This window comes from Dendrobates tinctorius, unplaced genomic scaffold (assembly GCF_039654945.1).
Source record: "Dendrobates tinctorius isolate UK_male_01 unplaced genomic scaffold, ASM3965494v1 ptg000064l, whole genome shotgun sequence".
Lineage (NCBI taxonomy): Eukaryota > Metazoa > Chordata > Amphibia > Anura > Dendrobatidae > Dendrobates > Dendrobates tinctorius.
In genome coordinates this window covers 49,446,613-49,734,970 of record NW_027361732.1, presented here as the reverse complement: position 1 = coordinate 49,734,970, position 288,358 = coordinate 49,446,613, and the positions used below count along the sequence as shown (strand labels likewise).

Here is a 288,358-nt window from a genome sequence, read left to right as displayed (position 1 = left end):
TAAAACTGCCGGATTGCGACTGATGCCAAAAAACTGAAGTGTGAAAGGGGCCTAACAGTGGCTAACATTGATTGTCTCAATGAGTACACAGCTCAGCACGGCAGCAGCAAAGCTGTGCATGTTTCTGCACAGAAAACACATCAGTTACATCTGCAAAGCATGCAAATTGTGTGCACACATCCCCTTTCTGTATATATGAGATCAGCTGTGCCTGTGCTTCCTCCCCTCCTCCCTCCCACGCCTCCAGTGTGCAATTCTACATAAAAACACGGACCCTGCCAGCTCCCTCAATCAGAAACCCAGGGAGAAGAGGAAGGAAAACAAGGCAGTATGTGCTAAGCTATTGCTGCTTCTTGCAGTCTTTGCACCTAACCTACAGAGAGGAGACACTAAATGCACTAAGCTCTAAAGCTGACTGCTGGAACAAGGACTTAGTTTTCTTCTTCATTGTTTGCATTTCATCTACATTGAATTCTTTTTTATTTTTGGGAAAGGAACTGAAATTACTAAGAAATTTATCTCATTCCAGCCTTCATGGCTTTACCGGACAGTGCACGTGGATTACCAAATGGAGGAGGAGGAGGTGGCAGCTGCATAGGGGGCAAACCCTTGGATCCTTTGTTTCCAGAAATTGTGGAACTAAATGTTGGGGGCCAGGTATATGTAACTAGACACACCACTCTTGTGTCAGTTCCAGACTCTCTACTCTGGCGTATGTTTTCCCAACAGAAACCAGGAGAGCTGGCTCGGGACAGCAAGGGACGCTTCTTCCTGGATAGGGATGGTTTCCTGTTTCGGTATATTTTGGATTATCTACGGGACCTGCAGCTTGTTTTGCCAGATTACTTTCCTGAGAGAAGCCGTCTACAAAGAGAAGCAGAACATTTCCAGCTTCCCGAACTAGTGAAACGTCTCAGTCCCCTACGTATTAGTAAGGACAGCTCCATAGGTGGTGAAGAACCACCTTTACTTCTGACTCCTGCAGCCACTCAAGATTCTGATCTGGACACTGTAATCATTCCAGCCTCATCTTCTCCTGCAGCTGGTGTGCCCTCCCCAACATTAGATCCATATCGCTTCAATGCCTCCTCTTCCTGCAGCCCTGCCTCAGTTCCTAGACTTACTCCTTCTCAATCCCTTGAAGGAAGAAGATCTGGATACATTACAGTGGGCTATCGAGGTTCATACACTATAGGCCGCGAAGCACAAGCTGATGCCAAATTTCGTAGAGTTGCCCGTATCACTGTTTGTGGTAAAACATCTCTGGCTAAAGAAGTTTTTGGAGAAACCTTAAACGAAAGCCGTGATCCTGATAGACCCCCAGAGAGGTACACTTCTAGGTACTACCTCAAATTTAACTTTCTAGAGCAAGCTTTTGACAAATTGTCTGAAGCTGGTTTTCATATGGTGGCATGTAGTTCCACTGGAACATGTGCCTTTGCCAGCAATGACCAGAGTGAGGACAAAGTGTGGACCAGCTACACCGAATATGTCTTTTGCAGAGACTGAAGTCTTCAAGATACACAGAAAATGAATCTGCGTAAACGTCACCACCCAAATTATGTCTATTCTTCAGAAGCTACAAAGAAAGACTAACGAAACAAAAGAAGTGGGCCTGACACATCATCAACTTCCAAAAAAAAAGAACATTAGTGATACAAGTACTCTTTCTGATCAGCACAGCAATTGCACAAGCTAAAGAATTGTGCATTTCTAGTTTTCATAGGTGTATCGAAGTATTCTCAGAAGATTGTTTCTCATGTCTGAGATAGGCTGTCTCCTTGTGTTAGAGAGGCAGTAAAATATCAAGTAACATTTCTTAACTGCTAACTGCTGAAATGTCTCAGCAAACCATCAGATCTTTAGGGTTAGGTAGGTCAGGGGGGTACAAAATATCGCTTGACTGCTCCATATTTTTCTAAGGGGGAGACAGGGACAGGACAGAGACTGTAAAGAATGTGTAAGTATGAACAGCTTTTTACAAATAATACTCTGTATTTAATACAACATATGAATACTTGTGTACTTATATGAAATACACGGATAATCTCCCATTACATTGTATAGAAATATTTCATTTTCTCAATATCGTATGGAAGTAATAATTCATTTTCTCTTTTCTATCATTTATTAACCAGCAACTTTTTTCTTTTTTTCTACCACCGCCTTCACTACGAAAGTCAATAGGGATTAGAATTGTAACAGCCCTATCCTTATAGTGCAGGAGGTTTTGTATTATTATTATTATTATTATTATTATTAATAAGACAAGATTTATTATGTTTTCCTTATTCTCCTTTCTATGTTCAGTAAGGCCATAGTAACATTTCATGGAAATTGCCTGGTGTTATTCCATCATAGGCTTGTGAGTGTTGCGTCCTTTGTGTTGCTGGCAATGAGTTCAGTGTATTCGAGCTTTGTGATCAAGTTAATTGAAATCGTTAAAGGGCTTATTTACAGAGTAGCTGCTGGACTAAATGAAAAAAGCAAAACCTCACCGTGAGTAATATATTTCATAAGGCCTGTGCCATATCTGATGTGAAACGACGCGTTGTGCACCTTATATGCTCCATTCACATAGACGATATTGTGCATGAAGCCAATTAACAAGGACAAAGCCACTACACAGAGCCGGAGCTGCATTGGCCACTGTACAATGATACATCACAATACATTTGACATTTATCTACGAACACATTCTGGTAGTTTTCAGAGGTAATAATGTGGAAATATATAGGTTTATGTACGATTGAGTGCATTTTGGGCTGATGTGGCTGAGGCTTCGTGGCTCAGAGACAGACACACATGCACACTCTCAGGCAGTGGAGTAGAAATGATTTATAATCCTTTTACTGCAGCAGCTCTTGATACGCATTGAGCTTGACTTGATATGCTCTCCGATTCCCTATTGCCTGCAGAAGCACCTAGTCGATTACCCTACAGTATATGTACAATTATTCGTTACTTGATTAACCATCAGATAACAATGGCTTTACCAAAGATTTTGCTCATATTACGGTAATTAATTTTTTTTTAGATATATATTTTTTGGGGGCAATAATAATATGTAATACATGACAATAAGTTTATCCCTTCATTCCAGCTGCTGAGCAGTGTAAATGTGTCACTTTTGCATTATGTAGTACGCTGGGCCAGAGTGGTCACCTGATCTCTAGGAATGCATTTACTCTATATTTAGTCTCATTTTCTTTCAGAATAGGAAACATTCAAAGAAGCAATAAAAATGACATCACATGCTTTCAACAGGCGCTTTATCCATTCCAGCCTTTTCATCATTTTAAGCTTAATGGAACCAGTGTATTACATCATTTATATTAGTACTAGCAAACATTTCATTACAATTAACCGCAGAGGTGAAAACTATAAAACGATCATTGGCTACAGTAGATGGAATATTTTCGAATGATCCTGTATAATCAATCTCACTTGAATGTCACATAATAATAGAATATTTTATAATGAGACACGATTTGAGGCAAGTTAAGATCTCTTTCCTTTTCAGCGTTTGCATTGGACTTTCCTCATCTGATTGGAGTTGTAGTTCATATACATGCCAAATACTTATAGGCCAAATATGGCTACCTTTATCGTATTAATGTTGCACTTCTGAAAATTTGGGATGTACTAGATCGTCCTTTCGTTGACTATTCATAAAGATGGTCATGGATGTCTAGGTGACATGACTTACCATCTACAAAACAACTCCATTAGTTTTAGGGGTGTGAGGAGTTGGATCACTTACAAATCAAATTTTTTTGCAATTGATTGGTTGAGAAACTCAACATGTCCCCTACACAGCCCAATCATAGGATCAGACAGATACAATTCCCTCCATATCCAGCCTTAGAAATGTAGAATTGTGTAAAATTTGTGCTAATAATACATTGCTTTGTACATTGCTATGTCACCACACTCTCTGTATTGAGTGCCTCTTTGGCAGTAAAGGCATTAAAGGGTGGAATAACCTGTATGTAAATAGAGAAAATATCCATATACATATATAGAGAAAACATTTTAGTTTTTTAATAATATTAGTGCTCTGACGTAACATAACTAGCTTAAAGGACTTGCACAATATACACATGGAAAGTAGATGATGTGTCTAATTTCTTTCTCATATATAGACTGAAATGTTGGAAAGCATAAAATAAAAAAGTATCCTACTTCTTCTTGTATGTATACCAATAAATGTTGCTTTTCCTATAGCACAAGGAGATGTCTCTGCTATCAACTGTAGGGTTATAGTATGTTTTAAAAATGGGCCTAATACAATATGTCAGTGCTGACTTTTTTGTCCTCTGCTAATTTTAATAAAGTACCAATGTTTAGTAAATACGCTTGCTTCTTATTTTATGGGTCTAGTGTTGGTGGAAAAGATTGATGGTTTTGGACAATCCCCTTTCCTTACTATGGATTCCCTAAAGAGTTCCTGGTTGGGTGTTTGTGCCAGTAGCCTCTGAAACGGGTCAAAGTTTGCAAGAAAAAAGCCATTAAAAAAAAATCATAATGGATGGCAACTTTATGTAGCTACATTGCGATAACAATATACTGTACATCCAGCAGTATGCAAGATAAAGGTCTATAGGGCACACATGAAGCTGGCATTCAGGACAGACTATTTCATGTGTGATACGTGTCAGTCATAACTGTTCGTCACAGCTTCTTCTGCTCTTCACATTCAACATTTGGTGCAGCTGTAACACTGAAGACTTGGATCGGCTCTGCTGTGTGTGATGGGGGCCGCGCTGTAGGTTATTAGAAGTAGGTCAGACAGCACAGAAAGCACTGCATGGTAAGGCTTCCCTAGAGATCGAGCACGATTTTATGTTAATAGGCTATTTCACACTATAAGCTAGCAGTAATTGTGCTGGCAATCATTCATGTGAAATTAACTATGTCAATTATGAAATGCCTTTTAATTTCACATATTAACCACCTTCGTTTTTTTCAAAAATCAAATTTCCTTCCTAACTCATCTACATGGACATGCATTTCACAGGAAGCTAAATAAAATGATACCTTGGTATCTGTGATTTGCTGTCTTATTCCAGAGAAATCCACATTTTTCTTATATGTAAATGAGCTGTTCAGGAATATGGGCCGGAAACTGACCTACATGATAATCTGCCTCCAGAGATTATTTTAAATGAAAGGGGGAGTTACCAGTGTGAGACATGTAATACCTAACAGTGTGTGAGACATGTAACCCTAACAGTCTGCTCTTTGGATCTACATATCTCACACTGGTATCTCCACCTTTCATTAAAAATAAACTCTGTAGTCAGATTCTCATGCAGATCAGCATCCAGCCAAGAGATCTTAACAGCTCATTTCCATATTGAGAAAAACATGGATTTCTCTGGAACAAGACATCGGGGATTGCAGATATCAAGGTATCATGTTATTCCACTTCCTATGACAAATATGTCCATGTAGGTGGCTTAGGAGGGTTTGGTTCCTACTGACAGATTCCCTTTAAAGGGGTTTTCCCACACACAAAGTACATCTTAATTAATATATCTTGGAATAAAAATAAGTGCCACAATTGGATGTTTAAAAAAATGTTCCTGTGCTGAGATAATCTTATAAATGTGCCCCAGCTGTGTACTGCATAATAGCTGTGTCTGACCATAAAGGAACACAGTGTTTTTATTGCATTTTTGACACTGTTTTTAGTCTTTTTGATATATCATGTTTTAAATAAAGCTGCTTTGTTTTTAATACTTCATGGTATTTGGCTTTGAGAAAACTTAATTAATACAGCCATGGGCAGATTGCATATATTTTTAGTTTGTTTCTGCAGTGGAAATGCACTAAAAACGCATATACCATCTATACTCGTGTAGAAGCCGAGATTTTCAGCCCATTTTTTTGGGCTGAAAGTCCCCCTCTCGGCTTATACGCAGATCATATACGCCAGGGGGTCAGTGGGGGAGGAGTAGTGGGGGTGTCAGATCATACTCACCCCCTCCTGATGCATCTCTGCAGCCCCCTGCTTCTCCCATGGTCTCATGCACCTTCCTTCAGCAGTCACGTGGTACCGCTTATTAAAGTCATGAATATGCGCATATTCACGACTTTAATGAGCGGTACCACGTGACCACTGAAGGAAGGAATAGCTGCCAGAGACCGTGGGAGAAGGGGCTGCAGAGACTGCACCAGGAGGGGGTAAGTAAATGCTATATTCACCTGTCCCCGTTCCATCGCTGTGCGCCGCTCTGTCCTCCGCGTCCTCTGACTGTGATGTTCAGGTCAGAGGGCGCGATGACATAGTGCACACTGCGCCCTCTGCTACCTGAATGTCACTGACAGAGGGAACCAGGATCGGTAAATATCGTCAGTGCTGGGGTCCTGAGCCAGCGGTGACACCAGCACCTATCCCCCATAGCGTGCCAGTGTCCCCGCCTGCTCAGTACACCGGCCCCTGGCCCCCAGCGACAAGAGGTGAGTATTTCATTTTTTTATTTGCAGCAGCATCAGCATATGGGGCCTATTCTATGGAGCATCATATGGGGCATAATTTATGGAGCATCTTATGCAGCAGCATACTGGGGCATAATCTATGGGGCATCTTATGGGGTATAATCTATGGAGCATCTTATGGGGCAGCATATTGGGGCATAATCTATGGAGCATCTTATGGGGCATAATCTATGGAGCATCTTATGGGACAGCATATGGGGGCATAATCTGTGGAGCATCTTATGGGGGCATAATCTATGGTGCAGCACATAGGGCATAAACTATGGAGCATCTTATGGAGCATCTTATGGGGGCATAATCTATGGAGCATTTTATGGGGCAGCATATGAGGCATATTATTCTATGGAGCACCTTATGGGGCCATAACCTTTATGGAGCAGCATATGGGGCATATTATTCTATGGAACATCTTATGGGGCCATTATTAACCTTTATGGAGCATTATATGGGGTGTATTTGGTGTATTTTGTATGGAGCATCTTATGGGGCCATCATGAACTGTATGGAGCATTACATGGGGCTCCTGATTCAATATGGATATTCAAAAACATTTAACCTACTAATGTCTCAATTAATTTTTCTTTTATTGGTAGCTCTTTTTATTTTTGAAATTTACCAGTAGCTACTGCATTTTCCACCCTAGGCTTATACGCGAGTTAATAAGGTTTCTCAGTTTTTTGTGGAAAAATTAGGAGTGTTGGCTTATACTCGGGTCGGCTTATACACGAGTATATACAGTACTTTTCGTTTGCCTGTGGGGATCCATATTTAATGCCATTCTATGTGGAAAATACACATATAAAACTCAGTGCACTCACAAGAGAAATTGACATGTTGTGGGTTTCAAACATGAACCGCAGATCAGTTTATGCTGCATAAAAAAGCACAGGTGGTAGGAAAATTTCAGACATGAGGACTGGATTTTTTACTTGCTGCTCCACTTCCCCTGGGGAGCCTCATAGTCCTCAGAATTGAGGTAAATAAAGAAATAATGGGTTTGGAGCACAGAGCAGTGCAGACAGGTGTAATGAAGTCATATTGTGCCCACATGCCCTAAGGCCCTGTTCTAGTTGTCTTGTAGGCTCTTATAGGAAAAGTTAACCAATGCATATCATCATTTTATCTATGTTGAGCTGCTGTCTGCATAGTGTAGAAGAGGCCTGTAAACTAGTTTGCTCCACTCATTGTGGGAAAGGAGCTAGGGGAGTATATATTATATTAAAGAGGCACCCAATTCGTAATCTGCGTAGGAGGAGGGGTACTAAGGGAACATTGCTACTCCATGAGGAATGCCAAGCATACATCATTGCTGTGTAAGAGTACTAAAGTGTACTTTACTTTGTGTGGATAAAGGGGGCATTAATGCACTATGATGAGTGCTGGTCTCAGCCGGATGAAGAGAGATTAGAAAGTGAAAAACTATTCCTATTGGAGTTTAACTATTTGTACACTTTTTATTAAAGATTGGTTATTTCCTCTAATGCCTACTTCACACCTTGCATTTAAATGGATTTTTTTTTAACCAAATGCAAACGTGAATATAAAATGAAAACTCAGAAAGCTTTCAATTACACCTTCTGAATCACAGAAAAATTTTGATTCCCCTAAACTTAAAAGGGTTGTTCACTACTTAGACACCCCCTTTTGAATCCCTGTGCCCCCCCCCAGTAAAATAATAGCGCTTATATTCACATCTAATGACGCAGCTGGTGTTGTGTCCCGCGATCCCAGCGATCAATAAGTCCTGGCTTCACTCTCCTCTCCTACGTTCGTAATTGACATCTGGTGGGAATAAGAGTTGTGGTCGCCCTCTCACTTTCTATTGATGTGCTGATTTGTCCAAGGGAGAGGAGAGTGAAGCCAGTACTGAGGGGCTGCAGTCATCACGTGACATAACAATGTCGTGTGACAGGTTGACAGGTGAGAAATAGTGTTATTATTTTACTGGAGGGGAAACATTGGGATTCAAGATGATTTGTCCAAGTGGGCGATCTGCCCAGTGTCAGCAGTGGGAGAGGGAGGTCTTTTGACTGCAAATAGGCGATTTACATACTTCCAGTCACATTCCAACCAAATGTGTTTGGCGTTGCTCAATACAGTTGCATTTAATGAGGCCACGTATGTCTAGTCGGCATGTGACCACAAGTATGCAAACCATAAACTTGCAGTCATGTGTCCACTGCGCGCTGCACCTGCGCCAGAGAATCCACACAGTGCGCAGTGTGAGCAATGCGAGGATTCACAGCTCTGCAATTAAATATAGTGACTGCTGACTTGTAGCTAAGGCCGGACAACCCCTTCAAAGTCTAAGTGTTCTTGTGACAATTTAAAAAAAGACACGTTAGAAATTTTTAATCTTTTTATGTTAGTGAGACAAAAAAATTGTGTCATAACAACAACAGTGTTTCTGGCTGACTTAATGCCAAAAAAAGCTGCATCAAAACTGCAAAGTCTGAATAGAGCCTTTTACCATACAGAAGGCTACCTTTTGCTTTCTGCACATTTGTGAATTTATCAACAATTCATATGGACCATCAAGGCTGCCTACAATATGATCCTATAAACTCATTTATATATAGGAACATGTAACATCCTAGAAGTCTGACGGTATTTCCTCACTCACGGTTATCTAATTTATATAAACTCATTTATGGTATATTCAGGAACATGTAACATGCTAGAAGTTGTACTGTATTTCCTCTCTCATGGTTATCTGTTTTATATGTGATTATCTCTATGTTGGTTTAAACTGTGAAATGGCTTACAAAACCAATGTTCCTGTTTTCATAACAATGTTTGCAAAAGGCTGGCATTACACCAACAGTTATATGTTACACATGTAAGAGAAATCAGCACTTAAAGTAAATATTGTAATGAAAAACTCCAGACATCCCATAATGTTATTCTGATGCGTGTTACCAATGATGTTCAGGCGGCTTAAACATTTTGCTATTGAGGCCTATTTTTAGTTGGGCCCCATGATGTGCTACTCTAATATCCTCCAGGAAGGTGTTTGACTCATGTTGGTGTGCACACGTACAAAAAAAACAGCTCAGTTTTTGTGGTGTTTTTTTCATAATTTTTTTAAAGTTAGAACAAAAAGTGGTTTCTAAGGGATTAAGAGGAGCTATAAAGCAAGAGCTTCTTCCTTATGCTTCCACTTCCAGCAATGCTTAAGGCTAAGTGCACACATACTTTTTTGCCCTGCTGATTTTTCAGCGCAGAACTGAAGAAATCCGCAGGTCAAATGACCTGCATTTTTCCTGCGGATTTCTTCCTGTTTTTTTGCGGCTTTCTTGCGGTTTTTGTGCGGTTTTCCCCTGCGGATTTCCCCCTGCGGATTTGGAGAATGGAGCAGGTGGAAAACCGCACAAAAGAAGTGACATGCTGCATAATTTGAACCACAAGAAAACCGTGTGGAAAAATCCGCGTCTGCACAGCGTTTTTTTTCTATTGATTAACATGCTACTGTACATCACAATGCGGATATGCAGCGTTTCTGTGCGGTAAAATCCGCTGCGGATCCGCTGCAAATCTGCATCGTGTGCACATGGCCTAAGGCTGTGTGCACACGATGCGGATATCCAGCGGATCCGCAGCGGATTTTACCGCACAGAAACGTTGCATATCCACATTGTGATGTACAGTAGCATTTTAGTCAATGAAAAAAAAAAAAACGCTGTGCAGACGCTGCGGATTTTTCCGCGCGGTTTTCCTGCGGTACAAAATCCGCAGCATGTCACTTCTTTTGTGCGGTTTTCCACCTCCCCTGTCTCCAAATCCGCAGGGGGAAAACCGCACAAAAACCGCAAGAGAACCGCATTAAAAATGGAAGAAATCCGCAGGAAAAATGCAGGTCATTTGACCTGCGGTTTTCTTCAATTCTGTGCGGAACAATCCGCAGGGCAAAAAAATACGTCTGCACTTAGCCTTAAGCTGCTACAAAACCAGTGCTTTGTTGCTGTCTGGGAAGACCCCCTTAAGGGTTAGCAAAATAACATAATGGGGTGGAATCTGACATGTCTGTTAGAGTAGGAAAGTTTGTCAGCAGGAAGGTCTATGGGGACAATCTATCACTACCAGCACACCATGTAGAGCCGGTGTCTCCTCCATGCATCGTGAATCAGTTTCTTCAGTAGAGAGCAGAACTTCTTAAAGTATAAGCATTTGGCTTATTTTTCCTTATGTATTTACCAGAAATCTTATGTAAATACATTGATACATCTACAAGAAAAATCTGACACACTTGGTACATAGTCAAATCAACAGTTAGGCATATATGAAAAATATCAAATGCCTTTCTATTATTCCATACAAAAATCACTATTAGCAACCTCCTAAATACATGTTCAGAAAGAATGACTCAAAGTCGTGCAGATTAAAATATACATCAACTTTATTATACATGATAAAAATAGACCCATGGCTAGCACATGTAACAGGTATAGCGTCATACCAGATAGTGAGAGCAGTATGGACAAAAATTAAAATATGGGACATGAGTATTACGCTTATTAGCCCAAAGCTACCATAGCACAGTCAAATATATAAATAAAGTGATTGTCCAATCTAATCCATAGTATGATGTACTATATTAGGGGTGGGGAACTTTTATTTCTGCCAATGACCATTTAGATATTTATAATTCCCTTGCAGGCCATACAATATTATCAACTTATAATAAATGATCCTGCTATATTCAGTCAAACATAAAATATATAAGTTGTGTGTTGATGTTAGGTGGTATTAACACCTTTATCCCCAAGGGTGGTTTGCACATTAATGACCGGGCCAATTTTTACAATTCTGACCACTGTCCCTTTATGAGGTAATAACTCTGGAACGCTTCCATGGATCCCCGTGATTTTGACAATGTTTTCTTGTGACATATTTTACTTCATGTTAGTGGTAAAATTTAATTCATATAACTTGCGTTTATTTGTGAAAAAATTGGAAATATGGTGAAAGTTTTGCAATTTTCCAACTTTGAATTTTTATGCCCTTAAATCACAGAGGTATAGCACCCAAGAAACTTAATAAGTAACATTTCCCATATGTTTACTTTACATCAGCACAATTTTGGAACCAAAATTGTTTTTTGTTGGGAAGTTATAAGGGTTAAAAGTTGACCAGCGATTTCTCATTTTTACAACACCATTTTTTTTCAGGGACCACATCACATTTGAAGTCACTTTGAGGGGTCTATATGATAGAAAATACCCAAAAGTGACACCATTCTAAAAACTGCACCCCTGAAGGTGCTCCAAACCACATTCAAGAAGTTCTTTGACCCTTCAGGTGCTTCACAGGAATTTTTTGAATGTTTAAAAAAAAAAAATTAAACTTTTTTTCGCAAAAAAATTACTTCAGGTCCAATTTATTTTATTTTACCAAGGGTAACAGGAGAAATTGGACTGTAAAAGTTATTGTGCAATTTGTCCTGAATACGATACCTGATATGTGGGGGTAAAACACTGTTTGGTCGCATGGCAGAGCTTGAAAGGGAAGGAGAACCATTTGAACTTTTGAACACAAAATTGGCTGGAATGGAGATCGGATGCCATGTCACATTTGGAGAGCCCCTGATGTGCCTAAACAGTGGAAACCCCCAAAAGTGACCCCATTTTGGAAACTAGACCCCCCCAAGGAACTTATCTAGATGGTGAGAACTTTGAACCCCCAAGGGCTTCACAGAAGTTTATAACGTACAGACATACAATTAAAAATCATATTTTTTCCACAAAAATGATCTTTTCACCCCCAATTTTATTTTCCCAAGGGAACCAGGACCCCAAAAGATATTGTGCAATTTGTCCTGAGTACGCTGATACCCCATATGTGGGGGTAAACCACTGTTTTTGCGCATGGCAGAGCTCAGAAGGGAATGAGCGCTGTTTGACTTTTTCAACACAGAATTGGCTTGATGCCATATCGCATTTGGAGAGCCCCTGATGTGCCTAAACAGTGGAAACCCCCCACAAATGACACCATTTTGGAAACTAGACCCCCAAGGAACTTATCTAGATGTGTGGTGAGAACTTTGAACCCCCATGGGCTTTACATAAGTTTATAACGTACAGCCGTAAAATTAAAAAATCATATTTTTTCCACAAAAACGATCTTTTCACCCCCAATTGTTATTTTCCCAAGGGAAATAGGACCCCAAAAGTTATTTTGCAATTTGTCCTCAGTACGCTGATACCCCATATGTAGGGGTAAATCACTTTTTGGGCGCATGGCAGAGCTCGAAAGGGAAGGAGCACAGTTTGACGCAAAATTGGCTGGAATTGAGATCGGGCACCATGTCGCGTTTGGAGAGCCCCTGATGTGCCTGAACAGTGGAAACCACCCACAAGTGACCCCATTTTGGAAACTGGACCCCCCAAGGAACTTATTCAGATGTGTGGTGAGCACTTTGAACACCCAATTGCTTCACAGAAGTTTATACCACCCGGGAGTGAAAATAAGAAAAAAACATTTTTTCCAACAAACATGATCTTTTAGTCCCCAATTTTTTTATTTTCCCAAGGGTAAAAGGAGAAATTGGACCCCAAACGTTTTTGTCCAATTTGTCCTGAGTACACTGATACCCCATATGTGGGAGAAAACTACTGTATGGGCACACGTCGGGGCTCGGAAGGGAAGTAGTGACATTTTGGAATGGACTTTGTTGGAATGGTCTGTGGGTATCATGTCACGTTTGGAGAGCCCCTGATGTGCCTAAACTGTAGAAACTAGACCCCCCCAAGGAACTTATCTAGATGTGTGGTGAGCACTTTGAACCCCCAAGTGCTTCACAGAAATTTATACGTAGTCATAAAAATAAAAACAATCATATTGTTTTCCATAAAAATGATATTTTTGCCCCCAAATTTTTATTTTCCCAAGGGTACCAGGTGAAATTGGACCCCAAAAGTTGTTGTGCAATTTGTCCTGAGTAGGTCGATACCCCATATGTGGGGTTAAACCACTGTTTGCGTGCATGGCAGAGCTTGGAAGGGAAGAAGCACCGTTTGACATTTTCAACGCAGAATTGGCTAGAATTGAGATCAGATGCCATGTTGCGTTTGGAGAGCACCTGATGTGCCTAAACAGTGGAAACCCCCAATTCTAACTCCAACCCTATTCCCAACACACCCCTAACCCTAATCTCAGCCCTAACCCTAGCACTAACTCTAGCCCTTACCCTAGCAGTAACCTTAGCCCTAACCCTAGCTCTAACCCTAACCCTAGCCCTAACCCTAATGGGAAAATGGAAATAAATACTGTTGTGAGCTCATCTGTTCATTCATCTTTTGTGTCCGAGGATCTCCCTCTTCTGGTGAAGGAAGGTAGTGAGGCTAATTTGGATGAAAGAAACCAAACACCTGATCAGGTGGATTGTGACTGGGTAACGGGAACTTCAGATTGGATATACGGCAGCCGACGCCCTTCTGAGTCGCTGGTGATTTCTCTGCTGGATTCTTGGCGACCAGTCTGATTCCTGCTTCCCAAAGATAAGTTTTTGCTCTGCTATTGAACTTATTAGTTTTGGTTTTTGTTTACCTTGTTTTTTGAGTTCAGCCATCCCCGGCCGGGTTTGTGCTGGATTCTTTTTCCTTGATCAGTGTTCTCTTTTGCTCTGCTTCCAGAATATTCTGAGTGCTGATATAGAGTTTGAAGTCTAGTGACTTCAGGGTCCTTTTTGCTTATCAGTTGTGTTGGTAATATTTTTAGCAGGGTTTTCTCGGATTGCTTTTCTGTCCTGTCCTTTTTAGTTAGCTTGGGCCCCATCATTTGCTCAACCTATCTTTCTATCTGTGTTAGTGTTTTCATCTTGCTTTACCGTCATTATATGTTGGGGGCTGCCTATTGCTTTGGGGTCTGCTCTGGGGCAGTCAGTTTTTCCCTTTCCTCTCTTTAGGCTTATTTAGATCTCCGGCTGTGACGAGGTGTCTAGGATCACCGTAGGAACACTCCACGGCTACTGCTAGTTGTGTGATAGTATTAGGGGTCTGCAATCCGCTAGTTTCCAACCTCTCTGATTTTCTGGGCTGAGCTTGTGTTTTGTTTTTTCCTCCTCAGTGACTCAATCATAACAAAATACATTTTTTTAGTTTTATTATTTTTCCCTAACTAAGGGGGTGATAAAGGGAGGTTTGATTTACTATTTATAGCGGGTTTTTATGTTTGGCATCTGTCTCAGACAAAAAGATGCTTTTTATTGTAAAAATAGTTTTTGCATTACCACATTTTGAGAGCTATAATTTTTCCAGATTTTGGCTCACAGAGTCATGTGAGGTCTTATTTTTTGTGGGACGAGTTGTCGTTTTTATTGGTACCATTTACGGGCACATTACATTTTTTGATCGCTTTTTATTCCAATTCTTGGAACGCAGAATGAACAAAAACCAGCATTTCATGAATTTCTCTTGGGGGGTTTACACCATTCCACGTGTGGTAAAATTGATAAAGCGGTTTTATTCTTCGGGTCAGTACGATTACAGTGGTACCTCATTTATATTTTTTTATGTTTAGGCGCTATTATACAATAAAAACAATTTTATATAAAGAATAATTATTTTTGCATCGCTTTATTCTGCGAGCTATAACTTTTTTATGTCTTTACTGATGACGCTGTGTTGTGGCTCATTTTTTGCGGGACAAGATTACGTTTTCAGCGGTACATGTTTATTTATATACGACTTTTTGATTGCGCGTTATTGCACTTTTTGTTCGGCGGTATGATGATAAAGCATTGTTTTTTGCTTTGTTTTTTATTTTTATTTTTAAGGGGTTCACTAAAGGGGTTAACTAGTGGGACAGTCTTATAGGGCATGTCATTACAGACGCAGTGATACTAAATATGTTTACTTTTATCTTTTTTTAATTTACAAGACAAAAGATTTTATTAAGGAATATTTTTTTTTTTTTAAATTTATTTAGGGATTTTTTATAAATTATTTTTACACGAGTTTTTTTTTTTACTTTATTACTTTGTCCCAGGGTGGGACATCACTGTAAAGTTTCAGATCGCTGATCTGGCATTTTGCAGTGCACTGTGTCAGATCAACGATCTGACAGACACTGCAGAGGCTTTCTCAGTGCCTGCTCTCAGTACAGCACAATCACATCGCGCTGTTCTGAGGGGCTCAGGGAATCACGCAGGGAGCCCCCTCCCTGCGTGATTCTTCCCTATGCCCCTGGTACACTGCGATCATGTTTGATTGCAGTGTGCCAGGGGTCAATGTGCCGGGGGCGGTCCGTGACCGCCCCTGGCACATAGTGCCGGGTGTCAGCTGTGATATTCTGCTGACACCTGGCCGCGATCAGCAGCGCTCCCCCCGTGAGCACCGCTGATCGAGGTGACTTACTATTCCGTCATACGGGCCCCGGTACCATGGACGGGATAGTACATCACATGTCAGAAAGGGGTTAATGATATTGCTACTTGCAACTGTTTTTCCAGATGCCAGTCTGTAGGATACATTTGGATGCACTGATTCTGTTGTATAAATCACATAGGAGACATTGCAACTGCTCTATATACATCACATAAGATACATTGAGACTGCTATATATTCATCACATAAGATACACTGAAACTCTGCTTTATACATCGCATAGGACACAGTGAGAGTCCTGTATGCATCAGGTGGAGTACAATGACAATGACACTGCAATATATACAGTGGATGCAAAAGTTTGGGCACCCCTGATCAAAATTACTGTTATTGTAAACAGTTAAGCAAGTTGAAGATGAAGTGATCTCTAAAAGGCCTAAAGTTAAAGATGACACATTTGTTTTGTATTTTAGGCAAAAAATACATATTTTCATCTTTTATATTTTAAAAACTACAAAAAGGAAAATGGGTGGATGCAAAAGATTGGGCACCAGGCATGGTTAATACCTAGTAGCACTCCCTTTTGAAAGTATCACAGCTTGTAAACACTTTTTGCAGCCAACTAAGAGTCTTTCAGTTCTTGTTTGAGGGATTTTCATCTATTCTTCCTTGAACAATACTTCCAGTTCTGTGAGATACCTGGGTCATCTTGCATGCGCTGCTATTTTGAGATCTAGCCATAGATTTTCAATGATGTTCAGATCAGACGACTGTAAGTGCTATTGTAAAACCTTCAGCTTGCGCCTTTTAAAGTAGTCTATTGTGGATTTTGACATGTGTTTAGGATCATTATCTATTTGTAGAAGCAATCCTCTTTTCAGCTTCAACTGTTTTTATAATTGGCATTATGTTTTCATCAAGAATTTGTTGAAAATTCAGCATGATTAAAACACACCAATGCTTAATGGTTGGCGAGATGTTATTTTCTTGAAATTCTGTGTCCTGTTTTCTCCATACATATTTTTGATCATTGCGGCCAAAGATTTCTTGTCTAATATCATTGGTCCACAGGACTTGTTTCCAAAATGCATCAGGCTTGATTAGATGTTCTTTTGCATAGTTTTGTAGTTTTGACGCTGAATTTTATGATGTGGACCAAGGAGAGATTTGCTACTGATGACTTTTCCATGAAGTTCATATTTGTGCAGGTGTCTCTGAACAGTAGAACAATGTACCACAACTCCAGAGTCTGCTAAATCATTATGAAGATCTTTTGCAGTCAAGAGGGGGTAGTGATTTGCCTCTGTAGCAATCATGCGAGTAGCTCTCACTGAAATTTTGCTTGCTCTTCCAGACATTATCTTGACCTCCACTGTTCCTGTTAACTACCATTTATTAATTACATTTCGAACTGAGGAAAGGGCAATTTTAAAATGCTTTGCTATATTCTTATATCGTTCTGCTGCCATTTTCATAGTGTTAGTCAGCTGTTTAAAAGAACCCATGATTGGTGGTTTTTAGCACAAGATTAGGAGAGGCTATTATTTTTTATAAAGCTGGGAAATTTGCATCACCTGGACTTTTCTAACCATGATAGTGAACAAGCCATAACCCTAATAGGGTAATTAAGGTCTGAAACCTTGGTCAAAGATATCTGAACACAAATTTCCAAGTGTGCCCAAATATTTGCATCAGGCCATTTCCCTTTTTATATATACACTAGCTGAAGAGCCCGGCGTTGCCTGGGCATAATAACCAACTGTGGTTAGTTATAACAAATTATAATGATTATATTGCACATAAAAACATTTCACATCATATATTCAACACTACAGATTTGCAACACAAATTAACTAAACGATTACCCAAGTATCCTCTCCTGTGTGATACTTTCTGCTGAGCTGTGTATCTAATCCTATCGTGTGTTACTGACTGCTCAGCCGTGTATCTAATCCTATCTTGTGTGATACTCACTGCTGAGCTGTGTATCTAATCCTATCCTGTGTAACCCTATCCTGTGTGATACTGACTGCTTAGCCGTGTACCTAATCCTATCATGTGTGTTACTGACTGCTTAGTCGTGTATCTAATCCTATCCTGTGTGATACTGACTGCTGAGCCATGTATCTAATACAATTCTGTGTGATACTGTCCGCTGAGCAGTGTATCTAATCCTATCCTGTGTGATACTGTCTGCTGAGCCGTGTATCTTATACTATTCTGTGTGATACTGTGTGCTGAGCTGCGTATCTAATCCTATTCTGTGTAATACTGACTGCTGAGCCATGTATCTAATACAATTCTGTGTGATTCTGTCCGCTGAGCAGTGTATCTAATCCTATCCTGTGTGATACTGTCTGCTGAACCGTGTATCTTATACTATTCTGTGTGATACTGTGTGCTGAGCTGCGTATCTAATCCTATTCTGTGTGATACTGTGTGCTGAGCCATGTGTCTAATCCTCTCCTGTGTGATACTGACTGCTGAGCTGGGTATCTAATCCTATCCTGTGTGATACTGACTGCTGAGCCGTGTATCTAATCCTATCCTGTGTGATACTGGGCTCCCCCTGCAGTCTGTGTCAGAGGGTGGACTGTGTCGGCACGGTAATAAATTGTGTTATTTCCAGCTTTACAGAAGGACGATAACACCATAGAAATGATAAGAATAATAGGCCTCAGTTACCACAACTGTCTACAAAGAAAACTGTTGCTGATAGCAACCAATCACAGCTCATTTTTCATCTTTTAAACAGCTCTGGGACAGCGTGGCGAGTTTTGAGTGGCGACTTTTATGTGGCGAGGTTGGTGTATGTGTGGTGAAATGTGTGCTGAGGGTGGTATATGTGTTGAAGCACATGGTAGTGTGTGGCGCATTTTGTGTGTGTGTTCATATCCCCGTGTGTGGTGAGTATCCCATGTCAGGGCCCCACCTTAGCAACTGTACGGTATATACTCTTTGGCGCCATCGCTCTCATTCTTTAAGTCCCCCTTGTTCACATCTGGCAGCTGTCAATTTGCCTCCAACACTTTTCCTTTCACTTTTTCCCATTATGTAGATAGGGGCAAAATTGTTTGGTGAATTGGAACGCGCTGGGTTAAAATTTCGCCTCACAACATAGCCTATGACGCTCTCGGGGTCCAGATGTGTGACTGTGCAAAATTTTGTGGCTGTAGCTACAACGGTGCAGATGCCAATACATACACTTTTTCCCCATTATGTACCTAGGGGCAAAATTGTTTGGTGAATTGGAATGTGCGGGGTTAAAATTTCACCTCACAACATAGCCTATGACGCTCTTGGGGTCCAGACGTGTGACTGCAAAATTTTGTGGCTGTAGCTACGACGGTGCAGATGCCAATCCCGGACATACATACATACTTACACACCCACTTTGAGCTTTATGTATTAGACTAGCTGAAGAGCCCGGCATTGCCTGGGCATAGTAACCAACTGTGGTTAGTTATAACAAATTATAATGATTATATTGCACATAAAAACCGTGCATCTAATCCTATCCTGTGTGATACTGACTGCTGAGCCATATATCTAATCCTATTCTGTGTGATACTGTCTGCTGAGCCATGTAGCTAATACTATTCTGTGTGATACTGTGTGCTGAGCCATGTATCTAATCCTATCCTGTGTGATACCGAATGCTGAGCCGTGTATCTAATCCTATTCTGTGTGATACTGTCTGCTGAGCTGTGTATCTAATCCTATCCTGTATGATACTGACTGCTGAGCTGTGTATCTGATCTTATCCTGTGTGATACTGACTGCTGAGCCGTGTATCTAATCCTATCCTGTGTGATACTGACTGCTGAGCTGTGTGTCTAATCCTATCCTGTGTGATACTTAATGCTGAGCCATGTATCTAATCCTATCCTGTGTGATACTGGGCTCCCCCTGCAGTCTGTGTCAGAGGGTGGTCTGTGTTGGCACGGTAATAAATTGTGTTTTTCCAGCTTTACAGAAGGACAATAACACCAGAGAAATGATAAGAATAATAGGCCTCAGTTACCACAACTGTCTACAAAGAAAACTGTTGCTGATAACTACCAATCACAGCTCATTTTTCATCTTTTAAACAGCTCTGGGACAGCGTGGTGACTTTTGAGTGGCGACTTTTGTGTTTCCACTTTTATGTGGCGAGGTTGGTGTATGTGTGGTGAAATGTGTGCTGAGGGTAGTATATGTGTTGAAGCACGTGGTAGTGTGTGGCGCATTTTGTGTGTGTGTTCATATCCCCATGTGTGGTGAGTATCCCATGTCAGGGCCCCACCTTAGCAACTGTACAGTATATACTCTTTGGCGCCATCGCTCTCATTCTTTCAGTCCCCCTTGTTCACATCTGGCAGCTGTCAATTTGCCTTCAACACTTTTCCTTTCACTTTTTCCCCATTATGTAGATGGGGCAAAATTGTTTGGTGAATTGGAACGCGCGGGGTTAAAATTTCGCCTCACAACATAGCCTATGACGCTCTCGGGGTCCAGACGTGTGACTGTGCAAAATTTTGTGGCTGTATATTGACTAAAATGCAAAGGAAATCATCAGCCTGCTAAACTGCTCATAATAACAGTAACTTTTACCAGAGGTGCCGTAACTTTTACATGCCACTGTAGGATACACTGGTAAACATCACATAGGATACACTGAGATTCCGCTGAATATATCACATACAATTATACAAAAAAATTTCTGCCAGAACTATATGTTGCAACAATGTGTATACATTTTTATTAATTGCAGCAATACTAAATAATTTATAAAAACTTGTTAAAAAGTGGGAAACCACTAGATGGTGCCTGAATCCCAAAGGTGATATGTAACAAAAAAACTATAAATCTATATTGCTTCTCTATATTGCCTCTCAATCATGTGTATGTTCAATACATCAATATCATATGATGGAACGTGGTGTCAACCCAGATGTGCATTGCGGCTCACTGCCTTCTTTTTGGTTGGCATCCCACCAACAGAGGCAATATCTTACACCGCTAACTAATGTGTCCTTTCCGAATACACTATATGTAAATATACAATTACTCCACCCATGTCATAAATCATCTTAGTTCGTTAATTTTTACCTGGTGGGCACTTTTCAGCTTTTCATATTTATGATTGGTTGCATTGCGGTATAAGACGTTGCCTCTGTTGGTGTTATGCCACCTCCACAATGAAGGCAGTGTGTTGAAATCAGCATCGGGTTTGGCACTATGTTCCATCAAAGGTAATAACGTGTGTTTGAGAGCGCTCTCTTAACTATGACTTAGTAGTAAACTTCCTGCAGGACTTAGATGTATTGAACATAGCTTATATACATGCGTATAAGCCGCATTTTTCAGCACATTTTTTATGCTGAAAAAGTCCCCCTTGGCTTGAGTCAAAGTCCCACTAGATGGAGGGGAAGCGGCAGTGGCAGAGCAATGGGTCACAGGAGGCAGGAGGCTGCTGTGGCTAACATCTGTTCCCGCTGCTAAAGAGAAATGAATATTCACTGCACTCGCACTGCTTAGGGTGGTTTCACATTAGCGCTTTTTAAGCGCACGCATGGCCGGGGGTAGCTCCGCCCCCGAGCCGGCTCTCTGCCCGGCGTGCCCGCCCCTTGCTTGTAGCGCCGCCTCCTAGCGCACAGCGGCGCCTGCGATCGGCGCACCCTATCTTTAGCATAGGGTGCGCAGATCGTGCGCAGGCCGTGCGCTAGTTGCGCTTTGACCTGCGCTGCGCACTATTGACGGTGCGCCGTGCGCGCCAAAATCAAACTTAGGATATATTGAAATTGTTGTGTACATCACATAGGGTACTCTAAACTGCTTTATATATCACATAGTGAGGCTGCTGTGTACCCATCACATAAGAGACATCAAGACTGCTGTATACATCACATGTACTGTCGTATACTAAGACTGCTACAGTATCTACATCACATGGGATATGCTGATACTGATGAATAAATCATAAAGGATAGACTGAAATTGCAGTGTTTACATCACATAGGGTCCACTGAGACTGCTGAATACATCACATCGGAGACACTGAGTCTGTTAAATACCTCACATAGGAAGCACTTTGACCGCTGCAGATATTACAAAGGAGAGAGTACTACTGCTACGTTCATTACTGGAAGGAGAAGGACAGAAGCATAGATAGAGCATGCTATCTTCACTCCACAATGAACATCCTGATACTAACCAGCACCAGGATATAATCCAAGGTTGGTGTTCGTAGTGGATACTGCATGCATAGGTGCGTGCCCTATGGAAAAATTAAAGGGCTGACGGCCATTAAAATTGGCCCAAGTACCGCAGCCCAGCAGATATCTGAGCAAGTGCTTGAGGTTCCCAACCCCTTTACCACTTAGTCTGCCCACTAATTGCACCCCAAAGCGCACTTTACTTGTCTCCCTCTTGCTTCTTCAGTAGCCTTCACCTACAGTATGTCTTCCCAAAGAAAAATCTCCACCATGGTTAATTAACACAAAAGCGACAGCATGCAGTAGTCTCATTTTCAGTTTTGACTGGATTTTCTTTTTGGACTGGTAAACATACTTGTTTTTTTTTACTGAAGATGCCAAGGGTACTGCCTTGCAGAGGTTTCTTATCTCTTTAATGTCAAATAAGAGGTCAATAGTATTTCCATGATGGTGTGACTATGTTATCTTAAATGTTATGTTTAGAGGAATTATTAACAAATAGCAATGTAAAATGCCGTTGAGATTGATGTATGAAAATACAGTGTACATAAATGCAAATTATTCTTTAAAAACAGCTTAAAACTGAAAACTCCAAAATATTTGTTTATAATAAAATACTTAAAAAAACTGGTGCATAGGAAAAAAGAATTTGTTGTTCATGGGAACTCTTCAGGTCAGTGTTTTTACTTTTAAAATGTTCCTGAAACCTGGCTCTTAGGCCGGTTTCACACGTCAGTGTCTCCGGTACGTGTAGTGACAGTTTTCTCATGTACCGGAAACGCTGACACACGTAGACCCATTCAAATGAATGGGTCTATGTACATGTCAGCATGTTTTCACGGACCATGTGTCCGTGTGCAAAACACGCTGACATGTCCGTTTTTTACCCCCAGCACGGTCCGCAAAACGTGCACATGGAGAACAGTGCACACTGTCAGGGAAGAAGCGGCTACTGTAAGCGCTGTTCCCCGGCGGTTGATGCTGAAGTCGGCTGTCATTTGAGCAGAGGAGAATGATGAGTGGTATATTAAAGTCCGACTGACAGCAAGTGGGGGCTTTTGGGACTGTTACCCCCATTATCCGACACATGCTGTCGTTTGGACTTTAATATACCGCTCATCGTTCTCCTCTGCTCAAATGACAGCCGCCTTCAGCACCAGCTGCCAGGGAACAGCGCTTACAGTAGCCGCTTCTTCCCCGGTGGCTATCCGTGTGTCTGTGTGGTCCTGATGCGACACACGGTTTGCCACACGTGTACCGCTCGTAGTACACACAGACACGGATATCTCCGGTACCTGAAAAAACGGAAATATCTAAACGTGTGAAACCGGCCTTATGAAAATGATTTACAACTATTTTAAAGGAGTTTGCCACTTTATTTTTATTTTATCAAAGTGTTGGGTACATGACTTTGTGCTATTTACTAATATATAAGGCCGGGGTCACACTAACCGACGCAAAATACGGTCTGTATTTTACATGCGTAATACGGATGAATGACCCCTAAATAGTGCTCCGTATGTCATCCATAAGCAAGGTGTGGTCGCGTATTTTGCGCATGTCAGCATCCGTATGCAATCCGTATGTAATCCGTATGGCGAGATTTTGAGGCAGGCTTGCAAAATGGACATTTAACGGTTTTGAGGCCTGCTAACTATTTAAATCATTAGCCTACACCTTATTTATTGGCTCATGAACAGGTGGCTTCCTCCATTCTGTCCATTTGTAACCTTGTCTTCACTAGGTGTGTTGCTGTTGTATGTGTAGCATGGCAGACAGTCTGAGTTTCAACACAACTGAGCAGGTTCTCTTCAACTGGCTTTTGTCACGCCGCTTTGGTCACCCATACCCAGTGATAGTGGATCCGCGGAGGAGGAGACGCATGTGGGTCCATCCACTTTTGAGGCAACAACTCACAAGAGGTCATTTTCACCCCCTCTATTCTTCTCTGCGGGATCATCCGGAAAAATTTTACCAATACTGACGCATGAGCCTTGCAACATTTGATCTACTCTTGAAAACAGTGCGCCCTGGGATAACCTTTCAGGACACAAGGATGCGCAAAGCTATATCTGCAGAGGAGCGGCTTGTACTCACATTACAGTATGTACTACACAACCACATTCTCTATGTTCATGATGTGTTGCCCAAAGTATGTTTTTTTTATTTTTGTACTAAGTTTAATGCCCTCATCTTATTCCAGATATATTTAAACTTACAGACCAGAATGTTATCTGTAATATGTACTGAATATCACGTAGTGATTGTGCGACCAAATATATGTGTGTTAGTAGATATGAATCACTAACAAGTTTGGTATGTATGTACTTGTTGTTTTGTTAATTTGTGCATTCTAAAATGTTCCATTTCTGTTGTTCTTCAGCTTCCTGTCCACAGGCCTGTCTTATGCCGCCCTCCACCATGAGTTTTTCATTGGAAGATCTACCATTTCTGGCATAGTCAGATCGACATGTAGTCAAATATGGTCGAGACTCCATCAACTCGTCATGCCCGAGCCCAGGATGGAAGACTGGTTGAGGATATCAAGGGACTTTGAGGAGGAATGCCAGTTTCCTAATTGTATTGGGGCCCTTGATGGCAAACATATCCAGGTGCGTAAGCCGCCGAACTCTGGCTCCCAAATCTTCAATTATAAGCAAGACTTTTCTGTTGTTTTGTTGGCTCTGGCCGACAGTGAATACAAGTTTATTATTGTATACATTGTGGCCTATGGAAGGACGGGAGACTCTAGAGTCCTCAATACTTCCATTATGGGTCGGCGGCTACGCACCAACCAGTTGGATCTACTCCCACCACGGCAGCTACCTGGCTCAAATCAACAATCTGTCCCTTATGTCCTTGTTGCCGATGAGGTCTTTCAATTAACGCGCCATGTAATGAGGCCATATCCCGGTGCAACCTGGACCACCGGCGCAGGATATTTAACTTGCGTCTATCATGTGCCCGGCGACTGGTGGAGTGCGCCTTTGGCATTCTTTGTGCCAAATGGCGTGTTCTCCAGTCTGCCATTCAGCTGAGTGAAGAAAATATCAATGAGGTAATCAAAGCATGTGTGGTCCTACATAATTTCACCAGGATTCATGATTGCTCTGCCTTTGATGTTGTGGTGCGTGTGATGGACAATGTGCTCAAGGCGAGACCACATGTCAACCCTACCTGTCGTCCACTCTCTGGTATCAAAGTGCGTGATATTTACACAAATTATTTTATGTCACGTGAGGGGGAAACTTCATGGCAAGAGCATGCTGTGTCTTTGTTGTAAATTTTCCTTTTTGGCCTTTGGGAAAATATATATTATAACCCCTTATGTCTTTTTTCTGTACCCCTACACCCTATAAGCCTCCCCAATCGAATCCAAACTACAAAAAAGAGGAGAACAATTCTCAGGCTCCTTCTCTCCAACTACGCTAGCCAAAATATCGAATGCCTGTAGCCAATTAGCTAATCTGTGCGGAATCAATCACCATCTCTGTTTTTCCTCCTCCTCTTTTTTGCTATCATCCTTCTTCCCTTTGTCCAAGTTCAACTTTTCCAAAGGTATCAGTGAAAAAATTGCGACATATTCGTCCTTCTATATCTTTTCCCGCACCTCCTTCTTATGATGAGCGCCCAGTGGGCCCTCAAAGCATACATATACCTGCCCATGCGCCATGTCATCAACATGGATCCGACATTCCTTTTCCTTCTCAGTCTGAACCGAAACAGACACAGGGTCAGCTCGGCCAACTGACACCCCGGTAACCGCCCCCCGACAAACTGGTCCCTCGCTCCTGTGACCCCACCCAAGCAGCTAAATGCACCGGGGGCGCTTCAAATCCCTCCATCCATGCCAACAAATCCCGCATGGAAGTCAACATCTCCCCCCAGCCCCCCAATCCATGAAGGAACTTTGTCCACAACTCCCTGACCTAATGCCACCGGCCGGCCCCCCAACCCACTCCCGACCGAAGGGGACCTCACTAGAGATGAGGACAAACAAGACATGGAGCCATACTCACTGGGCTGCGATGACACTGTGACTCTTCCAGCCGCCAATCCCGCATCCCGCTGTGCGTTGACTCCGGAGCTTCCCCTCAGACCCTCTGTCCCCAGAGGTCCGCCACCTTGTGAAACAGGCTCTCGACGCCGCTGCCCTCCCGGGGAACTCCGTTCTGGGCTCTTTGCTTCTCCGGCTTCCGCTGAGGCAAGCGGGCTGCACAGCCGTGGGGGCTTCTGCCTGCGGACACCCACCCCCCGCAACCCCCACCGACTGCCTGACGCACCGTCCATGCTGATCCACTGCCGTTGTTCCGGTCAGGGTGCCCGAGGTACTGGGCATAGCTGACAGCCTCAGGTGACGGGGGCTGCTGCCCGACAACCTCCCCTCCGGGTAACTTCCACCACCGCCCCAAGAAGAGGAGGCAGACTGCCCGGCTCCATGACAGCCTACCGTGACGTCATTGTTCATCGCTGACCCGGCCAGTGCAGGCCCCGCCTCCCGCTCTGCTCGGGGAGAAGGACTTGCAACCACCACTGGACCCAGCCCGGCTCAAGAATTCCTCCCAGCCCGGGGCCTGCCCGCACGCTTACCAGCAGGAAGGGGCTCCGTCGCCAGCGCTGGGTCCTGGGATCTGCGTCGGGGGATAAACGCTCTGTGGCCCTTGACCGCCGCCTCGCACAGGAAGAGACACCAGCAGCTGACCCGCTGCTTCCACCGATGATCCCTGCGATCTGCTCCTCGATCCACCTGGCAGCCTCTCCATTCCAGCTGATATGGACTCCATGCCGTCTGGGTGTGGGACAGTCTCTGCGGCTCCGTAGCGGGAACTGAGGTAACCGCCCCATAAGCCCACTTCAAATACCCCCCTTATTTCCATACTCCACCCCCCAGGGACAGTTAACCCCCTCTCTCCAAACCACTGTCATGTGGGCCTCCACTTACGCCACTGGGAAGGGGAGAGTTTGGCTCGCTCTGGCCCCTGTCTTTTGACACTTAGGCCTGTAAACAGAAGTTCTTATGTGCTTGTGCTGAATGCAATTGTTGGGTACTGTTAGAGTGCAGTGACAGGGGAGGTTTTTCTTGTGTGCAGCAGCGCCGATTATTAGCCTGCCTTATAGCAGTATTGATGTGTGTACACTGCTGTGCAGACTGCTTTTTACACAGCGCTAATACTTTTATTCTTTTTTCTGCACAGTGAACGAACGTTCATTATTTCCCACACCGTATAGAGCTATATGCACCTCACACAGTACCGTGTCCCGGCTGGTATCACGGAGAAATACATGCTGACTAGCTGTATGTGACTCCGGAAATATATAGGGTGATTTACATTTTCACTTATACTATATACACCTGGTATCTGCTAATACAGTACCTTTGTTCTAAATTTGTTACTACGGTATAATCCATAGTGAGTGAGCGTGTGTGGTTTAGTCCTTCAATATATACATAGATAAAAAGTTTACCCTATACTATATACACCTCCTATCTTGTGATACAGTACCTTTGAGCGACATTTTGTATTACGGTCAAATCCGTACTGAGTGAGCGTCTGAGGGTGACTACGGAAATATATATGCAGATTTAAATTGTACCCTATAATATGTATACACTTGCTATCTGCTTATCCTGTACCTATTTTCAACATTTTGCATTATGCTCAAATCCAGAGTGAGTGAGCGTGTGAGGGTAACTCCGGAAATAGATCCCGAGATGTAAAATTTGCCCAACACTGGATACAGCTGTACGCTAATAATACAGTACCTTTTTTGCTATTTAGATTCTGGTATAATCCATACTGAGCCTGTGAACGTCTGTCTGTAACTCCAGAAATATATTCGTAGATTTAAGATTACCCCAACACTGTATACAGCTGTACGCTTGTGATACCTTACCCATTTACTGCTTTTTATATTGTGGTCTAATCCATACTGAGCCAATATATACTGAGATTTACAATGACCCCTACACTGTATACAGCTGTACGCTTCTGATCCATTACCCTTTTACTGCTTTTTATATTGTGTAATCCATACTGACCCTGAGAGCGTCTGTGTCTGCCTCCTGAAATAAATACGGAGATTTATAATGTTTAAACAATACTATATCTACCTTGTATCTGGTTATACAGTACCCTTTTTCTACTTTTTATATTCTTGGCTAATGCATACTGGGACTGAGAGCGTCTGTGTCTGCCTCCGGAAATGTCTACGGAGATTTAGAATGTTTAAACTACACTATACCGTATTTTTTGGACTATAAGACGCACCGGACCATAAGACGCACCCCAATTTTCAGAAGGAAAATAGGGAAAAAAATAATAATGTGTCAAATGGGGGTCCTTCTTACAGTCCGAATTCAGCTTACCTGGGAAGGGATCCGGCACAGGTGGAGAAGTAGTCACAAGGTCATTCAATGGTCCAGGCTCGTGCGGTGGCGGCGGCTCTGTGCTGGGGCAGCTGCGCTGGGGCTGGGGCGGGTGGGCTGTGTTGGGGCAGCTGCGCTGGGGCTGGGGCGGGTGGGCTATGCTGGGGCAGCTGTGCTGGGGTAGGGGCAGCTGTGCTGGGGCAGGGGCAGCTGTGCTGGGGCAGGGGCAGCTGTGCTGGGTCAGGTGGGCTGGAGCAGGGGCAGCTGTGCTGGGGCAGGGGCAGCTGTGCTGGGGCAGGTGGGCTCTGCGGTGGTGGCAGCGGGCGGCGCTCTGCGGTGCAGCGGTGGCAGCGGGCTGTGCTCCGATGCAGGGGCGGCGGCTCCGCCGGCGTTTCTTCGCAGCCTGGAGGCCCCCGCACACCCCTTGCTGGGCGCCGCCATGTTGCGGTGGCCTCCGGGAGCATGGACGCCGGCAAGATGGCCGCCGGTCTGGGGACGGCGCGTGCGCAGCTTCAGATCTCGTGCCGAGATCTCGGGGGATGAGATTCAAATCTCGGCAGCGAGATCTCGTCAGCCGAGATCTTGGGATGAGATCTGAAGCTACGCATGCGCCGTCCCCGGACCGGCGGCCATCTTGCCGGCGTCCATGCTCCCGGAGGCCATCGCAACATGGCGGCGCCCAGCAAGGGGTGTGCGGGGGCCTCCGGGCTGCGAAGAAACGCCGGCGGAGCCGCCGCCCCTGCACCGGAGCACAGCCCGCTGCCACCACCGCACCGCAGAGCGCCGCCCGCTGCCACCACCGCACCGCAGAGCCTCGCCCGCTGCCACAGACGCACCAGGTACCGTGCATTGCGACCATAACACGCACCCCCCACTTTCCCCAAAAATTTTGGGGGAAAAAAAGTGCGTCTTATGGTCCGAAAAATACGGTATATACCTTGCATCTGGTAATACTGTACCCGTTTTCTACTTTTTAGATTGTTGTCGAATCCATACTGGCCATGACAGCGTCTGTGTCTGTCTCCTGAAATATATACGCAGATTTAGAATGTTGAAACTATACTATATATCCCTGCTATCTGGTGTTAAAATGAAACACCACGCAAGGACGGGGGTTACTCAGTACCGGGCCTTTCAGGCTCTTTTAAGGGGGAAGTGTGTCACGGTGGTGATTGGGACCCGGTCCGTGGCCCTGGGTGTCCAATAAAGAAGATGACAGTTCAGATGAGGGGGAAGATGGTATGATAATTAATTTGGAAAAGGGGGATCGTGACACCACCTGTGGTACTCAGCTAAGGTAGCCGACGCTGCAATGCAGATCCTCTGGGACGGTGTTAAAGCAGCCAAGATGATGAAGCTCTCCACGGGCAGAGCTGTATCCCAGGGCAGTTGAGATGGTGTTTGTGAGCCGTTGACGGTGATGGTGAGTGTAGCGTGTGTAGCAGGCGAGTTGTAAAAGACACCATGGACACAGTTGGGTGCAGTTTCTGAGTTTTTCCTCAAAAGTTTTGTGCACAAGATGACCCGCTTGGTACTGTGTCCTCCGAGGGAGGGGTCCGGCAAACTCCAAGGTAGATCAGGAACACCTTTCATAGCAATCCTGCTCTTTCTCTGTCCTGTCACCGACTGACAACTCTCTAGAAAGATCCATTTACCTCAGACTAGCTCCACCCACCAACTGTCACCTTGCTCTCTCTGATTGGATGCCCACAATCACTCCACTACCTAAGCTCCTCCCACTGTACCTGACTTCCACACTAACCCCCAACACCCTTTCCCAGTCAGTCTGGGATGAGGCCATCCTGCCGCTGGGTACACCCAGAAAGCACTGACGAACTAGTGTGTGTGTTGAGTGCAGGGTTAGGAGTCCTGAATGGTGATCCCTCCTTACCTGAGGGTGGGATATCACACCTTTGGATGAGGTGCAGTACCTCTGTGGCGACCGTACCCTCAGGGGCGCCATAGTACCCTTTCTCAACTTTCTATATTGTTGTCGGATCCATACTGGGCCTGAGAGCGTCTGTGTTTGCCTCCTGAAATGTATGCGGAGATCCAGTATGTTTAAACTATACTATATATACCTTGTATCTAGTGATACTGTACCCTTTTGCAAATTTTTATATTATTGTCTAATCCATACTGAGCCTGTGAACATCTGTGTCTGACTCATGAAATATATACAGAGATTTACAATTATCCCTAGACTATATAGAGCTGTCCGCTTCTAAAACAGTACCATATATCTGCTGGCATTTTGAGTCCATTTTCACAAAAATTACTAAGTATGGTGGAAGAGGCCACAGACGTGGGTGTGGGGGGCCAGCTGGTACTGATGGTGGTGGTGGTGCAAGCACAATAGCAGCTAAGGCAGGAGGTGTTGAGCCTGCGCCATCGTCTGGCACAAGAAGGCCTTTAAGGATCCCTTTTCTGGGAGTAGGTAAAATGCTTTTAAAGCTGGAGCATCAAGAACTGGTTTTGCCTTACATTGCCGAAACAGCCTCCAGCTCTATAGCCTCCTCTTCTGAAGTTTAAAAAAATACAAGCACAGAGTCATAAGTGCAGGCTTCTGGTCAGTAACCACCCCTTTCCTTGTCTCCTTCACCCCCACTAAAAGTGAAGGATGCGGCAGCCCACACTTCAGATTGCTCCATGGAGCTCTTTTCACATGCCATGCCTGTGTTATCAAGTGAAATCCTGAATTCTCCAGTCCAACATGAATCGGAGATGGAGTGCACTGATGCACAGCCACTGCTAGATGATTCTGCTGGTACATTCACCCACAGCACTACATTCCCCTCGCACTCTACAGAGCCAGAATGTGACACTGATGAAACTCAGGTGCCCCTTCCTGCATACTATACCACCTTACACGGTGACACAGAGGAAGGTGAAGATGAAAGTGCCAGTTACCTGAGCAGGTGGGGGGTCATACTCGTGGGCGACGGCAGTGGCACAGGGCCCCTCATAGTACACAAAAGTGTCTCTGCCGGTGGGAGGGCCCACTTGCAGTCAAACATACCGTCGTACTATGAGGGGCCCTGTGCTACTGCCGTCGCCCACGAGAGGGCCCCCCATGCTTGCTCAGGGCCACAGCACTTGCAACACTTACCTCTCCCTGCTCCACCGCCGTGATGTCTTCCGCCTTTCCTGACAGTGACATTCTGGTTACAGAGCTCGATGACATCACGTCTGTATGCCCTCTACCAAAACAGTACAAGTGCAGAGAGCTTGAAGATGGCAATGCTGAGGAGTCCATAGTAGAGCAGTGCCCAGCGAGGAGAGGTATTTAATTTTTTTAAATGTTGGGAGCATTTCTTGGGGAGCAATATACACTGGAGAATGATATATGGGGCCCATCAAACATGGAGCATCGTCCATTTGGCCCATCATATACTGGAGCATTCCAAATGGGGGACATCAGACACTGGAGCAGCATTTACGGGGCCCATTATACACTGGAGCATTAGAAATGGGGCCCATTATATATGGAGCATTATTTGGGCCCATAAGACAGTGGAGCATCATCCATGGGGACCAACATATACTGTAGCATTATGAGGAGCTCATCATATACTGTGTGGAACATTATATGGGACCAATTATTCTGTATGGAGAAATATATGGGGCTCATTATTCTGTATGGCGCACTAGGTGGTGGCCATAATACTGTATGGAGTAATATACTGTCCATTTTTTGGGCTATTGTAGAATTTAAAATAGATATCAGTCATGCCATGTAAGCAGTGAAGTATTTTTCATTGTACTATACCTATATATCTGTGCCGTATCGGAGCATTATGAATTGTTGTATGTGTTAAAAGGGCACACTGACACTCTTTGGCCCAGGGCACACGAAAACCTGGCGCCAGCCCTACCCCCCACAACTTTAGCCAAATAACCCCCAGTTTTCAAAGCGTAACTATTATAAAGTAAATTAAGGTTGACAAACTTAAGTAATAAGAATTGATGTCGTTGGCATTGAAATGGACACTGTAGGTGTGTTTACTGTCCTCCACTCCCTGCCGACTTTGCTTCTCCATTAACTTGCATTGGGTTTTGTGTTTCAGTCGGACCCCGACTTTTCCCTATAGTGGGCCGATTTCGTTCGACCCGACTTTTAAGAAAGTCGGGTTTCATGAAACCCGACTCGACCTGAAAAAAGGCAAAGTCGCTCATCTCTAGTGATATCTATAAAAGACACGGATAGCATTCGTACGGAAAAAAACTTATGTGTGAATGAGCCCTTACAGTAAATAATGCAATAGTTTTTTATTGATATACTGTTTTATAGTTTTAATGTAGTAATGTTACTGGTTACATTGATTTTGTAAAAGCTGAAAAGCTGGCTAAGGCTGCGCTCACATGTTCAGACTTTTTTGCGTTTTCGCTGCGGTTTTTACCGCTCGATTTTGCAGCGAAAACGCAAAAAAAGCATCCCATGCAATCCTATGGGATTCCGCAATGCTGTGCTAATGCTGCGGATTTTCCCGTGGCGGAATCGCATCGCAGAAAAATCCGCAGCATGCTCATTAATTTGCGGAATCACGGCGATTCCGCCCACATAGGAATGCATTGTTCTACTTACTTTCCGCATGTGGCTGTGCAGTTTCTGCCCTGCAGGCTCTGATTGTCTCAGGTATACTGGGTCCTAGTGCCATCTGTGTGCATTAAACTGGACACTTCCTGGTCCTGCCTCAGTCACTGCCTGCATACTTCATGGTAAGTGGGGATAGAATTTATTAAATTCATTTAGCTTATGCATGTTATGGTCACTGTGGGGTGAATATAAGAGGTTGGTGGTATTGTGGGGAGGGGGTACAGGGCACTGGGGGGTGAATGTGAGAGGATGGGGATATTGTGGGGGCTAGGGCATGGGGGTTAATGTGAGAGGATGGGGGTAATGTGGGGGCTGAAGTGGGGGTGAGGCAACAGGGCACTGGGGGTGAATGTGAGAGGATGGGAGTATTGTGAGTGAGGGGGGACAGGGCACTTTGGGGTGAATGTGAGAGGATGGGGGTATTGTGATTCATGGGGACAGGGCACTGGAGGTGAATGTGAGAGGATAGGAGTATTGTGAAGCAGGGGGGACAGGGCACGGAGGGTGAAAGTGAGAAGATGGGGGTATTGTGTGGCAGCGGGGAGAGGCAGGGGGGACAGGGCACAATGGGTGAATGAGAGAGGATGGGGCTATTGTGAGGCAGGGGGGACAGGGCCCAGGGGGTGAATGTGAGAGGATGGGGGTATTGTGGGGAGGGGGACAGAGCACTGGACAGAGCACTGTGGGTATTGTGTGGAGGGGGGACAGAGCAATGAGGGATGCATGTGAGAGTATGGGCTGTTGGGGTGTGGGAGGGCGACAGGGGGGAGGTAGGGGGCTTTTTATTACTTGTGAGCTTGTTAATACTTTAATAGTAGATTAATATTTCAGTATTAGTATAACAAGGGCACAGACAGACGGCCGAAAAACTCATGCGAGGATTGCACCGCAATCCTTAGACTGGCCGGTACCACTCCTGACATGAGCGTGATGGATTACTATGCAGCTGTCACACTCAGGTGTGGAGAGCTGACAGTCAGTCAGAGGATTGCGATATGATCCTCGCACGAGAAATATGTCCGTCTGTCTGCCCCCTAACAAGTATAACCATACAGTAACCACAAGCTGTAATAATTTAATAATAAGCAATTTATTATTATTAGAAAGTTATTAGAGGCTTGGAATAATTGTCTGCAGTCACGCTGAGACTACAGACTGCAAAATCATGATGGGGTGCACCGGCCCTCATGAAACCCCAAGACCACTGGTGCGATCAGGTGGTCATGTGACCATGTTTGCTATTTGCACTTTTCAAATAGATTAGTTTGACTTCACTCAATAGATGATAATTGGGAGAAACTGAAAGAGTCATCACACGACCCCCTGCTCACATCAGCAATGCTTGGGGCCATTATTACTGTACATAGGGGGACTCAGTTAAATATTAAGTGGGCATTTAAGAAGCATTATTATTTATAGGGGCACATGTAGGGTAACTATCGGATGGCAGACTGTGCTGAGGCGGATGACAGTCAGTGATGGGGTGAGGTTACAGCTGCCACTCTATACACACAGCGGTGACTGAAACCATGCCAGAGCAGCCCTTATGACTAGAAGAGCAAGGCTGCCAGGAGGAATAAAGTTAATTTCCTCCCGGTAAAGGGACTCTCAGTGCGGGCGTCGCAAGGTGTCAGAATGCTATTAACTTTTATACTGTGTGTTGGAGCATCAGTGGGGACATCATTATATGTATAAGGGAACACTGGGGACATCATACTGTATGTACGGGAACTACGGGCCCATCATACTGTATATAAGGGAGCTGTGGGCCTAGTATTCTGTGTATAGGGGAGCTGTGGGATCATCATACAGTGTATAGGGGACCTGTGGGCCCAGCATACTGCATATAGAGGAATTATACATGGGGAACTCAGGGGATATTATTAAATGTTAAGTGGGCACTTAAACATTATTGCTATAGGGGAAAATTAATATTTTCTAGGGGGTAATTTTACCATCTAGAGAGCACAAAGGAGGCATTATTATGATATAAGGGGCACAGTGGTGGCACTACTATGTGGGGCAGTAAGAGGAGCTTTGTTTTTGTACCACACAGCAGGTGCAGTAATAGGGACACAAACGGCAGCAGTGGCTCAGTATTGGGATATCGGCATGATGAGGAGTTTGTGCAGGTTGGAAATACAATTGCACATGGAAACACGAGAAGCAATGGGATGAAACTGAAAGGAATAAGAAACACATTAGATATTAGAAAACACTTTTTGACAGTGAGGGTGATCAATGAATGGAACAGGCTGCCACAAGAGGTGGTGAGTTCTCCTTCAATGGAATTGTTCACACAGAGGCTGGACAGACATCTGCCTGAGGTGGTTTAGTGAATTCTGCATTGCTGCATTGAGCAGGAGGTTGGAAACGATAATCCTGGAGGTCCCTTCCAACTCGAACATTCTAGAATTTCATGATTCTACATGTGAACGATGCTGGAAATGTGAGAAGACAGATGTGTCTTTGTTGTAATCTCTGCAGATGAGTCCTGGTTGGAGAAGTCGAAATGTCGATCTGGGCCAGATGGAAAAGATGGGAAAAGGGAATGACTCCACCAGAAAGAACATCATCTGTAAGTCACCATCTATAACAGTGCAGTATTCTCTATATGTCCAGCAGGACTGGTATCTACCACTATATGTCACCATAAGGCGGTAATATCAGTGCTGGTCTTTGTATATACTTTTGTTTTCAATAACAGGGCAGTCATCTCCTGAGGTTCCCCTATACCACCATAGTTGTAATCATGATTACCTGGTTAGGGGTCACAGGCAGACACAGACAGAAAGGGCTCCTGTGCAAGAACAATATATGATCCCTTTGCAGCCCAAGAGCTCCTAAAAATGCAAAATTGCACCTTTTTTGGAGGTAGAAATGGGCCCCCTTACCTCTTGCGCCCATGTGCGGCCACGCAGGTTGCACCAATGATATGTCCTCCTGTTAGGGGCCCACTCAGACGTTTCGCCCTCCCCTGAGTTGAACCCCTAGTTACACCTCTGCTCTCACCCTTCACATACAGAAGGTAACTACTGAAATACACCTTACAGCTGTAACTAAAAAAAGTAAAGCAAAACCAATATAACCTTAAATTAGGATAATTTAGTAAAGGCTCTGATATTTCTGGCACACCCATGACAGACTATTTTGTTAAGTTATGAATTTTATGAGTGACCCGAAAACCAATATGACTAGCAAATATGGCTGCATACAACTACATTCTGTCATAGATAATCTGGCAGATAGCTGATAATTTGTAATTTTGGACAAGAAAACTTAAATTATTTTTAAATGTTTAGGAAGCAAAATAGAGGAGCACAATTCAGATATGCTCCAGGATTGTTGCTTCATGGGAATACAATTACGGTATTTAAAATGTCAAGAGAGCAGAACGATCCTTTTTAAGTTATGCTGGCAATTTTTTCTCCAAATTTAGTCTTGGTTCAAAAAAAAGTTGAAATGCAAAATTCAAGTAATTTCTGTTCTATGTAACCATTACTTTAATAAAGAATAATCAATGAAAAAGCTTTGTGTAAAAAGTGCTTGCTGTTCTGGACAGAATGATAACTTATTAGTGTTCAGTAGTAAAATGAAGGATCTCTGCCAAGTCACCCCATGAAAATTGCCAAAGAGGCTGAAATCTTGTTTTCATGCTGATTGCAATATGGGAACAGACTTAGTATTTATGAAAGGTCCTATTGTTTTGAAAATCACAGAAAGAGGGACTGAATTCTCTACTGCTGCTTTTTTCCTTTTTTAGCAATTTCAACATCCCATATATAATCACATCTAAATTCTTCACATGTACTGAACTTTACTGTATATGTGAACCATGCATTTGTCTTAGTATGTTTAGACACCTTATGCTTACCAAATTATTTCAAACTGTTTATTTGGTCATGTTCTGACAACCTCCCTTTAAAGTGTACCTGTATTTTCCCGGTGACTTTTGAGATTTTTTAATAGTTTTCCCCTCTGCAGACTCTATTTCTCATTTTCAGTTGTCGAAACGCTACAGGGTGAAACTAGAGTGGATAGCTGCTGTTTCATTTACACAGTACACGTTAAAAAACACGTGGAGGATATTACACGGCAGTGTTGAATAGTAGAGATAAAAGAACATTTCAAGGTTCGGTTCTGTCCGATTCACCAACTGTTTAGGCGTTCGCGGAAAGTACCCGACCCCCATTAAATTCATTGGGAGGCCAAACCAAACGTAAAAACAACACCTTAAGAAGTAACAAAAAGCTTCCCAAACGACTAAAATTAGGGGCAGGCACCATGAAAAGTGGCATCAATTGACCCACAGTAGAAATTTGCAAATGGCACAGCTGCAGTCAGCCATGGGCCACACATGAGTTATCAGGGTCTGGCCCAGCATTTACAGCTCGGAATAGAAGTTTCAATGAGGACCTGGTGGTTAAGCGAGAGGTGTAAGCCTTCTTAGCTGGGAGCCCTGTTACTTCATTCAACACCTCTAGTTTTTTTTTCCAGCCACACTAAGATAGCCCAAACATAAGTTTCATACAGTACTATTGGTAGAAAAATGTAAGGTAAGTAATACAGGTAGTTGACTGAAAGTAAGTGTAGGCCTGCCTGTCTGAGAACACTACTTACACAGGCATCCCACCAGATGGAGACCCAACTTGGAGTCTCCACATTTCCAAAAATTATTTTCACACACCACTACAGTGGCATCAATTTCCACAGAGTACAAATAGTATAATAGGCCTCTGATACACCTTCCACTACAGGCAACCCATCAGATGGAGACCCAATTTCGAATCTCCACATTTCAAAAAAAATGTTTGTAACATCAGCAGCAGTAGCCACAGGAGGCACAGAAGCTGCAACAAATGTGTCACGGACTGCAATAATTCAGTCTGCGACTGGGGTGCAAAAGTCATTGGAGATCAATGACTTGTTCATTTTGATGAAAGTTAGGTGGTCTACACTTTTAGAGGACATCCGCATGCACTTATCTGTCAGGACATCACCAGCAGCACTGTAGACACGTTCTGAAAGAACGCTGGCTGCCGGGCATGACAAAACCTTCAAGGCATGACAGGTGAGCTCAGGCCAGTCTTCCATTGCTGAAGACAAAAATGCAAAAGGTTCCAACCTTCCCTGATGGTATTGATATTGAGCTCCAGATACTCCTGCACATCCTCTTCAGTCGTTCACAACATGTCAGACCTGTACTTTGTTTTGCTGGTGCACAGGCTGGTTTAAAAAATGTGTAAAACGACTCACAGAAATTGCTTAAGCCACTTACACTGCTGCTGCTGCTATTGTTTTGCGATGACGCCTTGACTTTCCCAGAGTTGGACATCTCGAACTGGCATGCACACTATGTCTCACTGCTGTCTTGGGGAAAACCACTCTTAAGATTGTCTACAAGCGTGTTTCGATCCTTCAGCATGCGCATGTCCCTTTCCAGGGGGGGAAGCATCTGGATAAATTTACTTTAGTACCATTGATCTAACAGAGTGGCAACCCAGTAGTCAGCACTATTTCTAACGCTAAGAATACGGGCATCATGTTGAGGATAGTGCAGCAAGAATGCGCTCATGTGTCGGGCTCTTCCATGAGGTCCAAGTGCATGGTGTGTTGGTGGCAGGGTAATACTCAAGGTTGCTTCCTACATCCCCTCCCGCCAACCACAGAAAACAGAGAGGGGATCATTAACCTCTTCATCTCCTGACTGTTGCATGTCCATCACCTCATCCTCCTCCATTTGCTCCTCGGCTCCTGCACCTTTATTAACAGTTTGTCTGGTATCATGAGTCCCTGTCGATCGCTGCATCCTCCCATGGCACCCACCTGTGCGATGATAGTTTGGAAATTTGAGATATTGTTATCCCTTCCACATACTCCTCTGCTTCCATTCTGATGATGGCATCATCAGCGCTAACTATCTTAGTAGCCATTTCAAAACTGTGCAGAAGGGTGCAGACGTCCTTCATCTGTGAAAACTCCATAAGCAAGATTTGCACCATGTCCAGTCTCCATTGGCCTAGGCTATGCAAGAGGACATGCTGCACCAGGGCTCATCGCTGCTGCCACAGCCAATGCAACATGTGCAGAGTGGAATTCCACTATGTCGGAACCTTGCTAATCAAATGGTTAACCGGTAGGCCGAAAGACCTATGTAGAGATGCAAGTTGATGACCTACGGGGTGCGATCATCGGAAGTGAGCACTCAGCGACCGTGCTTTCTGCAGAAGCACATCCAGGCTGAGATAGTGGTGGAGAAATTGTTGCACCAGCTGGTTGAGGAAGTGAGCCATGCAAGGCACGTGTGTGAGGTTGCCCGGCATAGGGCCGCTACCAGATTTGCTCCGTTATCACACATGGCCTTCCTTGGCTCCAGGTTCGGTGGAGACAGCCATTGCTCTAACTCGGCCTAGATAGCTGTCCACAACTCTTGAGCTGTGTGACTGCGATGTCCAATGTGTATTAAATTGAACACTGATTGACTGCAGTGAGCCATGGCTGCGCAGTACAGAGGTGGGGGGGAATCTATCCACACTGTTGGAATGCGCATCTGATTTAGGAAGAGGTTGAGAGCACAGGTGGAGACCGTAGAGGTGGTGGAGGAGCCAGAAGCAATGACGGAAGTGTTAGATACAGAGGTTTGTTCTCCAAGCCTAGGGGATTCTAAGACTTGTGGAGCAGCCCCTGGATTACTTGCCCCCACAGCCACAGTCATCCAGTGCCCAGTCAGTGAGATGCAATGCCCCTGCCTGATGTTTGCTCATCCAGGTGTCAGTGGTGAAATGCACCCTGGCAGACATAGATTTTTTTCATGGAGAGGGTGATGTTGCCTGCGACATGCTGGTGTAGCGCAGGCACAGATTTCTTAGAGAAGTAATGGTGACTGGTCAACTAGTACTGGGGGATTGTGATGGCCATCAACTTTCTGAAATGGTCTGTATCCACCAGACAGAAAGGCAGCATTTATGTGGCCAACAAATTGGAGATGGTGGAGTTCAAGATCTTAGCTCTGGCATGTGTAGGAGGAAACATTTTTTTATGTGACCACAACTGTGGGACCAAAGGCTGGCTGCTGTGCTGAGAGAGGGTGGAGTACAGAGAACAGGACAAACTGGTGGACTGTGAGTGAGGTGCAGGCAGAGATGTTATGGTGGATTGAGAAAGATGTGTTGTGCTAGGTGACTCAAAAACAGCAGTAGGTCCTTTTCCATAACAGCTGATGGGCTCTCACTCACCCCGACTTTATGGGGCAAACAAGTGAAGTTTTTGTGGCTGGAGACCTGTGTGAAAAGACTTTCCATGGTGTTGGAGGAGGAAGAAGCAGCAGATGTGGTTGATGGGACGGTCGGTGGTTCGCGAGGCCCGCTACTCCACATTTTATCGCAGTGAGATTCCCACACTAAGGCATATTGGTCGCGCATGTGCTGGTTCATGCATTTAGCTGTCAAATTTTTGCTACTCAGCTGCGTACCTCTGGTTTCATACCAAGTGTGATCTACTACAGTCCGTGTGAAAAAAAAGGATTAAAAACACACATGTGACATGCACAATGTGAACAAGTCTGTTGGACCATGTTCACTCATCGACTATCGACCATCGACCATCGACCATCGACTAAATACCCTGTGTTTGTTATTACCTTTTATCAGCACTTGCTGACTACTGTTATGTCTTATTGCAAGGTATTTTTGCACATTTGTCATTCTGTGCTTTTTGTTTGTGTTACAGTCCGTGTGAAAATATTAAATTGGCACACTGCTAATCATACAGAATAATTACGTGGGTGCAATTCAATGGTCAAACGTAGTAACAACCAGAACAAGGAAAAAGACGACCACTATGATGAATGCACACCACAATTGTAATTTGTGGATAGAAAAAGCTTTATTGACAACACTGCATAAAAACATCTAAAAACAGTGGTAAGGAACAAACCGCATGTGCCCTGCTCCTATGTACAATAGATAATATACAAAATATGTAGCAGCCCTATATTGACCAGCAACCTGCAAGAAAACAATGTGTGCTAAAAGTTTTTATATATACCCACAATAGGAAGAGGGTCTAAACCAGAGAAACCCTGTGATAACCTGGATATGCAAAAAATTGTATATATAAGTACAATAGTCAAGCAAAATTAATTACATTGCAGTAGACCCAAGAATACAATATACCGCACATGCTGTCTGCAGTAATTGAGCGCTCCTGAAAGAACCAACACAGCCTCATAGTGTGGCAAGAAGTGCCATGTATACAGAAAATATGTGCACTAAATAGTGCCAATAATACCCATGTAATACCATGTCAAAAGTATACTAACATGGTGACAACATCTCAAGGAAAAAAAAGAAAAAAAAAGAAGTGCTGAACATATACAGTGAGACATGATACAACCCGCATGCATCAAGGGTAATATGGTAGACAAAGATGGAAAGTAAAAGCACAGCAGTGGTTATGGAGATGATGCGAGGTAGTCTGTGGGGCTCATGAGGAATGCACCTCACATGTAAAGGAGCGTGTCACCAAGGTTCCATGCTGGAGGGCCCAGATGAAGGAGACAGAGCACAGAGGCTGCTGCATATTTTGTATATTATCTATTGTATATAGGAGCAGGGCACATGCGGTTTGTTCCTTACCACTGTTTTTAGATAGTTTTATGCAGTGTTGTCAATAAAGCTTTTTCTATCCACAAATTACAATTGTGGTGTGTATTTATCATAGTGGTCTTCTTTTTCCTTGTTCTGGTTGTTACTACTACAGTCCGTGTGCACCTCTGGTATCTGAGTCTCATTAGGATCACCTCCATCCCCGATGGTTAACATCTGGTGATGAGGGTCTGGATTCTGCTTGGACCATACTTCATCCGGCCCCGGATACAACAGTGTAGATGCTTTCCTCCTCTGGATTCTGTGAATATTTGCAGCAGATCTCTGATGTCCATGGAGTATAATGTGTGAACAGCTCTTCAGAAGGGCCCATCTGTGGTTCCCTACAGTCAGTTGGACGTTTGGAAATTTGTGACGTGGGAGGAAACAATAGTGATTGGGGTGCCACCTCTGAGGATTGTACTGTATGTGATGTTAAGGTGGAGGAAGAAGAGGAGAGGCCACTTGATGCAGCGCTTGCCATCCACTGAAGCACATGCTTTTTCTGGCCCTCATCAACAAGGCGAACCACTGTGCGGCTGCCAAAGTAGTCCGTCCAGTTACAGATGTTGTCAGTGGTTTTTGGATAGGACGAGACAGTGTTTGTTCAGTTGAGCTCAGGTGGAATTGGCAAAAAATGCCAGTATATTACAAAGTTTCTAGTGTACTAGTACTAGTGTACTAGTGATGTTCAAAGTGGTGCAGAGCAGTAGTCGCGACCCATCTTCTGTCCGGTTGCGCTCCGACACTTTATAGATAAAGGTTGTCTCAGTTCCAGCTTTCTGTAGGCTTTGGGGTGCATGCATTACACTCACTTGGAGGCCGCAAGTTTCTGCTTCCTCCATACTTCTGTCCTCAGGAGCTGCCGCACACAATGCATGGGACATGGGGTTCTTTACAACAGTCAAACTTTTACAAAAAAGTCCAAGTTCGTCAGGTGGGTAGAAGTGGGATAGGGCACATCAATGCAGACTTCCTTCCTCATTAGTACATCTCCTCTTATGTTCTGCCACATGTTCATTCTAGACTACCCCCAAGTCTGCAGACTCCATCAGCCTCAGGGATTTGTTGTCCACTCTGGCAGTGCACCTGGGGCCAGCCACCTGACCCCCATGTAATTTCATGTCCATCAACCTCGTGATGACGGAAGCCTAGGCCGGTGTCATGCGACCTGGCCTGAAACCTAGGCTCTAGACTGTTGGAATGTCCATCAGGGATCATTAGGCATAGTATAGTGCTCAGGCATAGTATAATTCTCTCATGAGTCCGCATAACCCTGGTCTCACCAACTTTGAGACCCTGACACAACGTGTCTAAGTTCTTTGTACTCACAGGCCTGTTGGCCAACACCGCAATAGCTCCAGTAGTTGTGATAAGGTGTACTGCTAGTGAGTTGTGAGGTCCCCTGGTCCTAGTGTGGCCAAAGCCTGAATGTTATATCCTGGTCCTGGTGTGGCCAGTCCTGTGTCTGTAGTTCCCTGAAGCGGCCAGGGCCTGAACCTTATCCCCTGGTCCCAGAGCAGCCAGTGTCTGAACCTCATTAACTGGTCCCAGAGCGGCAAGTGCCTGAACCCTGCTCCCTGGGTCCAGAAGCGGCCATTACCTGAACATTGTCCCCTGGTCCCGGAGCGGCCAGTGCCTGAACATTGTCCCCTGGCTCTGGAGCTGCCAGTCCTGTTCCTGAAGTCCTCTGGTCCCAGTGAGGCCAGTGCATGAACATTATTCTCCAGTCCATGAGTGGCCTAACCCTGATCCTGAATCCTAGACCAGCATGTCTGAACTAAGCTCTAAAGTAGTGCCAGCCTACCTGACCTCTGGGGTCAGCAGCTGCATTTCAGAATTCTGCTTAGGAGCAGTACCGAGCAGTTACCTGCCGCACAAGCTTGACCTCAGCACTAGAGGCTCCACCAAGGTAGCCACTTTGATACTCCCCTTCCTGGGTCCACAAATCCATGTGCACCATGGTTGGGTGTAACAGTCTGCTTAGTCCAGCCATGACCACAGCAGAGTGCAATTAACACAGTCCTGAGTGCAATAGGCACAGCTAAGACTTTTCTTTTTCAGGCTGCTTTTTCACTTACAGCCACCTTACACCAGGGTGTCGTTAACTCTACCCTGCACATCATACATCAATGAATGAGGGCACTGGGAGACGATCATGGTGGCTGGAACACTCGCCTCCTAAGCCACGGACGGACCCCTGGTACTGGTGGTGGAGGACTTACTTCTGGACCCTGGACCCCTATTCTCCGTTGCTTTTACAGGTCCAAGTGGTGGTGCCTGAAAGTGCAGGGTTAGGGGGCGTTGGAGCACTGGCTTTGAGATCTATTGATCACAATTGAGCTGTTGCTTGGGATCTAACCTTTTCCGGCTGCATTTTCTTGGGATCTCCGTCTTCCTGAAGGTTTACTGTCATTGCAACCGCATACCACCCATCGTGGTACATCCTCTTTGACAAAACTGAGGTGGTTCCCTGTGCACAGCACATAGGGCTCATGTGGCAAGGACTCAGCATTCAGATACACTTTATCTCCAGTGACCACCGCTTGTATGAACCCGTAGCCCTTCCTTGAATCATAATGCTGCATGACCCTTTGTGTTAATCGGTGGCCGACTTCGCCACCTCCGGAGAGCTTAACTGAGCCCGTACCCACCTTTCTCTCTCTCTCCTTCCATGCATTACCCAGGGACAAGGGTCTTGGTAGGGGGTCAAGATGTACTTACGACTACCACCGCCACCAGGGCCTTCAAACCCTCTGCTTGGCCGCAGGGCTTCAGCCACACTTACACGGCTGCTTCCTTCGATAGTTCAGGCATGGATTCGGGGGCCAACCAAGTAACTTTGGCCTTGAGGTCCGGTTCTGGGGTGTTGGAGTCTCCGAACAGGCTTGGCCAGATCTATTAGTGGCCACAGTCCTCCCGGTCGCATATATTGTTCCTGTTCCCACAGTTTTTGCTGCCATTTGGCCCATCTTGGCCCACCATGAAGCGCAGCATTCTGGAATCTCTCCATCTTGGCTTGTTTGTCTCCACTCTCTCTTACCAACCATGGCGCTGGGCTGTTATCCTAATAGTGTACTTTTTCAGGATTCCACCCTTCTTTGGGTGGGGCCAATTCTGTCTATCATGTCCATTTTCTGGCATACTCTGCACATTCACTATTAAGTCGCTGCAACTGGTGTGATTTCTTTTTCTTTCATCTCGCCAATCGGTGGCGAGTACTGCTCACCATAGGCCGACACCTCTGGACAAGTCTCTCCCTGAGCTTTTGTGCGCTTTATCTTCGGATACACCCATGATGGGTAGGTCTAGCTAGCGATTTTGCGCCACTTATTGCCATCTTGCCGTCTGTTTTCAGAGCCATCTTTGTTTTCGCTGGAACTCACTCTACACTTCTCTGCTTGACACTGAATTCCTTCTAACCAGGAAGTGCACCTGTAAGTATGCCCTGGACATCACAACACACGTCACCTTTGCCTAAGACAATGCCTAAGACAATGACTAGGCCTCATGTTGCAAACTTTCTATACTGTTGAGTTAGGATGCAATGGCATAACTTGAAGCAAGTGAGTGGCCCCAATACAAAATCTCCCACAGGGCCAACAACTATCACTGGTTTTTAATAGTATTGGTCTTTTCTTATGGACCAAATCGATATTTGGCTCCAGGACCCGGGGTTGACTAAAACCCTATAGTTATGGTAGAAGATCTCCACTGATGTTCATTTTATCAATTTATGCATGATTTCAGAATATTACTTAGAGGAAGCAAGTTTTTTATAAAAAATATCTATGTCCAGGTCCCCTGACCCGAACCCCGACATCTCGATATTTGCCTATGAAGCTGTTCAGTTTAGGTGAGGAGACCCGAGGCTCATCCTTGCATCACAGAGGGTGACACACTGATGTATGAATGCAGCCTGAGGGTTTTTGATACATTCCATTTTTCATACATTTTTAAAATGATATTAAGTTAACATGTTTATACATTTTAAAAATGCATTTTGTTGGTGTTTTTAAACTCCTATAGAGAGGCATAGAGGAAAAATGCTACACTGAAATGCTGCACTGAAGCATGATGCATCATGGCAAAACTACACTGACCCTAAAAATAGCATTCAACTGCTGTAAAATAAAAGTCCTGTACATTGTGTGTTTCATATTGCAGTTATGTATTAAGTGTAATGGTAGCTATACCACTGAGAATTCTGCACTTTAAGGCTGGTTTCACATTTGCGTTTTTTAGCGCTGGAAAAAAACGCATACCTGCGCATGCGTTTTTTCCCCTATATTTAACATGGGTGCGCATACCTGCGCGCTGGTAAGCGCATGTATGCGATTTTCATGCGCTGCGTTTTTTTGGGGTGTGCGTTGGTATTTTCCAGACGCAGCATGTTGCATTTTTTGGCCCTGCAAAAAAGCGCATGCGCACATATGCGCACGTTTTGCGCTAAAAATGGCCATTATAGCCTATGGATGCGCATATGTGCGCACTGGCATGCTCATGTATGCGTTTTTTTGCATATGCGTTTTTTTTTTTTAACCATGGAATTTAGGGGTTTGGGTTAGAGTTAGGGTTAGTTAAGGGGGTTTAGGGTTAGGGTTAGGGTCAGGGTCAGGGTTAGGGTTGGGGTTTGGGTCAGGGTTAGGGTTAAGTATGGTTTGGTTAAGGGTTAGGGTCAGGGTTAGGGTCAGGATTAGGGTTAAGTATGGTTTTGTTAAGGGTTAGGGTCAGGGTTAGGGTTAGGGTTAGGGTTAGGGACAGGGTTAGGGTTAGGGTTGGGGTCAGGGTTAGGGTTAGGGTCAGGGTTAGGGTTAAGTATGGTTTTGTTAAGGGTTAGGGTCAGGGTTAGGGTCAGGATTAGGGTTAAGTATGGTTTTGTTAAGGGTTAGGGTCAGGGTTAGGGTTAGGGTTAGGGTCAGGGTTAGGGTTAGGGTTAGGGTCAGGGTTAGGGTTAGGGTCAGGGTTAGGGTTAAGTATGGTTTTGTTAAGGATTAGGGTCAGGGTTAGGGTCAGGATTAGGGTTAAGTATGGTTTTGTTAAGGGTTAGGGTCAGGGTTAGGGTTAGGGTTAGGGTTAGGGTCAGGGTTAGGGTTAGGGTTAGGGTTAGGGTCAGGGTTAGGGTTAGGGTTAGGGTTAGGGTCAGGGTTAGGGTTAAGTATGGTTTTGTTAAGGGTTAGGGTCAGGGTTAGGGTTAGGGTTAGGGTCAGGGTTAGGGTTAGGGTTAGGGTCAGGGTTAGGGTTAGGGTTAGGGTCAGGGTTAGGGTTAGGGTTAGGGTTAGTTAGGGTTTAGGGTTTGGGTTAGGGTTAAGTATGATTTGGTTAAGGGTTAGGGTCAGGGTTAGGGTTAGGGTTAGGGTCAGGGTTAGGGTTAGGGTTAGGGTCAGGGTTAGGGTTAGTAAAGTCATGGTTTGGGTAGTGTGAGGGGCCACCTAAAAATGTTGGAAAAAAACGCAAACGCGGTAAAAACGCACTAAAAACGCATACAAACGCATAAAAACGCTGCGTTTTTTTCATGCATGCTCATAAAAATGCTTGAAAAAAACGCAGCAGTTGTATGCTTATGTATGCGTTTTTTCAATGCGTTTTTTTGCGGGAAAAACGCGCTGCAAAAAAAGCAAGTGTGAAACTAGCCTAAGTCAGAAAATTTCACACATCAAAGATGCTATGCACATTTTTTTTCTTGAGAGGACCTGTAAATGACAAATGTTTTCCAGTGCCTAAATCACATACTTTATTGGGAGCCCAACTATGTCTTGTTAAGTTAATGATGTTATTATGTTGCTCTTGTAAATCTCTCACTGCATTGAATGCAAACTTAAAAAGGCTGTCACAGGGGTAGAAAAGCTGATTGATTGCACTAAAGTTCCATTACAATTCTACGAATATAAATAGGATGTAAAGCTGATAAGAATTTCATTGCACGCATTCAAAATAAATTGAAAATACCTTGCCAAAGAATACATTAGAATTTAGCAAAAAAATCATTCTATTAGAAAATGTTGGTACATATAGTTTTATGTAACCCAGGTGAAGCTTTACTTTAACTCCAGTACAAAAAAATGTTCTTAGTGCAGCATATTGGCTGTTGACAACCAGCACTGGATCTCCTAAGATATGCAGTGACATAAAACCGATATCCAACAGTCTTCGTCCCCATTTATGATGCTCATAGCAGCCTATCATATATTTTTTCCAGGAGCTAGTTTCAAGCATAATTTTGTGACTAAGTATCCTCATAGGAGATTCCTCAAATATATAAAAACAAAGGTTTCGTTTCACAAACAGTTTCACAAATACTTTTTCCACACACAGTATAAAAGAGTGCTGCAGGAAAAGAAAAAATAAATAACTAAAGGAAATGTCATTAAAATGACTTCCCAAATACCTTTAGTTAGCAAATGACACTCATTTTGTCCAAGAAGGTAATCACATAGAAAAATAATGGCCGCCTTATTACACTGACAGAAATCTGCTGTTGAATATTCATAGAACAGATGCCTGTGAGAATGTGGAGGAGGAAACTTGGCCATCCTTCTTTCATACTGTCACCCATGAAATCATTTATTTGTGATGTCGACCATGAGTTAAATCTGCAGTCTGATAGGTCTGCGTATCTGTGTGCTGATGGGACCATGTAACATTGTATATGGTACGGACCTAGACGGTGGACCTGGGCACAGCGACTATCGGTGGTGGATAGTGGTATCTCCTGCCAAGCAAGAACGCGGCGTCAACCGCTCGTTCCAGGGCCCTATCAGTTTTCAGATTTAACTCGTGGTTTACATCACAAATAAATGATTTCATAGGTGACAGACACCTGTACCAAACACTATATTGGACTTGCATCTTGAGCCTTTTATTAATATGTAGTCCATCTAGGACCTTACATAATTATTACTCGGGGGTGTAAATTTCTATGATTATCTCCCAAGTCTTATTCATACAGACACCTCAGGAGCAGTTGGTGTATTGAGGAAGGTCAGATGTATTGACCAAAATGTTTGCCCGTGACTGCTAATAAAATTCATCTAATTTTCATTGGAGTGCAGCTGTGTTTAATTAAACTGATAGGACTTGATTTGTAAAGGCATACACCTGTCTATATAAGACCTCAGAGCTCACCAAATCAGAATCATGAGGTCAAAGGAACTGGCCAAGGGGCTCAGAGACAGAATTGTGGCAAGGCACAGATCTTGCTAAGGTTACAAAAGAATGTGTACAGCTCTCATGGTTCATAGGAACACAGTGGCCTCTATAATCATTAAATGGAAGAAGATTGGGACCACCAGAAGTCTTCCTAGACCTGGCCGTCCAGCTAAACTGAGCAATCATGGGAGAAGAGCCTTGGTGAGAGAGGTAAAGAAGAACCCCAAGATCACTGTGGTTGAGCTATACAGATGCAATAGGGAGATGGGAGAAAGTTCCACAAAGTCAACTATCACTGCTGCCCTCCACCAGTCGGGCCTTTATGGCAGAGTGGCCCGACAGAAGCCTCTCCTCAGTGCCAGACATATGAAAGCCTACATAGAGTTGGCTAAAAACACATGAAGGACTCCCAGACTATCGGAAATAAGATTCTCTGGTCTGATGAGACAAAAATAGAACTTTTGGTGATAATTCTAAGCGGTATTTGTGGAGAAAACCAGGTACTGCTCATCACCTGCCCAATACAATCAAACCAGTGAAACATGGTGGCGGCAGCATCATGCTATGGGGGTGTTTTTCAGCTGTAAGGACAGGATGACTGGATGCCATTGAAGGAAACGTGAATGCGGCCAAGTACAGAGATATCTTGGATGAAAACCTCTTCCAGAGTGCTCTGGACCTCAGACTTGGCTGAAGGTTCACCTTCCAACAAAACAATGACCCTAAGCACACAGCTAAATTAACAAAGGAGTGGCTTCAGAACAACTCTGTGACCATTCTTGACTGGTTCAGCCAGAGCCCTGACCTAAACCCAATTGAGCATCTCTGAAGAGACCTGAAAATGGCTGTCCATCCCATAACTGGCCAACCAGGGTATTGGTGCCATTGCCAATTCTGGATAGACCCTGGACTCATTTGTCCATGGATTTTATCACTGATCTCCCTTTTTCCAATGGCAAAACAGTGGTCTGGGTTGTGGTTGACAGGTTCAGCAAACAGGCACATTTTGTTTCCTTGGCAGGACTACCTAATGCTGAAACACTATCTAAATTGTTTATTGAGCACATTGTACGGTTGCATGGCATTCCTCTGAATGTGGTGTCTGACAGAGGGGTGCAATTCGTGTCTAAGTTTTGGAGGGAGTTTTGCAAGAGATTGGATATTTGCTTGATGTTCTCCTCTACTTAACATCCCGAGACCAACGATCAGGTGGAGAGGACCAATCAGTCACTGGAACAGATTTTGCGGGGTCTTGCCAGGTCTCAGCAGGATGAATGGTGTTCCTCGTTGCCCGTGGCTGAGTTCACATTCAATAATTGGGTTAATCAGTCCCTTGGCACCTGTCCGCTTTTCTGTAATTAAGGTTTTCACCCCCATTTTAGTGAATTTTCCAGGCTGGATTCGGGGTGTCCAGGGGCTGATGTGGCGGTTCAACGGTTAGGGAGGTTTGGAGGGGAGTTCAGAGGAACATTGGGGTGGCCCAGGGCAGACAGAAACATTTTGCTGATAAGCGACGATCTGTAGGACCTAAGTTTCTGATGGGAGATAAAGTGTGGTTGCCTACCAAGAACATACGTCTAAAACTTCCCTCTGTCAAGCTGAGTCTCAAGCTTATTGGTCCTTCGAGATCATTGAGGTGGTCAACTCAGATGCCTTTCGCTTACGCTTGCCTCCGTCACTTCGCATCCTCAATGTATTTCATAGGTCCCTTCTCAAAATCGTTTGTACCTTCCTCTACTGGATCTCCACCTCCTCCGCCTCCTGTTTCTGTGGATGGACAAGCAGAATATGAAGTTAAACATATTGTCGACTCTCGAATGGTTTACAGCTGGCTTCAGTACCCGGTACATTGGAGGGGTCTTCGGTCCGGAGGATCGATCTTGGGTCCCGGCGCAATCCGTTCATGCTGATCGGTTGGTTGGTGCTTTTCATATACGTTTTCCTCGGAAACCAGGGGTTCCGGTGGCTCCCCTTGAGAGGAGGGTACTGTCATGATCCATTCTGGGTTTTTGTCTTGTCTCTCCTTTCCCGGTCTGGTCATGTCAGGGGTTAATTTTCCCTGCCTTGTTTCTGTGTCTGGTCTGCTATATCCCTGTGCTGCAACCTGTAAACAGTTTTAGTTATATTGCTTACCTTTGGCATGTTTAACTGGCTCTGGTGAGTTCCTGATCAGTCTCTCTGCGTTCATCTGATTCTACTCGTGTCTGTTGACCTTTGGACCGTGTGCAGACTACCCGTTTGTCATTGCCCCTTTGCATCTGATATTTCATTGCTGACCTTTGGACCATGTTCAGACTACTCGTTTGTTATTGCCCCTTTGCTTATTTGCTGTTTCTCTAGCATTCTGACCCTGACATGTGACCTGACTTGCGACTTCGGATTTCCCCTTGGTACTGCGCTAGTATCCGGTATCGACTCGGCTCTCTGACTATTCCGTTGCCACCTAGTGGTTGCTTCGCTGTATTGCTGCTGGTCTGTTTCATTGCAGGATTTTCAGCTCATTCTCCACTCTGCTGCCATCTAGTGGAATTTGTGTTACTCTGCAGTAACCCTCAGTATTACAGCATGACACTTATAAATTATACTCTTTTCTGCTGCTTTTTTCCATACACTCATTGACAGATTCATGTTTTTTTTTACAGTGATCTGTATTCAGAAATTCATCAAAGCAGGCAAAATTATCTGTTTTAATGTGTTCTTTTGCATTTTCACTGTAACAGCTGTGTGGAAGAGGTAGTGTTGGGAGACTTTATGCTATTAGAGCTGGAATTAACACTTCTGAACTCTCCAGTGCTTTTGTTTCCATTCATTTCTCTGTGCTTCTTGTAATGTTTGGGTTCATTGTCCTACTGGAAGACTCATGACTTATGATGCAAACCCAGCTTTCTGACACTGGCCACTACATTGCGACCCTAAATCCTTTGGGAATCTTCATATTTCATGATGCCTTGCACACAGTCAAGGCACCCAGTACCAGAGGCAGCAAAACAATCCCGAAATATACAACAGATCACACAAGCGCTTATCCAGCAATCAATACCAGTGATTCCCCAGCTGCTAGGTCTGGTGCAGGTCGGTGTCAGCCCACAGTTAAAAGACAAATGCAAAATAAACAGAAAGACCTGCGCTAAAAGGGTTAAAACGAGGCTACAAGAGTGAGCAAATGATGGTCAAGGCACCCCCTAAGTAAACATATACAAGTTCAAAAAAAGTGCAAACTCCAAATGCAATAAATAGTTGCACATAAAACAGTAGTCATTAAATACTCGTCCTCAAGGGAACAGACATGCACTCACCAGAGAAAACGATGATGATGATGATAATGAAAACTGCAAAAGGTGAATCCCACAGATGTAATATCATTGCTGATTTATACAAACACCGCTGCTGTGAAAAGAAGGCTGAACACGTCCCGGAATGAACAGGGACATAAATTACAGAAACAGTAGGAGTTGCATACCAGCAGAGGTGACTGGAGCACAATGCAAGGTGATAATGTGCTAGGAAGTCCGTGCACAAATGGCGTGCTACCAAGATAAGAAGCGTTTGCACAGGCACAGGGGAGGGCAGGAGATGAAAGGAGCAGGAAGGGAAAGCCCCGGCCGGTGGCGTCCCTAGAAACCCACTTAGAAACAGCTTCCCAAGAGTACCTGGGCGTGTGACGTCACAGCCTGTATGGGGCAGTGTGCAGGCCAAAAAGCAAACCAACGCGTTTCGAAGGTGCAAACTGGCTCCTTCATCAGGTACTCTCGGGCCGCTGTTTCTAAGTGGGTTTCTAGGGATGCCACCGGCCGGGGCTTTCCCTTCCTGCTCCTTTCATCTCCTGCCCTCCCCTGTGCCTGTGCAAACGCTTCTTATCTTGGCAGCACGCCGTTTGTGCACGGACTTCCTAGCACATTATCACCCTGCATTGTGCTCCAGTCACCTCTGCTGGTATGCATCTCCTACTGTTTCTGTAATTTATGTCCCTGTTCATTCCGGGACGTGTTCAGCCTTCTTTTCACAGCAGCGGTGTTTGTATAAATCAGCAATGATATTACATCTGTGGGATTCACCTTTTGCAGTTTTCATTATCTTCATCATCATCGTTTTCTCTGGTGAGTGCATGTCTGTTCCCTTGAGGACGAGTATTTAATGACTACTGTTTTATGTGCAACTATTTATTGCATTTGGAGTTTGCACTTTTTTTGAACTTGTATATGTTTACTTAGGGGGTGCCTTGACCATCATTTGTTCACTCTTGTAGCTTCGTTTTAACCCTTTTAGCGCAGGTCTTTCTGTTTATTTTGCAATCCCGAATTATCTTTGAACCTCCACCACATTTGACTGTAACCACTGTTTTCTCTGAATTTTTAGAGCTCATTCCATTTACAGTAACCAGAATGAGGTGCTTTACCAAAAAGCTCTATCTTGGTCTAATCTGTCCACAAGACTCCTCCTAGCACTCTAAAAATATTGGGGGCCAGCCCTCTATAAATTGTAAAGTCCGAATGCTGGCCCTCCAAGTTTTAAACTTTACAGTATTAATACGAAAAAGAAAATTTGCCCACCTTAGATGCATAAATTATATTGCAGTGGCTGGTGCTGGCCCTCTAAAACTGTTGAGTAAGGGCTGGCTGCTGGCCCTCTAAAATTTGAGTGAAGACCTCTTGATAGTCCTCTGACATTAGTGAGGGCCATCTGCTGGCCCTCTAACAATAGTGAGGGCCAACTGCTTGCCCTCTAACAATAGTAAGGACCACCTGATGGCCGTCACAAAAAAAAGTTTGATTTTCAGATTCCCTCCTTTATAAATTAAAAAAGATGTGTCTGATCATGTCTCACACACCATATAGCCAGATAAGATTGTAAAATGTTACAATTAAATTTCCTGGTGAATGTTTTTTTTCACCATTGAAGGCAATGCAAACCTGTGGAGGAGCATTTCTTTTCTCTTATTTATTTTGCCTTACATACAAGTCAATATCCTGGAAAGAATGTTTCTTAACATTTTTTCCAGTAAAATAACTTTTATCTTCGGTTTTGTATGTTTTATTGTCAGTCCGTAAAAGTGGCGTAAAACTCTGACAACAATGTTCCCAGCAGCAACCTCGGAGTCAGAAATGCTTTCAGGGGTCTTCCCCATGCTCCATGCCATTTCAGAGCTGTTTCCATTGATTTCAACAATTTTCAGCAATGCTCCTGTTTCCCACCTACTTTCATTATACTCGTTACATGGGTCGAGCACCAAAGCATTACGATTTGCTCAACTCACTAATATTTTTTTCAGACATGGAAGGTTTTAAAATAATAAGTGCAGTTATGCTCACCTTACAATCTACCAAAGATCTATAGCATGCTGCAACAGAGAGATCGGCGTCAACTCCAGAAGCTGTGTGTGCTCTTTTTGGAATTTACATGATCGCTGCAGCCTGTGATTGACAGCACCAGTCAGGTGACCAGAACAGCATGTCATCAGAGTAACATCTGATGATGCACTTTTCTAGTTACATGATTGCTTCAGTCGGTCACAGGCTGCAGTGGTCTTGTGACTTCCAAACACACACCATAGCCGGTGCAGACCTGTGGAAGAGAGTATGGTGCTAGAAAGTGAATATACTTATGTTTACTATTTTAAAACCATCCATGCCTGAAAACTATTTTAGTTCACAGTTGAACAACTCCCTTAACCCTTAACGATCGCCGATATGCCTTTTAATGGCGGCAGATAAAGGTACTTATTCCTCAGCGCTGCTTTTTAGCAGAGCTGAGACATAAGGGTATAGAGCCCCTCAGCATTGGAAAATCTCTTGGGTCTCAGCTACCCCTGTACCTGAGACACTGGAGATTTTCCAACATGATTTGGATTCGCTTTTACCATCCCCAGTGTTGCGATTGCCGTTATTTACCGAAAAAGTCAGATTTTCTATTTATTTCTTTCTCCTCTGATATGATCTAGCATACGAGGAGAGAGAAATGGGGTCCCCCGACCCCCTGATACCTCTGATGTCCCTGGACCCTCCAGCTCTGTCCCCGGTCCTCGGCATCTTCTCCTGGGAAGAAAATAGCGGGTGCATGCACAATGTGTTCGCCGAGATCTGCCGGCTGGCACCCGGCAACAATAGAAGATTGTTGCTATTGGTTCATTTTGATTACTGTGATAGACCCTATCACAGTGATCAAAATAGAAAAAATAGTAAATCAATCCCCTTTATCACCCCTTAGTTAGGTAACAATAAAATAAAAAAAAATGTATTTTCTTCATTTTTCCATTTGGGTTAGGGATGGGGCCAAGGTTAGGCTTGGGGTTAGAGGTAGGGTTAGGGTTGGGCTCGGGTTACGGTTGGGGCAAGGGTTAGGGTTGGGGTTAGAGCTAGGGTTAGGTTTGAGGTTAGCACTAGCGTTCGGGTTGGACTAGGGTTAGGGTTAGGGTTAGAGCAAGGGTTAGGTTTGGGCTTGGATTAGGGTTGGGGCTTAAGTTAGAGCTAGGGTTAGGGTTGGGGCTATGGTTATTGTTGGGGCTAGAGCTAGGGTTGGGGCTAGGGTTAGGGTTGTGTTGGGGTTACGGTAGGGGTTATGATTGTAGTATTGGGGTTATGGTTGTGGAGTTGGGGTTACGGTTGTAGTGTTGGGGTTATGGTTGGAGTTAGGGTTGTGTTGGGGTTAGGGTTGTGTTGGGGATATGGTTGTGTTGGGGATGTGGTTGTGTTGAGGATACGTTTGTATTGGGGATACGGTGGGAGTGTTGGGGTTATGATGGGGTTGGAGTAGGGGTTAAGATTGCGGCTAGGGTTAGGATTGGGATTAGGGTCGGGGTAGGGCTGTGTTAGGGTTGGAGTTAGAATTGGGGATTTCCACTGTTTAGGTACATCAGGGGTCTCCAAATGCGACATGGCGCCTGCCTTTGACTCCAGCAAATTTTGCGCTCAAAAGTAAAACAATGCTCCATCCCTTCGGAGTTATGCCATGCACCCAAACAGCGGAGAAATTGCACAACAAATTTAGTGGTCCATTTTCTCCTGATACCCTTGTGAAAATAAAAAAGTTTGGGTCTAAATTTTTTGTGAAAAAAGTAAAATGTTCATTTTTTCCTTCCACATTTCTTTAGTTCTCGTGAAGCATCTGAAGGGTTAATAAACTTCTTGAATGTGGTTTTGAGTACCTTGAGGGGTGTAGTTTTTAGAATGGTGTCACTTTGGGGTATTTTCTGTCATATTGAACCCCCCAAACTCACTTCAAATGTCAGGTGGTCCTTAAAAAAAAGGTTTTGTAAATTTGAAAAATGAGAAATCGCTGGTCAACTTCTAACACTTATAACTTCCTAGCAAAAAGAAATTGTTTCCAAAATTGTGCTGATGTAGACATGTGGGAAACTTTATTTATTAATTATTTTGTGTGATATGACTCCAGTTTAAGGGCCCAAAAATTAAAAGTTTGAAAATTGCAAAATTTTCTAAATTTTTGCCAAATTTCCATTTTTTTATGAATAAATGCAAGTTGTATTGAAGAAATTTTACCACGAATATGAAGGACAATATGTCACAAAAAAACAATCTCAGAATCAATGGGATCCGTTGAAGTGTTCCAGAGCTATAACCTGATAAAGTAACAGTGGTCAGAATTGTAAACATTGGCTCGGTCATTAAGTGTAAAATTTACTCTCTTACTAAGAGGTTAAGAGTCAAAACTAGGATTTTAATTTTTGCTGTTTTCATAACAGTTGTTACCAGGAAGCTGCATTCATACAAGGTACATGGGCTATATTTGATGCAGTGCAAGCAAATTGAAAAATGATGTCACTTACCTGTTACCGGATGATACACTATGAATAATGCCATAGAGTGAAATATTTGATATATTAACAAAGCTCAATGTGCTTTTGAGAAAAACTTTTTTAATGGATATAAAATATGTCCTATTGTATTTGAATAGAGCTATATCTATAATGACTGAAATAGAAAGTGAACAGCAATTCCATTCATAGAATAGAGAGAAACCCTAGGCAAAACGCAGATAGAAATATAAGGCATTGAACATTATTTCAAGGTTCTAAATGCTTACGTGCTTTGCTTAAAAGCCCTGATTCCTGGGAAGCGGGAAGGCTTCATGACACAGTTAAGGCCTGTTATTTGATGGTTCAGACTTAATGGCCCACAAGCTGTGTTAATAGGCTGATCTTTCTGCTTTTTAACAAAATATGTTCTACCAGATCAAAGAGGCTTACAGCATATCCAAGGCATAGAACTAACATACGACACAATCTCTTAACTGTTATCAGCATCGCGTATCGGCAAAAATATTCAGGCTCAGTTTACTAGATATTAAAGGCTTAAAGTCATTTCTGACATTTCCCATCATGAATATGTTGTTTCTTTATAGTCTAGGTCTTCTTGGTTGAATGTTAGAAATTGATTTACTTTCTTTTTTCTTTAACGTCATCTGATATGTGATCATCAGGCATCCATCTATCTCATTTATTGAATACACCCTTTGTAGATCATAAGTGTATTCTTGGAATGGGTGAGCAGGGTGATAACTAGTATGAATACACTGGGACTTGTTGGAAGGAGTGGTTTTCTCATTAAGAGATGGAAAAAGCAATGCACACGTACACCATTAACAGTTATTTGCACTTTACTTACTGGGAGACACAAGTTTGATGGTTATGATGCAGGAGATTTTTTTTCTCAATATATAAAATATTCATTATGTAAAATAGGGGGCAGGTCACAGAGGGATCATTAAACTGTCAGAAGCCATACAGATGAGTAGATAAACAGAGCACCACATGAAGACCCCACCCATAGTCCTGCCCCATAAATAAAAAATAAACAATAAGCACAAGACAAAATTCATCAACCAAGGTATCATTTTAATCGGTATAATGGCGCCAACATGATAGTGTCAGTAGGTTACTCAGCACAATCCTGCTGACAGTTTTCCTTTAATGGTACAATGTAATAGCTTGTGTCTGGCAATTTGCATTCTTGCGGCCTTGTGACATTCATGTCGGTTCCTTATCCCTCTGTTTCTTTTTCTGTTCCCGCAGATGATGCAGAGTGAGAACTAGTGATGAGCAAATAGTGAAATATTCGGATTCTGGAAAATCAGCACAAATAATTTCTAATATCCATAATAAGTCAAAGGGAAAGCTGAATATTATTCTGCTGGACCCAACAAACAGGTCTGGGGGCCTGAGAAAAATTCTGTAATGGATAGGAAAGAACTAAAACTAAATGGGAACAGCATGGAGAAGATGCCTGCATGCTGTTTTGACTCACGTATGGTATCTGGGAATAATGTTGTCAGATTGTAGCGCCGGTTTTGCAGATTTTCAAAAAGATATACCAAACCAAAAAAATGTTTTAAAGGGAAAAGTGCTAAGAAACATTATTTCTTTTATAAGTACATGTACAGTATATAATGCAAAATAAAAATAATAATAATAACAATAAAAAAATATACCTCCCCTTTAGCATATGTTCACACGAAGCGTTTTGGCTTTATTTTTTACTTTAACATTTATGAGGGCTCTCACTCCTACATTTGAGAGGACCCTCCCTCATGCCAAATAGCAAGATAGTGGAATACATATTCCCTATCCCTTTACAATGCGATTTTAAACACCCATTTGAATTTTGGGTATCACCCACCACAACCACCATGTCCACTGCCATCTCATTATGTGGACCTCGCTGACAATTAGCAGAGTGACAGCAGGTACCATGAAACCTGAGTTTGGTAAGGTCCCTCAGATGGCCTTATATCATACATTTGGGAGAGCTCTCACTCCTACATTCGGGGAGGTCACTCTCTCATGCCAAATAGTTAGCTAGATAGGGGAATACGTATTCCCCATCCCTTTACAATGCCATTTCAAACATGTCCATTTGAATTTTGGGCTTTGCCATCCACTACCACCATGTCCACCTCCATGTCATTATTCGGCCATCACTTACAAATTACAGAGGGCCAGCAGGTACTGTGAAACCTGTGTTTTGTAAGCTCCACAGTTCATTTTTGCCACCAGATCCTAGTGGAACAACTGTCATAGTGGGTGAAGCAGCTGTAAGGTGAATATAATTCAGGAGTTGGTGAAGCTGTATGATCAATGTCAGTAAATTGGATTCTACCAGACAGCAAAAGATTTAGAATTAAATTCTGAATGCAGTGTATGCAAGCAAGGGCCTGTATTGTGGTCAGCCTGTCAGGCCTGAAACCCATGTCAGGAACATGTATAAGCCTCAATCTGTGCATGCGCCGCCTCCGGTGGCTATTTTACCAGAGGCCACAGCTTCAAGGCCATGGAAGTGTGCAGGCTATGGGATTTCACAAAATGTTGCTGGAGCCCCCTGCACCACCGAGCACTGCTGAGCCTGCCACACCAGCCTTGGGATGGGATTTCCCAGAGACCACCGCACTGCAGCAATGGATGTGCGGGGTCTCTGGGCTTTCACAAAATGTCAGCGGAGCCCCTGCACCACCGAGCACCTGCCGCACCAGTCTGGGTCATATCATCGCTGGACTACCAAACATTCCTTGTGACCTCACTCCATCAGCGCTGCTAATCCTCCCAGGGTAAGCTGAATTCAGGACTGTAGGACGGACCCCCATTTGATTCATTTATTTATTTTTCCCCATTTTCCTTCTGAAAATTTGGGGTGCGTCTTATGGTCGGGTGTGCCTTTTATAGTCCGAAAAGTATGGTAGATTCAAGAATGGATGTTACTATTTGCTGGCACCGATGATATTATTTTGCATAAAAAAATAAAATAAATAGGCTGCTATACAGGAATATTATGTAGCTCCCCCAAAAAATTGTTTTGTATATGCTGCTACTACCTAATATTTATTTCCCTCTACAATAGCTGATTTGCATATTATGGTAGTGGATGAAACCCTCTCTATTTCACCCTAATCCCAGAGACTGTACCTAATAATAACTACTATACAACACAGTGGAAAAGAACAGAGATCTGCAGCATGTAGGAGGAGGCTCTGTTATGTTCTGGGGCTGCTTTGCTGCATCTGGCACATGGTGTCTAGAATTTGTGCATGTTACAATGAAATCTCAAGACTATCAAGGGATTCTAGAGAGAAATGTGCTGCCCCGTGTCAGAAAGCTTGGTCTCAGTCGCAGGTCATAGGTCTTGCAACAGGATAATGACCCAAAACACACAGCTAAAAACACCCAAGAATGGCTAAGAGAAAAGCATTGGACTATTCTGAAGTGGCCTTCTATGAGCCCTGACCTAAATCCTATTGAACATCTTTGGAAAGAGCTGAAACATGCCATCTGGAAAAGGCAACCTTCAAACACGAGACAACTGGAGCAGTTTGCTCTTGAGAAGTGGGACAAAATACCTTTCGAGAAGTGCAGAAGTCTCATTGACAGTTACAGGAATTGTTTGATTGCAGTGATAATGTGGCGCCCCTGAGGATTCAGTTGCCTCAGAGGTACTGCACCTCCTCCTGAGGTGTGGTGCCCCACCATCCAGGTAGGTTGGAGGCTCCTGACCACGCTCCAACACCTGCATCCCACACAACACAATAGTTCAGCAAAGCCACATTGCCGCTCCCTGCTTGGAGTGTAGCAGAGCACCTTTGGTGGCTCCCTGCTTGGAACACGAAACGTGCTGGGAGGCAGGTGGAGTTAGAATACATAAAAGATCAGGAAGGTTTAGGATTTCAGGTCAGTCGGTCAGTCAGTGAGTAGGAGAGAGAATCCCTGGGAGAGGGATGGAGGAAGGAGGTGCTGCAGCAGACCTCAGTGACCTGGGTCTGCTGGCATGGGAAAGGAAAGAAGGAGAAAGACATTGAACAGAAACCTGATCTTCCATAAGAATGAGAGACTAGTACGGAATGAAGGAGTAAAAGGGAACAGAGGGCGTGGGTTAGGAGAGAACCCTGCCTAGAAGTTCTAAGCGCAAGGCCGGAGCCCGGTCCCCGAGGTTGTATGGATACTAATGGTCCTACAGCAGACACCGGTGGAGTTGTGAGCTGTAAATGCACTACTCCCATCTAAGACTTGGGGGCACAACAGCAACTTGGATAGTGAGCCGGGACTTAGGAGTAAAGAGTCCCCAAAGCAGGCTACAGCTGTCTGCCGTACAAGTATGGTTCTTGGGAACATCTGTCAGAAGGAACTCCAGTGTAACACAGTACTAGGAGTACTTCACACCAAAGGCGCTATAAGAGGAGACGTTCAGAAAGGCACATGTTGGCGGAGTGTTGGAAGGGAGCATTCCATCTGACCTGGAGGTTGACTGAGTCCCTGACCCGGAGGACACAGCACGGAGGCAGGCACCTGTGTGTACTATAGACTGTGAGTAAAGTTTTGGAACTACATGCCCTGGTGTCCTCCCAATTATTCCTGCGCTAACACACCCTGTACCACTGCATCGGGGTACCAGCTTCTACACCGCCTGTGCCTCTCCTCTACCCCTACATCTACACTGCTCTGGGACTACAGCTCCACCTGTGGGGAGCTACACCATCTTGGCTGCACCACACCACCAGTCCCAGAGGATCTGCATGCAGCGTCGGCGTAACACCTCACTTGCCGAACACCACAGGTGGCGTCACAAACTATTCATTTAATCAACTACATTCCACCATTCAACTTCCCTTATTAATTGGGCGCCCAGGGCCATGGACTAGGTCACCGCTGCTGTGACACATCCCGCCGACACCGGTCCTATACCGAGCACCCCACAGCCCTGGGAGGGCAACCCAATTGCGTCAAAAGGTTGTGCAACAAAATATTAAGTTAAGGGTGCCATCATTTATGTCCAGGCCTATTTCATGAGTTTTATTTTTTTAAAAATTCTGTGGAAGCATGGTTGAAAAGCAATTTCTGACTTTCATTTGCTCATTTTCATAGATTTTTGATTTATTATTACTTTTGTCAGATTCAAGTTATTTCTGTGACCATAGTGGGTTTTTCTGTCATTAAACATGGGGTACCAACAATTTTGACCACATGTGTACTTGCAATGATCAGAACACCTACCCAGATGCCTGCATTTCACCCATCCTCCCTCCCTCCTTATAAAACTTTCACTACCACTGAAATCCCCACCTAACAAACAAGTAATCTAATCTCTTCACAATCTTCAGCTCTTAGAAGACCTTTTTGGAATGAATAAACGCTCAGTATAAACTCCTATCACTCTCCCACAGTACTTTCACTGTCGCTATGCTTAAACTACGCTCTTCTTATGCTGTTTCAGGCTGCAATGTGCGCAAGATGGCACTGGCAGCCTTTAAATATTCCCTATGACGCTGGAAGGTCAGCCAATCACAATAATACCACACCAAGGATGGCACCAGCATTTGTGTGATTGGCAAACCAGCCCAGCATGTTCATTGGCTGCAAATAAAGTCGGGCGAGTCACTTGAACATACCGAGGCGAATACCTAATTATTCGCTGAGTAACAAATAGCCTGAATAGTGTACTATTCATGTGAGTAATGAATAGTGCCGAATGTATTCGCTCATCATTAATGATAAAACCTTGGCCCCTGACTTTGGATACCTTTCTTGCTGCCAGCTTGCTCCACCAGCCAGCATTCTACTCTGTGGCCCCAACCAAGTGGCCCCTGTACAAGTTCAGATCCCCATACAGGGTTAAAAGGCAAAGGCAAGGGTAAGCCCTGAGATCTGGTGGATGGAGATTCCAGCAGTAAGGCTGTCTGTGGAAGCCCTATTAAGAGCTGTCAAGTTACCCCTCACGAAGAAGAAAATAAATAATTTCAGCTCACCCTAGTGTATGAACCTGGATGAATTCCTTCAGCGAAGCATAGGAATGAGTCCCTGCCAGACTCCACAAACATGAAGAAGGAAAGATAATCCATCTTCATGGTTAATAATTGAAAAACCTATACAAAAATCAATTATTCCAAAATAATTGATTTTTGTATTCTACGCTATCACTTGTTTTTAAAAAAAATTTTGGAATAAAGGTTTTTCAATTTCTAACAACAAAGCTGGATAATCTTTCCTTCCTCAAATTTACCACTTACACTTTGTGACAAGGCTACTCAGTTAGCCCATCTACGTTCTTCAAATATACAAACTCTTGTCTCTGTGTCTGATGTGGTGCTACGTTGTACACTTAGGTCTGAGTACTTGGATCACAGTAAAGGTCTTGTTACACATAGCGACGCTCCAGCGATCCCGACAATGATACGACCTGGTAAGGATCGCTGGTGCGTTGCTACATGGTCGCTAGTAAGCTGTCAAACAGGCAGATCTACTCAACGATGCAGCAATGATACCGCGATCCATATAATGACCTCGGCGGTCTTTGGGACCTTGTCACACAGCATCTATTGTGACAACTCAGACCTCGATAGGCGTGCTTCAGTGTTGCCTTTTCCACGCCCCTCTGCTCCGATTGGTGGCCACTGCTGCACTATCATTCTCTGATTGGGCGACCTCGTAATAAAAGACAACGTAGTAGCGCTTCCATCCTTTGTTCCTGAGCACTGTGGATCGTATTATACGGTTTTCCTTCAGCATCCCCGTGTGAGTCGCTAGTGCGTTATTATTCGTATACTTCACTACGCGGTTTGCTTCAGAGTCCCTGTCTGAGTCGCTAGTGCGCTATTATTCGTGGATCTTACTACACCTCCTGGTTGCTCTGAGACGTTTGCAAGGTAGGCATTGTTTGGGGTCTCAAATTAGGATCTTTGTAGCGTTTCCTTTTATATGTCAGCTATCAGTTATATGCAATCATAACTCTATTCTACATTGTGGTTATGCTTTTACACTTGCAAGCAAATGTCAGCTGCTTGGCTTCTATCTGTGTACATATGTTTTGGCATGGGCAGCCATTTTAGTTATAATGCCCCGCCCACCCCACCATTGTAGGATCTTTGTAGCGTTTCCTTTTATAGATCAGCTATCAATTATATGCAATCATAACTCTATTCTACATTGTGGTCATGCTTTTATACTTGCAAGCAAATGGGGGGCTGCTTGGCTTATATCTGTGTACATACGCTTTGGCATGGGCAGCCATTTTAGTTTTGCTGCCCCGCCCAGCAAACACTAGTGCATTTCAAACGTGGATTTTAAGTTTTCTAAAATGTTACATGTATTGTGCCGTTCTCACTGTCTGCTTTTATTTTTTTCAGATGTCCTCCAATAGACAGGAATTTATTCGGGAATTGATTGAATTGTATCGTTCCCTGCCCTGCCTTTGGAAGATATAATCTGCTGACTACAGCAATAAATATAAAAAAAAGGAGGCTTATGATAAACTAGTTACCCTCTTCAAGCAGCACAATCCCAGCGACACGGTGGATGAGACTGTGGTGAATAAAAAAATTCAGGGCCTAGGCACAGTCTACAAAAAAGAACTAAATAAGATCGAGAAGTCCACGAAGTCTGGTGCGGGTACAGAAGAAGTGTATGTGCCCAAGTTATGGTACTACGACTTGATGGCCTTCACACGTGACCAAGAGGTACCACACCCAATGGTATCGACGATGCCTGAGGAAGAAGAGCCAGAGATCCGGTCTGACCCCTGTCGGAGATGTAGGTACCTTATTTGCTTCCCTCTAAATAGCATTTAAACTTAGTATGTACATGGCATAGTTGAACAGAAAATAGTAACTCCGGTTTTACATGATTAATTTTGCAGATTACAAAAGTCATCCATTCCAGTACAGATAAGTATACTCCTTTACTTGTTTCGGCCCACTCAGTTTTCATACCGTTGAATGCCATTTCATATCCTCTAGAACTATTCCCGCCCCCACATTTGTTTCCAGTGCACGTGTACGCTTGTGACTGCTGCTCATGATATCCAATGCAAACGCAATACTGCATTTGGGTGTTGCTGTATGATGTACAATAAGTTTTGGTTTTTCCTTTAACATGCATTTTCTGTTCACGGAGGAGCATTGTCAAGCTTTGTCAACACCAACATGTGGCAGTGATGACATCGCCAGTACGGCAATAAACATTGAGGAGGCTAGTCATGAAGCTGCACCTTCAACTATACCTCGGCGACTCTCATCATCATGTCGCAAAAGAAAGGCCAAAACCTCGCCTTCACCTGATTTCCTTGATTTGGCAAAGAAAATTTTAACCCAGCAGAGCAAACCCGCCATTAGCGACTTTGAACACTTTGTGGATGACAGACTTCGTATGCTGGATGAAACCCAAAGGATGCATGCCGAAAGAATAATGTTAGAGGCATTCAATAAATCGGCAGCGGGGAAACTGACTGACACATCTGCTGTGTTCGAGCTAAATCCGTGTTCACGGTACTCATGGACACATATGCAAGAGCCTCTTGACAGCACACCGAGGAGGAGGATTGAGCCTCCACAAAACCTGAACCTTGGACCCCCACAGTATCCCATGTTACCTCAGGCTTCCCATTTTTTTACTCCGTCCAGGCAACGATTTAAAGATTCAGACTCGTATTATTAACAATTGTAGTTCGAGTGATGTTTTCTTTTGTTTACTGATTACTTATGATACGTTGTGTTTATTTTATTGTTTACATATTTTTCACATAAAATGTTATTTTTCTTCAAACTCGTGGCCTGCTTTACTAAATTCTGCATACAGTTATTAGCTGGCCTACTAAGGCCTACTAAGGCGGGGTAATGGGCTGGGTGGAGGTCAGGTCAGGGCAGCCATCAGGGCAGTACTCCTGCTACAGATGCCCAGTTATAATGGGTGTGCTTTTATTAGTTTTATTAGTTTATTTTAATATTTTTTTTAGTTTTTTTTAAAAAAAAGTTTTATTTAAATGAAGGATTTTTTTGTGTTATTTTTTTAAGGTTTTTTTTAAGGTTTAGAAATAAGTTGACAGAGCAGCGGATATAAACTAGAAATATATCTTATTAGAAAAAATAACAAAAAATAAAATTGGCTATTATTGCCTGCCACCCTGCTGTTGGGCTGCCACATACTCTCTAGCATCACTCCATGTTGGTGCACAGCTACCATCATCTGCCTGTGTGATGCCAGCAGGTCCTGTAAGGTAGGGATTTCTGTTGAGGGAATGGTAAAAGTAATTCTGTTGCAACATCTAACTAAAGGTACGTTTGTTGTTTAACACTTATGGTTTTGGGGTGCCTCTGGTTCCTATGATGAGGAGCTGACAGCCCACCCGGTTCCTGTGGCACCACAGGCGAGGGAAACACACAAAACTTAAAATTACACGACAGCCCTCCATCCTTTTAACACCCAAGTATCCTTTCCAACTTGCAGGGAGCTTATATTATGTGCTTCAATTACCGGAAGATGAGCCTGCTCCAATGTCACGGAGTGACACTGGAGAGAGTCCCGTTATAGGGGATGACGTAGATGACCCCACATGTGGAGGCGGGGTAGCAGCTGGAGAAGGAGTTGCAGCTGATGAAGGGGTAGCAGCGGTAGATGGTGGTGCTGCTGGAGATGGTGGTCCAAGGGATAGGAAAAAAATTCTATTGAGCGGAATACTCCTTCAACTAACTTAGTTGATTAGGGCTTTTGGGGTGGGGCTTTGGCTACTTTAAATTAAGAGTTCGCTACTGTTATGTGTTATGCTATGGAGCATGGTGGGGAGAGTAGAGGACGTCAGAGCAGGAGGCGGGACAGGCACCCCGGGGCAGTGATAACCAACAAAACAGAACCTCTCCAGATCCGCTCAACAACACTCACCACGATCCCTTCGATTTTGAGCACGAATGCTGGTGATGCGCTCACTGGACCGGTAGCGCAGGTTCGCCAGCTTCTTCCGGATCTGGGTCGTGGAGCGCTCCACACCGAATCTGCTGGCTAGGCCTCTTCTGATCCTCCTCAGCACTGCCCATTTGTGGTGCATGGGATACTGATGGAATGCATCACAAAAGTAATCGTGAGCATCCACCTCCCTCACCAAAAAGCGGACCTTGGCATCCCCCCATGGTGAAGAACGCCTTCTAGCCACCATCTTTACAACTATGGGCACCACGCCGCATCAATGACGCCCACCAGAGGGTCGTGATGTCACAACGTATGTTTGACGCCATTGGGGACGCTAATGCATCCTCAAAGGGAAGAACCCCTCAATTCAGCATATCTGCCTGATTGGAGATGCAACTGCATTCGCAAAGTGTCGCTTCCTCGATACAGCGTCTATGGTCAGACGGGAACGCTGGTGTGTGCACCGTTGCTGTTTTGTATGGATATCTATACATCTAATTGTTAGCATAGGTGTATAGACATTAAAATAGGAATATATTTGTATGCATATTGGTATGTACACCATGTTCCTAATTATTATGCAGTTGTTCTTTATCTCTGTTTTTCCTAAAGGGTCTTTGCAAATGACAGTCAGTGTAATAAAAGTCATCACGCGTTGGAGTATATATCGAATATTATTGAAGAAACCTCCCAATGAAAACAGTATAATCTTAAAAAAAAAAAAGCACTGTTCCAAATTATTAGGCACAGTAGAGTTTATAAAAATGTGATATGTTTTAAAGAAATGAAAATGCTCATTTGTTGAATTTGCAGCATTAGGAGGTCACCTCGGATTAAGAGAGCAGCTGCTAAAAAGCTAAATATATAGTTAGATATATACAGAGAGAGAGAGGAGAGAGAGAGAGTGCAGAAAGGGCTGCACATGTGTACGGCCCTATTAAAATCAATGTGGCTGCCACACGTATGCGCATAGCGGACCACTGTGTGCACGGGCCCTTATTAATGAAAGAACAACAAAGCTTTTGTAAAGTAAACCGTAAAGTTTATTACAAAAATCATTACAGATAATGAAAGAAATGTATAAATGTGATCAGTAGCCCACTATAAGTTCTGATGCTGCCAAGTAGCACCAGGACCATTAAAATATTGGCAGTAGTTGTCTCGGCAGGCATTCACATCATCTTTGGTTCTGCCATGTACGACTGGTTGAAGTCCTGCAATTGCGGAATCGTTTGCACGCCAGTCACCTAGCACCACTTCACCATTTGTTTGGTTGTCAGAGTCCACGAAGCCAGGCGGACTGTACGCAATTGCATAGCGCCGCCGAAGGAAGTTGTGCAGCACGCAACAGGCCAAAACTACAGAGTCTATTGATTCAAGCTTCAGGTTAATAGGTGTGTGGAAAACTCTGAAGCGGTTGGCCATGATGCCAAAGGCATTTTCTACAACCCGTCGTGCCCTTGACAAGCGGTAATTAAAAATTCGTCTTTCCTCCGTAAGACTTTTTTGGGGGAACGGTTTGAGAAGATTGGCATGAAGCGGGAAGGCTTCATCGCCGACAAAAAACAAAATTAAGGTTGCCTGTTGTCTCCGAGTTGGAAAGCAAGTGCAGGTCATAGTTATTCAATCGCTCTCCAAAACGTGTGTGCTCTAAAACACCACCATCAAAAACCCTGCCGTTCATGCCAACATCAACATTTATAAATTCGTAATTGACGTTAACAAGGGCCATCAGGATGAAATAGCCCTTATAATTGGAGAAGTAGGATCCGCTGTTCGGTGGTTGAGTGATCCGCACGTTTCCCATCCAAAGCCCCACCACAGTTAGGGAACTGCCAAAGCTGCTCAAAATCTGAGGCAATATTTTTCCATTCCGCCTCCGTTTTGGGAAACTGAATGTAGCTCTGTAGACTGCGGACAATTGCATTCCATGTCTCCAGAATTAAAACGCTGAGCAGGGACCTTGAAACAGCTGCAGAAAATTGTAAGTCTTGCAGTGAGCGTCCGGCGGCCAGGAATCGCAGCGTGACTGCCAATCTTACTTCTGCCGAGACAGCAGCATGCATTGCTGTATCCTTCTGTTGAATAAGTGGCATAACACTTTCCAGTAACAGTTTGAAGGATTCCTCTGACATCCGCAGATAGTTGCGGAAATCATGAGTATTCTTCTCCTGAAGCTCTCTTACAAGTTGCATGTGGGAGAATTTGGACCTCTGCACCAGCCATTCTCTGGTCCACATGCAACGCTTTCGTTTGGAACGCCTCTCTAGCATCTGTGCCTCATCTTGTTGCCGAGCTGCCTCAACTAGCAATGCAGCAACCACAACAGCACCCTCTGCGTCGATCATGATGTGCAAACTGCAAAATGAAAGGTAAGGATGTTAGAAGTTTCAACAAAACAATAACGCGATTATTATAACTGTAGATGTTAAATGTTATGATTGCATATAATTTGATAGCTGACGTATAAGTAATGGAAATGCTACAAAGATCCTACAATGGCGGGGGCAGGCGGGGCAGGAAAACTAAAATGGCTGCCCATGTCAAAGCGTATGTACACAGATAGAAGCCAAGCAGCCCTCCATTTGCTTGCAAGTGTAAAACCATGACCACAATGAAGAGTAGAGTTATGATTAAATATAATAGATAATGAAGTCAATGCAAGAAAGCGGACGGCACCGCTGTTACCGTGCTAAGGTCCGTGGCTGGCAGCAGGCGGAGAGCTCACATCCAGGACTCCCGGGTGCTTGACCTCGTAGCAAGACGAATGTAGTTTCCAAGAGAAAATGGTCGCACTCTGCGGGATAATGATGAATGTTTATTGACACTGAATTACATGTCACGTCGGAGATGTGAAGGAGACCCGTGGAAGCGCTCGAGTAGCGTGAAATGGCCGTAGTCAGCCATTTGACACACTCTCCTTCACATCTCCGACGTGACATGTAATTCAGTGTCAATAAACATTCATCATTATCCCGCAGAGTGCGACCTTTTTCTCTTGGAAATATAATAGATAGCTGACCTAAAAAAAGGAAACGCAACAAAGATCCTAATTTGAGACCCCAAACAATGCCTACCTTGCAGACAGAGCAACCAGAAGGTGTAGTAAGATCCACAAATAATTGCGCACTGGCGACTCAGACAGGGAAGCAGAAGCAAACCGTGTAGTAAAATCCACGAATAATAATGCACTAGCGACTCACACGGGGACGCTGAAGGAAAACAGTATAATACGATCCACAGCGCTCAGGAACAAAGCATGGAAGTGCTACTACGTTGTCTTCTTTTATGATGAAGTCGCCCAATAAGAGAATGATAGCGCAGTAGTGGCCAACAATGCTAAGGGGATGGTGAAAAGAAAAAGCAAAATCATGCCTGCGTCGCTGAGTTCTGAGTCGCCAACGAGGTCGCTCGTCGTTGTTATGGCGTCAAACACAGCGATGCATGCTGACCAGAGGGACACCAACAATCAAAAAATGGCTTAGGACATTTGAGCATGATCAGCGATATTGCAGTGGGGACCAGTCGCCGCTATGTGTCACACGTAGCGAGATCGCTGTCGAGGTCGCTGTTGCGTCACAAATCCTGTGACGTTTCAGCGATCTCGCTAACGATCTCGCTATGTGAGACGGGGCCTTAAGGAATAAGTCTCAATGCTCCCCTTCACTGTATCTAATCATCCATCTTATGTCAGCTTATCTCCACCTTTGTAGGTAGATGAACTGTTTACTCATATAAATAACCCTCTAACCACCTCTCAGTGGTGGCAATCCTCACCCTCTCTCTGAAATGGTGGTTCTTTAACCCCTTTCTGCCATCCGACGTACTATCCCGTCCATGGGACCTGGGCCCCTATGCCCATGGACGGGATAGTACGTCGGCGCGATCAGCGGCGCCCACGTGGTGAGCGCCGCTGATCGCGGCCGGGTGTCAGCTGATTATCACAGCTGACACCCGGCACAATGTGTCAGGGGCGGTCACGGACCGCCCCCGACACGTTAACCCCTTGCACACCGCGATCAAACACGATCGCGGTGTACCGGGGGTTAAAGGGAAGCATCGGCAGGGAGGGGGCTCCCTCCGTGCTTCCCTGAGCCCCCCACGGCAGCGCAATGTGCTGCGGGGGACTCCTTTCCTCCAGGCCCCCGAATCCAAGATGGCGACGGGGGCCTTCGGGGGCCTGCTGGAAGCTGGCTTCCTCAGTGCCTGCAAAGCGCAGGCATGAGGAAGCCTTCTGCAGTGCCTGTGTCAGATCGCTGATCTGTCACAGTGATCTGTGATGTGACAGATCAGCGATCTGTCACAGGACAGTGATGTCCCACCTGGGACTATTTAATAAAGTAAAAAAAAATAAAAAAAAGTGTAAAAATAATTAAAAAAAAATCGCCAAATATATTAGAAAAAAAAAAAATATTCCCCCAATAAATCCATTTTTTGGAAATAATAAAAAAAACAAAACAATAAAAGTACACATATTAGGTATCGCCGCGTCCGTAACGACCCGCCCTATAAAACTGTCCCATTAGTTAACCCCTTTAGCGAACCCCTTAAAAAATAAAAATAAAAAACGAAGCAAAAAATAATGATTTATTATCATACCGCCAAACAAAAAGTGTAATAACGCGCGATCAAAAAGACGCATATAAATATCCATGGTACCGCTGAAAACGTCATCTTGTCCCGCAAAAAACAAGCCACCAAACAGCATCATCAGCGAAAAAATAAAAAAGTTATAGCTCGCTGAATAAAGCGATGCAAAAATAATTATTTTTTATATAAAATAGTTTTCATTGCATAAAACCGACAAAAACATAAAAAAACGACCTAAATGAGGTATCGCTGTAACCGTACTGACCCGAAGAATAAAACTGCTTTATCAACTTTACCGCACGCGGAATGGTGTAAACGCACCCCCCCAAAAGAAATACATGAAACGCTGGTTTTTGTTCATTCTGCGTCCCAAAAATCGGAATAAAAAGCGATCAAAAAATTTCACGTGCCCGAAAATGGTACCAATAAAAACGTCAACTCGTCCCGCAAAAAATAAGACCTCACATGACTCGGTGGGTCAAAATACGGAAAAATTATAGCTCTCAATATGTGGTGATGCAAAAACTATTTTTACAATAAAAAGCGTCTTTTAGCGTGCGACAGCCGCCAAACATAAAAACCGCCATAAATAGTAAATCAAACCCCCCGTTATCACCCCCTTAGTTAGGGAAAAATAATAAAATAAAAAAAATGTATTTATTTCCATTTTTCCATTAGGGTTAGGGCTAGGGTTAGGGCTAGGGGTGTGTTGGGGTAGGGTTAGGGCTAGGGTTAGGGTTAGGGTAGGGTTAGGGTTAGGGCTAGGGCTAGGGTTAGGGCTAGGGTTAGGGCTAGGGTTAGGGCTAGGGTTAGGGGCGTGTTGGGGTTCGGGTTGGAGTTAGAATTGGGGGTTTCCACTGTTTGGGCACATCAGGGGCTCTCCAAATGCAACATGGCGTCTGATCTCAATTCCAGCCAATTCTGAGTTGAAAAAGTCAAATGGTGCTCCTTCCCTTCCAAGCTCTGCTATGCGCCCAAACAGTGTTTTACCCCCACATGTAGGGTATCAGCCTACTCAGGACAAATTGCAAAACATTTTTTGGGGTCCAATTTCTCCTGTTACCCTTAGGAAAATAAAAAATTGGGGGCAAAAATATCATTTTTGTGGAAAAAAATGATTTTTTTATTTTCACGTCCGAGTGTTATAAACTTCTGTGAAGCACTTGGAGGTTCAAAGTGCTCACCACACATCTAGATAAGTTTCGTGGGAGGTCTAGTGTCCAAAATGGGGTCACTTGTGGGGAGTTTCAATAGTTTAGGTACATCAGGGGCTTTCCAAACGCACATGACACCCGCAGACCATTCCATCAAAGTCTGCATTCCAAAACGTCACTGCTTCCCTTCCGAGCCCCGACGTGTGTCCATACAGTAGTTTTCTCCCACATATGGGGTGTCAGCGTACTCAGGACAAATTGGACAACAACTTTTGGGGTCCAATTTCTCCTGTTACCCTTGGGAAAATGAAAAAATTGGGGACTAATTGATCATGTTTCTGGAAAAAATACGATTTTTTTATTTTCATGCCCGGCCATTATAAACTTCTGTGAAGCCCTTGGGGGTTCAAAGCGCTCACCACACATCTAGATAAGTTCCTTAGGGGGTCTCGTGTCCAAAATGGGGTCACTTGTGGGGGTTTCCACTGTTTAGGTACATTAGGGGCTCTCCAAAGGCAACATGACACCCGCAGACCATTCCATCAAAGTCTGCATTCCAAAATGTCACTACTTCCCTTCCGAGCCCTGACGTGTGTCCATACAGTAGTTTTATCCCACATATGGGGTGTCGGCGTACTTAGGACAAATTGGACAACAACTTTTGGGGTTCAATTTCTCCTGTTACCCTTGGGAAAATAAAAAAATTGGGGACTAATTGATCATGTTTGTGGAAAAAATACGATTTTTTTATTTTCATGCCCTGGCATTATAAACTTCTGTGAAGCCCTTGGGGGTTCAAAGTGCTCACCACACATCTAGATAAGTTCCTTGGGGGGTCTAGTTTACAAAATGGTGTCATTTGTGGGGGGTTTCCACTGTTTAGGTACATTAGGGGCTCTCCAAAGGCAACATGACACCCGCAGACCATTCCATCAAAGTCTGCATTCCAAAACGTCACTACTTCCCTTCCGAGCCCCGAAGTGTGCCCATACAGTAGTTTTCTCCCACATATGGGGTATCAGCATACTCAGGACAAATTGGACAACAACTTTTGGGGTCCAATTTCTCCTGGTACCCTTGGGAAAATAAAAAAATGGTGACTAAAAGATCATGTTTGTGGAAAAAATACGAATTTTTTTATTTTCACGCCCGGGCGTTGTAAACTTCTGTGAAGCACTGGGGGGTTCAAAGTGCTCACCACACATCTAGATAAGTTCCTTGGGGGGTCTAGTTTACAAAATGGTGTCATTTGTGGGGGGTTTCCACTGTTTAGGTACATTAGGGGCCAGCGTCGGACTGGAACACCTTGGGCCCACCAGAGAAAATCATTCTTGGGGCCCACTATGTAGCTGCATAGAGTTAAATACCAGACCACCAATTGTGCGGTAAAACACGCTAATATCCGGGTATAATATAAGGCAGTACAGGTCTTAGTTATGTAGCAGGAGTTGGGGTAGCCCCCTCATAGAATATAAAGCAGCCCCCTCATAGAATATAATGTAGACCCCTCATAGAATATAATGCAGCCATCTCATAGAATATAATACTGCCCCCCTCATAGGGTATAATGCACCCCCTCATAGGGTATAATGCACCCCCTCATAGGGTATAATACTGCCCCCCTCATAGGGTATAATACTGCCCCCCTCATAGGGTATAATACTGCCCCCCTCATAGGGTATAATAATGCACCCCGTCATAGGGAATAATGCTGCCCTCCTCATAGGGTATAATGCTGCCTCCTCATAGGGTATAATGCTGCCTCCTCATAGGGTATAATGCTGCCCCCTCATAGGGTATAATACTGCCCCCCTCATAGGGAATAATGCACCCCCTCATAGGGTATAATGCTATATAGATATATAGATATAGAGTTAGATAGATATAGATAGAAAGATAGATGTAGAAATAGATAGATATAGAGATAGATAGTAGATAATGGATAGAAAGTAGATAATGGATAGATATAGATAGAAAGATTCATAGAGATAGATAGAGATAGATATAAAGATAGATATAGAAATAAATATAGATAGATAGATAGGTAGATAGATATAGAGATAGATAGAAAATAGATAATGGATAGATAGATATAGAGATAGATAGCTATAGATAGAAAGATATAGAGATAGATAGATAGAGATAGATAATAGATAGAGATAGATAATAGATAGAGATAGATAATAGAGATATACAGATATAATAATAATAAATAATAATAATAATATAGACATATATAGATAGATATAGAGATAAATATATATAGATAGATGGCTATAAATAAAAATAGATATAGAGATATATATAGAGATAGATATAGAGATAATAGATATAGAGATAGATAGATAGATAGATATAGAGATAGATATAGAGACAGATAGATATAGAAAGATAGATATAGAGATAGATAGAGATAATAGCTAGATATAGAGATATGTATAGAGATAGATAGATATAGAGTTAGAAAGATAGATAGATACAGTATAGAGAGAGATATAGAGATAGAGATAGATGGATAGATAGATATAGATAATAGAGATAATAGATAGATATAATAGATAGATATAGAGATAGATATAGAGATAGATGGATAGATCAATAGATAGATAAATAAAGAGAGAGATAGAGATAGAGATAGATAGATAATGAGATATAGAGATAGATATAGAGATATAGTGTTAGATAGAAAGATAGATATAGAGATAGATATGGATATAGAGATAGATATGGATATAGAGATAACAGATAGATATAGAGATAGATAGATAGATATAGAGATAGATAGATAGATATAGAGATAGATAATATATAGATAGATAGATATAGAGATAATATATAGATAGATAGATAGATAGATATAGAGATAGCTATAGAGAGAGAGATAGAGATAGATATAGAGAGAAACAGATATAGATATAGAGATAGATATAGAGATAGATAGGTAGATAGATATAGAGATAGATAGATATAGATATAAAGATAGATAGAGATAGAGAGAGCGGTAGATAGAGAGAGATAGATACAGAGATCGATAAATAGATAGATAGATATAGATATAGATAATAGATAGAGATAGATAGATAAAGATAGATAATAAATATAGAGATAACAGATAGATATAGAGATAGAGTAAGATAGAACGATATAGAGATAGGTAGATATAGATAATAGAGATAGCTAGATAGACATAATAGATAGATATAGATATAGATAGATATAGAGATGGATAGAAAGATAGATATAGAGATAGATGTAGAGATAGAAAGATAGATATAGAGATAGAGCGATAGATAGAGATAGATAATAGATAGAGATAAATAGATAGATAGATAGAGATAGATATAGAGATAGAAAGATAGATAGATATACAGAGAGATAGATATAGAGATAGAGATAAATAGATAGATATAGAGAGAAATAGATATAGAGATAATAGATATATATAGAGATAGATAGATATAGATATAGAGAGAGATAGATACAGAGAAAAGATATAGAGATAAATAGATAGAGAAAGATAGATAGATATATAGAGATAGAAAGATAGATATAGAGATAGAGCGATAGATAGATATACAGAGAGATAGATATAGAGATAGATAGAGATATATAGATAGATAGCTATAGAGAGAGATAGATAGATATAGAGAGAAATAGATATAGATATAGAGATAGATATAGAGATAGATATATAGATATAGATATAAAGATATATATAGAGATAGATATAGAGATAGAGCGATAGATAGCGAGAGATATAGATATAGAGATAGATAGATACAGAGAAAAGATATAGAGATAGATAATGGATAGATAAATAGATAGGTATAGAGATAGATAGATATAGATATTAGATAGAGATATATATATAGATAAAGATAGATAGATAGATAATAAATATAGAGATAATAGATATAGAGATAGATAGAGTAAGATAGATTGATATAGATAGACATAATAGATAGATATAGAGATATATATATAGAAAGATATAGAGATAGATAGATAGATAGATATAGAGATAGATGTAGAGATAGAAAGATAGATATAAAGATAGAGCGATAGATAGAGATAGATATAGAAATAGATAGATATAGATAATAGATAGAGATAGATAGAGAGAGATAGATATAGATAATAGATAGAGATAGAAAGATAGATATAAGAGAGATAGAGAGAGAGAGATATATATAGAGATAGATAGATAGATAGAGAGAGACAGATAGAGAGAGCGAGAGAGATATATAAAAAAAACAAAACACAATACTCACCTCTCCTCCTCGCTCCCACGCTGATCCCGGCTTCAGTGTCAGGAGCTGCCCCCTCTGCCAGACACACAGCGGGTGCGCGATGTAGTGACGTCATCGCCCACTGGCTGTGAGTCAGGAGCAGAGAGGACTGAGGGCGGCGCCGGCCCTGATTTACAGCTGTAGTCTGCAGAGCGGCTTACTGGGCTGGGGGCGGGGCCTCTGGGGGTGGAGACCTGAAATGATATTCACTGCTTCGCAGTGAATATTCATTTCTCTTTAGCAGCGGGGTCAGGGGCTCCTGCCTCCTGACACCCGCTGCTGCTCCGCTGGCAGGGGCCCCCATAGCAGCTGCATGGTGTGCGACACACCACTGGCTGGGGGCCCCTGGAGCAGCGGGGGCCCTAGGCAACTGCTGGCCCTGTATGCCAGCAGGTGCCAGGGCCCACCAGATGCCAGGGCCCACCGGAGAATCCACCGGTTCTCCGGTGGGCCAGTCCGACGCTGTTAGGGGCTCTCCAAAGGCAACATGACACCCGCAGACCATTCCATCAAAGTCTGCATTCCAAAACGTCACTACTTCCCTTCCGAGCCCCGACGTGTGCCTATACAGTAGTTTTCTCCCACATATGGGGTATCAGCATACTCAGGACAAATTGGACAACAACTTTTGGGGTCCAATTTCCCCTGGTACCCTTGGGAAAATAAAAAAATGGTGACTAAAAGATCATGTTTGTGGAAAAAATATGAATTTTTTATTTTCACGCCCGGGCGTTGTAAACTTCTGTGAAGCAGTGGGGGGTTCAAAGTGCTCACCACACATCTAGATAAGTTCCTTGGGGGGTCTAGTTTACAAAATGGTGTCATTTGTGGGGGGTTCCACTGTTTTGGTACATCAGGAGTTTTCCAAACGCGACATGGTGTCCGATCTCAATTCCAGCCAAAAACGTCAAATGGCGCTGCTTCCCTTCCGAGCTCTGCCATGCGCCCAAATAGTGGTTTACCCCCACATGTGGGGTATCAGCGTACTCAGGACAAATTGCACAATAACTTTTAGGGTCCTGTTACCCTTGGAAAAATAAGAATTGAGGGTGAAAAGATCATTTTTGTGGAAAAAATATGATTTTTTAATTGTATGGCTTTATGTTATAAACTTCTGTGAAGCCCATGGGGGTTCAAAGTTCTCACCACACATCTAGATAAGTTCCTTAGGGGGTCTAGTTTTCAAAATGGTGTCATTTGTGGGGGGTTTCCACTGTTTTGGTACATCAGGAGTTTTCCAAACACGACATGGTGTCCGATCTCAATTCCAGCCAAAAACGTCAAATGGCGCTGCTTCCCTTCCGAGCTCTGCCATGCGCCCAAATAGTGGTTTACCCCCACATGTGGGGTATCAGCGTACTCAGGACAAATTGCACAATAACTTTTAGGGTCCTGTTACCCTTGGAAAAATAAGAATTGAGGGTGAAAAGATCATTTTTGTGGAAAAAATATGATTTTTTAATTGTATGGCTTTATGTTATAAACTTCTGTGAAGCCCATGGGGGTTCAAAGTTCTCACCACACATCTAGATAAGTTCCTTAGGGGGTCTAGTTTCCAAAATGGTGTCATTTGTGGTGGGTTTCCCCTGTTTTGGTACATCAGGGGTTTTCCAAACGCGACATGGTGTCCGATCTCAATTCCAGCCAAAAACGTCAAATGGCGCTGCTTCCCTTCCGAGCTCTGCCATGCGCCCAAATAGTGGTTTACCCCCACATGTGGGGTATCAGCGTACTTAGGACAAATTGCACAATAACTTTTAGGGTCCTGTTACCCTTGGGAAAATAAAAATTGGGGTGAAAAGATCATTTTTGTGGAAAAAATATGATTTTTTAATTGTACCTCTGTACGTTATAAACTTCTGTAAAGCCCTTGTGGGTTCAAAGTTCTCACCACATATCTAGATAAGTTCCTTGGGGGGTCTAGTTTCCAAAATGGGGTCACTTGTAGGGGGTTTCCACTGTTTAGGTACATCAGGGACTCTCCAAACGTGACATGACGTCCAATCTGAATTCCAGCCAATTTTGCATTGAAAAAGTCAAACGGCGCTCCTTCCATTCTGAGCTCTGCCATGCGCCGAAACAGTCGTTCCCCCCCACATATCAGGTATCTGCGTACTCAGGACAAATTGCACAATAACTTTTGCAGTTCAATTTCTCCTGTTACCCTTGGTAAAATAAAAAAAATTGAACCTGAAGTATTTTTTTTATGAAAAAAAGTTAGATGTTCATTTTTTTTTAAATATTCAAAAAAATTCCTGTGACGCACCTAAAGGGTTAATAAACTTCTTGAATGTGGTTTTGAGCACCTTAAGGGGTGCAGTTTTTAGAATGGTGTCACTTTTGGGTATTTTCTATCATATAGACCCCTCAAAGTGGCTTCAAATGTGATGTGGTCCTAAAAATAAAATGGTGTTGTAAAAATGAGAAATCGCTGGTCAACTTTTAACCCTTATAAATTCCTAACAAAAAAAAAATTTTGGTTCCAAAATTGTGCTGATGTAAAGTAAACATGTGGGAAATGTTAGTTATCAAGTTAGTTTTTTGTGTGCCGTATCTCTGTGATTTAAGGACATAAAAATTCAAAGTTGGAAAATTGCGACATTTTCAAAATTTTCGCCAAATTTCCGTTTTTCTCACAAATAAACGCAAGTTATTTGAATGAAATTTTACCACTATCATGAAGTACAATATGTCACGAGAAAACAATGTCAGAATCACCGGGATCCATGGAAGCGTTCCAGAGTTATGACCTCATAAAGGTACAGTGGTCAGAATTGTAAAAATTGGCCCGGTCATGAACGTGCAAACCACCCTTGGGCGTGAAGGGGTTAAGCTAGGCAAGTTTATGTCTTTCTCCTGGACCAGACTACAACAAGTATAATACAGGTCGAATCTATGGCTCTGTCCAGATCTCTGAAGTGGCTTACCAACTAGAAAATGTTTATCCTTCTTTCTGCAGATGGCATGCAAATCTTTCCAAGGTCTAAAAAACAAAGTACGCTCCATACATACCTCAAGGTCTTGGGCAGACATAATGCTAACCCCATGTTTCACATGACTCCACAGGATTTCACATACTGTAGCAAATAGAGGTGGCACTAGAGTTCTAGTTCTTACTCTCTGAAGAGACAATTTGCAAATTTACCAGAGGAGCATTGCGGCTTTAAGTCTCCTCATCTCGGCGTGCTTAGCATGTCAATCTCCGCAAGGAGAAACAATACTTCTTGGAACTTGGCAACTCAGAATGTTAAAGGGGTTTTCTGGTCCAAATTAATGACTGAGTGTGAGGAGGTGGACCAGCTGCCATGTTTTCCCCTGAAGACATCAATGCTACTGTGGTATAGATTATGTAGAATGTGAATAATATTTTGTTATTCAAATGTTTTCTTGAGGTAATAATTGATGACTGTCTTCTTTTTCACACTTGTGTAGAATGTAGGTGAAAGGTGAAACCTGCCCAATAACACAGGCTGCAGGTTCAATGACCGTGTGATGGTTAACTTGAAGTACGGCCCATAGTGTGAGGGAGGTCTGTGGATTCAGGGGAGAGGGGACTCCATTTAATCAGTCAAGAAGAGGAAGAGAAAAAGACAAGGCAGGTTTTTCCTAGTGTGGAACGACAAGGCTCATGAGGAAAAGGATCTTGTTACAGAGGCAGCATAGAGAGGCTTAGAAGTCCAGGAAGCATGCTGACCAGTGAGAAGGTGACCATAGGATGAGGTGAGGTGGTATCCTACTGTGGACTAGAGATGAGTGACTTTGCATTTTTTCGGGTCGAGTCAGGTTTCATGAAAAGTCGGGTCGAACGAAATCGGCCGATTATCGTGAAAAGTCGAAGGCCGACTGAAAAACGAAACCCAATGCAAGTCAATGGGGAACCAAGGTCGGCAGGGAGTGGAGGACAGGAAACACACCTACAGTGCCCATTTTAATGCCAAAAACATCAATTCTTATTACTTAAGCTTGTCAACCTTAATTTACTTTATAATAATAGTTAGGCATTGAAAACTGGGGGTTATTTGGCTAAAGTTGTGGGGGGGGGGGGGCTGGCTCCAGATTTTCGTGGGCCCTTGGCCAAAGAGTGTCACTGGGCTCTTTTAACACATGCCACATATCATGATCCTCTGATACGGCAGAGAATTAGCAGTATAGTACAATGAAAAATACTTCACTTATTACATCTCATGACTGATATCCATATTAAATTCTCCAATAGCTCCAAAAACAGACAGTATATTACTCCATACAGTATTATGGCCACCGCATAGTGCACCATACAGAATCATTGGTCCCATGTAATGTTTGAAACAGCATATGATGAGCTCCACTGTGTTATGGGCCCAAATAATGCTCCATATATAATGGGCCCCATTTCTAATGCTCCAGTGCATAATGGACCCTGTAAATGCTGCTCCAGTGTCTGATGTCCACCTTTGGAATGCTCCAGTGTATGGTGGGCCTCATATATCATTCTCCAGAGTATAGTGCTCCCCAAAAATAGCTGTCCCAACATTGAAAACAATTAAATAAGTCTCCTCGCTCGGGAATCCCTGTACTAGTCTGGACTCCTCGTCATCCCCATCTTATATCTCTCTGCACTTGGACTGTTTAGGCAGAGGGCGTACAGACGTGATGTCATCGTGCTCTCTGACCAGAATGTCACCGTCAGGAAACACGGAACACGTCACGGCGGTGGAGCAGGGAGAGGTAAGTATTTCAACTTTGCAAGTGCTGTGATCCTGAGCAAGCAGGGGGGGCCCACTCGTTGGCGACGGCAATGGCACAGGGCCCCTCATAGTACGGCGGTGTGTCAGACGGCCCTCCCATTGGCAGAGACACTTTTGCATACTATGAGGGGCCCTGTGCCAGTGCCATCGCCCATGAGTATGCCCCCCCACCTGCTCAAGGAACCTGCACTTTCATCTGCACCTTCCTCTTTGTCACCATGTAAGGTGGTATAGTATGTGGGAAGGGGAACCTGAGTTTCATCAGGGTCAGATTCTGGCTGTGTAGAGTGCGAAGGGAATGTAGTGGTCTGGGTCACTGTACCAGCAGAATCATCTAGCAGTGGCTGGGCATCAGTGCACTTGTGGCGCCCACAGAGTATGGTCGCCACAGTGGCATTACCTTCCTCCTAGGGAGTTTGATGTCATGCTTGGGAGCAACAAAGGATCTCTCTAGCAGTTAAACCAACACACAACATAGTTCCCACTCCAGGCCAGCAGGGAGACCTCTGAACCTGACTGCTGAGGAGCTGCTCTCTGTGGTTGGGAGGAGGTAAGTTAGGGCAGTCTGTGAAGGGAAGGGGAAGTGTGTGGACGTGAGAAGGGGAGCTGAAGGATGACCAGAGTTAAGGCTCACTCCAAGCTGGAGCGCATGGTCGGGATTCCGGTCTCCGAGTTTGTAGGGACACTGAAGGTCCAGCAGTAGAAACCGGAGGAAGTAGCAGCTGTAAATGCTCTGTTCCCAACTAAGGCTCGGAGGCCCCAGCAGCGACGTGTGTGAGCCAGAAGGAGAAGGCTATGGCTGCCTGCCATATGAGAAAGTTCCAAAAGAGAGTCAACAGGGGGAACTTCAGTGAACTCAGTACTGCGAGAACCTCAGATAAGCGCTAGAACGGAGGCCACACTACCTATCTACCGAGAGAGAATTCCAAATTTGCTTCCAGGCTGACCAACTCCTTCTCCATCTGTACTCGGGGTCCTGGACGGCACTTACCAAGTACAGGTAAAGGAACTGCACGATTGTGTCTGCCATCTTTCTCCTGCGCCTGGTGCACGGCTCTGCTACATCCTGCACTGCACACCATCTACCAACTCTTTCATCTGCCCTGCGACTACGGCCCTACCTGTGCAGGGCTTCTACATCTTAGCTGCACCACAACATCTGTCCCACAGAAGCGACACTGCAGCGCGGGTCAATGTGATCAGAAACCACAGGTGGCGTCACGTATCATTCACCTATAAACGTTATAAACCCCTTTGCATGGACGCCCAGGGCCACGGAACGGGTCATCACCACCAACGTGACACATCCCTCTGAGACACTGGCCCGGTACCGATTAACCCCACTGCTCTGGCTGGCCACCCAAACTCCATGTCAGATTCATAGTGGACTGGGGAATTCACGATTTGACTTGATAACCCTGGCATGGTATGATAGAAAGAGCTACATGGAATAATGTGAAGTGCGGCCTGCTGCATCATTCACTTTTGGTGGGGGTGAAGGACACAAGGGAAGGGGTTCTTCCTGACCCGGAGCCAGCACTTGATGACTCAGTGCTTGCATTTTTTGAAACTTCAGAAGAGGAGGGCATATTTGCTTGAGTTTGATTCGGCAATGTAAGCCAAAACCAGTTCCTGATGCCCCGGCTTAAAGAGCGGTTAACCTACTCCCAGAAAAGGCTACTCCCAGAAAAGGTAGCCTTCCAGGCGTTCGGGAGCCAGACCATGACGCAGGCTCAACACCTCTTGCCTTAGCTGCTATTGTGCTTTTGCCACTACCAGCAGATGCACCACCACCATCAGCAACAGCTGGCCCCCCCACGCCCACGTCCGCGGCCTCTTCCACCAAACTTCAAAATGTTGCAGAACATGAACCCAAAATAACATCAGATATATGGTACTGTATCAGAAGCGTACAGCTCTATACAGTCAAAGGATGATTGTCAATCTCCCTATATACCATCAGTCACAAAGAGATACTCACAGGCTCAGTATGGATTAGACAAGAATATAAAAAGTAGAAAAAGTGTACAGTATCATCAGATAGCAGGTACATATAGTATAGTTTAAACATTCTAAATCTCCGTAGATATTTCAGGAGGCAGACACAGACGCTCTCAGGCTCCGTATGGATAACAGCACAATATAAAAAGCCGTAAAATGGTAATGGGTCTATAGAGTACAGCTGTACACAGTGTAGGGGTCATTGTTGTCAATCTCAGTATTTATTTTCAGTCAGAAAATAACTCTCACTTGGTCAGTTTGGATTAGACCAGAATATAAAAAGCAGTAAATGGGTAATGTATCACAAGTGTAGAGCTGTATACACTAGTGTTGGGGTAATTTTTAAATGTACATCTAAATTGCAGGAGTAACCCACAGACTGTCACATGCTCAGGATGGATCACACCACAATATAACAAGAAGATCCGCAAGAAATAATCACACATGTGGGACAATGTTCCACGTGTCAATGATACACTTAGAGTGGTGGGTGGAGGAGGACTTCCTGGCAGAAAGGGTACAGTATCACCAGATACCAGGTATATATAGCATAGTTTAAACATTAAAAATGTACGTCTATATATTCAGGAGTAGTGTTGAGCCACCCCACTAGTGTTCCAGTTCGTTTTGGTTCGTTGAACATGAGGCAAGTTCGTCGAATGTTTGTCGAACGTTCGACGAACAACGTCGAACACCATTGAAAACAATGGCAGGCAAACACAAACACATACAAACACATATAAAACAATTACAAAATACCTTAAAAGGTGTCCCAAAGCAGACAAAATGCTAAGAATACAAAAATAACATATGGAAAACGGCAACTACATATAGAAAAGAGGTGGAGTAAAAGGAGGAGGAGGAGACACAGATATAGGCATGTCATGCCCTTATGAAGTCAAGAAAGGCTGGAATAAAAATGTAAAATACCAAAATACAGTAAAAATCTGAAATCGAAGACGATCATATACCGTCGGACTTCCCACCATAAATTAGGCCAACTGTTGATCGGGCGGCGTTCTTCCCACGAACCTCCGAACAGCGTCCATGAAGGCAAAGTGTTTGGTTTCCGGGGGCAGTATGGTTGCAAAGCTGAACCTTAAGGGAATGTCCAGAAGGGCACCACCAGGAGTGGAGCCTGCGGCTTAATTCGACTCCACCCGGGAAACCTCAACCATGCCAGCTACAGAAAAGATTGACAGATTGCAAGCTTTGTTGATTCTGTGGGTGGTGGTGGATGTCCATTTTTAGTTGTGCTAGCGATTTGTCAGATTAATTCTGTTAACCAATGAGACTCCGGCATGCCACCGCGGTAGGCGTCAAGCTTACTAGAGGGACACGCGAGGCTCTGGCACACGAGATCGATCAAAAACAGGTCTGTCATGCCCTTACATGTCCGGGGCTGCATGCGCGCTACAGTGATAGGTCCAGCGTGTGTCGCTTACAGGTGCAGATAACCCGCTGAACCCCGTTAGTGATGGGGATCTGGGATTACAATTCTTCCCCGCGAACGAGGATTTCCCAGTAAGTGCAGGTCAACTGGCATTCCGGAATTAGGCCTAACCGGCATTCCAGAAAAAAATGAAAAAATTAAGTGTCCAAACCACAAGTGCTGTAGCTTGCTTAACAGCTGGGCTCCTCTGCTGAGTAGCATGCAGTTCTTACATAAACAGGCGGCATAGCTTGGTTCACTGGTGGGCTCCTCTGCTGAGTAGCAGCCAGTGCTACAAGGCCCAAAAGGATTTTCTGGACAAGATGCGGTAAAAAATAATTAGAAACACACACGGTGTAGCTCCTTGACAGGTGTACTACACCGCTTGCTACCACACACCGCTACTATGCCATGAAACAGTCTATTAACATTGAAAACCATTATTAATGTGAAAATGAAGTTACGCTTTTAGTGAACGAACTGTTCTCGAATGGAACCTCGAAGAGCCGAATTTTAAGCAAACTGTTCGAGTTCGACGAACGGCTCGAACACTGCCCAAGACAGCTGGAATTTTAACTTGGCGAACAGGTCGACTCGAACACCGCTCATCTCTAATCAGGAGGCAGACTCAGATGCTCTCAGGCCCAGTATGGATTCAACAAGATTGTAGAAAGTTGCGAAAGGGTACAGTATCACCCGATAACAGGTATATATGTAGCATAGTTTACACATGAAAAACCTATGTCTATATATCAGGAGGCAGACTCAGAGGGTCTCAGGCCCAGTATGGATTTGACGTGATTGTACAAAGTTGAGAAAGGGTACAGTATCACCGGATAACAGGTATATATGTAGCATAGTGTACACCTGAAAAACTTATGTCGATATATCAGGAGGCAGACTCAGACGGTCTCAGGCCCAGTATGGATTCAACGTGATTGTAGAAAGTTGAAAAAGGGTACAGTATCACTGTATAGCAGGTATATATAGCATAGTTTAAACATTAAAAATCTGCGTGTATATTTCCGGAGTCCGACAAAGACACTAACAGCCTCAGTATGGATTAGACAAGAATCTAAAAAGTAGAAAAAGGGTTATGTATTCGAAGCGTACACCAGTATACACTGTTGGGGTATTTTTCAATCTTCATATATATTTCACTCTCAGTAAGACAGTCCAGACTCTCCGCAAGAGGAAACGAGATGGATACAAGTACAGACGGAAAGTCGACTGATTGCAGAAATTTTAGAATTACTAATCACGGTAAAAACTCCAGGGAGAATTCTCAGAGGCGATGCTGACCCTCAATTACTTGGTCTGTGGAGACAGCGAAAACAGTTCGAAAGGTTTGCTGTATCGCAGTACCGTGGAACCCATCACCGTTACTCATCTCCATCAAATTGTGATAACAGGGACAGATGTAGACATTGTCCTCACTGCCTATCATGATCTGTCAGGTAACTTTGGAGTGCAAAAGACAGAAGCCACAAGCCGTAGGCGATTCTATTGGATTGGCATGAGAGGACACATTTAAAAATGTGGGCAGGAATGTCACACGTCTGTGAGTCGGAAAACCGTGAAAGCTGGTGATAAACCACCACTGCATCTCATTGTGAGTCGATGTCCATAACAAATGGAAGCCATTGATCATCTGAAGATAGAGCCCAGCAGGACAGGGAATAGGCACGTCTTAACCATCATCTATCATTTCACCAAATTTGTATTGGCAGTCCCAGTGAAGTATTTAACAGGCCAGACTACACAGTGGAGGCGCAGGGAGAGGTAAGTATTGCAAATGCTGGTGCCCTGAGCAAGCAGGGGGGCCCACTCATGGGCAGCGGTACTGGCACAGGGCCCCTCATAGTACGCCGGTGTGTCTGACGGTGGGTGTGCACCCCCACCGTCAGAGACACTTGATTCTACTATGAGGGACCTTGTGCCACTGCCGTTGCCAAAGAGTGTACCCACCCACCTGTCCAGGGCAACGGCACTCGCACGGGTGGGTACGCCAGGTGGTGACTCCGGCCCTGTGGGGGGAGGCAGCCCAGTTAGGGAGGTGGAAAAATGGCATATGTTGATGTTGGACATTCAGCAGCTGCAAATGGAGTAATTGGAGAAGTCCACGGAAGAGGAAGACAAAAGCAAGCCATTTTTCTGGCAACCTACGTGTCAGCAGGGGAGGGTGGGACAAAATCCTTTGAAACCCATGCATGGTTCATTTTAATGAAGGTTAGATCATCAACACTTTGGGTCGACAGACGGGTCCTTTTTTTTGTCAGGATTGATCCAGCAGCACTGAAGACTCGTTCAGATAACACACTAGCAGCAGGGCAAGCGAGCTCCTGTAAGGCATATTGTGCCAATTCAGGCCAAGTGTCAAGTTTACTGACCCAGTAGTCAAAGGGGAATGACCGGTGAGGGAGAACATCGATATGGGACGAGAAGTAGTTCGTTACCATAGTTGACAACTGCTGTCTCCTGTCACTTTCGATCGATGCAGTATTACCAGTCGTGTGAGCGGTACTTGAAAAATCAGTCCACAACATGGTCATGAAACCCCTGTGTCCAACGCCACTTTGGCTGTGTGCACGACGAGCACCTCTTTCATGTTGCCCCCTACGGCTCGTTGGAAAAACATCACCGCCGCTGTGTGCTGGGAATGCCTCAAACAAACGGTTTACCAGAGTTGCTTGTTTGTTAGCCAATATTAGCTCTAGGTTCTCCTGTGGCATGATGTTTTGGAATTTGCCTTTATAGCGTGGATCCAGGATGCTGGCCAACCTGTAGTCATCATCGTTCATCATTTTGGCAATGCGGGGGTCCCTTTTTAGGATCTGCAAGGCATATTCAGACATGTGGGCCAATGTTCCAGGTGTCAATGATGCACTGCGAGTGCTGGGTGAAGGAGCACTTTCTGGCAAATCAACATCCCTCCAGTCACGCACAAACCCTGTACCTGACCTTGCCACCCCAACATTTTTTCTTGCCCCCTGAGAAGCATCCTCCTCCCCAAAATAATCATCCCCATCATCCTCCTCCTCCTCCTCTTCCTCTTCTTCCTACTCCTCGTCCACGAGACTTCCCTGACCAGACAATGGCTGACTGTCATCAAGGCTTCCCTCCTCCTCGGCTGCAGACACCTGCTCCTTAATGTGCGTCAAAGTTTGCATGAGCAGACGCATAAGTGGGATGCTCATGCTTATGATGGCGTCGTCTGCGCTTACCAGCCGTGTGCATTCCTCAAAACACTGAAGGACTTTACAGAGGTCTTTCAGCTTCAACCACTGCACACCAGACAACTCCATGTCTGCCTGCAAACTGCCCGCCCGTGTATCAACCCACAAATGAATTACAGCCTGCCTCTGTTCGCACAGCCTCTGAACCATGTGCAGGGTGGAGCTCCACCTTATTGCAACATTGATAATTAGGCGGTGCTTGGGAAGGTGGAGCAATCGCTGCAGCTTCTGCATACAACTGGAGTGTACGGGCGACTGGAGGATGTGCGAGCACAGTCTTCGCACCTTATGGAGCAGGGGTGTTAACTCCGGATAATTATTGAGGAAGCACTGCACCACCAGGTTCAAGGTGTGAGCCTGGCAAGGTATGTGTCTGAGTTTTGAAAGGGCTATGGCTGCCACAAAATTCCCGGCGTTATCACTAACTACCTTGCCTGCCTCAAGATGTAGACTGCCCAACCATAACTCAGTTTGTTGCTGCAAGTATTTGGCCAGTACCTCAGCGGTGTGTCTGTTGCCGCCCAAACACATCATCTTCAACACAGCCTGCTGACGCTTACCACTAGCTGTTCGATAGTGGGACAACTCGCATGCAACACTGGCAGCTGCGGATGGAGTGCTTGTGTGATTGCGCTCTGTGGACGAGATTTTGCTTCTGGAGGAGGAGGAGGGTCGAACGCCTACAGCCAACTGTTTCCTATACTGTTGGCTAGGCAGCACTATCCCACCGCCGCTGTCCCCTGTGGACCCTGCATCCACCACATTAACCCAGTGCGCAGTGATGGACACGTAACGGCCAAGGCCATGCCTACTGGACCATGCATCTGTTGTGAGGTGCACCTTTCCACTCACTGATTGCTTGAGTACATGGACAATGCGGTCTTTCACATGCACGTGGAGGGCTGGGATGGCTTTTCGCGAAAAGAAGTGCCGACTGGGTAGGTCATAGCGTGGTACTGCTTAGGCCATGAACTCGCGGAAAGCTTTGCTTTCAACCAACCGGTAGGGCATCATCTCTAACGAGATTAGTTTGGCAATGTGGGCGTTCAAAGCCAGTGTATGCGGATGAGAGGATGAGTACTTTCTTATCCTACTCAGAGTCTCTGGTAGGGTGAGCTGGACTTGAGAGCTGCATATGGTGGACATGGCGGACTGAGAGAGGGTTGGTGATAGTGATGGTGTTGGTGGTGTTGCTGATGGCCTGGATTCAGTCTTTCGTAGCAATAACATTGTGATTCCATGACTGATTTGCCCTTGCGATGACACCTAGACATTTGCTGCTGGTGGTGTGCTAACCGGTGGGCTTACAGTGGGGGAAGCGATGTAGCGTTGCTGACTACCTTCATTCGGAGCAGGTGCACATGTGGTACGTGAGGTTTGGTAGTCCATCCACGCTTGCAAGTGCATGGTGGTTAAATGTCTAAGCATGCAACTGGTATTCAAATTTCTCAGATTTTTCCCTCGGCTAAAGGTCTTTGCGCACTTCTTACAGATAACTTTTGCCTGATCATTAGGATTTTGTTCAAAAAAGTGCCACACTGCACTCTTCCTACTATGGAAGACATTTTGAGACCTTGCACGCTGTGCTAATTTGACCATCTGGCTAAGCTGTCCTGCAACTCTTTTGTTTTTTGTAAAACGTTTTTGGACTGCTACGGCCATGCCAGATAACAGCTGTTGCGATGTCGTTGCCTGCTGCGGATCCTCCTCCTCCTCCTCTTCTGAGCTATTGGCAGCGGCACCCTCTTCCCCCAATGGATGCCAATCTGGGTCAACAACTGGGTCATCCATCACCTCCTCTTCAATTTCATGTGCACCTTCCTCTGTGTCACCATGTAAGGTGGTATAGTATGCGGGAAGGGGCACCTGAGTTTCATCATGGTCAGATTCTGCCTCAGTACACTGCGAGGACAATGTAGTGCTCTGAGTGAATGTACCAACAGAAAAATCTAGCAGTGGCTGTGCATCAGTGTACTCCATGTCAGATTCATCTTGGACTGGGGAATTCATGATTTGACTTGCTAACCCAGGCATGGTATGTGAAAAGAGCTCCATGGAGTAATTGGTAGTGTTGCCTGCCACATCCTTCACTTTTGGTAGGGGTGAAGGACACAAGGAAAGGTGTTGTTCCTGACCAGGAGCCTCCACTGACGACTCAGTGCTTTTATTTTTTAAAACTTCAGAAGAGGAGGCGATAGAGCTGGAGGCTGTGTCAGCAATGTAAGCCAAAACTTGTTCCTGATGCTCCGGCTTTAAAAGTGGTTTACCTACCCCCAGAAAAGAGAGCCTTCGAGGCCTTGTGGAGCCAGACGATGACGCAGGCTCAACACCTTCTGCCCTAGGTGCTATTGTGCTTTTGCCACTACCAGCAGATGCAACACCACCACCATCGGGACCAGCTGGCAACCCCCGCACACTTCCATGGCATCTTCCACCATACTTCCTCATTTTTGTGAAAATCTACCCAAAATAACACCAGCTATATGGTACTGTAAAACAAGATAGAAGGTGTATCTACTATTGGTGAGAATTTCACTATAGATTTGAGGACGCTGAACTATTGTCTCTGGCCCAGGAGAGATTACACCTCAATGTATCAGGCTGAAATTGGATGGTGTATGACAAGATGGAGGGTGTCTATAGGATTGGTGAGAATTTGGATCTCACTAGAGATTTGAGGATGCTGAACTATTGTCTCAGACCCAGGAGAGATTACACCTCAATGTAACAGGCTGAAATTGGATGGTGTATGAAAAAGTGGAGGGTGTACATAGTGTTGGTGAGAATTTGAATCTCACTATAGATTTGAGGATGCTGAACTATTGTCTCAGGCCCAGGAGAGATTACACCTCAATGTAACAGGCTGAAATTGGATGGTGTATGACAAGGTGGAGGGTGTATGTAGTATTGGTGAAAATTTGAATCTCACTAGAGATTTGAGGACGCTGAACTATTGTCTCAGGCCCAGTAGAGATTACACCTCCTTGTAACAGGCTGAAATTGGATGGTGTATGACAAGGTGGAGGGTGTATGTAGTATTGGTGAGAATTTGAATCTCACTAGAGATTTGAGGATGCTGAACTATTGTCTCAGGCCCAGTAGAGATTACACCTCCATGTAACAGGCTGAAATTGCATGGTGTATGACAAGGTGGAGGGTGTATATAGTATTGGAGAGAATTTGAATCTCACTAGAGATTTGATGACGCTGAACTATTGTCTCAGGCCCAGTAGAGATTACACCTCAATGTAGCAGGCTGAAATTGGATGGTGTATGACAAGGTGGAGGGTGTATATAGTATTGGTGAGAATTTGAATCTCACTAGAGATTTGAGGACGCTGAACTATTGTCTCAGGCCCAGGAGAGATTACACCTCAATGTAACAGGCTGAAATTGGATGGTGCTTGACAAGGTGGAGGGTGTCTATAGGATTGGTGAGAATTTGAATCTCACTAGAGATTTGAGGACACTGAACTATTGTCTCAGGCCCAGGAGAGATTACACCTCAATGTAACAGGCTGAAATTGGATGGTGTATGACAAGGTGGAGGGTGTATGTAGTATTGGTGAAAATTTGAATCTCACTAGAGATTTGAGGACGCTGAACTATTGTCTCAGGCCCAGTAGAGATTACACCTCCTTGTAACAGGCTGAAATTGGATGGTGTATGACAAGGTGGAGGGTGTATGTAGTATTGGTGAGAATTTGAATCTCACTAGAGATTTGAGGACGCTGAACTATTGTCTCAGGCCCAGTAGAGATTACACCTCCATGTAACAGGCTGAAATTGGATGGTGTATGACAAGGTGGAGGGTGTATGTAGTATTGGTGAGAATTTGAATCTCACTAGAGATTTGAGGACACTGAACTATGGTCTCAGGCCCAGTAGAGATTACACCTCAATGTAACAGGCTGAAATTGGATGGTGTATGACAAGGTGGAGGGTGCATATAGTATTGGTGAGAATTTGAATCTCACTAGAGATTTGAGGACGCTGAACTATTGTCTCAGGCCCAGTAGAGATTACACCTCAATGTAACAGGCTGAAATTGGATGGTGTATGACAAGGTGGAGGGTGCATATAGTATTGGTGAGAATTTGAATCTCACTAGAGATTTGAGGACGCTGAACTATTGTCTCAGGCCCAGGAGAGATTACACCTCAATGTAACAGGCTGAAATTGGATGGTGCTTGACAAGGTGGAGGGTGTCTATAGGATTGGTGAGAATTTGGATCTCACTAGAGATTTGAGGACGCTGAACTATTGTCTCAGGCCCAGTAGAGATTACACCTCAATGTAACAGGCTGAAATTGGATGGTGTGTGACAAGGTGGAGGGTGTCTATAGGATTGGTGAGAATTTGGATCTCACTAGAGATTTGAGGACGCTGACAATGATGCTCTCAGTCCAAGTATGGACGCAGGCAGCCTAATAAGCAGGACTGCTGCACACACAAAAGGGTGGAAAAATGTACGCTTGGTAACTGCAGAAAAGAGGAAGAAAAGTATTTTTGCTTTTAAAAAAGCAGTTTTCACAGCAGTGTGCAAACAGCAATGCAGCTATCAGGGAGCCTTTTAAGGCAGCCTAATAACCAACAGAGCTGATGCACAAAAATAGAGCCTCCCCTGTCACTGCACACAAAGTGTTGTGCTGTAAGTGGAAATCGCTAACAGCAGAAGCAGTTTTTTTGTTCTTCTTCCCTGCCTAACGCTCTCCCTACAGAATCAGCAGCAGCAGCTCTCCCTATGCTAAGATCGGCATAAGTAAGATGGAGGTCGGCGTTCACGCCCTTTTATAGCCCCTGTGATGCCACACAAAGCCAGCCAATCACTTGCATGCCCTTCTCAAAGATGGTGGTGACCGATGCCTATGTCATCGCGCTGCCCACAGTGTGCGTCCTCCATCTTTGGCTGAAAAAGGGCGCTGGAAGCATCTTTTCAAACACGACTTTGGCGCTCTGGTTGCCGACCTCGTGGCCGACCTCATGCTATGGTCGGGTTTCGTTTCATGAGACCCGACTTCAGTGAAAGTCGCCGACTTTTGAATATGACCGACCCGTTTCGCTCAACTCTACTGTGGACACTAAAGGTACTGTCCAGTGAGAAAGGTACCTTAGGACAAGGTATCGCCCTGCTGTGGATACTGAAACAGAGAGTACATGCCTATGAGCGGCCTCTGGGACTCATATAAGCAAGAACACAGGTTATCAAGACATAGAGACACACATGAACCTGCATGACCCTACCCCAAAGGAAAATGCAGGCATTAAAGATCTCTTCTCATTACTGTGCCATACCTGTAGCAAATTGCAAACTGTAACTCTGAGATTGGAGTTGGTGTACTGTGTGGGAAGTGATGAAGAATGCATAACCTTTTACTCCATTTCCACTTGTTTGACTGTGCATAAAAAGAACACTGTTTATAAGAGCTGGTCTAACTTCTTGACTAAGAGAATTAAAGAGGACATTTGTGCACCCAAGGCATTAACGGGGACTCTGGAGGACTCAGATCTCAAAGCATCATCGCACATGCAACCCCACACTACACAATTTCCTGTAGCGAGTCGGGATCTCAAAGAATCGATACTTGGACATGACTACCTCCCTGACCCCCGTTACATGTTGTCAATCTTTGTGACTGCAGACTTGGAAATCCCCCCAGAGCACGCTTCGAGGACTCGATGACTTCTGAGCCGGGATCGGTGGGAATGTATGCGTTATGCATACTCCTGGGCAGAGTCCTTCTAGTAGGTACAACCTTAATTCTTTCATTTTTATAGAGAGAGGTCACGCCCACTTGATGGCCATGCCCACTGGATGCCCACATCAATAGACGGGGAGATATATGGAGCGAGGTCACGCCCAATCTGGCCTGGAGTATGCATAGTGCATACATACCCGCCAGTCCCGGCTCAGAAACCAGCGAATTCTTGCAGCGCACAGTGCATGCACTGGGGGGGACTCAGACAATTTAGACCTGACAACTGTTTAAGTTTTTATGCACTGCATTTATCATTGATGAACACAAAACTAATATTACACACTTACAGTACTTCACTGCATTTGCTGCACAGTTGTTGCAACATACATATATACAGATGACAAGGTATAAAACATATTTATATATAAGCATGAAAATATATAACAAGCTATGATATTTGGAAAAGGTTAGTGAACCCATTTCAACCCTCTTACATTATATGTAAATGGTAAGTAGCTATAAAGATAAGAGTAGATATTCATTTAGATGGAGTTTCAGTAATTACAAAAATTACAGAAATTCATGTGGTGTTGTCCCTGAGGATATTATTTTAAGCACTATGGCTCTGTTATATAATAAAATAATAATGTCATTGGAACTGTCAGATAGGGAAATGCAAATACAAATGAATGCGATATTTAGTGGCGCCAAGAGACCAGAGTATCAGGCAAAAGACACTGGGCATATATATATATATTTTATTGCTCTAAGGCAGTCATAATTCAGTAGTAAACATGGCAATTTGATTTAAAAAAGGACTTTATAAACCTATTTCAAAGTTAAAAATGGCTACTGTTACATCCTAGACCAGCTTAAGATGATAATGTCTGTAGAATATTCTGCTGACAATGAAAGGAAAGCTCTGCATAGTTTTTTTTTGTATCATAGATCAATTTTATGTGTTTAGAAGTGTGTATAGTAATAAAGATAATGGATGAGGAATGAGGTAGGCTTATCTGAAGACAGGAGTAAAATCAAGGAATTAACTGAGTCGTCTCAGCGTTACTATATCTGTAATATCACAGTAGAAATTTACAGTGCTTTGTACGCTCTTGTAACTTTGATAACATTGTTATCTTCCTGCTTCATAAACAGTTAAGGTTAGGATTGCATTAAGTTTGGCAACTTTTTTCTTTTTTTTTACCTGACTCACTTATTTGGCACAATTTGATACATCACTGAATTAAATTATCTTCATGAATCGGTAATAAAATCATAAACCATAGCGGGGTAACCAGTATTTATTGTATTAAAGGGATCCTGTCACTCGGCTCAAGTTACTCAAACTACTGCCAGTATGTATCAGAACCCCGTGGCTACAGCCAGGTATGTTTGACTTTGAAACACTTCAGTATTTCAGAGAAAACATAGCTTGAAGTGCTGATGACTAGAGTTGAGCGACTTTTGTTTTTTTAGGGTCGCGTTTCGTTTCGTGAAACCCGACTTTTCCAAAAGTCGGGTCGAGCAAGATCGTCCGATTATAGGGAAAAGTCGGGGTCGTCCCGAAACACGAAACCCAATGTAAGTCAATGGGGAATGTCGTAGCTGCTTTTGTTCTGACCAAGCGTCAGCTGTCCAGATCACCAGTGAGTCCGAATCGTGAGGTTTTTCGCCCTTTCTGTTCACAAGCGCTTGGAGACAAAGTGACACACACACTGGTCGTGGCTAAATAACGTTATCTGACGTAATGAAATATAAGACATGTTTTTATACCATTTACAACAATATGTGACTCTGGAGCTCATTTGGCCCCCACCATCACCTCAGGGTCGTACGTACCTTGTTTACAATATACCCAGAACACGTTGTTGAGAACAAATATGATAACAAGTATAGTTTCCTTGAAGACAGAGACTACTAGTCTACATAAGAATAATTCTAGCAATAATAAGGCAAAAGGCAATTGAAGTCTTAAAGGCATTTAAAGGGATATAAAAGCAAACCATTAACTCTTCTATATCAATTTCCCCCTTTTGTAAATGGTATAACCTTTGCCACAGGGTCAGGTGATGTCCACAAAGGAGCTACTGTCTCATGGGTCTAGTACCCATAAGGGGGCTTCCTACCTGCTTCGCCCATCCACCCTCAGTGTGGACACTCACCTTCCCCATCAGCAATGGCTACCTGGGGTCTATGATACACTACAGAAGGTTCAGCCTTAGATTTTTTTTCCACACATACATTATTCAGTAGCTTAAGTAATACATATATTAGCGCTTTTACGGCTACATAAAACAATAAGCAAAACAACAAAATTTGCACACAAGTCTGCAAAATGCCAAAAATCCATCCTGCTAAGCCATTAAACCAATTTGCTGGATTTAGGAAAGAGAATGTGTTACCTCACCAGGAGTATCTGTTTGCACTGTGTTGCTTTAACCATTGGTCTCTACGTTCACCTGTTTTTTCTATACCGGCCCTGATCTGGAGATTGCCAGCAGGGTCGATAAAATTACAACAGGTGGGACCAATTATCTGACACATTCCTCCTTCTTTTGCTGTCAGGTAATCTAGTACTCTAGTATGTTGGTTAGTAACTATGATTAATTGTCTCTGTATTGTATTAGTCTCAGTTAGAACTTCAAGAATCTGGAAAATCTGATCGTCCAGGTAGTCGGTACCTTCCACTAATTTATCCCACAGTTGTGTTATGAAGGGGTATATTAGCATACTACTGAATATTTTGTTATCCCCATCTCTACTAGATGCGGCCTACCATTTGGCTGGGGCTTATTGTCTGCAGCCCTTCCATACAAAGTGTGAATTGGGACTGCTGCTGTGTCTATTTTACTATGAGGAACTATGAAAGTGGCTGGTGTCAGTTTAGCAAGAGTGCAGACCCCTCTTATGTCTGGGCTCACCCACCTGTAGGCTCGATGTCCGCAAACCAAGAATACTCCTTCAGGGAGAACACAAACGTGACCAGGGGTCTGTATACATTGGTATAAACTCAAAAGTCCTGACCTACTGCAGGCTTATGGGCACACCAAGTATTATTCATTGGTTTTCCCCTTATACCAGATGTACATTTACCCCTTTCTTTCCTTATTATTTTACCCGTAGATGCTCTACAGCCTTCAATACCATCCTGGTACATCGTCTTATTAACCTGTGTTTGATCATGAGTGTATATGCGGAAGCAGTTATTGTCCTCACCACAGGTGTCTGCTCCAGTGTGTTGAAGACTGAACCACCGTCCATCATTGGGAATAGGGTCTGAGTGAGGGATTTCAGTCCTCCTCCTGGCGACCATATTTCCGACATCTGAATCAAATTCCCGCCACCACATTTGTACCTTTAGGCCGCGTAATATTAAACTGAAACCAGGGATTAGCGGCCCATTCGACTATAGCCAATGAGGCAGATATATCACGGGGCACACCTAGATTGAGTCCAAGTCTCATGGTGTATGCAGTGTGGGGTTAATACCTCCCATGTCTCCAGAGGTAAGGCTAAGAACGGCATAGTCCTCGCGGATACAGGGCTGTGTGTACAGATCCAACAGTCTTTCGGTTTCTGTCCTTCCATGTCCTTTATAAGAAGAGCATGATGCCGAATAAGTTTGTTGTCCCAATCAGCATTTAAGAGTTTTTCCTGTGTCTCTGTAGAGTGCAGTAACCCTGTCACTGCCAGCAAGGTGATGAGGAGAACAGTCATTCTGCTGTTGACAGGACCTTCTTGCAGTGAAAGGCGTGGATCCAGGTGGACTTTCCCTCAAGTTTTACTGAAGTGGATGTGGTCAGCTGGACTTGGAAGGGGCCGTCAAATCGTGGGTCCCGGATCCTTCTCACGTGTCTGCGTATAACCACCCAATCACCTGGATTCAGCTGATGCACATCTGCACTGGCATTAGGATCTGGAATGTATGAGAACACATGTTTATGCACCACATTAAGTCTTTCCTGCAAGGCCTGGACGTAGGCTGTCATAGCACCGTGTTGCATTTGTAGCACCTGTGGGAAGTACAGACCAGTCTTTGGTGCACTACCAACAGGACTTCAGAAGGAGACAAGCCTGTGTTTCTATTTGGAGTGTGTCTGACTGAAAAGAGTGCAAGAGGCAAGCACTCCACTCAGCTCTTTCCTGTGTCTGCCATGGCCTTTTGAATTTTCAGTTTGTGTCCCATTTAGTCTTTCCACTTTCCCACTAGCTTGTGGCCTATATGGTGTATGAAATGTTTGCTGTACACCCGGGGCCTGCATGACTTCCCTCATTATTTCTCCCGTGAAGTGTGCACCCCTATCTGTTTCTGTGGTTTCTGGGACACCATACCTGCAGATCAGTTCTTTCATCAGTTTGTCTGTAGTCATTTTAGCATTTGCACGTTTTACCGGATAGGCTTCCGGCCAACCAGAGAAGAGATCTACACATACTAGGATGTTTGCATACACTCCTACCTTGGTAGCTGTATGTCGTCAATCTGCCGTCTCTGAAACGGGTAGAGAGACCTAGGTGTCGCTTTCTTAGGGACTTTTACTGTTTTACCTGGGTTGTGCTGTGCACAGATGAGGCATGATTGTACAAGTTTCGCTGCTGCGTAACTGAAACCAGGAGCGATCCAGAAGGCATCTACCATGGCACACATGTGACTTTTTGAGGTGTGATTGGGGCCATGTGCTGCTTGCGCCATGATTGGGAACAGGGACTTTGGTGGGCACATTTTATCCTTATTCTCCCATACTCCATTTGAGTTCAGCTCAGCTCCCAGTCTCCCCCGGTGTACCTTCTCTGTTTGGGCAGCCTTTTGCTGGAGGGATTTCAGGACATCTAGACCCAATGTGGCTGGAATACGCTGACTCCCCGCCACCGTCCACTGCTCTCTCTAGGCCACCTTGTGCTATTTTAGCAGCCTCGTTCGCCCTTCTATTGCCCTCTACCTCCACGGAGTCACCTTTGTGTGTGCTTTTACCTTGACAATGCCAACCTGGACTGGTAACATCAATGCCTCCATCAATTGTTTCACCAGCTCTGCATTTTTAATGGGCTTCGAATCTGTGAAAATATTAGCGACTTTACCTGCAGCGGCTCTACACGCCTCAGTGAGTGCCTTCAACTCTGCCTCCTGCGCCGACATGTGAGGAGAGAGTGGTTCCGCTCGGATTACCTCAAGTGAGGATACTACTGCATATCCAGTGTAGAATCGTCCATCCTGGTGGTATCTGGGGCCATCTACAAAAAAGAAACTCAAAGTCTGCATTAGGAACAGGTTTTTCATGAATGTGTGCAAACCCAACTGTCTCCTGACTCATCAGTTCTATGCAGACATGTTCATGCGTCATGTCAAAGTATCCTTCCTCACTTGCTAATACGGTCACCAATTCCCCCTTTTCTGAATCCACAGGCAGGAGGGTGGCTGGATTCAGAACGTTACATCTTTTGAGGGGTGACATACTCAGGAATTAGTAGAGCACACTCAAGTCGGAGCTGTCTGGCCATAGTTTTGGTTGAACTTGTAGGAGTATGGCATGGATGTCATGTGGGGAATAGATTGTCAAGAGAAACGTCAGTGTGATCTCACATGCCTTTCCTAGTAGTAGTGCAGCTGCTCCTACCGCACAGACACAATCAATTTTGTGTGAGGTCCCGGGTCTAATGACAAGCAGTCATAAAGTGGTTGGAATATTTGTAAAGCGGACCTTATCCAAGGCCTACTGTAGGTCACTAAACCTAGGAAAGTGCATAGATGCTGATGTGACCTGGGTAGAGGGAGATTTTGAATTGCCTGTTTCCTGTCAGGTGTCTGGTACCTTCGGCAATATAATGTCACCTTTTGTTTGTAATACTGTAATTTGTCACGTGAGACCTTGCAACCCTTAGGGTCATCCACGTACTGTAATAGTACAATCAGCAGATGAGGTGATTGCCACTACTCAAGGATCCCTGCCTTTGCTGCTGAATAGATGGCAGGGGATTTCTTTCCCCCTTTGTGAGAGGACTGTCCAACAATATTGTTCACTTCTATGAGTAAAGGAGAAAGACACTGACAGTCAGGGTGCAGGGGTACAGAGAAGAATGCACCTGCTAAATCAATGACTGTGAAACATTATTGTGTGTGTGTGTTAGGGACAATTGAGGTCACACTCACTGTATCATCATTAATAGCCCTTAAGTCATGAACCTTTCTGTAAGTGTCAGCAAACCCTTGAGTCCTTTTTTTCCTAATGGGATACAAAGAGGTGTCGCAGGGGGAAGATCTTTGCAGTCCGGGGGGGGGGGTTTCTTTGCACCAGAACCCCTGCCTTAACATACTCTCTAATATCTCTGCTCTGGGCAATTGATTTGGCTAGGCTCAAGGGGTATTGCTTAAAACAATTCAATCATGACAGGGGGAATGGGCAACCGACCCACATCATTTTTCCCCTTGCCCAAACAGTGTCTGGCACCTGTCCCATTTCCTCATCCTCAGGCATTTTGGTGTAAGGTGTTAGTTTCACCGCTTTTGTCATATACACCATTGCCGCAATCTTACACAAATGTTTATCTGAGAGGGGACTTGTGACTGTAATACCCTCAGGAGAGTACTGTATGATGGCCGGGATCGCACTCAGCACATCTGCTCCCAGTAAATTCATAGGGGTATTGTCACTAACAATAAGTTTTGTAAGTACCACAATTCCAGCACCTCACTGTTTCTAGGTCCTTTGGTCCCCTATTACGTCTCCACTTTTTTCCTTGTGCTCCAGCATACATGATAGGTTGTCTTATTGTCCTTGTTTGCTCAATTTCTTTAGCTACCTTAAGGAGGTCTTTCGGATCTACATGTCTCCATTCAGGTCTGGCTGTCTGTACTGCGTCTCTTAAGTCTTTGTTCATACCGTCAATGAATGCATTCACCAGTATTCTAACATCAAGTGGGTTTATGCAAATGTACCCCATGTCTGCCGATTTCAGCTGTAACCATCCAAAGTATATCTCTACCCTCTCTCCTTTTTGCTGTGTCACATTAGTCAGGAGTACAGACTGCTCTGATTGTTCCACTGTAGCCCATTGTCTTAGTGACTCACAGTATGTCTCCCCAGATCGTGCAGATTTATCATCCATGCCCCAAGCCTGATTCTTTGTCACATCTGTATGTGTGTGTCACCTGCCTTTAAACTCACCAACCTCTCTAGGTCTGCCCAGGTACACTTATATGTCTGCTGTACTTCCTTTATGTGTCTGTAAAACGGGAATGGTTGGTCTTCAGGGTCAGGCAGCTGCTTCAGCAAAGCTAGCTGGTCAGAGGGGCTCCAGGGATATTACACCTGCATCTTTCTTATTCTAGTCACACTTCTAGGTCCTGATGGGGTTGGTCGTCTGATGTCTACTGTCAGCTTACTCCTCAAGGGCCAATGTCCCCACTACCCACTATCCACACTATTATGTCAGCTTCTTATGATCTTGTCTGGATAGGATTAGGATCAGTAGCACAGGTCACACAAGTAGCTATTCAGTCTGGGTTTGTCTGAGTCTGACCACAGTGTTTACAAGTCCATCTGTTTTGTCTGGGTCTGTGGTTACACTTTGTCAATCAAACATTCTTAATACACCTTCCATACTGCTGCACATTCTCAAGTATCATTTATTCACTTGCTATTTTCTTCCCTTGTCTGTGCCTTTTTGTACATCCAAACATTCACACTCTGGTATTTTTGCCTTTTTCAATATTTGTCCCACTTGTTTTACTGCTTCCTTCCTTCTCTGTCTTTTATAATTTGCCTAGCTGTCTTGGATCCCATTGGGGGCACCGACTATACACAGATAAAGTTGCCATGGCTTCAACCTTTTTCTGCCGACAGCTCACCTTTCTTCTGAAATGCCCTCCCAGTGTGCCTGGACCTCTGTCTTACAGGCCACACTTAGCAAGTCAGAGAGAGCCTGCCAAGGTGTAGCGGGAAGGCTCCTTGCCTCTCACCCGGTAGACCTACAGGATGTAACGGGAAGGCTCTCTGCCTCTCACCCGTTAGATCAGCTGGCTAGAATAGGATCAGGCCTGCATCCTTCCAGCCCAGCTCCATGGATTGTTGTGGGAAGGCTATTTCAACCTTAGACAGCTCACCTTTCTTCTGAAATGCCCTTCTGTGTGTCTGGACCTCTGTCTTACAGCCCACACTTAGCAAGTCAGAGTGAGCCTGCCAAGGTATATCCAGACGGCTCCTCGCCCTCGCCTCTCACCCACAACAAAAAAACCCGCTGACTAAAGTAAGAAGGCCCAGGTGTGATAGGCCTCTGACCTACTTTATCAGCTGTACAGTCGGCTACCTCCTCTGTTGATACACAATTTGCTATACAAATCAATCACACAACTAGAAGCAGGTTCAAACACATTAATGACCAAGCAATCACTTACAATTTCCTTCTAAATTAGGCACCATATTTTACTTTTAACTTCCAACTTCAATTAAGTACTGTTGCTTTAAAATGCACAAATCTTTCAGCGCGTACCTTACGGATAGAATTACAGAGAATTTTGAGCACAGCTCACACTCAGCAGAGATAAGAGCGAAGGGAGAAGAAAAACTGCGCAGCGCCATCCTTCCCCCCTCCCGTCAGAATGCAGCGTCGTCCTTCACAGAATTCTGTAGTTCTTTAGACTTATCAAAATCAATTTCTACAAAGAAACTCAAAATCACGGGATTTCACTGTAAGGGCAGATAACTGTATAATGAGATTAACCATGCCTTGCCCTTTTTCTGGCCAAATGCATTCAGGAAACTTTACAATGTAATGCCACATATAACACGAACTATATCATTACTCAATTCATTCAGTCTCAGATGTAGATTTGAAATATCTATAACGCATCTGTCCGGGATTCCACCACAACTAGAAAGGTCACAAATCTCTTGACACAAAAATGATGTGTGATGGTTCATTCATATGTGCTCATTCACTGATTTTTTTTTTTTTTTTTTTTTTTTATACTCAATTACTCATCTCTCATCTTATTCAGAGGTTCTCATAGACATATATACAAGGATTCACACAGCCTGACTATCTTGCACTTTGGATTTGATTGACACTTTAACCTACAGCAGTGTCCACTGACACTCCGAGAACACCAAAGCCAACTTCTTAAACAACAAGAAACATTGAAAACCAGAGCAACCAAAAACCACAGCCTTATACAAAACTGCAGAGTCTATCCCAGACTTTGTGCTACACAGTACACCAGTACACAACCAGTTAGTATATTAGTATATTGCCAGAACAGTTTAACAGATAATACAGATGACAATTATTATCTTATTACTCTATTATTCAACTCTCATACAGACATACTCACCACTCACTGGTGATGTGGGTTCTTTTTGAACCGTGTTTGTACAGTCTTACCCAGAGATATGTAGACATCCTTAGAAAGGTTGCAGATGCAGAATCAATGTAAGAATAAATGTTCTCACCTGCTGCAGCCTGGATTCTGCATTTTCAACCTCCCTGGAAGCTCCCACATACGGATTCCGAATAGACTGGTTTCCACGGTCCCCGTCAGGCGCCAAAACTGTCGTAGCTGCTTTTGTTCTGACCAAGCGTCAGCTGTCCAGATCACCAGTGAGTCCGAATCGTGAGGTTTTTCGCCCTTTCTGTTCACAAGCGCTTGGAGACAAAGTGACACACACACTGGTCGTGGCTAAATCACTTTATCTGACGTAATGAAATATAAGACATGTTTTTATACCATTTACAACAATATGTGACTCTGGAGCTCATTTGGCCCCCACCATCACTTCAGGGTCGTACGTACCTTGTTTACAATATACCCAGAACACGTTGTTGAGAACAAATATGATAACAAGTATAGTTTCCTTGAAGACAGAGACTACTAGTCTACATAAGAATAATTCTAGCAATAATAAGGCAAAAGGCAATTGAAGTCTTAAAGGCATTTAAAGGGATATAAAAGCAAACCATTAACTCTTCTATATCAGGAATAAAAGTCGGCAGTGAGAGGAGGACAGGAAACACACCTACAGTGCCCATTTGAATGCCAAAAGCATCAATTCTTCTTACTTAAGCTTGTCAACCTTAATTAACTTCATAATACAAGTTACGCACTGAAAAATGGGGGTTATTTGGCTAAAGTTGTGGGGGGGGAGGGCTGGCTGCAGGTTTTCATGTGCCCTGGGCGAAAGAGCGCCCCTTTAACACATACCACAACTCATCATGCTCCGATACGGCAGAGAAATAGCGGTATAGTACAATGAAAAATACCTCACTTTTTACACCTCATGACGAGGCCCATCTATTTCTCCATACAGAATCATTGGTCCCATATAATGTTTGAAACAGTATATGATGAGCTCCACATAATTCTACAGTATATGTTGGTCCCCATGGATGAAGCTCCACTGTCTTATGGGCCCAAATAATGCTCCAAACATAATGGGCCCCATTTCTAATGCTCTAGTGTATAATGGGCCCTGTAAATGCTGCTCCAGTGTCTGATGTCCACCTTTGGAATGTTCCAGTGTATGGTGGGCCCCATCTATCATTCTCCAGAGTATAGTGCTCCCCAAAAATTGCTGTCCCAACATCGAAATCAATCAAATAAGTCTCCTCGCTAGGGTATCCCTGTACTTGTCTGGATTCCTCGTCGTCCCCATCTTCCATCTCACTGCACAGTATTTTAACTTTGCAAGTGCTGTGATCCTGGGCAAGCAGGGGGGGCCCACTCGTTGGCGACGGCACTGGCACAGGGCCCCTGATAGTACGGTGGTGTGTCTGATGGTGGGTGGGCCGAACCTGCACTTTCATCTGCAGCTTCCTCTTTGTCACCGTGTAAGATGGAACTGTATATGGGAAGGGTAACCTGAGTTTCATCAGGGTCAGATTCAGGTCGTGTAGCGTGCGAGGGGAATGTAGTGGTCTGGGTCAATGTACCAGCAGATTCATCGAGCAGTGGCTGGGCATCAGTGCACTTGTGTCGCCCCCAGGAGTACGGTCGCCACAGTGGCATTACCTTCTTCCTAGGGAGTGTGATGTCATGCTTGGGAGCAACGAAGGATCTCTCTAGCAGGTTAACTGATTGGGCGGCGTTATTCCCACGAGTCATGACCCTCCAAACAGCGTTCATGAAGGCAAAGTGTTTGTTTTACGTGGGCAGTATGGTTGCAAAGCTGAACCTTAAAGGAATGTCCAGAAGGGCACCACCAGGAGTGGAGCCTACGGTTAAATTCGACTCCACCTGGGAAACCTCAACCATGCCAGCTACAGAACAGATGCACACATTGCAAGCTTAATTCCGTTAACGAACGAGACTCCGTCATGCCCCGCGGTCCGAGTCCGGCTTACTAGAGGGACACGTGAGGCTCTGGCACATGAGATTGGCCAATAACTGGTGTGTCATGCCCTTACATGTCCGTGGCTGCATGTGCGCTACACTGAAAAGGCCAGCGTTTGTCGCTTACAGGTGCAGATAACCCGCTGAACAACGTTAGTGATGGGGATCACTGATTACAATTATTACCCGCGAACAATGATTTCCCAGTAAGTGCAGGTCAACCGCAGTTCCGGAATTAGGCCTAACCGTCATTCCTGAAAAAATGAAAAACTTACGTGTGCAAACCACAGGTGCTGTAGCTTGCTTAACAGCTCGCCAGCCATTCTCACGCCCAGTATGGATTACACGTGATTGCACAAAGGTGAGAAAGGGTACCATATCCCCAGATAACATGTATGGATAGCGTACACATTCAAAATATATGTCTATACATCAGGAGGCAGGCTCAGACGGTGTTAGGCCCAGTATGGATTGCACGTGATTGCACAAAGGTTAGAAAGGGTACCGTTTCCCCGGATAACATGTATGGATAGCGTACACATTCAAAATATATGTCTCAGGAGGCAGGCTCAGACGGTGTTAGGCCCAGTATGGATTGCACGTGATTGCACAAAGGTTAGAAAGGGTACCGTATCCCCGGATAACATGTATGGATAGCGTACACATTCAAAATATATGTCTCAGGAGGCAGGCTCAGACGGTGTTAGGCCCAGTATGGATTGCACGTGATTGCACAAAGGTTAGAAAGGGTACCGTATCCCCGGATAACATGTATGGATAGCGTACACATTCAAAATATATGTCTCAGGAGGCAGGCTCAGACGGTGTTAGGCCCAGTATGGATTGCACGTGATTGTACAAAGGTTAGAAAGGGTACCGTTTCCCCGGATAACATGTATGGATAGCGTACACATTCAAAATATATGTCTCAGGAGGCAGGCTCAGACGGTGTTAGGCCCAGTATGGATTGCACGTGATTGCACAAAGGTTAGAAAGGGTACCGTATCCCCGGATAACATGTATGGATAGCGTACACATTCAAAATATATGTCTCAGGAGGCAGGCTCAGACGGTGTTAGGCCCAGTAAGGATTGCACGTGATTGCACAAAGGTTAGAAAGGGTACCGTATCCCCGGATAACATGTATGGATAGCGTACACATTCAAAATATATGTCTCAGGAGGCAGGCTCAGACGGTGTTAGGCCCAGTATGGATTGCACGTGATTGCACAAAGGTTAGAAAGGGTACCGTTTCCCCGGATAACATGTATGGATAGCGTACACATTCAAAATATATGTCTATACATCAGGAGGCAGGCTCAGACGGTGTCAGGCACAGTATGGATTTGACGGCCCAGACTACACAGCGGAGGAGCAGGGAGAGGTAAAGATTGCAAATGCTGGGGCCCTGCCCAAGCAAGGGGGGCCCACCCGTGGGCGTCGGTACTGGCACTGGGCCCCTCATAGTACGGCGGTGTGTCTGACGGCGGGTGTGCACCACCACCGTCAGAGACACTTGATTGCACTATGAAGGACCCTGTACCAGTGCCCGCGCCCAAGAGTCGGCCTACCCACCTGTCCAGGGCAACGGCACTCGCACGGTGTCGTGCGCTAGGTGGTGACCCCGGCCATGGGGGGGGGAGGCAGCACAGTTAGGGAGTTTTAGAAAGTGGCATATGTTGATGTTGGACATTCAGCTGATGCAAAAGGTGAAATAGGTCAAGTCCCAGGAAGAGGTGGACCAAAGCAAGCCAATTTTCTGTCACCCTATGTGTCATCAGAGGAAGGTGGGACAAAATCCTTGGAAACCCATGCGTGGTTCATTTTAATGAAGGTTAGATCATCCACATTTTGGGTTGACAGACTGGTCCTTTTTTCTGTCAGGATTGATCCAGCTGCACTGAAGACTCTTTCCGATAGCACACTTGCAGCTGGGCAAGCGAGCTCCTGTAAGGCATATTGTGCCAATTCAGGCCAGGTGTCCAGTTTAGCGGCCCAATAGTCAAAGGGGAATGACCTGTGTGGGAGAACATCGATATGGGAGGAAAAGTAGTTTGTAACCATAGTTGACAACTGCTGTCTCCTGTCACTTTCCATCGATGCAGTATTACCAGTTGTGTGAGCGGTACTTGAAAAATCAGTCCACAACATTGTCATGAAACCCCTGTCTCCAACGCCACTTCTGCTGTGTGCACCACGAACACCTCTGCCAAGCTGCCCCCGGCCCGTACGGCTCGTGTGAGAACCATCACCGCTGCTGTGTGCTGGGAATGCCTCAAGCAACCGATTTACCAGAGTTGCTTGTTTATTAGCCAATATTAGGTCAAGGTTCTCCTGTGGCATGATGTTTTGTAATTTGCCTTTATAGCGTGGATCCAGGATGCTGGCCAACCAGTAGTCGTCATCGTTCATCATTTTGGCAATGCGGGGGTCCCTTTTTAGGATCTGCAAGGCATAATCTGACATGTGGGCCAATGTTCCCGGTGTCAATGATGCACTGCGAGTGCTGGTTGGAGGAGCACTTTCTGGCAAATCCACATCCCTCCAGTCACGCACAAACCCTGTACCAGACCTTGCCACGCCAACATTTTCACTTGCCCCACGAGATGCATCCTCCTCCCCTAAATAATCATCCCCATCATCCTCCTCCTCCTCCTCTTCTTCCTCCACCTCGTCCAGGAGAGGTCCCTGAGCAGACAATGGCTGAATGTCATCAAGGATTCCCTCCTCCTCTTCCTCCTCATCAACATTGGCTGCAGACGCCTGCTCCTTAAGGTGCGTCAAAGTTTGCATGAGCAGACGCATAAGTGGGATGCTCATGCTTAGGATGGCGTCGTCTGCGCTTACCAGCCGTGTGCATTCCTCAAAACACTGAAGGACTTTACAGAGGTCTTTCAGCTTCGACCACTGCACACCTGTCAACTCCATGTCTGCTCTCAAAGTGCCTGGCTGTGTATCCTCCCACAAATGCATTATGGCCTGCCTCTGCTCGCACAGCCGCTCCACCATGTGCAGGGTGGAGTTCCACCTTGTTGCAATGTCCATAATGAGGCGGTGGTTGGGAAGGTGGAGCAATCGCTGCAGCTTCTGCATACGAACGGAGTGTACAGGCGACCGGCGGATGTGCGCGCACAGTCTTCGCACCTTCTGGAGCAGGGCTGTTAACTCCGGATAATTTTTGAGGAAGCACTGCACCACCAGGTTCAAGGTGTGAGCCAAGCAAGGTATATGGCTGAGTTTTGAAAGGGCTATGGCTGCCACAAAATTACGGCCGTTATCACTAACTACCTTGCCTGCCTCAAGATGTACACTGCCCAGCCATGACTCAGTTTGTCGCTTCAAGTACTAGGCCAGCACCTCGGCGGTGTGTCTGTTGCCCAAACACATCATCTGCAACACAGCCTGCTGACGCTTTCCACTAGCTGCTCGATAGGGGGACACATCGTGTGCAACAGTGGCAGCTGCAGATGGAGTGCTCGTACGACTGCGCTCTGTGGACGAGCTTTCGCTTCTGGAGGAGGAGGAGGAGGGTCGAACGCCTACAGCCAACTGTTTCCTATACCGTGGGCTAGGCAGCACTGTCCCACCACCGCTGTCCCCTGTGGACCCTGCATCCACCACATTAACCCAGTGCGCAGTGATGGACACGTAACGGCCCTGGCCATGCCGACTGGACCATGCATCAGTTGTGAGGTGCACCTTTCCGCTCACTGACTGCTTGAGTGCATGGACAATGCGGTCTTTCACATGATGGTGGAGGGCTGGGATGGCTTTGCGAGAGAAGAAGTGGCGACTGGGTAGGTCATAGCGTGGTACTGCATAGGCCATGAGTTCGTGGAAAGCTGTGCTTTCCACCAACCGAAAGGGCATCATCTCAAACGAGATTAGTTTGGCAATGTGGGCGTTCAAACCCAGTGTACGCGGATGAGAGACTGAGTACTTTCTTGACCTACTCATAGTGTCTGGGAGGGTGAGCTGGACTTGAGAGCTGCATATGGTGGAAGTAGCGGTGGACAGGGCGGACTGAGAGAGGGTTGATGATGGTGATGGAGTTGGTGTTCTTTCTGATGGCCTAGAATCAGTCTTTCGTTGATATAACAGTGGGATTCCCTGACTGCTGTGGCCTTGCAACGACACCTCAACATTTGCTGCTGTGCTAACCGGTGGGCTTACAGTGGGGGAAACAATGTAGCGTTGCTGACTACCTTCGTTGTGATCAGTTGCACATGTGCGCACTTGAGGTTTGGTGTTGTGTCCACGCTTGCAAGTGCATGCTGGTTAAATGTCTAAGCATGCAACTGGTATTCAAATTTTTCAGATTTTTCCCTCGGCTAAAGGTCTTTGAGCACTTCTTACAGATAACCTTGGCCTGATCATGAGGATTTTGTTCAAAAAAGTGCCACACTGCACTCTTCCTACTTTGGCAGACATTTTGCGGCCTAGCACGCTGTGATCTTTTGACCCTCTGGACAAGCTGTCCAGCAACTCTTTTGATGTTTGGAACCTGTCTTTGGAGTGCTCCGGGCCTGCCAGATAACAGCTGTTGCGATGTCGATGTCTGCTGTGGATGCTCCTCATCTGAGCTATTGGAAGCAGCACCCTCTTCCCCCAATGGATGCCAATCTGGGTCAACAACTGGGTCATCCATCAATGTCATGTGCACCTTCCTCTGTGTCACCGTGTATGGTGGTATAGTGTGCGGGAAGGGGCACCTGAGTCTCATCAGGGTCAGAATCTGGCTCTGTACACTGCGAGGACAATGTAGTGCTCTGAGTGAATGTACCAGCAGAATCATCCATCAGTGGCTGTGCATCAGTGCACTCCATGTCAGATTCATCTTGGCCTGGGTAATTCACCATTTCACTTGATAATCCAGGCATGGTATGTGAAAACAGCTCCATGGAGTAATCAGTAGTATGGCCTGCGTCATCCTTCAATCTTGGTTGGGGTGAAGGACACAAGGAAAGGTGTGGTTCATGAACATGAGCCTCCAATGACGACTCAGTGCTTTTACTTTTTACAACTGAAGAAGAGGAGGCGATAGAGCTGGAGGCTAAGTCAGCAATGTAAGACAAAACTTTTTCCTGATGCTCTGGCTTTTAAAGCGGTTTGCCAACTCCTAGAAAACTAAGCGTTCGAGGCCTTATGTAGCCAGACGATGACGCAGGCTCAGCACCTCCTGCATTCGGTCCTATTTTGCTCTTGCCACTACCATCAGATCCACCACCAACACCATCATTACCAGCTGCCAACCCCCGCCCAATTCCACGGCCTCTTCCACCAGCCTTCCTCATTTTTGGTAGAAATGTAGACCAAATCCAACAAACTATATAGTAATGTGAAACAAGGTACAAGGTGTCTATAGGACAGGGGAGATTTTGAATTTCTGCAGACACTTGTGGACACTGGACACTTTTGGATTTTGTGAGGCCCACTGATATCTGAGCGCTATGTGACAGGCTCGATGGCACAGCTGTGACCAAAGTGACTATAGGATAAGGGAGATTTTGAATCTCTGCACACACTTTTGGACACTGGACACTTTTGGATTGTGTGAGGCCCAATGAATATCTGAGCGCTATGTGACAGGCTCGATGGCACAGCTGTGACCAAAGTGACTAGAGGATAAGGGAGATTTTGAATCTCTGCACATACTTTTGGACACTGGACACTTTTGGATTGTGTGAGGCCCAATGAATATCTGAGCGCTATGTGACAGGCTCGATGGCACAGCTGTGACCAAAGTGACTAGAGGATAAGGGAGATTTTGAATCTCTGCACACACTTTTGGACACTGGACACTTTTGGATTGTGTGAGGCCCAATGAATATCTGAGCGCTATGTGACAGGCTCGATGGCACAGCTGTGACCAAAGTGACTAGAGGATAAGGGAGATTTTGAATCTCTGCACACACTTTTGGACACTGGACACTTTTGGATTGTGTGAGGCCCAATGAATATCTGAGCGCTATGTGACAGGCTCGATGGCACAGCTGTGACCAAAGTGACTAGAGGATAAGGGAGATTTTGAATCTCTGCACACACTTTTGGACACTGGACACTTTTGGATTGTGTGAGGCCCAATGAATATCTGAGCGCTATGTGACAGGCTCGATGGCACAGCTGTGACCAAAGTGACTAGAGGATAAGGGAGATTTTGAATCTCTGCACACACTTTTGGACACTGGACACTTTTGGAATGTGTGAGGCCCAATGAATATCTGAGCGCTATGTGACAGGCTCGATGGCACAGCTGTGACCAAAGTGACTAGAGGATAAGGGAGATTTTGAATCTCTGCACACACTTTTGGACACTGGACACTTTTGGATTGTGTGAGGCCCAATGAATATCTGAGCGCTATGTGACAGGCTCGATGGCACAGCTGTGACCAAAGTGACTAGAGGATAAGGGAGATTTTGAATTTCTGCAGACACTTGTGGACACTGGACACTTTTGGATTGTGTGAGGCCCACTGATATCTGAGCGCTATGTCACAGGCTCGATGGCACAGCTGTGACAAAAGTGACTAGAGGATAAGGGAGATTGGATTGCTTTTAAAAAAGCAGTTTGCAGAGCAGTGGGTAAACCGCAATGCCAGCCTGTCAGGAAGCCTTATAAGGCAGCCCAACAACCAACACCACTGATACACCACAATATAGCCTCCCCTTGCACTGCACACACAGTGACTGGTGTGTTGTGCAGGCCAAATTGCTAGCAGCAGAAGCAGTTTTTTTTTCTTCTCAGCAGGACAAAAAAAAAAATTGGGATTGCTTTTAAAAAAGCAGTTTGCAGAGCAGTGGGTAAACAGCAATGCAGGAATGTCAGGAAGTCTTAGAAGGCAGCCCAACAACCAACACCACTGATACACCACTATATAGCCTCCCCTTGCACTGCACACACAGTGACTGGTGTGTTGTGCAGGCCAAATCGCTAGCAGCAGAAGCAGTTTTTTTGTCTTCTTCCCTGCCTAACGCTCTCCCTACAGAATCAGCAGCAACCTCTCCCTATACTGAGATCGGCAGAAGTAAGATGGCGGTCGGCGTGCACGCCCTTTTATACCCCCTGTGACGCCCACCAAAGCAAGCCAATCACTTGCATGCCCTTCTGAAAGATGGTGGTGACCCCTGCCTATGTCATCACGTTGCCCACAGTGTCCGTGGATCCTGATTGGCTGAAAAAGAGCGCAAAACAAACTTTTGAAATGCGACTTTGGCACGTAAGTCGCCGACCTCGTGGCCGACCTCATCCTAGGGTCGGGTTTCGTTTCATGAAACCCGACTTTGCCAAAAGTCGGCGACTTTTGAAATTTTTCGACCCGTTTCGCTCAACTCTACTGATGACCATAGGAAGAGACTTTTCTAGTCCGTTGTTACCCTGCATTTTCAGTGTTGATGTCCAGCCTATGATCGGTGCTGTAACAGCCTCAATTATTGGCTGGAGCCTAGCATAAAAGGCGTCACCAGGGCCTGCTCTGATTGGTGAGATCGGATGAAGACACCAATCGTACCAATCAGAGTGCACAGAGGTGATCTGAACTCAGTATGACCGCAATGCACTTTCTCATTCTATCTTTGGATGTGTGCAGGGCGGACATACTATCATTCTGTCTCGCTGTACTGAGCCTTGTGGTGCCACAGATTTTTTCAAGCCTGTGCCATCGCTACTGGTCTTGCTGCTGATGTTGAAGAAATAAGACATTCCTGATCCTTTCCTGATCCATTCCTGATCCCTGATCTTTCCTAATCCACCTCAATCACCGTCCGCACCCCACTCTTCTGCTGCCGAGCACCGAACAATATTTGATCGCTGACCAGTGCTTGATCGCTTGAATTTTGACTTTTTTTTCCATGCGTCCTGCAGCTGCCAAGCTCTGATCAGTGACACAAATCACTGATTAATACATGAGCTCACTGTTTTTCAGGACTTTTTTAGTCCCTATGTATTTCCACCCCCTTTGCACCACCTCCATGTGTGCATCCTGCAGCCACCAAGCGCTGATCAGCAACGCAAATCACTGATCACGAAAACCAATTGAATCACAAAGGAGTATGTAGTCCATAATGTATAAAAAATATAAATTTATTAAACATATATACCAAAGTAGATAGCAATACACAAAATAGATAAACTTGCCTTGGTTTGTCTGTATTTATTTAACAAATCTCTGATCAGTCTCCACCAGCTCGTTGTTTTCCAGGAATTTTTTTGTCCCCGTCTATTCCCCCCACCTTACCACTGATTTTGCCGGAAAGGCCATGATTATTTTGTTGAACCTTGCACTGGTTTATGCAGTGAATTAAATAAACCAGCAGAAGAAATATTTCTGTGTCTACGTCTGTGAGCAGCTGAGTGTGTCGACCTACCAGACTATTTATATAATCGCTTATAAACACCATCTGTCTAACCCCACCTCCCTCTGGCTAGTAGCTGGGTTGTTCTTCATTTTGTTAGAGCAGAATCCAGTAGGGTTGCCATTTCTGAAATTTACACTCTTGCATTACTATCCAATTTGGCAATTAGACCCCTTTCCCACTCTCCCTTGTGACATTACTACACTGTGCCTTTGAATACTTTCTAACTTAGCATCATGAACGTCTTTCAGAGCACATGTGGTTGTTGACGTCAATCTTGTATCCCAGGTTACAATGGCACTATGACATGTTGTTTATTGCTTATGCGCTTTTAACATTCTGTAGATTACCGCATGTGCAGTTGGCACCGATGTTCAATTTAATTATGTTTTAACATCAATTCGGATTCACTATATTCTGATTGATTTGGACACTATTGTATGTATATACATATATATATATATATATATATTATAGGTGCTTTTTATTAGCATTTTTATATGTAATGTACAAATTTCTATGCTGTTAATCAAGTTATCGACACATGTATTCGAATATTTTGAGTGGTTCTCAGAACTTTAACTATCACATAGATGTTGTATTGCATTGCCCTTGCATGGGCTGATACGTGGTGACATGCTGTGAGCACAATACAAGTTTTTTTTTCTTTACTTCGGTGGACACCTTTTCTGTTCTGTGGACTAGAAGGAGATGCTCGAGTGGTAAGGAAAGCAGTTCCAGTCAGAATGCTATAAAATGTATGGCTTTCAAGGATGCAATTGAAGCAGAGAAGGTAAAGTACTGTATAATGTATACTCGAGTATAATCCGACCGGAGTATAAGCTGAGGCACCTACTTTTGCCACGGAAAACTGGGTAAATTTATTGACTCGAGTATAAGCTGGGCTTGCATTGTCCCCTCATCCATGTCCTGGTGTGCATGGCTCCCCCGTCCCTGTTATTGTATGCATGCCTTTTCCTCCCTGTCATTGCATGCATACCTCCCCGTCCTTGTCATTGTATGCATGCCTCCCCGTCCATGTCCTGGTATTCATGCCTCTCCTGTCCCTGTCATTGTATGCATGCCTCCCTCATCCCGTTCCTGTGTAAGAGGGTACAGAGGACAGTTTAAACCCTGCACACGCACCTGTGTCTTTGCCAGTGCTGGTGTAATTGATGTATTGCGTATATACGTTTTACCTCATATATCTGACAATGCTGCTATATATATGTATATATGTTAATATGCAGGGTAAGTGTAGGAAACAGATTAGCCACTAGAGGGGGCACAATAGATTTAGATGGGAACTAGTTAGTTAGGATGGGTCAACTGGGGATAAGCTAGAGAGAGCTTCCTGGGTTCAGGCAGTAGGGCCTGAGAGCCAAGACAGGGCAGTTGTTTCCTGCAATGTTGAAGCTGAAGAGTCCAGCTCGTCCGGTGCCTAGGAGCTAAAGGTCACCCAGAGGTGAAGGAATACAGGGCAGCATGAAGATGGTGGCAGCTAATTACGTGGGATCAACTCCAAATGTCCGGGGAGAAATGGACAGTGTACTCCTGAAGTTAGTTAGGCTGGCCAGAAAGAACGCTGCGGTACCGAAGGTGATGGTACGAACCTGCGATATTCCTGTAGTATTGAGCGACAGCACAGGGAAAGGAAATGCTATACTTTGTGAAGAATCTTGTGCTGTACCTGTGACTGAACTGGACGAGCTGAGTAAAGAACTGAGTAAAGTTGTTTGCTTGAAGCTGGAACTGGACTCTGACTGTATTTGCATGGTATTTAAAAGAAGAAACCTCCAGCAGACCGGAGAGGATTCTGATGTGTTAGTAAGTGATCCATTGAATGCACAACAGAAGGAACAATGTATTTATGTGATAGAGGGCCAGGGTATTACAGAACAGCCCCTGTTAGCCATGACTACTACAGCTTTGGCCTCCGTTACACTTGGCGTAGTTTGACAGGATCCAATAACCTTGCAATGTGAGGATGCCTTTAATGTGATAAAGAAACGTGCCTTGAGTGTGACAAAGCAATATGCCTTAAATGTGACAAAGATGGCACCTCTGAATATGACGGAAAATGGCGCAGAGACTGAGGACAATTTCAACCCCACCCTCCGTGGGCGTCCTGACCTGAAAATGGCACAAAATTCCGTTTGGCAGAGTCAGCGGTTTAAGTGATCAGTACCCGCCCATGGTGGGCGCGATGGAGGAGAATAGAGCCTCGCCCCTTTCAGCGGATCCCAGAAGAAAGGGCAGAGTCCGATGCAGAACGGGTGTAGCCACTGGAGGCGGCTCAACCCTGGAATGGGTGGTATCCAGAAGAAAACCCTGTGTGCAGCTGCGTGGTGCCATTGTGTGGCACAGCACTGGCAGCGATGGACCACTCCTGCACACATTGCTGTGGTGGCATAGGCCGCATTGAGTGGAGGTGGCGACAGAAAGAGAAGACCCAGCCCGGAAGACTGAGTGGAGTGGCCAACGAATATTGGCCCACCAGGTTCCCCGTACCTGCGGAGGAGTGGACCTGGCGGCTTCCAGAGCTGGAGCATTGTTGTGAGCTGGAGAGGGCCGGTGAACCAGAAGGAGAGTCGGCCGCAGAGGAGCCAGAGCCAGAAGTGAAGGAGTCTGAGCCGGAGGGCGCAGCCGCTGTGGTGGAAAGATCCAACGGTCGCGGAGCAATCGTGGCTGGGATGCTGGAGCAGATGGTGGTAAGTGAGCTTTGACCCCAAGCCCCGGAACCCAGATCCATGCTTAGTGGTAACCTGTCCCTTGACCCACCATGTTATTATCAGGAACCAGAGGGTCCCTTCGCATCCCCCGGGCAGGCCGCATGGATTGCGGGGGTAATTGAAAAGAAGAAGCAGCGGGAGAAGGAGATATGGGTGGAGCTGAGCCGACCAGGAGAGGGTGCCATGGCTGGACGACATACCAGCGGGCAGCTGGTCTATACAAACTCATCTCACGAATATGGCTTCATCCGTGAGGTAAACACTAATGCCAAAGTCTACGTTAACTTCAGTTCAGTCAAATACAGAAGGCCCCTAAAGGAGGGAGATTGGGTATTCTTTTTCAAAGAAGATGATCCCAGGGGGTAATTCGCTGTGGCTGTTAGCCTGTGCCAGAAGAATGACCTGGAACTGTACGCAGGCCTGGAACAGGCACAGTCGGTCCCCTGGTCACTGAACGACCAAGTTTGGCTCCTCCCCTGTCATTGCGGCAGAAGAACATGACACCTGGGACTGCAGAGCTGTTGATAAGTACTGGAGTACGGGCGATGAGCCCGATGTGAAATTTAGCGTAACGGGATACGTTTTCCTGACAAGTGGATGAGATTTAAATGAGGAGTGGTGCTTGTTGCATTAGACAAAAAAAACAGGACTGCTCCACATCCATGTGGGCAAAGGAGCCCTGTAGCACCAGAGTCGGGTGCAGTGTGGCCGGTACGGGCCACGGTTTTGTTGCCCCAAGTTTTGTTGCACTTGTTGTGCCTCCCCTGATGGATTGCAGGATCCTAACCCTGAGGGGTTATGTGCACTTGGACTGAAGGTGGACTGCGTGTGGCTGCTGCAAAGTACTGCATTTTAACGTACCTTAGCAAACACATGCTTAAAGGGCCGTACTCTGTGCAGAGGAGGGAGGGGGAAGACCCCCAAAATACTGAGGGCCAGAGCAGGTCAAGATGATCCAATCTGATGAGACTATGTTTGGATTTTATAAACGGATTTATATGTGGAGCCAAAAGATTCTCTACGGTTATAAATAGTTTTTGTGACAAGTAAATGCGTGCTTTACGGACTCTCTCTCGTTTAAACCGAAAGACTTCTTTTCTCATTTAAGTGTTTACCTCCCTGGGTGGAGTATTTTTATTGTAAAGATTAAAGTTGCACTCTACCAGTACTATATGGTCAGGGATGACCATATTTAAAGGAGGGAGGTGTGTAAGGGGGTACAGAGGATAGTTTAAACCCTGCACACGCTCGTATGTCTTTGCCAGTGCTGGTGTAATTGATGCATTGTGTATATACATTTTACCTCATATGTCTGACAATGCTGCTATATATACTGTATGTATATATGTTACTATGCAGGGTAAGCGTAGAAAACAGATTAGCCATTGAATGCACAAGAGAAGGGACAATGTATTTATGTGACGGAGGGCCAGGGTGCGACAGAGCAGGCCCTGTTAGCCACGACTACTACAGCCTTGGGCTCCATTACACCTGTATGCATGGCTCTTTATCCCCTATCCCTGTTTGCATGTTTCCTATTGAAAAAAACAAACAAACATCCTACTCAGCTACCTGTGCGCCCTGGGTGCCTTTGGGAGTGGAGAGCAGTGCATATTCATTACCTTAATGTGCGGGGCAATGTGATCGGTCGGCAGGAAGAGCTGCAGGTGCCGGCAGCAGGAACGAGATGCAGTGCAAGTACCCAGGGTGCGCAGGTAGGTGAGTATGATGTGTGCTAGAAGCTGGCGGCTGCAGCTGGCACTGTGCGCTATTACAGCAGTGGCACAGGCTTTAGCCACAGCCGCCGGCTCCTGCCTTCCCCGCTGGCTGTTTGGGACAATGACTCGTGTATACGCTGAGGGGGGCGTTTTCAACACAAAAAATGTGCTGAAAAATTCGGCTTATACGTGAGTATAAACGGTAATTGAGTATTGAGATGTCCATTTACTTTTAAAGTCAATGGGCCTCAGTTATCAAAACTATCTGAAAGAAAGTCTGCCTTTGTCTCCCATAGCGGCCAATCAGAGCTCAGCTTCCATCTTTAAAACAGCCTTGTAAAAATGAAAGCTGCACTGTAATTTTTAGCTATGGGTAACAGTTTTTCTTTCAGATTGTTTTGATGAATCTGCCTCAATTCTTATTTGGAACATTTACTGGGATGTAATGGTGACCTCCATTCTTCCTTTTTTTATGACATTTGTATCTATTAAAGTCAATCTCAATTTTTGTCTTGCAGATTTAGGTGACAATTAGTGATGATCGAATAGTGAAATTTTCAGATTCTGGAAATTCGGTCCAAATAATTTCTAATATCCGTGCCTTCGTACCGAATAACGAATACATTGCAAGTCAATGAGAAAGCCAAATATTTTTCTGCTGGACCCAACAAACACGTCTGGGGGCCAGAGAAAACAGCTGAAATGGATGGGAATGTGCTAAAACTAAATGGGAACAGCACGGAGAAGATGCCTGCATGCATTTCTGACTCACATATGGTATCTGGGAATAATGTTGTCAGACTAATACGCCGGTTATAAGAAGACCTACCAAACCAAACCTAAATTGTTTTTTCCAGGGAAAAATGATAAGAAACATTCTTGTATATAATGCAAAATAAAAAATAAAAAAATTAATAAAAAGAGAATTATACCTCCCCTTTAACATATGTTCAAATGTAGCATTTTGGCTTTATTTTTTCCTTTTACATTTGTGAGGGCTCTCAATTATACATTTGGGAGGTCCCTCCCTCATTCATAGTTGTTAGCTTGATAGTGGAATACATATTACCCATCACTATAGAATGCCAGCTAAAACATGCCCATTTGAATTTTGGGCTTTGCCCGCCACCACCACCACGTCCACCGTCATGTCACTATGTGGCCCTCGCTTCACATTTTCAGAGGGCCAGCAGATGCCGTGAAACCTGAGTTTTGTGAGCTCCACAGTTCCTTTTGGCCACAGTATATCAAGGGAGCCGCTGTAAGGTGAATATAATACAGGGGTTGGGGGAACTGTATGATCAATGTCAGTAAATTGTATTCTACCTGACACCAAAAGCATTTGAATTAAATTCTGAATAAAGTGTATGCAAGAGAGGGCCTGTATTGTCAGTTTGTCAGGCCTGAAACCCATGTCAGGAACATGTACAAGCTTCATTTTACTTTGAAGCAGTCGCCTCAAGGGAATGAGACAGTAGTGCCATTGACCAATCTGCACAAGCCTACATGCTTCTTCTGGAAACTACCCAACCAGGCAGAATGTCTCCTTTGCATGGCTTCCAGGAACAACAAAGTAATTACAGGATATGTACCAGAGAGTGACAAGGTCTGTGTGGAGTGTATTACTCAGGTGACAGGCAGTGCTACAGAGCTCAGGTAAAGGCCTTAGCATGGCAATGACCATGTTCCAATATGTGTAAGACTGCGGTCTGAATAGGTCTGTGGAGCATATTAACCCAGTCTCTTAGGTCTACTTAACATGTACAGAGACTGGCCAATACCCCACCACAATTTTTTTTTTTACCAAAATTTTGAAAATTTAAGAGACCCGAGAATTTAATAAAGAGACACAAGTCTCATTTAGGAGCATGGAAAAGCCAGGAATGGTCTTTCACCAGCACCAGACAATGTAAAGTGCTAACGAATATGTGTGCCCTATCTAAGTAGCAATTTGGGAAGAGACATATATGCGGACAAAGGAAAACTGAACACTGCGCTGGGACCAAAAAGTGGACGTGGTTGCTGATGGTTCTTACTGTATGTGCAACTGCAGGTTTTGGGCAAGAGGCATCAGTGCCTGCTTCTTGTACAGCAGATTGGGTAGGGTATAACACAGAGGAAGGGGCAGGGGTTTCACTCTCAGACCCAGGCATTCCACCGACCTACTGGGGTGCTGCGTATGTCAGCAGTATTTGGCGTATGCTAACAGAGGTATTATGTCGAATTTCCCTTTATAAAGGGATGTGTGGGTAAGATTTTTGAACTAGCAGCATATATATATAGAGCATATTTCATTACTATATTATTAATCTGTGTAAGGCTGAAACCTGAAGAAGTGTGTGGTGCATATTAATGCATTGATGGGCACTGTTACAGAGCTTGGGTAAAGGACCTGTTAGGCCACAGCATGCCAATTGTGCTGTTCCACAATGTCCAACTGCAGGCCCAAAAATCAACATCAGGCTCCCAGATACACACTGAAAAAGACTGTGAGAAGGGCAACAATAAAATTTTTTGTTAGAATAATAGAATATATAGAGATTTTGAGTAGAAATTTGATCATTCCACAATGTACAAAGGTTTCCAAAAATTACCCAAGGGGTCTCTATCATACACGCTGAAAGAGACCATGAGAAGGGCAACACAATAAAAATTTTTGTTAGAATAATAGAATACAGTGGGGAAAAAAAGTATTTAGTCAGCCATCAATTGTGCAAGTTCTCCCACTTAAAAAGATGAGAGAGGCCTGTAATTGACATCATAGGTAGACCACAACTATGAGAGTCAAAATGAGAAAACAAATCCAGAAAATTACCTTGACTGATTTGGCAAGATTTATTTTTCAAATTATGGTGGAAAATAAGTATTTGGTCACCTAAAAGCATGCACGATTTCTGGCTCTCACAGACCTGTATCTTCTTTAAGAGGCTCTTCTGTCCTCCACTCAATACCTGTAGAAATTGCACCTGTTTCAACTTGTTATCAGTATAAAAGACACCTGTCCACAACCTCAAACAGTCACACTCCAAACTCCACTATGGTGAAGAGAAGACCAAAGAGCCGTCGAAGAACACCAGAAACAAAATTGTAGTCCTGCACCAGGCTGGGAAGACTGAATCTGCAATAAGCAAGCAGCTTGGTGTGATGAAATCATCTGTGAGAGCAATAAGAAAATGGAAGACATACATGACCACTGATAACCTCTCTCGATTTGGGGTCCCACGCTAGATCTCACCCTGTGGGGTCAAAACGATCACAAGAACAGTGAGCAAAAATCCCAGAACCACATGGGGGGACTTAGTGAATAACCTGCATAGAGCTGGGACCACTGTAACAAAGGCTACAATCAGTAACACACTACGCCGTAAAGGACTCAGATTCTGCAGTGCCAGGTGTGTCCCCCTGCTTAAACCAGTACATGTCTGGGCCCTTCTGAAGCTAACTAGATAGGATTTGGATTATCCAGAAGAGTATTGGGAAAATGTCATATGGTCTGATGAAACCAAAGTAGAACTGTTTGGTGGAATCAAAAGGCGTTGTGTTTGGAGGAGACAGAATGCTGAGTTGCATCCAAAGAACACCATACCTACTGTGAAGCATGGGGGTGGCAACATCATGCTTTGGCGCTGTTTCTCTGCCAAGGGCTCAGGACAACTGATCCATGTACATAAAAGAATGAATGGGACCATGTATCGTGATATTTTGAGTGCAAACCTCGTTCCATCAGCAAGGGCATTGAAGATGAAATATGGATGGGTCTTTCAGCATGATAATGATCCCAAGCACACTGGCAGGGCAAAGAAGGAGTGGTTTCGTAAGATGCATATGAAGATTGTGGAGTGGCCTAGACAGTCTACAGATCTCAACCCCATAGAAAAACTTTGGAGGAGTTTGAAAATCTGTGATACCCAGAGACAGGCCCAAAACATCACTGCTCTAGAGGAGATCTGCTTGGAGGAATGGGCCAACATACCACCAAGAGTGTGTGCCAACCTTGTGAAGACTTACAGAAAATGTTTGACCTCTGTCATTGCCAACAAAGGATATATAACAAAATATTGAGATGAACTTTTGTTAATGGCCAAATACTTATTTTCCACCATAATTTGGAAAATAAATCATGCTAAATCAGACAAGGTCATTTTCTGGATTTGTTTTCTCATTTTGACTCTCATAGTTGTGATCTATCTATGATGTCAAATACAGGCCTTTCTCATCTTTTTAAGTGGGAGAACTTGCACAATTAATGGCTGCCTTAATACTTTTTCTCCCACTGTATTTAGAGATTGAGAATATAAATTTGACTATTGCACAATGTACAAAGGTTTCCAAATATTTCCCAAGGGGTCTATTTCATACACTCTGAAAGGGAACATGATGGGGACCTCACAATAAATTTTGCAGTTATACAGTGGGTACAGAAAGTATTCAGACCATTTGGTAAATTCAAAAAGTTCATTTTTTTCCTCATTAATGTACACTCTGAATTCCATCTTGACTGAAAAGATAGAAATGTAGACATTTTTGCAAATTTATTAAGAAAGAAAAATTTAAATATCTAGATAAATTTCTTGAGGTGTTTAGTTTCCAAAATGGGTTAACTTTTGGGAGGTTTCCACTGTTTAGGCACATCATGGGCTCTCCAAACGTGACATGCCATTTGCTAATGTTTCCAGCAAATTTTGTGTTAAAAAAAGTCAAACACTACTCCTTCCCATCTGAGCCTTGCAGTGCACCCAAACAGTAGTTTTCCCCCACATATGGGGTATCGGTGTACTCAGGAGAATTTGCACAACAAAACGTATGGTGCAATTTCTCCTGTTACCCTTATGAAAATAAAAAATGGAGGCTTAAATTACTTTTTGTGGGAAAAATTTGATTTTTTATTTTCACAGCTCAACGTTATAAACTTCTGTGAAGCACATGCAAAGTAGGCATGTGGTAAATATTATTTCTTAACTATTTTGTGTGACATAACTCTGATTTCAGGGCAGAAAAATTAAAAGTTTAAAAATGGCTAAATTTTTGAAATTTTTGCCAAATTTCCAATTTTTCACAAATAAATGCAAGTTATATTGAAGAAATTTTACCACTATCATGAAGTACAATACGTCACGGAAAAACATTCTCAGAACCAGTGAGATCTGTTAAAGCTTTGCAGAGATATTAACTCATAAAATGACACTGGTCAGAATTGTAAAATTTGGCCTGGTCAACATCTTCAAGTTTCAGGAAACATGCCTTGAAGTTCATGCATATCGGATCAATATACTCATCTCTATAAGTAACACTAAATAATCTGTGTGATGAAACCTAAAGAAACTGTTCCAGGAACATGATAGTCTTTTGCGTTGGACCCCTTTATATAAAAGCCTGAGAAAAAGGCAGGTCTTTTTTTTGGATTATAATTTTATATTACATGGTTGCACTTGTATCTGAATAGGTGCTTTGTTATAACACAATTCTCCTGGAATGACCACCACAATAAAAAAATATGTGGTCATCTGCACAGTTTCCTGGTGGTGATAACTGATTTCTGGGAATGTTTGCTTCTAGATCCACATTTATAAAATGAATTTTCCAGATGGCATAACCTATTCAAAGAAACATCTTTGGTAATCCTTCATAAATAAATTGGATACATGAATGTACAGAAGTGCAGTATAGATTTTGCATAGAGTGAAAAATGCACGATTTTTACCACTCGGTTATAGTTATCCTCTGTTGCAGTTAACAGAGTGAATGTGTGATTTATCGTGCTTGCATTCCATTAATCAAAGGCCTTCATGAGAGTCTTTCTTCCGATGATCCATCTAGTCAGTAGCGTGCAGTGGGTTCTTAACCCCAGAGTCAAGGCAACTGTTTTGTAACCCCCCCAATCCATGAACCATTAATCCATGAGCCCACTATTGAACTCCTTATGTAATGTTATTTGAGGAAAAAAATGGGTGTAATTATAGTTTATACTTTGACCTCCTAATTTTTTCTGCTTGTTGCTGAATTCAGAATTTGTTTTTATATATATTTATACATTTTTTTGCTTTTTATTATTTATTATATTGTTTATGTTAAGTCTAAGCCTAAGGGCTCATACTCACTTGCGAGAGACTCGCATGATTCTCGTGTGAGTCTCTCGCATGAAAACCTGGCACTGCCGCCGGCAGAATCGTGCGAGTCTCTCGCAAGTGAGTAGGAGTCCTAACTCTAAGGGTATGTACACACATTAGACATTTTCTGCATACACTTCTGCATAAAAAGGGTCTGTTAGCAGGAAAAATGCAGCATAAAAAGTGCAATTTTTCCCTTTCTCTGTGTGCAATTTTGATGCGCTTTTCCTATTCATTACGATGGGTGAAAAGCACTGCAAAAATGCTGAAAATTTGAAATGCTTAAATTTAAAACTTCCTCATATCTGCAAAGAAAAATAGGCATCCTGTGCATGAGGCTTCACAAATCTCATTTACTTTTCTGAGAAACTATAATGCAGTTTGTTTTTCATGGTAAACACACATACACAAAAAAACAAACTCAGGAGAAACATGACGTGTGAACATGCCCTAAGTCTAACTGCAGCCCTATGCTCAACCCTAAGCATATCTCTGATTCAATCTATAAAATTAACCCTACCTTTAAGCCTAACCTTAACCATAAGTCTATTTCTAGCTTTATGCCTATCTCTAATCCCCAACCTTAACCCGAGTTAGGCTGGGTTCACACGTGGCGTTTTTTTCGCGTTTCCGCGGCTGTTTTAACCGCGCGATTTTGCCGCGAAAAGCCAAAAACATCACTGCTCTAGAGGAGATCTGCATGGAGGAATGGGCCAACATACCAACAACAGTGTGTGGCAACCTTGTGAAGACTTACAGAAAACGTTTGACCTCTGTCATTGCCAACAAAGGATATATCACAAAGTATTGAGATGAAATTTTGTTTCTGACCAAATACTTATTTTCCACCATAATATGCAAATAAAATGAAAAAAAAACAGACAATGTGATTTTCTGGATTTTTTTTTCTCAGTTTGTCTCCCATAGTTGAGGTCTACCTATGATGTAAATTACAGACGCCTATCATCTTTTTAAGTGGTGGAACTTGCACTATTGCTGACTGACTAAATACTTTTTTTCCCCACTGTATATACCATTAAATAAAATGGGGGATCATGGTGCTAAAGGCTCTGTTCTCCACCATTTAACCTGCACTACTACATCATGCCTGCAATGCAGAGACTCAGTTTTCAGACTGCTCAGACCAGAACTCGATGTAAGTGTGTGTTCGGTCATTCTTGTTAAAAGAAAAAAAGGGTTTGGTACCGTCTTAGCCAAAAATATAAATGATGTTACAAATCAAGCTTTCGAGACTTCTTAGGTCTAATCCTCAGGCATGGTATAACAAAGTGAACACAAACCCTGCTGTAACTAAATAAGTAAATAGCAAAAGTGCATTTAAATAGCACAGAGTTCTTAGTAATACTATTTTTGAACAAAAATAGCATAAAAGCCAACACTCAGTCGGCAAGGTGACCCCATTGGGGATGATCCTACACTGTCTATTTTTAAAACCTTATTATGTGCCAGAATTGACATCACTGTGTGAATAAGGGCCGAAAAAGGACCAGATCCATGTGCTGCATGTATACCAACTTAAACCAAGCTACATTTTTGTGGTTTTTTCTTGTATTTTTGCATTTTGTGCAAGCCAGGGCATGGCTCCCTTTGAGCTGGAAATGACATCTAAGAGCTTCCCAAGGCTGGTGTCCACAGTTCGGGACCCGGTACCTTTGTCTGCTCTTATTCACACACTGAAGTAAACTCTGACACATGGTAAGGTTTTTAATATTAGACAATGTAGGACCATGTAGGGGTCACCTTGCCGACGGAGGGATGGCTTTTATGCTATTTCTTTTATCAAAAACAGTGTTACTAAGAACCCTATGGTAGTTAAATGCACTTTTGCTTTTTTACTTATTCAGTTACAGCAGGGTTTATGTTCATTTTGCTTCTTGTAGGTTTTGTATGCTTTATGTCCAATGTGAACTTACGTTTATATTCTGCATGTATGCCAACTTAAACCAAGCTCAGTTTTTGAGTTTTTATATGATATAACAAAGTATCTGAAGAAACACAAATATAAGCACAAAAAAAAACCACAAGAAAAAAAAGAGGAATGGCATAATACATTAACTTAATTCTGTACACTAGATGCTCTATTGTGGGCATCCATGTGGGGGAAACAGAACAGAAACTGAGAGCAAGGATGAAATCTCATCACCAAACAATTAAAGATAAAAAATATTTTACCAGTGGCCAAACATTTCCGTGGTGCAGTACACAACATAAACAATGTGAAAGTCGTCATATTAAAAGGCAAGTTTAAATCACAAAAATATTGAAGGGTTTGGAAATACAAACTTATTATAGTCTTTGACTTCCTCCATGCAGGACTAAATCTGTCAGGAGGGTTTATGACCTACTACAAAATCTGAGGAACCTGCTCAAGAGACAGTTATGGCACCAGACCTCTGATCTTACTTGGATATTGGGGCTATACAACTATCGCATCACTTATCTAAGTTACTGAAGAATTCATTCTCTAACCTCAGTTTGTTTATTTAAATGTCCATTTATTGTTGCATGCCTCTGTTTTTTATTTGTGCATATAATTGTGTTTCTTCAGATACTTTGTTATATCATGCCGGAGGAAGAGACTTAAGAAGTCTTGAAAGCTTGCTTTGTAACATCATTTATATTATTTTTGTTAGCCATTAACAGGTATCACAACCACAAGATTATCTTTGTTTTTCCACTGAGAGCAATCTTCGGTCATGGATCTCATCATACCTAACAGACCGAACATTTAGAGTCTCCCTCTCACACACCACCTCCTCACCTCGCCCCCTGTCTGTTGGTGTTCCTCAAGGCTCTGTCCTAGGACCCCTACTATTCTCCATCTACACCTTTGGCTTGGGACAGCTCATAGAATCCTACGGTTTGCATTATCACCTCTATGCCGATGACACGCAGATCTACCTATCTGGACCCAACCTCGCCTCCTTACTGACTGAAATCCCACAATGTCTGTCTGCTATCTCAGCCTTCTTCTCTGCTCGTTTTCTCAAACTGAACAAGGACAAAACAGAATTCATCATCTTTCCCCCATCTCACTGTACCCCTCCACCAGACCTATCCATCAATGTCAATGGCTGCTTTCTTTCCCCAGTCCCGCACGCTCGGTGCCTTGGGGTGATCATCGACTCTGCGCTCTCTTTCAAATCACATATCCTAGCCCTTGCCTCCTCTTGCCGCCTGAAACTTAAAAATATTTCCCGGATCCGCTCATTCCTCAACCACGAAACCAAAAAAACACTAGTGCATGCTCTTATCATCTCCCACCTCGACTACTGCAACCTCCTACTCTCTGGCCTCCCCTCTAGCACTCTGGCTCTGCTCCAGTCCATCCTACACTCTGCTGCCCGACTAATCCACCTGTATCCCCGCTATTCCCCAGCCTCCCCCCTATGCCAGGCCCTTCACTGGCTTCCTATTGCCCAGAGGCTACAATTCAAAACCCTAACCATGACATACAAAGCCATCCACAACCTGTCTCCTCCATACATCTGTGACATGGTCTCTAGGTACCTACCTGCACGCAACCTTCGATTATCTCAAGATCTCCTTCTCTACTCCCCCCTTATCTCTTCTTCCCAAAACAGCATACAAGACTTATCCTGTGCTTCCCCCATACACTGGAACTCCCTGCCGCAACACATCAGACTCTCACCATCAAAGGAACCCTTCAAGAAGAACCTGAAGACCCACCTGTTCCGACAAGCCTACAGCCTGCAATGATCCTCGGTCTACTGAACCACCGCATGACCTGCTCTACCTTTTCCTATTGTATCCTCACCCATCCCTTTTAGACTGTGAGCCCTCGCGGGCAGGGTCCCCTCTCCTTATGTACTTGTGTGTCCCTTGTCTTACACATGTTTATTGTACCTGTCTATATTTCCCCTTTTCACATGTAAAGCGCCATGGAATAAATGGCGCTATATAAATGCATAACAATAATAATAATTTTTGAGAACATCAAACTCTATTATGGCCATAAAACACTAAGGGGTTTCAATAGGGGCACATTACTGTGTACGTGTCACAATACATGTCTCTTTCTCTGTTAGTAGATATAACCTCGCCTAATATATATCTCTTTGATATCCCTTTGATCCCTTTAATTTTTCACTCATTGTTTCATTGCAGCCATTTGGTAACTTCAAGAAAGTTAATTTTTTTTCTCATTAATGTACACTCTGCTCCCCATCTTGACTGAAAAAAACAGAAATGTAGAAATTTTTGCAAATTTATTTAAAAAGAAACACTGAAATATCACATGGGCATAAGTATTCAGACCCTTTGCTCAGACACTCATATTTATGTCACATGCTGTCCATTTCCTTGTGATGCTCCTTGAGATGGTTCTACTCCTTCTTTGGAATCTAGCTGTGTTTAATTTAACTGATAGGACTTGATTTTAAAGGCACACACCTGTCTATATAAGACCTCACAGCTCACAGTGCGTGCCAGACCAAATGAGAATCATGAGGTCAAAGAAACTGGCCAAGGAGCTCAGAGACAGAATTGTGGCAAGGCACAGATCTGGCAAAGCTTACAAAATAATCTCTGCAGTACTCAAGGTTCCTAAGAGCACAGCGGCCTTCATAATCCTTAAATGGAAGATATTTGGGACCACCAGAAGTCTTCCTCGACCTGGCTGTCCAGCCAAACTGAGCAATCGTGGGAAAAAAAGCCTTGATGAGAGAGGTAAAGAAGAACCCCAAGATCACTGTGGCTGAGCTCCACAGATGCAGTAGGGAGATGGGAGAAAGTCCCACAAAGTCTACAGTCACTGCAGCCCTCCACCATTCGGGACTTTATGGCAGAGTAGCCCAAAGGAAGCTTCTCCTCAGTGCCAGACATAGGAAAGCCCGCATAGAGTTTGCTAAAAAACACATGAAGGACTCCCAGAATATGAGAAATAAGATTCTCTGATCTGATGAGACGAAGATAGAACTTTTTGGTGATAATTCTAATCGGTATGTGTGGAGAAACCAGTCACTGCATATCACCTGCCCAATACAATCCCAACAGTGAAACATGGTGGTGGCAACATCATGCTATGGGGGTATTTTTCAGCTGCAGGAACAAGACAACTGGTTGCAATTGAAGGAAACATGAATGTGGCCAAGTACAGAGATACCCTGGATGAAATCCTCTTCCAGAGTGCTCTGGACCTCAGACTTGGCTGAAGGTTCACCTTCCAACAAGTCAATGACCCTAAACACACAGCTATAATAACAAAGGAGTGGCTTCAGAACAACTCAGTGACCATTCCTGACTGGCCCAGCCAGAGCCCTGACCTAAATCCAATTGAGCATCTGTGGAGAGACCTGAAAATGGCTGTCCAGCAACTTTCACCATTCAACCTGACAGAACTGGAGAGGATCTGCAAGGAAGAATGGCAGAGAATCCCCGAATCCAGGTGTGAAAAACTTGTTGCATCATTCCCAAGAAGACTCATGGCTGTACCAGCTCAAAAGGGTGCTTCTACTCAATACTGAGCAAAGGGTCTGAATACTTAGAACCATGTGATATTTCAGTTTTTCTTTTTTAATAAATTTGCAAAAATGTATACATTTTTGGTTTTTCTTTTCAGTCAAGATGGGGTGCAGAGTGTACGTTAATGAGAAAAAAAAGAACTTTTTTGAATTTACCAAATGGCTGCAATGAAACAAAGAGTGAAAAATTGAAAGGGGTCTGAATACTTTCCATAAACATTGTATATATTTATTAATTTATTTTTTGAGGTGATGCAATCAAAACTTTTGCTATCGGGCCCCATGAATGTTATGCATGCTCCTTCCTGCAGACCTAGTGCATTTCTTCTTTTCAAAGATATTGCCAATATTATCCAATAGCAGAGGCCTCTTTAAGCAGAACAATGTGTCCTGTCACACTGCAAAAAAGTTAACAATGAGTTCACCATGTTGACTTGGTCACCAAATTCTCCAGAGCTTAATCCGATCCAGCATTTGTGGAATGTGTTGGTAAGCAAGCCTGATCTTGGAGTCCTAACTTTCAACTGATTATGGTGTCCATGCCTGAATGGGTCAATACAGATTTTGTGATGTGTACTATGCACATGTACCTAGTATAGAGTATAGTGGTAAGCAGAATCCCTATGAGGGATACTGGCTCATGTCAAGGTATGAATTCCTTAATACAGATCCATACAACAATGATCCATAAAAAAGTATAGGAAAGTATAGAATATATTTATTTACATCACTTCCAATGATAGTCCATTAAGGCTGTGCACCCACGCTGCGGATTGTATGCGTTTTTGTAGCGTTTTTCACTGCGAAAACGCTGCAAAAACGCATACAGAACACATCCCATGCATTCCTATGGCATTCCGCACATGCTGTGCTAATGCTGCGCTTTTTTCCGCAGCAGAGTCACATAGTGGAAAAAACCGCAGCAGGCTCATAATTTTTGCGGAATCGTCACGATTCCGCAAAGAATCGCTGCGATTCCGCACACATAGGAATGCATTGATCCGCTTACTTTCCGCATGTGGCTATGCCCACCATGTGAAAAGTGAGTGGATCATGTGCGGATGGTACCCAGGGCCTGGAGGAGATGAGGCTGTCCTCCAAGCCCTGGGTACCATATCCCTGTAAAAAAAAGAATAAAAGGTAAAAAATTGGGTTATACTCACCTTCCGGCGTCCCGCGCAGCCTTACCGATGCTCCCGCCAACTCCCGTTCCCAGTAATGCCTTGCGGCAAGGACCTGTGATGACGTAGCGGTCTCGCGAGACCGCTACAGTATCGCGAGACCACTACGTCATCAAAGGTCATTGTCGCAAGGCATCGCTGGGAAAGGGAGCATTGCTGAGGCCTGGGGACACTACTCGGGACGCTGGAAGGTGAGAATATCACGATTTTTTATTTTTTTTAATTATTTTTAACATTCTACCTTTTACTATTCATGCTGCATAGGCAGCCTCAATAGTAAAAAGTTGTTTGTGTTTGACGAATGTGACGAACCTGTCAATCACATTCCAAGTTGTTTCTTTTACTCACAAAGATGATTGTTTGCAAATGACAATTGGTCCTGCAAAGCGTCATCCATTTTCTGTTAATGGCTTTAAATTGGATATATTTCTTGGGACAGTTTTGGTTTCCATACGCACTGCTTTTGCACAAGAGAATTTCTGGGAATAGGTGTCTGTGAGAAGCCTCTGACGTATGCCATACTGTGGCTTATGTTGCTTATAGGTTCCGTAACGGCACTTGCTCTCCCCAGGGTTCCCACATTGTTGTTGTGACCCTCGCTACATCTAAAAAGGAAATCTTCCACTTTGGGTGTTGATATAATTGTAAAATAAAAGAGTAGATACCAGTCATACTAATTTTAAACATATAAACTTTATTGTATTTATTTTTTACAGTTTCTATGAAACTTACACAAATTGTGTTTTGAAAATGTCTGAGAACTGAACAGCACTAATATTCTGTTTTACTAATACAATTGGAGGATTTCATGTTTGATAACCAAAGCCTGGAAATAAATCACATCGTAATACTGTCAAAATGTAATATCTCATTTGAAGATGCTGCACAACATAAAATTTAAATCAAAAAGTCAATATAATCTTTACGATGTAATATCAATAAATATGATTAGTGCACTAAATTCATTAAAGTCGGTAACCATATTTTTTGTAAGCCTATAATTATTTTTATGTGGTAGACTAGAAAGGTCTTGACTAGTATTATTTTTTTTTCTTGTGGTGATCTTAATGTGGATTAGATTTTCTTTTGTCCTAAGAATAAATGTAACTACAATGGATTAAGAAGGTAGCCACATAGTTTCCACATCCACTTTTTGCTTGTTTTTTGATGAGTTTTTGTATTGAAGCACATTCATATTAGTCCAAACAACACCTTCAAACGAGGTACCACTCCGTATCAGAACCAGACCACCATACCCTCACATCAAATGGAACAATAATTTTATTAATCGTTCATTAACATAACAACAAAGTTGCCTCAGGTCTAACACAAGACTATAGACAAACCACTGTTCTCTTCATAATGCACAGGAGATACAATCAATCAATACAAAAATTAATAATACCCTAATTCAACTTGTTCTTAGGTGGACAATATACAAGAATGTTTGCAAGAATATTCAAATTATTCTAAATCAATAGACTCTACCTCATTTAAAAATCAATAAAGTGTCCTCATGCCTATGGGTAATTACTGAATGACAGATATCACCATTTATTATGTGCCATGCTCCCTATACAAATCAACAGAGAAAATGCCTGAAAATCTCCATAAAAGTGAGTTTGCAAAGAATGCCTGCATAAGTGCTTCAGTGCCTTGCAAATAACAAGTGTTCTAAACAATCAATAAGGATTGCAGGAAACGCATGCAAACATCTTTACCTTAATGGTGAGCAGGGGAATGCCACGTCTATCACCCCAACGCGCGTTTTGCAAGTTCTTCCGTGGGCGTGTGGATGAGTACTGGGCGATAATCCAGCCTGTGTGCTCACAGACCTGGTGGAGCAGAGTTTTGCTATGGACATTTTGTATTTTGTTTTGCCTGACCTGAAGACTGTTTGTTTTTTTCTTGGCTTCTGGGGTTTATGAAGGAATAAACCCACATGAACTTTTAAAGGAACAAGCCTCCTGTTTTTCTACCATCGCACCCAAGTGAGTACAACCCCTACAGTGGGATTATACTTTTGGTTGCTTTAGGGGATCACACTGTGTGGGTCATCATACTGCATTGGAGGGCTATGGGGGGATCACATTATGTTGGATGTATATAGGGGATGATAATGCATTGGGGACATTAGGAACAATCATACTGTGTGGGAGCTATCATATTGAGTGTAGGATCATACTTTTTGAGGGCTGTAGGGGATCACAATGTGTGGGTGGCTGTGGGGGCCATCATACCTTTTTTGGGGTTGTGAAGGTTCATAATGTGTGGGGGGCTGTGTGGACATGATTGTGTGTGTGGTTGGCTGTGGAATCAATCATACTGTTTGGGGAAGTTGTGGGACCATCATACTGTTTTGGGAACTGTGGGACATAATACTGTGTGTGGGGCCATCATTCTGTGTGAAGGGGCTGTGGGGACAGCAAACTATTTTTGGGTGAGCTGAAATCATAGTACAAAGGCTAAATTATTCACAATGTAACACAATTTTTGTTCCCAGATTCTAACTGTTATATTTTAACTGCTCACATATAAACTTGATAAAAAATCCCCAACATTCCTGATGAACTTTGATTTTGTGACAATGGCTTATGCAAATTTTGTGTTTATTTAAATTAAACTCATAATTTTGAATTGTGCTTGTGTTTTATCATAGAAACAATCAACATTTCACTACAAATATGCAATTATTATGGAGCTTGATTAATGCTGCTTGTAGTAGTTAAAAAATGATTATATTTTCTTGAATTGTGACTTATGTATATCATTTCACGAATCAGTCCCCAAATACCTCATCTTGTTTTGTCATACTGTCCTTGGTATTGGCATTAAAAGTTCATTATGTCCTGTTGATAGCACTCGCCTTGGTCCTTTGAATACAGTGGTATGTAAAATATTGGGAACCTGCATGATTTGCGGCTGCTAGACAACCTGAATACATGTGGGGATTCCCTAACAAACAGGCAATCCTCATATGTATTGAGGCTGTCTAGCAGCCAAGACGCTCGAGTGGATGGTGGTGAGTGGACCTCGGCCCCGCAAGGCTGGACTGTCCCTCAGCCCCAACTTCCAGAGAGCATGCCCATGCGTAGTGTCACACTGTCCCTCGGTCTGTCTCATTTCCATCAGGAGACAGAGGGCCCCATTCCATTCTGCGGCCAGGCTGCCTGGGTTCTGGGGTCATTGAGCATAAGAAGCAGCGGGAGAAGGAGGTGTGGGCAGAGCTGCGCAGACCAGGAGGGGGTGCTATGGCCGGACGTCACACCAGTGGGCAGCTGGTTTACACAGATGTGAACCATGGCTAAGGTTTCATTCGGGAGGTGGACACGAACGCAAAGGTGTACGTGAACACCAGCTCTGCAAAATATGGAAGGTCTCTGAAGGAAGGAGATTGGGACTCCTTCAAAGAGGATAGCCCTTGGGGATATTTTGCTGTGGCCATTAACCTCTGTGAGGAGGATGATTTGCAACTTTATGCGGGCCTGGAACAGGCTCAGTTGGCTCCCTGTTCCCTGGCCACTGACAGGCCAAGGCCTATCCCTCTCCTGTCACTGCGGCAGGAACTCATGACCTCTGCGGCTTCAGAGTTGTCAGCGGTCAGAAAATGGGCATGGAGCCCGATGGATATTAAAGTGGCTCGGGACTCGTGCCACTGAGGAGATAGCTGAATTTTAAAGGAGGAATGGTGCTCGTTGCACAATATGAAAAAATAAATGGAACTGTTCTGCGTCCCTGTGGGCAAAGGAGCCCTGCAGCACCCCAAATTCAGGTGCAGTGAGGCTAGTACGGGCCGTAGTTGAACAATGTTTTTTTCCCCATCCCAGTTTTGTTGCGCCTGTTGCACCTCTACTGCTGGATGGCAGGACTTTGACTCCACAGGGAATATGCCTGTGGACTGGGTGTAGTCGCTAAAGAGGACTGTGCTTTAGTATATGTAACCTGAACTTTACTTTTAAAAAAAAATGCAACACCCGCGGTTCTCCAGGGACCGTACTCCGCACAAAGGAGGGGGGAACTCCCAAGGACTAAGGACCTGATGAGCAGGTCAAGTTGATCCGGAATGGATGGTGTGAAAATTAACTATAGACTGTATACTGTATGTGCTCGGGTCCTGTAGGCATGTGTAGGCATGGGTATGTGCTCGGGGCTCAATGGACTAAAGGTGTTACCGGAGGACTGTTTACCAGGCGCCTATTAGAGTAAGAGAAAATGGAATCTTATGTGGCACTAAAGGATTTTGCTCACGTAGAGCTAATACTGTTCTACTGTACCTCGTTCACCTCCCTGCGTGGAGTATTGCACTATAATTATTAAAGTTTTAAAATATTAGATGGTTGGAGATGACCATTCTTAAATGAGGGGGGAGTGTAACAGATGTACTTGGACTGACTTGTGCCCCACTCCCTTTGCCCTAGTTTCTGTTATGTGTTATGTCATGTTTGTTTTGCAATGCTGTTACTGTGTAATGTAATGTGTAAATATACACGTTGTAGGGAAAGTGCAGTACTTAAGTTAGCCCACTAGATGGGGGCCCTTTAGCAGATTTAGAATAGGATAGGAAGTAGTTAATATAGGAAGGGCCAAATGTGGGTAAGGCAGAGAATTTTCTGCATTTCAGTCAGTAGGGCATGAGAGCCCAGACAGGACAGTTTGCAATGTAACGTTTCAGCAAGTAGCCCCGTCGTCCAGGGCCTGTGGGCCGAAGGTCACAGCAGTAACAGAATGCAGGGTAGCTCCAGTATGCAGCAGCTAACTACGTAGGCTTATGCCCTTTTGTCTGGGGTGAAACAGACAGGGGAACTCCTGAAAATAGTTAGGCTGGCCAGAAGGAACGCTGCTGTACCGGATAAGTTGGTTCGACCCTGGGACATTCCGGACAAGGCAAGGGAAAGCACAGGGATAGAAAGGAATGTGCTCTGTGATGGTCCCTATGATGTTTCTGTGACTGAGCTCGACGTGCTGAGAATGGAATCAAGTAAAATTGTTTATTTGAAGTTGGAACTGGACTCTGTCTCGCTTTGTTTAAAACTGTCAGAAGGAAATCCTCAGCAGATCAGAAAGGACACTGATGGATCTGAAAGCGCAAAGCAAGGTACGCTACAAAGAGGACATTGTGTGCATGTGATGGAGGGCCAGGGAGCACTGAAACAGCCACCATTGTGGGCCATGACTACAGCCCTGGACTCCCTCACATTGCCATGCCACTTGACCGGGACCCTGACAGTACTGCGGCCTTGTTTGCATTGGCCTCATCCAATTATGGTGCTTAGCGGAAGGTACCGGAGACTAACCACTGCCACCAGAAGACGGACTACCGTTACCTGCAGGACCTCATTGGACAAGCACAGCGCCAGCCGTTGTTTACGCTGCTGACTCCCAAGCATCACCTGCAGCCAGAGGAACATCTGACCCGATAAGTGTTTAAAAGAACTGCCGTTACCTTGTTCATTAACCCTGTATATCAGTTACAATTTAACTGCTTATTTCCTCATTTAACTGTTTTCTTCCCTGCATGGAGTATCCCATTATTCAATTAAATTGGTAACTCTTGTTCTGCCTCTCATGTGTCACTGAATTCTGCAACCTGCTCACACATGTTTCACATTAGGGACAGTGTTCTTTTCTTGATATGCTTCAATTTTCCATCTGTGAACACAGAGCTGATGTGCCTTGCCAAAAAGTTCAATTTTTGTCTCATCTGTCCATAAGACATTCTCCTGGAAGCTTTGTGGCTTGTCAACATGTAGTTTGGCAAATTCCAGTCAGGCTTTTTTATGATTTTTTTTCAACAATGATGTCCTCCTTGGTCATCTCCCATGAAGTTCACTTTGGCTCATACAACGGCGGATGGTGTGATCTGACACTGATGTTCCTTGAGCTTGAAGTTCACCTTTAATCTGTTTAGAAACTTTTCTGGGCTCCTTTGTTACCATTCGTATCATCCATCTCTTTGATTTGTCATCAATTTTCTTCCTGTGGCCACATCCAGGGAGGTTGGCTACAGTCCCATGGACCTTAAATTTCTGAATAATATGTGCAACTGTAGTCACAGGAACATCAAGCTGCTTGGAGATGGTCTTATAACTTTTACCTTTAGCATGTTTGTCTAAAATTTTCTTTCTAATCTCCTCAGACAACTCTTTCCTTCGCTTCCTCTGATCCATGTTGAGTGTAATATACACCATGTCACCAAACAGCACAGTGAGTATCTGTAGCCCTATATACAGGCCCACTCACTGATTCCAAGATTGTAGACACCTGTGATGCTAATTAGTGGACACACCTTGATTTAACATGTCCCTTTTGTCACATTATTTTCAGGGGTACCATCATTTCTATCCAGGCCTCTTTCATGAGTTTTATTTGTTTTAAATTCTGTGGAAGCATGGTTGAAAAGCAATGTCTGACTTTCATTTGTTCATTTTCATAGATTTTTGATTTATTATTACTTTTGTCAGATTCAAGTTATTTCTGTCACCATTGTGGGTTTTTCTGTCATTAACCCCTTAATGTCCATTACCGGGCATAGTCTGTTATGGCCGGGTGTCAGTTACCGCACCATGACGGACTATGCCCGTCATGCATTTAAACTACCACTGCGTGACAGCTGAGAGGCACGGCAATGGGTGGAGGGACCCATGTCGTCGGTCCTTGCACCCAGTACGATGTGATCGGTCAGTCAGTCTTACTGACCGATCACAGCATGACCGCGCAGGAGATGCTGAAATATCAGCACCTCCCGCCCGGTCAGTGCAGGAGCTCAGCGCTGCCAGTGGCTGAGCTTCTGCACTTTCAGCCAGGAGCAGCGTCCGCACCACCCCTGGCTGTTAACCCCCTATTTGCTGTGATCGAGCGCAATCGCAGCATTCAGGGGGGAGGCAGAGGGACGGGAGCTCCCTCTGCCTTCTGATCAGCGTCTCCGCGACGTCATCACGGGACCCGAACTCTGCCATGATGACCCGGGGTCATCATGTCAACCACCTGGTCATTCAGTTATGGAAAGCTTCTGGGACCATGCTCACAGCATGGTCTTAGAAGCTTTCAATATACAGTAGGTATAATACGTTGCAATGCTAGTACATTGCAATGCATTATACCTGCAACAAGTGTGAAAAAAGTGAAAGTCCCATAAAGGGATTAGGTAAAAAAGGAAAAAAATAAAATATATGTAAAAAAAATAATGAAAAATAATAAAAAAATCCACTAATAAATACACATTTTCATGTAAAAAAATTAAATAAACAAAAAAAGTACACGTTTGGTATCGCCGTGTCCATAAAAATCCGATCTATAAAAATGTCACACTAGTTAACCCCTTCAGTGAGCGCCATAAAAAAAAACACAAAAAAGTAGCAAATTATACTTTTTCCAAGTGGTATCATCATACCGCTTGGAAAAAGTGGAATAAAACGCGATAAAAAAAATGAATGGTAATAAAAACAGTATCACCGAAAGCAGAAAAATAAAAAAGTTATAGCTCTCAGAATATAATGATGCAAAAATAATTATTTTTTTTATAAAAGTTTTTATTGTGTAAAAATGCCAAAACATACGAAAAGCTATATAAATGAGGTATCGCTGTAATTGTAGTAACCCGAAGAATAAAGCTGCCTTACCAATTTTACCACACGTGGAACGGAGGAAAAAAAAACCAATTCCTTAATTGCTGGTTTTTGTTCATTCTGCCTCCACAAAAATCGGAATAGAAAGCAATCATGTGCCCGAAAATGGCACCAATATAAATGTCAGCTCATCCCAAAAAAAAAAAAAGCCCTCACATGACTGTCGGCCAAAATATGGAAAAATTATAGCTCTCAAAATACAGCGGTGCAAAAACTTCTTACAAAAAATTCTAACAAATCAACGGTGCTCCTTAACTTCGGAGCTCTGCCGTGCACCCAAACAGTGGTTCCCCCCCACATATTAGGTATCAGCATACTCAGGACAAATTGCACAACAAGTTTTGGGTCCAATTTTTCCTGTTACCCTTGGGAAAATAAAAATTTGGGGGCAAAAAGATCATTTTTGTGGAAAAAATATGATTTTTTATTTTCATGGCTCTACGTTGTTAACTTCTGTGAAGCACATGAGGGTTCAAAGTGCTCATCACGCAGCCAGATAAGTTCCTTGGGGGGGTCTAGTTTCCAAAATGTGGTCACTTATGGGGGGTTTCCACTGTTTAGGTACATCAAGGGCTCTCCAAATGCGACATGGCATCTGCTCTCGATTCCATCCAATTTTACGTTCAAAATCTCAAATGGCGCTCCTTCTCTTCCGAGCCCTGCCATGCACCTAAAGAGTGGTCTACCTGCACACATGGGGTATCGGTGTACTCAGGAGAAATTGCAAAACAAATATTGTGGTTCATTTTCTCCTTATACCCTTGACAAGATAAAAAATATTGTGTCCGAAGTTTAAATTTTTCAGAAAAAAAGTTAAATGTTCATTTTTTCTTTCCACATTCCTTCAATTCTCGTGAAGCACCTGAAGGGTTAATAAACTTTTTGAATGTAGTTTTGAACACCTTGAGGGGTGCAGTTTTTAGAATGGTGTCACTTTTGGATATCTTTTGTCATATTGACTCATCAAAATGACATATCTCTATGATTTAACGGCACAAAAATTAAAAGTTTGAAGATTGCAAAATATTAGAAATTTTTGCCATATTTCCATTTTTTCATAAATAAATGCAAGCTATATTGAATAAATTTTACCACTAACATGAAGTACAATATGTCACAAAAAGACAATTACAGAATCAGTGGAATCTGTTGAGGTGTTCCAGAGTTATAACAACATAAATTGATAGTGGTCAGATTTCAAAATTAATGCGAAAATGAGGATGAGTGACCTCATGGAGATCAACATCCGACACTGCGGAGACACCATCACATGTTTCTCAACGCAGTGATTCTAGTGCAATGCCCCCATCCCTTATGGGAAATATGCAAAAACATGTAAATCAACAGCCGCGGAGACACCATCACATGTTTCTCAACGCAAGCAATGACTAGCCAGGTCTTTCACCGGGAAGGAAAAACCACGGGAAGGGCAGTCTCCAATGAAGGAAACCACCTATGCCAAAACATGGTATCCATCCACAGACAGCTGTTTCAGGGTATTGCCCCTCATCAGTGTGGAGTAGGAAACTGGCTAGTAGGAGCAATGCCTAGTAAAAGACTACTGCAAAAATGAGGATGAGTGACCTCATGGAGATCAACATCCGACACTGCGGAGACACCATCACATGTTTCTCAACGCAAGCAATGACTAGCCAGGTCTTTCACCGGGAAGGAAAAACCACGGGAAGGGCAGTCTCCAATGAAGGAAACCACCTATGCCAAAACATGGTATCCATCCACAGACAGCTGTTTCAGGGTATTTCCCCTCATCAGTGTGGAGTAGGAAACTGGCTAGTAGGAGCAATGCCTAGTAAAAGACTACTGCAAAAATGAGGATGAGTGACCTCATGGAGATCAACATCCGACACTGCGGAGACACCATCACATGTTTCTCAACGCAGTGATTCTAGAGCAATGCCTCCATCCCTTATGGGAAATATGCAAAAACATGTAAATCAACAGCCGCGGAGACACCATCACATTTTTCTCAACGCAAGCAATGACTAGCCAGGTCTTTCACCGGGAAGGAACAACCACGGGAAGGGCAGTCTCCAATGAAGGAAACCACCTATGCCAAAACATGGTATCCATCCACAGACAGCTGTTTCAGGGTATTGCCCCTCATCAGTGTGGAGTAGGAAACTGGCTAGTAGGAGCAATGCCTAGTAAAAGACTACTGCGAAAATGAGGATGAGTGACCTCATGGAGATCAACATCCAACACTGCGGAGACACCATCACATGTTTCTTAACGCAGTGATTCTAGAGCAATGCCCCCATCCCTTATGGGAAATATGCAAAAACATGTAAATCATCAGCCGCGGAGACACCATCACATGTTTCTCAACGCAAGCAATGACTAGCCAGGTCTTTCACCGGGAAGGAACAACCACGGGAAGGGCAGTCTCCAATGAAGGAAACCACCTATGCCAAAACATGGTATCCATCCACAGACAGCTGTTTCGGGGTTTTGCCCCTCATCAGTGTGGAGTAGGAAACTGGCTAGTAGGAGTAATGCCTAGTAAAAGACTACTGCGAAAATGAGGATGAGTGACCTCATGGAGATCAACATCCGACACTGCGGAGACACCATCACATGTTTCTCAACGCAGTGATTCTAGAGCAATGCCCCCATCCCTTATGGGAAATATGCAAAAACATGTAAATCAACAGCCGCGGAGACACCATCACATGTTTCTCAACGCAAGCAATGACTAGCCAGGTCTTTCACCGGGAAGGAACAACCACGGGAAGGGCAGTCTCCAATGAAGGAAACCATATATTGCCAAAACATGGTATCCATCCACAGACAGCTGTTTCAGGGTATTGCCCTTCATCAGTGTGGAGTAGGAAACTGGCTAGTAGGAGCAATGCCTAGTAAAAGACTAGGCATTGCTCCTACTAGCCAGTTTCCTACTCCAGACTGATGAGGGGCAATACCCCAAAACAGCTGTCTGTGGATGCATACCATGTTTTGGCATAGGTGGTTTCCTTCATTGGAGACTGCCCTTCCCGTGGTTGTTCCTTCCCGGTGAAAGACCTGGCTAGTCATTGCTTGCGTTGAGAAACATGTGATGGTGTCTCCGCGGCTGTTGATTTACATGTTTTTGCATATTTCCCATAAGGGATGGGGGCATTGCTCTAGAATCACTGCGTTGAGAAACATGTGATGGTGTCTCCGCAGTGTCGGATGTTGATCTCCATGAGGTCACTCATCCTCATTTTCGCAGTAGTCTTTTACTAGGCATTGCTCCTACTAGCCAGTTTCCTACTCCACACTGATGAAGGGCAATACCCCGAAACAGCTGTCTGTGGATGGATACCATGTTTTGGCATAGGTGGTTTCCTTCATTGGAGACTGCCCTTCCCGTGGTTGTTCCTTCCCGGTGAAAGACCTGGCTAGTAATTGCTTGCGTTAAGAAACATGTGATGGTTTCTCCGTGGCTGTTGATTTACATGTTTTTGCATATTTCCCATAAGGGATGGGGGCATTGCTCTAGAATCACTGCTTTGAGAAACATGTGATGGTGTCTCCGCAGTGTCGGATGTTGATCTCCATGAGGTCACTCATCCTCATTTTCGCAGTAGTCTTTTACTAGGCATTGCTCCTACTAGCCAGTTTCCTACTCCACACTGATGAGGGGCAATACCCCGAAACAGCTGTCTGTGGATGGATACCATGTTTTGGCATAGGTGGTTTCCTTCATTGGAGACTGCCCTTCCCGTGGTTGTTCCTTCCCGGTGAAAGACCTGGCTAGTCATTGCTTGCGTTGAGAAACATGTGATGGTGTCTCCGCGGCTGTTGATTTACAGATTTCAAAATTAAGGCCTGGTCATTAACCTACAAAGTGGCTTGGTACTTAAGGGGTTAAACGAGGGGTACCAACAATTTTGACCACGTGTATATATTGCATTGGTTGTGTGATTAGGACTGCAGCATATATTTCCATCATGAATATTAAGTTCTTACTAGTTTACAGAATCTATAAGTATAAACCACTATAAATGGAGTGATTCTTAGGTTAATCTCTGCACAGTGTATTTTTTGTTTTCAGTTTGTATGTGTTGCCATCTCCTTTATTTAATTATGTCCTTTTTTAAAATAATTGTTAAATAAAAATCAATACTTTTTAGACACTATTTTGCGTTTGAAGGATCCTTTTTTTCCTTATCGGTTCTTAGTCTTTATGGTCCTCTGTGTTACTATTTAGGGCACAATATGCTACTATTATTACTACATTTACTTGATGTTCATGTATGTATTTATGTTGTACTAACCTACTACAACTAAGGTGCCTTTTTACTTGTACCATTTTATGACTATGCAGGCTATTTTTCCTGGGTGTATGTAACCTCTTTTGTTCAGTTTATATGAAAATAATACTATTAGTAGTCTCTAATTTGACATACCATATATACTCGAGTATAAGCCGACCCGAGTTTAAGCCGACCCCCCTAATTTTGCCACAAAAAACTGGGAAAACTTGTTGACTCGAGTGAAAGCCTAGGGTGGAAAATGCAGCAGCTACTGGTAAATTTCAAAAATAAAAATAGATACCAATAAAAGTAAAATTAATTGAGACATCAGTAGGTTAAATGTTTTTGAATATCCATATTGAATCAGGAGCCCAATATAATGCTCCATACAGTTCATGATGGCCCCATAAGATGCTCCATACAAAATACGCCCCATATAATGCTGCACAAAGGTTAATAATGGCCCCATAAGATGCTCCATAGAATAATATGCCCCATATGCTGCTCCATAAAGGTTATGGCCCCATAAGATGCTCCATAGATTATGCCCCATATGCTTCTCCATAGATTATGCCCCATATGCTGCCCCATAAGATGCTCCATAGATTATGTTCCATATGCTGCTCCATAAAGGACATGGCCCCATGAGATGCTTCATAGATTATGCCCTATATGCTGCTCCATAGATTATACCCCATATGCTTCCCCATAAGATGCTCCATAAAGGTTATGGCCTCAAATGCTGCTGCAAATAAAAGATAGACATACTCACCTCTCGTCACTGGGGGCCAGGTGCCGGTGTCCTGTGCAGGCAGGGACACCGGTGTGCTATGGGGGACAGGTGCCTGTGTCACCACTGGCTCAGGGCTCCGGCACCTCAGATATTCACCTGTCTCCGTTCCACCGCCACACGCCGCTCTGTCTTCCGGGTCCTCTCTCAGTGACTGTTCAGGGAGAGGGCGCACACTAACTATGTCATCACGCCCTCTGACCTGAACATCACTGCCAGAGGACGCAGAGGACAGAGCAGCCCGTGGCGGTGGAATGGGGACAGGTGAATATTGCATATATTTACCCCCTCCTGGCGCAGTCTCTGCAGCCCCTGCTTCTCCCACGGTCTCCAGCGCCGCAGCTCTTCCTTCCTTCAGTGGTTACGTGGTAGTGCTCATTAAGTCATGAATATGTGCATATTCATGACTTTAATGAGCGGTACCACGTGATCGCTGTACACAGGTGCCGGAGACCTTGGGAGAAGCAGGGGCTGCAGAGATCGCGCCAGGAGGGGGTAAGTATGATCTGACACCAGCGCACAACCTTCCCCACTGACCCCCTGGTGTATATGACTCGAGTATAAACCGAGAGGGGGACTTTCAGCCTTAAAAAATGGGCTGAAAATCTCGGCTTATGCTCGAGTATATAACGGTATACCTTGCCTGTAATGTGCACCATCGCCTTGTTCAGCTGTTTTTTTATGGTTTTATATATTACTCCCAATAAAATGTAGTATCTTATATCTTTAGCTTTTGTCATGGTCTCTTTTTGCATTATGTTTCTATATGATCCTGTCTAATCTTGTGCATGACCCCTGATTCTACTGTATATTATTTACTATATTTTTTACAAGCATGTTCTATCTCTGCTAGTTTGTCTACTGTAAGTTATATTTGTATTTTTATGTAACCCCTTCTCATGTACAGCACCATGGAATCAATGGTGCTATATAAATAATAATAAAAATAACTAAGAATTTTTCATGGAAGAATGGATGAAAACTCATCAAACAAAGATTGAAAGACTCTTGGCTGGCTACAAAAAGCGTTTACAAGCTGTGATACTTTCAAAAGGGGATGCTGCTAGATACTAACCATGTTAACTTTTGCATCAACCCATTTTCCATTTTGTAAATTTTAAAATGTAAAAGATGACAATGTACATAAATATATTTTGGCCTAAAATACAAAGGAAATGTTTCCTCTTTAACTTTAGGCCTTTTAGAGATCATTTCATTTTCAACTTGCCTAATTGTTCACCATAACAGTAATTTTGACCAGGGGTACCCAAATGTTTACATGCCTCAGTAAGCTCCAATTTTCCCTTTGAATTTATCAAGATGGGCATCAAGGATATGGACTTTGAGTGACATCCGGCAGCCCATTGCAGCATAGTTCTTTATCAGAGTCTGTACCAAATGTGCATAGTTTTCATCTTTGTGATTGTCTAGGAAGCAGTGAACCACATCCACAAAACTGTTCAACTGTTGATCTGCTCAATATTTATTAATACAATGAATATTAATCTAAAATAATATGTTAATATTGAACAAAATTAATTTCAGCGTGTGTGATCGGCACTCAACAACATGTATTGTCATCATCACCATCTGACTGAGATGTTCTTCTGTTCCAACAGGTATGCATTGCTGAATTCCACCCCTCTCTCCCATGCTCCTGAATGCCCCATGTGAACTGCATTGTATTTTTATATGGTATGCATTGCTGAATTCCACCCCTCTCTCCCATGCTCCTGAATGCCCCATGTGAACTGCATTGTATTTTTATATGGTATGCATTGCTGAATTCCACCCCTCTCTCCCATGCTCCTGAATGCCCCATGTGAACTGCATTGTATTTTTATATGGTATGCATTGCTGAATTCCACCCCTCTCTCCCATGCTCCTGAATGCCCCATGTGAACTGCATTGTATTTTTTATATGTATGCATTGCTTACCCATCTTCCAGTATCCATAATTGTACTCCATTCTTGTTATCTCTGCCACACATCTAAGTGGTCTGTATAACCCCTTCCCCTTTTATGACCTTTGCTTAACTCTGTGCATTTGGCCTGGGCAGTCACACCCCACTTTCACTCACAGCTGATTGTGTTTAGCTGCACATATATTCAGCACCATGGGTCTGCTCCAGACTTAGTCAGCTCCATCTACTTCAAAATCCATATTTCAAAGTACATATTTCTAAGTACTCTGAATTAGACTAGAATTGGACTGGAATTGACTGTAAGGTAGCCACAGCAATGTTTCACCTTCTTTTTACTATCACCCCCATACTACTCTATTTCTCCCTAACTCCTGCAATCCCTCCACCCAGTAAGGAATTAGTCATTTCCCCCTCCATCCTTCCCAGCCATCTCACCTCTTCATCACAACTGTTCCTCCACATACAATCCTTTTCTCCAGACACGCACGGCCACATCATGTCCTATCCTGCTCCCACCTTCTAATGCTCTGTCTACTACTCCTCATGGCTGGCGATGTATCCCCAAATCCTGGCCCTCCTCAACACATCCCCACACTCATTTTTAACATCCTGCCACGATCCTCTACACTTTTTTGCAACCATGACAACCTCATACCTATTCATCCAGCCCCCACTCCCCCGGTCCCCCTACCTGGAGCACTATGGAACGCACGCTCTGTCTGCAACAAGCTATCGTTTATCCATGACCTCTTCATCACCAACAAACTCTCCTTCCTTGCCATCACTGAAACCTGGCTCACTCCCTCTGACACAGCCTCTCCAGCTGCGCTTTTCTATGGCAGATTCCATCTCTCTCACACCCCTCTCCCCAGCAACAAACGTGGTGGAGGAGTTGGCTTGCTCCTCTCCGATACCTGCTCCTTTACCCCAATTCCTTTGCCACCCTCCGCTACTCTTCCCTCGCTCGAGGTGCACTCCGTCCGCATCTATTCCCCCTCCAACCTCCAACTGGCTGTCATCTACCACCCCCCAGAACAAGCCATCTCCACCTTTCTCGACCACTGCACCACCTGGCAACTCCATTTCCTTTCTGCTGACATCCCCACCATCATCATTGGCGACTTCAACATCCCCATTGACACTTCCACCCAAGCCCTCTCTAAACTTCTATCGCTCACGGCTTCCCTTGGCCTCACTCAATGGTCCTCTGCGGCCACTCACAAAGATGGTCACACACTGGACCTTATCTTCACCCGTCTCTGTTCCCTCACTAATCTCAATAACTCACCCCTCCCCCTGTCTGACTACAACTTACTGACATTCTCTTACTGACATTCTCTTCCCTCTCCTCTCCTACTGCGCAACCCCCGCTCCATAAACTCTCTCGCCCTCGCAGGAATCTCAAACACCTCAATTTACAATCACTCTCTGAGTCCCTTCTCCCTCTTACAGACATAGCTTCCCTTCATGACACAGATGTTGCTGCCACTTTTTATAACACCACAATAACAGCAACACTTGATTCGGCTGCCCCCCTCACGCAGAGCAAAACTCGTACAATCAACAGGTAGCCCTGGCTGACCAGCCTGACCAAAGAACTGAGACGGGTTTCCAGGGCCACTGAGCGGAGATGGAAGAGAACCCATTCTACAGAGCACTTCAGAGAATACAAGCAGTCCCTTGCCAGCTTTAAGTCCACGCTCTCTACCGCTAAACAAACTTACTTCGCATCTCTCATATCCTCCCTGTCTCACAACCCTAAACAACTCTTCAACACTTTCAATTCTCTACTCCGTCCCACAGCACCTCCTCTGTTATGAATGGGTCACCGTGGAGAAAAAGCAAACAAGCTAAGCCACAGAAAACAGAGTGTTTGGTAACTATGCAGATTGCAGATACCTGATCTTACCACACAACTAGCAGTAGCCGTGGAGCGTGCCTACGATGAAAGTAGACGCCTCGTCACGAACGGAGGACTACATAAGCCTAAAGCAAGAAAAGGGAAAACTAACTGCACCAGAGCAGACCCCAAAGGAATAGATAGCCCTCACACATGTATTGACGGTGAAACAAGATGAAGGCACAAACACAGGCAGGAAAATAGGCTGAGCAAATGATGGGGCCCAAACTAACTAGACAGGAAAGGAAAGACACTATCTGCAACCTGCAAAAAACCCTACAAATTAATGTCCAACACTTCTGATAGCAAAATTAACCCTGAAGTCACTAGACTTCTCCCACTATATCAGCACTCTGAAATATTCTGAGACAGAGCAAAAAGAGACCGAACTAGTAAGGGACAAAAAGCCAACTGGCAAAATACTGATAAATAAGAGTGGAAATTCAGCTCAACCCCCAGCCGGGGCTGGCAGACCACACAAAAAACTGAATAGACCAACAAAATCAAGTGTGAACATTAGCAGAAAAACTTAGCTTTTGTTGACTGGAACAGAGCTGAAAACCAAGAGCTGACAAGCTAGAAGGAATCACCAGCAACTGAATAGGGCGTCGGCTGTCTTAAATCCAATCTGAGAATCCTGAGATCCAATTGTCTTCTTCATTCTCAGGTGGCAGATCTCCACCGATCAAACCAGCCGCACCACCTCCCGTCACCACCAGAGGTAGTCCAGAAGGGGAACTCACAACTGGTGAGAATGAACTCACAACAGTCCTCCCCCCCTCTCATTTCTGCTGAAGACTTTGCCTCCTTCTTTAAGCAGAAGATCGACAAGATCAGACAAAACTTTGGCCCGCAGCCCCCAATGCCCCTCTTAGCCGCTCAGCTCTGTTCTGCAAAAGCCAGCTTCTCCACCATGACAGAAGATCAGCTCTCCACTAGAGTTGAGCGATACCGTCCGATACTTCAAAGTATCGTATCGGATGGTATCGGCCGATCTTTAAAAAAAGTATCGGTATCGCCGATTCCGATACCGGAAGTCCCATTCAAGTCTATGGGACTTCCGGTATCGGAATAAGAAAAACCCTTTCCTGCCCTTGTACAGCCTCTCTGGGGTCTGTACGGGCCTTTCGGGGGGCTGTGCCGGCCTGCCAGGGGGTCTGTGCAGGCTCCGGTGGTCTGTGCCGGCCTGCCGGTGGTCTGTGCAGGCTCCGGGGGGCTGTGCCGGCCTGCCGGGGGGCTGTGCCGGCCTGCCGGGGGGCTGTGCAGGCTCCGGGGGGCTGTGCCGGCCTGCCGGGGGGCTGTGCCGGCCTGCCGGGGGGCTGTGCAGGCTCCGGGGGGCTGTGCCGGCCTGCCGGGGGGCTGTGCCGGCCTGCCGGGGGGCTGTGCCGGCCTGCCGGGGGGCTGTGCAGGCTCCGGGGGGCTGTGCCGGCCTGCCGGGGGCTGTGCCGGACTGCCGGGGGGCTGTGCAGGCTCCGGGGGGCTGTGCAGGCATCGTCCGATGGGACTACAAGTCCCATCGGGCGATGCCTGCTACCATGACAGTGATTGACACATTAGCCAATGATGGGACAGTAGTAGTCCCATCATCCGGCTAATGTGTTAAATGTAAAAAAAAAAAAAAAAAAAAAATTACATGCTACATACATACAACATGCATACTACATACATGCTACATTCATACTACATAAATACTACATGCAACATACATACTACATATATACTACATGCATGCTACATACATACTGCATGCTACATACATACCACATATATACTACATACATACTACATGCATGCTACATGCATGCTACATGCTACATACATAACACATATATACTACATGCATGCTACATACATACTACATACTACATATATACTACATGCATGCTACATACTACATGCTACATACATACTACATATATACTACATGCATGCTACATACATACTGCATGCTACATGCATGCTACATACATACTACATACATGCTACATACATACTACATATATACTACATACATACTACATGCATGCTACATGCATGCTACATACATACCACATATATACTACATGCATGCTACATACATACTACATGCATGCTACATACATACTACATGCATGCTACATGCATGCTACATACATACTACATACATACTACATGCATGCTACATACATACTACATGCATGCTACATACATACTACATACATACTACATACATACTGCATGCTACATACATACTACATACATACTACATACATACTACATGCATGCTACATACATACTACATATATACTACATGCATGCTACATACATACTACATGCTACATACATACTACATATATACTACATACATACTACATACATGCTACATACATACTACATACATACTACATGCATGCTACATACATACTACATGCATGCTACATGCATGCTACATACATACTACATGCTACATACATACCACATATATACTACATACATACAATACATTCATACAATACATACATAGACATACAGTACATATAACATAGAGTAACATACTTACCAATACTTGTCACATTGTTCCCCGAAGCCATTGTCTTTTCCGGGATAAATATTAACATAACAAACCACAAAAATACTCACCCACGATCCGAAGCAGTCCACGAGTGTGTCCCACGACGATCTTGGGTAGAGAACTGCAGCATCAGATGATGCTGCCGTTCTCTACGGGCTGCAGGAATCCAATGACGGAAGGTAGGTATCCTTCCGCACTGTATTCCTCCGCCACTTAAAAAAAAAAAAGTCCCTAGTCTCACTTTATGCCATTGCTGTGTGGGAAATTCCCACACAGCAATGGCATAAAGTGAGACTAGGGACTTTTTTTTTTTTAAGTGGCGGAGGAATACAGTGCGGAAGGATACCTACCTTCCGTCATTGGATTCCTGCAGCCCGTAGAGAACGGCAGCATCATCTGATGCTGCAGTTCTCTACCCAAGATCGTCGTGGGACACACTCGTGGACTGCTTCGGATCGTGGGTGAGTATTTTTGTGGTTTGTTATGTTAATATTTATCCCGGAAAAGACAATGGCTTCGGGGAACAATGTGACAAGTATTGGTAAGTATGTTACTCTATGTTATATGTACTGTATGTCTATGTATGTATTGTATGAATGTATTGTATGTATGTAGTATATATGTGGTATGTATGTAGCATGTAGTATGTATGTAGCATGCATGTAGCATGCATGTAGTATGTATGTAGCATGCATGTAGTATGTATGTAGTATGTATGTAGTATGTATGTAGTATGTATGTAGCATGCATGTAGTATGTATGTAGTATGTATGTAGCATGCAGTATGTATGTAGCATGTATGTAGCATGTATGTAGTATGTATGTAGTATGTATGTAGCATGCAGTATGTATGTAGCATGTATGTAGCATGTATGTAGCATGTATGTAGTATGTATGTAGTATGTATGTAGCATGCATGTAGTATGTATGTAGCATGCATGTAGTATGTATGTAGTATGTATGTAGCATGCATGTAGCATGCATGTAGTATGTATGTAGCATGCATGTAGTATGTATGTAGTATTTTTTTTTTTTTTTTTTTTAACATTTAACACATTAGCCGGATGATGGGACTACTACTGTCCCATCATTGGCTAATGTGTCAATCACTGTCATGGTAGCAGGCATCGCCCGATGGGACTTGTAGTCCCATCGGACGATGCTTGCACAGACCCCCGGACATCAGCACAGCCCCCCGGCAGGCCGGCACAGCCCCCCGGCAGGCCGGTACAGACCCCCACAGGGTGCACAGACCACCGGCAGGCCGGCACAGCCCCCCGGCAGGCCGGTACAGACCCCGGGCAGTCCACACAGCCCCCCGGCAGGCCGGCACAGCCCCCCGGCAGGCCGGCAGAGACCCCCGGAAGGCCCGAAATGACGGCGCATCATGATGCGCACACACCGCGCATCATGATGACGTCAGGCCGTCAATCAACTGAACTTCCGATTCCGATGCCGAATTCCGATATTGAAAAAATATCGGAAGTCGGTATCGGAATTCCGATACAGCAAGTATCGGCCGATACCCGATACTTGCGGTATCGGAATGCTCAACACTACTCTCCACCCTTCTGTCAAGATCACACCTCACCACTTGTGCCCTCGACCCTCTCCAGTCTCACTTCATCCCTAACTTGGCCACAGTCTTCATCCCATCTCTAACACACCTCTTCAACCTTTCACTTACAAATGGTGTCTTTCCCTCATCCTTCAAACATGCCTCAATCACACCCATCCTCAAAAAGCCCTCCCTTGATCCATTCTCTGTGTCTAACTATCGCCCGATATCTCTTCTCCCTTACGCCTCAAAACTACTGGAATAGCATGTATATCTTGAACTGTCCTCCCACCTCTCCTCCTGTTCCCTCTTTGACCGGTTATAATCTGGCTTCTGACCGCATCACTCAACTGAAACTGCCCTAACTAATGTCACTAACGACTTACTAACCACCAAGAGCAAGCGACACTACTCTGTCCTCCTTCTCCTGGACTTGTCTGCCTTAGACACCGTAGACCATTCCCTCCTGCTACAGACTCTCTCATCTCTTGGCATCACAGACTTGGCCCTATCCTGGATTTCATCATACCTAACAGACCGAACATTTAGTGTCTCCCTCTCACACACCACCTCCTCACCTCGCCCCCTGTCTGTTGGTGTTCCCCAAGGCTCTGTGCTAGGACCCCCACTCTTCTCCATCTACACCTTTGGCTTGGGACAGCTCATAGAATCCTACGGTTTGCAGTATCACCTCTATGCCGATGACACGCAGATCTACCTATCTGGACCCAACCTCGCCTCCTTACTGACTGAAATCCCACAATGTCTGTCTGCTATCTCAGCCTTCTTCTCTGCTCGCTTTCTCAACCTGAACATGGACAAAACAGAATTCATCATCTTTCCCCCATCTCACTCTACCCCTCCACCAGACCTATCCATCAATGTCAATGGCTGCTTTCTTTCCCCAGTCCCGCATGCTCGGTGCCTTGGGGTGATCCTCGACTCTGCGCTCTCTTTCAAACCACATATCCAAGCCCTCGCCTCCTCCTGCCGCCTCAAACTCAAAAATATTTCCCAGATCCGCTCATTCCTCAACCACAAAACCACAAAAACACTAGTGCATGCTCTTATTATCTCCCGCCTCGACTACTGCAACCTCCTACTCTCTGGCCTCCCCTCTAGCAATCTGGCTCCGCTCCAGTCCATCCTACACTCTGCTGCCCGACTAATCCACCTGTCTCCCCGCTATTCCCCAGCCTCCCCCCTTTGTCAGGCCCTTCACTGGCTTCCTATTGCCCAGAGGCTCCAATTCAAAACCCTAACCATGACATACAAAGCCATCCGCAACCTGTCTCCTCCATACATCTGTGACATGGTCTCTAGGTACCTACCCGCACGCAACCTTCGATCATCTCAAAATCTCCTTCTCTACTCCCCCCTTATCTCTTCTTCCCACAACCGCATACAAGACTTCTCCCGTGCTTCCCCCATACTCTGGAACTCTCTGCCACAACACATCAGACTCTCACCATCAATGGAAATCTTCAAGAAGAACCTGAAGACTCACCTGTTCCGACAAGCCTACAGTCTGCAATGATCCTCGGTCTACTGAACCACCGCACGACCTGCTCTACCCTCTCCTACTGTATCCTCACCCATCCCTGTAGACTGTGAGCCCTTGAGGGCAGGGTCCCCTCTCCTTATGTACTTGTGTGTCCCTTGTCTTACACATGTTTATTATACTTGTCTATATTTCCCCTTTTCACATGTAAAGCGCCATGGAATAAATGATGCTATATAAATGCATAATAATAATAATAATGATAATAATAATGTGGCCTTTCAGGAAAATTAATTGTCCACCCTTGGCCTAAAAGGTAAAAGAATGTAGTGTCTTTGACTGTATGCAATTTTCACTATCATGGTCATCGTTTAATGTGATGTAATGGCTAGTACAATGCTTGTTTAAATGACCTGGTCTGGGTAATTTTCATGTTTATTATTGAAAGAACGCACACAAAAAGGAATCTGTTACCAGGTTTTTGCTACCCCATCTGAGAGCAACATGATGTAGGCAAAGAGACTCTGAATCGAACAGTATATCACTTAGTTTTCTGGGTGTGGTCAGTCTGACACAATAATAACTTTTAGATTTAGCAGTGCAGCAGAGCTGAGAAAGCTGCCCCCGCCCACACCAGGGTATGTATATACATAGCTATAGACAATGAGGTGCTTAACACAGAAGGAGCAGAGTCAGACAGTTGCCCACATGCCTGATAATCACAGCATTCCTTAATCACCAGGTGATTAATCCTTCAGTCTAAGCAAGCAACACTACACAGCCGGACATGTGACAAATCATTGATTTCAGTGTCCCAGCCCCTACCTCATGTTATCTTCAGATTATATAGCAAAAACCTGCTGCCAGATTCCCATTAAACTTTATTTGAAATTGTTAGTCCAAAAAAAAAGACTTTTACTTTACAAGCATTGATGTGATCCATTTTCTCTACAATACATAATAAAGTAATACTCAGTTTAAAATTGTCATGTATAACTTATCCTTAAACTTAACTAAACAAATCTGTTTACTGCGCATTTCACCTAGGAAAGTCTGCTGACTAATATTTAGTGCAGAAGCAAATTGTTTACTGAGCTGGAAGAAAGGAATGTATCTTCCAGTGCAGATATTTAAGCGTTATTTAGTCTTGTTGTTGAAAATTCCAGAGAATGGAAAAGAAAAAGCGCACATATAATGGATGGAAAACTTGTGTTTCAAGAGTGATGTGATGTGGGCAGTCACAAGTCTTAAGAGCTGCCAGAGCTTATGTGTGTGTGCTTCATACTTTTAAATGTAAAAAATAAAAGTCAGATGTTGACATAAACAGTACTGTGCAAAAGTTTAGACATTTGTGGAAAAAATGCTACAATGTAAGAATGATTTAAAAAACAGAAATGTTAATAGTTTATTTTTATCAGTTAACAAAAACTCAAAGTGAATGAACAAAAGATGAAAAAAATCTAAATCAAATCAATATTTTTTTTGTAAGTTGTTTATTTGGTATTCCCATCAAGATCCTATCTCAATATGTAGTAGATGTAATAATAATATTAGCAAATTTCTCCAATGAGAAATGTAGTATATTTCTTCTGATTTGAAATGTCGCTTACCCCGTGGTACAGGGCATTGCAGTAGCTCATTTATCCATGGTTATGAACACTAACAGCTAACCAACAGTCACTATATCAGTGACCATAGCTATGGATATCTAAGCTACTGCAATGTCTTACATGTGGGATAAGCGATGTAGATAATCAGAAGAACTATACAACATTTCAAATTGGGGGTATTTACTAATATCATTATCATTACACCTTCTACATATTGCCATGGAATCTTGAAGATGGGAATATCACTTTAAATACGAGCCATGTTTTTATGTAATTCGTTTAAGGCAATTACTAAGAACAGCGTCTGAAACACCTAAAATAATAATCTTTATTTATATAGTGCCAACATATTCCGCAGCGCTTTACAGTTTAACAGTTTCAAACACAACAGTCATAAGTAACAATGTTAACAATGCAATAATTAAAGCAAAATAAGATGACCCTGCTTGTGAGAGCTTACAATATACAATGAGGTGGGGGAGATACAAAGTACAGTTGTGTATTTACAATGATGATCCAGCCATCTTGAAGGAGTAAGTGATAGATAGAGATATTGAATGGGCAACACACACACACACATAAAATGACATTGATTTGAGGGAATGCCTAAAACTGTGCAAGTTGTGGCTGGTCCTAATTTCTTGGGGTAGCGCATTCCAGAGGATTGGCGCAGCGCAGGGGAAGTCTTGGAGTCGAGAGTGGGAGGTACAGATTAGTGCAGAGGTTAGTCGAAAGTTGTTTTCAGAGCTCAGCAATCGGCTAGGCTGATAGACAGAAATGAGGGAGGAGATGTAAGGTGGGTGCCCCACTGTGGAGAGCTTTGTGGGTGAGAACAAGTACTTTGAATTGGATCCTGTAATGAATGGGCAGCCAGTGTAAAGACTGGCAAAGAGCGGATACCTCTGAGTACCGATTAGTTAGATGGATGACCCTGGCTGCAGCATTAAGGATAGACTGGAGAGGGGAAATTCGAGTGAGGGAGAGGCCAATTAATAGAGCATTACAGTAGTCCAGGCGGGAGTGGATCAAGGCGACAGTGAAGGTTTTTGTTGTTTCCATGGGGAGAAAAGGGCAGATTCTAGAGATGTTCTTTAGGTGTAAGTGGCAAGAGCTGGCAAGAGATTGTATACAGGAGGTGAAGGAGAGATTGTGGTCAAATGTAACACCCAGACAGTGTGCCTGCTGAGAGGGTGCTATTATGGTGCCACCCACGGAGAGGATAATGTCAGATTTAGGGAGGTTAGTGGATGGCATGAGCAGAAGAAGTTCAGTTTTGGAGAGGTTGAATTTCAGATAGAGGGCGGACATGATGTTGGAGACTCTGGACAGACACTGGCATTCTGCAGTACAGTGGAGGTAAGGTCAGGGGATGATGTGTATAGTTGTGTGTCATCAGCATAAAGATGGTACTGAAAGCCAAATCTGCTGATGGTCTGTCCAATTGGGGCCATGTAGAAAGAGAAGAGAAGTGTCACAACTGCAGCCACAGGACGCGACCCAGCAGGCGCCTCCCCGCCGACGGCGAGGGGCGGGCATCCCCCAAGGATGCAATAGGATGCAAGCCTACCCGAACTAGGGAAGAGCAGTGACCAGGATTCTGTGGCAGCTGAGCACGTGGACAAAGAAGACACGTAGGACTCAATAATACCGCACAACTTCAGATATAAAGAACATAAAGTTTACTTAATGTAAAGTCACAGTACATAGACAAAACAGGGCTATGCCAGGCTCCCGATTCCACACCTCCCAGAAGGGTACCACCCAGTGGACCCCAAGGTACCAACGGATCACCGAGGCACACATAGGCGGGACATCGAGACACAGGCAGGACATAAGAGTACATAAGGACATCAGGACACAGGCTGGACATCAGGACATCAGGCTAGACATCAGGACATCAGGCACACGAGGTCATCAGGACATCAGGGTACCCGAGGACATCAGGACAATCAGGGTCACCCACAGCACATCAGAGTCACTGGCAGACATCAAACATGAGTCGTTTGGTTCCGGACATCCAGCACGACCTACAGGCACCATTGCAGTCATCAAGCTCCAGGCAGCGGTCATCAGGCTCCGGGCATCGGATCTAGGAAGTAACTCAAGCGTGATGGTGCTAGAACCGCATGATTGCTGGGCCTGCATGGAGCTAGCACCGCATGATAATCAGAGCACAGGGTAGTAGATGCTCAGCGGGAAGACCGGTTACAAGAGACTCAGAGTCACTGGGTGAGAGGCTCCAAACACAGAGGGATTCCAGGAACATAACACAGCAGACAGTTCAGACATGGTCAGGTACAGGATCAAGGATTCAAGCCTGGATACATCGCCTCCAGGGCAGGGCGAATTTAGACAGGGTCAGGTACAGGACAGGTACAGGATCAAGGATTCAGGCCCGAATATACCGCCACAGGGCAGGGTGAGGGAACAGGACAAAGCAGGAATCAAGGCTGGGACTTTGGTACCAAAACAGAGACAGATGAGGTCCAGGGACACAGGCACAAGAAACACATGGCAAAGTTCAGGAGCTCTGGCCATGCCCAGCAGGGAAGGGGAAGTTTATATAGGAGCTGCCCCTCAGCAATTGGCTGGGGACAGCATTTCAAGTACACACACTAGCCCTGATAAAAGCAGGGGAGGTGTGGCCGTGCATGCCCTAAGCACACACAGAAACCATTGCAGCACAGTCAGTGCAGGAACTGAGGCTTAGAGCACCTGGCATTGTTTGTAAGCCTAGACACACGTGGAAAGTCATGCACCAGCTGCAAATGACCTCGCAACCCGTAGACAGCTTCCACAGTGGCAACCAGGGACTGCACATGTGGATGGACATGCAGAAGAGCAAAGACCTAGCAACACATGTACGGCTACACAGCAGAGCAGGGAATTGAGCAGGCTCCATGCAGGTAACAGCCAAACAGTATCCCAGCTCAATTAGGGGGAAAGGAGTAAAGGGTTAAAAGCAAAGACATACATTGTCACACCGACCTCCAAGTACATAGAGAACAGCATGACAAGAAGGGGAGATGAAGTTGAGCCAGCAAACAAAACACTGAAGGAGTGATCAGAAAGATAGGAAGAGAACCAGGAGAGGGCAGTTTCCTTAAAGCCTAGTGACTGGAACCTAGAGAGTAGGAGACGGTGGTCAACACTGTCAAAAGCTGCGGAAAGGTCGAGAAGAATGAGTAGAGAGTGGTGACCATTACATTTTGCTGTCAGAAGATCATTGGTCACTTTGATGAGTGCAGTTTCTGTCGAATGTTGGGGGAGGAAGCTGGACTGTGAAGGGTCTAGAAGGGAATGAGTGGAGAGGTAACGGGCAAAGTGGGAATAGACTATGCGCTCCAAGAATTTAAAGATGAGGGGTAGATTGGAGACTGGTCTGCAGTTGTTTGTGCAGGATGGGTCGAGGGTGGGTTTCTTTAATAATGGAGTAATGATAGAGTGTTTGAAGGAGGATGGGAAAATGCTTGAGGAGAGGGAGATATTAAAGATTGTAGTTAGGTAAGTTGTGATGACTGGAGAGAGAGACTGGAGGAGATGTGAGGGAATGGGGTCAGTAGTGCATGTAGTTGGACAAGAAGAGTGGAACCTGGAGACTTCTTCTCTGATGGGATCAAATGTGGAGAGTGAGTCAGGGGAAATGCAGGGATGGATGGGAGTCACTGCACTTGGTGGCTGGAAGCAGATTTACTGACGGATATGATCTATAGGCCATATGAGGCCAGGTCATCAGCACAAATGTCTGTGATAAGGGCTTGTGCTTTCGGCCTGAGGAGAGAGAGAAAGGTGTCAAAAAGTTTCTTGGGGTTGTTGGATAGTGAGGAGATCAGGGTGATGTAGTAGGTCTGTTTGGCGATGTGGAGAGCAGAGTTATAGGTTCTTAACATAAATTTGAAGTGGGTGAAGTCTTCCGGTATGTGAGTTTTCCTCCATAAGTGTTCAGCACTCCTAGAGCATCGCTGGAGAAATCGAGTTTGCAACGTGAGCCAGGGCTGTTTTACTCTGTGCTTGGATGTTCTGAGGGTGAGGGGCGCTACTTGGTTAAGGGTGCTTCTGAGAGTTTCTTTGTAGTGGTGTACAGCCAGATCAGGACAGGAAAAAGAGGAGATTGGGGACAGTAATGCATGTAGGGAGTCTGAATGTGTATAAGGGTTAATGGCATGTAGATTTCTGAATGTGTGGTAGGTAGAGTTGAGCGAAACGGATCAGTCAAATTCAAAAATCGCTGACTTTCGCTAAAGTCAGGTTTCGCCGATCGAAACCCGACCATAGCGTGAGGTCGGCCATGAGGTCGCCGAGCGCCAAAGTCACGTTTCAAATAATGCTAATAATAATGATAATAATGCTTCAAGCGTCTTTTCTCAGCCAATGATGGAGGACGCAGACTGTGGGCAACGCGATGACATGGGCAGCGGCCACCACCATCTTAGAGAAGGGCATTGAAGTGATTGGCTGGCTTTGTGTGGCGTCACAGTGGCTATAAAAGGCCATGACCGCCATCTTACTTCTGCCGATCTTAGAATAGGGAGAGGTGCTGCTGCTGATTCTGAATAAGGGAGAGCGTTAGGCAGGGAAGAAGAAAAAAAAAATTGCTTTTGCTGATAGCGCTTTTCACTGTACAGTTAGTGTGCAGTGAAGGGGGAGGATTTTTGTTGCGTGCAGCAGCGCTGGTGGTGATTAGGCTGCCTTTTAAGGCTACCTGCTAGCTGCATTGCTGTGTGCACACTGCTGTTCAAACTGCTTTTTTCAAAGCACTCCAACTTTTATTACTTTGCTCTGGTGAGTTACCGAGCACTCATTTTTTCACACACCGTATAGCGGTGTACGCTCCTCACACACTACCGTGTACTGGCTGGTATCACGGACAAATAGAAGCTATCTGTGTGTGACTCTGGAAAAACAAGCTGAGGAGATTTTCCATTTTTCCAGACCTACACCTTATAGAGCTGTCCACTTTTCAAACCGTTTCGTATATCTGCTGTTTGATTGTACGGTCAAAACTATACAGAGACAGCGTGTGTCACTCCGTATAAAAATAGACGGAGATTGACAATTTTCCATACAGACACCGTATAGCGGTGTATGCTCCTCACACACTACCGTGTACTGGCTGGTATCACGGACAAATAGAAGCTATCTGTGTGTGACTCTGGAAAAAAAAACGATGAAATTTTCCATTTTTCCAGACCTACACCTTCTCGAGCTGTCCGCTTTTCAAACAATTTTGTATATCTGCTGTTTGAATAAGCTCAAAACTATACAGAGACAGAGTGTGTCACTCCGTATAAAAATAGAAGGAGATTGACAATTTTCCATACAGACACCGTATAGCGGTGTACACTCCTCACACACTACCGTGTACCGGCTGGTATCACGGACAAATACAAGCTATCTGAGTGTGACTCTGGAAAAACAAACTGTGGAGATTTTCCATTTTTCCAGACCTACATCTTCTCGAGTTGTCCGCTTTTCAAACAGTTTCGTATATTTGCTGTTTGATTACGCTCAAAACTATACAGAGACAGCGTGTATCACTCAGTACAAAAATAGACGGAGATTGACAATTTTCCATACAGACACCGTATAGCGGTGTATAGAGATGAGCGACTTTGCTTTTTTATGGTCGAGTCGGGTTTCATTAAACCCGACTTTCTCAAAAGTCGGGTCGAACGAAATCGGCCGTCTATAGGGAAAAGTCGGAGGCTGACTGAAACACGAAACCCAATGCAAGTCAATGGGGATGTAAAGTCAGCAGGGAGTGGAGGACAGTAAACACACCTACAGTGCCCATTTAAATGCCAAAAACATCAATTCTTATTACTGAAGCTTGTCAACCTTAATTTACTTCATAATAATAGTTACGCATTGAAAACTGGGGGTTATTTGGCTAAAGTTGTGGCGGGGTAGGGCTGGCTCCAGGTTTTCGTGTGCCCTGGGCCAAAGAGTGTCAGTGCGCCCCTTTAACACATGCCACAACTCATGATGCTCCGATATGGCACAGAAATATAGGTATAGTACAATGACAAATACTTCACTGCTTACATGACATGACTGATCCTTTTTAAATTGGACAAAAGCTCAAAAATAGGACAGTATATTACTCCATACAGTATTATGGCCACGACATTGTGCGCCATACAGAATAATGAGCCCCATATATTTCTCCATACAGAATAATTGGCCACATATAATGTTCAATACAGTATATGATGAGCTCCACATAATGCTCCAGTATATGATGGTCCCCATGGACGATGCTCCAGTGTGTTATGGGCCCAAATAATAGTCCACATGTAATGGGCTCCATTTCTAATGCTCCAGTGTATAATGGGCCCCATAAATGCTGCTCCAGTGTCTGATGTCCCCAATCTGGAATGCTCCAGTATATGATGGGCCTCATGGATGATGCTCCAGTTTCTTATGGGCCCTAATAATGCTCCATATATAATGGGCCCCATTTCTAATGCTCCAGTGTATCATGTGCCCCATAGATGCTGCTCCAGTGTCTGATCTGCCCCATTTGGAATGCTCCAGTATATGATGGGCCTCATGGATGATGCTCCAGTGTCAGATGTCCCCCATTTTGAATGCTCCATTATATGATGGGCCCCATTTTTAATTAACCCAGGCATGATATGTGAAAAGAGATCCATGGAGTAATCTGAAGTGTGTGCTGCCGCATCCTTCACTTTTGGTGTGGGTGAAGGACACAAGGAAAGTGGTTGCTCCTGACCAGAAGCCCGCACTTACGACTCAGTGCTTGCATTTTTTAAACTTCAGAAGAGGAGGTGATAGAGCTGGAGGCTGTTTCACCAATGTAAGCCAAAAACAGTTCCTGATGCTTCGGTTTTAAAAGCAGTCTAGCTACTCCCAGAAAACGGAGCCTTACAGGCCTTCCAGAGCTACACCATGATGCAGACTCAACACCTCCTGCCTTAGCTGCTATTGTGTTTTTGGCACTACCAGCAGATGCACCACCACCACCATCAGTACCAGGTGGCCCCCCACACCCACGCCCACGTCCACGTCCTCTTCCACCATACTTCCTCATGTTTTAGAAAATTGACCCAAAATACCAGCAGATATATGCTACTGTATCAGAAGCGTACAGCTTTATACAGTCTAGGGATAACAGTAAATCTCCGTATATATTTCATGAGTCACACACAGACGCTCACAGGCTCAGTATGGATTACCCAATAAAATAAAAAGTTGAAAAAGGGTACAGTATCACCAGATACAAGGTGTATATAGCATAGTGTAAACATTCTGAATCTCCGTATACATTTCACAAACGCTCTCAGGCCCAGTATGGATTACACAACAATATGAAAAGCTGTAAATGGGTAATGTAACACAAGAGTACAGCTGTATACAGTGTTGGCCAAATTTGAAATCTCAGTATATATTTCTGGAGTCACCCTCAGACGCTCACTCAGTCTGGGTTTGACCATAATAAAAAATGTTGTAAAAAAGGTAAATTTCCATCTATACTTACGGAGTCAGACACAGACACTCACAAGCTCAGTATGTATTAAACCAGAATTTAACAACTAGAAAAAGGGAAAGGTAGTCGAAGCGTACAACAGTTTACTGTTAGGCGTCTCGTTTCTGCATCTGCTCTGCAGGAATCCAAAGCCTCACATCCTGCGGTCTCCTGCAGAGAAGACTACTTTGCAGCAGACCGCTACAGAGACTAAGTTCCTCTGTGCTCCTACTGGGCATGCTCACGAGGCGATCTCCCATTGGAGATCAGGAGTCATTTGCCCAGGTCCTGCTCAGGATCTCATTGGTCCATCTCGGAGATCTGGAAGGTCCCGCACGGCTATAAAAAGCACGCATGACCGTTCAGTCATGCGCTAGTATAGACTTTTCAAGCTAAATGTGTGAATGGTGACGGATGTATGACTCTGGTGACTGACCCCTTCCCTCTGATATTATGCATGTGAATAGGGAATTAGTGCAGCAGTCAGCGCCAGTCAGTGGCAAGCCTTAGGCCACTGTGCACTCCGCACCTCTACTCTAGCGTTCGACATTGCGCCTGCCTCCTAGCTTTGTCGACTAGCGTCTGTGCCCTACGCCGCGCTGCAGTTGCAGCCCTCCTTGGCGTCCGCAGTAGCGACGCCGCACACATGGTAGGTCTAGACGGATGCAGTTCCTCTGCCTTGGGTCATACTCCTGTGACCAGATACCATGTGTGCATTTCCCTGTGGTCTGTGACACTAACAGGCTCAGCGTTTCTGTATGTTTATGTTACGGCGCCTCTGTTTGTGAACAGAGCCCGCTTTGAGCATTTCGGGTGAAGTATAACCCGTGCGCATTATACCGCCATATTGCTCGTCTGTCATTACCTAGCAGCGGTGTAACATCTACTGCACGGTGGACCCCGAGCGGCGAACGCACTTTATTATTTATTTTTATTTAGTGCCTTCCGCCGTTCCTAACATTATACTAGCGTCAGGGTCTGGCTAGTAATGGCAGATCAGCATCAACTCCTTCAGTGCATTCGCCAGCTAGAGGGCCGGTTGGCTACTCTTGAGAGTGTTATCTCAGCAGCGAAGTCTTCAGAGGCTGCTGTACAGGCGATCGCAGAGGCGGTTTCACGTATGTCCACGTCCCCCCCTGCGCCGACAGTTTCCCGCCTCCCGTTGGACGATAAATTTTCAGGCGATTGTGCCTCCTGTAGGGGTTTCGTGAGCCAGTGCTCTATCCAGCTGGAGTTACTGGCTGCGCGATTCCCTACGGAATGGGCTAAGGTGGGGTTTATTATTTCCCTTCTGTCTGGCAGGGCGTTGGAGTGGGCCACGCCACTGTGGGAGCGTGGTGACCCTGAGGTTCGGACCTCTGCTCAGTTTTTAACATCTATCAAGCAGGTTTTCCTGGGACCACGGGTCACACACGATACCTCTCTTCAGCTCCTTGCATTAACTCAGGGATCCCTCTCGGTCAGCCAGTATGCCGTTCGTTTTTGGACACTGGCTTCCGAGCTGGAGTGGTCTGATAGAGCCCTCATTCCTGTATTTGGAGAGGTTTAGCTGAGCATGTTAAGGATGCTCTATCTACCAGAGACGTTCCTGCAAGTCTGGAGGAGCTGATTGCCATTGCCACCCGCATTGATCTCCGTTTCTCGGAGCGCGGGCTGGAGCGTGCTCAATCCAGACGGAGGGTTACTGCGGCTCCCAACCTCTTTGAACCTCTGGAATCACCTGAGCCAGAGTGTTCACTCCCAGAGCCCATGGAGGTGTGTTGTGCCAGTCTCGAGGCGCGTCAGGCACTAAGCTCCACTTGCGGCTACCACTGTCAGCACTCTTTTCCCCACGATAACGGGGCCCCACAATGGCCAAACTCTGTGCCGCCGGGCAAGACCATTGTTCCCCCTCGCCTTCGGCCGAAGGTTCTCGCATGGGCACACGCGTCCAGGGCGGGTGGTCACTGTGGCTACATGCAGACCACAAAACTCCTGGCAGGGTCGTATTGGTGGCCGCACAGGGCTCGGGACATTAAGAAATATATTCAGGCATGCGCCTCATGTGCTCGGGATAGCTTCCTTAAACAGAGAGTGGAAACATCCGCCGACACACCGCGGTGTTCCACTTCAACCTATGCTCAAGGCGGTTTTGCCGCTCCCGTTGTCTCCCATGTGTCCCTTCTTAAACTTGGCGATCTTGCCGCCTCTGATACGGAAAACCGGAACACGTGGAAGGTGTCATCTATCGGGACATCAGACTTGCCTTCGGACGAGTCTGAGACCTATGCCTCTGACGGGCACAAGGTGGTGGATTGGAAGGCACAGAGGGGAGGGGGCCCTAGGTGGGGGGGTAATGTTAGGCATCTGGTTTCTGCATCGGCTTTTCAGGAATCCAGAGCCTCACATCCTGCGGTCTCCTGCTGTCTATCTACTGCAGAGAAGATTACTTTGCAGCAGACCGCTCCAGAGTTCCTCTGTGCTCCTACTGGGCATGCTCATGAGGCGATCTCCCATTGGAGATCAGGAGTCATGTGCCCAGGTCCTGCTCCAGATCTCATCGGTCCATCTTGGAGATCTGGAAGGTCCCGCATGGCTATAAAAAGCGCGCATGACCGTTCGGCCATGCGCTAGTATAGACTTTTCAAGCTAAATGTGTGAATGGTGACGGATGTATGACTCTGGTGACTGACTTATCCTTCCCTCTGATATTACGCATATTGATAGGGAATTACTGCAGCAGTCAGCGCCAGTCAGTGGCAAGCCTTAGGCCACTGTGCACTCCGCACCTCTACTCTAGCGTCTGACATTGCGCCTGCCTCCTAGTTTTGTCGACTAGCGGCCGTGCCTTACGCCGCGCTGCAGTTGCAGCCCTCCTTGGAATCCGCAGTAGCAATGCCCCACACACGGTAGGTCTAGGCGGACGCAGCTCCACTGCCTTGGGTCCTGCTCCTGTGACCAGATACCGTGTGTGCATTTCCCTGTCGTCTGTGACACTAACAGGCTCAGCGTTTCTGCATGTTTATGATGCGGCGCCTCTGTGTTTGAACAGAACCTGCTTTACGCACTTCGGGTGAAGTATAACCCGTGCGCATTATACCGCCATATTGCTTGTCTGTTATTACCTAGCAGCGGTGTAACATCTACTGCACGTGGACCCCGAGCGGCTAACGCACTTTATTATTTATTTTTATTTAGTGCGTTCCGCCGTTCCTAACATATATAGTGTTGTGGTACTTTTAAGTCTTTGTATATATTTCAGTCTCAGAAAGCCAGTCCAGACTCTCCGCTACTGGAAACTACATGGATACGAGTACAGATGGAAAGTCGAGTGTTAGCAGAAATTTGGGAATTACTCATCGCAGGAAAACCTCCCGGTAGATGTTGCAGAGGTGATGCAGACCCTCAATTACTGTGTCTGTGGAGACAGCGAAAATGGTTCTTTGTGAAGAAAGGATTGCTTTATCGCAGCAGCGTGGATCACATCACCGTTACTCGTCTCCATCAAATTGTGATCACAGGAAGAGATTTAGACATGGTCCTCACTGCCTATCATGATGTGTCTGGTCATTTTGGAGTGCAAAAGACAGAAGCCACAGACCGTAGGCGATTCTATTGGATTGGCATGAGAGGAGACATTGAAAAATGGTGGCAGGAATGTCACACGTCTGTGACTATCACAACTGTGAAAGGTGATCATAAAGCACCACTGCATCCGCTTGTAAGTTGACGTCCATTACAAATGGTAGCCATTGATCATCTGAAGGTAGAGGCCAACAGGAAAGGCCATAGCTACATCTTACCCATCAACGATCAATAAACCAAATTTCTAGTGGCTGTCCCTGTGAAGGATTTAACTGCCCAGACTACATAGCGGTGGAGCAGGGAGAGGTAAGTATTGCAATTTGCAAGTGCTGTGGCCATGACCAAGCGGGGGGGCACACTCGTGGTCGACGGTACTGGCACAGGGCCCCTCATAGTATGCTGGTCTGTGTGACGGTGAGTGGGCCCCCCCACTGTCAGAGACCCTGTATTGTACTATGAGGGGCCCTGTGCCAGTGCCGTCGGCCATCTATGGACCTATCCACCTGTTCAGAGCAACGGCACTTGCCCAGGTGCGCCAGGTGTTGACCCCAGCCATTGAGGGGGGGCAGCCCAGTTAGGAAGGTTTAAAAAATGACATATGGTGATGTTTTGGCTGGACATTCAGTTGCTGCAAAGGGTGGAATTGGGCAAGTCCGAGGAAGAGGAGGACAAAAGTGAGGCAGTTTTCTGGCAGCCTATGTGTCATCAGGGGAAGGTGGGACAAAATCCTTTGAAACCCATGCATGGTTCACTTTAATGAAGGTTAGATCATCAACATTTTGGGTAGACAGATGGGTCTTTTTTCTGTCAGGATTGATACAGCAGCACTGAAGACTCTTTCAGATAACACGCTAGCAGCAGGGCAAGCGAGCTCCTGTAAGGCATATTGTGCCAATTCAGGCCAGGCGTCCAGTTTAGAGGCCCAATAGTCAAAGGGGAATGACCTGTGAGGGCGAACATCGATATGGGAGGAGAAGTAGTTTGTAACCATAGTTGACAACTGCTGTCTCCTGTCACTTTTAATCGATGCAGTATTAGCAGTCGTGTGAGCGGTACTTGAGAAATCATTCCACAACATGGTCATTAAACCCCTGTCTCCAACCCCACTTCAGCTGTGTGCAGCACGAACACCTATTCCATTGTGCCCACTACGGCTCGTGCGAAAACCATCACCACTGCTGTGTGCTGGGAAAGCCTCAAACGGTTTACCAGAGTTGCTTGTTTGTTAGCCAATATTATCTCTAGGTTCTCCTGTGGCATGATGTTGTGTAATTTGCCTTTGTAGCGTGGATCGAGGATGCTGGCCAGCCAGTAGTCGTCATCCTTCATCATTTTGGCAATGCAGGGGTCCCTTTTTAGGATCTGCAAGGCATAATTGCACATGTGGGCCAATGTTCCAGGTGTCAATGATGCACTGCCAGTGGTGGGTGGAGGAGCACTTTCTGGCAAATCCACATCCCTACAGTCACGCACAAACACTGTACCTGACCTTGGAACACCAACATTTTCTCTTGCCCCCTGAGAAGCATCCTCCTGTCTAAAATAATCATCCCCCTCATCCTCCTCCTCCTCTTCTTCCTCCACCTCGTCCAGGACAATTCCCTGACCAGACAATGGCTGACTGTCAGCAAGGCTTCCCTCCTCCTCCGCTGCAGACGCCTGATCCTTAATATTTGTCTAACTTTGTGGGAGGATACCTTGTTGCAACGTCTATGATTAGGCGGTGCTTGGGGAGGTGGAGCAATCGCTGCAGCTTCTGCATACAAGTGGAGTGGACGTTTGAGCGACGGATGTGCGAGCACAGTCTTCGCACCTTATGGAGCAGGGATGTAAACTCTGGATAATTATTAAGGAAGCACTGCATCACCAGGTTCAAAGTGTGAGCCAGGCAAGGTATGTGTGTGAGTTGACAGCAGTTGTCAACTATGGTTACAAACTACTTCTCCTCCCATATCGATGTTCTCCCTCACAGGTCATTCCCCTTTGATTATTGGACCTCTAAACTGGACACCTGACCTGAATTGGCACACTATGCCTTACAGGAGCTTGCTTGCCCTGCTGCTAGTGTGCTATCTGAAAGAGTCTTCAGTGCTGCTGGATCAATCCTGACAGAAAAAAGGACCCGTCTGTCTACCCAAAATGTTGATGATCTAACCTTCATTAAAATGAACCATGCATGGGTTTCAAAGGATTTTGTCCCACCTTCCCCTGATGACACATAGGTTGCCAGAAAACTGCCTCACTTTTGTCCTCCTCTTCCTCGGACTTGCCCAATTCCGCCATTTGCAGCAGCTGAATGTCCAGCCAAAACATCAACATATGCCATTTTTTAAACCTCCCTAACTGGGCTGCCCACCTCCCCCAAAGGGCTGGGGTCAACACCTGGTGCACCCGGGCAAGTGCCGTTGCTCTGAACAGGTGGATGGGCCCACTGATGGCCGACGGCACTGGCACAGGGCCCCTCATAGTACAATGCAGTGTCTCTGATGGTGGGGGGCCCACTCGCTGTCAGACACACCAGCGTACTATGAGGGGCCCTGTGCCAGTACCATCGCCCACGAGTGTGCCCCTCCTGCTTGGTCATGGCCACAGCACTTGCAAGTTGCAATACTTACCTCTCCCTGCTCCACTGCTGTGTAGTCTGGCCAGTTAAGTCCTTTACAGGGACAGCCACTAGAAATTTGGTGTATTGATCGATGATGGTTAAGATGTAGCTATGGCCTTTCCTGCTGGCCTCTACCTTCAGATGATGGCTACCATTTGTAATGGACGTCAACTTACAAGCGGATGCAGTGGTGCTTTATGATCACCTTTCACAGTTGTGATAGTCACAGACGTGTGACATTCCTGCCACCATTTTTCAATGTCTCCTCTCATGCCAATCCAATAGAATCGCCTACGGTCTGTGGCTTCTGTCTTTTGCACTCCAAAATGACCAGACACATCATGATAGGCAGTGAGGACCATGTCTACATCTCTCCCTGTGATCAAAATTTGATGGAGACAAGTAACGGTGATGTGATCCAAGCTGCTGTGATACAGCAATCCTTTCTTCACAAAGAACCATTTTCGCTGTCTCCACAGACACAGTAATTGAGGGTCTTCATCGCCTCTGCAACATCTACTGGGAGGTTTTCCCGCGATGAGTAGTTCCCAAATTTTGGCTAACACTCGACTTTCCGTCTGTACTTGTATCCATGTAGTTGCCAGTAGCGGAGAGTCTGGACTGGCTTACTGAGATTGAAATATATACGAAGATTTAAAAGTACCACAACACTGTATACTGTTGTACGCTTCGAATACCTTTCCCTTTTTCTACTTTTTAAATTCTGGTGTAATACATAGTGAGCCTGTGAGTGTCTGTGTCTGACTCCGGAAGTATAGACAGAAATTTACAATTACCCCTAGACTGGATACATTTGGTATGTGCTGATACAATACCTTTGTTCAAAATTTTTTTATTACAGTATCATCCATAGTGAGTGAGCATGGGTGGTTTACACCTTCTATATATACGGTGAATCGGAGATACCAATTTTTACCCTGTACTTGATACTGCTTGTATCTTGTTATACAGTACCTTTGTTCGACATTTAGTATTACGGTCAAATCCATACTGGGTAAGCATCTGAGAGTGACTACGGGACTATGTATACGGAGATTTCAACTGTACCTTATAATATATATACTTGCTATCTTGTTATCCAGTACCTTTTTTACAACATTTTTTATTATCGTCAAACCCAGACTGAGTGAGCGTCTGAGGGTGACTCCGGAAATATATACCGTGATTTAGATTCTGGTGTAATCCATAATGAGCCTGTGAACATCTGTCTGTTACTCCGGAAATATATTTGAAGCTTTAAGATTACCGCAACACTGTATACAGCTGTACGCTTGTGTTACATTACCCATTTACAGCTTTTCATTTTCTTGTGTACTCCATACTGGGCCTGAGAGCGTTTGTGTCTCCTGAAATGTACGGAGAATCAGAATGTTTACACTATGCTATATATACCTTGTATCTGGTGATACTGTACCCTTTTTCAACTTTTTATTTTACTGGGTAATCCATACTGAGCCTGTGAGCGTCTGTGTATGACTCATGAAATATATACAGAGAATTACTGTTATCCCTAGTCTGTATAGAGCTGTACGCTTCTGATACAGTACCATATATCTGCTGGTATTTTGGGTCCATTTTCCAAAACATGAAGAAGTATGGTGGAAGAGGATGCAGGCATGGGCATGGGGGGCCACCTGATACTGATGGTGGTGGTGGTGGTGCATCTGCTGGTAGTGTCAAAAACACAATAGCAGCTAAGACAGGAGGTGTTGAGCCTGCGTCATGGTGTAGCTCTGGAAGGCCTGTAAGGCTCCCATGTCTGGGACTAGGTAGACTGCTTTTAAAGGCGGTGCATCAGTAACTGTTTTTGGCTTACATTGCTGACACAGCCTCCAGCTCTATCGCCTCATCTTCTAAAGTTTTAAAAAATGCAAGCACTGAGTCATCAGTGCAGGCTTCTGGTCAGGAGCAACCCCTTTCCTTGTGTCCTTCACCCACACCCAAAGTGAAGGATGCGGCAGCACATACTTCAGATTACTCCATGGAGCTCTTTTCATATACCATGCCTGGGTTAATTAAAAATGGGGCCCATCATATACTGGAGCATTCCAAATGGGGGACATCAGACACTGGAGCAGCATTTACCAGGCCCATTATACACTGGAGCATTAGAAATGGGGCCCATTATATATGGAGCATTATTTGGACCCATTATACACTGGAGCATCATCCATGAGGCCCATCATATACTGGAGCATTCCAAATGGGGGGCATCAGACACTGGAGCAGTATTTACGGGGCTCATTATACACTGGAGCATTAGAAATGGAGCCCATTATATATGGAGCATTATTAGGGCCGATCATACACTGGAGCATCATCCATGAGGCCCATCATATACTGGAGCATTATAAATGGGGCAGATCAGACACTGGAGCAGCATCTATGGGGCACATTATACACTGGAGCATTAGAAATGGGGCCCATTATATATGGAACATTATTTGGGCCCATGATACACTGGAGCATCATCCATGAGGCCCATCATATACTGGAGCATTGTGTGGAGCTCATCATATATTGTATGGAACATTATATGTTACCAATTATTCTGTATGGAGAAATATATGGGGCTCATTATTCTGTATGGCGCACAATGTGGTGGCCATAATACTGTATGGAGTAATATACTGTCCTTTTTTTGAGCTATTGTACAATTTAAAATAGATCAGTCATGTCATGTAAGCAGTGAAGTATTTGTCATTGTACTATACCTATATTTCTGTGCCGTATCGGAGCATCATGAGTTGTGGTATGTGTTAAAGGGGCGCACTGACACTCTTTGGCCCAGGGCACACCAAAACCTGGATCCAGCCCTACCCCCCCACAACTTTAGCCAAATAACCCCCAGTTTTCAATGCGTAACTATTATTATGAAGTGAATTAAGGTTGACAAGCTTCAGTAATACGAATTGATGTTTTTGGCATTGAAATGGGCACTGTAGGTGTGTTTACTGTCCTCCACTCCTTGTCGACTTTGCTTCCCCATTGGCTTGCATTTGGTTTCGTGTTTCAATCGGCCTCCGACTTTTCCCTATAGTAGGCCGATTTCGTTCGACCTGACTTTTGCGAAAGTCGGGTTTCATGAAACCCGACTCGACCCTTAAAAAAGCAAAGTCGCTCATCTCCAGTGGTAGATAGGCATGTGCTGGCGTGGGTGAGGAATTGTGAGCGTGAAGGAGAGAATGTTGTGGTCAGAGAGGGGAAGCAGTGGGTTATTTAGGTAAGAGATTGAACAGAGCTGGACAAAGACCAGGTCAAGGGTGTTATCGTCTTTGTGTGTTTCAGAGGTTAAGAGCTGTGAGAGGCTTAGAGAAGTGGTTAGTGATAGAAGCTGGGATGCAGATGTGGAAGTGGGGCTGTTAATGGGGATGTTGAAGTCTCCCAGGATAAGGGTTGGGAGTTCTGAGGGCATGAAGTGCAGCAGCCAGGCCGAGAAATAGTCAAGGAATTGGGTGGGTGAGCCTGGGGGCCGATATATGACCGCTGAAGGAGAGGGGATGGTAGAACCTGATAGTGTGGACCTCAAAAGAAGGGAATGAGAGTGATGGAACTGGGGGGGATGACCTGGAAAGTGCAATGTGGGGACAGGAGAATACCCACTCCACCACTAGGTCTGTTTGTGAGTCTCGGGGAATGGGAGAATTGTAAGCCACAATGGGAAATGGCAGCAGGGGAGCCAGTGTCAGAATCCTGAATCCAGGTTTCAATGAGGTCCAACAGATTAAGTGAGTTGTTCAGAAAGTAGTTGTGCAGGAAAGGAAGTTTGTTGCATACAGACCGTGGATTCCAGAGGGCACAATTAACAGAAGGAGATTAAGGAGTGCAACTAATATTAATAAGGTTAGTAAGTTTTCGATGTGAGGTAGTGTAGGGGTTGAGGGATGGTGGACCAGGGTTGGGGGAGATGTCTCCTGAGATCAGTAGAAGTAGGAAGATAAAGAGCAAGTAGTTAACGGAATTGTAAGATTTTTTGTGCAATGTGTTTGGGCAAGATGGTCTGAGGTTTTTCAGGAAGGTGAGTAACCTCAGTGGGAGTGGGAGCTAGATAAGGGAGAACTGATAGGTATGAGTCGTGATGGAGAGGGGATGGGGCGGTGAATGTGGATGGCAAGGGAACATAGGAGGATAGAAATAAAGTACATAGCTAAAATAGAGAACTAAGTGTGGGTTACCTGACTCCTGCCCTGACTAACTGTCATGGATTAACTGCTATGCTTTTTCTATGGTGGTGGAAGGAATTTTTTGTACATAGATTTTAATATGTTGCATTAAAAGTGTTTTTAATGGATCCTTTCACTGGAATCTCACTTTCATCTATACTAAGTATACTTCTTCTATACTAAGTATACTCCCATTATCTTGTTACATGTGGGAATTGTAATACACATTCTGCAGTTATGCTACCCAATAACTATTTATGCAAATTTGATGTGGTTATATTCAGCAATTTAATGTACTGTATGATGTTGCACTGCGATCTACCGATGGCCTACAAAATAACGATAGTGCCTATGATATTGAGCTGTACAACCTTTATGTCCAAGTCTTAGCTGCTAACCATAGAAGACTGATCTGATCCTGATCACTGTATTTGATTATATGTTTAAAGACCCATGATTACTAGAATCATAGAATCATAGAGTTGGAAGGGACCTCCTGGGCCATCTGGTCCAACCCCCTGCTCAAAGCAGGATTCGCTAAGTCATCCCAGTCAGATGTCTGTCCAGCCTCTGTTTGAAGACTTCCATTGAAGGAGAACTCACCACTTCTCGTGGCAGCTTGTTCCACTCATTGATCACTTAAACTGTCAAAAAGTTTTTTCTAATATCTCATCTGTGTTTCCTCCCATTCAGTTTCATCCCATTGCTTCTAGTCTTTCCTTGTGCAAATGAGAATAAAGTTGATCCTTCTACAATGTGACAGCCCTTTAGATATTTGTAGACAGCTATTAAGTCTCCTCTCAGTCTTCTCTTTTGCAAACTAAACATTCCCAAATCCTGCAACCTTTCCTCATAAGACAGGGTTTGCAGACCGGTCACCATTCTGGTCGCTCTTTTCTGAACTTGCTCCAGTTTGTTGATGTCTTTTTTAAAATGTGGTGCCCAAAACTGGACACAATATTCCAGATGAGGTCTGACCAAAGAGGAGTAGAGGGAAATAATGACTTCACGTGTATGATTCTAGGACGTATGCTTCTGTTAATACATCCTAGAATTGCATTTGCCTTTTTTGCTGCTGCATCAGACTGTTGACTCATATTCAGTCTGTGATCTATTAGTATACCCAAGTCTTTTTCACATGTGCTGTTGCTTAGCCCTATTCCTCCCATTCTGTATATGCTTTTTTCATTTTTATTGCCCAGATGTAGTACTTTGCATTTTTCCCTGTTAAAAACCATTCTGTTAGTTGCTGCCCACTTCTCCAGTTTATTTACATCTTTTTGAATCCTCTCTCTCTCTTCTCTAGTATTAGCTATCCCTCCTAGCTTTGTGTCATCAGCAAATTTAATCAGTTTACCCTCAATTCCTTCATCTAAATCGTTGATAAAGATGTTGAACAATACAGGGCCCAGGACAGAGCCCTGTGGTACCCCACTTGAGACATTCTTCCAACTGGATGTGCAGCCATTTACGACCACTCTTTGGGTCCGATCACTAAGCCAGTTGCCTGGTCCATTCCATACTTAGTCATTTTTTCAATAAGGATTGTATGAGATACTTTGTCAAATGCTTTGCTGAAGTCAAGATATACTATATCTACCGCATTTCCTTGATCCATCCAATCAGTGATTCCGTCATAGAAGGAAATTAAGTTAGTCTGACATGACTTATTAGTTACAAACCCATGCTGACTCTGTTTAATCACTTCATTCTTATCCAGGTACTGACACATATGTTGTTTAATAAATTGTTCAAAGATCTTTCCTGGTATAGACGTTAGACTCACCGACCTATAGTTGCCTGGGTCCATCTTCTTCCCCTTTTTGAAGATAGGAACAACATTTGCTCTTCTTCAGTCTTCTGGGACTTCTCCTGTTCTCCAAGAATTTTCAAAGATTATGGAGAGGGGTTCCAAAATTTCTTCTGCTATCTCCTTCAGTACTCTGGGGTGTAATTCATCTGGACCTGGAGACTTGAATTCATTTAGATTAGCTAAGTGTTTCCTCACTATTTTTCTGTTTATAGATATCCTGGATTCTTCTATTCCCTTAATAGGACAGTGAAGAACAGTTGATGTTACATTTCCTTTCTGAGAGAAAACAGATGCAAAATAGGAATTTAAAAGTTCGGCCTTCTCAACATCTTGTCTTACCATTTCATCATTTTCATCCTGTAAAAATCCTATAGCATCTTTGACTTTTCTTTTACTTTTGACATATCCCCAAAATCCTTTATTATTGCTTTTGACATCTCTTGCAAGCCTCAATTCATTGTCAGCTTTAGATAATCTGATTTGTGCTCTGCAGGTTCTGCAGACAGCATTATATTCTTCTTTAGATATGCCTCCCTCTTTCCATTTTATAAACATTTTTTTCTTCCTTTTTAGCATGTGCTTAAGTTCTGTGTTCATCCATCCTGGTTTCCTTAAATGCTTCCTATTCTTCCCTCTTTTCGGAATTGTTAACAATTGTGCTTTGAGAATTTCATTTTTCAAGATTTCCCATCCTTCCTGGACATTTTTGTCTTTAAGGATCTCCAGCCATTGGATCCCTCCAATTCTCTTTCTGAATCCCTTAAAATCTGCCTTTCTGAAATCTAACCTTAACGTCTGAGTCTTCACAGGTCTTCCTCCTCTAGTTATCCAAAATTCTAAAATAGCATGGTCGCTACCTCCTAGGGTCCCAGCCACTTTTACCTCCTCAACCATTTCCTCAACCATTTCCTCCCTTTAGTAATAGAGTTATTTCCCATTTTCCTTTTAACATGAGTGTTCAAGGACAACGCCACACCAACATGCTGTTTTTAACCAAAGACTGGATGAAGCCCACTGGTACGCTCGAGCCTTGGCTGATTGGCACGAGTCGGGCGGTTGTGACCCCACTGTGCCACAAACCAGACTACCCTGGAAGGGCGTGACTATGACAGCTACCTCGGTCTTCACTGGAGCCTCTGATGGTGAGGTCAGGCTTGTGCGGCATATAGCTTTCGGGTACCACTCCAGGGTGGTGTCTGGCTGTGGCTGCTGATCCCACTTGGGGACAAGTCACTCGGACAGGTGCTATAGACAGGCAGGCAGGCACGGCCGAGACACAGGGCAAGCAGGCACGGCTTGTAGACACAGGGCAAGCAGGCACGGCTTGTAGACACAGGGCAAACAGGCATGGCTTGGAGACACAGGGCAAGCAGGCACGGCTTGGAGACACAGGGCAAGCAGGCACGGCTTGGAGACACAGGGCAAGCAGGCACGGCTTGGAGACACAGGGCAAGCAGGCACGGCTTGGAGACACAGGGCAAGCAGGCGCGGCTTGGAGACACAGGGCAAGCAGGCACGGCTTGGAGACACAGGGCAAGCAGGCACGGCTTGGAGACACAGGGCAAGCAAGCACGGCTTGGAAACACAAGGCAGGCAGGCACGGCTAGGAGACACAGGGCAGGCAGGCACGGCTAGGAGACGCAGGGCAGGCAGGCACGGCTAGGAGACACAGGGCAGGCAGGCACAGCTAGAAGACACAGGGCAGGCAGGCACAGCTTGGAGACACAGGGCAGGCAGGTGTGGTGTATGAAGAACAGGTAGGGACCTGTTCACACAGCAGGAACTGGTATTGGCAGGAAAGAATGGAATATGATGGGTCAGGTGTGGACCTGTTCACACGGGAGGAGCAGGTATGGATACAGGCAGGAGTGCAAAGTAGGCAGAGCCGCAGGAGTGTGGGGTAGGCGGAGCTGCAGGAGTGCGGAGAGATACTGCAGCAAGAGGTTCTGCAGCGACAGCGGGAGCAGAGCAAAGCTGAACCACAAGGTCTGTGGAGAGAAGCTGCAGCAAGAGGTTCTGCAGCAGCAGAGCAAAGCTGAACAACAAGGTTTGTGGAAAGAAGCTGCAACAAGAGGTTCTGCAGCAGCAGCAGGAGCAGAGCAAAGCTGAACCACAAGGTCTGTGGAGAGAAGCTGCAGCAAGAGGTTCTGCCGCAGCAGAGCAAAGCTGAACCACAAGGTTTGTAGAAAGAAGCTGCAGCAAGAGGTTCTGCAGCGGCAACAGGAGCGGAGCAAAGCTGAACCACAAGGTCTTTGGAAAGAAGCTGCAGCAAGAGGTTCTGCAGCAGCAGGTGCAGAGCTGCATGGGTGCAGAGCAGAGACAGAGTTTGCAAAGGTGCAGAGCACAGACAGCTTGCAAAGCACAGACAGGGAGGACACAAAGAAAGACAGCAGGGAAGGAAGCAATGAGACAAGGAGACAGTGCAAGACAAGGTACAGGGAACAGGAAATACAGCCTCCTGGAGGGCAGTAGGACAAGTAAACACAAAGATAGGACCGAGATACAGAGACCAGGATATGCAGCCTCCTAGAGGGCAGACAAAGAACACAAGCAAGGCTAAGAATATTCCTCCAGAGAAGTAGATACACAGAACAGGGCCTGGCTTGCTCAGCAGCAAAACACTAACTGAGTTTAGACATTGCACAGGCAATGTTCCAGTGGGTGTGGCAAACCTAAGTAGTCCAGGGCTCTAGGTCATTGGGCAGGGACAGATTAGACAGGTGCTCCCTGACTGCATAAGAACCAGAGAGTTCTGGCGCTGCCCCCCTATATACACATAGCCAGAAAGCATGCAGGAGAGCAGAGGCACAGAGCACAGAGCATAGGATTGGCAGCAAACAGAATTCACAGCATGACCTGGAGCAGTAAGTAAATTGGTGTGCGGGGGATGGGAGGCTATGCAGTGATGCCAGCAGGGTTGTTACAGTACCCGCTCCTTTACGGCCCCTCTTCCTCAAGCCTGCCAGAATGACCTGAAGAAGGAGTATGGAACCACACACAGTCCAGGCTGACACGATTCTCTTCAGGTAGAGAGGAGTATGTGTGCCATGAGGAATCCCAGCATACAAAGTCTCTTGGTGTCCGACGGAGTAAGCTTCCAACACAGAGGGTACAAAGACTTCTTCCTCCTGATTTGCAGAAAGCAGGGACCTGGAAGCTTCAGACTTCACCCTTACATCAGCCGGCCAGCTAGAAACTGAAGACACCTTCACCTAGTCTGTTTTTAGCCCATTATCCCAAGAAAATTTGACCACCTCCTCCAGGTGGGTGGGAAACAGAGATACATAGGCCATTGTTTCCACCTCTACATCCACCTGCCACATGGAAGCTGGAGGCATACATACAGGGAGCCATTTCAGCTGGTTACCCTGAAAAAACTGGACTACCGCCTCCTGGTTAGAGGTTGAGTGAAGCTCTGTCTTGGGACCTTCACCCCTAGGCCACAGGGAAGCTGAAGGCATACACTCCGGATCCATCTTCAGCCTTTTATCCTGGGGAATACAATCAAGAGGCAGGGATGCTCCAGGGAGCAGATCACCCGTATAGTCGCTGGGGATTTGTGAGGATACGGAGACTCCCTCCCCCTCTTCAGAGGCATCCTCACACCTTGACTCGGTGACTAGCAAACCAGGCGAAGAAGACGACCTTGCTGACTGAATGCGACACAAGGGAACCAGACACCTCTTGTCACTTGGTTCTTTCAAGTGCGGCACCCTGCTGGGTCTCCAGACATAAATGGGCACAAAGATCTCTGGTTCAGAATGACCCATGGGAATACCAGTCAACAAGTGGAAGCTAAACTTCTTCATGTATAAAGCTCCGACCTGGAGCTGCAGTTGTCCTTGCAGGACTAGACTGTTCTCCATTAGGGCTCAACCACCTCGAGACAATGCCCACGTCGGCTTTGGGAGCTGTATGACAGAGACCACACACTGACTCCGTATGGCTGGTGGTTTTTACACACCAAAACTCCCTGAAGGCAGAGTAACAGTCATTGGCTTCACAGGGCAGAGACCATCAGGATGTTCCTTCATCAGACCAGATTGAGGCTGCAAGCTTGCCAGCTGTTTTTTCTTAGACCTCTTGGATTTTACAAGGGAGGCCGACTTGGCAGGCTGAGGAATAGGAGTGTTAGGGACGGTCACAGGCGGTTGAGACGATTCACCCACAGGTACCTCTTGTCTGGTCTGTCTCTGGAAACTTGGAGGGGAAGACTTTTCAGGAGCAGCTGGACAAGGCATGTGGAACACTTTACGGAAGGCCACCAGGAAGGCCCCCAGGCTCATAACAACAGGGTCCCCTGCTTCCCAAAGGGGACAGATCCACATCAAGGCATCACCAGCTAGGTAGGACATGATGTATCCCACCTTGGCCCAGTCAGAGGGGAAACAAGCTGCATTCTGCAGGATGTAGTGCAGGCACTTTTTCAGGAACCCTTGGCACTCTTTCAGGTGCTCCCTGACTGCATAAGAACCAGAGCGTTCTGACGCCGTCCTCCCTATACACACATAGCCAGGAAGCATGCAGGAGAGCAGAGGCACAGAGCACAGAGCATAGGACTGGCAGCAAACAGAATTCACAGCATGACCCGGAGTAAGAAAGTTGGTGTGTGGGGGATGGGAGGCCATGCAGTGATGCCAGCAGGGTTGTTACACCCACACTGATTGGCATTGCAGCTTATCAGGTGAGAGGGGCTATTCTTTGCCGACCAATGACAGCTTCTACAAGATACCGGAATGTCTCTGTTCTATAGTAATAAACATTGCAGTCTTAACCAATTAGGAGTACTTTTTCTCAATATGCCCAATAGTATTATGTACAAACAGGGTAAACAGCTCCATTAGGTTGAAGATCTGAAAGTTTTTTTCCCTTAATTGATCAGAATGAGAGCCCTACTAGCGATAAGGTATGTTGCTGTTATACTGTCTAAGTGGAAATGAAAATGATGAGTATAAATAGCCTGCCCACTCAGGTGTGTTTTCTCCCACCCTTGAGTGGAATTTCTAGCTACACCTCTGCTATATTCACAGATCTGTAGTCAGGTCTCCAAGATGCATCCTCCCTGCTGGTTTCCTTCTAATACTGTGTGCAAGTTTACCTAGAGGATCTTTTGAAACCAAACATCAACTATTGATTTAATTTAGCTTTCTCTTTTGTTCATTCATTTTGCATTTGGTTAATTGATATAATTTATTTTTAACACTTATATTTTTGAAAACATTATTATTTTGGAACATTTTTACACACCTGCCCAATTTTCTTGCAGATTGCTATGTAGATATATATACACACTTAGGCTAGTTTCACACTTGCTTTTTTTTGCAGCGCGTTTTTCCCGCAAAAAAACGCATTGAAAAAACACATACAAACGCATACAGATGCTGCGTTTTTTTCAAGCATTTTTATGAGCATGCATGAAAAAAACGCAGCGTTTTTATGCGTTTTTAGTGCGTTTTTACCGCGTTTGCGTTTTTTTCCAACATTAGGTGGCCCCTCACACTAACCCAAACCATGACTTTACTAACCCTAACCCTAACCCTAACCCTGACCCTAACCCTTAACCAAACCATACCCTGACCCTGACCATACCCTGATCCTAACCCTAACCCTAACCCTGACCCTGACCCTGACCCTAACCCTAACCCTTAACCAAACCATACCCTGATCCTAACCCTAACCCTGACCCTGACCCTAACCCTAACCCTGACCCTAACCCTTAACCAAACCATACCCTGATCCTAACCCTAACCCTGACCCTGACCCTAACCCTAACCCTGACCCTTAACCAAACCATACCCTGATCCTAACCCTAACCCTGACCCTAAACCCCCTTAACTAACCCTAACTCTAACCCAAACCCCTAAATTCCATTGTCTAAACTAATGGTAAAAAAAAAACGCATGTGCAAAAAAACGCATACATAAGCATGCCAATGCGCACATATGCTCACCATAGACTTATAATGGGTGTCTTGCTGTAAAAAAACGCATTGCGCGCGCATGCGTTTTTTTGAGGCAAGTCGGACGCCCAAAAAATGCAACAGGTTGCATTTTGTGCGCCCGAGCGCATACCGCAAAAAAACGCATGCGCGGAAAAACGCGTACAAACGCATGTGTATTCGCACAAAAGCGCATCCCATGCAAAGTATAGGAAAAAAAAACCGCATGCGCTATTTAGCGCTAAAATACCACGAAAAAAAACGCAAGTGTGAAACCATCCTTACACAGTCCTAGGCCACATTATACTTATCCAGGTGAAGGAGTAGTGGGATCCAATATAAACTAAGTAGCTTGAGCTATATCAATATGTATGTATGTGTATATATAAAACAGCATTGCACTGGAAAGCAAAACTGTATGCCATTTATAGGTGCTGTTTGCATATCTAGCTATTGTGATTAAAACACCACTTCAGTGTTTTTTTCTTACTGCAACGCTGGAGTGGTGCAACTAATCTAAGTTTCCTGCCCTTAGTCTTATCCTGAACAGTCACCATCTTCAATCAGAACTGCTCTGATCGCCTTATGCGCGTTGTAACCTGCCGTATTGGTCCAGTGTTTGCTAGGCAGTCTGGAACTCACTACTTAATGTAAGTCATTGAAATACAGAACGAGACTCCCATAGTTAATTTGAGATCTTGAAGTTGCATTCACAAGATGGCAAATTGGGTAAAAAGCGGCAATGGGAAGAGCTGAAGATGGCAACTGGTAAGAATAATATTAGGGTTAAGTAACATAGATCAGTAGCACCACTCCAGCAGGGAAATAAAAAGTGGTGCTTTAAAAAACTAAAAAAATTTTTTTTTATGTTTGAGGCAACAAAAATGTTCTGCATAGATATTTTTTGTGATTTCTGGTTTCCAATTGCACAATCAAGTTTGATGCTTGTTGTTAATTAGCATATCTAACCTGTTGAAAAGTGTAAAATTCATTCTGTGTCCCATTGCAGTGGTGTAGTCTGCATACTATAACTACAGTAATTGTCAGTGCTATACAATACACCACATGAGCAGTTTTAGCACAATTATTTAGCATAGGGAACACTGATGAGTGAGTACGCTGAGATAATTGCTCCAAAGGCATGACCACTATTAAAGTATGCTCCTCCAAGCTATTGGATTTGGAGAGCAGCTCTGTGATTTCCTCTGGATTTACTAGAGGGAGTCATTTCCTTAGCAGGCCACCACATTCCATGGACTTTTCAGAAAGAGAATTGGCAATACGATACCATATAATTTGTATACTGGGTAGAAAGCACACCCCAGAAGGCCATATGCCTAGACTACTGGTAGCAAATGTGACTGATCAAACATGTAAAATTGAGAATATTTCCTGTCACATTGCAGTGGAAGATGTGATGAAACGCTGGCGTAGCATCCGCGATCAGTACAGGCGGGAACGTCCGCAGCGGTCCAGGAGTGGGGATGCGGGCTACGTCAAATGCAAATACATTTATTATGACCGCCTCTCCTTCCTTGCCCCTATTCTGGATCTGAGACCGTAAGTAGATACCTCACACCACATTACACCGATACTTTACAGGGCCAAAAATATTAATGTATTTTTGGCTCTGTTCAATTTCCTAACAGAACTCACTCCAACCTTACGGATAGAGGAACGAGCTCAGATACAGAGCCCATAATTGACCCTGTAGGGGATGAGGTGGCTGGCCCATCTTCTCCCCCTACAAGAAGCATGGGTGAAGAATCCTCTCAGAAGAACCCATTGCCTGCGCCCCAAACCCCACCACCAGGACCGTCTGCTGCTGCACTATCACCCATACTGGAGGAGCAGGGCAACATGAGCAGCAGCCCAACTGCCCAGATTCGGGGCTCGCCACAGCCTGCTGGAACATCCCGGCAAGGACGAAGAAGGCGCCAGATCCCTGCCCAAGATACCAGGACCAATGTGGACACAGGGGTCCTAAATTATCTTTCTAGAGTGAATACAGATGATGGGGAGGAGGCATACTCACGTAGCCTGGCCCTTTATCTCCGTGCCCTTTCCCGTGAGGTGAGGCTCCATATTCGAGGATGTTTTCAGATCCTGCTTGATGCAAGCACACCCCCCAATACCCCATATGAGCTGTTTGAATATCTGGAGAGGTGGCAGCTTTCCCCCTGAAATCTAATGCGCATGAGATCACCCACACAGATGCTTGCTCAACCAGGGTCTGAAGATCCTCAAATACGTGGGCCTACACCTCACCACCTTCCTCCCCCTACCCAACCTTCACAACAGCAGCAACATATGTCTGCCTCTAGCCAACCCCACCAATATGGCCACTTTTTCTTCCCACCCAGTTTTGGAGGCTGGTCCCAACCTGGTTGAGGACGACATGGCTATATTGGTGGGTATGAGACACGGGCCTACCCGAGCCAACAAGATGCCCCTCATCATTATTACTCTGGCCAGTACCCCCAACAATCCCAGGAGGAAGGACACTACCCACATATGGGCAACAGTATGGCCCCACACAGGGCGATGTTGGTCAAAGTAGCCAGCAGCAACCACAGGCTGCTCTTCCGCCTTCTCCTTCCCCAACTTTCCACAATTTATAACAGCATAAAAACATGCAAATTGTTTACGCATACCGTACATCAGTGTCCATAAGCGGTCTGATGGCAGGAGATGTCCAGTGTGGTTCAACTGGTGCTCCAAATCACACTCCAAAGGAAAAAAGAGGTGGTCTCCATCACCAAAATTATATAAAAAAGATAAAACTCACATTTATTAGGAAGGTTTTCTAATCATATTACTAAGCCACCATGACAGGCAAGGCTACCTTACGCGTTTCTGACACATATTACATGTCTGTAAAAAAGACTATATTTTACCAAGCTATACTGGGAAAGTCAAAAGATCAAAATAGACTACTCACTTGATAATACATAGAGAGAGCGTGATGTTCTTGAGGCTGTTCGCCAAAAAAGTGACTACTTGAATAAGGGCAGCACCCCTTTTCTCGGCATTACGTCACTGTCTCAATTCTCAAAAACTGTGTCAGCATACTAACATACGCTTACCAATGCAATTAAACAGACATAGAATCAGAAGGGGTAGAAATATATATATTTAGACACACATAAAACCAAAAATTAGAACATAGATACAGCATGCTCTTGCCAAGAAGTTTCCCCCTCAGGTGACAAAGTAATTAGTGAAAATATCACGCACTTTGAGCCCAGAGAACGGTCTACTCAGCTGAATGGCAGACTGGAGTACCCGCCATTTGGCACTAAGAATGCCAAAGGAACACTCCACCAGTCGCCGAGCACGTGATAGGTGCAAGTTAAAAATTCTGCGCCTGTGATCAAGGTTGCGTCGGGGATATGGCCTCATGACATTGCGTGTTAACTGAAACGCCTCATCTGCCACAAGGACATAAGGGACTGATTCTTGAGTGGAGCCTGGTAGCTGGCGTGGTGGTGGTAGATCCAACTGGTTGGTGCGTAGCCGCCGAGCCATAATGGAAGTAATGAAGACTCGAGAGTCTCCCGTCCTTCCATAGGACCCAATGTCAACAATTATAAACTTGTATTGAGGGTCGGCCAGAGCCAACAATACAACAGAAAAATATTGTTTATAATTGAAGAATTGGGAGCCAGAGTTCAGCGGCTTACGCACCCGGATATGTTTGCCATCAAGGGCCCCAATACAATTTGGAAACTGGCATTCCTCCTCAAAGTCCCTCAATATCCTAAACCTGTCTTCCATCCTGGGCTCGGGCATGATGACTTGACGTAGTCTTGTCCAGATTTCAATACATGTTGACCTGACTATGGAATATAAAGCAATAGGTGAAAAATATAAAATATAACTTTTAATCAGTCATTTAAAAGTACTAGTTATGTGTCAGCCCGTGAAGGTAAAAGAGCAGCATACAGCTGCTTATCAGGCATTTGGGCCTATACTTGAAGAAGGAAAAACGGCCAAGCCTGAATATAGGGATGTAGATGGTTACCCAAAACAAATCTCTATATGGGTGTACAAAAACATCTGTGGGTTACAGCAATTGAGAACACTTTCCCATAAATACCATGACCCCTTTTTTTTGCATATATATATATATATATATATATATATATATATATATATATATATATATATAATAACAATGCAAATTTTAGCCAGAAAGGTCACCAAGGACCAAAAAATGGCAGTCAGGTGAGAATAATATAAAAGGAACAATCTCACCCAATGGATGGACGAGCCAGGAGTCCGGGAGGATCCTCTATTCAATCCAACTGGAGAATGCAAAAGGGGAAGACAATACCCTGTCACATCCCTAACATCTGAATACGGCTCAAACCCCAGACTCCTGCCCTAACAAGGGCAGTCCACAGCTGACCCTCACAACACATGCCCTGCACTTTCCCTAAGGCGATGTCCCGACGCGTTTCATCCAACTAAACTTGTAAAGTGCCATAGTGCTGATAATAAGAGAAACTTCCACTCCCTATGCTGTCCACAGGAGGTGGAGGGAGGAGGGCATATTTGTAGATGACCTCAAAAGTACTCACATCTAATTGGTAACATCTGTCAAGTAATTGCCTCATATATCGCGTCCATAGATCCCATACTGGCGCCATTGCCGTTTCCATTCGTGGAATGCACGCCAAAGGGAGGGCCTCAGGAGCATTGCTCCGCCTCCAGTGCGGCCTATACAGAAGCCACCTACTTCCGGTATTAGATAAACATGACCGCCTCTCCCACGGCGCATATGCGCCCAGAAACAATGCCCAACTTCCGGCACTAGAAACGTGCCTCATCACGGCGCATCTGTGCCCAGGGTGATGACCTACTTCCGGTATGGCTTATGCGAGAGCCGCCGACTTCCGGTATAGGGAATCATGTGCACCTCTTCGTCGGCACGTGTGCGCTCGAAAATGACGACCGACTTCCGGTGCTGAACGTCACATGCGCCTCCTCCAACGGTGCATGTGCGCCCAAAGAGAATGTCAGCAACCGGATTCCGATCCACAATAGCGGCACAGAATGTTACACAGGCATTAATATAGTAAACCACATATCCAGCACCGATGTGCCCCATGAATAAGCGGCCCACCTGAGGTCCGCTATGTCCGATGTAGAGCGGACAAAACTCCGCCCACCGGACTCCAAATCTGACATGTGCACACCATCTTAGCGGAACAATCTGCCGCATCCATCAATCATATGCACTAGGTGTCAGATCGCAAAAATACCCTCACTATAGGGGCAGACAGAATTCAAATAAACTTGACATAACTCTGCCTACTGGACTCTCGGCAGCTCATGTATGCTATAATCAACGGCACTATGGCCGTCATACACAAAAATGGATATAAAACCTGTATAACTAAAAGGACTATGTTCAGAGGCGACAAGATGTAACTAATGATGTATGATTATGTATATACATATACAAAAATCACAAAATAGGGTGACTAAGAAAGAAAGAGGTTATAGCATGCTAGTTTAAGGATACTGTAGGTGAAGGGACCAAGAAAGAATTCAGATGAAACACCCAAAACTGATTTGATCATTCAAGCCTTTAGGCGCAACCGTGTCCAAGTAAAAAATCCTCTTTGCCTCTCGTTGGAGAAGTAACTGATCCCAGTTCCCCCCTCTCTTAGGTTTAAAAACCTTGTCTATGGCCATGAATTTCAAAGATCCAATTTGTCCCTTGTGTGTAATATGGATATGTCTCAATTCTCCTTCTGAATTCGCGAATAGTCTTACCCACATATTCCAATCCACAAACACAAGTGGCCTTATAGACAACACCTTTAGTACCACAGTTCATGAATTGTTTAATGTGGTGATTTTTCCCGGTAACTTTACTCACAAAGCTCTTTCCCACTAGGATATGTTGACAAGCCACACAGTGGACACATTTATGACAACCAACAATATCACTATCCAACCATGTTTTTGCAGTTGGAGTGGAAAAGTGGCTATGAACCATCCTACTGTTAAGGGACCTTGAGGGTAATCAGTTAGAAAAGGGGACACATCATTGTCCATCTGTAAGATGGCCCAATGTTTTTGAATGATGTTCCTCACTGGGACCGCCCCATTGTCTAAGGTTGTAATGAACCTCAAAAACTCGTGTTCCACACCTTTTTTATTATTATTAGAGTTCAACAGCTCTGCTCGCTCACATCCTTTAGCTTTTTGGTATGCCTCTTTTAATATCTTTTGAGGATAACCTCTGCTTAGAAATCTATCCCTCAAATCTCTGGCTTGGTTCTCAAAAGTTACGGTTTCGGAACAGTTTCTTCGAATTCTAAGGTACTGTCCTTTGGGGATAGCTCTTTTTAAATGTTGAGGATGATGGCTGCCCCAATGTAGTAGGGAGTTCGTTGCTGTTGGTTTCCTATATGTAGAGGTAACCAGATCCCCTTTTTCATTTTTCTCAATTACAATATCAAGAAAGGGCAGTCTCGAGGTCTCAATCTCAGATGTGAAAAAGAAACCTATATCGTTACAGTTAAGGCTGTTCACAAAAGCACCAAATTCCTTTACTGAATCTTTCCAAACGATGAATATGTCGTCTATGTACCGTGTCCATATCTCAGGGACACGGCACATAGACCCACCATCCAATTGTTCAGCCCCAAATACCATTGTCTCCTCCCACCAACCGAGGAGGAGATTAGCATAAGCCGGGGCACAGGGACTCCCCATGGCGGTCCCCCTCAGTTAGTGGTAAAATTTCTGGTTAAATATAAAGAAATTGTGTGTTAAGCAGAATCGGAGGAGCTTCAATACAAAGTGGTTATGTTCACGATACTGGCAACCTCTCATATTGAGAAAATATATAGCCGCTTCTAGACCATGTGCGTGAGGTATGGATGTATACAAAGCCTCCACGTCTATACTTGCCAAGTATGACTGAGGATCAATAGTTAATCCTTCTAACCGGCGAAGGAGGTCAGGTGTGTCTTTAACAAAGGATTGAAGTGAGGAGACAAAGGGAGACAATATCCGATCCAAGTAAATTCCGGCATTCTGACACAGGCTGCCTATCCCTGAGACAATTGGTCTGCCTTTAAGGGGGGTGAGACCTTTGTGCACCTTTGGTAGACAATAGAACGTGGCAATAACTGGATGACTGGGATACAAAAAAATCAAACTCAGTTTTGCTAATGATCTTATCTGATAATGCTTCTGATAATATTATTCGTAATTCCTCACGATACATATTCATGGGATTAGACGGTAAAATCTCATAAGTGTCTCCATCAGCCAGGATTGAATCACATAATCGTTGGTAATGATCGACTCCCAGGATGACAACATTGCCACCCTTATCAGAGGGTTTAATTACAATGCTGTCATCCCGTTCCAGCTGCTTAATAGCCTCCATTTCATCCCTAGAACAATTGTATCTACAATGGAGTCGAGATTGTGACAGTTCAATTAGGTCCTGGGTCACTAGGTTGCAAAAAACATCAATTGCTGATAAATCACCTGTTGGTGGAGGCATCTTGGTGCTTTTACATTTTAGATTTGTAAAAGGACTCAGACCTACGGTGTTAGGATCAACTTCTGCAATTGAATCCAAAAGCCTCACATCTGGCAACATATCCTCCGGTATGCCCAGTTCTAGGCTAATTTTGGATTCCTGTTTCCGAAAGTATTTCTTCCACTTCACTTTTCTCAAAAACAGATTCAGATCCTTGATCGTCCTAAAGAGATCAAAATCTGTGTTTGGAACAAAATAGAGACCCCTACTCAATACAGATCTCTCAGAACTATCAATGACTCTCTCAGATAGATTAATTATTTGGATGCTCTGATTGGAAAACAACTCATTGGTATCGACTACTTCTTGGTTTGCAGTGGTCTGTTCCTGAGGGCATAAACCTGGTCTAAAAAATGACCACTAGAGGTGTTGTCAGACCTATCTGGTGGTCCTCGTGAGCCCCGACCTCTACCCCGACCTCTATTCCTTCCTCTATGGGAACGATTTCTACTCTCCGATTCAGAAAAATCAGAATCAGTAGACGAGAGTTCAATCTCTCTTTCGGTGGCCCCGGTGCGTGCAACTAATACTGAGTATGCCTTATTATCTTTAAAGTCTTGCACGTCACGCAAGAATTGTTTATGCTTTCTCTCTTTGAGATGGTACTGAAATCGTTCAATGTGTGTTTGAAGTTTAGTTTCTTTCACGGCGAAATCAGTTTCAGTGGAGAATTTTTTAGTAATTTCAATATGCTCTTTTAATTTCTCATTCAGTAAATTAAGGGTCACCCTTTCCTCGTCCAATAGAAGCTGCATAAAGCGTAAGGAACTCTCTGTAGCCTCCCGTTCCCACTTATGTATAAAGGCTGAATTTTTATATCTATTACCCGCTATTAGGTTAATTCGCAAGCTACGAGGGACAATTTTGGCCTTAAGATAGTTTTCCAAGCTCTGGACTTCCCACCAGGATGTGATCTGGTCCCTATATGCTTGCTGAAGTTCTTTAAAGGCCGCATTAAAAGTGGGTAAATATTTCTTTTGTGTGAATGTATTCTCAGAGAAAACTTCCTTGGCCTCTGAAAGCCAATTGTCGGTATTCAAACCTACAGAAAGAAAACCTGCCATACCTCTTATAGATTACAAAATGGTATATAAAGCACTAGACAGTTTCAAAGACAAACTGACATGAATCTCACCAAATAATATTATATGGAATATAAAGCAATAGGTGAAAAATATAACTTTTAATCAATCATTTAAAAGTACTAGTTATGTGTCACCCTGTTAACCCCTTCACCCCCAAGGGTGGTTTGCACGTTCATGACCGGGCCAATTTTTACAATTCTGACCACTGTACCTTTATGAGGTCATAACTCTCGAACGCTTCCATGGATCCCGGTGATTCTGACATTGTTTTCTCGTGACATATTGTACTTCATGTTAGTGGTAAAATTTCATTCAAATAACTTGCGTTTATTTGTGAGAAAAACGGAAATTTGGCGAAAATTTTGAAAATTTCGCAATTTTCCAACTTTGAATTTTTATGCCCTTAAATCACAGAGATACGGCACACAAAAAACTTGATAACTAACATTTCCCACATGTTTACTTTACATCAGCACAATTTTGGAACCAAAATTTTTTTTTGTTAGGAAGTTATAAGGGTTAAAAGTTGACCAGCGATTTCTCATTTTTACAACACCATTTTATTTTTAGGACCACATCACATTTGAAGCCACTTTGAGGGGTCTATATGATAGAAAATACACAAAAGTGACACCATTCTAAAAACTGCACCCCTTAAGGTGCTCAAAACCACATTCAAGAAGTTTATTAACCCTTTAGGTGCGTCACAGGAATTTTTTTGAATATTTAAAAAAAAATGAACATCTAACTTTTTTTCATAAAAAAAATACTTCAGGTTCAATTTTTTTTATTTTACCAAGGGTAACAGGAGAAATTGAACTGCAAAAGTTATTGTGCAATTTGTCCTGAGTACGCAGATACCTGATATGTGGGGGGGAACGACTGTTTCGGCGCATGGCAGAGCTCAGAATGGAAGGAGCGCCGTTTGACTTTTTCAATGCAAAATTGGCTGGAATTCAGATTGGACGCCATGTCACGTTTGGAGAGTCCCTGATGTACCTAAACAGTGGAAACCCCCTACAAGTGACCCCATTTTGGAAACTAGACCCCCCAAGGAACTTATCTAGATATGTGGTGAGAACTTTGAACCCACAAGGGCTTTACAGAAGTTTATAACGTACAGCGGTACAATTAAAAAATCATATTTTTTCCACAAAAATGATCTTTTCACCCCAATTTTTATTTTCCCAAGGGTAACAGGACCCTAAAAGTTATTGTGCAATTTGTCCTGAGTACGCTGATACCCCACATGTGGGGGTAAACCACTATTTGGGCGCATGGCAGAGCTCGGAAGGGAAGCAGCGCCATTTGACGTTTTTGGCTGGAATTGAGATCGGACACCATGTCGCATTTGGAAAACCCCTGATGTACCAAAACAGTGGAAACCCCCCACAAATGACACCATTTTGGAAACTAGACCCCCTAAGGAACTTATCTAGATGTGTGGTGAGAACTTTGAACCCCCATGGGCTTCACAGAAGTTTATAACATAAAGCCATACAATTAAAAAATCATATTTTTTCAACAAAAATGATCTTTTCACCCTCAATTCTTATTTTTCCAAGGGTAACAGGACCCTAAAAGTTATTGTGCAATTTGTCCTGAGTACGCTGATACCCCACATGTGGGGGTAAACCACTATTTGGGCGCATGGCAGAGCTCGGAAGGGAAGCAGCGCCATTTGACGTTTTTGGCTGGAATTGAGATCGGACACCATGTCGCGTTTGGAAAACTCCTGATGTACCAAAACAGTGGAACCCCCCACAAATGACACCATTTTGGAAACTAGACCCCCTAAGGAACTTATCTAGATGTGTGGTGAGCACTTTGACCCCCCCAGTGCTTCACAGAAGTTTACAACGCCCGGGCGTGAAAATAAAAAATTCGTATTTTTTCCACAAACATGATCTTTTAGTCACCATTTTTTTATTTTCCCAAGGGTACCAGGAGAAATTGGACCCCAAAAGTTGTTGTCCAATTTGTCCTGAGTATGCTGATACCCCATATGTGGGAGAAAACTACTGTATGGGCACACGTCGGGGCTCGGAAGGGAAGTAGTGACGTTTTGGAATGCAGACTTTGATGGAATGGTCTGCGGGTGTCATATTGCCTTTGGAGAGCCCCTAATGTACCTAAACAGTGGAAACCCCCCACAAATGACACCATTTTGTAAACTAGACCCCCCAAGGAACTTATCTAGATGTGTGGTGAGCACTTTGACCCCCCCAGTGCTTCACAGAAGTTTACAACGCCCGGGCGTGAAAATAAAAAATTCGTATTTTTTCCACAAACATGATCTTTTAGTCACCATTTTTTTATTTTCCCAAGGGTACCAGGATAAATTGGACCCCAAAAGTTGTTTTCCAATTTGTCCTGAGTACGCTGCTACCCCATATGTGGGAGAAAACTACTGTATGGGCACACGTCAGGGCTCGGAAGGGAAGTAGTGACGTTTTGGAATGCAGACTTTGATGGAATGGTCTGCGGGTGTCATGTTGCCTTTGGAGAGCCCCTAATGTACCTAAACAGTGGAAACCCCCCACAAATGACACCATTTTGTAAACTAGACCCCCCAAGGAACTTATCTAGATGTGTGGTGAGCACTTTGACCCCCCCAGTGCTTCACAGAAGTTTACAACGCCCGGGCGTGAAAATAAAAAATTCGTATTTTTTCCACAAACATGATCTTTTAGTCACCATTTTTTTTATTTTCCCAAGGGTACCAGGAGAAATTGGACCCCAAAAGTTGTTGTCCAATTTGTCCTGAGTATGCTGACACCCCATATGTGGGAGAAAACTACTGTATGGACACACGTCGGGGCTCGGAAGGGAAGCAGTGACGTTTTGGAATGCAGACTTTGATGGAATGGTCTGCGGGTGTCATGTGCATTTGGAGAGCCCCTGATGTACCTAAACTATTGAAACTCCCCACAAGTGACCCCATTTTGGACACTAGACCCCCCACGGAACTTATCTAGATGTGTGGTGAGCACTTTGAACCCCCAAGTGCTTCACAGAAGTTTATAACACTCGGACGTGAAAATAAAAAAATCATTTTTTTTCCACAAAAATGATATTTTTGCCCCCAATTTTTTATTTTCCTAAGGGTAACAGGAGAAATTGGACCCCAAAAATTGTTTTGCAATTTGTCCTGAGTAGGCTGATACCCTACATGAGGGGGTAAAACACTGTTTGGGCGCATAGCAGAGCTTGGAAGGGAAGGAGCACCATTTGACTTTTTCAACTCAGAATTGGCTGGAATTGAGATCAGACGCCATGTTGCATTTGGAGAGCCCCTGATGTGCCCAAACAGTGGAAACCCCCAATTCTAACTCCAACCCGAACCCCAACACGCCCCTAACCCTAGCCCTAACCCTAGCCCTAACCCTAGCCCTAACCCTAGCCCTAGCCCTAACCCTAACCCTAACCCTAGCCCTAACCCTAACCCTAGCCCTAACCCTAACCCTAGCCCTAACCCTAACCTAACCCTACCCCAACACACCCCTAGCCCTAACCCTAGCCCTAACCCTAATGGAAAAATGGAAATAAATACATTTTTTTTATTTTATTATTTTTCCCTAACTAAAGGGGTGATAACGGGGGGTTTGATTTACTATTTATGGCGGTTTTTATGTTTGGCGGCTGTCGCACGCTAAAAGACGCTTTTTATTGTAAAAATAGTTTTTGCATCACCACATATTGAGAGCTATAATTTTTCCGGATTTTGACCCACCGAGTCATGTGAGGTCTTATTTTTTGCAGGACGAGTTGACGTTTTTATTGGTACCATTTTCGGGCACGTGAAATTTTTTGATCGCTTTTTATTCCGATTTTTGGGACGCAGAATGAACAAAAACCAGCGTTTCATGAATTTCTTTTGGGGGGGGTGCGTTTACACCGTTCCGCGTGCGGTAAAATTGATAAAGCGGTTTTATTCTTCGGGTCAGTACGGTTACAGCGATACCTCATTTAGGTCGTTTTTTTATGTTTTTGTCGGTTTTATGCAATGAAAACTATTTTATATAAAAAATAATTATTTTTGCATCGCTTTATTCTGCGAGTTATAACTTTTTTATTTTTTTGCTGATGATGCTGTGTGGCAGCTTGTTTTTTGCGGGACAAGATGACGTTTTCAGCGGTACCATGGATATTTATATGCGTCTTTTTGATCGCGCGTTATTGCACTTTTTGTTTGGCGGTATGATAATAAATCATTATTTTTTGCTTCGTTTTTTATTTTTATTTTTTAAGGGGTTCGCTAAAGGGGTTAACTAATGGGACAGTTTTATAGGGCAGGTCGTTACGGACGCGGCGATACCTAATATGTGTACATTTATTGTTTTTTTTTTTTAATTATTTTAAAAAAATGAATTTATTGGGGAATATTTTTTTTTTTTTTTACTAATTTATTTGGCGATTTTTTTAAATTTATTTTTACACTTTTTTTAAAATTTTTTTTTACTTTATTACATAGTCCCAGGTGGGACATCACTGTCCTGTGACAGATCGCTGATCTGTCACATCACAGATCACTGTGACAGATCAGCAATCTGTCACAGGCAGTGCACAAGGCTTCCTCATGCCTGCGCTTTGCAGGCACTGAGGAAGCCAGCTTCCCCAGGCCCCCGAAGGCCCCCGTCGCCATCTTGGATTCGGGGGCCTGGAGGATAGGAGCCCCCCGCAGCAGCGCTGCACATTGCACTGCCGTGGGGGGCTCAGGGAAGCACGGAGGGAGCCCCCTCCCTGCCGATGCTTCCCTTTAACTCCCGGTACACCGCGATCGCGTTTGATCGCGGTGTGCAAGGGGTTAACGTGTCGGGGGCGGTCCGTGACCGCCCCTGACACATTGTGCCGGGTGTCAGCTGTGATAATCAGCTGACACCCGGCCGCGATCAGCGGCGCTCACCACGTGGGCGCCGCTGATCGCGGTAGACGTACTATCCCCGTCCCCGGTCATACGGGCCCGGGTACCGTGGACGGGATAGTACGTCTCATGTCAGGAAGGGGTTAAGGTAAAAGAGCAGCATACAGCTGCTTATCAGGCATTTGGGCCTATACTTGAAGAAGGAAAAACGGCCAAGCCTGAATACAGGGATGTAGATGGTCACCCAAAACAAATCTCTATATGGGTGTACAAAAACATCTGTGGGTTACAGCAATTGAGAACACTTTCCCATAAATACCATGACACCTTTTTTGCATATATATATAATAACAATGCAAATTTTAGCCAGAAAGGTCACCAAGGACCAAAAAATGGCAGTCAGGTGAGAATAATATAAAAGGAACAATCTCACCCAATGGATGGACGGGCCAGGAGTCCGGGAGGATCCTCTATTCTATCCAACTGGAGAATGCAAAAGGGGAAGACAATATCCTGTCACATCCCTAACATCTGAATACGGCTCAAACCCCAGACTCCTGCCCTAACAAGGGCAGTCCACAGCTGACCCTCACAACACATGCCCTGCACTTTCCCTAAGGTGATGTCCCGACGTGTTTCATCCAAGTACAATCATCTGGGGACTAAACTTGTAAAGTGCCATAGTGCTGATAATAAGAGAAACTTCCACTCCCTATGCTGTCCACAGGAGGTGGAGGGAGGAGGGCATATTTGTAGATGACCTCAAAAGTACTCACATCTAATTGGTAACATCTATCAAGTAACTGCCTCATATATCGCGTCCATAGATCCCTTACTGGCACCATTGCCGTTTCCATTCGTGGAACGCACGCCAAAGGGAGGGCCTCAGGAGCATTGCTCCGCCTTCAGTGCGGCCTATACAGAAGCCACCTACTTCCGGTATTAGATAAACATGACCGCCTCTCCCACGGCGCATGTGCGCCCAGAAACAATGCCCAACTTCCGGCACTAGAAACGTACCTCATCACGGCGCATCTGTGCCCAGTGTGATGACCTACTTCCGGTATGGCTTATGCGAGAGCCGCCGACTTCCGGTATAAGGAATCATGTGCACCTCTTCGTCGGCACGTGTGCGCTCGAAAATGACGGCCGACTTCCGGTGCTGAACGTCACATGTGTCTCCTCCAACGGCGCATGTGCGCCCAAAGAGAATGTCAGCAACCGGATTCCGATCCACAATAGCGGCACAGAATGTTACACAGGCATTAACATAGTTAACCACATATCCAGCACCGATGTGCCCCATGAATAAGCGGCCCACCCGAGGTCCGCTATGTCCGATATAGAGAGGACAAAACTCCGCCCACCGGACTCCAAATCTGACATGTGCACACCATCTTAGCGGAACAATCTGCCGCATCCATCAATCAGATGCACTAGGTGTCAGATCGCAAAAATACCCTCACTATAGGGGCGGACAGAATTCAAATAAACTTGACATAACTCCGCCTACTGGATTCTCGGCAGCTCATGTATGCTATAATCAACGGCACTATGGCCGTCATACACAAAAATGGATATAAAACCTGTATAACTAAAAGGGCTATGTTCAGAGGCGACAAGATGTAACTAATGATGTATGATTATATATATACATATACAAAAATCCCAAAATAGGGTGACTAAGAAAGAAAGAGGTTATAGCATGCTAGTTTAAGGATACTGTAGGTGAAGGGACCAAGAAAGAATTCAGATGAAACACCCATTGGTATCGACTACTTCTTGGTTTGCAGTGGTCTGTTCCTGAGGGCATGAACCTGGTCTAAAAAATGACCACTAGAGGTGTTGTCAGACCTATCTGGTGGTCCTCGTGAGCCCCGACCTCTACCCCGACTTCTGTTCCTTCCTCTATGGGAACGATTTCTACTCTCCGATTCAGAAAAATCAGTATCAGTAGACGAGAGTTCAATCTCAATCAAGGGGTTGTCTATAAGGCCACTTGTGTTTTTGGATTGGAATATGTGGGTATGACTATTCGCGAATTCAGAAGGAGAATTGGTGAACATGTTGGGGATGTGTTGCATAAGAGGGACACCCCGATATCGAGACATATCCATAGTACACACAAGGGACAAATTGGATCTTTGAAATTCATGGCCATAGACAAGGTTTTTAAACCTAATAGAGGGGGAAACTGGGATCAGTTACTTCTCCAACGAGAGGCAAAGTGGATTTTTTACTTGGACACGGTTGCGCCTAAAGGCTTGAATGATCAAATCAGTTTTGGGTGTTTCATCTGAATTCTTTCTTGGTCCCTTCACCTACAGTATCCTTAAACTAGCATGCTATAACCTCTTTCTTTCTTAGTCACCCTATTTTGGGATTTTTGTATAAGTATATACATAATCATACATCATTAGTTACATCTTGTCGCCTCTGAACATAGCCCTTTTAGTTATACAGGTTTTATATCCATTTTTGTGTATGACGGCCATAGTGCCGTTGATTATAGCATACATGAGCTGCCGAGAGTCCAGTAGGCGGAGTTATGTCAAGTTTATTTGAATTCTGTCCGCCCCTATAGTGAGGGTATTTTTGCGATCTGACACCTAGTGCATATGATTGATGGATGCGGCAGATTGTTTCGCTAAGATGGTGTGCACATGTCAGATTTGGAGTCCGGTGGGCGGAGTTTTGTCCGCTCTACATCGGACATAGCGGACCTCGGGTGGGCCGCTTATTCATGGGGCACATCGGTGCTGGATATGTGGTTTACTATGTTAATGCCTGTGTAACATTCTGTGCCGCTATTGTGGATCGGAATCCGGTTGCTGACAATCTCTTTGGGCGCACATGCGCTGTTGGAGGAGGCGCATGTGACGTTCAGCACCGGAAGTCGGTCGTCATTTTCGAGCGTACACGTGCCGACGAAGAGGTGCACATGATTCCTTATACCGGAAGTCGGCGGCTCTCGCATAAGCCGTACCGGAAGTAGGTCATCACCCTGGGCACAGATGCGCCGCGATGAGGTACGTTTCTAGTGCCGGAAGTTGGGCATTGTTTCTGGGCGCACATGCGCCGTGGGAGAGGCGGTCATGTTTATCTAATACCGGAAGTAGGTGGCTTCTGTATAGGCCGCACTGGAGGCGGAGCAATGCTCCTGAGGCCCTCCCTTTGGCGTGCATTCCACGAATGGAAACGGCAATGGCGCCAGTATGGGATCTATGGACGCGATATATGAGGCAATTACTTGACAGATGTTACCAATTAGATGTGAGTACTTTTGAGGTCATCTACAAATATGCCCTCCTCCCTCCACCTCCTGTGGACAGCATAGGGAGTGGAAGTTTCTCTTATTATCAGCCCTATGGCACTTTACAAGTTTAGTCCCCAGATGATTGTACTTGGATGAAACGCGTCGGGACATCGCCTTAGGGAAAGTGCAGGGCATGTGTTGTGAGGGTCAGCTGTGGACTGCCCTTGTTAGGGCAGGAGTCTGGGGTTTGAGCCGTATTCAGATGTTAGGGATGTGACAGGGTATTGTCTTCCCCTTTTGCATTCTCCAGTTGTATTGAATAGAGTATCCTCCCGGACTCCTGGCCCGTCCATCCATTGGGTGAGATTGTTCCTTTTATATTATTCTCACCTGACTGCCATTTTTTGGTCCTTGGTGACCTTTCTGGCTAAAATTTGCATTGTTATTATATATATATATATGCAAAAAAAAGGGGTCATGGTATTTATGGGAAAGTGTTCTCAATTGCTGTAACCCACAGATGTTTTTGTACACCCATATAGAGATTTGTTTTGGGTGACCATCTACATCCCTATATTCAGGCTTGGCCGTTTTTCCTTCTTCAAGTATAGGCCCAAATGCCTGATAAGCAGCTGTATGCTGCTCTTTTACCTTCACAGGGTGACACATAACTAGTACTTTTAAATGATTGATTAAAAGTTATATTTTATATTTTTCACCTATTGCTTTATATTCCATATATTATTATTATTTGGTGAGATTCATGTCAGTTTGTCTTTGAAACTGTCTAGTGCTTTATTGACCTGACTATGCCAGAAATGGTAGATCTTCCAATGAGAAACTCATGGTGGAGGGCGGCATAAGACAGGCCAGTGGACAGGAAGCTGAAGAAAAACAGAAAAGGAAGATTTTAGAATGCACAAATTAAAAAAAAAGCAGGTACATACATACCTAATTTGTTAGGAATTCAGAGCGACTAACACACACATATTTGGTTGCACAAGTACTAAGTGAGATTCAGTACATATTACACATAACATTCTGGTCTGTAAGTTGAAATATATAGGTGGACTAAGATGAGGGCATTAAACTTAGTCCAATTAAGCCAAAAAATGCATACTTTGGCCAACACATTATGAACATAGAGAATGTGGTTGTGTAGTACATACGGTAATGTGAGTAGAAGTCGCTCCTCTGCAGATATAGCTTTGCGCATCCTTGTGTCCTGAAAGGTTATCCCAGGGCGCACTGTCTCCAAGAGTAGATCAAATGTTGCAAGGCTCATGCGACAGTATTGGTAGAATTTTACAGGATGCTCCCGCATAGAAGAATAGAGGCGGTGAAAATTACCTCTTGTGAGTCGTTGCCTCAAAAGTGGATGCACCCACATGCGTCTCCTCCTCCGCGGATCCACTATCACTGGATATGGTTGGCCAAAGCGACGTGACAAAAGCCAGTTGAAGAGAACCTGCTCAGTTGTGTTGAAACTCAGACTGTTTGCCATGTTGCACATACAACAGCAGCACACCTAGTGAAGGCAAGGTCACAAATGGCCAGAATGTAGGCAGCCACCTGTTCCTGAGGCAATAAATAGGGTGCAGGCTAATGATTTAAATAGTTAGCAGGCCTCAAAACCGTTAAATGTCCATTTTGCAAGGCTGCGAGAAAATCTCGCCATACGGATTGCATACGGATGCAGACATGCGCAAAATACGCGACCACACCTTGCTTACGGATGACATACGGAGCACTATTTAGGAGTCATTAATCCGTATTACGCCTGTAAACTACGGACCGTATTTTGCGCCGGTTAGTGTGACCCTGGCCAAATAGTTACGTTTGATATTATCTGCCTGTTCCTTATATAATCTGGATACACAACCTTTTGACATTATTAAAAACATTTTATCTCCTGTTCAGCATGGCACTACTAACAAAAAACATACTAATTGACCAAGCATATACATCTGTGACATCAATAAGGATGGAACTTTATACACATTATGCTGAAGATGCATGAGGTTTGAATTTAAACTATTTTGCTTCCTACAGGGAAAAATCTGGTTTTACTAGTTGCATAAAAAGGTGTAAGAGCCTGCAATTTATGATTCAGTGCACCACTTTATGAATTATGAGTAGCCGGCAGCTTCTTAAAGGTCTTTTTATGGCTTCATATTCTAAAACTCTGATTCGGACAATTTAAGAGCTTCTAAATAAGCATTAAAATGCAATGAATCATTTTCACATTCACTTGGACTTGAAGGAAAGTTACATTTCCACATTTACAGGTCGTGATACTGCTAGATTAAAATTATTAATTTTATCACGGGAATATAAAATAAGGTTTTACCATTCCTTTTCTAAGGATGTCAAAGTGGATTGACTGCCATGGCAAACTGAAATAATTTAGGCAAGCCCTCTCTTAATAAATTTTGACATATAAATATACATTTAAATTCATATATTAATGGTTACCACCACTAACAACTACAGATGTGCTCAAAAGTTTACATACCCTGGCAGAATTTTAGCTTTCTTGGCAAGAATATGCAGAAAGGAGGTGCCAAGGGTAGTAATGCTGAGTAAGGAACCAAGAGGAGAGAAAGGACTACCTAATGGAAAGTGCCCTTAAATCAAAGAGATATGTCACACAAAATACTTAATAAATAACATTTCCCACATATCTACTTTGCATCAGCACTATTTTGGAAACAACATTTTTTTTGTTAGGAACGTATTAGGGTTAAAAGTGATTTCTCAATTTTACAACAAAATTTACAAAAAAATTTATTTTAGGGATCACATCACATTTGAAGTTACTTTGAGGGGTCAATATGACAGAAAATACCCCAAAGTGATACCATTCTAAAAACTGCACCCCTCAAGGTGCTCAAAAACCACATTCAAGAAGTTTATTAACCCCTTACGGGCTTTACAGGAACTGAAGCATTGTGGAAGGAAAAAGTTAACATTTAACTTTTTTTTCACAAACATTTTACTTCAGAACCAATTTTCACAAGAAAAAAGAGAAATTGAACCATAAAATTTACTGTGCAATTTCTCCTTAATACGCCAATAACCCATATGTGGGGGTAAACCACTGTTTTGGCGCACAGCAGAGCTCAGAAGGGAAGGAGCGCCGTTTGACTTTTTCAATGCAGAATTGGCTGGAATTCAGATCGGACACCATGTCGTGTTTGGAGACCCTCTGATGCGCTTAAATAGTGGAAACCCCTAACAAGTGACCCCATTTTGGAAACTAGATCCCTTAAGGAACTTATCTAGATGTGTGGTGAGCACTTTGAACCTCCAAGTCCTTCACAAAAGTTTATAATGTAGAGCTGTGAAAATAACAAATCATATTTTTTCCACAAAAATTATCTTTTTGCCCCCAAATTTTTATTTTCACAAGGGTAACAAGAGAAGTTAGCCCCTAAAGTTGTTGTGCAATTTGTCCTGAATATGCCAATACCCATTATGGGGGGTAAACCACTGTTTGGGTGCATGGCAGAGCATAGAAGGGAAGGAGCGCTGTTTAACTTTTTCAATGCAGAATTGGCTGGAATTGAGATCGGACACCATGTCACGTTTGTAGAGCCTCTGATGTGCCTAAACAGTGAAAACCCCCCACAAGTGATATCATTTTGGAAACTAGACCCCTTAAGGAACTTATCTAGATGTGTTTTGAGCACTTTGAACCCCCAAGTGCTTCACAGAAGTTTATAACGCAGAGCCGTAAAAATAAAAAATTTTTTTCCTCAAAAATGATTTTTTAGCCTGCTATTTTTTATTTTTACAAGGATAACAGGTGAAATTGGACCACAAAAGCTGTTGTGCAATTTGTCCTGAGTATGCTGATACCCCAAATGTGGGGGGAAACCAATGTTTGGGCACATGGCAGAGCTTGGAAGTGAAGGAGCACCGTTTTGGAATGCAGACTTTGATGGGATGGTCTGCGGACGTCATGTTGCGTTTGCAGAGCCCCTGATGTGCCTAAACAGTAGAAGCCCCCCACAAGTGTGGTGAGCACTTTGAACCCCCAATTGTTTCACAGAAGTTTACAGAGGAAAGAAAGGCACAATAGAAGGTGCACACTCCTAATGTATGAATGAAAAAAGCTTTATTGAAGCAACAAGAAGTGCACATATATGTGTATATAAACATTTAAAAACACTAAAAATACAAACAATATGGCCACAATAATTCATGATGACATATGTATAAATAGATAAATATCACCAAATAGTATACAAGAAAGTAATATCATATAATATCATATAATATATTCATATATCATAAATTTAGAAAGTCAGATCCACATATGCAAATACACATATGTCAACATAAAAGTACTCTTAGTTCCCAACTACACAGATACTAGCATGACACGCTTATGAGCCAAAATATATATTAGTCAGGTAGTCAATGGAAAGCCATATAAGACATAATCCACACCCACAAGTCCTTGCTAAGCGTGCTTATAAGCAAAAATGTATTCTTGCCAAATCAACAATGTGGAGCCATATAGAACACCCTACGCGTATCGCCACCTTGTGTAACTTCGCCAGGGGAAGATGGAATAATGCGCATAGAATGGGTATAAATAGAGGTAAGTGCACTTACCATTGTTGCCAAGATCATCAACACCTGTGTTGGTGGTCAAGGAACAAAGCAGCAATATACTTAGACACAGGATTTATTAATAGCCGTTCTGCCGGTCAGCATACGGGTCACCTTGCGTGCCAGATACCAGAAGCTAAGCCAATGCGCTTGCACAGTGGCAAAAAGAGAAGAACATACCCATGGATAATGCCATTGCTAATTGGCTTGCGTGTCACTGCACATTCCAAGGGCCAAAAGTATTCCATCACGCATGCGCCAGAGTGGCAGCTGTTGTAGCCAATAAACGTGCCGGTTTATAGTACCACACGTGCGCAAGAGGGCACTATCCAATACACTGGAACGGCAAAAATACATTGAATAAACCCTGCTATATTGACATAAAAAGCCGCTATTCCTCAAAGAAAAAAATATATCACACTGCAAAGAAATCCATATCATTAAGTACATGTAATAAATAAATGAATAGATTAATAAACCCTTCACTAGAAAAGCCCTAGCAAAGGTGCCCCATCCCCAATATCTTTTACCAGCGGGAGCCTTACCATTACTATATGGCAAGGGTCCAATTCAATGAAACGCATTACCACAAAAAACTGTTGCCACATACCATGTGACCATGGCAATTAGCATAGTACATAGGCCAGGCCATCCAAAAACCAAATCATTTGGAGGAACTCTAAGGCCAATATCATGTGGAGGAATTTTTTGCCAGTGAAAATCTTAACTATGCTCTAAGGTGAAAGTCACACCTAATAAGATTGAGGACAAAAAAAAATATTGAAAAAAATAGAGTGTCATATACCATATAGCAATGGCAACTGAGAAATGATACATAGGACAGGTCATCCAAAACCAATAACATGTGGAGGAACTCTGAAGGGACTGCATATTGTTGGCTAATCACAGCATTAAGAACCCCGTGAATGACAGATCTTCATTGATGCTGTGAGGGGCCATCGCATTAAGCTTATAAATCCATCTGGACTCAAGTCTTAATAATTCCCCTTGTCTACCTGACCTGCGAATATTATTGGACAGTTTTTGTAGGCCAATTACACCCAGGCCTTGTAAGTTGCTGGAGTATGCCTGCAGGAAATGACTTGCTACTGTGGATAAGGTCTTGCCTTTAGCCTGATCTTGTTTGGCCAAATTAATATTAGAAATATGTTGTTGTGTGCGCCTACGTAACACCTGTGAAGTCTGCCCAACATAAACTTTGGGGCAGGATTACACTAAGGCATAGGCAAGAGGGCTCAATTTGCAATTGATGAAGTCTCTAAGAACATGTACTGAGGAATCCACTGGGTTAGTGAATGAGGAGCCTAGTTGTACAAAGCCACAGATATTGCAGTCCCCACAGGGATGAGTACCCTGCAGGCATATGCCTGAACCTAACCATATAATAGGTCTTATGAAATGACTCCTAGAAAGCGAATCACAGAGGTTAGGAGCTCGTCTGGCTGTTAATGTTGGTTTAATGGGGAGAAGATCAACTAACTCAGTTCTTAAAATGTCCCAATGTTTATGGAATAGTCTAGTCACATTTGTCCATTGGTTATGGAAAGTGGTGATGAATCTTAGATTTGTATCTGGTCCTTTGGATGTTGAATTCAGTAACTGATCTCTTGGGGTTGAGTCTGCTTGTTGAAAAACCCATGTGAAAATAGATTTGGTGTATCCTCTAGCCCAAAATCGATCAGTAAGAGACTTAGCCTGAGAATGGAAATCTTGCTGTCAAGTACAGTTGTGTCGGAGCCTGGCAAATTGCCCAATTGGTATTCCTCTTTTTAAATTATGTGGATGCAAATTTCCATAGTCCAACTGTTATGAATGAGTCACTGAGGAGGAAAAAACAAAAAGCAAGCTAAGCCCAGAAAACCGGAGAGGTTGGTAACTAGCATATTGCAGACCCCTGATCCTATCCACAACAACTAGCAGTAGCCGTGGAGCGTGCCTACAGTGGTCCTAGACGCCTCGTCACGGCCGGAGAACTAAGTAAGCCTAAAGAAAGGGAAAATCTAAACTGCCCCAGAGCAGACCCCAAAGCAATAGACAGCCCTCAACATATATTGTCGGTGAAACAAGATGAAAACACAGACACAGACAGAAAGATAGGCTGAGCAAACGATGGGGCCCTCACTAACTAGAAAGGACAGGAAAGAAAAGCTGCTGTCTGCAATCAGGCAAAAAACCCTGCCCAAAAAAATGTCCAGCACGTCTGATAGAAAAAGGCCCTGAAGTCACTAGACTTCAAATCACTATATCAGCACTCAGGTATATTCTGAAGACAGAGCAAAAGAGATCAACTGATCAGAGACAAAATGGGGATTCAGCCCAGTCCCAGCCAGGGCTGGCTGAACACAAAAACTAAGTAAACCAGGCAAAAACTCATATGAACAATAGCAGAGAAAACTTAGCTTTAGGAAGGCAGAAACCAAACTGGAAACCAGAAGCCACAGTCAGCAAATTCACCAGCAAGAAACTAGGGAGTCGGCTGCCTTAAATCCAATCAGAAACTCCTGATGTCCAATTGCAGTCCTCTTCCTCAGGTGGCCGGTCTCTGCCACTTAGATCAGCTTCATTACCTCCCTTCACCAACAGAGGGAGTCCAGATAGAGAACTCACTACTCCTCTGTCAGCACAGCCAGCTCCATAACCCTCACCAGAAGCCAGAGGCAAACCCGAAAATGAGCTCACAACAGTACCCCCTCTTGAGGAGGGGTCACCGAACCCTCATCCACGCCACCAGGCAGATTAGGATGGGCCCGATGAAAAGCAGGAACCAATCTATCGGCATGAATATCAGAGGCAGAGACCCAAGAATTGTCCTCTTGGCCATAACCCTTCCACTTGACCAAATACTGGAGTCTCCGTCTAGCCAGATGAGAATCCAGTATTTTCTCTACCTCATATTCCACATTACCTTCAACCAATACAGGGTCAGGAGGTGCAGCCATAGGAACTACTGGCTCAACATATCTCTTCAACAGCGACTTATGAAACACGTTATGGATCTTAAACGTAACAGGAGGAGCCAATCGAAAAGAAACCGGATTAAGAATCTACAAAATCTTGTAAGGTCCAATAAATCTTGGCTTGAACTTTGGAGAAGCCACCTTCATAGAGATATTCTTTGATGACAACCAAACCATATCACCCACTTTAAACCGGGGACCAATGGTCGTATGCCGGTTAGAAAACCGCTGGGCCTTTTCCTGGGAGAGAGACAACTTATCCACTACTTGGTCTCAAATCTGCTGCATTCTCTCTACCACAGTGTCAACACCTGGGCAGGCTGAAGATTCCACTTGCCCTTTAGAAAATCGAGGATGAAACCGAAAGTTACAGAAAAGGGCGACATCAAGGTGGCAGAACTAGCTCTATTTTTTAAAGCGAATTCGGCCAAGGGCAAAAATGAAATCCAATCATCCTGATCAGCAGATATAAAAACATCTCAAATAGGACTCCAAAGTCTGGTTTGTTCTCTCCGTCTGCCCATTGGTCTGAGGGTGAAATGCAGAGGAGAAGAAGGACAACTGAATTCCCAGCTTGGAACAAAAGGCTTTCCAGAATCTGGAAACAAACTGAACTCCTCTGTCCGATACAATGTTCTCAGGAATCCCATGCAACCAAACCACCTGATGTAAAAACAAGGGTACCAACTCTGAGAAAGATGGCAACTTTGGGAGTGGTACAAGATGGACCATCTTAGAGAATCTATCACAAATCACCCAGATAACAGTCATTCTCTGAGAGACAGGAAGATCAGAAATAAAATCCATTGAGATATGGGTCCATGGCCTCTTAGGCACCGGCAAGGGCATCAACAACCCACTAGAGCGAGAACAGGGTTTAGACCGGGAACAAGTCCCACAGGACTGCACAAAATTCCTGACATCACGAGATAAGGCGGGCCACCAAAAAGACCGACTCACCAAATCTCTGGTACCAAAAATACCTGGATGACCAGCCAATGCGGAGCAATGAACTTCAGACATCACTCTCTTCCTCCACTGGTCAGGAACATACAATTTTCCCATAGGACAACATTCAGGTTTGTCCTCCTGGAATTCTTCCAGAGCACGTCTCAAATCGGGCGAGATCGCAGAAAGAATTACCCCCTCACCTAGGATGGTAGTAGGCTTGGTCACAATAGGAGAATCAGCAAAGAAACTCCTAGAAAGGGCGTCTGTCTTAACATTCTTAGTGCCTGGAAGAAAGGAGACCACAAAATCAAAACGCTTAAAAAACAAGGCCCACCTAGCCTGTCTAGGATTCAAGCTTTTGCCCGACTCAAGGTAAATCAAATTCTTGTGGTCAGTTAGGACCACAACTTGATCTCTAGCTCCCTCCAACCAATGTATCCCCTCCTCAAATGCCCATTTCATGGCTAACAATTCCCGATTCCCCACATCATAGTTGCGTTCAGATGGGGAGAACTTTCGGGAAAAGAAGGTACAGGGATTCATTTTAGACATCACCGGATCTTTTTGGGACAAAACAGCTCCTGCACCAATCTCTGAAGGGTCTACTGTACCTCCACCTGAAAAGGAAGTGAGAGATCAGGTTGCTGCAAAACCGGAGCAGAAGTGAACCTCCGCTTCAGCTCCTGAAAGGCCAAAACAGCCTCTGAAGACCAATTCAGCACATCAGCACCCTTCTTAGTTAAATCAGTCAGTGGTTTAGCAATACCAGAAAAATTAGCTATAAATTTACGATAAAAATTAGCAAAACCCAAAAACTTCTGGAGAGCCTTCAAAGAAGTGGGTTGAACCCAATCATAAATGGCCTGTACCTTGGCCGGGTCCATTTCATTAGTTGACGGAGACAAAATAAATCCCAAAAATGAAATCCTCTGAACACCAAAAAGGCACTTCGATCCCTTAACATACAAGGAATTCTCCCTCAAAATCCGGAACACAGTCGGAACATGCTCCACATGAGAATCCCAATCCCTGGAAAAGATCAAAATATCATCCAGATAGATGATCAAAAACTTATCCACAAAGTCCCGGAAAATATCATTCATGAAGGATTGGAAGACAGAAGGGGCATTAGTAAGTCCAAAAGGCATCACCAGGTACTCAAAATGTCCCTCCGGAGTATTAAACGCCGTCTTCCATTCATCCCCATTAGAGTTGAGCGAAACGGGTCGAAAAAATTCAAAAGTCGCCGACTTTTGGCAAAGTCGGGTTTCATGAAACGAAACCCGACCCTAGGATGAGGTCGGCCACGAGGTCGGCGACTTACGCGCCAAAGTCGCGTTTCAAAAGTTTGTTTTGCGCTCTTTTTCAGCCAATCAGGATCCACGGCCACTGTGGGCAACGTGATGACATAGGCACGGGTCACCACCATCTTTCAGAAGGGCATGCAAGTGATTGGCTTGCTTTGGTGGGCGTCACAGGGGGTATAAAAGGGCGTGCACGCCGACCGCCATCTTACTTCTGCCGATCTCAGTATAGGGAGAGGTTGCTGCTGATTCTGTAGGGAGAGCGTTAGGCAGGGAAGAAGACCAAAAAACTGCTTCTGCTGCTAGCGATTTGGCCTGCACAACACACCAGTCACTGTGTGTGCAGTGCAAGGGGAGGCTATATAGTGGTGTATCAGTGGTGTTGGTTGTTGGGCTGCCTTCTAAGGCTTCCTGACAGGCTGGCATTGCTGTTTACCCACTGCTCCGCAAACTGCTTTTTTAAAAGCAATCCAATCTCCCTTATCCTCTAGTCACTTTGGTCACAGCTGTGCCATCGAGCCTGTCACATAGCGCTCAGATATTCATTGGGCCTCAAACTGCTTTTTTAAAAGCAATCCCAATTTTTTTTTTTTGTCCTGCTGAGAAGAAAAAAAAACTGCTTCTGCTGCTGATAGCAATTTGGCCTGCACAACACACCAGTCACTGTGTGCAGTGCAAGGGGAGGCTATATAGTGGTGTATCAGTGGTGTTGGTTGTTGGGCTGCCTTTTAAGGCTTCCTGACAGGCTGGCATTGCTGTTTACCCACTGCTCCGCAAACTGCTTTTTTAAAAGCAATCCAATCTCCCTTATCCTCTAGTCACTTAGGTCACAGCTGTGCCATCGAGCTTGTCACATAGCGCTCAGATATTCATTGGGCCTCACACAATCCAAAAGTGTCCAGTGTCCAAAAGTGTGTGCAGAGATTCAAACTCTCACTTATCCTCTAGTCACTTAGGTCACAGCTGTGCCATCGAGCTTGTCACATAGCGCTCAGATATTCATTGGGCCTCACACAATCCAAAAGTGTCCAGTGTCCAAAAGTGTGTGCAGAGATTCAAAATCTCACTTATTCTCTAGTCACTTAGGTCACAGCTGTGCCATCGAGCCTGTCACATAGCGCTCAGATATTCATTGGGCCTCACACAATCCAAAAGTGTCCAGTGTCCAAAAGTGTGTGCAGAGATTCAAAATCTCACTTATCCTCTAGTCACTTAGGTCACAGCTGTGCCATCGAGCTTGTCACATAGCGCTCAGATATTCATTGGGCCTCACACAATCCAAAAGTGTCCAGTGTCCAAAAGTGTGTGCAGAGATTCAAAATCTCACTTATTCTCTAGTCACTTAGGTCACAGCTGTGCCATCGAGCCTGTCACATAGCGCTCAGATATTCATTGGGCCTCACACAATCCAAAAGTGTCCAGTGTCCAAAAGTGTGTGCAGAGATTCAAAATCTCACTTATTCTCTAGTCACTTAGGTCACAGCTGTGCCATCGAGCTTGTCACATAGCGCTCAGATATTCATTGGGCCTCACACAATCCAAAAGTGTCCAGTGTCCAAAAGTGTGTGCAGAGATTCAAACTCTCACTTATCCTCTAGTCACTTAGGTCACAGCTGTGCCATCGAGCTTGTCACATAGCGCTCAGATATTCATTGGGCCTCACACAATCCAAAAGTGTCCAGTGTCCAAAAGTGTGTGCAGAGATTCAAAATCTCACTTATTCTCTAGTCACTTAGGTCACAGCTGTGCCATCGAGCCTGTCACATAGCGCTCAGATATCAGTGGGCCTCACACAATCCAAAAGTGTCCAGTGTCCAAAAGTGTGTGCAGAGATTCAAAATCTCACTTATTCTCTAGTCACTTAGGTCACAGCTGTGCCATCGAGCCTGTCACATAGCGCTCAGATATCAGTGGGCCTCACACAATCAAAAAGTGTCCAGTGTCCAAAAGTGTGTGCAGAAATTCAAAATCTCCCCTGTCCTATAGACACCTTGTTTTACATACTATATAGTTTGTTGGATTTTGTCTACATTTCTACCAAAAATGAGGAAGGCTGGTGGAAGAGGCCGTGGAATTGGGCGGGGGTTGGCAGCTGGTAATGATGGTGTTGGTGGTGGATCTGATGGTAGTGGCAAGAGCAAAATAGGACCGAATGCAGGAGGTGTTGAGCCTGCGTCATCGTCTGGCTACATAAGGCTTTGAACGCTTAGTTTTCTAGGAGTTGGCAAACCGCTTTTAAAGCCAGAGCATCAGGAAAAAGTTTTGTCTTACATTGCTGACTCAGCCTCCAGCTCTATCGCCTCCTCTTCTTCAGTTGTAAAAAGTAAAAGCACTGAGTCGTCATTGGAGGCTCATGTTCATGAACCACACCTTTCCTTGTGTCCTTCACCCCAACCAAGATTGAAGGATGACGCAGGCCATACTACTGATTACTCCATGGAGCTGTTTTCACATACCATGCCTGGATTATCAAGTGAAATGGTGAATTACCCAGGCCAAGATGAATCTGACATGGAGTGCACTGATGCACAGCCGCTGATGGATGATTCTGCTGGTACATTCACTCAGAGCACTACATTGTCCTCGCAGTGTACAGAGCCAGATTCTGACCCTGATGAGACTCAGGTGCCCCTTCCCGCACACTATACCACCATACACGGTGACACAGAGGAAGGTGCACATGACATAGAAGAGGAGGTGATGGATGACCCAGTTGTTGACCCAGATTGGCATCCATTGGGGGAAGAGGGTGCTGCTTCCAATAGCTCAGATGAGGAGCATCCACTGCAGACTTCGACATCGCAACAGCTGTTATCTGGCAGGCCCGGAGCACTCCAAAGACAGGTTCCAAACATCAAAAGAGTTGCTGGACAGCTTGTCCAGAGGGTCAAAAGATCACAGCGTGCTAGGCCGCAAAATGTCTGCCAAAGTAGGAAGAGTGCAGTGTGGCACTTTTTTGAACAAAATCCTCATGATCAGGCCAAGGTTATCTGTAAGAAGTGCGCAAAGACCTTTAGCCGAGGGAAAAATCTGAAAAATTTGAATACCAGTTGCATGCTTAGACATTTAACCAGCATGCACTTGCAAGCGTGGACACAACACCAAACCTCAAGTGCCATATGTGCAACTGATCACAACGAAGGTAGTCAGCAACGCTACATTGTTTCCCCCACTGTAAGCCCACCGGTTAGCACAGCAGCAAATGTTGAGGTGTCATTGCAAGGCCACAGCAGTCAGGGAATCCCACTGTTATATCAACGAAAGACTGATTCTAGGCCATCAGAAAGAACACCAACTCCATCACCATCATCAACCCTCTCTCAGTCCGCCCTGTCCACCGCTACTTCCACCATATGCAGCTCTCAAGTCCAGCTCACCCTCCCAGACACTATGAGTAGGTCAAGAAAGTACTCAGTCTCTCATCCGCGTACACTGGGTTTGAACGCCCACATTGCCAAACTAATCTCGTTTGAGATGATGCCCTTTCGGTTGGTGGAAAGCACAGCTTTCCGCGAACTCATGGCCTATACAGTACCACGCTATGACCTACCCAGTCGCCACTTCTTCTCTCGCAAAGCCATCCCAGCCCTCCACCATCATGTGAAAGACCGCATTGTCCATGCACTCAAGCAGTCAGTGAGCGGAAAGGTGCACCTCACAACTGATGCATGGTCCAGTCGGCATGGCCAGGGCCGTTACGTGTCCATCACTGCGCACTGGGTTAATGTGGTGGATGCAGGGTCCACAGGGGACAGCGGTGGTGGGACAGTGCTGCCTAGCCCACGGTATAGGAAACAGTTGGCTGTAGGCGTTCGACCCTCCTCCTCCTCCACCTCCTCCAGAAGCGAAAGCTCGTCCACAGAGCGCAGTCGTACGAGCACTCCATCTGCAGCTGCCACTGTTGCATACGATATGTCCCCCTATCGAGCAGCTAGTGGAAAGCGTCAGCAGGCTGTGTTGCAGATGATGTGTTTGGGCGACAGACACACCGCCGAGATGCTGGCCGAGTACTTGAAGCGACAAACTGAGTCATGGCTGGGCAGTGTACATCTTGAGGCAGGCAAGGTAGTTAGTGATAACGGCCGTAATTTTGTGGCAAACATAGCCCTTTCAAAACTCAGCCACATACCTTGCTTGGCTCACACCTTGAACCTGGTGGTGCAGTGCTTCCTCAAAAATTATCCGGAGTTAACAGCCCTGCTCCAGAAGGTGCGAAGACTGTGCGCGCACATCCTCCGGTCGCCTGTACACTCCGTTCGTATGCAGAAGCTGCAGCGATTGCTCCACCTTCCCAACCACCGCCTCATTATCGACATTGCAACAAGGTGGAACTCCACCCTGCACATGGTGGAGCGGCTGTGCGAGCAGAGGCAGGCCATAATGCATTTGTGGGAGGATACACGGCCAGGCACTTTGAGAGCAGACATGGAGTTGACAGGTGTGCAGTGGTCGAAGCTGAAAGACCTTTGTAAAGTCCTTCAGTGTTTTGAGGAATGCACACGGCTGGTAAGCGCAGACGGCGCCATCCTAAGCATGAGCATCCCACTTATGCGTCTGCTCATGCAAACTTTGACGCACCTTAAGGAGCAGGCGTCTGCAGCCAATGTTGATGAGGAGGAAGAGGAGGAGGGAATCCTTGATGACATTCAGCCATTGTCTGCTCAGGGACCTCTCCTGGACGAGGTGGAGGAAGAAGAGGAGGAGGAGGAGGAGGATGATGGGGATGATTACTTAGGGGAGGAGGATGCATCTCGTGGGGCAAGTGAAAATGTTGGCGTGGCAAGGTCTGGTACAGGGTTTGTGCGTGACTGGAGGGATGTGGATTTGCCAGAAAGTGCTCCTCCACCCAGCACTCGCAGTGCATCATTGACACCGGGAACATTGGCCCACATGTCAGATTATGCCTTGCAGATCCTAAAAAGGGACCCCCGCATTGCCAAAATGATGAACGATGACGACTACTGGTTGGCCAGCATCCTGGATCCACGCTATAAAGGCAAATTACAAAACATCATGCCACAGGAGAACCTTGACCTAATATTGGCTAATAAACAAGCAACTCTGGTAAATCGGTTGCTTGAGGCATTCCCAGCACACAGCAGCGGTGATGGTTCTCACACGAGCCGTACGGGCCGGGGGCAGCTTGGCAGAGGTGTTCGTGGTGCACACAGCAGAAGTGGCGTTGGAGACAGGGGTTTCATGACAATGTTGTGGACTGATTTTTCAAATACCGCTCACACAACTGGTAATACTGCATCGATGGAAAGTGACAGGAGACAGCAGTTGTCAACAAACTACTTTTCCTCCCATATCGATGTTCTCCCACACAGGTCATTCCCCTTTGACTATTGGGCCGCTAAACTGGACACCTGGCCTGAATTGGCCCAATATGCCTTACAGGAGCTCGCTTGCCTAGCTGCAAGTGTGCTATCGGAAAGAGTCTTCAGTGCAGCTGGATCAATCCTGACAGAAAAAAGGACCCGTCTGTCAACCCAAAATGTGGATGATCTAACCTTCATTAAAATGAACCACGCATGGGTTTCCAAGGATTTTGTCCCACCTTCCCCTGATGACACATAGGGTGACAGAAAAATGGCTTGCTTTGGTCCACCTCTTCCTGGTACTTCACCTATTTCACCTTTTGCATCAGCTGAATGTCCAACATCAACATATGCCACTTTCTAAAACTCCCTAACTGTGCTGCCTCCCCCCCCATGGCCGGGGTCACCACCTACCGCACGACACCGTGCGAGTGCCGTTGCCCTGGACAGGTGGGTAGGCCGACTCTTGGGCGCGGGCACTGGCACAGGGTCCCTCATAGTGCAATCAAGTGTCTCTGACGGTGGTGGTGCACACCCGCCGTCAGACACACCGCTGTACTATGAGGGGCCCAGTGCCAGTACCGACGCCCACGAGTGGGCCCCCCTTGCTTGGGCAGGGCCCCAGCATTTGCAATCTTAACCTCTCCCTGCTACTCCGCTGTGTAATCTGGGCCGTCAAATCCATACTGTGCCTGACATCGTCTGAGCCTGCCTCCTGAGACATATATTTTGAATGTGTACGCTATCCATACATGTTATCCAGGGATACGGTACCCTTTCTAACCTTTGTGCAATCACGTGCAATCCATACTGGGCCTAACACCGTCTGAGCCTGCCTCATGCTGTATAGACATATATTTTGAATGTGTACGCTATCCATACATGTTATCCAGGGATACGGTACCCTTTCTAACCTTTGTGCAATCACGTGCAATCCATACTGGGCCTAACACAGTCTGAGCCTGCCTCATGCTGTATAGACATATATTTTGAATGTGTACGCTATCCATACATGTTATCCGGGGATACGGTACCCTTTCTAACCTTTGTGCAATCACGTGCAATCCATACTGGGCCTAACACCGTCTGAGCCTGCCTCATGCTGTATAGACATATATTTTGAATGTGTACGCTATCCATACATGTTATCCGGGGATACGGTACCCTTTCTAACCTTTGTGCAATCACGTGCAATCCATACTGGGCCTAACACCGTCTGAGCCTGACTCCTGAGACATATATTTTGAATGTGTACGCTATCCATACATGTTATCTGGGGATACGGTACCCTTTCTCACCTTTGTGCAATCACGTGTAATCCATACTGGGCGTGAGAACGGCTGGCGAGCTGTTAAGCAAGCTACAGCACCTGTCCAGACAAGTACAGGGATTCCCTAGCGAGGAGACTTATTTGATTGTTTTCAATGTTGGGACAGCAATTTTTGGGGAGCACTATACTCTGGAGAATGATAGATGGGGCCCACCATACACTGGAACATTCCAAAGGTGGACATCAGACACTGGAGCAGCATTTACAGGGCCCATTATACACTAGAGCATTAGAAATGGGGCCCATTATGTTTGGAGCATTATTTGGGCCCATAAGACAGTGGAGCTTCATCCATGGGGACCAACATATACTGTAGCATTATGCGGAGCTCATCATATACTGTTTCAAACATTATATGGGACCAATGATTCTGTATGGAGAAATAGATGGGCCTCGTCATGAGATGTAAAAAGTGAGGTATTTTTCATTGTACTATACCGCCATTTCTCTGCCGTATCGGAGCATGATGAGTTGTGGTATGTGTTAAAGGGGCGCTCTTTCACCCAGGGCACATGAAAACCTGGAGCCAGCCCTCCCCCCACAGTTTGTAGCCAAATAACCCCCATTTTTCAGTGCGTAACTTGTATTATGAAGTTAATTAAGGTTGACAAGCTTAAGAAAGAAGAATTGATGCTTTTGGCATTCAAATGGGCACTGTAGGTGTGTTTCCTGTCCTCCACTCACTACCGACTTTTATTCCCCATTGACTTACATTGGGTTTCGTGTTTCGGGACGACCCCGACTTTTCCCTATAATCGGACGATCTTGCTCGACCCGACTTTTGGAAAAGTCGGGTTTCACGAAACGAAACGCGACCCTAAAAAACCAAAAGTCGCTCAACTCTAATCCCCATGCTTGATGCGAATAAGATTATACGCCCCCCTGAGGTCAAGCTTAGTAAACCAGCAAGCACCTTTAACTCTGGAGAATAAATCAGAAATCAGGGGTAACGGATACTGAAATTTAACCGTAATTTTGTTAAGGGAACGATAGTCAATACAAGGCCTTAATGAACCATCTTTCTTGGCCACGAAAAAAAACCCAGCACCTAAGGGCGAAGAGGATGGTCTAATATGACCCTTCTCCAACGACTCCTTAATATAAGATCGCATAGCCTCGTGTTCGGGTATAGATAAATTGAAAAGTCGACCCTTGGGAAATTTACACCCAGGTCTCAACTCAATTGCACAGTCATAACTCCTATGAGGAGGCAAAGACGCAGACTTGCTCTCACTAAATACATCATAAAAATCAGCCAAATAGTCAGGAACATCATGCGACTGGGGAGAGGTGGAGAAAACAGGAGTGTTGCCAAGACCACACCGACAACCCCAACTCACCACTGACACAGATTTTCAATCCAAAACCGGATTATGGATTTGCAACCCAGAACAATGGTATCATGTAAATTATGCAACACCAAAAATCTGCAATTTTCTTGGTGGTCTGGGGCGACCCGCATTATCACCTGGGTCCAAAACTGAGGTTTATTCTTCGCCAAAGGAGTAGCATCAATACCCCTCAAAGGAATAGGCGTCTGCAGAGGTGTCATAGGAAAACTACAACGTTTAGCAAAATCCAAGTCCATTAGATTCAAGGCTGCTCCTGATTCCACAAAAGCCTTCGCGAAAAATGTGGATAAGGAGCAGATCAGAGTAATTGCCAAAAGAAACTTAGGTTGTACACCACCCACAGCAAATGTGTGTGCAAAACGTTTCTCTCGTTTAGGGCAGACAGAAATAACATGAAAGGCATCTCCACAGAAAAAACACAGCTTATTACGCCTTCTAAACTCCTGATGTTGCGCCCTAGACAAAACTCCATCACATTGCATAGGTTCAGACATTTGTTCAAAATGTTGCAGCGCCTCCCGTGTAGTCTTGTGTTCACGTAAACGCCGATCAACTTGAATGGCTAATGACATAGAATCGTTAAGACCAGAGGGAACAGGAAATCCCACCATAGTATCTTTTAGAGTCTCAGACAAACCCTTCCAAAAGAGAGCTGCCAATGCACTATCATTCCATGTAGTAAGGACCGCCCACTTTCGGAATTTCTGACAGTATAACTCTGCAGGATCCTTACTCTGGTTCAATGCCAATAGGGCTCTCTCAGCTTGATCAATAGCATTAGGTTCATCATATAACAACCCCAAGGCTTGAAAAAATGCATCCACATTAGTCAAAACAGGATCTTCAGGTGTCAAAGAAAACGCCCAATCCTGGGGATCGCCAAGCAGCAAGGAAATGACAATTTTAACCTGCTGCGCAGAGCTCCCCGATGAGTTAGGCTTCAAGGCAAGAAATAATTTACAATTATTCTTAAAATTCAAAAATTTAGGCCGATCCCCAGAAAACACATCAGGAGCAGGGATCCTTGGTTCAACAGCATGTGAATGAGTGAGATAGGCGGAAATTCCCCGCACTTCAGCAGCGAGCTGCTCCACACGATCAGACAATTGCTTAATCTCCATCAAGGAGAAAAAGAAAAAAAAAAAAAAAGAATAATCCTCCTACGGCCCCAGAGAAAAGGAGGAGAAAATATACATATAAAAAAAAAAATTCTGACACTTTTTTTTTTTTTTTTTTACAATTCTCTCCTGCTTTTGAGTACCCTAGAATATGCGGTATGGCTTGTGATTCTGTTATGAATGAGTCACCGAGGAGGAAAAACAAAAAGCAAGCTAAGCCCAGAAAACCGGAGAGGTTGGTAGCTAGCGGATTGCAGGCCCCTGATCCTATCCACAACAACTAGCAGTAGCAGTGGAGCATGCCTACGGTGGTCCTAGATGCCTCGTCACGACCAGAGAACTAAATAAGCCTAAAGAAAGAAAGGGAAAATCTAAACTGCCCCAGAGCAGACCCCAAAGCAATAGACAGCCCCCAACATGTATTGTTGGTGAAACAAGATGAAAACACAGACACAGATAGAAAGATAGGCTGAGCAAACGATGGGGCCCTCACTAACTAGAAAGGACAGGAAAGAAAAGCTGCTGTCTGCAATCATGCAAAAAACCCTGCCCAAAAAAATGTCCAACACGTCTGATTGAAAAAGGCCCTGAAGTCGCTAGACTTCAAATTACTATATCAGCACTCAGGTATATTCTGAAGACAGAGCAAAAGAGATCAACTGATCAGAGACAAAATGGGGATTCAGCCCAGTCCCAGCCAGGGCTGGCTGAACACAAAAACTAAGTAAACCAGACAAAAACTCATATGAACAATAGCAGAGAAAACTTAGCTTTAGGAAGGCAGAAACCAAACTGGAAACCAGAAGCCACAGTCAGGATAATCACCAGCAAGAAAATAGGGAGTCGGCTGCCTTAAATCCAATCAGAAACTCCTGATGTCCAATCGCAGTCCTCTTCCTCAGGTGGCCGGTCTCTGCCATTTAGATCAGCTTCATTACCTCCCTTCACCAACAGAGGGTGTCCTCTGTCAGCACAGCCAGCTCCATAACCCTCACCAGAAGCCAGAGGCAAACCCGAAAATGAGCTCACAACAGGTCTCCTTCTCTGTCTCTTTGTGGGATAACGATGCCATGGCTTGGCATTTCGTCTTTCTTCTCCCCCTCCTTGCCCTCCGTCTGTGTCGCTGGTATCCAAGGCTAAAATATCACTAAGACTGTGGTCGGCTGGGGCTGCTATACTAGAGGAAGGATTAGTTGAGCTTGTTCTCAGATTTCCTGAATGTCTCCATTTTTATGCCATTCCCTTAGCATAGTCAATTTTATCGTGTTGTAGTTTTCTCTTTTAACCATCCATGATCTCCCTCTCAAATTTGGTGATGATATCTTTGAGCTTATTTTGGAAAGGTTGAATTTGGGTAACCTGGTCAAAACTAGATAATTTGGTCTCAAGGTTTTTAATCTTGAGTTTAAGAGAAGTAAGCAACTCATTATCGTGTTGTAACAAAAGGTTAATCGAAATCCTAGAGTATTGTGCCAAGCCTCCTTCCCAAATTGTCCCAAAATTAGAAGTTACCTCCCATGCCGGAAAAATTTGGATTCGGAGTCCCCTAGGAAAGATGGAGGCTTTGAGGTATTCATCCAGCCTGCGAATATTCCACCAAACTTTGGTGATGGCTTTATGTGTGTCAATCAATTCCCTGGATAATTTCTTAAAATCAGTGTTATCCACTTCAATTGCATCTGAGAATAAATGATCTTTGTGACTGTTCCAGGCCGCCTCGCGGGCTTTGAGATCAAAAGCCATAATGTTAGTCAACTAAAAAAAATTATATAGAGATTAAAGAAGAAATATATAATCAAATTTCTATATAATAGACAATATTGCATGCCACTGCCAGAACCCCAAGAAATAGGGTAAAGTATAACCAAGTGAAGCTAAAGAAAAAAGCGGGCACCGCTAACTTATAAATAAATCAGATAGCAGGGGTGCTACCACTGTGCCCATGAACATGAGAATAGAGGAAAGAAAGAAAGGCACAATAGAAGGTTCACACTCCTAATGTATGAGTGAAAAAACTTTATTGAAGCAACAAGAAGTGCACATGTACAGTCATGGCCAAAAGTATTGACACCCCTGCAATTCTGTCAGATAATATTCAGTTTCTTCCTGAAAATGATTGCAAACACAAATTCGTTGGTATTATTATCTTCATTTAATTTGTCTTAAATGAAAAAAACACAAAAGAGAATGAAGCAAAAAGCAAAACATTGATCATTTCACACAAAACTCCAAAAATGGGCCGGACAAAAGTATTGGCACCCTCAGCCTAATACTTGATTGCACAACCTTTAGCCAAAATAACTGCGACCAACCGCTTCCGGTAACCATCAATGAGTTTCTTACAATGCTCTGCTGGAATTTTAGACCATTCTTCTTTGGCAAACTACTCCAGGTCCCTGATATTTGAAGGGTGCCTTCTCCAAACTGCCATTTTTAGATCTCTCCACAGGTGTTCTATGGGATTCAGGTCTGGACTCATTGCTGGCCACCTTAGAAGTCTCCAGCGCTTTCTCTCAAACCATTTTCTAGTGCTTTTTGAAGTGTGTTTTGGGTTATTGTCCTGCTGGAAGACCCATGACCTCTGAGGTAGACCCAGCTTTCTCACACTGGGCTCTAAATTATGCTGCAAAATTTGTTGGTAGTCTTCTGACTTCATAATGCCATGCACACGGTCAAGCAGTCCAGTGCCAGAGGCAGCAAAGCAACCCCAAAACATCAGGGAACCTCCGCCATGTTTGACTGTAGGGACCGTGTACTTTTCTTTGAATGCCTCTTTTTTCTCCTGTAAACTCTATGTTGATGCTTTTGCCCTAAAAGCTCTACTTTTGTCTCATCTGACCAGAGAACATTCTTCCAAAATGTTTTAGGCTTTTTCAGGTAAGATTTGGCAAACTCCAGCCTGGCTTTTTTATGTCTCGGGGTAAGAAGTGGAGTCTTCCTTGGTCTCCTACCATACAGTCCCTTTTCATTCAGATGCCGACGGATAGTACGGGTTGACACCGTTGTACCCTCGGACAGCAGGGCAGCTTGAACTTGTTTGGATGTTAGTGGATGTTCTTTATCCAACATCCGCACAATCTTGCGTTGAAATCTCTTGTCAATTTTTCTTTTCCGGCCACATCTAGGGAGGTTAGCCACAGTGCCATGGGCTTTAAACTTCTTGATGACACTGCGCACGGTAGGCACAGGAACATTCAGGTCTTTGGAGATGGACTTGTAGCCTTGAGATTGCTCATGCTTCCTCACAATTTGGTTTCTCAAGTCCTCAGACAGTTCTTTGGTCTTCTTTCTTTTCTCCATGCTCAATGTGGTACACACAAGGACACAGGACAGAGGTTGAGTCAACTTTAATCCATGTTAACTGGCTGCAAGTGTGATTTATTTATTGCCAACACCTGTTAGGTGCCATAGGTAAGTTGCAGGTGCTGTTAATTACACAAATTAGAGAAGCATCACATGATTTTTTGAACAGTGCCAATACTTTTGTCCACCCTCTTTGTTATGTTTGGTGTGGAATTATATCCAATTTGGCTTTAGAACAATTCTTTTTGTGTTTTTTCATTTAAGACAAATTAAATGAAGATAATAATACCAAAGAATTTGTGTTTGCAATCATTTTCAGGAAGAAACTGAGTATTATCTGACAGAATTGCAGGGGTGTCAATACTTTTGGCCATGACTGTATGTGTATAAAAACATTTAAAAACACTAAAAATAAACAATATGGCCACAATAATTCATGATGACACATGTATAAAAAATATCACCAAATAGTATACAAGAGCATAATATCAAATAATATCATATAATATATTGATATAGTATCATCAATTTAGTAGACAGTCAGATCCACATATACAAATACACTAAGTACTCTTAGTTCTCAAATACACAGATACTAGCATGACACGCTTATGAGCCAAAATATATATTAGTCAGGTAGTCAATGGAGAGCCATATAAGACATACTTATATCCACACCCACATGTGCTAGCCAAGCGTGCTTATAAGCAAAAATGTATACTTTCCAAATCAACAATGTGCAGCCATGTAGAAAATCCCTACGTGTATCGCTACCTTGTGTAGCTTCGTCAGGGGAAGATGGAATAATGCGCATAGAGTGGGTATAAATAGAGGTAAGTGCACTTACCATTGTTGACAAGATCATCAACACCTGTGTTGGCGGTCAAGGAACAAAGCAGCAATTTACTTAGACACAGGATTTATTAATAGCCATTCTTCTGGTCAGCGTGCGGGTCACCATGCGTGCCAGATACTAGAACCGAAGCCAGCGTGCATGTGCAGCAGCAAAAAGAAAAAAATAGACCCCTAGATAATGCCATTGCTAATCGGCTTGCTTGTCACTGCATGTTCCAAGGGCCAGAAGTATTTCATCGTGCATTAGCCAGAGTGGCATCTGTTGTAGCCAATAAACGTGCCTGTTTATAGTACCACGCGTGGGCTAGAGGGAGCTATACACTATCCAATACACTTGAACGACAAAAATACATTGAGTAAACCCTGTTATATTGACATAAAAAGCAGCTATTCCTCAAAGAAAAAAACATATCAAAATGCAAAGAAATCCATATAATTAATTACATGCAATAAATAAATGAATAGATTAATAAACCCTTGACTTGGAAAGCCCTAGCAAAGGTGCCCCATCCCCCAATACCTTTTGCCAGTGGGAGCCTTACCATTACTCTATGGCAAGGGTCACATCCAATGAAGCGCAGGACCACAAAAAAACTGTTGCCATATACCATGTGACCATGGCAATTAGCATAGTACATAGGCCAGGCCATCCAAAAACCATGTCATTTGGAGGAACTCTAAGGCCAATATCATGTGGAGGAATTTTTTGCCAGTGAAAATCTTACCCATTCTCTAAGGCGAAAGTCACACCTAATAAAATTGAGGACAAAAAAATATATTGAATAAAATAGATTGCCATATACCATATATAGCCATGGCAACTGACATATGGTACATAGGACAGGTCATCCAAAACCAATAACATACAGAGGAACTCTGAAGGGACTGCATATTGTTGGCTAATCACGGCATCAAGAACCCCGTGAATGAGAGATCTTCATTGATGCCGTGAGGGGCCACCGCATTAAGCTTTTAAATCCATCTGGACTCAAGTCTTAATAATTCCCCTTGTCTATCTGACCTGCGAATGTTATTGGACAGTTTATGTAAGCCAATTACACCCAGGCCTTGTAAGTTGCTGGAGTGTAACTGCAGGAAATGAATTGCTACTGTGGATAAGGTCTTGCCTTTAGCCTGAATTTGTTTGGCCAAATTAATATTCAAAATATGTTGTTGTGTGCACCTACGTAACTCCTGTGAAGTCTGTCCAACATAAACTTTGGGGCAGGCGCACACTAAGGCATAGACAAGGTGGCTTGATTTGCAATTGATGTAGTCTCTAAGAACATGTACTGAGGAATCCACTGGGTTAATGAATGATGAGCCTTGTTGTACAAAGCCACAGATACTGCAGGCCCCACAGGGATAAGTACCCTGCAGGCGTATGCCTGAACCTAACCGTATAGTAGGTCTTATGAAATGACTCCTAGAAAGTGAATCACGGAGGTTAGGAGCTCATCTGGCTGTTAATGCTGGTTTAATGGAGAGAAGATCAACTAACTTAGAATCAGTTCTTAAAATGTCCCAATATTTATGGAACAGTCTAGTCACATTTGTCCATTGGTTATGGAAAGTGGTGATGAATCTTAGATTTGGATCTGGTCCTTTGGATGTTAAATTCACTAACTGATCTCTTGGGGTTGAGTCGGCTTGTTGAAAAGCCCGCTGGTACTATAAACAGGCACGTTTATTGGCTACAACAGCTGCCACTCTGGCGCATGCGCGATGGAATACTTCTGGCCCTTGGAACGTGCAGTGACACGCAAGCCGATAAGCAATGGCATTATCCACAGTTCTATTCTTTTCTTTTTGCCGCTGCGCATGCACGTTGGCTTAGCTTCCGCTATCTGGCACGTATGGTGACTAGCACGCTGACCGGCAGAAAGGCTATCAATAAATCCTGTGTCTAAGTATATTGCTGCTTTGTTCCTTGATCGTCTACCCAGGTGTTGATGATCTTGGCAACAATGGTAAGTGCACTTACCTCTATTTATACCCACTCTATGCGCTTTATTCCATCTTTCCCTGATGAAGCTACACAAGGTGGCGATACGTGTAGGGATGTTCTATATGGCTCCATATTTTTGCTTACATTTGTTTCAACTGAAAATATAATCTTTGTTGTTTTGTAGTTTTGATATCTGTATTCCTGCAAATGGATCTCTTGACCTTCATATTCCTTTAAATAGAGGGTGGGGGGTGGGGGGAAATTACTAAGTGTTCACCGAAAGTATTTTAGACAAATACATTTTTTAGGCCTAGTTAATGTTTCACACTGTACAAATGTAGTCCAGAACTGTTCAATCGTAGGCAATACTTATTGCTCTGCTGCTGAAGCATTTTGTGATATCTGTGATATGAAGAAAGAGAAATGCTAAAGGGAAAGAGATCACGGTAATAGTGATCTAAATACTGATATGTGTACAGAGGAATGCTGGGAGGACACAGATTGTGGTTTTCTATAAACTACATCTGCATGTAAAATTTGGAATGTAATGTTGGTAATTAAAGGTACTCTAGAGTTGGCAGGGCGCAGTGCCATACCACGATTATCTATTTGCTCTTCCTGTCCAACTCTATGATTTTTTTAATTGATATTTATTTGAACTCCTCATGTGGAGGTGGAAGACACAAGAAACGATAGGTGAACTCTGAAGAGAGCACGAACACCCCTTTGCAAAGAATAATGTGGCTGTTGCATCACGGAATATGTTCACCCTCGTGTTCTAGTGGTGGCTTCTGAAGAGACGTGGAGGATGTCCTCCTATGAATGTTTTCCCAGTTTAAAGGAGCGGGTCTCCTATACTTGGAATACCCATACGCTAAGTGCATGGGCTGACTAAAATTTCCCCCCGGGGGATACATGTTTTTTTAAAAAAATTACGAGCATCATAGACACCCTTGCAAAAAATAGACTGGCTGTAGCATCAAAGAACAAGTTCACCCTGGTGTTCTAGTGGTGGTGGATGATGAGGATGAGGAGAAGGAGGAGGAAGACACCAAATAACCCAAATCAGGAAGTGTATACCCATGTGTGGGTGTGAAGAGGTGCATGAGAATACACCTCTCAAAAAGACACTGTATTGGAGGTTATGTTTTGCTGTTATCATATGGTGGTGTAGAGAAGTCTGGCCCAATCCAGCCCTTGTTGAATTTTAAGAGTCAGCCTGTCTGCATTTTCAGTTGACAGGCGAATGTGCTTATGTGTTATAATTCCACCAGCGGCACTAAAACCCACTCTGACAAAATGCTAGCGGCAGGGCAGGCCAGGACCTCTAAGTCATAGAGAGCCAGTTCATGCCACGTGTCCAGCTTGGATACCCAATAATTAAAAGGCACAGAGGAATCACGAAGGATGTTGGTAACAGGCAAGCCTTCCGTGTCCTCACCAACAGGACGACTCACCATGGTGTCCTCCTCCCTGTCCTCAGGCCATCCCCACTGAACAGACGGTATGACAATTTTGCTTGTAGTACCGTCTACAGCGCATGAAAGTACCTCCTGTTCTTCCTCCTCCTCTTCCTCATTGTCAACCAATCCATGTTGTGATGACATGAGGCTGGGCTGTGTGTAATCATCCTGTATGCTTCTTTGCTCCATGTCCTCATGCTCCACCTGCAATGCATCCTCTTTGATTGTGAGCAGAGAGCTTTTCAGAAGCAGAGAAGCGGGATGCTGACCCTAATTATGGCGCCATCGCCGCTCACCATCTTGGTGGATTCCACAAAGTTTTGGAGGATGGTATATATGTCTGATATCCATGTCTACTCCTGAGGTCTTATGTGTGGAATCTGACCTGAATAACGATGGCCTTGTTGATGCTGGTAGTCCACAACTGTCCTCTTCTGCTCACGAATCCTTTCCAACATATGCAGTGTAGAGTTCCAATGCGTGGAGACATCACACACCAGTTGGTGAGCCGAACGTTGCAAACACTGCTGAAGCACGGCAAGGGCGGTTGAAGCTGTAGCTGACTTTCTAAAATGGGCACACAGGCGGCATACTTTCACCAGCAGATCTGGCAGCTCCATGTAGGTTTTGAAAAACCGCTGAACCACAAGGTTAAGCACATGGGCCAGGAATGGCAAATGTGTGAACTCACCTCGCCTCAGAGCCGCCACCAGGTTCCGGCCATTGTCACAAATGACCATGCCTGGCTGTAAGTTCATCAGTGTCAACCAAAGATCTGCCTGCTCTTTCAGAGCTATCCACAACTCTTCAGCATTGTGTGGTTTGTCACCTAAGCATATTAGCTTCAGCACAGCCTGTTGGCACTTGGCTGAGGCAGTGCTGCAGTGCTTCCAGCTTGTCACTAATGTACTACTTTCAGAAATGGAGGTTGAAGAGGAGGTGTAGGAGGTGCAGGAGCTGTAGACTGTGGGGGGGCAACCCTGATTGATGAAGGGCCCGCAATCCTCAGCGTCTGGAGGACGTGTTCCATTCCAAGGTTTGTCTGGGTCCCGACTTCCACTATGTTAACCCAGTGTGCCGTCAGTGAGATGTAGCCTTCCTGCCCACAAGCACTTGTCCATGTGTCCATGGTTAGGTGGACATTCCCAGTAACAGCATTGTTCAGGGCACAGGTAATGTTGAAGGACATGTGCTTGTGTAATGGCGGGACGGCACACCGGGAGAAAAAGTGGCGGCTGGGGACTGAGTACCTTGGGACGGCTGCCGCCATCAGGTTGTGGAAAGCTTCCATCTCCACAAGCCTAAAAGGCAATATTTTGACTGCAAGCAGATGAGAAATGTATGAATTTAGTACTGAGGCCTGTGGGGCGTTTGCTGTGTATTTACACTTGCGTTCCAATGACTGGGGTATGGACAACTGAAGTCTGCGCTGGGACAAGGACATGGATGTGCTTGATGATGGTGGTAGTTGAGTGTGGATAACAACAGGTGCAGGGCAGGAGGCATCTTCCCGTGCACCGTGGACAGGGGATTGGCTTTCACGCACAATAGTGGAAGAAGCAGTGGTGTTACCCGCAGACACTGTTCCTGGTGCCTGTGGTTCAGCTGACAATGTCGGGTGCTTTGCTGCCTGATCTGCTGTTTGTGATCATGCTGGTGGTGGTCAGGCTGGTAGTTTTTCTACCCCTGCTGATGCGGGCATGGCAGGTGGTGCAAATGGCCTGTTTGGGGTTATAGGCAGAGTCTTTAACCCCTTAATGGCCGGAGCTTTTTTCGATTTTTCGTTTTCATTTTTCACTCCCCTTCTTTCCAGAGCCATAACTTTTTTATTTTTCTGTCAATATAGCCATGTGAGGGATTATTTTTTGTGGGACAAGTTGTACTTTTGACCGACTCATTGGTTTTAGCATGTCGTGTACTCGAAAATGGGAAACAAATCCCAAGTGAGGTGAAATTGCAAAAAAAGGGCAATCCCACACTTGTTTTTTGCTTGGCTTTTCTGCTAGGTTCATTAAATGCTAAAACTGACCTACCATTATGATTCTCCAGGTCATTACGAGTTTATAGACACCAAACATGTCTATTTCCTCTTTTATCTAAGTGGTGAAAAAAAATTCCAAAGTTTGCTAAAAAAAAAAAAAAAAAGTGCAATTTTCCGAGACCCGTAGCGTCTCCATTTTTTGTGATCTGGGGTCGGGTGAGGGCTTATTTTTTTGCGTGCCGGGCTGATGCTTTTATTGATACCACGTTTGTGCAAATATGTTCTTTTGATTGCTCGTTATTGCATTTTAATGCAATGTCGTGGCTACCAAAAAAACGTAATTCTGTCGTTTTGAATTTTTTTCTCGCTACGTCGTTTAGCGATGGGGTTAATCCTTTTTTTATTGATAGATCGGGCGATTCTGAACGCGGCAATACCAAATATGTGAATGTGTGGGTTTTTTTTTTAATTTATTTTGATTGGGGCGAAAGGGGGGTGATTTTAACTTTTAGTTTTTATTTTATTTTTTTTCATTTCAAACACTTTTTTTTTACTTTTGGCATGCTTCAATAGCCTCCATAGGAGGCTAGAAGCATGCCACACTTGATCGACTCTGCTATATACAGTTGTGGCCAAAAGTATTGACACCCCTGCAATTCTGTCAGATAATACTCAGATTCTTCCTGAAAATGATTGCAAACACAAATTCTTTGGTTTTATTATCTTCATTTAATTTGTCTTAAATGAAAAAACACAAAAGAGAATGAAGCAAAAAGCAAAACATTGATCATTTCACACAAAACTCCAAAAATGGGCCAGACAAAAGTATTGGCACCCTCAGCCTAATACTTGGTTGCACAACCTTCAGCCAAAATAACTGCGACCAACCGCTTCCAGTAACCATCAATGAGTTTCTTACAATGCTCTGCTGGAATTTTAGACCATTCTTCTTTGGCAAACTGCTCCAGGTCCCTGATATTTGAAGGGTGCCTTCTCCAAACTGCCATTTTTAGATCTCCCCACAGGTGTTCTATGGGATTCAGGTCTGGACTCATTGCTGGCCACCTTAGAAGTCTCCAGTGCTTTCTCTCAAACCATTTTCTAGTGCTTTTTGATGTGTGTTTTGGGTCATTGTCCTGCTGGAAGACCCATGACCTTTGAGGGAGACCCAGCTTTCTCACACTGGGCCCTACATTTTGCTGCAAGATTTGTTGGTAGTCTTCAGATTTCATAATGCCATGCACACGGTTAAGGAGTCCAGTGCCAGAGGCAGCAAAGCCACCCTAAAACATCAGGGAACCTCCGCCATGTTTGACTGTAGGGACCGTGTTCTTTTCTTTGAATGCCTCTTTTTTCTCCTGTAAACTCTATGTTGATGCCTTTGCCCAAAAAGCTCTACTTTTGTCTCATCTGACCAGAGAACATTCTTCCAAAACGTTTTAGGCTTTTTCAGGTAAGTTTTGGCAAACTCCAGCCTGGCTTTTTTATGTCTCGGGGTAAGAAGTGGGTCTTCCTGGGTCTCCTACCATACAGTCCCTTTTCATTCAGACGCCGACGTATAGTACGGGTTGACACTGTTGTACCCTCGGACTGCAGGGCAGCTTGAACTTGTTTGGATGTTGGTCGAGGTTCTTTATCCAACATCCGCACAATCTTGTGTTGAAATCTCTTGTCAATTTTTCTTTTCCGTCCACATCTAGGGAGATTAGCCACAGTGCCATGGGCTTTAAACTTCTTGATGACACTGCGCACGGTAGGCACAGGAACATTCAGGTCTTTGGAGATGGACTTGTAGTCTTGAGATTGCTCATGCTTCCTCACAATTTGGTTTCTCAAGTCCTCAGACAGTTCTTTGGTCTTCTTTCTTTTCTCCATGCTCAATGTAGTACACACAAGGACACAGGACAGAGGTTGAGTCAACTTTAATCCATGTTAACTGGCTGCAAGTGTGATTTAGTTATTGCCAACACCTGTTAGGTGCCACAGGTAAGTTACAGGTGCTGTTAATTACACAAATTAGAGAAGCATCACATGATTTTTCGAACAGTGCCAATACTTTTGTCCACCCTCTTTTTTATGTTTGGTGTGGAATTATATCCAATTTGGCTTTAGGACAATTCTTTTTGTGTTTTTTCATTTAAGACAAATTAAATGAAGATAATAATACCAAAGAATTTGTGTTTGCAATCATTTTCAGGAAGAAACTGAGTATTATCTGACAGAATTGCAGGGGTGTCAATACTTTTGGCCACAACTGTATGGGCGATGAGCAGATCTCCCATATGTAGCAGATTTACTGCATTGCTATGAGCGCTGACCACTGGGTGGCGCTCATAGCAATGTGCCTGCAACAACCATAGAGGTCTCTATGAGACCTCTGGTTGTCAAGGCAATGCATCGCCGACCCCCTATCACATGACGGGGGTCAGCGATGCGCCCACTTCCGGCCCGGCGGCTGATAGCAGTAGTTAAGTGCCCACTGTCAGCATTTGACAGTGGGATTTAACTAGTTAATAAGCACGGATGGATCACGATTCCACTCGCGCCTATTGCGGGCACTTGTCAGCTGTCAGCTGTGTGCTGCTGTCCTCGCTCTGCATGTCCTCCTGCCAGGCTGGGTCAGTTACTATATCATCCACCACCTCTTCTTCCACTTCTGCACCCTGGTCCTCCTCTTGACTTGCTGGCAATTGTGTCTCATCATTGTCCACCTCATGTCACCTCATGTCACACATTCCCACTGTTGCATTCGTGTGACCGTGGCTGCCCCGCTTTAAGTGGATGGGGCGAGAGGCCCAAATTGATAAATGGAAAAGTGAACAGCTCTTCAGAGTGTCCAAGTGTTGGATCAGTTGTCTTAAGGCACTCAGCAGTGAGGAATATACGGTCCAGACTCACGGCTACTCAGACTTGACCGTGTGGAAGATAGGGTGCTGGTGGTGGTGGTAAAGTAAATGGAAGTATTATCTGCTATCCAACCAACAACCTTTTCAACCTGCTCTGGCTGCTGTGGTCCCATAGTAATTGGGACATGAAGGTCGAGCGATAAGATGTGGGTGTTTGTTGTGGCCCACTTTCAGCTTGCCCACGGCCTCGACCTCTGCATGCACCATCACCATCACGTCCACTTCCTCGTCACTTGCCACGCGCCTTGTCCATTTTAAAAAAAAGGTGAATGCAAGCCTCTAATTTAATGCTACAATTTGTAGAGCACAGACAGACAAGGCGTCTGACGGAGATAACAGACTGTACAATATGTGGCCTGTGTTTTTTTATTTTTTACCCCAAAATAGTGTTTAGAGCTAGGGTACTGTTCTGGTACCCGAACCCAAATTTTTTGTAACTGTTTGGGCGAACCCGCTGGATCAGAACATTCAGGTGTCCGCCCATCTCTAGATAGTCCACAATATGTACCTAAACTTCATAGCTGGCAATAATGATGAGCAGGACTGTACTACATTAGGGATGAGCGAGCATAATCGTGGGTGTTCGGTACTCGGCCAGTAATGAAGTACTCGCTGTACTCGGTACATGGCAAGTATTTCACTACTTGCCTCGCACTATTTGGATGTCCCACCCAGCATTTGCCAATCACAGTAATGCCGCACCCTTCTTCTACTATGATTGGCTGGCCGTCCAGCGTCATACATGACTCATAGCCTATGAGTCATAGATAGAGCCAGGCTAAGCTCTGCCACCGCCATTTTCTGCACATTGCATGCAGAACACAGCTAGTGTAGGGAGAGTGAGCAGCTGCTAGGGAGAGTTGTGTTTGTTTGTGAAAATCATCCAGAAATCCACTTTAAAACCCAAAAGCTTTTTTCAGAGCTGAAAGTAAAAGGTCAGGGACTGAGTAGTGACAGTTTTCCCAGCTATTTTTGGGGTCTCATTTACCCCTGCCGGGCAGTTTTTTGTGCTGTTTCGGTGCCGTGTTCACAGCGAATAGGATGCACAATACTGCACAACTGACACACAGCCAGCACCTCTGTCTTATGTGGTGACTAAAAAACGGATTAAAAACATATGTGACATGCACAAGTGTGAACAATTCGGTCAGACAATGCTCACACCACCCAATGGCTGAAACACAAGAAAACACAAAATGACAAATTTGCAAAAAATACTCTGCAGTAAAAAACATGACAGTAATCAGCAAGTGCTGTATAATGAATACAGGGTATTTAGACGATATGTTTTTTGCAAAAAATGTATACCAAGCCGCTTCACCACGTCACGGTAACCCTTCACGAAGCAGTCCCTATCTAATGTATTTAAAACCTGAACATGTGATCAGTGTCTAAATGAACAGGATACAGACAGGCGCCTCCTAGCATATGGGCTTGTGGTGTAAGACAGCTCATTAATGTGCATGTCACACAGGAGAGGGGTGGGGTCTCCCAAACCATACTGAGCAAGGAAAAAACGGATTAAAAACATATGTGACATGCACAAGTGTGAACAAGTCGGTCAGACAATGGGCACAACACCCAATGGCTGAAACACAAGAAAACACAAAATGACAAATTTGCAAAAAATACTCTGCAGTAAAAAAACATGACAGTAATCAGCAAGTGCTGCATAACGAATACAGGATGTTTAGTCGATAAACATGTCGTGACTGTAGTGCATATTCTCGCCTTAAACCTCAGGGCAATTTTTTAGTGGCAGCACCGCTGTCTTGTGTGGTTATTAGGGTGAGTAATCTCGCCTTAAACCTCAGGGCAATTTTTTAGTGGCAGCACCGCTGTCTTGTGTGGTGACTGGGGTGCATAATCTCACCTTTGTCCTCAGGGTAATTTTTTAGTGGCAGCACCGCTGTCTTGTGTGGTGACTGGGGTGCGTAATCTCGCCTTAAACCTCAGGGCAATTTTCCCGGTCTGGAACGTAAATGGATCTGGAAGCCAGAAGAACAAGAGCAGATACTGTCTTGGATGGATGATAAGGAGTCAACACAATTTTCAGCACCCAATCGTCCAAGACAAAACAGTCTTCTGTCCATACAGAGACCGCTGGGTCATCCTATTCTCAACCTGTTCCTAGTTCATCACCCCATCAAGAGTCGCAGGAAACATTTGACCCCAACCTTGGCCACTCCGAGGATCTGTTTGGTCCATTTCCTTTTGTTGCCTCCGGCCTCTCACCGCGCGACATTGAAGAGGAACGTGAGGTATCGTCTGTTGATGATGGCCAAATATTTGAAACCCCATGGCCAGAAGAAAGCCACTTTCATCCACATGATATACCGGGTGAAGAGGTGGAGGATGATGGTAATGACACACAGTTGCCATCTGGCCAGTCGCCAATATCAACATGGAAGGAGGATGACATGGACGAGGTGGTCGATGATGAGACCACCGATCCGACCTGGACCGTTGGCACGCATAGCCAGCACAGCAGCACAGAGGAAGAAGGTGGATACGTAGCACCAACAAAGGCACCAAGGGCTACTGGTTTGAGCAGAGTGCAAAGTGTGTCAACTGTGGCCAAGAGCAATCCCTCTGTTCCCCAAGTCAAGGCAAGGGTGCGTTCAGCCGTTGTCTGGAAATTTTTTTCCGATAGTCCTTCTGAACCAAATGTTGTTGTCTGTAGCATATGCCATACAAAGCTGAGCAGAGGCCAGGGCAAAGGCAACCAAAGCACCACTAGTATGCGAAAACACATGGAAGCCAAGCACCCTAGTCGGTGGGCTGAACAACAGGGTACCAAATTGGTGTCTGCGGGTCAAACTACTGCCATGTCGCCTGTGATCCGTCCTTCCCAATCTGCTGGCCAGGAAGCAGGTGATCATCATACCTCTTACTCGCAAGGTGCGGTTGCACAGACACAACAAGCTCCCACTTGTTTGTCCCAGGCAAACGTCCAATTGTCCCGTGCCCCAGATGTATGAAAGGAGGTGTAAATACCAAACCACGCACCCACAAGCACAAATACTGAACGCGCACATTGCCAAGTTGATAGCCGTGGAGATGTTGCCATTTAGGCTGGTGGGGACATAGTCTTTCCGTGATCTGTTTGCTGTGGCTGCCCCACGATACTCGGTTCCAGGCCGGCACTATTTTTCCCATTGTGCCGGCCTCCGCGTTACACCAGCACGTCTTAAATAATCTAAAGCGTGCTCTCACCAACGCCTAACCGAGAAGGTGCACCTTACAACAGACACATGGACAAGTACTTGTGGCCAGAGACGATACATCCCTGACAAAATCTCAAACTGGACCATCACATATCCTACCCACGCCACAAATAGCGGGCCCAACCTCAATCAGGGTTTCCGCCTCATTCTATATGTCCTGTCTCCCCTCTTCTTCCTCCACCTCGTCATCCTATGCTGAATTACCCTCCACATCACTCCCAAGTTGGGAGCTGTGCAGCAGCGCATCGGCAAAGCGGCAACATGCTCTGCTGAAGATTATTTGCTTAGGATAAACATTACACACTGCGGAAGAGCTGTTGCAAGGACTAAAACAACAGACTGATCAGTGGCTCTCCCCACTGCAACTCCAACCCTGTCTGGTTGTCTGCGACAATGGGCACAACCTGGTAGCGGCTTTAAAGCTCGGGAAGCTGATCTACGTGCCATGCATGGCTCACATGCTGAACCTAGTGGTGCAGAAATTTATAAAAACATATCCAGACTTGCCGTACCTACTTGAGAAGGTGCGCTGCATTTGCGCCCATTTCCGCCTTTCCTCAGACACTGTTGCTGGTCTTGCTGCGCTTCAAAAGCAATTTAATTTGCCAAACCACCGACTCATTTGCGACCTGCCAACATGGTGGAACTCAACATATCATATGTTGGCAAGGATAAGTGAGCAGCAGAGGGCACTTGCTGAATACCAGTTTAAACATGACCATCACACTGAGACTCAGTCAAGACACATAGCAACTGTCGAGTGGGTGTGGATCTCTGATATTTGTGAGGTGCTTGATAACTTTGAGTACTGCACCAAGCTTGTGAGCGGTGATCAGGCTGTTATCAGTGTAACCATCCCTATGCTATGTCTGCTGAAAAAAAATTGCTGAACAATCTAAATATGGAATCTTTGTGTGCCCAGCAGCTGGGTATGGAGCAAGATTTCACAATGGGTGATCCTACCCAGCCCAGCCAATATCATCAGGCAACATTGGGGATGAAGATGATGATGAAAACGAGGAGGGAGAGAACTTCTTTTTCAGTGGAACCAAGGGGAAACCTCATGCTACAGAGGGGAATCCCAACCCCAGCTTCATGTCTGTCCAGCATGGGTGGGTTGGAGAGGAGGAGGTGGAGGAGGAGAGTCAGTGTGAGGAGAGGATGGGTATTGTTCCTCCTTCTGGGGTCACAGAAGATTTGCCTCTTTGCAGCTTGGCACACATGGCACACTTCATATCTGACTGTCTGTGCCAAGACCCTCGAGTAATCCACATTTTCAATAGCAACCTATACTGGTTGGCCACCTTTCTAGACCCACGGTACAAGGACAAATTTCCTTCGCTACTCTTGCAGTCACCAAGGGATTTCAGAATTGAATCCTTCAAAAGGGCCGTTGTTGATCATTTGATAGCAACAGCACCCTCAGACACCGCTGCTAGCAGAGGTACCAGCTCTGTGCAGCAGCATGCATTAATGGGGAGAGACACACCAAGCAGGTCCAAAAGAGGTGGTCGAAAAATGTCCACAAACTGGGCCATCTTCAATAAACCGGTTCATCACCAAGGACTAGCTGGAACAGTAACAATGTCAATGAGGGAGAAGTTGAATAAGATGGTCAACGACTATCTAAGTGACCATACCTGCGTCCTTCCTAACACTTCTGTTCCATTTAATTACTGGGTATCCAAGCTGCATAGCTGGCCAAACCTCTCCTTATATGCCTTAATAATAAAATAATAATAATCTTTATATAGCGATAACATATTCCGCAGCGCTTTACAGCTTGCACAGGTTTACTCTGATAAAATTTAGCAAGGACGGGATATCACAACAGTATTTAAGCCCTCCAGATGACAGTATCCCAAACTAAAGTCACCCAAAATGTTATTTTTTTTGCAATTGCTGATCACGTCCATCCCTTCCCATACAAGTCCCATTTCTTCTTCTTATACATGTTTTGAAATCCTGCTTCTGCCACATGTACCTCATAGTGAATAAGCTAAAAACAATGTTCTGTTAATTAATATTTCCCATCGGAGGCAGTTGGGATGAGACCCTTCTTCCTTCATCAAATATGATACAGCCCCTTGGCCTAATTTTTGGAGACACTATGGCTATACCTGGACACTGGGCACTGCAACTACTGTGCTAGTAGTTCTAGCTTCATAATTGTTTGGCCCTTCAGACCTGCCCTGCTTCCTTCATCAACCATGAGACAGCCCCTTTGGCTAATGTTTTGAATACACTATGTCTATGCCTGCACATTGGACACTGGAACTACCGTGCTAGTACTTTCATAATTGTCTGACTCTTGAGGCTTCCTTCCTGAGTCAACCATGAGACAGCCCCTAGGGCTAATGTTTTGAAGACACTATGTCTATGCCTACACATTGGGCAGTGGCAGTGGAACAACAAGGACAGTAGTCCAAGCGTTATAATTGTGAATCCCTTGTGATGATGATGATGATGATGATGGGTATCTTCTTCCTCCGGCGTTAACCATCACACAGCCCCTTGGGCAGATCGCTCTCTTTACACCACTTACACACTTAGCTGTCAGAAGATCACCTCCATCAGCACTCACTCCTACAGCACTTATGATATATTACTGCCACTGGCACTGCGTAGGTGGCATACGAGTCCCGCTCTGTTGGCAAAAAATGAAAGAACTTCAAATAGTGTTTGTAAATTCTAGTGAAGCAGTGGTGTAAAACCACTCATGCAGCCCCTGGCCAGGTTCCCCTGTTTACAGCATACTTTTTTTAACATTTCCACATTTTTTAGCCTTTTCCTCAGCCACCAGACCGCTTTGTAGGGTCCAGCAGACAATTACTCGCATTTTCAATTGACTAACATTGGACTCGCTTACTCGTACCGAATACCCGAGTATTACGATATACTCGGTAAGAGTATAGCGAGTCCGAATACTTCACTACTCGCTCATCCCTAGGGCAGCACGGTGGCTCAGTGGTTAGCGCTGCAGCCTTGCAGCGCTGGAGTCCTGGGTTCGAATCCCACCAAGGACAACATCTGCAAGGAGTTTGTATGTTCTCCCCGTGTTTGCGTGGGTTTCCTCCGGGCACTCCGGTTTCCTCCCACACTTCAAAGACATACTGATAGGGAATGTAGATTGTGAGCCCCATCGGGGACAGTGATGAAAATGTGTGCAAACTGTAAAGCGCTGCGGAATATGTTAGCGCTATATAAAAATAAAGATTATTATTATTATCCCTATACTACATATTGTGATAGGATCTTGGAGATGTGAACAACCCTTTAATGAAATATTAAAGGGAATCCATCAGCAGCTGTAAGCCGATTAAACTGCCTTAACCATTTTACAGCGTATATGATGCAAAGTCCAGTGATTAACTGTATGAACAGCTGAGGTTAATAATCATCTAATGATTTTGACTCCTTGTCCGCTCTCTGGCCTGCATAATGAGTATTTCTATTCCAACCTCATTGTCGCGACTTTTACACTGACCTGCTCATCAAAGTTAGAGCAAGATTTCTAGAAAGCTTTATAGTGTCATGGGGATGGGGATGTGTGGGGGTGTGTTTGAACCAAGAAGGCTGCATCGGAACTTTGGAGGATTAGGTATGAAGAGTGCGGGAGTGGACACAGACAGAATAGGTCCCATATGCAAGAATAATATATTGTCCCTTTGCAGTCCAATAGATCATTATAATGCACAGTTTCACCTAATTTGGAGTTGGAAATGGGCAGCATTACGTCTTGGGCCCTTGCGCATGTTGCGCCAATGATATGTCCACCCCTGCATAAGCCAAGCAGTGAGCTCACATATGACATATTACAGCAGTGGACACTCTCTTTACAGGGTTGCAGTGTGGATAAGGCCGGTTTCACATTAGCGCTTTTTAAGCGCACGCACGGCCGGGGGTAGCTCCGCCCCCGAGCCGGCTCTCTGCCCGGCGTGCCCGCCCCTTGCTTGTAGCGCCGCCTACTAGCGGACAGCGGCGCCTGCGATCGGCGCACCCTATCTTTAGCATAGGGTGCGCAGATCGTGCACAGGCCGTGCGCTAGTTGCGCTTTGACCTGCGCTGCGCACTTTTGACGGTGCGCCGTGTGCGCCAAAATCAAACTTTTCAGATTTTGGCGCGCACGGCGCACCGTCAAAAGTGCGCAGCGCAGGTCAAAGCGCAACTAGCGCACGGCCTGCGCACGATCTGCGCACCCTATGCTAAAGATAGGGTGCGCCGATCGCAGGCGCCGCTGTCCGCTAGTAGGCGGCGCTACAAGCAAGGGGTGGGCACGCCGGGCAGAGATCCGGCTCGGGGGCGGAGCTACCCCCGGCCGTGCGTGCGCTTAAAAAGCGCTAATGTGAAACCGGCCTTAGGGGGTGATTATAAAAATAATTAGTATATGTCCTTAACTAGTAATTAATGCTCAGTGTACACTAGACACTAAAAACTAACTGACAGTCTGCTCAAAGAGTCATCCATATGTCCTAATACCAAAAATGTGTTCTGAATCTATTGTGGATTCATTTTTGTAGGAAAATTTTAACTAAGTTCGTCTCTATGATTACAATTTTTTTTATCATTACATACTTTAATGATTTCAATGTGATGGTGGTTTGGAAATTTCCAGATTGTAGGGACCATTTGAAGACAATATTGAGTACTGTTTTTAGTGATGCTAACGCGGCGCTTCTTTGCTGTTGTTAATAGAATTGTGACAAAATAAAAATGTCAGAATATAGACGATTAAAGTTTTGACAAGCTTTGTCGAGGAGAGTGTGAAAAGCAATTTGTCAAATGGAACAATATTAGAAGGTCCTTCATAGCTTGATAAATAGCAGAAAATACCGTATTTTATATTCAGCAATGTCAGATTTTTTTTCTGCTTATACACCAATGCTGTGTGTTCTTAATGTTCAGATGGCCATATTTTTTACATTTAAATTTTCCTTTCTAATTGTTTGGACTATGATTGCTACAATTATTAGAAAAGTGTGACAATTACATAGTGTACAAGATCTAACAATTCCACATTTCACCAAATTGCAAAAATATAAAAATCAAAATATACTGTACGCCATTTTTTACCTCCATCACCAGTACATCATGTTTACATCATTTAAAGAAGAACTACAATTACAATTTTTAGCCTTTATTGTATGTGGAGAGATTTAGTTTGTGGATGGGAGTATTTAATGTGTATGAGGGTATTTAATGTGTGTGGGAAGATTTAGTGTGCGGATGGGTGTATTTAATGTGTGTGTGGAGATTTTGTGTGGGGATGGGGTATATATTGTTTGTGGGGAGATTTAATATGGGGGAATGAGAGTATAAATTGTGTGTGGGGTGATTTAGAGTGGGGATGGGGTATTAATGTGTGTGGGGAGATGATTTGGTGTTGGAATGGGAGTACTTAATGTGTTGGGGATGAGATATTTAATGTGTGGGGGGAGATTTAGTGTGAAGATGGGGATATTTAGTGTGAGGAGATTTAGTGAGGGGGAGATTTAGTGTAACGGGATAGGGAAGATTTGAGGACACAGTTTGGGGAGCAAAGAAGGGACAAGTGCAGACACAATATGGGCATCTGGAGTTATTTAAAGATACAAAATGAAGATCAAGGGGGCAGATGAAGGCATGTATGAAGAAACAGTATGTTGAGTGGATGGATGGGTGCGAAGGCAGTATGGGGAGCAAAGGGGAATATATGCTGATACCATATGAGTAGCGAGAGGAAAAATGTATGTGGACACAGTATGGGTATCAGGGTAATCGGATGGATGCAGACACAGTCTGGGGAGTCGGGAGGATGTGTGAACAGGCAGTATAGAGAGTGAGGGGGTAAATATATGAGAAGACAGTATGGTGAACAGGGGGATGTGAGTTGAGACAGTATGAGGAGTAAGGGGAAAATATGTGAGGAGACTTTTGAGGGGAATAGCGTGAGGAGACAGTATGGGGGGAGAAAAGTGAGTGGGCACAGAATAGAGACTGAGTAGGTGGGGCGTAGCATGGGGTGACAGTGTAAGCGCACAGCGAGGTGGGAAAATAATATGCCATGGAGGGGGAGTGTGATGAGGGGGTACAGTACTGAGACTATAAGTACAGTGTGAAGAGGGGGCCCACTATGGAAAGGAAGGAGAGGTCAGTGTGAAGAGCATGTACCATAAGAGAGAGAAGTTTGGGGTTATATTTTGTACAAGGAATATAGTGAGGTGCAATTATTTATTTGGGGGCTCAACATACAGCAGATACTTTTATTTACGAGTATTATAATGACACTGCTATCTTTAAAGGCATTGTGTGGGGATGTGCTGCTCAAGACCGGAGAAGATGGAAGTCTGTAGTGACAAGCTGTGGATGAGAAAAGTCATCATGGAGTCTGGACAAGATGAAGAAAAGAAAGAGAACGACTCCGGAGACAATGTCATCTATAAGCTTCCTGGATCTAAACAATAGTAGTGATACTGAATAATTCTCACATTGTTATTTATGTTAGGAGCATTAAAAGGGTTGTCTAAGTTTGTCCAAGTTGTCCACATTCCATGTGACTGCAGACTTCTGAATTCTCACAGTGAGCACTGCACGCTGTCATAATTTTCTGGTTTCGGAGATTTACATATATGTAGTCAAGTGACGACTAGAAATGTATGGCCTCACCGATTGAAAATTAACTGAGTGATGCCTGATACATCTAGTTGAAAGATGGTCAGAAGTATACAAATATCATACTTGTGCAGACATGACCGTCCACTCTTGTCTCCGGTAAGGGAGAATCCTAAAAATGTGCACTGTGAGAGTTCAGAAGCTTGCAGTCACATATAGTGACTGCAGACTTTCATTTCAAACCTGAACACACTCTTTAAAATGAAGCCCTGTAGCCAATCCTAACAGCGTGTAACATACAAACCTTCAGGATTCAGTTCTGCTTGCAGGTTCCACCAATCATCACATGGCCACTTCACTCATATGAGATTTTCATACTTATGGTCCAGTGGTGGCGAGCTTTTCTTACTGCTTCTCTCAGTTTTTTCACTGAACATTGAGAGAATTAGGGAGAGAAGCTCATCAATACATGCCTAAGTTTGCAAATTCCATGTATGCTTTGGTGTGTGTGGGGGGGGGGGGGGGCAAACTGAATTCTTGTCCTGGGTGCCAGAAAATAGAGATACACCTCTGTCACAGGGTCTGCCTCTACTCACTATGCTAAGGCACATTCTAGGATGGTTCTCACACTCTTCTATTCAGGTCTAGCAAGGCTTGTTAACCTCTAGTTAACCACTTCTTTCCCTAATCTATACATAGGTATATATTACAATGCACAATAGTAAAACATTAAGACAGTACAAACACAGAACATGAATAACAGTAATGCATAGTATGTGATAACCAAACCGTCAGGGTAACGCATGGGGCACTCATGCCCGGCATAATGGAGAGAGGGAGTAGAGCGCCCAGCAGGGCCGAGGGGTTACTCAGTGCTGGGCCAGTTCTTAAGGGGATGTGTCATGGCAGCAGTGACCCGGTCCTTGGCCCTGGGATTCCAATGAAAAATGATGATAAAAATGATGATGATGATAAAAGGGGAATAAAGTTTATAAAAAATAGTTTGTGACGCCATCTGTGGTATTCGGCAAATGGTAGATGTTAGCCGACGCTGCTTGAGGAGATTGCTGGGACTGATGGTAATTCAGCAGAGTTGTTACAGCTCTCCACAGGTAGAGCTAAAGCCCAGGGCAGTTGTAGTGTGATACGATGGTGATTGTAGTGCAGGACAAGTGACACAGTAAATAAATTGGAGGACACAGCAGTGTGCAGTCTTTGCAGGTTTTACTCACAGTTCTGATGTTACAATCCCCAGTGTCCTCAGGTTGGTGGTCCAGCCAGCTCTCAGGTTATTTGGGGTACACCTTATCAGAACCCCTTTCAAATGTTTCTTTCCTGGCCATTTCTCTGCGCTGGCTCCCTCCTCTCCTGCGCCCGCAACACAGCATCCCAAGCCAGCAGCCTCGGATCTTGTTGGGCGAAGTGCTCTAGGTCCCCTGGATCCTATATGGCTACCTTTTCTGCAAATGTGTGCAGATTTGGCTGTAGCACGTACAGATACTGCAGCCTCCGGTTAGCTAGCCGAGTCCTCAGTTTCTCCACTAGACTGGAGCCTGTCCCCTTACTGCGACCTGGTCCCTCCACCCGACTACGGTCGGCATAAGTGTGGGCCCCAAGGGTGGATTTCTCACTACCCGTGCCCCTAGGACCCCTTCTTCCTCTCTTCCACTGAAGCTTATCTTTCTGTTCTTCTGTCTTTCCTTTCTCTCTTTCCGCTGTCTGCTGGTCCAGTGCTGAGCTCCTCACTGCTCAAGTCCCCAGCACCAACTGTCTACTTTCCCTCTAACTATCACTTCCTTTCAGCTCCCCCTGTTGCTTTCTCCACCCACACCCCATACCTAGCTCCTCCCAAGCTCTGAAAGGTCTGGTGTTGTATGCAAGTGTGTAAGTTCTGGATGGTGCCCCCTCCTTACCTGAGAGTGGAATACCACACCTCTGGATGAGATGCAGTACCTCTGTGGTGACTGAACCCTCAGGGGTGCCACAGGAGCACTGAGGGTCTCTGCCACCTCCTTACACAGGTAACAGAAGACCTTCCCCATCCAAAACATCATAGTGTTACTATGAACACACCCCTGTTGGGTTATGAACAATGACAACATTACAACATAACTGCAACATTAAAAGCAATTAAAAATACGGGGAAAAGACACACTATACTTACTATAACATCATAGGAATACTGTCATATTCTCTGATTCTCAGTATGGAATCTGAAACACCTGTAATCCCAAATGGTATCAAAGCAGAAAGGGAAAATGTGGACACATTTTTTTACATTGCAAACAAAAAGATGTCTTACAAACCATCAGTACCAAGTCATTGGAGTTCAAGCTCACTAACCTAGCTGAAAGAGAAGTAAGGTTATTCTGGACTAATAATCCCTTTAAATCATATGCAGACTGTGATAAAGTACCTTGAGGATTTAGAACCTCTAAGGAAATCTCCCACTTTCAAGGCAATAAAGAGTTTGTCACAGAATGGGAACAAGCACTTTTGAACTGCTCCCAAAACTTGCTCCAATTAGGTATGAAATATAATAAAAAAGAGTACATCAACACAATCATTGAATTGGAAAAAGCTAAAGTTGAGCTTTGTTTCCGTCTGACTGAGAATTAATGGTCCAATAAAAAAACTGGACAGGAGATTAATTTCAATCCAGTCAGACATAAAACAACGAAAGCGTGGCAAATACCTCAGAGAAAAAGGTGATTTTGACAGTAACCAGGTTTTTATGTGAAATAAAAATAAATCTACCAATAAAAAATTTAAATCACCACGATTCAGGAGAGGTAATAGAAGAAAACCACAAAGAGACTACTGGACCACAGACTCTGATCCCAGTGCTAATGAAGAAAAGGGCCAGCAAGTCAGCTATCCCCTGCTTCCCCCACCATGAACATCTTCAGCCCCTTTGGAAGAAGGATCAGAATAGGCACATGCAATTTACGAGATCGCAAATGCAAAATGGTCTCAAGGGATTAGCTCATATTCAGAAACGTCCAAAATGACAGCCCTGGGAAGGAAAGACTAAGAGGGCACTCCAGAATATATAAGGGGATCTATGACAACACACAGTATGAACAAGTACCAATGGAAGAAAAAGCAGTGTGTATAGAAGTCATGATCACCCACGGTAACGAACAATCAAAGCAATTGATACAAAATGTCAATTTTATTAAACAAAAAACACACTTATCTGCACAAACAGTGATTGAAAACATTTAAAAAAACCTGAAAAAGGCCAGAATAGAACCACCAAGAGTCCATATAAGAACCCTTGTAAACACATTTATACTGGGCTGGCAATCAATAGAAACCAAATACATATAAATATATGCAGGTAATAGAAACCCAATTAGCAGAAAAATATCACAATACATATACAGAGGGCACATGAGAAGTATGTTAACAGACCCAATTTCACAACCTGAGACCTAAAATGGACGGGAATCAAAGTTGCCCTACATTCATGTGAGACATCGTAGATAGCCAACTAAAACACCATCCCAGATGAGATAAAAGCATTCACCTAAAAGATGATATGCTAAATACACTGGTGGGTAAATCTAGGAAGTGTATGGTGGCAATAAATGACCCTATGTAGCGGCACTTCTGCGCCTGAATAATAATGATTAGAGTCGTATAATGACCTGAATAAAGAAAAGGGGAAAAAGAAAAGAGAAGAGAACCCCTTATTGGCACAGAAAAAAAGATTGGAAACCGGCTAGAACAATCAAGCAAGCAGTAATACTACCTCACAGCTTGGTATACAATGGGTTAAACCTGCAGCCAGCATGTCGGTGTAATGTGGGAACAACCCCACGCGTATCGCCACTAGGGAGCGTGGCTTCCTCAGGGGAAAAGTGGGCTGATATATTTATAGCACGCTATCTGGACATAAGAAATAATTGAAGCTTAATTGCTTACAGCCTGGCGTCCAATGAGACGGCGTCCGGAAGTGGCAGTGTTAGGCGTCAGGTTTCTGCGTCTGCTCTGCAGGAATCCAGAGCCTCACATTCTGCGGTCTCCTGCTGTCTTTCTACTGCAGAGGAGATTGCTTTGCAGCAGACCACTCCAGAGACTAAGTCCCTCTGTGCTCCTATTGAGCATGCTCACTAGACGATCTCCCATTGGAGATCAGGAGTCATGTGCCCAGGTCCTGTTCCAGATCTCATTAGTCCATCTCGGAGATCAGGAAGGTCCCGCACGGCTATAAAAAGTGCACATGGCCGTTCCGCCATGCGCTAGTATAGACTATACTGCTATGTGTGAATGGTGACAGATGTAAAATTCTGGTGACTGACTTATTATGAAACCCCTTCCCTTTGATAATACGTATGTGGATAGGGAATTAGTTTTGCAGTCAGCACCAGTCAGTGGCAAGCCTTAAGCCACTGTGCTCACCGCACCGCTATGCTAGCGTCCGACATCGAGCTTGCTTTCTGTTTTGTCGTCGAGCGGCAGTGTCCTACGCCTCACTGCAGTTGCAGCCCTCTGCAGAAGCGACGCCGCACACACGGTAGGTCTAGAGGGACGCAGCTCCTCTATTTTGGATCCTGCTCCTGTGACCAGATACCGTGTGTGCATCCACCTGAAGCCCGTGTCACTAACAGGTTCAGCGTTTTGTATGTTTTTTGTTGAGGCACCTCTGTGTGTGAACAGAGGCCACTCTGTGCACTCTGGGTGAAGTTTAACCCGTGTGCATCATACCGCCATATTGCTTGTCTGCCACCACTTAGCAGCAGTTATACCACCTACTGCATGGTGGACCCTGAGTGGCGAACGCACTTTATTATTATTTCATTTAGTGCGTTCCGCCGTCCCTAACAGGCAGCCGCGCATGTGCGGCTACCTAGCAACAAGACGCCGCCACTGCGGGCACCTCCATGGAGGCGGCAAAGAACAGGCAAGATGACCGTGCATGCGCAATAGCAAGCATAAGGAAACACATAAGCCCATCGCAAAATGACAGCCCTCAACCTCACAGAACATTATTTGGACACCACATGTATCTCAGTCCTTTCTAAAGTCCAGGGATATTATTTGACAGAAAATTAACCTTTTGTAAATCTTTCCCTTCAAGTTCTCCATCACATGGGATTCAACAAACTCAAGGAGACAATCCTTGCAGTATAGGTCCTATAGGTTTCAGGGTAGGGAGTAACAGCCCACTTCCATAGCAGAGGTAAAGGAAGATGCAACAGTACTAGCCAGTCTGGTCATTGATACAAAGGCTATCACATCACATGCAGATCCTCCCCCTATAAAACCATTCATGAGGGCATCAAATCCCACTATATGCCTCCCATCTCCTCGTTGAATGTCATTAATATTTTTGAGGAACAAGTGAACAGAGATGTTGAAGCATTAGTCTATCCCAAATTACCTCATAACTTGGATTACATGGAACGTAAGGCTCTAAGAAAAATCAAAAGCTGGGAAGATCTCACTATATGGGAAGATAGTGAGGCCGCTGACAAGGGAGGCAACGTTGTACTACCTCCAGGATTTTAACTGACAATTGTCCGACACTGCCATATATATATGAGATTAAAGCAAGAGCCCACAAATAAATTAAAAAAAGATCTACACACATTTTCAGACAGCAAGGGGAATTAGACATTTTATCCACCAAGAAAGCAAATAAATTATACTCAGAATTTCCCCACAAACCACACTGGTATTTTGTACCAAAAATTTACAAGTCTATATCACGTAATTAAATTAACAATTGGTGTATACAGTATTTGTAGTACACATGCACAGCAATATTAGCCAAAACAATTATAATTAGGAAATGTGGACTCTTGCCTTCACCCCAATATTAGCTCATCTTTTTTATTTTTAACAGTAATAGAAAACACACAGTGGTCCTGAAACATTATTTATTTGGCCTACAAATGGCAAGTCTACTAGAAAACACACACTGGTCCAGAAAGTGTATTTCTTTGGCCTAGAAATAGCAACGAAACAACTGATGCCAATTAATTTATTTCCCAGACTGCTAGAAAACACACACCAGTTTAGAAAAATTATTTCTTTGGCCTCTAAGTGGCAAGGAAATGACTGATGACAACTACTTATCTCCCAGACTACTAGAAACATACCGGTCCAGAAAACTTATTTATTATGCCTAATAATGGCAATGAGATGGCTGGTGCCAATTATTCATTTGCAACACTACTAGAAAACACACACCAATCCAAAAAAATATATTTCTTTTGTCTAGAAATGGCAACAAGATGGCTGATGCCAATTATTTATTTCCCAGACTACTAGGAAACAAACAACGGTCGAGAAAAATTATTTCAATAGCCTATAAATGGCAATGAGATGGCTGATGCCAATAATTTATTTGTAACACTACTAGAAAACACACACCAATCCAAAAAAAATATATATTTCTTTGGTCTAGAAATGGCAATGAGATGGCTGATGCCAATTATTTATTTCCTAGACTGCTACAAAACACACACCGGTCCAGAAAAATTATTTATTTGGCTTATAAAAGGCAGTGAGATTGCTGATGCCAATTGTTTATTTGCAACACTTCTAGAAAACATATAGCAGTCCAGAAATATATATTTGTTTGATCTAGAAATAGCAGCAAGATGGCTGGTGCCAATTATTAAAGTCCCAGACTACTAGAAAATACACACCGGTCCAGAAAAATTATTTCTTTGGCCTATAAATGTTCGTGAGATGGCTGATGACAATTATTTAATTCCCAGATTACTAGAAAACACACAACCATACTGAAAAAATGATTTATTATGCCTACTAATAGCAACAAGATGACTGATGCCAAATATTTATTTACAACATTACTAGAAAAGACATACCAGTCCAGAAAAATTGCTTCTTTGGCCTGTAAATGGCAATGAGATGACTGATGACAATTATTTATTTCCCAGACTTCTAGAAAACACACACTGATTCAGAGAAAATATTTATTTGGTCTTGAAATGGCAACAAGATGTCTGATGCCAATTGTTTATTTATCACACTACTAGAAAACATACATTTGATGAGAAAAAAATATTCCTTTAGCCTATAAACAGCAACGAGATGGCTGATGCCAATTATTTATTTGCAACAATACTAGAAAACACACAGTGGTCCTGAAAAATTATTTATTTGGCCTATAAGCAGCAACGAGATGACTGATGCCAATTATTTATTTGCAAAACTACTAGCAAACACACACTTGTCCATAACAATTATTTATTCGGCCTACCAATGGCAATGAGATGCCTGATGCCAATTATTTATTTCCCAGACTACTAGAAAGCACATACCAGTCAAGAAAAAGTATTTATTTGGCCTAGAAATGGCACCAAGACGGCTGATGTTAATTATTTGACAGGCTACCAGGAAAAAAATCAGTTTAAAGAAACAGTACCATAAAGGTACAATACTCCCACAGGCAGGGGGGCTAGAGTACATACAGCAGCTTTAAGGCACAGTACTCCCACAGGTGGGAGGCAGAGTACACACAGCAGCTTAAAGGCACGATGTTCTCACAAGCAGAGTGTGCATAGTACACACACTGTGGCTTTTTGGCACAGTACTCTCACAGATATGGGTTGCAGAGTACACACAGTAGGTTTTTGGCACAGTACTCCCTCATATATGGGTTGCAGAGTATACACAATGGCTTTTGGCACAGTACTTCCACAGATAATGGTTGCAGAGTACACACAGAGGCTTTAGGCACAATACTCCCACAGATATGGGTTGCAGAGTAAACAGTGGCTTTTTTGCAGGATGAACAGTCAGAATTTGACTGTCACCCCAGCTGCGTCCTATCCCTACACCAATTAGAGCAGAATGACATCGACACTTGATCCGGCCTTTATAGAGGCTGTTGTTGTGAACTCATTTTCTGGTTTACCTCTGGCTTCTGGTGAGGGTGGTGGAGCTGGATGTGTTGACAGAGGAGTCATGAGTTCTCCATCCAGGCTCCCTCTAGTGGTAACAATAGGTAATGAAGCTGATCGAAATGGCAGAGAGCTGCCACCTGAGGAGGAGGACTGTGACTGGACATCAGGAGTCTCTGACTGGATTTAAGACAGCCGACTCCCTAATTTTGTGCTGGTGATTTTTTCCTGCCCTGAGGTTCTGGTTTCCAGTTCTGTTCCTGTCTTCTCAAGCTAAGTGTGCTCTGCTACTTTTTCACATGAGATTTGGTCTTGTTTACTCAGTTTTTGTGGTCAGCCAGCCCCTGCTGGGGCTGTGCTGAATTTCCATTCTTATGTCTGTTTATGCCAGTTTGCTTTTTGTCCCTGATCAGATTGGTCTCTTTTTGCTCTGTCTTCAGAATATACCAGAGTGCTGATAAAGGGAATTGAAGTCTAGTGACTTCAGGGTTTTTGTTATCAGAAAGTGTTGGACATTTTTTGGCAGGGTTTTGTGCGTGATTGCAGACAGCATCTTTCCTTTCCTGTCCTTTCTAGTTAGTTTGGGCCCCATCGTTTGCTCAGCCTATTTTCCTATCTGTGTTTGTGTTTTCATCTTGTCTCACTGACAATACATGTTTGGGGGCTGTCTATTGCTTTGGGGTCTGCTCTGGGGCAGTTTAGATTTCCCCTTTTCTTGCTTTAGGTTATTTAGTTCTCCGGCTGTGATGAGGCGTCTAGCATCATCGTAGGTATGCTCCACGGCTACTGCTAGTTGTGTGGATAGGATCAGGGGTCTACAATCCGCTTAGTTACCAACCTCTCTGGTTTTCTGTGGCTTAGCTTGTTTTTATTTTTCCTCCTCGGTGACTCATTCATACCAGGCTGGTTTGTGTGATGCACTGGTCTATTACAGCTAAGCCAATATTTGGCATGGCTGAGATGGCTCTGGAGGTGTCCATAGTCTAAAAGTGTCACGAACACACTTTTCAGCACATGACGTGGAGTGTGCCTGCATGGGTTAATTCATCTCCTCTCACTCAATCCAGCTCTCAACCTCTGTTTTAGGCTATAATGTGAGAATAAATCACACCTCAATACATTCAGCACACCCCGATTACTTAACACTGCCACCACTCCTTAAACACAGACAAGCAAAAGGTCACACATTTTCGGGAAGGCTATTGGATTCTTTTAAAGCAACAAGTGCAAACTTATTAAAGATTTTAAGCTTTAATATAAAAATATACAGTGCTTGCAATAATATATAAAAAGGTAAAAATAAAATGACACACAAATATGCAAAACAGTCATAAAAAAGGAGTAATAACAGAAATACCTAAACATTTCCATCTACAGTTATCGTCTGTTTTCCAGAGCGAAGGAGAAGAGAATCATGGATCACATCAGCACTTAGGCAGCCTCCACATGTGAACCATTTCTTTTAATATCACCCAACTTTTTATAGTCCTGACCATAGGCTCATATTACTAGGGTGACCCGGATTGGCCCATTCAAAGGTTGCTGTCTGTGAATGAATGATGAGCCAAGTTGTGTAATTTCAAATACTTTGTCTTTCCCCCTCCCTTCCTCTCTATATACAGACAATAGAAAATATTCTTTCTAGTTACAAGTTGCCATATTTGATACCCCTACATGCTCCCAGGAGATTCCTCCCTGTGGTCCTAAGTCCTGAATTAGAGCAAACAGATGCTACAACCTTTGTGTGGAGGCAATATGTGGATGTATATTAACCTGTTGTTCTATTGAAATTATAGTTTACCTTACAATCATATACTTCCTTCACAAAAAGCTTGTTGATTGGCTGTGCTGTAGCCTTTTAACAAGCTTCATTACACTGGGGAACCCGTACAGGAAACTGGACATACTGTAAAAAGTTTGTATTCGGTACCAGACACTAGATGTCCGTTACAGACTCCAAACTTTGCTGTTAGGGTTCATTCATCCCTAGAAATTGCACAACAAATAGTATAGTCCATTTTCGCCTGCTACACTCGTGAAAATGAAAACTTTGCTGCAAAGCCAACATTTTTGCAGGAAAAATTTATTTTTTTAATTTTCACTGCTCAACCTTATAAAATTCTGTGGAACACCTGTCGGTTCAAGGTGCTCACCACACCTCCAGATAAATTCCTTGAGGAGTGCAGTTTCCAAATTGGAGTCACTTGCGGGAGATTTCCACTGTGAAGACACATCAGGGGCTCTGCAAACAGGCATGGTGTCCACTATCTATTTCAGCCAAATAAAAGTCTAATAGTGCTCCTTCTCTTCTGAGCCCTGCTTTCATTTTTTTTTATTCCACATTCTTTTAATGCGTGTGATGTACCTGATGTGTTTATAAACTTCTTGAATGTGGTTTTAAGCACATTTAGGGGTGCAGGCTTCAAAATAATGTTACGTTTGGGTATTTTCTGTCATATGACCATTCAAAATCACTTGAGTTGTGATGAAGTCCTTAGAAAAATTGGTTTTGTAAATTTTGTTGGAAAATTGAGACATTGCTGATCAACTTTTAACTCTTAACTTTCTAACAGTAAAAAAAATATGTTTCAAAATGATGCTGATGTAAAGTAGACATGTTGTAAATGGTATTTAATAACTAAAGTGACTAGTTGAAATAAATATAATAAATGCTGCATTCAGACATGATCTTTCTATAATGATTTGGCATGGGAAATTTTTACTTCCTAATTGGGTCCAGGTGCGGCAATGTAATATATGCGGTCTGGGGTTATTTATTTATGCAAACCATATACACTGTTTCAACTGATGCAACATGCGGCTTCTTGAATTATATACTAAGCCTTTTTTTCCATATATATATACAGTGGGGTAAAAAAGTATTTAGTCAGTCAGCAATAGTGCAAGTTCCACCACTTAAAAAGATGAGAGGCGTCTGTAATTTACATCATAGGTAGACCTCAACTATGGGAGACAAACTGAGAAAAAAAAATCCAGAAAATCACATTGTCTGTTTTTTTTTCATTTTATTTGCATATTATGGTGGAAAATAAGTATTTGGTCAGAAACAAAATTTCATCTCAATACTTTGTGATATATCCTTTGTTGGCAATGACAGAGGTCAAACGTTTTCTGTAAGTCTTCACAAGGTTGCCACACACTGTTGTTGGTATGTTGGCCCATTCCTCCATACAGATCTCCTCTAGAGCAGTGATGTTTTTGGCTTTTCGCTTGGCAACACGGACTTTCAACTCCCTCCAAAGGTTTTCTATAGGGTTGAGATCTGGAGACTGGCTAGGCCACTCCAGGACCTTGAAATGCTTCTTACGAAGCCACTCCTTCGTTTCCCTGGTGGTGTGCTTTGGATCATTGTCATGTTGAAAGACCCAGCCACGTTTCATCTTCAATGCCCTTGCTGATGGAAGGAGGTTTGCACTCAAAATCTCACGATACATGGCCCCATTCATTCTTTCATGTACCCGGATCAGTCGTCCTGGCCCCTTTGCAGAGAAACAGCCCCAAAGCATGATGTTTCCACCACCATGCTTTACAGTCGGTATGGTGTTTGATGGATGCAACTCAGTATTCTTTTTCCTCCAAACACGACAAGTTGTGTTTCTACCAAACAGTTCCAGTTTGGTTTCATCAGACCATAGGACATTCTCCCAAAACTCCTCTGGATCATCCAAATGCTCTCTAGCAAACTTCAGACAGGCCCGGACATGTACAGGCTTAAGCAGTGGGACACGTCTGGCACTGCAGGATCTGAGTCCATGGTGGCGTAGTGTGTTACTTATGGTAGGCCTTGTTACATTGGTCCCAGCTCTCTGCAGTTCATTCACTAGGTCCCCCCGCGTGGTTCTGGGATTTTTGCTCACCGTTCTTGTGATCATTCTGACCCCACGGGGTGGGATTTTGCGTGGAGCACCAGATCGAGGGAGATTATCAGTGGTCTTGTATGTCTTCCATTTTCTAATTATTGCTCCCACAGTTGATTTCTTCACTCCAAGCTGGTTGGCTATTGCAGATTCAGTCTTCCCAGCCTGGTGCAGGGCTACAATTTTGTTTCTGGTGTCCTTTGACAGCTCTTTGGTCTTCACCATAGTGGAGTTTGGAGTCAGACTGTTTGAGGGTGTGCACAGGTGTCTTTTTATACTGATAACAAGTTTAAACAGGTGCCATTACTACAGGTAATGAGTGGAGGAAAGAGGAGACTCTTAAAGAAGAAGTTACAGGTCTGTGAGAGCCAGAAATCTTGATTGCTTGTTTCTGACCAAATACTTATTTTCCACCATAATATGCAAATAAAATGAAAAAAAAACAGACAATGTGATTTTCTGGATTTTTTTTTCTCAGTTTGTCTCCCATAGTTGAGGTCTACCTATGATGTAAATTACAGACGCCTCTCATCTTTTTAAGTGGTGGAACTTGCACTATTGCTGACTGACTAAATACTTTTTTGCCCCACTGTATATATATATATATATATATATATATATATATATATATATATATATGGAAAAAAGGCTTAGTATATAATTCATATATATATTGTGAGAAATGCCTTTTTCCTTAAGACACTTTATATGAGCAAGACGCATACGCTATGATTTGGTCGTGTGCGCGGATCTTTCTATAATGATTTCTCCGTTTTGCTAGTACTGGGGATCCTGGAGTATGGAGTGCCTGTTGCGCAAGCGCATTATTCAATTTTGGACACGGCGGCCTGAGTGACCTTCTTCCGCCGGAAGGGACGCCTGGTGTGTCTGATGCACAAGCGCACTAATCTATTTGTGACGTGATGGCTTGGGTGACCTTCTTCCGCCGGATGTGATATCCAAGTGCAGACCAGTGTATGATTGATTACTAGGCTCCGCCTCTCTACACGCTACCATGCAGGTACATACCGCAGCTGTTGCTTATCGTGTATTATTAGGATCATATATATTGTACATCGGTCAGACCAGTCTCTCATCCCCTGATGAAGGTGCCTGTGTGGTAGCGACACGCGTTGGGCATCCACAGGCTCCCCCTAACTTTGGTACGGTATGGCTGCTATAGTTTTAAGCGCACAGGTTATGCGCTACTCTGGAGGTTGGTCATCTGGCTCTGAATATATTTCTGCAGGGCTCAGCTGCACCATTGAGAAAAAAATATATATATTTTTTCCGCCTCTAGATTATGTCCTTTGCTCACACTATGGGGCGGGTTGATTAAGGTTTCATCTTATACTATTTAGCAGTCTATTGTCATTGGTTTTCTATTGTGTCCATTTAGACTCTATTTATTCATCTGTATCACATGTTTTGTGGAATAATACAATGTGACTTTTGATTCCATGGACCAATTACCTGTCTGTATTATACCTGTACCTTAAGTTATAGGGGAACCTTTTATGGGTTATATTATTAACCTTATAGGTATATTGTCATTGAGTGACTTTTTAATGTTTTTAATTGTGTTTTGGTCTAATTTGACATTAAATACAAATTTTTGATATTTTTGTGACTTATTGTGGTTATCCCAGTTATTGGTCAGTAGCTTTCTCTTATTTCTATTTTTCCAGTTTCTTATACTGACTATTGGTGTATCCCCATGTTTATTGTTGGTGGTGCCCTCCCCATCTCTACTATTGTGGAGGGTGAGCGGGGGTGTCAGGTCATACTTGCCCCCCCGGCATGGTCTCTGCAGCCCCCCTGCTTCTCCCGGTCTCTGTAAATATTGCCAGTGCCAGGGTGTTGAGCCAGTGGTGACATTGGCACATATCACCGCCTGCTCAGGACACCGGCAACGGGCCCCAGCGACGAGAGGTGAGTATGTCATTTTTTTACTTGCAGCGGCAGCAGCATATGGGGGCATCATCTATGGAGCATCTTATGGGGGCAGCATATGGGGCATAATCTATGGAGCATCTTATGGGGCAGCATATGGGGCATGATCTATGGAGCATTTTATGGGGCATATTCTATGGTGCATCTTATGGGGCATAATCATGGAGCAGCATATGGGGGCATAATCTATGGAGCAGCATATGGGGGCATAATTAAGAAGCAGCATATGGGGGCATAATCTATGGAGCAGCATATGGGGGCATAATTAAGAAGCAGCATATGGGGGCATAATTATGAAGCAGCAAATGGGGCATAATCTATGGAGCAGCATATGGGGGCATAAACTATGGAGCATCTTATGGGGGCATAAGATATGGAGCATTTTATGGGGCATAATCTATGGAGCATTTTATGGGGCATAACCTATGGAGCATCTTATGGGGCATAATCTATGGAGCATCTTATGGAGCAGCATATGTGGCATAATCTATGGAATATTCTATGGGGCCATAACCTTTATGGGGCAGCATATGGGGCATATTCTATGGAGCATCTTATGGGGGCATTATTATCCTTTGTGCAGCATTATATGGGGTGCATTTTGTATGGAGCATCATATGGGGCCATCGTGAACTGTATGGAGCATTATATGGGGCTCCTGATTCAATATGGATATTCAAAAACATTTAACCTACTGATGTCTCAATTAATTTTACTTTCATTGGTATCTATTTTTATTTTTGAAATGTACCAGTAGCTGCTGCATTTTCCACCCTAGGCTTATACGCGAGTCAATAAATTTTCCCAGTTTTTTGTGGCAAATTTAGGGGGGGGGGTCAGCTTATACACGCGTATATACGGTAATTGTATTTCTGGTCATTATATCCTTGAATACTGCATTTATCAGCACAACTTCCCTTCTGCAGACTTCATATCTAATTGTCAGTGGTCTCTGAACACACCTCCTGAGTGAATGTAGACTAGGTGCTTAGTAGATCCATGGGTAGTACCCATGTTACACATCTAACACAGAGTTAACTTCAAATGCAAATAACACTGTTACCAAGATTTTGTCACTCAGACAATTTTGAGTGTTCCTTATAGATTTTTTATGCTGATTTCAGAAATGACTTCAGATTTTTCCTATCATGTAAGGTTTTTGAGAAATAATACGAAATATTTTGTTATAATTCTAAAAACTCATTAACTTTTTCTGAAACAGTATATTCTGAATTATTTTCCACTGAAATAACATAAATCACTGATCTACACATACAGTTGTGGCCAAAAGTATTGACACCCCTGCAATTTTGTCAGATAATACTGTTTCTTCCTGAAAATTATTGCAAACACAAATTCTTTGTTATTATTATCTTCATTTAATTTGTCTTAAATGAAAAAACACAAAAAAATTGTCCTAAAGCCAAATTGGATATAATTCCACACCAAACAAAAAAGAGGATGGACAAAAGTATTGGCACTGTTCGAAAAATCATGTGATGCTTCTCTAATTTGTGTAATTAACAGCACCTGTAACTTACCTGTGGCATCTAACAGGTGTTGGCAATAACTAAATCACACTTGCAGCCAGTTGACATGAATTAAAGTTGACTCAACCTCTGTCCTGTGTCCTTGTGTGTACCACATTGAGCATGGAGAAAAGAAAGAAGACCAAAGAACTGTCTGAGGACTTGAGAAACCAACTTGTGAGGAAGCATGAGCAATCTCAAGGCTACAAGTCCATCTCCAAAGACCTGAATGTTCCTGTGTCTACCGTGCACAGTGTCATCAAGAAGTTTAAAGCCCATGGCACTGTGGCTAACCTTCCTAGATGTGGACGGAAAAGAAAAATTGACAAGAGATTTCAACGCAAGATTGTGAAGATGTTGGATAAAGAACCTCGACTAACATCCAAACAAGTTCAAGCTGCCCTGCAGTCCAAGGGTACAACAGTGTCAACCCATACTGTCCATCGACATCTGAATGAAAAGGGACTGTATGGTAGGAGACCCAGGAAGACCCCACTTCTTACCCCGAGACATAAAAAAAGCCAGGCTGGAGTTTGCCAAAACTTACCTGAAAAAGCCTAAAACATTTTGGAAGAATGTTCTCTGGTCAGATGAGACAAAAGTAGAGCTTTTTGGGCAAAGGCATCAACATAGAGTTTACAGGAGAAAAAGAGAGGCATTCAAAGAAAAAACATGGTCCCTACAGTCAAACATGGCGGAGGTTCCCTGATGTTTTGGGGTTGCTTTGCTGCCTCTGGCACTGGACTGCTTGACCGTGTACATGGCATTATGAAGTCTGAAGACTACCAACAAATTTTGCAGCATAATGTAGGGCCCAGTGTGAGAAAGCCGGGTCTCCCTCAGAGGTCATGGGTCTTCCAGCAGGACAATGACCCAAAACACACTTCAAAAAGCACTAGAAAATGGTTTGAGAGAAAGCACTGGAGACTTCTAAGATGGCCAGCAATGAGTCCAGACCTGAATCCCATAGAACACCTGTGGAGAGATCTAAAAAGATCTAAAAAATGGCAGTTTGGAGAAGGCACCCTTCTAATATCAGGGACCTGGAGCAGTTTGCCAAAGAAGAATGGTCTAAAATTCCAGCAGAGCATTGTAAGAAACTCATTGATGGTTCCTGGAAGCGGTTGGTCGCAGTTATTTTGGTTAAAGGTTGTGCAACCAAGTATTAGGCTGAGGGTGCCAATACTTATGTCTGGCCCATTTTTGGAGTTTTGTGTGACATGATCAATGTTTTGCTTTTTGCTTCATTCTCTTTTGTGTTTTTTCATTTAAGACAAATTAAATGAAGATGATAATACCAAAGTATTTGTGATTGCATTCATTTTCAGGAAGAAACTGAGTATTATCTGACAAAATTGCAGGGGTTTCAATACTTTTGGCCACAACTGTATGCAAGCGCTTATTATGCTAATTCCATGCAGGTGCAGTGAATCATTCGGCTGACCGTGTATGGAGCATAACACATCTCCTGGATAGGGGAGTGTCATGCTGCTTGCGCTGTATGATCCGTGCTGTCATGCCTGCCATGCCTGTCATGCCACATTGCCACAGTGCCAGGTCCCTGCGGGCGCCCCGGAGGTCTCTCACGTCTTTTGTGTCGCATGATCCCTGGAGCAGTGTGTACGTGCACCTCATGACTGTTATGCTGCATGAACCCTGGAGCACAGTGCATGCGCAGCTCATGTCTGTTATGCTGCATGACCCCTGGAGCAGTGTGGACGCGCACCTCATCTCATGGCTGCCTGCCGTTGCTGTGCGCACTCGTGCTCTACCTCGTGGCTATACGCCAATGCTTGTGCGCACATGTGCTTCATCTCATGGCTGTGCGCCATTGCTAGTGTGCACGTGTACCTCATCATGGCTGCATGCCATTGCTGTGTGCGCACCTGTCTTTGCTCTGCCTGCTGTGGTTCTCGCTATAGTCCTGGAGGACCGAATCCAGCAATCCTCTCTATGGTCCTGGAGGACCCTACCATGCATGTCCTCTCTATGGTCCTGGAGGCCCTGATCATGTGACCCTCTCTATGTCCAGCAGTATCTGATCCAGCAATTCTCTCTATGGTCCTGGAGGCCCTGATCATGTGACCCTCTCTATGGTCCAGCAGAATCTGATCTCGCTATCTGATCCTGGAGGAACGGAACCGGAATGCCTTTCCTGGTCCTGACCCGGAAGTGTAGGTGCTAATGCCCTATATCAGACCGCCCCTTCCTATGGTCGGGGCCTGAGTATTGTGTCGCTTCCCTGCTAGGCTGCTTGGACTGCTCGGTTGCTCCCGGTATTCCGTGCCCCTGCACTTTGCCCTGTTGTGCCTCTTTGCACAAGCTCAGTGCTTGCTTCGTCTAGTGTCCTGTGTTTGTCCTTAGTCATGTCTGTGTCCTGTACTTGCTCACATGTCTTGTTTGTCTCTTGCCTCGCTTCTTTCCCATGCCTTTGCTAGCTCTGTTCTCTGCCTGGTGCTCTGTTGTGCCTCCTGGCACACGCACCATTCTTGCTCTGACCTATGGTGCTTCTCAAGCACATTTCCATGCTAGTCTCAAGGTTCTTCCTTGACTTGGCCCTGGGCTTCGGCCTACGCTCTGCTGCTCGCACTGTTCTCTGCCTGGTGCTCTGTTGTGCCTCCTGGCACATGCACCATTCCTGCTCTCTGACCTATGGTGCTTCTCATGCTCATTTCCTGTCTAGTCTCAATGTTTTTCCTTGACCCGGCTCTGGGCTCTGGCCTACGCTCCGCTGCTAGCTCTGTACTCTAACTTGTGCTCTGTTGTGCCTCCTGGCACACTCTCTTCTCCTGTATTGTCTGTACCCGGTTCTGTGCTTCTGCCTAGGTTCCTCTCCTTGCTTTGTCTTTTCCTTGCCTAGTTGCCCGCGTGTCGTCTAGCATGTACCCTGTCTTGTTTTCCCCTTGCCCACCTGTCTGTGCCTCATTCGTGCCACTGCTTGTTCTTCAGCTGTGTGCACTGGCCAGTGAGGGGCATCCTGCATTGAACCCTGCCTTGGACCCAGGCGTGTCTCCTAGCATGCATCCTGCATTGAACCCTGCCTTGGACCCTGGTGTGTCTCCTAGCACGCATCCTGAATTGAACCCTGCCATGGACCCTGGCATGTCTCCTAGCACGCATCCTGAATTGAACCCTGCCTTGGACCCTGGCATGTCTCCTAGCACGCATCCTGTATTGAACCCTGCCTTGGACCCTGGCATGTCTCCTAGCACGCATCCTGATTTTAACCCTGCCTTAGACCCTGGCGTGTCTCCTAGCACGCATCCTGTATTGAACCCTGCCTTAGACCTTGGCGTGCCACCTAGCATGTACCCTGTCTTGGACCTTGGCGTGCCCTTGCACGCACTTAGCTGTGCATCTCCGTGTCCTCGAATTTATGTTGTGTATCTGAATAAACCCTTAGACCACACTTCATGAAGAAACCCTGTCACCACGCTGTGTCTTGTCTTGTACCTTGCTCGTTCCTGTTGCCGAACCCACACTCAATAGTGTCTCCCTGAGCCGGCCGTCTGGTCCCAGCAGTCGTGGTGGCTCAACCCCTTGGTCTTGCTCCTGACACTCCCTGTACAAGGGGTGGTTCCTCACAAGGTCAGCTCACCCTAGGTGGGTGGGTGCCACAGCCCAGAGGGTCCACTCTAAAAAATCGACTCAGCAGGAGCTGAGTCCATCACAGGGAGGAATCAAAAGACAATACTGACATACTTAGAGCATGGTTGAATGGATCACAACCTTCAATGCCATTTGCTGTCCCAATGATATGGAGAGAGCAGAGAGATCATGTAACAGATTGCTACTTCTGCCTTACAAATGCAACAGGATGTTCAGCAAAGAACAAGAAATCAATAGAATATCCTAATCTTCCTTCAGCCATAAGACCAGTGCCACACGATGAAAGTCTTCATGTTCCAAAGCTTTCCAAAGTATGGACAATGGAGGACGACAAAGATGAACTAACAATGTCAGTGGAAAATGAAGCTGCAGACCCAGACTTTGAGCCTTCTACATCTAATCCACATCTGTTCAGGCAAGCTGATCTGAGTGACTTGGTCAGAGATTTGAAATTGTCAAAGAGGCAGGCAGAATTAGTGGGATCAAGGCTACAAGAACGGAATCTCTTATTACCAAGAATAAGAGTTTCTGTTCTTCGCAGTCGTCAAGAAGACCTTAATCAATTTTTCTTTTTCAATAATCTTTATTGGTATTTTAAGACATTTTAAAAAAAGGGAAGAGGGAGTAAGGGAGGGGATACATGGCGATTTGGGAAAAGTAAAATTAATACAGAAAAGTAAAATATAGAGAACTCCAATACATAATACTGTCAATAACACAAGTAATGGTTACAAACTTGACATTCAAAAGAAGAGAAAACCATCTCTTCAACATAGAGCATAGAACACAGACAAAGGAAATAAAAATATTACTATAGCATCTCAACCGGACGCCTAGAAAGTATTTTAATGTTTCAGCAATTAAGAATCAAGAGGGGACAATCCTGACTTGTACTTCAAGCTCCAAGATTCCCATTTCCTTGTATATTTATGAAGGAAGTTATTGTTTATCGCAAATCTCCACTCTAGAGTGCTGTGGACTAAAAGAGTATCCAAAATTTCTGAAAAACTTTGGAGGGTCAATATTTTTCCAGCGTGCGGCTAGGGAATTTTTAACCACCAGAAAGACATGTATAACAATCATCTTATCAGCAGGGTCAATTTTATCTAGATCTAGGGATAAAAGTGCCATCTGTGGAGAAATCCTAATATTTTTACCTAGTAGGAAATTTATGTGGTTATTCACTTGTTTCCACAAATGTTTTATTTTAGGGCAGCTCCAGAACAAATCTTACAAGTTCCCTGTTTGTCTGCATTTCCTCCAGCACAAATTAGAATTATCCCGGTTTATATGATGTAACCTAGATGGAGTATAGTACAACCTCATCATCATTTTGTAGAATGACTCCTGAAGGATAATTGAGATATTTGAAGTGTAAGAAAGTTTTATTGCTTTTTCCCAGTGATTTAGATGAGGAGAAATATTTAACTTGGCTTCCCAACGTTTTATGTAAGCGTTTTTCATTAAGAATTCATCTTTGTTGAGAATTTTGTAAATATTGTTTAGACTCCATAGGCTTTTTTTATCTAGATTACAAATGAACAGGGAGATAGTATTCATGTTAATTGTTTTAAAACTGAAGCGTTTCTTATTATCTCTTAAGATAGTTAAAAATAGAAATTCTGAGGGGGGTATATTAAATTCACCCTTAATCTCGCTGAAAGATAAGAGATTATCCCCTGAATATAGATCACCAATTTTACGAACATTGGATTTGGACCAAATGACTGGGATTAATAAATTATAGACCTGCGAGATGAATGATAATGGAACATTTTTGAAAAGAGGTAGTCTACTTTCCTTCTCCTTCTTAGTGAACTTTTCCCATGCTAAAGTAATAGCCTGGTATATTGGATGAGAGGGAGTTTTTTGAGAATGAGTGAAAAGGTATTTAAAGAGAACCTCTTGTAAAGGGTTGTTCTTATTCTGGGCTTCTTCTGCCTCTATCCAAGGCGGCCCTGGCTTTTCTTTTAACCAGTAAAAACTATGCCTGATTAGTGTAGCTTGATAATAGGCTGGAATATTTGGCAATCCCAGTCCCCCATTAAATTTATTTTTATATAGGATATTCGAGGCCACTCTTGCCTTTATACCCCCCCATATGAAGCACTTTATTAAGTTTTGAAGCTTTAGTAGAAGTGGAAAAGGAGTTATGAGTGGCAAGGTCCTAAACACAAATAGTATTTTGGGTAAAATAAAAGATTTAATTACCAAAATCTTCCCGAACAATGATAAGTTAGTTTGTTTGTTCTTAAGAAGATCTCTGGAAATATTTTGAATAGTATTATCTATATTAATCTGGATTAATAAGTGGAGTTTTTTTAGTAAGAATGATCCCAAGGGATACTATTTCCTCTTTGTCCTAGATGTAATCCGAACATTTTTTTAGTTGTTCAACTCTGTCGCAACTCAAATTAAAGTGAAGGATTTTTGATTTCTGCGAGTTGATTTTAAAATATGATATTTTAGAGAATATCTCCAGTTCTGACCTCAATGTCTTAACCCCCTAGTGACGGAGCCAAATTTTTGAAATATGACCAGTGTCACTTTATCTGGTAATAACTCTGGAACGCTTCAACAAATCTCAGTGATTTTGAGACTGTTTTTTTCGTGACACATTATACTTTATGATGGTAAATTTAGGTTGATATGTTTTGTGTTTATTTATAAAAAAAAATCAGAAATTTGAGAATATTAAAAAAACAGCAATTTTCAAACTTTGAATGATTATTCCTTTTATCCAGATAGTCATACCACAGCAAAAAATTAATAAACAACATTTCCCACATGCCTGCTTTAGATCATCACCATTTATAAAATGTTATGTTATTTTGCTAGCCTTTTAGGAGTTTTAAAAATGTAGCAGTCATTTTTCATTTTTTCAAGGAAATTTACAAATTTTTTTTTTTTTTTTTTGAGGGACCTATCCAGGTTTGAAGTGACTTTGAGGGTCATATATATTGGAAAACCCCAAAAGTGATACCATTTTAAAAGCAGCAACCCCTTACATATTGAAAACTGCAGTCAGGTAGTTTATTAATCCTTCAGGTGATTATCAGGAATTAATGCAAAGTGGCATGACAAATGAAAATGTCTATTTTTACCACCTAAATGCCGCTAACTTCTGAACAGGTTACAACAGTCGTCAGACTCTAAGGCCAATCTTTGGTCATGAATTGCCATGGCAAACATCAGGACCACACAATCATGATCTCAGGGTGCCGATAGGGAAAAAGAAGGAGCCTCCACACCTTGTTAACCATTTATATCATGTAGTCACTATTGACAGCAGCATCTAAGGGGTTAAAGAGATTTGCACAAAACAAACACTAATCTCGGCTGATGCAGCAAGTTGTCAGCTATAGTGTACAGCAGACAGCTGCTGGATTGTCACCAGTATGGGGATGCTATTCTCTTATATCTCAGGTCAGCTAAAAGACGTATTGGCGGTCATTAAGGGGCTAATGGAGGTTTCAGGATGATTCAAGGTCAAGAGTAAGTCGTCCGCAAACATGCTAATCTTATAGCAGAGGTTAGGAGTTGTAAAACCTGATATATTTGGGTTAAGTCTAATGCTTTCTGCCAGGGGCTCTATTGCAAGGGCAAAAAGAAGTGGAGATAAAGGACACCCCTGTCTGGTTCCATTCGTGATGGGGAACACTTTTGATAAGTAATTATTTATGTAAATTTTAGCATTGGGCTCGGAGTAAAATGCAAAATCTGTGGAACAAAACCTATCTTTAAAACCAAATTTAAATAAAGTATTTTTTAAGTATAGCCAATTTATTCTGTCGAAAGCCTTTTCAGCGTCGAGTGTGAGAAGGATGGAAGATGATATGTTAGGTTTTATATTATTCATTATATTTATTATTCTTCTGGTACCATCGGATGCCTGATGGCCCTCGACAAAACCCATCTGGTAGTCTTTGATCAGATAAGGCAAAATGTTTTTTAAATGTTCCGCTAATATTTTCGAGTAGATTTTAATATCTCTATTTATAAGAGAAATAGGCCTATAGTTCTGGACTCTCTCCGGGTCACCCTTTTCTTTGATATCATTATGATTGTTGCCTCCAAGTTTTCTTTAGGAAAAAAGCCTTGCTGGGAAGCTAAGTTATAGATGTTTTTTAGATGGGGAGCTAACCTTTTAGAGAAGGTCTTTAAGTACTCATTAGTAAACCCGTCTGGTCCAGGCAACTTTTGGGATTTGAATTTATTAATTGTGTATTAATTTCATTTTCCGAGAAAGGCCTGTTAAATTAATCAAATCTAAATCCTGAGGAGATATTTTGGGCAAATTTAAACTTTCTTAAAAGGGCTTTATAGAATTGGTACCTGGAGCTGGTAATTCAGCATTTTTTTCAAGGTTGTATAGGTTTTGAAAAAAATCTGCACATGCGTTTGCAATATCAAGGGGGTGTATTTTACTATCTCCTGAAGAAGACTTACCATATATACTCACGTATAAGTCGAGTTTTTCAACCCAAAAAATGGGCTGAAAAAGACCCCCCTCGACTTATACGCGAGTCAAGCAAGTTTTTAAGTCAAACTTACTTTTCGGGAGGTGTTGTGGGGACGCGGCAGTCCAGCCAGCACACTGCCAGCACACGGCGATGTCCTCCATGTTGCTCCGGCGCCATGTCTTCTTTATGAGTAGCCGCGGTTCGGCCCACCTCCCCCGCCGGCTCTGCAGAGCTGTAGTTTTCTCTCTGACTGGTGAATCACCACTCAGAGAAGGTACGATGAATGTAATTGGCCGCTCTGGGCCACCTCCCCCTCCGGCTCTGCAGCGCTGAAGCTTTCTCTCTGACTGGTGAATCACCAGTCAGAGAACTTAGGAGAAATGCAAGTGGCCGCTCTGGCCCGCCTCCCCCTCTGGCTCTGCAGCTCTAACTTTCAATTCCTCTGTCCTGCATTCCCACCCCCACCCTGCTCTGATTCTCATACGCAGCTGCGTGCTGAAAAGAGCGGAGGTGAGGTGGGTGGCTGGGTTTTCCTCTAGCACGGCCCGTACGGAGCCTGCTATGAGATTATGAAATACTGTATTAAAAAAACAATAAAGCGAAAGGCTTGTTAGCCTGTCATAAGTTGTCTTTCTCTCTCTCAGCCTCCCGCTATCTCTCTCAGCCTCCTGCTGTCTCCCACTAAGGCTGCATTTCCCACCCTCGACTTATACGCGAGTCAATAAATTTTTCCCAGTTTTTTGAGGTAAAATTAGGGGGGTCGACTTATACACGGGTCAACTTATACACGAGTATATACGGTAATTTTAATTATTCTTTTGTTTATTCTCTCCTTTTCCAACTTTTTCATCATGTACCTTGTTGATTTGTTGATTGATGTATAGATATTAAATTTTGATGCTCTAATAATTGAATCACATTCCGACAACAGTTCCGCTCTCAATTCCTGCCTCAACTTCAAAATTTCAAGATGAATGTCTGTGGAGGGTGTATTCAAATTATTCTGAACCTCTTCTTTCAAGCTTATTTGTGTTTGTAGGTTAACAATATTTTCTCTCTTTCTTTTTAAGTCTAGAGGACAGTTGGATAAGGCATCCCCTTAATACCGCTTTATGTGCATTCCACAAAATGAATGGACTAATGTTACTGGAGTTGTTTTCCCTAAAGTAATTTGTGATAGTATCCTCTATTATAGATTTAGATTCTGGGGATTTGAAAAGAGTAGAGTTGGCTTTCCAAAGATATGTGTTTTCTGCATATGGCCCCAACACAATTTCTCCCTTAACTGGAGAATGATCGGAGATTGTTTTCTTTAATATGTCTATACTTTTGAATTTAGATAGGGAGAAGACATCAGTCAGAAAAAGATCTATTCTAGAAGACGTCTTGTGCACATCTGAGTAATGTGTATGCTCGTGAGACGATGTGTTCAGACATCTAAAAAGTCAAAGAGTTCATTTTCAATTAGCCACTTATTAAAAGAAGGCGCGTTTTGGCATAAACATGAAGAGGAATCCCACTTACTGTCCGGTACTATATTGAAATCCCCAGATAAAACTAATTCTCCTTTCCTGAAATTGTTAACTTTCTTCATTAACCTATTCAAAGAGGAATTTTTTCTCTTGTTGGGTGCATAGACATTTACAGTTGTACATGGTTTGTGATTCAGATAACATATAAGAATATGAAACCTTCCTTGTGTATCAGAAATTTGGTCTATTAATTGAAGAGGATTATTAACAGCCGTAATAACGCCCGCTTTTTTCTTATCCGTAAGAGACATCTGTGAATAGTTCTTGTGCTGGAAATAAGGGTACCCAACTTTAAAATAAATTTGACTTCCTGGAGGCATATAATGTCTGCCTTGTGAAATTCCATTTCCTTCCATATAATGAATCTTTTATAAGGACTATTAAGTCCCCTTACATTGTAGGAAATGACTTTAAGTTTCATAATGACTTGAAATTCCTATCAGAAATAGTGTCAGGTTAAGATTTCTAACACTTAAATAACTAACTAGGGTACACAAACAAAGAAAATAAATGTAATAAAGCAAATTACAAATAAATGAGTTCCCCTGGAGGAAATCACCTAAAGTGATGTCTCTCCTTACTTGGGGGCAAAAAAAGGGCAGCAACCCACGTCACACCCGTCTTAACGGTTAAGGCTGATTTACTCATTAACAAAATTTTAAAAACAGCCATTAAATGAAAAATCATGCAATAAAATGCCACCATCAGTGAAGCACTTCATCCTTTGTCTTTGTCCCTATAATCTGCCAGAAGAGAAGAGGCAAATCGCCTCCCCTCCTCTGGAGAATACAATGGTACAACCTTGCCTTTATGCCATACCAGGACTTTGGTAGAGAAACCCCATCTATAAGACACTCCAAGATCTCTCAATTTAGACGTAACCTCTCTTAAGGATTTTCTGGTCTAAATTTGTTGCCTTAGAAAGGTCAGCAAAGATTTTTATATTGGCATAAGGGTCAGGAAAGGATACCCTCTCTCTAACGTAGTTTAACACTTTTTCTTTTGTTTCAAAGTAGTATGTGTAGAATTGTATCCCTTTGTTTAACCGGGGCAAGATTTTGCGGCCGGGGGAGTTTTGCTTTCTTAAATAAGTTTTTAAATAAGTTTTTAACATAGTTTGAAAGATCGCTCAGTATTATTTTTTCAGAAATCCATCTAATTTTCAAATGATTTCTTTTGCTCCTATCCTCCATGTCCGTTAGTTTAGCCTTCAGGGATTGGATCTCACGCTTAAGGTCTGAGTTTTTCTCAGTGAGAGAGTCAGTTTTGACTTCAACCACTGAGATCCTCCTTTCAATTTCATCAAATCTTTGACTAAATGTGTTCTGTATCTCTAGAAATGTTTTATTCTGTACTTCGAACCCCAATTTAATAGAGTCATTAAATGACCTACACAGTTTGGCCATAAATCCTTCTGTAACCTGTCTCTCAGAAGAAAGAAGTTCTTCATAGCCAAACAAGGGAAATGAGATATCAGGTGGTGCAGTACACTTCGAGCATTTTTTCTTGGAGTGCTTTTTGCTTGGGCTAAGATTAGGGGAAGAATCCTCTGAGTAACTATCTGAGTCTGATGTTATGGATTTACTTTCTAAATTACTTGAATCAGGACCCATCCTTTTTGCTGAATTAGAAAGGTCCATATTTTCAGTAGCATTTGCCCCCAATGTAGAGGTATGATATCTGTTACCCTCACTTCCTGTGTAGGATGTAGCTTCCGAATAAGTTTTGGACGAGACATTCTTTTGAGCAGTACCCATTTTTTGGGCTTTGTGAAGTGTTGGAATAGATGAATGTTTAGTTGAAGTGTAAGTCGGGTCTACTAACCTCCCTAAATCTGACATTTCCCTCTCCGTGGGTGGCACCACAATAAACCCCGGCAGCAGGCGCGTTGTCTGGGTGTTATGTTTGACATCAATCTCTCCTTCACATCCCATATACAATCTCTTACCCACTCTTGCCACTTTCACCTAAAGAACATCTCTAAAAATCTGCCCTTTTCTCACCATGGAAACAACAAAAACCCTCACTGTAGCAGTAATCCACTCCCGGGAAGATTACTGCAATGCTCTATTAACTGGCCTCCCCGTTGCTCAACTATCCCCTCTCCAGTCCATACTTAATGTAGCAGCCAGGGTCATCTATTTGGCTAATCGGTACTCGGACACGTCCGCTCTTCGCCAGTCCTTACATTGGCTGCCCATTCATTATAGGATCCAATTCTTGTTCTCACCCACAAAGCTCTCCACAGTGCAGCACCCCCCCAATATCTCCTCCCTCATTTCTATCGGCCTAACCGACCTCTGCGCTCTACAAACGACTTTCGACTAACCTCTGCACTAATCCGTACCTCCAACTGCTGACACCAAGACCTCTCCCGTGCTGCGCCAATCCTCTGGAATGCTCCACCACAAGAAATTAGGACTATCCACAATTTGCATAGTTTCAGGCTCTCCCTCAAAACACATTTGTTCAGAGCAGCCTATCACTTTCACTAATCAATGTCATTCTATGTGTAAGTGTGCATGTGTAGCCCATTCACTATCTCCATCCATCCCTCACTCCCTCAAGATCGCTGGACCATCATTGTAAATACACCATTGTAAATACACACCTGTACTTAGTATCTCCCCCATCTCATTGTAGATTGTAAGCTCTCACGAGCAGGGTCGCCTTATTTTGCTTTAATTATTGTATTGTTAATGTTGTTACTTATGACTTGTGTTTTTAAACTGTTAAACTGTAAAGCGCAGCGGAATATGTTGGTGCTATATAAATAAAAGATTATTATTATCTCTCTTAGGAGGTGACCTAGCTTTTATGGGACTAAGCGGGTTTTGGGAATCCTCTGATGGATTCAAGATTAACTGCCGTGAAGGATCCTTCACTTTTTGATTTTTTGTCCTATTAGTGAGTGACTTACCTATTGTGGAAGAGGTCTTTGACTTAGCCCCTCCTGATTCCATAGTGCGGCTTTGTATGTCACTTAATTAACCCCTTCCAGACCAATGACGCCACATAAGTGTCATGAAAACCTGTGCCATTATGACCAGTGATGCCTATGTGGCATCATGACTTAAAGCCCTCCTGCAGGTCGGGTGACTGGGGCCACTGAAAGGTCACCCAACCCACAGATACAGGGGGCTTTGAACTTCACCACAGGGCATCGGACATGGCTAGAGAAAGTTACCTGACCCCCCCACACACCGGCTGGCAGGGGCGATCGGCCCCCACCACTGAATGACAATGTTGATGTGCCGCTGCTGTCATCATCTGCCCCCCGCCTTCCTTCTGCTCCCCCCGCAGTCCGATGACACCCCCAACCACCCCCCGGTGCTTACCGAGTGCTGCTGTCGATCCCTGTGTCCCGGATTATAGGCGCCGCCATCTTGGAAAATGGCGGGCACATGTGCAGTGCGCCCACCCAAATCTGCCGACTGCAGATTCGATTAATTCATTTTGATCATTCTCACAGTGATCAAAATGAAATAAAAAGTAAATAAACCCCCTGTATCACCCCCATAGGTAGGCACATATAATAAAATAAAGAAAATATTTTTATTTTTCCATTAGGGTTAGGGCTAGGGTTAGGGCTAGGGTCAGGGTGGGAATTAGTGTTGGAATTAGGTTTAGGGTGGAATTAAGGTTATGGTTTTGGTTGGATTTAGGGTTAGGGTGGAATTAGGGTTAGGGTTGTAGTTAGGGTTAGGGTTAGAATTAGGCTTAGGGTTGGAATTAGGGTTAAAATTAGGGTTAGGCTTGTGGTTAGGGCTATAGTTAGGGTTGGGATCAAGGGTGTATTGGAGTTAGGGTTGTGGTTAGGGGTGTGTTGGGATTAGAATTGAGGTGTTTTCACTGTTTAGGCACGTCAGGGGGTCTCCAAATGCGACATGGTGCCACCATTGATTCCAGCCAATTTTGCATTCAAAAAGTCAAACGGTGCTCCCTCCCTGCCAAGCCCCGACGTGTGCCCAAACAGTGGCTTACCCCAACATATGGGGTATCAGCGTAATCAGGACAAATTACACAACAACTTTGGGATCTAATTTCTCCTGTTACCCTTGGGAAAATAAAAAATTGGGGGCTAAAATATTATTTTTGCGGAAAAAAAATGATTTTTTTACTTTCACGTCTCTGCGTTATAAACTTCTGTGAAGCACTTGGGGGTTCAAAGTGCTCACCAGACATCTAGATAAGTTCCTTGGAAGATTTAGCTTCCAAAATGGGGTCACTTATGGGGGGGTTTCTACTGTTTAGGCACATCAGGGGCTCTGCAAACGTAACGACGACTGCAGACCATTCCATCAAAGTCTGCATTTCAAAATGTCACTACTTCCATTCCGAGCCCTGACGTGTGCCCAAACAATGGTTCCCCCCCACATATGGGGTACCAGCGTACTCAGGACAAATTAGACAACTTTGGGGGTCCAATTTCTCCTCTTACCCTTGTGAAAATACAGTGGGGAAAAAAAGTATTTAGTCAGTCAGCAATAGTGCAAGTTCCACCACTTAAAAAGATGAGAGGCGTCTGTAATTTATATCATAGGTAGACCTCAACTATGGGAGACAAACTGAGAAAAAAAAATCCAGAAAATCACATTGTCTGTTTTTTTTTCATTTTATTTGCATATTATGGTGGAAAATAAGTATTTGGTCAGAAACAAAATTTCATCTCAATACTTTGTGATATATCCTTTGTTGGCAATGACAGAGGTCAAACGTTTTCTGTAAGTCTTCACAAGCTTGCCACACACTGTTGTTGGTATGTTGGCCCATTCCTCCATGCAGATCTCCTCTAGAGCAGTGATGTTTTTGGCTTTTCGCTTGGCAACACGGACTTTCAACTCCCTCCAAAGATTTTCTATAGGGTTGAGATCTGGAGACTGGCTAGGCCACTCCAGGACCTTGAAATGCTTCTTACGAAGCCACTCCTTCGTTGCCCTGGCGGTGTGCTTTGGATCATTGTCATGTTGAAAGACCCAGCCACGTTTCATCTTCAATGCCCTTGCTGATGGAAGGAGGTTTGCACGCAAAATCTCACGATACATGGCCCCATTCATTCTTTCATGTACCCGGATCAGTCGTCCTGGCCCCTTTGCAGAGAAACAGCCCCAAAGCATGATGTTTCCACCACCATGCTTTACAGTAGGTATGGTGTTTGATGGATGCAACTCAGTATTCTTTTTCCTCCAAACACGACAAGTTGTGTTTCTAACAAACAGTTCCAGTTTGGTTTCATCAGACCATAGGACATTCTCCCAAAACTCCTCTGGATCATCCAAATGCTCTCTAGCAAACTTCAGATGGGCCCGGACATGTACAGGCTTAAGCAGTGGGACACGTCTGGCACTGCAGGATCTGAGTCCATGGTGGCGTAGTGTGTTACTTATGGTAGGCCTTGTTACATTGGTCCCAGCTCTCTGCAGTTCATTCACTAGGTCCCCCCGCGTGGTTCTGGGATTTTTGCTCACCGTTCTTGTGATCATTCTGACCCCACGGGGTGGGATTTTGCGTGGAGTACCAGATTGAGGGAGATTATCAGTGGTCTTGTATGTCTTCCATTTTCTAATTATTGCTCCCACAGTTGATTTCTTCACTCCAAGCTGGTTGGCTATTGCAGATTCAGTCTTCCCAGCCTGGTGCAGGGCTACAATTTTGTTTCTGGTGTCCTTTGACAGCTCTTTGGTCTTCACCATAGTGGAGTTTGGAGTCAGACTGTTTGAGGGTGTGCACAGGTGTCTTTTTATACTGATAACAAGTTTAAACAGGTGCCATTACTACAGGTAATGAGTGGAGGAAAGAGGAGACTCTTAAAGAAGAAGTTACAGGTCTGTGAGAGCCAGAAATCTTGATTGCTTGTTTCTGACCAAATACTTATTTTCCACCATAATATGCAAATAAAATGAAAAAAAAACAGACAATGTGATTTTCTGGATTTTTTTTTCTCAGTTTGTCTCCCATAGTTGAGGTCTACCTATGATATAAATTACAGACGCCTCTCATCTTTTTAAGTGTTGGAACTTGCACTATTGCTGACTGACTAAATACTTTTTTTCCCCACTGTAAATAAAAAATTAGATGTTAACAGTTAGATGTTATGTGCAAATGCACTTTATGTTATGCGTTCTGACCTTGGCAACGCTGGCTTCTCTTCTCTTTTTTTGTACATTGGTATGTGGCTGACCACCACTGTTGCCGTGCGCGCTGGGTTGTGTTCGCCATTTTTTCTGTGTTCACTGTGATGGATCTAGGCTGCTGTGCACACATACACAGCAGCCCCACCCTGCCCCAAGCTTTATTTAATTGTGCACCTGTATCTGAACCTGCATTGCCCTTCATCTATGCTTGCTGGTCAGGCAATGTGTGGAGGCTAAACCTGACACGTCTGCATTCAGACCTGGTTGGCCTTCATCCGCACTTGCCTTTTCTGGCATCATGGGAGCGATCCAGAAATGCTCAGGTACGGATTGCATTTAAAGTGGTCTTGCTTTTAATTTATCTAGGAGGCCGTAATGGCACAGTATTTATTAAAAACGTAGAGTAGGACCCCCCCACATGAGATTGCCTTGGCGCGGCGGGGTGGCTCAATTGAATTGATCAATTTTTTTGCTAAATATCTCATTTTGAATACAGTTAGATGTTATGTGCAAATGCACTTTATGTTATGCGTTCTGACCTTGGCTTCTCTTCTCTTTTTTTAAATAAAAAATTGTGAGCTAAAAAATCATTTTCTGAAGAAAAAAAATGATTTTGTATTTTCACAGCTTTACGTTATAAACTTCTGTGAAGCACTTAGGGGTTCAAAGTGCTCACCACACATCTAGATTAGTTTCTTTGGGGGTCTAGTATCCAAAATGGGGTCACTTGTGGGGGGTTTCCACAGTTTAGGTACATCAGGGGCTCTGCAAATGTAACATGATGCCTGCAGACCATTCCATCAAAGTCAGCATTTCAAAGTGTAACTACTTCCCTACCGAGCCCCGACTTGTGCCCAAACAGTGGTCCCCCCCACATATGGGGTACCAGCGTACTCAGGACAAACTGGACAACAACTTTCGGGGTCCAATTTATCCTGTTACCCTTGTGAAAATAAAAAATTGCGGACTATAAAATAATTTTTTGGGAAAAAAATATTTTTTATTTTCACGGCTCTGCTTTATAAACTTCTATGAAGCACCTGGGGTTCAAAGTGCTCACTATGCATCTAGATAAGTTCCTCAGGGGGTTTAGTTTCCAAAATGGGGTCATTTGTTGGGGAGATCTAAAGTTTAGGCACACAGGGGCTCTCCAAACACGACATGGTGTCCGCTAACGATTGGAGCTAATTTTCCTTTCAAAAAGTCTAATGGCACAATGAACAATTGCTTTTGCTACTGACATCGATGCACATGTACTGTATGTAGTGTCTCGGACGTCATAATGTAGACTATAAACTGTTGTTTCTTAAAAACCTTACATGATCCAGACTTTTGGAGCACATATTCGTGTTCAGCATACCAAAATCTATAAGATACAGCAAAATTTTCTCAGGGGACAAGAACTTCCCTGAAATTTGTTGACAAAATCTGCAAGGAGTTTATTCTCCCCGTGATTGTGTGGGTTTGCTCCCACATTCCAAAGACATACTGATAGGGAATCTAGACTGTGAGCCCCAATGGGGACAGTGTCACTAATGTTTGTAAAGCGCTATTGAATTAATGGCGCTATATATTTGAGTAAAATAAGATAAATAAATTATCATTCTCTAAAATTCAATGGCATTGTTCCTAATACAAAATGTCTCTTCTCCTATGAATCTTTGCTCTATCCTGTCAAATATGAAAGACTTTTCAACATGTATAAAAAAAATCCAAGTGTTTACTTAACATATTATAAAATGCCTCTGATGTTTTATATAACATTTGATTTGTTTGCAAAAACAACTTCTAGTAAAGGCCACACAGGCACTGCAACTGGGAAATTATTGAATTGTTGAGCCAAGAGTAAGGTAAAATGCAATATTATTGGGTTAAATTACATTTGTAATTCAATAGCATATAATGCAAAGGTAATGGTCCTCGCTGCGATGTAGAAAATATTGAATTCATGAGCAGCTGGGTTCAGTAGTCAGGCACAATTATGTAAAATGTATATTTGGTCAGTCACTGCAGCCTCCACTGCTCATCTGTTGGTTAGAACTATAAATATAATTCCACATATGTATCAGTGACATATTTCCATGACTATATACAGAAAGTGATTGTGGCAGTTTACTGTGAGAAGAATCTGTAAGTCTGACCCACCACCATACAATTCCCTGAAGATTATTAGTTTCAAGTGTCACAGCTGGGGCTTAGCTCTAAGTCTAGTACATCATTTTGTTACTTTGTGATAGCTTCCATCTATCAGGTACATCTTTCCAATCTTTATGACAATTCACTTTCATGTTGAAATCGGAATGCTATGTGTATGCAGCGCAAGCAATGCAAGCCAATTTATCTTTTTATGCTTTATCAAAGTTTTCACTATTTAAATAAAATGGGAAATAGTTCATAATAACCTCATAAATCAACGTAGTCACGAAAGTCTGAAAAAAAATGGGTGTGTAATAATAAGGTTACCCAAAGTAAGCAATTTCTAAACCATTACATACAATTGCGTGTTCCAATCATGCACAGAATATGCAAGCTGCTTCAGTTCAGGTTTTCCAGAAGCGACTGATTTCCTGCAGGGTAGCAGAAATTAGCATGTGATATGCTATGTACTTTCCATGTAGCAAAGAAATAGACTTTAATGGGAATGTGTCTGCAGGTTTTTGCTATGTAAATCTGAAGACAGCATAGAGAGGCTCGAACAGAGAATTCAGGGATGTGTCACGGGTCAAAGTGATGCTGTTTACTAACCTTGAAGGATTTATTAGTAAGAGATTAACATCTAACAAATAAGTAACTCACTGTTTATGCACTTTGTACATACAGAGCTTATTGTGGGCGGGGGCAGCTTTCTCAGCTCTGCTTCATTCTAAATCTAAAAGCTGATTGCGTCAGAACGGCTGCACCCAGTAAACTAATTGATATATCAATAGATTTAGCTTCACTTTACCTTCATCATGCTGCTTTCAGAAGAAACACACTAATGATGACCATGTAGTAAACACAAGGCACCACTGAATGGTATATACAATAAAAATATTCTTTATTTGAAAATAATTAAAAACATATATAAGCAAGGTGCTGAATGAATGAATGGGGACACACTGGCCATAGACTCACCACAAACCAATGCTGTCTAACCGCAATACAACAAATTTCCCAATGCGATAAAACAGAGGACTACAATGCCCTATCATGAATAAATAATGAGCCTAAAAAAGAGGCATACATATAAAAAGGACTGTGCATCCACTTCTCACAATTGAAATGCTGGCCTGTGCCAATACTATACTGTGAATGGGTTTAAAAGATGTATGAATGTACATACCAGTGGTAGAACGGTGGTGAACCCTAGATGTCCCTCTGCCCCAATGTCGGTTAGACAGCATTGGTTTGTGGTGAGTCTATGGCGAGTGTGTCACAATTCATTCATTTCATACCTTGCTTATATATGTTTTTTAATTATTATCAAATAAAGAATATTTTTATTGTATATACCATTCAGTGGTGCCTCGTGTTCACTACATGGTCATCATTAGTGTGATTCATTCTGTCTGTGATATATAGTACCCACATTGTTATGGGAATATGAGATTTATGGGCATTTTTGAGTATTAATGCTTTCAGAAGAAGTAGTAAAAACCTGCCAACAGATTCCCTTTAAGTCAGTTGTTGCTGGCCTGGTCAGAATGAGCTGATATAAAAGCCATATGTGCCATAATCAGATTGACATTAGGTATATGGAAAGCTGAATCTAATGGTCTTCACAATTTATATCCCTTAAACAGATTTAAGCTGAACAACTTGAATATTCTTATGTAGGAACTACCAATAATGTAAATCAGCTTATAGCTGAGGTCAAGCCAAGGACTGAATGATGCACTACAAAAGGACAACACTAAATGCACAGACAGAAGAGAGAGGTATAGGTAAGTTAGGAATACAGACCACACTAAATCAGCAAAAAATAATATCAACAAATTAAAATAAAATCAACAAATCAACAACAACAAAAAGTATAGTCTTGACTTCTTACATCTAAATATTTGTTGTAGTGGGAAAAAAGTTTTGGCAAGTGTGGAAAAATTTTCTGCTTAGATTGTTATTAATAATAGAAGTGTTAATAGTTTATTTTCTATCAATTAACAATATGTAAAGTGAGTGGACAAAAGAGAAATTTAAATCAAATTAATATTTGGTCTGACTGCCCTTCAAAGCAGCATCAGTTTTTTAAGGAACTTGACAGGGAGATTGATCTAAACATCTTGAAAAATTAATCACAGTTATTCTGTGAAGGTAGGCTTGAGCAAATCCTGGTGTATCGTCATATAGTGCCAGACAGACACAAAAATGTTGAGATCAGGGCTCCATGGGGGCCGTATTATCATTTCCAGGACTCCTTATTCTTTTTATGCTGAAGATTATTCTTGATTACATTGACTGCATGTTTGGAGTGTGTTGCTCTTTTGCACGATACATTTGGAATTAGATACCTTTCTGATGTTATGGCTTGCTGGATAAGTATCTGGAAATATACACCATAGTTCAGGGAGCAGGATATGATGTTACCTCATATAGGCCTTTTCATGGTGTTGCCCACATGCTCTCTAGACCAAAATCAAGCTTTCACCTCAGCTGAATTAATCACTGAAGAGCATAGGTGTCCATTCCAGCCTCTATTGCCCCCTTGCTCTGCAACAAGATAGCTGTTGAGAACAGTGGAACACCTGTGCCTGATCTCATTGGGGTTTCAGAGAAAAACAAGTTAAAAGCCACCAAGATTAAGTAGCACTGGAGACTAGTGAGATAGACGGGTCTCCTGCAGCTTTTTACTGCCACTGCCATGGATTGACAGGCCTCTGCCTATATGCGCATGTTGAGTTTGGCATTTGACATGAGGCGGAAATAAGGGGGCATATATAAGATGACACAAAGTATTGAATGCCCATGTGCGAGATGGTTATCAGAGTTGCTGGTATTATGCAATTGCATGTAGGGTTTATGGGAGTACAAAAATGATGTGTCATTGTCTGGTATTCCTCTAACATAAATGGCTTATGCAAGGAATGATATCTAATTGTAAATGTATGGGAAACACGGCTATAAACACAACATGGTATATAGAGAGTGACAAAAGGAAAAGTGAGATAAAAAAAATATACAAAATGATGGAAAAAAATGTAAATAAAGTTATAATTCATCATAATAGATAGTATCAAAATGGAAAGAATATATAATAGCCTGTATAGCATGACCCTGCACCCCAAAGCGTGTTGGTCCCTGCATGCTCAGTTTCTTCGAGTAACTTTGCTTTTTTATATGGTTGTATGTTTTTATGCATAGAAAATAGGTATTAGACCTACCGGTAATGATGTTTCCAGGAGACCATCCTGACAGCACCATGGAGGACGTCCTCCTCCTCCTTACAAGGACAGGAAAGCACACGAGAGGTTAAAAGGTCCCTTCCAATCCCATTTCCCTCAGTGATTTAACAAGTACCACAGCGTGTACAATTCCATTAACACTTTAATGATACAATCATATTACAGCATATGACATAACATAAACAGGGAGGGAACTACCCATGCTGTCAGGATGGACTCCTGGAAACATCATTGCCGGTAGGTCTAATACCTATTTTCCAGGAAGTCCACCTGACAGCACCATGGAGAGTACCAAAGCACCTCCTCAGGGTGGGATTACCGCCTGGAGAACCTTTCTCCAAAATGCGGTCTGTTGACCAGATAGCACATCAAGCTTGTAGTGTTTGCAGAATGTATTAAGTCTGACCCAGGTTGCTGCTCTACAGATTTGATCAACCGAGGCGCCCGCCCGTTCGGCCCACGAGGCCGATACTGCCCTTGTTGACTGGGCCTTTAAAGTATCTGGCGGGTCGGCGCCTTCTGCTTGGTAGGCGTCTGAGATTACTGAAGTAATCCATCTTGCGATGGATGCCTTAGAGGCTTTTTTCCCCTTATTTTTACCCCCAAAAAGGACGAACAGGTTTGGGTCAATGCGCCAACTGCTGATGGCCTCTAAATAGTTTATAACCACGCGTCTCACATCCAGTAAATGAAGACGCTGTTCCTTTTCATTACGGGGATTGTCACAGAAGGATGGTAACACTATCTCCTGATTTATATTTTGGCAAGAGGCTACTTTTGGATTAAATGCTTGATCTAATCTCAAGATTATACAATCTTCTCTGATCTGGAGATATGGGTCTCTGGTGGACAGGGCCTGGATTTCCCCTCTTGGCTGTGGTAATGGCTACAAGGAAGGCCGTTCTGTGAGTGAGAGTTGAGATAGTCATCTCTTTACTGGGGACGAAGGGATCCCTACATAGGAATCTGAGTACCAGGCCAAGGTCCCAAGGTGGGGTGAGCTGCCTAATTGTGGGGCAAAGATGTTGCGTGGCCCTTACGAATCTTACTACCCAGGCCACTACCTCCGCCACCAGCTTTGTGAAGATTCGGGGGGGCTGAAGCCAGCCCGAATGGAAGGCATTGGAACTGGAAGTGGCAGGTCCGAGTTGGTAATTTGACCGCGAATCTTAACAGACTCTGGGATGAGGGACGGATAGGGACCTGATAGTAAGCACTCTTCAAGTCGAGGGTGCACATGACTGCATCCCTGTCTATTAGATGTATTGCGGACTGAATTGACTCCATCCGGAACCTCTTGTACCTGACCCAGGCATTTAGAGATTTTAAGTTTATAATAGTTCGGGCCTCACTGGATGGTTTTGCAATAGAGAACAGGGAGGAGTGCCCCTTTCCCCTTTCTGTCAGAGGAACTGGTACTATAACCTCTGAACTGATCATTTCCTGTAGGTCCGTCCACATGGCGGAGTCCGCCGGGATTACGGTGGGGGCAATATATCTGTTGGGGGGAGGGGAGTAAAGCTCTATGCTGTAACCCTCTGCAATAGTTCTGAGGACCCACTGATTGTGGGTAACTCGGGTCCAATTCACTGCAAAGTGGCGGAGTCTCCCCCCGATACCTATGGCGTCAATGCCTTCTAGATCTGGAGGTTGACGCAAAAAGGGAGCTTTTGCTTCTCCCACCCTGGCTGTGGGAGCTCCTGTAGGAGCCTCTGTTGGGCCTGGCTTGGCTCCTAAAGTCGACCTGTCTCCTAGAGAAGGGGCCTCTCCGAAAGGACTGGGGCCGCTTAGGTTTTTCTTCTGGGAACCCTTTATTTTTGTCTGACACTAGCTCTAAAGTGTTATCTAGAGCAGGACCGAACACCCTTAGGCCTAAGAAGGGAATGGAGCATAACCTCGCCTTAGAAGCATTATCCCCTGACCAGGATTTAAGCCAGACCGCTCTCTGAGCTGCATTAGACAGGGAGCTGTTTCTGGCTGTGAACCTTACTGATTCGGCTGACGTGTCCGACAGGAACGCCGTGGCCGATTTCATGAGTGGAAGGGATGCCAGGATCTCGGATCTAGGGGTCTTGTTGGTTAGGTGTTCCTCCAACTGCCCTCTCCACAGAAACAGAGACCTGGCCACCGAGGTGGCTGCTATGTTAGCCCTAATGAGGGCCACCGAAGTCTCCCATGTCCTTTTTAATATAATGTCCGCCTTCCTGTCCATCGGGTCCCGGAGACTTGATGAGTCCTCGAACAGAATGGCGGTTTTCTTGGTGACCTTGGGTACCGGAACATCTATTTTGGGGACTTCTTCCCATGCTCGTGTTTCCTCGGGGTCAAAAGGCAGACAACTTTTAAAGTCCCAGGATAGTACAAGCCGACGTTCTGCCTCTTTCCACTCCTCATGGACCATTGTCTTAATATGCTCACTTATGGGGAACACCGTCTGTCGACGGGCCACCAGACCTCCGAACATCAAGTCCTGTATGGATTGCGGTTTAGGAACTTCCACGATCTGCATAGTACTCCTGGCCGCCTGGACTAACTCATCAGTGTCCTCCAGCCTGAACAGGAATTTCCTGCCTGGATCCAGTCTGTCCGCCAGGATCTCTCCTTCCTCCTCCAGATCCGAGTCCCGGTAGTCTGACTCCTCAATCGAGCTTGCTTCAGAAACTGGGTCTGCCTCCCACCTCAGACGCTTGTGGCTCGGCCCTGGACTGGGGGACTGCTGTCGTGCGAGGCTGGCTCTGGAGGCTTGGACTTCCTCCCGTATCAAGGATCTCATCTCAGAGAGGAGGGATGGCTGTTCGTCTCTTATGACCCTTGATGTGCAGGGTCCACAATGGGTTTTGCTATGGGTGTCTGGCAGCTTTACCCTGCATACAGGGCATCGGACAGACTTGGATGTGACCTTGGCAGGGTCCTTAGTCACTGACGGGGGAACTGCTGGGGTTCCCTTATCCTATTAACATAAGATGGAGTACCCATGTCAGTCGTCCTGAGCTGGGGGATGGGTATGGGGCAGGTGATCTGCGCCAGGCACACTTACCCCACCATTCACTGGAGCCTCTGCATCCATCCTGCAGTGATCTGTGCTTCCAGAGAAACGGTCAGCCCCTGGAGCACGCGCTGCAATTCAGACCAGCGTGTGACGTCACCGGCAGTGACGCACGTGCTCTCGCGATAGGCCGGGTCCTGTCGCTTCCGCTTCTTCCTGGACTCTAGCCCCTCCTGCACCTCTGACGGCACTTTCCTCGTGACGCCGGCACCCGCCCGGCCAGCTGCCTGCGGGGGACCGACCTTCGCTTGCCATGGCGGCCACCGACTGGAGCCGAGAGCCTCCCACCGGGAGGAGCGGCTCCCTCCAGGAGCGTTGTCCTGCTCCTGGCCTTTGGGGCAGAGGGACTCTCCCACCGGGAAGTTTTGGCCCGGGCGTCTTGACAGGGGGAAGGTTTGGACTGGCCACCCGATCGCCCTGGGCCCTCCGGTAAGCTCTGCAGCTCCTCTCGCGTGTCCCTCCATGCAGGGACAGGAAAAACACTGAGGGAAATGGGGTGGGACAGGACCTTTTAACCTCTCGTGTGCTTTCCTGTCCCTGTAAGGAGGAGGAGGACATCCTTCATGGTGCTTTCAGGTGGACGTCCTGGAAATATAAATTATTTTTTTAACTATTGTTTAGGGATTTGTTGCACTACCCATTTCCTCCAGTGTTTATACTTTATATAGTAATTAGATCTATGACACCTGGTTCTTATAGTCTTCTCTGGACATTTTGCAGCACTGCTGCTGGCATCCCTGCATGGTGTACCGTTCTCCCTCTATGCAGGGATGCTGGCTTACTCACCGCCCCTGCCTCGCAGCCTGGTCCCCCTTGCTTTTTGGTGTGCACGTTGCAGTACCAGGCGGTGCACATGCTCCACTGTTCTTAATGGGGCAGCCTGTGCATATACTAAATGCTCTCAGCTGAGAATCATTTAGTACAATGTAGTGCACCTTCAAGTTGGCTCCCAGCCAGTAGCTGGGAGGCATCATGTATAAAAGGCTCCCTCTCCCTTAGGGAGTTGCCAAGCAACATGTAGAATCATTAATTAGTAGGTGTACTACTAGTGAGTTCTGAGGACCCCTGGACATGGTGCAGCCAGTGTCCTGTATCTGTAGCCCCCTAGTTCCGCTGCACCCAGTTCTCTATCCATATTCCCCTGGTCCTGGAGCAGCCAGTGTCTGAACCTCATCCCTGGTCCCACAAAGATTACAGCCTGAACCTAGTCCCCTGGTCCAGGAGTGACCTGAACCTGAACCTTGTGCCCTAGTCCTAGAGTGGCAAGTGACTGAACCTCGTCCCTTGGTCATTGAGCAACCAGTACCAGAATATTGTCCCAAAGTCCATGTGCGGCCAAATCCTGATCCAGTATCCTATACCCATATGTCTGTAAAGAGTCTGAATCCATGTCAGTAATCATTCTGTAAAGGTGCTAGAACTTACTAGTAGAGTTGAGCGACTTTTGGTTTTTTAGGGTCGCGTTTCGTTTCGTGAAACCCGACTTTTCCAAAAGTCGGGTCGAGCAAGATCGTCCGATTATAGGGAAAAGTCGGGGTCGTCCCGAAACACGAAACCCAATGTAAGTCAATGGGGAATAAAAGTCGTCAGTGAGAGGAGGACAGGAAACACACCTACAGTGCCCATTTGAATGCCAAAAGCATCAATTCTTCTTACTTAAGCTTGTCAACCTTAATTAACTTCATAATACAAGTTACGCACTGAAAAATGGGGGTTATTTGGCTAAAGTTGTGGGGGGGTAGGGCTGGCTCCAGGTTTTCATGTGCCCTGGGCGAAAGAGCGCCCCTTTAACACATACCACAACTCATCATGCTCCGATACGGCAGAGAAATAGCGGTATAGTACAATGAAAAATACTACACTTTTTACATCTCATGACGAGGCCCATCTATTTCTCCATACAGAATCATTGGTCCCATATAATGTTTGAAACAGTATATGATGAGCTCCACATAATGCTACAGTATATGTTGGTCCCCATGGATGAAGCTCCACTGTCTTATGGGCCCAAATAATGCTCCAAACATAATGGGCCCCATTTCTAATGCTCTAGTGTATAATGGGCCCTGTAAATGCTGCTCCAGTGTCTGATGTCCACCTTTGGAATGTTCCAGTGTATGGTGGGCACCATCTATCATTCTCCAGAGTATAGTGCTCCCCAAAAATTGCTGTCCCAACATTGAAAACAATCAAATAAGTCTCCTCGCTAGGGAATCCCTGTACTTGTCTGGACTCCTCGTCGTCCCCATCTTCCATCTCACTGCACAGTATTTCAACTTTGCAAGTGCTGTGATCCTGAGCAAGCAGGGGGGGGCCCACTCGTTGGCGACGGCACTGGCACAGGGCCCCTGATAGTACGGTGATGTTTCTGATGGCGGGTGGGCCGAACCTGCACTTTCATCTGCAGCTTCCTCTTTGTCACCGTGTAACATGGAACTGTATATGGGAAGGGTAACCTGAGTTTCATCAGGGTCAGATTCAGGCCGAGTAGCGTGCGAGGGGAATGTAGTGGTCTGGGTCAATGTACCAGCAGATTCATCGAGCAGTGGCTGGGCATCAGTGCACTTGTGTCGCCCCCAGGAGTACGGTCGCCACAGTGGCATTACCTTCTTCCTAGGGAGTGTGATGTCATGCTTGGGAGCAACGAACGATCTCTTTAGCAGGTTAACTGATTGGGCGGCGTTATTCCCATGAGTCATGACCCTCCAAACAGCGTTCATGAAGGCAAAGTGTTTGTTTTGCATGGGCAGTATGGTTGCAAAGCTGAACCTTAAAGGAATGTCCAGAAGTGCACCACCAGGAGTGGAGCCTACGGTTAAATTCGACTCCACCTGGGAAACCTCAACCATGCCAGCTACAGAACAGATGCACACATTGCAAGCTTAATTCCGTTAACGAACGAGACTCCGTCATGCCCCGCGGTCCGAGTCCGGCTTACTAGAGGGACACGTGAGGCTCTGGCACATGAGATTGGCCAATAACTGGTGTGTCATGCCATTACATGTCCGTGGCTGCATGTGCGCTACACTGAAAAGGCCAGCGTTTGTCGCTTACAGGTGCAGATAACCCGCTGAACAACGTTAGTGATGGGGATCACTGATGACAATTATTACCCGCGAACAATGATTTCCCAGTAAGTGCAGGTCAACCGCAGTTCCGGAATTAGGCCTAACCGTCATTACTGAAAAAATGAAAAACTTACATATGCAAACCACAGGTGCTGTAGCTTGCTTAACAGCTCGCCAGCCGTTCTCACGCCCAGTATGGATTGCACGTGATTGCACAAAGGTTAGAAAGGGTACCGTATCCCCGGATAACATGTATGGATAGCGTACACATTCAAAATATATGTCTGTACATCAGGAGGCAGGCTCAGATGGTGTTAGGCCCAGTATGGATTGCACAAAGGTTAGAAAGGGTACCGTATCCCCGGATAACATGTATGGATAGCGTACACATTCAAAATATATGTCTGTACATCAGGAGGCAGGCTCAGATGGTGTTAGGCCCAGTATGGATTGCACAAAGGTTAGAAAGGGTACCGTATCCCTGGATAACATGTATGGATAGCGTACACATTCAAAATATATGTCTGTACATCAGGAGGCAGGCTCAGATGGTGTTAGGCCCAGTATGGATTGCACAAAGGTTAGAAAGGGTACCGTATCCCCGGATAACATGTATGGATAGCGTACACATTCAAAATATATGTCTATACATCAGGAGGCAGGCTCAGACGGTGTTAGGCCCAGTATGGATTGCACAAAGGTTAGAAAGGGTACCGTATCCCCGGATAACATGTATGGATAGCGTACACATTCAAAATATATGTCTATACATCAGGAGGCAGGCTCAGACGGTCTTAGGCCCAGTATGGATTGCACGTGATTGCACAAAGGTTAGAAAGGGTACCGTATCCCCGGATAACATGTATGGATAGCGTACACATTCAAAATATATGTCTGTACATCAGGAGGCAGGTTCAGACGGTGTCAGGCACAGTATGGATTTGACGGCCCAGATTACACAGCGGAGGAGCAGGGAGAGGTAAAGATTGCAAATGCTGGGGCCCTGCCCAAGCAAGGGGGGCCCACTCGTGGGCGTCGGTACTTGCACTGGGCCCCTCATAGTACGGCGGTGTGTCTGACGGCGGGTGTGCACCACCACCGTCAGACACTTGATTGCACTATGAGGGACCCTGTGCCAGTGCCCGCACCCAAGAGTCGGCCTACCCACCTGTCCAGGGCAACGGCACTCGCACGGTGTCGTGCACTAGGTGGTGACCCCGGCCATGGGGGGGGGGCAGCACAGTTAGGGAGTTTTAGAAAGTGGCATATGTTGATGTTGGACATTCAGCTGATGCAAAAGGCGAAATAGGTGAAGTCCCAGGAAGAGGTGGACCAAAGCAAGCCATTTTTCTGTCACCCTATGTGTCATCAGGGGAAGGTGGGACAAAATCCTTGGAAACCCATGCATGGTTCATTTTAATGAAGGTTAGATCATCCACATTTTGGGTTGACAGACGGGTCCTTTTTTCTGTCAGGATTGATCCAGCTGCACTGAAGACTCTTTCCGATAGCACACTTGCAGCTGGGCAAGCGAGCTCCTGTAAGGCATATTGGGCCAATTCAGACCAGGTGTCCAGTTTAGCGGCCCAATAGTCAAAGGGGAATGACCTGTGTGGGAGAACATCGATATGGGAGGAAAAGTAGTTTGTAACCATAGTTGACAACTGCTGTCTCCTGTCACTTTCCATCGATGCAGTATTACCAGTTGTGTGAGCGGTATTTGAAAAATCAGTCCACAACATTGTCATGAAACCCCTGTCTCCAACGCCACTTCTGCTGTGTGCACCACGAACACCTCTGCCAAGCTGCCCCCGGCCCGTACGACTCGTGTGAGAACCATCACCGCTGCTGTGTGCTGGGAATGCCTCAAGCAACCGATTTACCAGAGTTGCTTGTTTATTAGCCAATATTAGGTCAAGGTTCTCCTGTGGCATGATGTTTTGTAATTTGACTTTATAGCGTGGATCCAGGATGCTGGCCAACCAGTAGTCGTCATCGTTCATCATTTTGGCAATGCGTGGGTCCCTTTTTAGGATCTGCAAGGCATAATCTGACATGTGGGCCAATGTTCCCGGTGTCAATGATGCACTGCGAGTGCTGGGTGGAGGAGCACTTTCTGGCAAATCCACATCCCTCCAGTCACGCACAAACCCTGTACCAGACCTTGTCACGCCAACATTTTCACTTGCCCCACGAGATGCATCCTCCTCCCCTAAGTAATCATCCCCATCATCCTCCTCCTCCTCCTCTTCTTCCTCCACCTCGTCCAGGAGAGGTCCCTGAGCAGACAATGGCTGAATGTCATCAAGGATTCCCTCCTCCTCTTCCTCCTCATCAACATTGGCTGCAGACGCCTGCTCCTTAAGGTGCGTCAAAGTTTGCATGAGCAGACGCATAAGTGGGATGCTCATGCTTAGGATGGCGTCGTCTGCGCTTACCAGCCGTGTGCATTCCTCAAAACACTGAAGGACTTTACAGAGGTCTTTCAGCTTCGACCACTGCACACCTGTCAACTCCATGTCTGCTCTCAAAGTGCCTGGCCGTGTATCCTCCCACAAATGCATTATGGCCTGCCTCTGCTCGCACAGCCGCTCCACCATGTGCAGGGTGGAGTTCCACCTTGTTGCAATGTCGATAATGAGGCGGTGGTTGGGAAGGTGGAGCAATCGCTGCAGCTTCTGCATACGAACGGAGTGTACAGGCGACCGGCGGATGTGCGCGCACAGTCTTCGCACCTTCTGGAGCAGGGCTGTTAACTCCGGATAATTTTTGAGGAAGCACTGCACCACCAGGTTCAAGGTGTGAGCCAAGCAAGGTATATGGCTGAGTTTTGAAAGGGCTATGGCTGCCACAAAATTACGGCCGTTATCACTAACTACCTTGCCTGCCTCAAGATGTACACTGCCCAGCCATGACTCAGTTTGTCGCTTCAAGTACTCGGCCAGCACCTCGGCGGTGTGTCTGTTGCCCAAACACATCATCTGCAACACAGCCTGCTGACGCTTTCCACTAGCTGCTCGATAGGGGGACACATCGTGTGCAACAGTGGCAGCTGCAGATGGAGTGCTCGTACGACTGCGCTCTGTGGACGAGCTTTCGCTTCTGGAGGAGGAGGAGGAGGAGGGTCGAACGCCTACAGCCAACTGTTTCCTATACCGTGGGCTAGGCAGCACTGTCCCACCACCTCTGTCCCCTGTGGACCCTGCATCCACCACATTAACCCAGTGCGCAGTGATGGACACGTAACGGCCCTGGCCATGCCGACTGGACCATGCATCAGTTGTGAGGTGCACCTTTCCGCTCACTGACTGCTTGAGTGCATGGACAATGCGGTCTTTCACATGATGGTGGAGGGCTGGGATGGCTTTGCGAGAGAAGAAGTGGCGACTGGGTAGGTCATAGCGTGGTACTGCATAGGCCATGAGTTCGCGGAAAGCTGTGCTTTCCACCAACCGAAAGGGCATCATCTCAAACGAGATTAGTTTGGCAATGTGGGCGTTCAAACCCAGTGTACGCGGATGAGAGACTGAGTACTTTCTTGACCTACTCATAGTGTCTGGGAGGGTGAGCTGGACTTGAGAGCTGTATATGGTGGAAGTAGCGGTGGACAGGGCGGACTGAGAGAGGGTTGATGATGGTGATGGAGTTGGTGTTCTTTCTGATGGCCTAGAATCAGTCTTTCGTTGATATAACAGTGGGATTCCCTGACTGCTGTGGCCTTGCAACGACACCTCAACATTTGCTGCTGTGCTAACCGGTGGGCTTACAGTGGGGAAAACAATGTAGCGTTGCTGACTACCTTCGTTGTGATCAGTTGCACATGTGGCACTTGAGGTTTGGTGTTGTGTCCACGCTTGCAAGTGCATGCTGGTTAAATGTCTAAGCATGCAACTGGTATTCAAATTTTTCAGATTTTTCCCTCGGCTAAAGGTCTTTGCGCACTTCTTACAGATAACCTTGGCCTGATCATGAGGATTTTGTTCAAAAAAGTGCCACACTGCACTCTTCCTACTTTGGCAGACATTTTGCGGCCTAGCACGCTGTGATCTTTTGACCCTCTGGACAAGCTGTCCAGCAACTCTTTTGATGTTTGGAACCTGTCTTTGGAGTGCTCCGGGCCTGCCAGATAACAGCTGTTGCGATGTCGATGTCTGCTGTGGATGCTCCTCATCTGAGCTATTGGAAGCAGCACCCTCTTCCCCCAATGGATGCCAATCTGGGTCAACAACTGGGTCATCCATCACCTCCTCTTCTATGTCATGTGCACCTTCCTCTGTGTCACCGTGTATGGTGGTATAGTGTGCGGGAAGGGGCACCTGAGTCTCATCAGGGTCAGAATCTGGCTCTGTACACTGCGAGGACAATGTAGTGCTCTGAGTGAATGTACCAGCAGAATCATCCATCAGCGGCTGTGCATCAGTGCACTCCATGTCATATTCATCTTGGCCTGGGTAATTCACCATTTGACTTGATAATCCAGGCATGGTATGTGAAAACAGCTCCATGGAGTAATCAGTAGTATGGCCTGCGTCATCCTTCAATCTTGGTTGGGGTGAAGGACACAAGGAAAGGTGTGGTTCATGAACATGAGCCTCCAATGACGACTCAGTGCTTTTACTTTTTACAACTGAAGAAGAGGAGGCGATAGAGCTGGAGGCTGAGTCAGCAATGTAAGACAAAACTTTTTCCTGATGCTCTGGCTTTAAAAGCGGTTTGCCAACTCCTAGAAAACTAAGCGTTCGAGGCCTTATGTAGCCAGACAATGACGCAGGCTCAACACCTCCTGCATTCGGTCCTATTTTGCTCTTGCCACTACCATCAGATCCACCACCAACACCATCATTACCAGCTGCCAACCCCCGCCCAATTCCACGGCCTCTTCCACCAGCCTTCCTCATTTTTGGTAGAAATGGAGACAAAATCCAACAAACTATATAGTAATGTAAAACAAGGTACAAGGTGTCTATAGGATAAGGGAGATTTTGAATTTCTGCAGACACTTGTGGACACTGGACACTTTTGGATTGTGTGAGGCCCAATGAATATCTGAGCGCTATGTGACAGGCTCGATGGCACAGCTGTGACCAAAGTGACTAGAGGATAAAGGAGATTTTGAATTTCTGCACACACTTGTGGACACTGGACACTTTTGGATTGTGTGAGGCCCAATGAATATCTGAGCGCTATGTGACAGGCTCGATGGCACAGCTGTGACAAAAGTGACTAGAGGATAAGGGAGATTTTGAATTTCTGCAGACACTTGTGGACACTGGGCACTTTTGGATTGTGTGAGGCCCACTGATATCTGAGTGCTATGTGACAGGCTCGATGGCACAGCTGTGACCAAAGTGACTAGAGGATAAGGGAGATTTTGAATTTCTGCACACACTTGTGGACACTGGACACTTTTGGATTGTGTGAGGCCCACTGATATCTGAGCGCTATGTCACAGGCTCGATGGCACAGCTGTGACAAAAGTGACGAGAGGATAAGGGAGATTTTGAATTTCTGCACACACTTGTGGACACTGGACACTTTTGGATTGTGTGAGGCCCACTGATATCTGAGCTCTATGTCACAGGCTCGATGGCACAGCTGTGAAAAAAGTGACTAGAGGATAAGGGAGATTGGATTGCTTTTAAAAAAGCAGTTTGCAGAGCAGTGGGTAAACAGCAATGCCAGCCTGTCAGGAAGCCTTAAAAGGCAGCCCAACAACCAACACCACTGATACACCACAATATAGCCTCCCCTTGCACTGCACACACAGTGACTGGTGTGTTGTGCAGGCCAAATCGCTAGCAGCAGAAGCAGTTTTTTTTTCTTCTCAGCAGGACAAAAAAAAAAAAAAAATGGGATTGCTTTTAAAAAAGAAGTTTGCAGAGCAGTGGGTAAACAGCAATGCAGGAATGTCAGGAAGCCTTAGAAGGCAGCCCAACAACCAACACCACTGATACACCACTATATAGCCTCCCCTTGCACTGCACACACAGTGACTGGTGTGTTGTGCAGGCCAAATCGCTAGCAGCAGAAGCAGTTTTTTTGTCTTCTTCCCTGCCTAACGCTCTCCCTACAGAATCAGCAGCAACCTCTCCCTATACTGAGATCGGCAGAAGTAAGATGGCGGTCGGCGTGCACGCCCTTTTATACCCCCTGTGACGCCCACCAAAGCAAGCCAATCACTTGCATGCCCTTCTGAAAGATGGTGGTGACCCCTGCCTATGTCATCACGTTGCCCACAGTGTCCGTGGATCCTGATTGGCTGAAAAAGAGCGCAAAACAAACTTTTGAAACGCGACTTTGGCGCGTAAGTCGCCGACCTCGTGGCCGACCTCATCCTAGGGTCAGGTTTCGTTTCATGAAACCCGACTTAGCCAAAAGTCGGTGACTTTTGAAATTTTTCGATCCGTTTCGCTCAACTCTACTTACTAGCTTGAACTGAGATCTAGCCTTAAACAGTGTCAGTGCACCCGACCCCTGGAATCAGTAGCTGCAGTACTGGGCTCTGACCAGAAGTGGTAACTGTCGGCTACCTGCCGCACAAGCCTGACCTCACCACTAGAGGCTCTAGTGAAAACCAAGGCAGCTGCTTAGTTGCGCCCCTTCCTGGGTAGGCTCTGCCCTGTGGCACAGTGGGTCCACAAATCCACATGCGTCACATTTGGATGAAACACATTTGATGTTGAGATGTGTCTGCTGCTTGATATCTGTGCATGGTTTCTGAGGTCTGTTATATGAGGAGCTGTCAATTTGTGTTTTATGAGACTGGTAACTCTGATGAACTTATCCTTCAGCTGAGGTTACTGTTAGCGTTCTTTTCCTGAGCTGATCTTCATGAGAGCTAGTTTCATTATAGAAATGATGGTTTAAATGACTGCACTTGAGGATACCTTCAAGAATCTGACAATTTTCCAGATTGACTGACCTTCATGTCTTATAATGATGATCTGTAATTTCCCTTTGCTTAGTTGAGTGATTATTACCATATTCTAGCTTATAATAACTGTAGAATAAGGCTAAGATGTGTATGAACTATGTACCAACACTGTCTCTGCAAAATACACCTGATGGTAGCAAAGACTTTCTGAAGGCAAGTGATTTCACAAAGGAACTGTTGATAGGGCATACCTGTTAATTGGAAGCCACTGGAAGACATTTGCACAGTTCTATAGTATATACAGCTATATAGTACTGTGCAAATGTTTCTGGCAGATGTGCCAATGAGATGCTTCTCTGAGTGTATTGCATGGTATAGGTATTCTATGCCTTGAGAACACTATTAATGTTGACCAAATTCCCAACTCCTTTTGCTGAAATGCAACATCAAAATTGTCCACCTGCCTAAAACTTCTAATATATACCATATTTTGCAGATTATAAGATGCACCAGATTATAAGACGCACCCCAAACTTTGAGGAGAAAAATAGGAAAAACACATTTTTTTTATAAACATCTCCATCTGCGCATGCACCGCCCCTGGCAGCCATTTTCCCATAGTGCACTGCACAGTAAACCATGTACGTGTGAGGTTCTCTGGGCTTTCACAAAATGTCAGCAGAGCCCCCGTACCATCAAACACCTGCAGCAGCGCACATTGGAACACCCCCTTATCTCAGCCTTTGGCCTGCAACAATGCTCCACTATTGCCTCCTCCAGCAGCGACCCCAGGACCCTGATCCATAGTGGCTGGTAAGGTATATCTGCATTATAAGATGCACCCCCATTTCCCCCCCAAATTTGGGGGAAAAAAGTGCGTCTTATAATCTGAAAATTACGGTACATATTGGAACCTCTTTGAAGTTTCACCTAATATTTGAGTGGTCTTTTCAGGATTTCAAACAAGATGGCCTATATGCACAATACTGGTAGTCTTCTCAAGAAGGTGAAGCTTCACTATATACCTTTATATATATTTAAGTGCCTGATAACATGATAAGAAAACAACTATGTCTTTAAGAAGTTTTTAGAGTTCTATAAAAACGGATGCAACAGTTTACTTATGATGACAAAGAGACATCTGCTACAACACAGATGTGTAGTATACAGGATCAGCCAAA

The 288,358-nt window shown here is 44.3% G+C and overlaps 1 protein-coding gene across 1 annotated transcript; it reads left to right on the top strand.

The window, feature by feature from the left end:
- The first annotated feature begins 279 nt into the window (after positions 1–279).
- Positions 280–4,354, top strand: KCTD12 (potassium channel tetramerization domain containing 12). The gene has a single exon (XM_073580402.1). The coding sequence runs from the start codon at positions 535–537 to the stop codon at positions 1,507–1,509; it is 975 nt and encodes a 324-aa protein (XP_073436503.1). The 5' UTR covers positions 280–534; the 3' UTR covers positions 1,510–4,354.
- Positions 4,355–288,358: the final 284,004 nt, after the last annotated feature.

Bases quoted from the DNA above. Each gene is read 5' to 3' on its own strand.
- KCTD12 (XM_073580402.1), top strand. From the start codon at position 535: ATGGCTTTACCGGACAGTGCACGTGGATTACCAAATGGAGGAGGAGGA.